The sequence below is a fragment of the Pithys albifrons genome, chromosome 7 (assembly GCF_047495875.1).
Source record: "Pithys albifrons albifrons isolate INPA30051 chromosome 7, PitAlb_v1, whole genome shotgun sequence".
Taxonomy (NCBI): Eukaryota; Metazoa; Chordata; class Aves; order Passeriformes; family Thamnophilidae; genus Pithys; species Pithys albifrons.
The window spans coordinates 17,353,976-17,624,061 of NC_092464.1; the positions used below are offsets into that span (position 1 = coordinate 17,353,976).

The 270,086-nt window shown below is 40.4% G+C and overlaps 4 protein-coding genes across 16 annotated transcripts; 2 read left to right on the top strand and 2 right to left on the bottom strand.

The window, feature by feature from the left end:
- The first annotated feature begins 12,621 nt into the window (after positions 1 to 12,621).
- On the top strand, positions 12,622 to 91,716 carry ABI1 (abl interactor 1). Of its 12 annotated transcripts, XM_071560079.1 has the most exons (12): positions 12,622 to 12,891; positions 36,273 to 36,440; positions 62,756 to 62,932; positions 72,854 to 72,868; positions 73,583 to 73,683; positions 77,095 to 77,235; positions 78,986 to 79,086; positions 80,041 to 80,115; positions 81,740 to 81,916; positions 84,704 to 84,790; positions 88,869 to 89,054; positions 90,669 to 91,716. In XM_071560079.1, the coding sequence occupies exons 1-12, from the start codon at positions 12,775 to 12,777 to the stop codon at positions 90,842 to 90,844; spliced, it is 1,521 nt and encodes a 506-aa protein (XP_071416180.1). In that variant the 5' UTR covers positions 12,622 to 12,774; the 3' UTR covers positions 90,845 to 91,716. The 12 variants fall into 12 exon arrangements, with proteins under 12 accessions (XP_071416180.1, XP_071416182.1, XP_071416181.1 ...); XM_071560071.1 differs by lacking the exon at positions 84,704 to 84,790 and having other exon boundaries at positions 12,676 to 12,891; XM_071560073.1 differs by lacking the exon at positions 81,740 to 81,916 and having other exon boundaries at positions 12,676 to 12,891.
- Positions 91,717 to 92,493: 777 nt separating this feature from the next.
- On the bottom strand, positions 92,494 to 115,652 carry PDSS1 (decaprenyl diphosphate synthase subunit 1). The gene is made up of 11 exons (XM_071560093.1): positions 115,502 to 115,652; positions 113,878 to 113,942; positions 112,887 to 113,010; positions 112,392 to 112,522; positions 105,537 to 105,678; positions 104,289 to 104,400; positions 104,091 to 104,200; positions 97,510 to 97,590; positions 97,213 to 97,326; positions 93,708 to 93,788; positions 92,494 to 92,950 (listed from the first exon to the last, which is right to left on the bottom strand). The coding sequence occupies exons 1-11, from the start codon at positions 115,610 to 115,612 to the stop codon at positions 92,810 to 92,812; spliced, it is 1,212 nt and encodes a 403-aa protein (XP_071416194.1). The 5' UTR covers positions 115,613 to 115,652; the 3' UTR covers positions 92,494 to 92,809.
- Positions 115,087 to 139,231, top strand: LOC139674014 (protein adenylyltransferase SelO-like). 2 transcript variants are annotated; one of them, XM_071560091.1, is made up of 19 exons: positions 115,087 to 115,285; positions 117,472 to 117,590; positions 117,926 to 118,054; positions 118,784 to 118,848; positions 118,949 to 119,005; positions 119,098 to 119,196; positions 123,611 to 123,678; positions 124,332 to 124,419; positions 125,541 to 125,610; positions 126,258 to 126,330; positions 126,988 to 127,071; positions 129,081 to 129,210; positions 129,741 to 129,785; positions 129,873 to 129,954; positions 130,045 to 130,137; positions 131,823 to 131,902; positions 132,714 to 132,757; positions 135,088 to 135,167; positions 135,493 to 139,231. In XM_071560091.1, the coding sequence occupies exons 1-19, from the start codon at positions 115,102 to 115,104 to the stop codon at positions 135,613 to 135,615; spliced, it is 1,713 nt and encodes a 570-aa protein (XP_071416192.1). In that variant the 5' UTR covers positions 115,087 to 115,101; the 3' UTR covers positions 135,616 to 139,231. The 2 variants fall into 2 exon arrangements, with proteins under 2 accessions (XP_071416192.1, XP_071416193.1); XM_071560092.1 differs by lacking the exon at positions 115,087 to 115,285 and adding an exon at positions 115,671 to 115,995.
- A 501-nt stretch (positions 139,232 to 139,732) lies between these two features.
- Positions 139,733 to 201,405, bottom strand: APBB1IP (amyloid beta precursor protein binding family B member 1 interacting protein). Its single transcript, XM_071560090.1, has 14 exons — positions 201,302 to 201,405; positions 186,492 to 186,563; positions 184,409 to 184,496; positions 182,344 to 182,633; positions 178,938 to 179,015; positions 176,854 to 177,013; positions 173,194 to 173,315; positions 166,388 to 166,462; positions 165,093 to 165,236; positions 161,574 to 161,684; positions 149,241 to 149,339; positions 148,157 to 148,274; positions 144,235 to 144,332; positions 139,733 to 141,214 (listed from the first exon to the last, which is right to left on the bottom strand). Exons 2-14 carry the CDS (start codon positions 186,561 to 186,563, stop codon positions 140,684 to 140,686), a joined length of 1,986 nt encoding a protein of 661 aa, XP_071416191.1. The 5' UTR covers positions 201,302 to 201,405; the 3' UTR covers positions 139,733 to 140,683.
- Between the last annotated feature and the right edge of the window lie 68,681 nt (positions 201,406 to 270,086).

Sequence of the window (270,086 nt, forward strand, 5' to 3'; positions counted from 1 at the left end):
GGATTTCTTTTATTATGAATTGAATTCACTGATATTTTCACTCCAGTGAATTAATTGTCATTGTTATGTCTTTCCAATATTTTAACATCTTTTGTTAATCATTGACACTACAATGCTTCAGAATACTTGTATTAATGTCAGAGGCAATAGAGGACTAAGGAACTGCCTTCTCCAAACTCAGTATTCTAATTCGTGTGTCTGGAATTCATTGACCCTTTTGCATGTGGAGGTGGACAAAGGCCTCAAAGCACAGACCTCTTGCCCTGCTTGTAGCTGAGGACTCACGTTATAAGTGTGTACTCTCAATGCTTCTGTTCAGAGTGATGGGAACAATATTTGGTTGCTTTCAGTTATCCTGGTTTCGAAACTTGCTTATCAGATTGTTTTATCGTGTCAGTCTGTTCTTTTCATTATTTGTCTCTCTCCTAATCACTGCACTCTGCAAATTTTATCAGCAGTGATTTTATTGTTTTCTTGTAAGCTATTCAAAATAAGTTAACCAACAAGGAGTCAAGATTGATATGACCACATTTGAAGTCTGTCAGCCATTTTTGGATTTAAGTATGCAGCATATTTTCTATACCAATAGTAATTTATTTTAAAATTTTTTATTGTAGTTTCTGAAAATTTTATTAAGTTAGATATTCTACAGGAATATATACTTCAACAATACAGTTACATTTATCTATTCAACTTGCATTCTCACAGAGAAGCATATTGAGTTATCCTGAAAAGATATATACTTCTCCAGACATTCCTATGGATTTGCATTCATTAATTATCCTTCTTTAGTTCTTTCTTAATGGAATCTCCTATTATTCATCCTGTCATATACTTGGGAACAATATTAAGTTGGTAAGACTACAATACCTATATCTCTTTTTTCAATATTGGCACAACCTTTGCTTTCTTTTTGTGCTCTGGAACTTTTCCAATGTTTGAAAACTGACTGAGAATGAATATTAACAGTCCATAATGCTCTTTGCTGGCCATTTAAAATTCTTGGATGTGATTAATCTGCACTTGCTGATTTAAGAAGATCTAAATTTAGAAGCTACAGATAACTAGATCTCCCTTGGTTTTCCTTTTAATGTAAATTAAAAATATGAGTTTTAAACAGTGTCATTAAAGGTGTCTTTTTGATCTGTTCAGTCTCCTGGTACTGCACTGTCTGTTTGAAATCCTGTGGGTGGATGGACCTCTGAAAATCTAAAGATTTTCTTTTAAAAGGGAGCTGTACATTTTTTTGCAGATTACTTTTCACTTAATATGAACCCTTGTGATAAATGTCTTTCAGCTACTTTAACAAATCATTCCTTATAAACAGCTCAGTCCTGTTTCTAAACTTTGCAGGAGGCAGTTCTTGTTTGTGCTTTCTTGTGTGTGCTTTCTCATTGGTTTTCAAGGTAGTCCTGGGGGGAAATAAAAAAAAAAAGTCTAAAAAATGAAAGCTTTTAATCAGTAGGGTTCTCTATTCCAGAGTCTATGTCATCATAAATGTACTGCAGACACTATTTACTGACTTCATTTTGCAAAAAGTTCTTAAGATATTTAAATCTTTGGAGTAGTACAGGAATTAAAAGCAAAAGAGACACAAATGACTAAATTTCAAGTTTTACCCCCATTTTAACTGACAGGGCTAAATTACATTTATAAAAGTAAGTGTTTTTTAAAACCTCTTTCCACAAATTCAGGCTGCATTCACACATTTCCTGCTAGCTACTTCTGAGATGCTGAGATGATCATCTGCACATCCTCATCTGCTGATGGCTTCCCCTCTGATCTACCTCTGGAACTGCTCTTGTAAATGCTCCTCTACTTATTTCAGCCAAAGTAAACCCAGTTCAGTGAAATAGTTTAAAGGTGCTGACCAAGTCCTTGCTACAGATTTGTCCTGGTGGGGCTGTGTGAGGATGGTGAAGCCTTGGCTACAAAACCATTCCAAGCACAAGCCTCTTGTATGGATGCAGATGTTTTAGCAAACCTCCATGGTCATGGCAGACTTGGTATTGTGCCTGGGGTTAGTTACACTGTTCTGAAGAACCAGGTTCCCATAGCTGAGCTGAAGCACTTCGGGAATAACTTGTATTTCTGTCTTGCTGGAGCAAGACAGAAAGAATATAACGTTTTGGTTTGTTGGTGCTTTTGTATTTATGAGGCAGACACACTTAACCATTCACACCTGCACAAAAGTCAGGTTTGTCCTAAACATCTGTATTAAGTAGGTAGATCAAACAATCCTTTCATCATGTAACGTGGCATTATTCTGCATATGAATACAAAATAGTTATAATCCTAGAATCACCAGGGTTGGAAAAGACCTCTAATATGACCAAGTACAACCGTTAACCCAGCACCACTGTGCTCTCCACTAAAGTGCCACATCCACATTTTTTTTCAACACTTCTAATGATGGTGAATCCACCACTTCCCTTGGCATCCTGTTTCAATGGTCAACCACCCAGTGAAGATACTTTTTCCTAATAACCCATCTAAACCTCCCCTGGAGGTTAGAGACTGAACCCCACCTGGCTGCAACCTCCTTTCAGGTAGTTGTAGAGAGCAATAGCAATAAGGTCTCTCTTGAGACTCATTTTTTTCAGGATAAACAACCCCATCTCAGTCAGCTACTCATTATAAGACTTGTTCTCTAGTCCTTTCACCAGCTTTGCTGCCCTTCTCTGCACACTTTCTTTTATTTGATTAAAAATCATACAAAAATGGTTATGCATTAGACAGCATAATTTGAGCAATCTATTCTAAGAATAAGTGCTAGCAATGGATTATGCATGAATTGTTGGATTATTGCTGTGACCCTTATTCCTGGGCACTTATAAATAAATATATTACCCTGTGGCTTCACTAAACCTTTGAAAAATACATTGCTATGCAAATCTGTGAAAAATTATATGGCCATGTCACCCTTAGCATTGCACAGGATGTAGAGGACCATAGTAGACTGTGGAATAGTCTGACAGCTGATGTATTGGAAGCTCCAGGCCATTTTCAGCAGGGACATTTAAAATTATAGAGTATAAAAAGCTGAACTAAGAAGTACAGAGGACAATGTTGCCATATTCAAGAGATGGACTAGATGACCTGCTAGCCCTTCCTGTTAATATCTTATTTATGTACTGATAACACACAATATTCACCCAGTCATTTCCTAACTCTTACTAATATTGCTTAAGGAGTCAAATCAGTGATACTCTGGTGCAGAAAACGCAGATGGCTGCCATGCAGCAAGGGAATGCTTTGGCAGCCACCAGTCTCCACAGCCTAACGCCATGTGTGATGGCCAGCAGTGACCATGCTGGAAGGTGGCAGGTTTGACTGACCCACTGCTACTTAACCAACACCACCCACCTTTCAGCTGAACCACAGCAACAGAATGCATTAAACAATAGCTTGTGTTATGGGGTTGATGTAGTTTATATCCATCATAGAACTGTAATGGAAAGTAACTTTATAGCAATTGTATTGTTCTAACAGACTATTATAGCAGGAACTATTGTAAATAACAGTTAGAGAGTTATTGAAATGAGGCTTTTTCTGTTTTGAACACATAATATCTTTGAATGAGGTACTGTATGTCAGATTTGCTGCTTTTTTCCTAATGCAGAACAAGAAAGCACTTGAATACTGAATTCTTTTATCTGAATGAGATAAGGAACCTTTCAGGCCACACAATACAAATAATTAAAAATTGTGTGTATCAGCCACATGAGAAAAGATATTCAGCCCATTTTTTTTTATAAAACCACTTTTTGTTTCAGAAAACCAAAGGAGTTTTCATAAGAATTCTTGGATAAAAATGACCTGGCCCCTTTATTAGCCTGTGTGATGATACCCAGCCCAAGTATCACATCTGTGAGACCATAAGATGATAGCACTCCATGGGTAATTAACTGGTCAGCATATTGTTTAGATGTGCTAAGAGTTCAGTGTGTGGTCAACATAAGTACCAACATCAGGATTTGATTTTTCATATCTACAGCAAATGACCTTTACATAGCAGGAGTGATTGGCAATGATTGCAGATTGTAGTCCACAGATTCCTGTGGACTTTTTGGCTATTATGAGAACACAAGAGAAAATAAGGCCCTGAGTCCAAGTCTATATCCTATGTGGGAACCGTCTGTAGTTTTTAAGTGTTCTCCTCAGCCCACCTGTTCTCTTCCATGATCAACCCATCCTGTTACACCACATACCTAAACAACCTGCATCTCATCATAGTTCCTCCTGATCTTTTCTTCTCCTCCTCTTTCACCCCTGCATATGCATCTTCTTTCACCGGTATATGCCCCTTTCTTGGCCCCTGCAAACTTCTCCACCATCTCTCATCCCAGAATGCATCATATTCTTACATTCCAGGTGCCAGGGCACACGATCCCTCTAAGACATTATCCATCACAGTGATATTATATGAATAACAGCAAAAAAAAAAGAGCAGAGAAAATACCTTGGCTCTTGCAGGGCACAGTGAACCATTATCAGTGTAGCCCAGTTCCTCAGTGGATATATCTTAACTCTTATAAACTCTACTGAGAGTATGCAAATACATTGCTTTTAGAAATTCAGCAATTAACCCAATTTTATCAGGTTTTTCAGGAACAGCAGGTGTTATGGCTCTGAAACTATCTTCTGCTAAATTTGAAAGTCCTCATTCAAAATACACAGCTGCTGGTAGTGTAACCTGTTGGCTGAAATACTTGTAATGCTGTTATACAAAGCATTTCTTCTTTTTTCTGTCTTACAAGTTCCTCGAAAAGGAAAAATAGAGTTTGAAATAGAAATATGTGCTACTGGGATTAAATTAAGACAGACAAAAGTACAACCAACTGAGAACAAAGCATTACAAGAGGAGACAACTACAAATTTCACATACAGTACAGTGAGGGATCTATTATACAGCTTCCATGTAAAATAATATCTTGATTTCTTTTTCAGTCAGAACAGTATTAAATGAGTCTTTTTTTCCCTAGCATATAAGAAAAGGTATCTAGTTGTAAGACATCTTCCAATTGATATAAAAACCTGGATAGGATCCACCTTATACACCAAAGAAATTTTGAGAGTACAAACATGTCAGGTACAGGATGAAGCATGAGACATTTAAAGGAAAGTGATGGCAAGCATAATTAGCCCAATTCAAATTCAGAATTATTTTAAAGACTGTTAGAAATATATTTTACACTGAGTAATTATGTATTTATTACATGACACTATCTTAAAAGTCCTCAACCCTTTAGGAACACACTGGTCAGAAAGATAGTGTAGGCTTATTATGGTTATGACCAAATAAATTGAATCATTCCTAGCTAGTGGTGGCAGCAAACAGTTGAGCATAGCAGGAGGCTGCCATCAGTAATTTACATATTCACTTCTAATTGTGCCTGTGCATGATAGAGATTGTTCTTATTTGCATTTGCTGCCCTCTGAACCAAGTTATTTTCCAGTGACATGTATTCACTTTCACTGCAGGTAACTTTCATTAGTGGTAATTAAAGGACAATTTTTACTGCATTATGCTACAGGAAATAAGAAGTGGTTGCTGAGATTGATTAATATCTAAACTAAGTTTGAGACATGTAATCAATCTCATAGGCACAAGAGATTGTTCCTTGTTATGTAATGAAAAGTAACAGGAAAGAAACCCCTATTTATTCTGAATAGCCAATGCTTATTCTTTAAATTCCATTGGATTGCACTAAATGGCCTGATTTATTTTTAAATGTTCTCAACAGGGAACAGCCTCAGTCTCTGCATAATGACTTTCTACCCTCATTATCTGCACAGTCTGTTTGGGCACTGACTGGGACAATACCAAGGAGGATGTCACTGTTACCTAAGTGTGGAAGTGACTTTCTGGTAGACAACTCCATCTGAGGGTTGCTGTCCCTCCAATCCCATTCCTTTCACCTTCAGTGCTCCTGAGGATAGTCCTTTTCAAACACTGCTCAGCCACGCTGGGTATTGCTTCCAGCTGAAGCTTTACTGTTTGGCTGGGAGCTGGAACAGACCCAAGAACTGTAATGTGTTTTTACTTGTTGAAAAAATACTATTATGTTATGCCTTATTTTGACATCCAAATATTGTGCTGGGTAATACTATTACTGCAGAATTGCTGTCAAATATTTATTTTTATTGGGGAAATAGCAGTCCTTCTGTAGTAGCATGATGTTATCATTTAATTATTTTTTCTTTGCTGCTTTGTGATGGAAAGCTGCAATTCAATGAAGTATATATTTAAATGCAAAAGAGGCACACCAATTAATCAGTACAGAACACAAATGCTCTTAATCTGCATCAAAAAAATGGTGGTGCTTAGAAAAACACCAATCTTTTAAATAGAAGGCACTTAAAAGTAATTCCTATCCATGCTCAGATTCCCTCAAATACAATGAGAAATTGCAATTGTGTCATTGAATTATCTTCATCATAATATATTCTTTTAAAACTTTGCATTATGCTAAGCACATTTTGATGAGTCTGTAATTTATTTTTAATAATAATAAAAATGGACTCATATAAATAATTTTAACTGTTAAAAAAGTAAAAATACCACAGAGATAGCTCAAATGTTGGCTCTAAAACACATATGTTTATTGCTTTCTGTTTTTTATTCATTCACTGTACCAAATACAGAGACTTACTAGTGAAGACAGGAATAAATTAGTCTAAGTATATACAGGCTAAGTTAGGTATCAGTGTGGAATAATCAATTTTGAGGTGTATATAAAATAGGCGACAGTATTATTACAATTGACTCTCCCTTATCTGGGATCATCGTAGACTGGGAACTGATGGAGAACATCAAAACCTGGATTTTGGAGATGCTCCAAGGAACAGAAGAGACACTTCAGGTCTGTGTATAGTAAATGTAGTCCAAAAGAGTTCATTAATTCTGTGTTCAGCACTAGTCAGTGGTCTCAAGGCATCGTTTGCAGCGTTGCAGGAATTTGCAAAGCCATCTTAGGCTCTACTTCTCAAGAAGGCAGTTACAGCTCAGCAAACAATATCTGAGCCAGTAACTCCCCCTAAGCCAGGGGTATGCATTCACTCTGGAACATTTTTGTTAGTGCTGCTCTCACAGCCTTTATCAAGCTGTGCAAAACAGAACAGAAATGGTGATAAAGGTGTTTTCAGACTTCAAAACATTTCTCAAGCATTTAAACAGTGGGTTTTTTTCCTGCTAGGGATGCTCACTCTGAAGAGCTGAGTGAGTAGGACATTGCTGATATGGGCCATTCACCCTTTCAGTGCCTGCTTTCAAATCAGGGACACAGGAGTCTTGTCTTCGGGTCTGCTAATTATGCAAATATTACTTTTTCCTCAGCAAGGTGTCTCCCTCTCTGCTTTAAACCAGAAGCTCCATGCAAGGGGAAAAACTTTTCCCAGGGAAATTTTTATTTCATATATACATATCAAAGAAAGTCTTCCATTTTAAAGAATTGGCATCCTCCAATAAACAGCTATTAAATCAGGAAATCCCATCCTACCCTCTAGTGAGTGGGCTAAACCTGCATGGGTCTATTCAGAAAGCCGACTTTACTTGCAATAGAATGACTCTTTTCATATTTAAATTACCCTTCCAAAGCCATAAAATAAAGAAGGGAAAAAAACCCATTTGGTAAAAACAAGATTACTGCCAGAAATCCACCTTCTGCTTTAAGTGGTTTCTTTAAAGTCAGCCCTTCTTCAGAATGTTTTTATAACAAAATAGTTTAGCCTCATTTGTTACTGATGTAAGAAGCCAGTCTTGTCATTTGTCACACAATAGTCATCTTCCCTGGTGTGGGTCTAGGAAGAAAGAAATGGTCTTTCTTGAGGTTCTGAATAGGTATGGCTGCATCACCAGGGTCTAGGCCCTTCACATCTCCCATGCTCTTAGGGCAGTGGATGCCTCCTCTGCCTTGGCATATTTTGAGGGATTAAAAAGCCAAGTCTACCCTGGGATGGGCAGCCAGAAGTGACAGCAGCGCAAGGGACACAGATTGGGATCTGGGAATGGAAAGTATGGGAGGAATTCTTTGATGGAATGAAAGAGGAAAGGAAAAGTCAAGAGGCAACCTGATGGTCACGGGCTGACTTGAGAAAGATGAAAGAATGGAGACCAAAATTAAAGAGCCCAAAGGAACAGGGGATCCAGTGGAATGTAGGAGGAGAACAACTGAGATGACAGATGGAGAAAAGGGCAGTGGAGGTGACAGAAAAGGAGGATTGTTGACACCAGAGCACTACTGAGGAGCAAAGATAAGCATGCAGGAGGGACGACGAGGAGAGAGTTTTATGAAAAATGAGGCTGAGAGAGAAGACAAATCCCGCAAGTGAAAATGTATTAGAGGAGAAAGGTCATGTCAAAATACAGCAAAACTATTTATTTTTGTGCCACTCTTATCTAGTGCATTCATGAAGCTGCAATTTTGAATCTTCTTATTTGTGTGTTGCCAGCAGCTCGGACTGCCTAGCAATGCCTGGCTGGCTGTGCCGGCCCTGCCGCACGGAGCTCCCTGGCTGCCTAGCAACTGGCATGGGGGTGCAGCGGGGCCCAGACCAGGCTCAGGGATGCACTCCTGCCCCAAACACCCCTGCCCTGTGGCAGGGCAGGAGGGAGCATCTCCAGTTGTTAACAGCTGTGATGAAAACCTTAAAAATATTACTTGGAAAAAAGGGCATGCGGTGACCGTAGGAGCACAGAAAGCACGAAAAATTGTCTCCAAGAAGCAGGAACATCCCCATTCATCTCTGCAACACTGAGACACCCTGTGTTGATAACTGAAACATCAATATGGGTAATTATCCTAGTTCTTAAGTAAGGCATTTTGGGATGGATGTAAAGCAGAGGACAGCAAACCAGTGCAGCTACGTACCTTCTTGAGCAGCCACTTCTAATTTGGTGTAGAAAATACAAAAAAAGGCAAAATTTTGTTCCTGGAAAAAAAATTAAAAAGCTGTAGCAATAAGTATTCACACAGGATTGTCTCAGTAGAGCCATACTTGCCTAACTACATCACTGTAATCAACAAAAATTTTTTTACAAGAACATGAGATTTGGCATTTGGCAGCAGAGATGATGTGGCTGATCTGAACGGGCCCTGTGTCCTCCGTGCTTCCAGCTGCCCCCTCCGATCCCTCCTCTCCCTTTCCACTGCACTGTCAGAAGTTCTTGTGCAGCTAAACAACCAAATCAGGAATCAATCCAGCTGAGAAACAGTCCAACAAAAAATAAAAGGTTATTTTCCAACCATCACATTGAAGCAAGTACTGTTTGTTCCCATGGGAAACACAAAGACACATGCCAATCTATGGCCTAGAAAGGGGACTAGACAGTTACAGAGCTATACAAATTAGTGCAGGAGAAGTTACTTTGATGCTGTTCTAAACAAGTGCATTTAGGATAGAGTCACATTTTTCTCTCCCAGTCAAAAATGGTGTATGTCACAGAAAGACAGAATTGCCCCTGGAAATCATCATGCCCCCCTGAGGATGAACAAATCTCAGATGGAAAGTCGAGACACTGAGAGGTACATAAGCATATTTTACTCTGGATAGGATCCCATTTGGTTGATCGTTTGTGTGGAGTTTGATGAATATAATTTTTTCCTCTACCAATCCAGCTGCCCCAGACAGGAAAATTTTAATTCCCAGCTCTCTTGCACACTCAAAGTATCTTGAGTAAATTAGGTAACTTTTCCTTCTAATCAGCAATTTATTGTCTGGTGCAATGAGAAAGAGTGATAGCTCAAAAAAACCTAAACCAAACCATACCAACAAACTAAATGAAACAAAAAACCCCGAGAATAAAATAGTTTCTAAAGAAAGGCCTAGTGAATGCAGTTCAGATGCACACTAGTGTCTGCATCAAATATCAGCTCAAGTCCAAGGCTTATTGGCTGTGGTTCAGTGCTAGATTTGTGGTTCTGCCAGATTTGCCAGCACTTGCACATATCTACCCAAATGCCTCTCTGTGCTCTCAGGTGCTTTGGAATCACTCAATGTACACACCATGCACACTCATGGAGACAGCTTGGATCTATCACATCTGAGTCAATGGACCCTCCAAAAACCTCAGACACAATGAACACACTGCAAAGACACTCAAACGACCCTGCAGAGTCATTTTGAAAGCAGGAGGGCCTGCATGGGGCAGAAGGCTAACAAGACCTGCTGTGACCTAATCAGTTGAGCATATCCACACCAGAGTTCTCAGTACCTCTTACACTGGATGGCCCCCATAGCAGTGTTGTCATGGTTGTATGGCACTCAGTTAAAAAGTCCTGCCGGAGTTGACCTGGAGCCAGTTTGGGTGTTTCTGCGTCTACCCCGGGTCTATCCCCCAGGCATGGGGGTAACACCTGGCTGTGCCCCAGAGGCTGCAGAAATGCCTCAGTGCAGCTGTCACAAGGTGGCGATCTTTGACATGCTCTTCTAAGGTATTCTTGAGTTGAGAGAACACTTTGACACAGAATTGGTAGAGGTTTTTTGTTTGTGCAAGGCCTTTTGGGTCGAGATTCGCTGGAGGGAAAGCCCTCGCAGAGCCTCTGCTCTACTGCTTGGTGTGGATGCGTTTCTTGGGAGCACCCACTGCCCCGCCCAGCAGCTGTCCTGCCATCGGCTTGTAGGACAAGGCTGCCCACCAAAGTGAAGCACCATTCATGTGGCAGAACACATGCCACTGATTTTTCTCATACTGAAGGAAGTTGATGTGCAAGGCCCCACATATCTGCCATTTCTTGGTACAGGGGCAGCCACAACACATTAAGGAGAGCCACAACAGTTGTGCCACATTTAAGGAAGTTAACAGCTTCCATGAAGCCAGTCTATGATCCGTAGGCAATTACAGACCCATCCAAGCCCATGTGTGTTAAGCAATTTGCAGCCTGTCTGAACAGAGAATTCAAATTTGTCTTTGTATTATGCTAGCTGGAAACCAGGAGGAGCCAGTGCGCAAGGTAGCACAGTTGCCCTGGGACATGTTTAAAGCTTGTCTATATCTCAACGGAGTTTCAGAACAAATTTGATTACTTTACATTAAAAGGATACTTGAAATCCAAAATAAAATGTTTTATTGGAAATTACATGGTGCACTAACAAGAGTTATTGAAGCCATTTTGTAAACCGTTTTGCTAAGCTGCCAAATAAATTATCAGAAGATAGCCATGTAGATGCACTTGCATCCCACAGCAAGTGCTGTGAATGTACCAGTGCCTTCCTCTCCCCAAAGAGCACACAAATACCTCTCTTGGCCCTGTCTAGCTGTTCCCAGACAGCGGTTGGTTTTTTGTACCTCCAGCTGCAAAGATCTTCCTAGGCCCACTCATCCTCCCCTGTCTCCCTACTATTCATCCTTACTTCCAGAGTTCTGGGTTGATGCTGGACTTTGCTGACTTCAGAGGGGAAGGGAGATCTTTTTTTCCCTCTTTCCACCTTGATTTAGAGACAGCAGCAGGTGTACCAAAGCATCCTGCCCAGAACAGTTTTCAGGGCTGCAAACAGAAGGCAGACTCCAGAGGACATCTGAAATACCACATGATTACGCAGAGATGTGGCAGTCTGGTCCTACTATAATGTGCCTGAGAGTATTTCTTTCTGAAACATGCTGCCTTTTCACCACTGTGTGGATTTCTGTGGGGCACCAACTAGAATCCAAGGACTAACACTGGTTGCATTGTAACTGTGGACACACAGGCATGGCATGAACAGAAGGCCTTGGAGGTGGCTCCTCTGGGCCTGTCACCATTGCAAAGGCAGGCTGGGACATCCCAGCACAGCAGGCACCTGCTGTAATTGCCTTTTCTTCTAGCACAGACTCAGGATTTTGCTTACAAAAAACACATATGCAGTAAATAACCACCAGACCTTTGTCTCTATACCCTTCCCACAGCCAGAGGAGGCCCTGAACAATGATTAATAATCACAGAATCATAGAATCAATTTGGTTGGAAAAGACCTCCAAGATCATCAAGACCAACCCTTGGTCCAACTCCAGCCCATTTACCAGATCATGGCACTCAGGGCCACATCCAATCTCAGTTTAAAAACCTCCAGGGATGGTGAATCCACCACCTCTCTGGGCAGGCCATTCCAATACCTGATCACTCACTCTGCAAAGAATTTTTTTCTGATATCCAAATAGCTGAGGTAAATGAGTGGCAGCAATAATGTATTTATCCCAGCCAAGTATTTAAGCTCTTCTTATAAAACTAAATTCAGGAAATGTCTGATCGGCAGCAGTTATTCTGGGCAGGTCGTCACAAAGACCTGTGCAGATTGGATTCATTACTTCTCCCACCTCGGGGGATAACCCGCTGTAGGGGACCGGTTGCCCCAAATCCTGATCCCTGTATCGTTTTACCAATTTTGTTGTCATCTCTGAAATGGGCTGCCCGGGGAGGTGGTGGATTCACTGTCCCTGGGGGTGTTACAGGACAGGCCGGACGGCTCTGGGCACCAGCGGGCGGATGCGGCTGTTCGGGTCCCGGTGCCGCCATCTCCGCGGCCTTGAACGGGAGCGCCCGGGCCGGCCCTGCCTACAACTCCCGGCTGCCTCTACGCGGGGGGCGGGATTGTCCCTTTTCTTTTTTTTTTTCTTTTTTTTTTTTTTTTTTTCCTCTTTTTTCTCCCCTCCCCTCGGACGGGGAAGGATGGGTGGGGAAAACGAGCGTTCACGAACGGGAGGCGAAGAGGAATCCCACAATACCAGGCGGGTTGCGAGCCCGGCGCTGCCGCTGTCTCTTTAATGCAAGAGGAAGCGATGCGGAGGGGTGGAAAATGGCAGAGTTGCAGATGTTGCTAGAGGAGGAAATCCCTTCTGGCAAGCGAGCTCTGCTCGAGAGCTATCAGAACCTCACTCGAGTCGCCGACTACTGCGAAAACAACTACATCCAGGTGAGGGGCGATGGGGAAGCGCGGCGGGGCCGCGGCGGGGCCGGGCTGGGCTGGGCTCGGTTGGGCTCGGCTCGGCTCTCGGTGCGGGCGGTGGGGCCGGAGCCGCCAGAGGGGCAGCGGCGGCGCCTGTGCCTGTGCCTGCCCCAGCTCCTGCCCCAGCACGGCAGCCGGTCCCCAACGTTTGCCTTTTCTTTCAACTTTCCCAGCTGAACGGCCAGGCTTCGCTGCCCCCGCCCCGGAGGGGAAGGGAGGGGGTTATTATGTCAGTCCGGCTCCGAGGGTGTGTCTTTTTTTTTTCCCCCCGTTCCCCCTCCCTGCCCCCCCCCGTATTTATTTATCATGAGTCACATCCCGGCCACCTCCCGGTGCTGGGCTGGGGGTGAGAGGGGCCCCGAGCCGCTCCGCCTGGCGGCTCAGACGCCGTATTCCCGGTTCCCCCCCGGTTCCCCCCCGGTTCCCCCCCGGTTCTCCCCCGGTTCCCCCCCGGTTTCCCCCTGGTTTCCCCCGGCTCCCGGCGGAGCGGGTCCCTCTGGGGCCCCGGGGCGGCGGCCGGGGCGGCAGCGCCGCACGTGGGGCGCGGGTGCCGGGCCCGCACCGCCCCCGCCGGGGCCGCCCCGCAGCGGAAGGGGCCCCGCACTCGGGGACATCACGGGGGATCCGCGCCGGGTGCCCCTCGGCGTGCGGGACCGAGGCAGCCGCGCTGTGCGGGGCCAGGAGGTGCTCGAGCGCTGTGCGGGGCCAGGAGGTGCCCGAGCGCTGCCACTGCCGCGGGAGCGAGAGGCAGGCGGGGTTTCAAAATGGCAATCTGTGTCTCTCCCGGCTCCAGCACCTCCGTCAGGGATTGCACACCGGCTCTTGGGCTGGAACAGCCTCCATTGGTTGTAGCGTCTCTCCAGCCGTCGGTGTGGGGTTTTTCCCCTCCCCTAGATTGCCAGTGTTTCCTCGCCTTGCTTTAAGTCTATTTTTGTGAAGCTCCTTAAAGCACAATTTAGTATGAATATTTTTTCAGGATTTACATCACGTGACTCTGTAGGTCTGCGTATTTGGTCACAGCGATGTGGATGCAGAACCATCCAGAGATGCTGAAATTCAACTTTTTTTCTTTTTTAGTAAAAATTTTAAGGGGTTAGGTAAATAAACATGACTTTTCTTACTAGACAGCTTGTAAAGTCAACTTGTTGAATCTAATACTGGATCTCCTGTGATGAGTATTTAACACAAGTTATTAAAGACTCTGTTATCCATCATTGCTGGTAAACTATCTTACTGGTTTCATTAATGGAGCAGCAAATATGGAAACACTTTTTAAATAGTATTAAGTAATTTTAAAAAATGAGATATTTGGATTAAAACTGTTCTACCAAGCTGTATTTTCAAGTTTTGGGGTTTTTTTTTGTGATAGGTGAGGTAGTATGAGTTAATGTCTATTTATGCTTCCGAGTTGTTTGCTCCACCCAAAGAGAGCTGCTGATATAAATGCTTCTAAGAGGCGAGGTTCATTTGGTTTTACTCATGGGAAATATGACAAATACATGAGTATGGTAATTGCGGCACAAGTTTTGACCTGTCTCCTGCTCCTGACTTTTTCCCTGTCAGAAAGTTACAGAGAATCTTCAGTTACATCATTTTCTTCAGGCATAAAACTTGTCTTTCCTTTCTGCCAGCAAACAAACCAAAAAACCCAACACTTGCTCAAGTTCCCATCCAGTCATTTGGGGTGGCTTTTTGGTTTTTGGTTTTTTTTTTTTTTAATTTGGTAGCTCATTTTCACCTCAGGTATCAAGGTCATCTGGATGTGGGACTGGTGTGGTCTGTTTTATCTGTGTACAGCTGTGTTTACCCCTTTTGAAAGGAAACTGAAATTCTAAAATTCCTGACAAAGACTTGTGCAGTAACTTTGGAAAATGCATACCTCACTTGTATTTTACAGGTGCTGTACATTTACTCAGTAAAATGGTAAATATTTTGATAAAATTGCATTTTTTTTCGTGTTTGACGGAGGTGGGTTTTTTAATCAGCACTTGATGCAAAGCCATCTGCTGTCCAGTTGGGCTGGTGAACAGATTACTGTGCCAGTGCCTGTGGTGGGGCCACTGCCGGATTAGGCAGCGTGACACAGGGCACTGGGGTATGGGATGTGGGAGTGTGTGAGCTGTGGAATGGCAGGGGAGAAAAGGAGAGGAAGAGGCTTAACACACACATCATACAAAATGTATGTGTTTAGTGTAATTGAGCATTTTACAAAAAAGACATGCCAGAACAAAGAACCTGGCCGTGAAGTGAATGTTAAAATACTTCACGAGTGGCTCCATGTTGTATTTTACCTAGTAGCATTTAGCTGATTCAGATTGGCTTCTTTGAATTTGAATATCTTGGAATGTGAAGTGTTTTCTCTTTTTTTCTGTGGGAAAGCCTATGTGCTTTGTAGTAGGAAAAATTACTGTGTTCTGTCATCCACTCTGCATTGTGCCATTAAGGTGGAACAGGTTTGTCTGACTATTGTGAGTGCAGGCACTAACAATTTATAGTAAATGTAGTAGCAGACAGGATGATGTTCTCAGTCATATGGTTTACATGCCTTGCTGACTTAAGCAGGAAAGTGATTTCTCACCCCCAATGTTGCTTATTCAAGTTGTAGCTTATTTTTTTATTTGAAAATACAGGAATTTTGTTTCTTTTACTTTAATCTGAGAATAACTCTGGTAAAATTTCAGTCATGCTGATTTTTTGAAGAAAGTTTGCCTTTAGTGTCTTTAGGGATTCCTCAAAAAAAAAAAAAGGAAAAGGCAAAAAAAAAAAAAAGAAAAAAAAAGGAAAAGGGAGGATTTGGGGCAAAACTCACCTGGGTGGAACTTGGCTCCCAAATGCTGATTGTAGCTCTGTGGACAGTAAGCATCCTTTTACTGAAGCTTTTGGGAAAGATGAAAGCTTTTGGGACTGTCAAGTTAACAATTGCTTTTCTTGTAAAAGCAGAAAGCAGTTTCTTCCTGAGGCACGTTTTGACTATATCAGAATGCCAGCCAGTAACAGTTTGCTGTCCAAATCACGTGTGTTTTGGTTATCTAGAAAGTTTATCTGTTAGGAAGGGAAAACAATTCTGGAGAAGCAGAGCAAATAAGTTTCTAAGGAGTATCTGCAGTGCCAGAAGGAAAGCACAGTATGGTGACAGTCTTGGGGGGGATGGGAGAGAGAGGAGAAAAAGGAAAGGAAACAAAATGTGAAAGTAGTAATTGAAGTAAATTGTGATGTTTTGGATGGTGATTTTGGCTTTGAATAGAAGGAAAAAGGCCTTAAAAGTACATTAGTGATTTAATGTGTGACATGATTTAAAATCTGTCATGTTTCTGGTTGGAAGCTTCAATAACAATCAGACAGAAAATTAGATTCCTGTTTTCTTTTAGGTCAGAGACTTAAACTCTGAACGGTTTTAAGAGGAGGTTTTGAACCTTGACTCTTTAACTGGAAGCAATTTTATCCCCTGAAGTAATTTTTCCTTTAAAAATTTACTATATATTTAGTATTTTCAAAATGTAGATTCCAATAGCAAATGCCTTCCTCAAATCCTTTTGCATTCAGATATATTCTTGGACTAGTCCCTTTTCTTGTGCTTGTAACTGGAAGATTCTCTTACAATCTGTAGTGTCATGTTGAAGATACCAGTGAGGAGCTACATTGGTGTCCTAGTCTGAGTGAACTAGAAGAGTACTATTACAGAAATAACAAGGAGTTAAAACAGAGTTCTAGCTATGATCAGCTGAAAAATATTAACTTCTACAGAGATTCTGCAGTCATTTTCTGTCTGTATTGAATTATTTTCTTAACGGAATTATTTACAGTACTTACCTTGTGAAGCATTAAAATGATACAGGCAACCAGCATCTGCAGTGTTATTGCACTGATGACTTCCTTTTGAGTAAATTCAGTAGACTGGTGTAGCCCAGAGACTTCTCTGTGCTGTAAATTGCTGCTTACAACTCTTTTCTACTGTCTGAATCTGATATTTCTTATAGCCTTGTTTATGCATATGCAGATACATAATTTTCGTCAGTCTCTTTGTTTCTAGACCACTTTGTTTCTAGACCACTTTGTTTCTAGACCACTTTGTTTCTAGACCACTTTGTTTCTAGACCACTTTGTTTCTAGACCACTTTGTTTCTAGACCACTTTGTTTCTAGACCACTTTGTTTCTAGACCACTTTGTTTCTAGACCACTTTGTTTCTAGACCACTTTGTTTCTAGACCACTTTGTTTCTAGACCACTTTGTTTCTAGAGATCCATTTGTAATTGTAGTTTTAAGCTCATATAAGTGTAATATGACTTTGAGAACGTTTGAGTGAATATCTTACACTAGTTGTGTGAATTCCGATCTTGATGGTATAAAGTCGGTAGATTTAGCAGCTTTAGAAAAATAAAGTGAAAAACCTTTTAAGGAAGTAAGTGCTGTGTTGCCTAAATGTGTGGGTTTCTTGTTGTCATGTTATTTCCTTCTGTAGATTCTGACTGGTATGTGGAAACTGAACGGTGAAATAACAACATATTCTGGGTAAAGTGGACAAAAGCAGGGACAGATTTCAGTTTGACTGGTATTGCAAAATTTTAAAGCATCTTTCCAGTTGGTAGAAAAACAAATGTGTGGAGTTGAGCAGAAATGTTGCATGCAAGAAGTTTCATAAATAACTTATGTTATCTTTCAGAATGCATAGAGGAATTCTTTGAAAAATTGAATGTCTTATACTTCCTATACAGTAGATAGTGTTTATTGGAAAAGAAATAACTTTTCTTTTTCTGTGGCTTTTCTTTAAATGTTGGTAACTGATCTGACACTCGACTGCATTGCCTGGTGTATGGAAAGTGGCTTAGCTTAGTTCAGTACAAAGAAGTTCACTTAGAATGTCTAATTCAGGAAATGACCTGCTCTAAAAGGATAAACTTCTTAAATTGTCACTAATACAAATCCTTCATGTGTTGTGAGAACTTGCATGCTTTTATGTTCATGGTTTAATTAGTTTGCATTGAGAGTAAATACAGTGGTTTTGTTTTTTCTTCCCCCAGTTTCATTGCTGAATTTGGAACATTTTACAAAAAAAGCAAATTAAGCTATTTCACTTTCTGTAACACCAAATATAGTTCAAAATTAGAGAACTTGAGAGCAGTGAGATAAAATATGAACATATCATCCACTATATTTTGTAGGTTTAAAGAATATGCTTTAAGAAAAGATGTTAGGCTATACTTTCAAACACTATTCTTTTTTAGGGTAGTTTAAGCACATGTTTGCCAGTAGTATAAAAGGCACTGGCTGTTCTGTGTGGGTTTTTTTTCTAAAAATAGTAATACAGGTACAGGTTGGGTTAGGCTTGTAGCTTTCCTGTGCCCATGCAAGCGTGTTGTTTGTATTTTAGAAAATGCAACTTCATATTTAGCCCAAAAGGAGCAATAAGACAATAGTGCAACTTCACAGAATCAGCAAGTGATTACCCTGCATATACAGGAAATGGATCATGGGATGTTGTATGTCTGGTTTGGGTCCAAAGGAGGTAGATGACACAAGAGAAGCTTTTTCAAAGTTGAAGTGTTTCCATTATTTTTGATCCATTCAGTTTAAGAGGGCAGCAAGATGTTGGCTGCTATTCCTGCTGGATTTTTCATTAGTATTTCAGCATATCATTGTGTCAGCACTGTGCTGCCTTAATCAGGCAGAGTAGAGTGGATTGGGATAAGCTTTTATAGGTATGTATTGTTCCTTCCACAAGGGAAACACTGTCCTCTCCCTTCTGTTGGTGCACATATTGGAAGGAAGAAGCTTGCAGGTTGTCTGTGGTCAGTGTATGCTAAGTGAGATCCTTGTTGCCTGTGCTGCACTTGCTGTGCCCAGCCCTGGGGAATTGTTGGAAGGAAGAAGGAAGCATGAGTAAGAGGGGCAACAGTCGAATACTTACTTCCCTCTGATTCTCTGGGAGTTGTTGCAGTAAGTAGCTCTTACGGTAAAAAGAAAATAGATGAGCCTCGGGAAGGTCTTGTAAAGTGGATCACATTGTAATGAAGGTAGGAGTACAGGAACAGGCTGAGTGCAAGTAGGAGGTGTGGTACCTCTGAGGGCAAAGTTTCTGTTACAATCTGATCAAAGTTAAAAAAAAACAACAAAAAAAAAAACAAAACCCAAAACAAACCAATAACAACTCAAAACCCTAACTCTGAAACAAAGGAACTGATGCAACTTCAGATATCTTTGTTTAGCATTTTGAACTGTCTTCATTTTACGGAAGCATAAATGGAGTCATGGAATTTTAACTGACTTGTGGAAGGTCATGTAGGGACATGCTGTCAGACTTGGGAACGGACCCTGATTGTGTGGACTTCCCAATGCCACACCAGCCCTCTCTGTTACACTACAACACAACAGCAACGGTGTATCCAGAGAAACACAGAGGCAACCTCCATAGAGTCAGTGCAGTGAATCCCTTGGGAAAATATGCACCTGAAACCATCGCTGAACTCATTAGCAGCAATTATTTTTAAAGAATTTTATGTATCTCCTCTCATAGGAACCTTGAGATTCTAATTTTTGGCTTTGCGAACTTCTGGAGTTACATAATGCTCACATTTGGCTGTGTGTTGGTGGGTCTTGGCAGAGGCACTGGAAGATGCTGCTCTATTTCTCACTAGTGAAAGCGGTCTGTGTTTCACGTTTCTGATGACTGAAGTCTTGCTTATCTACAGAACAATGGGTGGCAACTCTGTGGACAAAGTGTGAGTTTGGTATAGCAAGACATCCTTGAGGGCTAAGAGAGTATCCTGCTCTCCTCTGTCCCTATGTTCAGTCCTTATTTAGTGACTTGGAGTCTAGAGAGGCATAGTGTGGTTTTTACTTGTTGTTGCATGGTAGGAAATTACTTGTGGGCCGTCAGTTACTCAGTGTCCAGGCTTGTTCCTAATTACACGAGTGTTTCTGCTCTCTTCAGTATTTGTGTTACCTGAAGCAGTCTTCCTCTGATGCTGTTCCTTCTGCCCCATCCCAAATCTGAGCACTGGTGGCAGAGGCAAGTGGGCTTGATCACAGGGATCCTCCCTTCCCTCCACCCCTAAGTACAGGAAAGTAACTGCTGAGTTTGTCATAGTAGGTAACGTGCCTCAGTGTGGTTCCTCCCCTTTTTCTGACCTTGCTGGTGAGGCAGCTGCCATGGAGACTTGATGTCTCCTGTGGGTTGCAGAAATAGTCCTTTGCAGCTTTGCACAGAGCCCTTGAGGGCCAAGACCAGGGTGCTGTGGAGAACAGAGCTCTGTGATCAGGATGTATGTGCAGGTGTTTTTCCTCCTGTGCCTGTCAGTGTGTCCTTCTGACTGTGCTGGAGGTGCTCAGTGAGTGTTTCATAGGCTTAGTGCCAAGTATGGAAATAGAAGATAGTGCATTTCTAACAGGTGGGCTCTTTGAGGAATCAATTTATTCTATAGCAGATAAAAGCAGAACTCTGAACTCCTCCTCTTGATATTAGAGGGAATGTGTTGTGTTCCTTGGGTTAATTAGGAAGAGTGTAGATGCCACCTTTGCTTCAGACTGCGCAAATAGTGTTGTCATTATTTATGCAAGCCCTTAGTGCCATTAACAGGAGCCATGCATGCTTTGCAGGGCATGTGTTTGTTACTATGGTGCTGATATTGTAGAAGAAAAAGACGGGTGGGGAACCGTGCAAGAAAATTTCACCTTGGAGTGAAACATGGGTGTAGGATTTTCTGGTACAGCTTGTGAAAATCAGCAGTCTGTGTTAAGATGAGATGAAATTTTTAGGTAACCTGCTGGTTAAACTGACAAAGTGGGTTAGTTTAACTTGGAAACAGATTGACTGTTTACAAGGTGACTTTATTTTTAATAATATTCTTGTTGAAGATTCCAGATCAAATATGTTTAGTAAGTGCTGGGTTTGGCAAACTGAAAAAGTATCTGAAAATCAAAACTTCTCTTGGATTTGGCCTCTCCTATGATGAAATCTCTTCATGACCTCCCCAAGTGATGTGTGCCATACTGTGTCTTCTGGCATCACAGAATATTCTAAACAAACAGTAAATATTCTCTTCTGCAATAAAATACATCTTTCTTATGTTTCTTATGTAAAGATAGCAGATATATTTGTGATTGATAGTGTTATCCCTCCCTCTTTCTTCTTCCTCTCCTCTGAAGAGCCCAAAGTAATCAATTCTGTGTATTCTTTACATAGCAGAAGTTAAAAGTGCAAGCACTCTGCTCCATGTGTGAGGAAGCTCTGATACTGTAGTGATGTGCAGTTAAAGAATGCATGCAGAAGAGACTGGATCACTATCCTAATTCTGTTGTAACCTCAGAGACAAATAGGAGTAAAATGTGATTCTGTTCCTGCTTTGGTTAAGAAAGCAGGAAGGCCTCTCAGAACTCACCCAGAGGAGTCTTGCTAAAACAAATGTTGGTTTGACATCCTTAAATTTAATGTTCTTACTGGGTGGTCTTAAGGTTATAAATAGTTCAAGGAAAAAAACATTGTTTGTTTACTACTTGAAGCAAAACAATCCTTGGAAAAGAATTGAAGTGTAGTCTCTGCTGGCTACTTTCACACCAGTGCTTCATATGATAATACTTTCTCTAAGCTGTACTTTATCAGACAGGACTGGAGCTTTTGCTGACTTTTTTCCCCCAGCTAATTTTTCACCAGATGCATATCTTTACTTTCATTTTCTGATCTCCTTGTTATACTTTGAGGTCAGAAAATCTGCCAACCAGTATTTGTCCTGTGGCAATCGTTGTCAGCTGAGCATCTTATTTGGCTTTATTGTAGGAGTCATGCTACAAGTTAATACTTGAGTTGTGGTCCCCTGCAAGAATTCTGTTTTCTGAAGCCTATGATAAGAAAATGTCTACATAGAACAAACAGACAAGAGAAGAACAAGGTGCCCAGGCAGGTGCATCAGATTAATGCATGAACATCTAAGTATCTGCAGAATGCCATGCCATGGCTTGTCTTTTCACATTCATATGGCTGGTAATGTTGGTCGCTCTTATGTCACTAAATATTGCTAGTGACATTCCTCTCTTTCCATGTGCTTCTCCTAGCCTGTGATCTTAATGTGAATTTGCTGATTTCTCTTACAGCTCAAGTCTCCTTTCTGCTTGCTGCAGATCACTTGTTAGACCTGTTGTCTCACTCACTCTTCTCCTGCTGCCAGATACTGAGGACTTTTGCTTCTGCTGCCATTGACGCAGGAGTGCTCTCATCACAGCTTCTGCCTCTGAAACTCTCACGTGCTTTCCCTGTGTTGCTGACTGTCTCATTTCAGATCTCCTCAGAAAACCTATTCTTCTCTGCCTTTTTCTTTTAATTAATATCTTTCTATTATTTCACTGAATTTTTACTGCCTTGCATCTTAAATTACGCAGCTGTTTTTCATGATGCCTTTCAGACAAACAGCTTCTACTAGTATGAGTTTAAACAATTTGAAACATGCTGCTACTGGAGGCATTTATATGCATTTCTTTTTTAGAGTATTGGCGTGGAGTTGAGACTAGAGCCTTGGCTTTGTAGTGGTCTGTAACTACCTGAGGAAGCCAGGATGAGCAGGAGGCAGAGGAAATGGAAGGCAGCTGGGAAGATGTGATGTGGAATGGGACTGACATGATTCTCCCTATTAGTAAAACTCTTAGGAGGCCTCTGATATATGAAGCCAGACATTTCCTCTATAAGAAGCTTGTCTTGTTCAGGAAGCTGTTCCTTCTGTTGCTCTGAGACCAAGGAGTAGAAAGGGCTTAAGAAAACTTCTCTACTTGATGGTCTTTGGCTCTCTTCACAGTGAGGAAAAGCAAATGTTTCAGAAGGGATGGTGTTCTCTTGACATATGTGTTAAAACACACGTATGTGTCAACAAGGTAGAGCTTGACCTGATACTGAAAGGTTTTCATAAAATATGATTATAGCCTCCAGGATTCTCACTGAGAAGCTTCATGGCAGGTGGCCTGGATGGTGTTTTAGTCAAGGACCAAAGAGTGGCAGACTAACAAGTAGAGATGTGATGGAACAATGCACTTACGTTTGCAAGATCTTCAGAGACCTGGCTGGGGATTGTTCAGCTTTTGATTTGCTGGCTGACTTGCAGAATTTCTAAATCTCTGGGAGGAGCTATTGCTTCTGTGATGCAAACTCCTGGCTTTAGCTGCTTTAGATAAAATGTGTGTCTGGTTTGGAAGTGCTTGGCTCTGCAAGGGCTCTCTTCAAATACCGTGGGTGTGTTTCCTGCTGCAGCACACCATATGTTCTCTCAGCACTGAAATGATCTGGTTGCCGCAGTAGTGCTGAGATTTGTCTTAATTGGCAACAGATTTTTAATCTAATTTCTAAGGTGTCTTTAGCTTTGAATGTTAGAGAAAATTGTTGTTGCCATAGATGTAATTGAAGCACAGGCTGCTTACTCTGAAAGAAGTCTTGATTTCTAGATGTTTCTAGATTTTCATTTCATTCCTCTTTAGCAGTCTGTCCTTTAACCAATGGAGAAGGGTAACAGCCAGTGAAAAGCTTTCTAGCACTCATTCCCTCTTGGAAAAGCCACTGTTGAGGAACAAAGACTGTAAAATCAGCTCCTGTCAGTACTCAACAGTGAATGAATATTGGCTGTTCAGAGACTGAGAGGTATTTTTGTAATTATGAGAGAAGGTCAGTTGCTGGGGATAGAAGCCAAGTATGCAGGGATACAGTACCTGTTGGTTTCTACTTCTCTGCTGAGGGGAAAAATGTTGCTGGTTTTGGTCTTGAACGTGGGATGTATGGGGGATTTGAGTGCGTTCCTTGGACGTGGAAGGAGCTTAAGAGTAGATATAGAATGATCTGTGTTGAGTAACTTTCTGCCTTGCTGACAGAAAATGGGAATGGTCTGAAGGATGATTGGAGAGCAAAGTGAGGGTCTTGACAAACTGCCAAGTTCCTGGTAGTAGTAAAAGGACAGGAGGAGCAGGGAGAGTCAGGGAGAGCGTGTGTAACCCTCCCTCACTGAGTTCAGCCACACTCTCTCTTGCTAACCCTGGTACTGAGAAGGACAGCATTAAAACCAAATACTTCTACTGTTTCCTTCCTACCTGACGCAGAGGGCTGGAGAGGCACCTTTACTTTTTTCCCAGATGTCTGTAAGGGGTTACTGCAGCAGCAGTGAGAGTGGGGGAGTATGAACTGGAACAGGTACTTAGTGGCTGAATGGCAGCCCACGATGCCTGGGGGAATGAACCTGGGGAATACTGTGAGTCATACTTGTCAGTCTCATAAAGCAGGAGGCTTTTTAAAACTGGCCTTGGAGTGGAAGAGGTGTTTAATGGAGCAGTTGTGAAGGAGTTATGCAAATGGAGAACATAAATAATGAGCAAAGACGCTCATTTAAGCTTCTTACCTTCTCAGAAAATGACTGAATGCAAACAACCACTGTTAAAGTTAAGAAAAATGCATCATCATTAAGCAGAATGGGTGCAAAAATGTGGCCATCCTTGATGATAAGAAAATTCTTTTGTGACTAGCAAAAGTAATTTCTGTAGTTGCTGAACTGAAACTATATTTGTTGTTGGTTTGTTTGGGGTTTTTTTGCTTTGCAATTTCTTTTGAAAAACAAGGCAGGAAAGTGAAAAGCAGTATTGTAATCTGAGAGCTGGTTAGGAAGGGAGGTGGTAAAAAGACCAATCTCCAGTTTTTCTTTGAGTATGTCTTCAGTGTTTAGACTGGGTTTGTATGAAAAGTTTTGCCATTGCTATCCCCCTATTCATGCAGGAGTTAATTTACATGTAAATACTCTGTATTCTTTGGTAAAACTGAGAGCATGCTCTTAGGATATGGCTACCTTTTTTTTTTCTGACACAGCTACTTCTTACTGGTTTAAATTAAAGAGTTTTCAACACAGCTTATATAATGTAATTGTTTCAGTCCTGAGCTTGCTTGTAGATGCTCATATAATAGTAGGACTCTGGTAGCTAAGCTTTTCCAACAGACTTAATGGCCTTAAAATTTGGACTGCTACTTCTGCCTCTTGCAGTGCAGAGGCCATCCCAAGCCTTGGAGCTGTTGGCTGTGATGGATACACTGTCCCACTGCTGCTGCTACAGGTTGTAGGTGTGTCCTCCCTTGGCTTCCTCTGTGTTCTAACCCAGCTTCCTCCGGAGTGTGCTGATGCGGAGGCAGGGTGGGTATGGTGGGTACACAGCTGTGGCTGGTGTGTTCCTTTGGTGAAAGGCCTGCTGCTCTGAATGCAGCTCCTCTGTGGCTGTAATAAGGCCACTCCTCTCTCAAGCTGATTACAGACAAGATAGCAAGGTGGCTCTGTGACAAGTGCTGAATGGAATAGTTCAGGTGTTTTACTGGTGGAGAGGGAGGCAGGGAGTGATGGGGATAGGACTATTGTTATGCACCTGGTTGCATGGAATTGCGAACTCTGCTGTCATCTCTGACTCTTTGCACCTCCTGCATTTGCGTAAATCTGCCTTCCTTTGCATTGTACACGAAGCAATCTTTAAAACCACATGAAAGGACATCATAAAAATACCAGTGGAACTTCACACTGATTAGAAAACGTTGCCTGTCAGAGGCATTGCAGCTTTATTTCCAGGAAAAGTTACTGACTTGAGGTATTGCTGTACTAACACCACGGCACTTGGTCTCACTAAGGACTTTGTTTAGACAACCAAAACAACGCAATTCCCTCCCTCCTGCATTTGATCTCTGTTTCCCGATGAAGAACTTTCTTCTGTGAGTTTCTGTAAGTTCGGCTTTACCTGTTGCTGGATGTGGAGATAACCAGAACTAAATAATTTAAAAATACTGTAATATTATGGTAATCTACTCTTCTGTTCCTTTTTTGTGGGGAAAGAAACAATGAGATATTATTGACTCACCATTCCTACTATCTCTCCTTCTCCGTTCTCCTGAGCCATCTGTTTGTTCTGTTGTGTGTGGTTTTTAGAGAAGCTAAATTCCTACTTGTTGCAGTTGAAATCATGTAGTATTCAAATGAGCTTCTGCATATAAGGTTTTGGAATATTGCTGCTAACCATAAGATGAAATTTTAACATAATCAAAAGTAATTATTCAAAAATAAGCTGAATGTAGTGTGTTTACAGCCACTATGAGATAAAAATTGTAGTCAGGTTCAGAAGTGTATAAAAGTCTGAGTAATATTAGCAGCTGTTTATGGGATCAGATAGAAACAGAAACTGGGTTGATTTTCTCCACTTACATGCAAGTTCCTGTAAAAACAATCCCTCCTTGTATCACAGTCCATCGCTTTATTGCCATGAGGTCACTGTATTGCCTGAGTGCTACTTGAGAGTGTGTCTCGTGTTGGGAAACAAGATGCTACAAAACTGGGGGGATCCACTGGTTTCTGGTCTTAAGTATGTTGCACCAGTGTTGTGACATGTGTGATGGTTTCCTGCTGGAGTAAGTATATTCATCTTTGAGAAGCTAACTGGTTGGCAGCGTGGTGCTGCGAAGTCTGAGAAGAGAATTTGACCCTATAATGGCCGTTGTTTTCTTCTTTGTGTAAGAACACTGTGATGTTTGGGAACTGCCTGAACTGTAAAATCCCGGCAGCAGCTGCGTCGAAAGTGACTTTCTTGAACATGAGAACTCTTCCTGAATTAGGAACACTTACAGTCCAGACATTTGCTGGATGTCAGAAGGCCTGTGTAACTTTTGGCTGTGCATTTGAGCATCTTGACATTCTTCTGGAGCTGGACAGGCCTGCTAATGACTTTCTATGCTCTCTTTCTCCAATTCCCTCCCTAATTTGTTGTCCTGTCACGTCTCTGACATCTCCATGTGGAGAAACTTGTTGCAGTGGAGGGTGTAGTTTTGAGCTTGCTTTTGGACAAACCCTTTTGTGGATGCTGATCTTCAGCATGTGGCTGTTCCTCATTGTATGCACTCAGAGCATTTTTGACATAGAATCATAAAATACTAGATTGGAAGGGGACCTTAAAGACCATCTAGTCCAACCTTTCTTGGCCCAGCACCTTGTCTAGTTGAATATTAAGCGTGTCCAATGTTGGGGAATCCACCACTTCCCTGAGGGGATTGTCCCAATGACTGACTGGTTATCATCATTCTGAAAAATTCTCCTGTTGTGTCTAATCAAAATCTCCCCAGAAGTACATGGTAAAACTGAAGTCTCCATCTTCCTTGTAGCCACCCTTTAAATACTGGAACATCTGTGGTGATAATCTGTGATACCTGGACATGCTGAGATTGCACTGTAATTTGATCCTTTATGCTAAATCTTGCTGTCTTAATCTTGCTTGGTCAGTGCTGACTGGTTACGATTTCAGGCCTGCCTAGATGGTCGGGAGGACTAGAGTGATGATTAAAAAAAAAAAAAAGAGGTGATCGTGGCAGCTTGCCTATGAAAGGTTATCAAATTGTAGCATGTTCCTTGTCATCAGATATAGATTTATTTGAGTATTCTGGGCTTAGACCTTCAGTTTGATTTGTCAAAACAGAAGTAAAAAACTTATGTGTGAGCACTCATGAGTTCTTGAAAATAAATGGAAGAGGTAAACAAAATCCATAAAAGGAACCATTGTTATCAGCATAATGAAAATAAACTTTTTCACGCAGTATGAGCTAAAAAGCTTTGCTCCAAACCAGGTTATTCTGAGCTGTCTTGATTCAAAGACTTGCAAGACATGAAAGTCTACCCAGTTTTGATTTTTCTCTCCACTTAGAGAAACTTGAGTTTGGTTCTGTGTTGCTGCCACTATATTACAAGGAGGATATTAAGGTAACTAATAAATGCTAAAATGTCTCTTTCCTATTCCCACAACAACAACAAAATCCAAACAACCAAAAAACAAACAACAAAAACAAAGAGTGAAAAATAATTCTCTGACTTATCAGGGAGCATGTCTTGCTGGATGAGCTAAAATTTGTGTGTGGGTTCTGTCATTTAAGAGAGTAAACAGAAAATAATTTTAATTTCAAGCTTTATTACAAACAGAAAACAAAAGATGAATATTTGAGAGACAGTGTATAAAGAAACAAATAGGGAATTAGAGACCTTACATTCTGTTGTCTGCTGTCTAGTGTGCCAAAATAATCATACACTCCAAAGCTTTGGAGCTTTCTTAGTGTTGAAGGAGGAAGAATGCTGTGGAAGTGCCAATTCCTTTTTCTGTCTGACAGTGGCATTAGAATCACAGACTCACTGAATTGTTTAGGTTGGAGAAGACCTTTAAGGCAATCGAGTCCAGCTATTAACCCAGCAGTGCCAAGTCCCCCCACTAAACCATGTCCCTTAAGTGCCACATTTACACACCTTTTAAATCCATCCATGGATGGTGACTCCACCACTTTGGAGCTCTGACTGGCCTGCTTTATGTCAGCTCTGAAGAAATTTGTGTTTGATGTCATAAGGCAAATCACAGACACTGCAAGAAAGTTAGAGGTGTAATTTTGAAGCAACTGTATGTCCTAATATTATGCAGTGCTTTCCAGGAATGGAATATGTGGTTTCTGTCCTGGAACTTGTGTTGTCTAAATTATGTAAAACACAGAAAGCAAGACTTGGATCAAATGTCTTATGCTTGCTGTGTATGCAGTCTTGAAGCTTTACTAATTGTGTGTTCAGGTGTTGTGTGAAAATGCCACATGGACGTGTCTGCTGCTGTCATTTGAGTTCAGTGCCATTATGGTTGTATGCACAGACTGGAACAACAGGCAGTAACAATGTATTGTGCCAACATTATGTTTACTATGACATCTCCTGTATTTGCCAGAAGTACTGAAAATTGTGTTTTCAACAATATATATGTAAATTTTTGGTTTTTTGAAAAGGGGAGTGATTTAGTCCAGAGCCGACATGAACACTGTTTGCTGCATTGGTCAGAAAATGCTACTAACAGAGCAGCTGGCATGTGCCTTCTCAGGCTCCATCTGTCAGAGTCTGCATTGCTTTGGAAATCACATTCCTATTGGATAGATTCATTTCTTCCTATGTTGTTTGCAACCTGGATTAAAATGAAATTCCTAAGTTGATTTTTTTCTTTTTTTTTTAAGGTAGTTATTGTTTAAAGCACAGATATATATGTGTGTATGTATATGATGTATACATGTCCCTTAAACTGTCCTGGGGATTAAGCTTTTCCCCTTAGTGAAGGGGCTTTTGTCCATCTACCTTCCCCAAAAGAGATAATGATTTAAAAAATTGAGACTCTTCTATTTGCAGTTAATCAACACAATGAAAAGCAACTTTCAAGTAAAAGAAAATCTGCAAGCACACAGTGAGATTGACTAAATTGGACTCGGCCCATAGAAATGCTAATTTGCTATCAAGGCTATTCAGTACTGGTCAGGAGAATATTATTGATGGAAATGAAGGATTTGCTTCTAGCTGATTGTCTGGCATGTACAGGATTTGGGGGAAGGGCCTGTCTGAAACAGAGTTTGTGAATTACAGGCAGTGCTGGTTACCCTGCTGCCTGTGGGTTTGTTGAACTACAATAATTTGGTAGGTGTCTTGAGCCTTGAGATAAAGAAGCTGAGCAGTCAATGATTTTTGTCAAGATAGTGTTTCTGAAAAGAAACAGACTAAAATCTTGCTTGTGGGTTGTAGTGTAGTAATAGTGGTGATCACCTCATCTCCTGGTGCCTTGAATGAGTGCCAGCCTTATTGTGCACGGTCTTTACCTGGGGAGAAGAGATTTCAAGTTCTACCAGTTCCTCTGTGTTTTGTATAGCTGAGTTACCGCATCTTATCTTGGAGGAACTCAACAGACATGGTATTATTTCATACCAATGGGGTTTTTGTTGTGGGTGCTGGAAGGAAATTCACTTGAGGTGCATTGTAGATGCCAGCCTGGCTCTGTTTATTGAGGATTTCGGCCTTAGTAGATGGGAAGAATTACTGTTCACTGAATGAACTTGGAAGAATTTAATAATCCTCATTGTAATTTTGGGCTTGCTGTAGTGAGAGGGATCTCGTGGTTTAGAACTTCTCTGAATGGTTAGGCATCCTTTCATCCCTCTCATCTTTAAATTCCTTTGTGCTCCTGCAACAATTCGTTATTTAAGTGGTTGAGAGCTTTGATATTTCTATTTGACACCACTTATCACTATGCATAGAGAGAGATGTGTTGAACAGTGTGTTCTCTTTCTTGTTTTCACTGTCAGTAATGGATTGACTGCCACCCCCCTGGAGGGAAGGCCTTGGACAGGAGATAGACATTTTCAGGGACTGCAATATGTTGCTCTTAATACCTTGCAAGCTACTGGGTAATTAAAATCTTGAGCTTTCACACAAATTCAGGAATGGTAGATAAGTACAACAAAATGACACATTATGGCAAAAATCACTTCAGTAAAACACTTAAACATTTTGCTACTGCATATATTGTGGTGCTGATCTTTGTGATGTATAATTTTATTTGAGATTTGCCAGTGATCTGGAACATGTGGCTTTTTGGCTTTAGTTCCCCTTCATATGGAGGAGTGTTTGGTCGTGTCGTTTTATCAGGCTGTACTTGGACTAAGTCCCTTCATGTTCTTTGTCCCCACCTAAATGCTTGCTTTTTAAATTTCCCACAGTTGTCTTTTTTAATAACAGTAAAGATATGAATGGCAGAGTAGATGGTTCCAGTAACATGAATATGGATAGTGACTGATTCACTTAGGTTGAAGACAGACAGTACGTGAAGTGTACTGGTGGTCCTCTGAAGTCCTATCTGGTGCTGCTGGGAGGATGTCTCCTTGTCCTAGTATGGTGGGCAAAGGTTGAGTTTAAGCTTCTCCTGGTGGTTTACTTCTCTTTCCAGTGGGGCAATTGAGGTGCTAATCAGTGAGGAACAGTCTGTAACTCACAAGCAGATAAATTCCAGGCCAAGTATAGCTCTGTGGACATAGGGAAATACTCAGTGCATCATTCCCTTGAAGTAAATGCCAGCCTAATGCATTGCAGAGGGAATTTCTTCAATGGGATTGCTGTATGGCATGAGCACAGTAAACCTGTTCCAGAAGACAGTTGACACATTGGATTGATGCTCTCTTTTCACCTGCATTGGCATATTTAGTGTAAGCAACCTGTTTGTAAGTTTTGAAGCCTTGGCTTCCCTTGCCACTTTGGAGTGATACATCCCTTAAGGCTGTATGTGTGATGAGAGGAATCCTGAATGCTCCCTGCTGAGCACCTGCTAGTAATAACCATAGTCCTTTTAGACCTATTTGGATGGCTTCCAGGGAGACAGTTGGCTCCTGAAAGTTCTTCAAATATAGAAACTTGTGGCGTTTGCTGCTGTGACTTACCAGTGTGACTCTTCTTTCATTTGTAACTGATACTCTGATGTAATAACTATTGGTAACAGCCAAAACGTCAGTGATGGTGCAGTGTGTTTACAAAGCAGTCTAACAAGCTTTATGGACTACAAATTGGGGGGAACCTCTGTCCATGGACTTCCTGCTGACTTCAGTACATAACTCCTCAGTTATTTACAGTGATCTCTGGATTTACAGTGCATGATATTCAACATATATTACGTTCACCTACTGAGCCTAATCTAGTGTGAATGGCATATTTAAACCTTTGAAACACATTAATGCAGCTTGGATATGGAATATTTGCTGTAAGCTGAACATACAGTGTAGAAATCCCAAGCCTTTTGCCATTAGGAGTCAGAACTAACAAATAAACTCTTAAGACCAACTTTGAGTTATTAAAAGTCTTATCAATTCAGTGAAGCAGCATCTTTGAACTCATAGATGCATCTGGAAGCTCCAGGTGATGTCACAAGCTCCTGCTTTACAGAAATTTGCTCCTGTTTTCTGAGCGGGGAAACCACTTTTCAGAAACCCATTCCTTCCACCTTGGAGTGTCCCTGGCTGGTTCTCAGGGATGTTAAAAAATGCTGATGTCTGGGAGTCTCCAAGCCACTGTCTCAGCTGTTCAACATTCTGTAACAGTGTTTCCAAGTGACTTGAAAAATGAGGTGCTGTAGATTGTAGCCAATGTAAGCCTATAAACTAAAAGTCTTGGCTGTATGGTTTGATTTGTATCTCTGAGCTACAATGGCAAGACCTTAGTGAAGGAAGCAGAACTTGGAAACCTCAACTATATCAGCAAGTAATACATTCTATAAATGTCAAAGATGGATAAATGACAAAAGAGAATACTAATGAAAGTATTGATGACTTTTACATTCTCTGGTTGCCGATACAGAGTGCTAAATCTTTTCATGTGTCAACTTCAGTAATCCTAATTTTCTCTTTAATCAATTAATGATAGGTGAAATTCTTTTTTTTAAGACAACCAAGATGTAAAACTGAACAATTATCTTTGTTTACTCGTGAAGCAAACACAGATGTGCTGCACTGTTGGATGCGTTAAAAGTCCGTGAGCAATGACAGCAAAGGGATGTAAAACTGAGTGTAAAGCTGTCCCTGCAGCTTGATTGCTGAGGCTCTGAAGAGGTATTGGGCACTGAATGCTTAACAGCTCTGTTTAGGTTAGTGATTATTGGGCTGCTTTAAGGCAGTTCTCTGTTAGTAGTTTATCCTGGGTGAGTTTTTCTGTTTTTTGCACATATTCGAAAGGTGGAAAAAGGAAAATGCAGAGCAACACGTGCTACATAGTAAGGAGATATTTTTACCTGTTTCTGCTGTGGCAGCCAGACCTTGGTGTGATCTGGTGAGCCTTTTTCACCTTTCTCAAATGGAACCAGTTCTGGTGGGGAATTTGTGTTACAGGGAGTTTGATGCACAGTGAATGGAACCGAAAGTTCAAAGAGGGAAATGAGAGGTTGGACAGCAGCTGTGAGGGTGTGGGCTGGTGTGTTTGCAGTAGAAAGTTTGACTTCTGAAGATGATTTGCAGTGTGAGCTGATGAGATTTTTGGAGGAAGCCTGTACATGTAGTTGTGTGCTGTATGAACCGGAAGATGGTGGGAATTAGCTGAGAGAGACAAAGCTGGGGGGGCAGATGGCTGGAACACTCCCAGACAATGTTGTGGGGATGTGTCTTTGGGGGTGGTGGTTTGGAGAGGGGAACCAAAAGATGACTTGTAAAGATCAGCTCAGAGTGATGGAGGGGTTCCCCATCATTTGACCTTGACATGGCACTGAACTGAAGACTCAGTCAATAAGCTTCTATGCTCTTTTCACTGTGGCAGTTGCTTGGATGTAGAATCAGTTCTGAGACTTTACTGTAGTATTTATGTAAGCATTTTAAGGCAGCTTTATAACACAATTTTGAATTTGACAAAAATACATGATGTGGAGTGCCATGCAAGTTTAACTGCCTCTTTCTGTATCTACTTGAATTATAGGAGAGGTTTCTTTTTTGTTTTGTTTTCTTTTCCTGTTCTCCACCCTCCACTCCCCCAGTATGTGAAAGAAATTTCAAACACGTATTTTGCCATACTAACATGACTGTTAAGGGTGAGCTGAAGATAAGGTGTGAACTTACAGAAGGGAAGCTTAAAAAGCTGTGATGTTCTGTACTTAAACAACATCCCTTTTGCTACTGAAGGACTCTCAAACTTCCATTTATATCAAAGACAACTGGAGAAAAAACAGTATCTTGGAAACTTTTGGCAGAAGGTTGTAAAGTAATTCTGAACCGTTTGGAAGACAAGTCAGTTGACAGTCTTTGTATTGTGTTTTCTTAGAATTTGAGTAGTTAACTGGTGCTTGTGTATTACACTGAAGTATCTAGAGGAATGTAAACATTTGCATTATCTTCTATACTGCTCTTAGTTTTTATTTAAAAAGGGAGATGAAAGTAACAGTTGAACAGTGGAACTCCCATTTTTCTCCTGTTGCTGTCACACAGTTCTTGGCTTTTCCCTCTGCCCTCCCCCGTTTGCTGTCTGAGAAGCTTTCAGCTTGTATCTTTTCGATGCCAGCAGTTCTCATTAAAACAAATGCTGGAAGACTGTATGTCAAGTGAGTTCTAATCTAAACAGTTAATCGGCAAACTGAAATTGCCTGAATTATCTGCAAGGCTTGAAATGTTCCTAAACTAGTTCTTTGAGATATGAAACACGTTCCACATCACAGTTTTGTTAATTTAATCCTGCTGCCAAACTAGTAATTTGAGCAAATAACCTAAACATTTGGTGCTTAGGCAAATGAGGGCAAGGTATTTGATCAACGAATCATTAGAGACTAAAAGAAACTTGTAATACACTCAAATTTTCTCATTTGATAGCACTCCTTAATTGAGTGCTGTGACTTTGTCACCTGTGATTGTTTAGCCTAACAGTATTTAGTTAAAACTGTATAATAAGAAAACTGCTTGAGTGAAGGCTACACTTGAGTTTATGTAAAGTTGCACTCATGTTGACTGCTGCTTTATTGGCTTTGTCTTGTTCAGTAAACCTTTTATTTCAGATACCACTGAAGCTGCTACCTGCATTTTCACCATTGTTCAGAGTGGCAGAAGTTTAAGTATAAATTATCAATTGTTTTTTTTTAGTCTGTGGTTCAGTAGAACAGTGGTTTTGATAAGTCATTGCTAGTAGGGTTTTGAAGTTTAAAATGCTTTTTTTGGAGAGCCAGGGTGCTTTCAGAAATTTGTTTCTTGAACCTGTAGTAGTTTTGCAGATTCTTCACCAGCAAAAGTTGTTTTTTAAAGAAGAAAAATTACTTTTGATAATGTTTTCTGACAGCTAGAAATATAGACACTCTCTGTAGGTGAAAGGTAGCTTTGTTTACCTTTGAAAATGCAAAAAAATAGAGTTTTATGTATTATGTCCTTCGTACATGCAATAGGTGTTCTGCCTTTTGCCATCTGTATATGGATTCATTTGAAGGGTGGCATTAACCCAGTGTTCTAATAAGTGCCAAAACACTGCTAGGAATGTTAATCATGAATATGAACAGAATTCCTGGACTGGGGGAAATTCACCCATATTTAAAAAACTCTGTAATTAAAAGGTAGTCTAGCCTAGCATAGCATGTGCTGCAGTATTTAGGTCACAATGCAACTTTTATAATTTATATGAACAGTTTGCCTTCTGGTTTTCTTCTTAAAAATAAGAGGTAGGATTTAAAAATGAATGAGTGCTTGGAAAGTGGAAAGCACAGGGCTGGGTTGAATGCTAATGGAATGTCTTTGTTTCCTTACTTTGTGCTTAGCACTGTAACTCTTGCATACAATGTGTATAGAGTGTTATTCAAAGAAATCAACAATTAAAAAAGAAATCTAGTTGGAAGTGGCTATTATTATGAACCTTTTCTTATGTTTGCTGAGATCAACTGTCTGTTCCACAAATAAATCAAATTGGGATAAAACTATACTAGCACTGGGTCATTAAGTACTGCAGACTCTTCCTTATGCAGTGAACCTCTCCTACAAATGAAAGAAAAGGGAATTCTGGATGGCTGCAGTTTGCAGGTTGGGTATAGCAGATAAAGTACATGGCCTTACTGCCAGCTCCCAAGGTATGATACAAGGAGCACGTCACAGGGGGTTCTATGTGTGTGTGTGTGTGTGTGTGTTTTCCTGGTGGAGATGGTGTTAGTACCTCCCAGACTTACTTGGGCCATGCAATTCAAGTTATGTAAGCAGTTGCTGGTCTTGGACAGTAAGTTGTCCTCTGGCTGGGGAGAAACACCTCAGGACAGATTGAGGACTTACCTTAAGTAGGTGTGATTTCAGTGAGAAACTGATCCTTTCCTTATATTTTTGCTCTTCAGAGTGTGAGAAACGTAGTCTCAATGTCATAGGTTTTTAATTAGAATTTATTATATGATAAAAGCAATTTCAGCATGCTGGGTGTGACGGACGCAAGTGTTGTTTCGCCATCGCACCCGAACACAGTGTAGCTCTAACATTTATTTAGTCTCAACATACATATTCATTTGACTCATGCATAAACATTTTAAGTACATTGTTAAGCAGTTTGACATATGCTCTATTCACCTTTCTCCTGGGTTGTAGGAGTAGTAGCCAGCATACCTGGAGGGTTGGTTTTGTAGTCTGCACGTGTAATAGAGGACACCCAACTGAGGGAAAGTATTTTTCTATCTTAATTGACCTGTGACCTCAGAAGAGACAGTGAAAGGTGCATTTAGTGCATTTTCATTGGGAATTGGAGGCTTTTTGAGAAACAAACAATTGGACGGACTATAGAAACTCAACTCCCAACAAATCATGATAGTGTTGTTTTTCCTACAGAATGAATGGTTTCTTGGTATATAATTTTATTAGGGTTAAATATTTTTCAAATTCATTGTCTCCTCTGCATGATTGAGAATTTTTAAAGTATAGATGCAGATTAAGTACTTTGACTGCAGCCAGATCTTCTTGATTACAAATTCTTCTAAATATAGGTTGTGTTTTTTGTTCCTGTCCTTTGCCCCCATGCTTTTCCTGGTCTAAATCAGATGTGTTCTTTTGCTTTACAGGCTCCAGATAAAAGGAAAGCATTAGAAGAGACCAAAGCCTACACAACTCAGTCTCTAGCCAGTGTTGCTTATCAGATCAATGCACTGGCCAACAATGTATTACAGCTGCTGGACATCCAAGCATCCCAGCTACGGAGGATGGAGTCCTCCATCAACCATATCTCCCAGGTAATCCTTTTTTATTCTTAATAGAGGGCTGACAATGTTGGAAGAGCCATTGTTGTGTTTCTTACATTATTGAGCCTGATAGTTTCTGTTGACTTCTTTGAATTCTCTAAGTATTAAGATAGGAAATGGTAAGGCTTTTTCCCCCCAATATTTATGAAAGCCACTTTGTGATGAAGGTCATTGTCAAAATAAAATAGTACCTGTATCAAGAAATTCTGAAATTATCTTTGGTTTCAAGTAGGAATTCATTATTAAGATTCCAATATCTGAAGCTGCAGTTGAGGGAGAGCTAGAGAGGATTATGTTTCTGAAGTAAATCCAGTTAGAAGTGCCATACGAGTGGTGGTATTTTATTTAACATTGCAACGTATATGTAAGTTATTTGTTTTCATACCCTTGCAGGATCTAATTTCATGGGCTGTGTGGAGGGGCAGAGAGATTCACGTGCTGCCTATTACCTGCTCAAGCCAAACTCCCTCCCTGCCAAGGCAGTTGAATGAGTGAGCTGGCCTGACTTGTACTGTGACTGCAGCATTGCTGGAGTTGCTGCAGTGAGAGGCCCGTCCCTGTCAGTGCCAGCTTGTGCTCCCCTGGCTGAAGCTTCACCCTGCCTGGCTGCTTCTAGGGGGGAAAGGGCTGCTGCTCCTGCCTGCCTTGTGCCTGTATGCTACGTCAGCCAAAAAATGTCTCCTGTGCTTAGTCTGGAAGTGGCTTGTTGCATAACCAGGTGTGTGCCATACCAGTGCCAATGAAGGCAGGGACAGGACTCAGTTATTTCCCCCTTATAGTGCTGTTCTGAAATGGACTTGAGTGAATTGCTGAAAGCTCAGTGTCCATGCTGTCATATGCTCTTGCTGAAGTTCAGTCGGATCATTGCTGTGCTTTGTCCTATGTCTGTCTGAGATGTTTCATAAACAAATCTCAGCCCATTCACCCCAGAATGTTTTTCAGTGCAACCAGCGAATTTAAAACCTTAGTTGGTCAACAGGTATCCTGTTAGTGGTACACCTTAGACCAAATATGTAAAAGAAGATGCTTCTCATGGTCTCTGCTGTCTGCCTCTTCACAGGCCCTGCTAACCTCTGCTTACTGTTCTTTTAGAGTTGTGGTTTCTAGACATCCTTCTGTGAAATGGCAGCTCAGTGGTTCGCTGAAAGCATGACAGCAGGGAAAAGATTCCAGTGCAAGTGAAAGGTCCCTCCTAGTCTATCGAAAAGGCTTGTCAAATGCTGAGAACTAAACAGTGTTAAGAGCTGTGTGAAATATTTAAAAAGTACCTGCCACTGAAACAGGAAAGTAGAAGGGAATGCCATTGCTGTAGATAAGTTTCTTGTTAAGTATTCAGAGATTTCTTGTTGCTGGGATTATGATTACCTCTGAAGAAATGACTGGATAAAGGACTGAATGTGCAGACTTTGCCAAGCATTGAATGCCCCTTTATACTGAGCACATCTTTTTTGTTTCAGAGCTGCAATGTGTTTGAAGCAATAATTGTTAAATTCTCATTGGCTCACTAATATGACTAACCATGGAAGAAGCCAAAATACTTGATAGTAGCACAAAAGGTGTTAACCCTCGGTACTATTTGCTGCTTGAATTGAAGGCACTATGCTGCAAGCTGTTGAGTCACCTGATACATGGACTGTTTGCTAAAGACTGTGAACAATCAGTGCTTTGTAGAGCTTTTGAGGAGTGTTTAGCAAGGTCACTTACTTGTAGTTTCTGTCCTGGTTGGCCTTTCCTGAAACTAATCCTTGCTTATAAATGAAGCTCTGCAGATTAATTTTGTACTATTAAACTGGATATGGATAATGCACATATACCACCTCAGCTATTTACTTTTAAATGTTTCTGCTCAAAAGCTTCAAGTGCATTTCTTAAATCTGCTGTGCAGTTGCTGTGATAGACTGTTTTTAAATGCTCCGAGATCTCCAGAGTATCTTTCCCTGTGCCTGTATTAATTGTGAATATTTTCATGCCACTAAAGCATGAGGATGAATAAATTCTCAAAATCACATTCTTCTCCATGAAAGAAGTATTGCCTAGAAACACAAATCTGAGGCATTGCCGGTCAATTACTCGATTCTGGACTTTGCTAAAAAGAGCAGCTCACTGTGAAATAAGGTATAATTTGATAGTTCTTCTTTCTAAGGAAGAAAATCCTGTGGCTCTTCTGACCTATGAGTAGTTTCTGTTCTCATAATGTTCTTCAGTTCCCTATGCATGTTTTCCAGAATGACTCTAGGCCAAATGACTGGATAGTTCATCCTGATTAGTAGCCACCCAGTATTTTTTCCTGGCTGTGTATCATCTTTACTGGAAAAAGCACTCATGAAAAGTTAGGTGATAGACTAGCATGTTATATTGTTACTGGAGCCTAATTTTACAGATGAAAAGTGTGCCTGGTTCTATAGCAAAAAAATTACTCAGCTTTGGTTTCTCATTGAGCACAAACACAGAGTCTTCTCATGAGTAATCACAGTGTGGTAAGGGAGCTGTTCTGAGCACGTGGAGGCAGTGAACAGCTCCAGGAATGGCTTTCACAGAGCAGCTAAAGCAAGAGCAAAAGCCTGCCCAGCTGTATCTGTATTTTCTGCAGTCATAGTTGCCTTTCAGTGTGGTTTTCTGGAGTAATGCCATGTAATTATTTGCTACACCCAATGTATAAAGCTGTGCATGTACATCTCAGCTAACCTGTGGAGGTTTAAATCCTTCATCTTGACTTTCACCATTGTCAAGCTGACTTAACCTTTCTAAGCTGCTTTGGTATGGCAGAGAAGAGACTTGATCACTGTTCTGGAGAAGTTTTCAAACTCTTCTGTTATGAGGGATCTTGCTCATCCTGTTAGGCAAGATCTGGGGGAAAGGATAGTAAGCATATCCTTTGGACCAACGTGAGTATCCAGACTTCACTAAAGGCATTACGTTTAGCAAATATGACACCAACCTCCAAGAAGGGCTGAAAGGAGGATCCAGAGAACTACAAGCCTGCCAGCTTGACCTCAGTGCCAGGGAAGGTCATGGAGCTGATTGTCCTGAGTGCCCTCATGTGGCATGTGCAACCAGGGGATCAGGTCTGGCTGGCTTGGGTTTGTGAAAGGCCGGTGCTGCTTGACCAAGCTGTTCTCACTCTGTGACAAGAGGACTTGCTTAGTGAGAGAAGGAAAGGCTGTGGCTCTGCTATCTGGACCTTAGTAAAGCCTTTGACACAGTTTCCCACAGTATTCTCCTGGAGACATTGGCTGCTTACAGCTTGACCCAGGGGTGTTCTTTGCTGGGTAGGAAAACATCCAGATGGCCAAGCCCAGAGAGTGTTGGTGAATGGGGTTACATCCAGCTGGTGGGTGGTCACCAGTGGTGTTCCCCAGGGATCAGGGCTGGGGCCAGTCCTGTTTAGTATCTTTATCAGTGTTGTGGACGGGGAGATCAAGGGCACTCTTGGTCAGTTTGAAGACACACCAAGTGGAGTGTGAGTGTTGATCTGCTGAGGAGCAGGAGGGCTCTGCAGAGGGATCTGGACAGGCTGGATCAGTGGGCTGAGACCAGCGGTACAAGGTTCAACAGGGTGAAGTGCTGGATCCTGTGCTTGAGTCATAACAACACATGCAGTGCTACAGGTTTGTAGAAGTGTTTGGAAAACTGCTTGGCAAAAAAGGACCTGAAGGCTCTGGTAGAGTGACTGAACATGAGCCAGCAGTGTGCCCAAGGGGCAAAGAAGGCCAGTGGCATCCTCGTTTTTATCATAAATAATCTGGCCAGCAGAACATGGGAAGTAACCATTGCCCCTGTACTTGGCACTGTTTTTTGATTCTTCTCTTCCCCTCCTCCTCCTCTTGGAATTGAGAGATGACTTAAACAAGTAGTTTGAGATAAATTTTTTGCTGCTTCATTTCCACAAAGTTCACGAGAATGAGGATGGGACAGCCAAATTCATCAGAGGAGAGAGGTTGACAGGGACATCCTTGTTTACTTTGTCAAAACTGAAGAATGTTACAGATCAGCACTCACACTTATGTCAGAGCAGCAGCAGTTACTGGGTGTAGCAACTATGCTTTTTTTTTGTCTACATAAACAGTTTTTAAATAGTTCAGTATTTAAATCCAAGCATGAAGAAAGCAATAGACTCCTTTTTAAGAAGTTATAGTTTTCACCAGGGAAACACTGCCTCCCTTAAACATTCAGTGTTGAGATTTTCTCTGCATCTGAAGCTCTCTCTAATGCGAAATAGGGACTATTGAAAAACAGCATATTTTGAAAGCATAACTCACAGCAAAAAAAAGAGAGACACATGTGCATCTTTTGTTACCATTAAAAGTTAGAAGCTTTTAGAACTAAAAAAATAATTGCAAAGTTCCTGAATTAGATCAGAAGAATCTTGACTTTACCATCCCCATCTACTTAATTGTGCGTGTAATTCAAGTGCTGTATGCAAGCAGAAAGCCAAATGCCTTCTGTTTCTGTGGTGTGGTTGTCTAGCTGAAGTCAGGGCAACAGTGCAGATATGCAGATGTCTTCTTGTAAGCCTTTTGAAATTTACTGCTTTCGCCTATGTTGAACCCCCCATAGATCCCCAAATACTACTTTCCATTGAATGAGCAACTAGTCCAGACTGATGGGGATTAGAATTCAGAGAAGCTCTGCTGAAGGTGTTCTGGGGCTTGAAGGAGTGAGCTCCTACGTAGTTGCAAGTTGGTGTCTGATGACAGGGAAGAGGAGCACAAGAACTGTCTCTCAGCAGGTCTCCAGTGCTTGAAGAGGCATAAGGCAATGCATGTACAGGGGTGAATTTATGTTTGAGTTTTTGAAAAAGAGCTTTCAAAGTGTGGGTGTACTTTGGATTAATGTTATACTGCATTTATTGATTATGGTGTATGATCATAACACAGTTCAACTTCATGTTTGAAAGCCAAGAGAAAGAGGATAGAAAAGTAACAAATTGTCTGCTGATGAATATGGGTGGTCATGCTGAGGAACAAGCAGTTATGTGAAGTACTTTAGTACACTGAAGGATGTGAGCAAAAGACCTTTCCAGATCCTCTTCATGGTGACTGTGTTTCCAAAGTACAGCTATCCAGGTACTTCTACCCTGAAGTTGTCTCTTAAAAAAAGAAAGAGAATGCTTAAAACCCTGACCTTTGTCTCTGACCTGAAGAACATATCGGCTGGATGAAAGAACTGTTAACTGGAAAGAAAATCAACCAGAACTAGCAAATGGGTTGATTGCTGCTAACAAGCAGGGTCAATACTGGAGTCCACACTGTTCAGAGTGTTTTTTGGAGACCATTCAGAACATAGAGCATGTCCTCAACAAATCTGGAATAACTAAATTAGGAAAGGTGATTCATATGCTGAATGGGGGGATTGCTTCAGTAGAGAGTAGCCTTACTGGACCAGCAAAAACCTTGGGAAACTGGGCAGGGTGCAAAGCCCTACACCTTAGGTGGAATAACCCTGTGTGTTTGTATCCCCTGGGAGGTGACTGTGAGTAGCCATGTGCCGGAAAGGAGCTGGTGTGCCAACGTGCTGAGCATGAGCCAACACAAGGCCATCTGAATAAGTGAGGCAGTGTGGTGGGGCTACCTTTGTAAGAATGTGGCTGACAGATGAAAGGCAGTGATTGTGATCTGCTCTGCAGGGATGAGACTTCATCTGGAGCATGGTGTCCCTTTTTTTAAAATTTTTTGTCACCTCTGCCTTGTTCAGGAGTGATTTGGGGAAAGTGGAGATAGTCCAGCAGAGAGGGATGCTGAGGTGGTTAGGGGCATGGAGCATGCAAACTACAAGGAGAGGTTGAAGGGGTTGTGCTTGTTTTGTCTGACAAAAACTAAGCAAAGCAATGACATTACGATACCCTATGAATACTTAAGTGAGTCTGTCTTTGCATGTAGTCTTACTTGGTAGTGCCAGTGTAATGTTGAACAGTTAGCCACAAGTTGAAGCTCAGCAGGTTAGTACATGGAGTTGGGAAAATCCTTTTTATTTTGGAGTATGGTGCAGCACTGGTACAGGTTACCCTCTGCTATGACTATTTTCATTGTTACGCTCCACTATATGGGTATATTCTAAAAGATGACTTTGTATCCTTGGAAGGTACATTCTAAGTTTCAGGAACTAGTTGCTGAGCAGGGGAGAGACACTGATGAAGTCACGGGAGAAACTGCCACCACATGTCTACAAATTCTTTTAAGCTTCATTTCCACACGAACTTTCCACACATCCCAAAGTATGTGAAGAAACCATGAGTATCTGCAGGAAATAGAGCATCATCTTATGTTGTATACATAAGAATAAGGTCTTCTATCTGGTTCCCTTGTGCTCGTCAACAGACACAAATGTTCTAAATAAGATGAAGAAACTTGCACCTTTTCTCTAGATTAACCATGCCTTGGGTGATGTTCCCTCTCCTAATAAAGTGCTGACAGTTATCTGTGTGGCCTTTGCTTCACATCCTGTTCTTCCTGTTCTTTCTGTGATAGAGGCCAAGGCTCCCAGAAGTTGTACTGTGCTTGCTCTGGTTATCTGTCTGCTTATGAAAATTGTTGTTAGCTTTGTGCATATCAGCTTCTACATGATATATAGAAATTGCTCAGAATGTATTATAATGTGTAAGGGTTGCCTTGTCAGCTATTCTGTTGAGAAGTTTCCTTCATGTCCACAAATGAATACAAATAGGATCTCTCTGTAATTCCTGTGCAGTTTAGCTGATGCAGTCAAAAAACCCCCAGCACATGACCAACAAAAAAAATCAAAGCAAACCTACTTATGATAGTTATGTCTACCTATGAGAGAGCACCCACAGTGTCAGCCTGTGTGATGGAGAAGAGCAGTTGCTTTGAAGAAGAAAACTGTGCTAGAAATTGTTTCCAGTTTTTTGTCTCCCATGTGAACGCAAAGTTTTGAACATATTTTTGGGGAATGGGGGAAGTTGCTAACTTTATTAACCTTTGACTGTAATGAATTCCTGTATATACTGATTCCCATTCCACAGTCTGGTGAAAGGGCAGTCCGAATGCACAGTTTTCAATGTGTTTTAGGCCATTAAAGCCTTCTCACTGCTCAGTGAGTATTTGGCTGTAAGCTCTAGATACCTCATTAAATACTAAATTAGGAGGCCTGATGAAATCTCCTGTTTTCTGAAATTAAAGCAAAAAATCCAGGACTGTGAACATTACTCTGAACGGCCTTTTTGATAATTTTGTGTGACAAAGGAGTCATTGGTGTTTGTGCAGTCATTTTAATGAAAACCTCTCATATCTGGAAGATACACCACATAGATGAACCGCATCACTAACCTGCTATAATGTCACATATTGGACTTTTCAAGGAGTCTTGTTTTTTTTTTCCTTCAGATGCTTCTGATTCCATTGTTACATGACATTAATTTTGCTTCTCTTTCAAGTCTTAGTAAACCAGCAGTCTTCACATGTGAATAGCTCCTGGTTTACATTGAATGAAGGTTTTGTTATCTCTGACAATGTTTTAGTTGTATAAATATGGAGGATGAGGTGATGATAAGAATATTGTGGTAATACAGGAACAGGCAACCAGCTACCAAAGCATTTAGTCAGTTGCCATGCCCGTGCCATTCAACACAGCTATTTGGGACACCGGTCTTCATGACAGTTGGGCACTGTTACACTTGAGCTGACTGTGTTTGGGGGAAAGGAAGGGACAAACAAGTATAGAAACTTACTGTGGAGCAGGTGAGTCTTTATTGTACTGCATCACTGAAGCTGCCCCTCTTCATAATCTACCATTTAAGCACATAAACATGACCTGCTGAGTGCTTGTGGCTGGACTTCTTGTGCCATTCAGAAGGGAATTGCTTGGTGCCTTCTCTTGGATGGTTAAACTAGGGGCACACAGAGCTTAGTTAACATATCTGTAGATGCAAAACCAAATAGCAATTTATGTGTTTTATAAGTCAGTATTAACACTCTGCCACTTCTTATGCTGCTGCTGCATTCAACTTTATTCTCTTTATTAGCAGGGTCCTCTTCTGGAGCCTACTGGTAACTGTTATGCATGTCTTGTAAAAGCTTACAGGTCATAGGTATGCAGAGAACACTTTCATTATCATTTCCATTTGGTGTGCTCACTATGCATGTAGAAGTGACCACCATAAAAATAAGTCTGCACCTTCTTTAATTCCAAAGAATAGATTACTAAAGCTGTAGTTTTCATTTCTGATATTAATTTCTGGTTCCAAAAAATAGTTTGATTATTTAATGATTTTGCCTAATATTGTGCTTAATTATATCTGCTGGGCACAAAAGTGTAAGTAGTATGTGATCATGTGATCATAGAATCGTAGGTCTTGTATGTTGTTTGCTTCCTCTTGAGAATTTGCTGAATAGCCGTGGCTTTTTGCTGAGTGTATCCTTTATGTGAGTGCTGTTGTGCAGTGGTTTTGTAGCTTTAGTTGTTCATGCCTAAAAGCACTTGCTTTTTCCCCGTGGATGTTGTCCTAGGATGGTTATTGGCAGTGGACCCATCACTACAATTGAGTGTGGTCTCACACTAGGATTGAAACATACCTGGCCATTTGTTAGATTGGCTTCTCTGTGCTTGTTTGGAGGGAAAAAATAATGTCTTGTCAACCTGATCTTGTCATGCTGTCTCAAATTCCTGTATGTGACAAAGCCAGGAGCAACAAGAGTGTGATTAAAAGCTATTAGGCTTCTATACAAAGTAAGGACAAGTAGGATGGGGACCTTGGAGTTAACAGGGGTCATGATGGAAATAGTAAAACATATCATTGCTTCAGGAAATGTCAGTTGGGCCATCGTTTGAAAATACAAGAACAAGAAAATTGAATAATAACTGAAAGGCTTGATTTGAATATAGGAAATTCTGTTTCCTTGTTGAACTCAGTGCCCTGTGGGATTATTTTTTCTTCATTTTAAGTTATATTTTTGAACTGTGTTCAAAACTAGGCTGTATAAGGTTGCAGGATAAGCCTTCAAACTACAAATCAACCTTTATCTGACTGGAAAGGAGATAAATGTCGTCTTTGGGAAGCTGATCCTTCTTTGTCCATTTATAGGATTTTCTTACGTGTGTTGTTAAGTCAAGTATTGAGCGAGATGCAGCAATGGCCAGATGTACAGGACTAAAAGACAAGAGTGGTACTGTGGATAAGGCTTCTTTTCCAAGCTAGGCTGAAAAAGGTGTTAACTGAAGATTTTGAGCAGTGTACATATTTTTGCTCTCTAATGCCTCATAGGTAGTGTGTATGGTAAACTAATAATAAGCCAGCTTGCGTGGACTAGCAATTTGTTTAGTTCTCTAAATAGTTCTTGAGTTTCTAATTAAAACTTAGATTAATTAAAAGAAGAACTTGAAATTACGCAGTTGATCTGTGTGTGTGTCATGGCAGATGAAACATGGCATTTGAGAGCGGAAGAATAGTAAAAATATGATGTTATTCCAATGTTCCATCTCCAGATGCTTTTTGTCTGGTGTGATGGTGTGTGAGTGACATGCCAATGTAACTGAGGACAATGTCCATTTGGAAAATGGAGAAACCTCTAAGTTGTAACAAAAATGTGCTAACTTCATGTAATTATGAGTCATTAAGATAAAGAGACAGGTCCAGTGAAAAGCCCTGAAACAAATTAGACTTTCTCAACTATCTAATGCCTTACCTGTCACTGTATTTTGAGCCAGCACTGATAGGGTTATAAGCCTGTAGCTGATAGGAGGTAGATCATCCTTTATTAGTTCCACTCTGCGCACTGAGGATGGCCTGCTCACCGCTTATGTATTACTGTTTTAGCCTCCTCCTAAAGTGATGTATAATTAAGCATATTGTAACATTAACATACTGTGTTATGCATGGTGTTCATCCTTGTGACCTATAGTCATGTCCTTTAGTGCCTTATTTTGACCGTAGCATGACGGCTGACCCCAGAACCACTCCTGAGGTAGTGGTGAGCATTTGATAGTACTCTGGCATCTGGATTCTAAAACTGGAGCAGGGAGATTCTGGGGGTGTTCCTGATGCTTTGGTTTATATAACAAGTTTTTCCCTTTTCTGAGTATAGGCTGTGGCACATTAACAAGTAACAAAAAGCTCAGGAAGTGGGGGATGGTTTCCGTAAGCTCTCACTGAGAGAAGTTCGAGTTCAGTCACTTGGGATTTTGCTGCTTGAAGCATTCCCCTCCTGCAGTGCAGAGTGCTTCTGGGCTGGCAGAAAGATACCAAGCCTCAGTCTCAGCTGGCTTGCTTCTTACTTCTAGACCTTCAGACTTGGGAGCAAGAGGAGGGGATATTTTTCAAATGCATTTTTAGAAATCAGAGGTTCTGCAAGCAATTATGTGATTTAAGCAGGCATCCTGGGAAAACAGATTGTGAATAGTCTGCAGATCTTACTCAGAAATTGTGTATTCTCCCTCTCCTGCCCATTTGCCTAAATTTCTTCGATGTGGTAGTTCTTAAAACAGACACGTAGTTGTTGTTTATATTAGCTATATACTTCTGTGACTAAACACATTCTGTATTGCTGAAAGGATATACACAGTTTAAATCCAAAAAGTACATTGACCTTGCTTAGAACAACCAGACTTTACCAAAGCAGTGGGCTGGAGGTAGGTCACAAACATTTTCACACCTGTCTTTTTTGTAGTCCCTTAAATTTTGTGATGTACCTCTTCATCTCTCAGGGAGATATTTCTCTCCCCTCCAGCAGGTCCCGCCCTGATTAAGGCAGCTGTGGCAGTTTATTGATCTCCACCACTTTCCTGTGCAGTCAGGTTTCTTGCAGACATTCAGTGAATCTTCAGTTCATGTTTAGCTGTCCAGTTGTGCACGGGTCAGTGTCTGTGGAGGTTGTTACTGTGGAGCAGTAAGGCTGACTCTTGAAATGCTGTGGAGCTGTTCAGAGGCTTGAAACCCACTATGGTGTTTGGAACACCTTCACCAAGGCACTAGTCTACTCTCCTCAAGTTTAAACACTTCATTGCTTAATTTCTGTAGTGTATGTCTAACCTTTGCCCAAAGTTGACGTCAGGAGATGGCCAGTCTCTTTTTTCCTGACGTTCTCTTGTTCCAAACAGTGTTTTATTCTCTGCCCCCTACCCCCTGAATTGTGGGCTCAATTATCCTGGAGACAAGGCCTTGAAAACTGCAGACTTTTGGCTGCTTGTTTCAGCTGGCTTCTTTCTGTGTATCATCTCCAGTGGCTGATGCTCCTCTTCTCTCTAAGCGTTTGCAATTAGATTTAATCATTATGCTAAATAACTGCACCCTGGAAATGGCTGATTTCTGAGCACATGACCAGTCTAACTAATGAATTTGCTGTAGCAATAGTAGGATAACACATTCAGCAGCAGGGTCATAGTGATGTACTCCTCTCTGTATCTACACACAAGACTTTCTCTTCAAGACTTGTTGGGCTGCAGTGTTTGTGTTCAGGTGCACTTCACAGGACAGAGCCAGGATCTCACTCTGAGTGCATGCATGTATGAGCCTGAGATGTGGTCCTGGTGGAGGGGGTGACTGGTGGCACATTTTTTTCTTGGGTCAATGTCCTTTCCCAGAGTGCCCTGCCTTAGTCAGAAAGCGTTTTGCTGGATAAGGCTGTGGCTCAGTATGGGCTGAGTGCTGCTGGGACTGCTGAGGCCATCTGGATGTTACCAACAGATGTAATTGCAGTATTTCATATCATTCGTGGCCAAGAATAGGAGGCCAAGGGAAATCCATTTACAGAAACAATGTGCAACTTCCTGTTTGAGTTGTGTGTGGAAATAAAAATGGCAATGGAGAAGTAGAGCAGTCTTAGCAATTCCATCTCTGCCCTGGCCCTTCCTCCCCACCCTCTTAAACTGGTAAACGTCGTACGTGCTTGTGATTTGATTCTCTGTCTTCTGCTTTTACTTAATATATCCCAAATTACAAGAAGTCTGTATGACTCAGTCCAAAATAGTAACATGGTCTTGGGAAGTATGTGAGGCAATTTTTAACTCTCTTTTCTTGCTCGAGTATCTTAATAGGCTTCCGTGTGCAATACTGTGGAAACTGGGTTTTTGGGAGAAGCTCAGGCTGAGGGAAGTCCATGACACTTCTAAGCTTGTCCTGTGTTGATGTACCTTCAAAAGAGAGAGCTGTTTACAAAAGAGGGTTTGAGAAAGGGGAGACTGCATCAGAAAATTGAACTGTCTGGTTCTATAGTTGTCTTTGTAAACAAAAGAAAGGCACTCATCAGATCCCAGTTGTTTTGGTATTCAAGTGGCATGGAAGAGCTCTGCTAAAATAATATGATGAAGATAGTAGTATGGATAATAAGTCAACTGTAGAGTGGAGTAAGTATACTGAAAACTTGTAAGTGGAATCTGTAGTGGCTGAGGGTAGTTCCTGCCACCTTATTTTACTGATAAGACTCATGGAGAGTGAGTCTCATCTTGCAGTGAGGAGTGAGAATGAGTCTCTTGCAATGGGGACAAGAGGAAAAAAGTGGCCTTTGCTGGTTATCCCTTCACTGGAGTAGCACCTCATAGTGCTGCATCACAGTTGCTTGCCATAAAGGCCTGCTTACTTTTTTGTAAAAAATCTTGAAAAAGTCCAGAACTTTAGTGATTCTCATCTGGACAAAATGCAGTCTTCAACCTTTGAATATTTAGGGAAAGGAAAAAAGAAGAGAAAAAGACATTTCATGTATGGTAAGCTGCACTTGTGGCACTAAGGCAGGAGGGTTTGTGGTGTACATAGTATGGCCTTTAGACATGTGGTGTCTGTTTAATTAATACTTACGAGTTACTCCTGGTGCAGTGCTGGCCCCACTGAGAACTTAAACATCTCTCACTAGCTTGTGTCACTGCCATCGATGGCATATGGTCAGAGGTATAGAAATAACATTGTGCTTTGGATGATTTGTAATCATAACTATGTTGGCAGGTGGTTAAAGGATACCCAGCATCATTCCAACATATGTTGTCTCTGTTTTGTGTCTTAGGGAAGCGATTTGTCCTGGGACTGTCAATCCCAGACACCTTGTAGGCCCTGAATTCATGTGGGGAAGGGGGTGCTTGGGAGAGGCATTTCTATGTAATGTGTGGGGTTTGTTCATTTTGGTTGTATTGTCGTATGGTGGGGTTTTTTGTTTTAAGAAAAGTATGTATCTGAAAATTGATGTAGAAAACATTCAAGTAAATACATGTGACAAATGAGAATAATTTTTTATTGTTCAGCATAATAGTTATTTTGAGATGTACAGTTAACCCACTACCTCATCTTTGTAATGTAACCTTTTTTATTTTGCTATTAGAGATAGTAAGCTAAGGCACTAAACAGGTGATAAATTAAAGATAAGGTAGTATTAGCTCACTTGCTGTGGGTTCTGTTTCGTCCCCTCCCCAATCTGATTTGCCAAGTTACAGCTAAATTTGAGGGGTTTGTCTTTGGGCTCTTTTTGTTCAGGCATGAGCATTCTGACTTGTCATTGTTCCAGCTTTATCAGCTCCTTACCTCAGACAAACTTTCAGAAAATTCCAACTTGTTCTCTTCAGTTTATTTTTATAGGCTTTTTTTAGATGGTTTCCTTTTCAGCCACCTGCAGTGCTCTTTGCAATTGCACATGTTCATCTCCTACGATGTTGCTTTTTTTGGCACACAAAATACTTTTCGTTTGACATACAGTTTTATTCTACTCCCATGGTGGTTCTTTGGTGAGTCCAAACTACTGAAGAAGCAGTTTTCATTTTCCCTTTCTGTCCATGTGCTTTCCTTCAGTCAAAAACGTATTTAGGTTTATACGTTTTGTTTAATTCTAGACAAGTGCATTGCTTCCAGTAGTAAGGAAAAGAGGGACTCATTCAACCACTTTAAATGCTGCAGCTCTTACATGGGAGCTTGCATAAGCATATTTTGTTTCTTCTTTTTTTTTTATAATAAGTCTACTCATGTATGTGTATCTGCAGAAATACCCATCGAAAATTTTTGTGAAGTTACCAAATTCTAATTTCACATACTGAAATGAACTCACACATGCGGTTGGGATTTTGACTTCATGTAATCAAAAGCATTTATCTGCATTTTAAGACTGAATATGAACACAACATGTTATGACTGCACATCCCCAATGTTGTTCTGTCAAAAATGTATCGGTGGGATGGTACAGTTGAAACACTTTGCTTTTGAAGTGTCTTGTGCTTTAAAGACTGGTTTTAATCAGCAGCTTGTGTTGGCCAATCACTGAAATGTCTGTTCAACTCCTTGTGTAGAACCCTAGAGGAGAGGGGTTGTATCTTGGTTCTCTTCTTGGAATCCTGTCTTGGTGAAGGGGAGATGATGGGTGAGAGGGAGGACTGAGTAGGATAACTGACCTTCAAAAAGGTGTTTGTTGTACTGTGAAAGTCAAGTAGATGGTCAACTGTTGTTAACTTGCCATGTGCTGTGGTTTTGGTCTGGTGCAGAGCTGGGTCTGTATTTCCTGTCAGGCAGTGGTTATGAAGTGGTGGGGTGTGGGGTTCAGCCACAGCTGAGTCTCCTGCAAAGACTGGAAAGCATATTCTAGAGGGATCAGGGCTTTTATATTAGAACAGTGAGTAACATCATGAAAGCTTCCCTCTCTCCCCACTCTCAACATGTACTCAAAAGCTCCAGACTTCAGAAGGCAGGCAGAGAAAAATTCAAATAATCTCCGTTCCCCTTTTTTGTGTATTCTCACAGAGATCTACATTAGTGTTGCATTTTTTCTGCTTGTTTATTATAGTTAAGCTCTTGAAGGTATTGAATTAGCAGTTAAATGTGAAAGAAATAAAAAAATTACCTAGAATACAAAAATTTGTTGCACTTCCCATGAACATGTATCAGAGGTCATTAGAGGGCTTGCTTTTTTTTTTTTAACAAGTAATGTTCATAATGCACTACTCATTGCACAGCGTGTATGTTTGATTTCTCAAAAGGTTAAAATCTGCGGTGGAGTTTGCCAAAACACAGGAAATATGACCCATAACTTACTTAGGCATTTTCAATAGCAATTAAAAGCATGGATGGCGGTCCCGTGGTGTAAAGGGGAGCACTCTGGACTCTGAATCCCAAGGTCCTGAGTTCAAGTCTCAGTGGGACTGTCCCCTGGCAGTTCAATGCCTCCCTGCCATCCCATCCCGTCAGATCTCAGATGCTCAGCAGGGTCAGCCCCAGTTAGTACTGGGTGCTGTGACAGTCCCGAGGACTTCACTGTCACTGTCCAAGCTCGCTCGGCCGTGGCAGGTGGACCTTAGGATTTAAGTGATGGGGCCAGTTCTGCGCACTCTGAGCCTCACCTAAAAAATCCACTGCACAGGCTGGAAGGGCACACCCAGGTGGGGAGAGCCCTTCCCAAATCTTCATTCACAAAACCTGGCCATACGGGTGGAAGGTGTTTTACAGGGAATGTGGGGTATCTTTGTCTGTCACTGTGCTCAGAGCAGACAGCTGTGGCAGCAGTGCCTGTACCTGTGCCCACCCACACTCTGTGTCTCCTCTCAGTGCTGCTCCAAGAATCTGGCCCAAGCAGCAAAGCTACTTCCTTGGTGCAGCACAGGAAGTCTGGCAGAGCCAGGAATAGAACTTCAAACTGCCTTTTTCCAGGCTCTTGCTTCCAGCCACAGGCCCATCCCACCTCTTCCCTTCGCTCGCCTGACATCCTGGCAGCAGCTGCCTCCTGCATGCAGGGCCAGCTGCTTCTGCAGCGCTGTCTGACCTCCATACTCCAGATGTTTGAAGTTCCATTTCCCCCATGCTTAAGTGAACTTTAGCAAAGTGCTTCTGGCATTTCACCAATACAATGGGAAGGAGGGAGGGCTGTTGTTTTTACTGTTTTCTTTCTGTAACAAGGGCCTCTGTAGAGCTGCTAAAAATCTCTGCCTCTGTAGGACTTAACTCCATTTGCCTTCAGTTACCATCTGCCAGTCTTGCTTCCCACATCCCTCTCCCTGTTCCCAAAGATACTCTTGCAGACCTCCCCTCCTTATGCTCTGTGTTGGCATCATCTTCCTTTCAGTTGGGGAAGGTGGGGAGCAGGGAATGAGGGTTTGATGAGACACCCTTGTATCTCTCCATAGATACTTCTCATTTATAGACCCTAATTCTCTGAGGTGGCATTTCACGGGTGAGACCTACTGGCTTCTGTCAGCTGCCCCATTTTATGTTCTCAGCATCTTACATGAACATGCTCTGAAGAGAATAAGCAAGAATAATGTGAGAAGCTTCTTTCCCTCTGTCCTGTCTGAAGGATGAATATGTGCCCTCTGTAGCAGTCCTCCATTTGCACTTGGCACCAGGAAAGAAAAATCAGGCATGAACTCAAATCTGGCTCTGGGACAAGTGGGCTTATTTCTGTGCTCTGATTCTTGTCCTAGAATGTCATGTACCTGTTCCCAGCCCCTTTGTTCTGTCCTTTCTCCGCGTCCTCTTTCTGCTCAGTTTCACCAGCAGAACGTGTGACTGTTTTTGCCAGTAGGGTAGTCTGAAAAGCATCTATAGAGATAATCCTTTAGCTGAACAGGCCTCTCTTCTTCCTTTTCAATGCTGTTGTATAGGTATACCTGCCACTCCACAGGTTGTGTTTTGGAAATTGGGGTCCAGTCGGGGTCCAATTCTCAGTGAATCCTGGTCTTCCTTTTGGAAGAAAGGCTGAAGGTGAGGCTATTTGTCTGTGGCCAGTAATCTTTAAGCTTGTTTCTCTGGCTTTTGTTTTCAACATCTTGATTTTAGTGAGGCTTTTTATAACGTTTGCAACCATATGTTGTGTCAGTCAGAAATCAATTTTTTTGTAAGTATGTCTTGAAATTAATGTAGCTTAAGAAACGTGCTATAGAACTATGGGCGTTACTGTTTTATTTTCAGTGCTTTTGAATTCTAAACCCATGCAGGAAACAAAGCGTCCTGAGTAAATGGGATGTCTATGGTATACTTCCCTCCCTGACCACTTCCCCCTGCCGCAACTGTCTTGATACCCCAGAAAAAAATATGTATGAGAAGGTATAAAATATCTCCAAACCTCGATGAAGTCTAGTCTGCTTTATGCTGATGGAGAATCAGAAAATCTGCTAGTGTATCTAAAGAAAAAGATTTTAATTCTTAAGTCAGGGGCTATCTCTATTGGATTAAACTGACATATAATCTGTGTTCAAACATAATTAAAAAATACAGTGATAAACTGTCAAAGCCCACAACCTACACTTTATAAACCCTTCTCCCCATTAGGTGATACTTGTAAAATGCATTGTTAGTTTTGTGATTTTATATATATGTATGTATATAGTTTATGTATACAAGTGTATTTTAAAAGTGTGCATTTACATATGACTTATTTCTCAAGTAGGACTTAGTATTTCTTTTATTATTTTTCTTTTGATCTCTCAAGTGCCTTTGTCCTCTGCTGATGCCGAATGTTTTACATGGACTGTGAAAGTTGCTGTATAAATCTGTGCTGATGGCCTTAGTTCATTGTGTTAATCTGTAAAAGCTCTTGAATGTGAGCCCTCCCTGCAGGAAAAGGAAGGTGACATATCAGATTACATGAGACATGGCTTATCTGGCTCCTCTGGCCTTTTACCTTAAGAGGCCTGGATTTACCAGGACTTCAGGAGATGAAGCTTTCTGGAGAGCCTGTCCTACTGTTGTTACTTTGCATGCTGAAGGGAAGGTGTGAGAAACTTCTATCTATAAACCTACCAGAAAACATTGCTGGATTTGCAGCTCTTAAATGTATTTCTGTTGCCTCCTACATTGCCAGCAGCACATATAAAGCAAACACACAAGGTGAAACTTGGATGTCTAAATTGTTCAGAGGTGACAGGAGACGTGTCTTTCATGGTGCAGCTCAGAAGGCATGGCAGGATGTTCTGAGGCTTCTCAAATGACATTAGACAGTGGTGTTCAGGCAACTATTAGCCTTAGTGAAAACTGGATTGAAGGATTGTGTATGTGAAATAATAAGCCCTTGAAAGCCTTATATTCTGAAAAGAATTTGGGGAACTGAAAAAAGCATCTCCCTTTTTCTTGTTGTCTGGTAACTTGCTTGTTGCTGGCACTGACTTTCTTCTGTGGATTGACTGATAAATTGACAGTACTTTAGCAAACTTGATTCTGGTGGCTGTCCAAGGGGCTGTTAAAGATAACTTGAATTCATCTCTTGAAGGGAAAGATGCTAAGAAAGACCTTTGCCTTTTTTACTGTGAAGTTGAAAGATAAGCAGTATAAAGCTTCTAGTACAGTACCGTGAGATGAAGATTTCTTCAGAGCTAATTAGGGACTCGAATTTCACACAGTTGATGTCTAACTGAACATGATAAAAGGTTGTTAGTCTTCTGCCTTAGAGACAGGATTGGTCCCACCAGTCACTGATAAAAGGGCAGTACTTCTGTCAATGTTTCTTTAAGTGTTCTAATATGCTTCTGGGATTTTAGTTAACTTGACCTGATGTCTGTGCTGAAGAACTGGGAAGTGGCAACTGCTCACCACATTGCCCAGTTTTGGTCTATAATTGAGTTGGTGCAGTCACAGCTTGGGTGTTCTAACAATTTCTGTCAGTGGAATTGACAGTTCTAGTTCCCAATGCCTGTTCAGCCTCATACTTTGGAGATCCCCATGGACTGAATGAGTGTGTGTATGGTGATACAAGGGTGACTGATGCTGGTTGTACTGACACTGCTCTCCATGTCTCCCATGAGGCCAGGCTTGCTTAGTGCTTGGATAAGAAATGGGAATAAATTATTTTAGTTCTCATAAGTTTCTCAGGCAGTATCTTGGTGGGGGTCATACAATATATAAGGATTAGTCATGAAGTCCAATGCTTGAATTAGCACTTTCATCAAGAGTTAATGAAATATATACTTTGTAACATTGTGCAGACATCTGATTGTACACCATGTTGTAAACCTTCAAACTATTCACTTGTGCTTTTTCATGCCTGATGTGCCTCGAACCTTTAACTGATCTTTTCTGTAGAATATCTCTCTTGCAGTTTAAGTATGTTCACATTTTCTGTGTTGAATATACTGAGTTTTATGTTGAATTTTCTTTACAAAATAACAGCATAAAGTGGTGCTCTCACCAAAGAAGTTAACTGTCTGGCTGAGCTCATTAGAGCTGGGGATTTTATTGTTCTTTTTGTAGGTCGAACTGACTTCCTTGCAAGTGGCCTGTACAGCGTGCCTTGTCCAGAATCTCTTCAGTGCTGTTATTCAATTTTCCATAACTTGTCTATTAGTGTCTTATTAAATACAATGTCTTTGTGGAAGTAGCAGTGGAATAAATGTGTATTTCTAAAACAGAATTATGTTCTTAGTCTCATCAGTTTATTTTCAGGGAAGCTTGTTATATGAACTGTATAGCAGGACAATGCAATCTGTGATTTTGGAGAATGACAGTAAGGGTTAATATTAAAGCTGGGCTTAGGAAGATTGCAAAGAGTGAGGGTTTGGTTGTTGGTTTTTTTTTTTAATTTATTAAGAGGTGCTGAAGGCACCTTAGTGTTTGTTTCTTAAGTTATATTTCCTTTGGTTAACACTGCAATTTATAGTCTGGGTGAATGAACTTTTAGAAAATACTTGTTGCTGTTAGAATGTTTTTAACATTCAATTATATGTATTTTACTGCTGTTACCAACTAAATCTGAAGCTATGGATAATTTTTACAAGTTAGTAGAACAGATCTTACCTTTCATCTTCAAACACAAAGTAGTAGGCTTAGAATCCAGACAGTTGTCCCAGAGGTCAAGAAAGGAAACTAAACTTTGCAACACTCTGTCCCATGTATGCTGTACTTTTCTTGGCAAGATTCAGTCTGAAAACTGTCTTTGCCCAGTATTTTGTGACATCAGGCACAGTTTTTTCTGAAGTGAGATACTATATTTGGTGAATTGCCAGCCTGATGGGATAAGTCAAATCTAGTATTCCAATTGGCTTATCTTTGACTAGAGGTCTTGGGGGGTTTTTTCTCATGCCATTCTTGTAATGCCCTTTGATTAAAGGAATTTCACAACTTTGGTTTAGAATGAATGAAATACTGTTCTCTCTCTTAACTTGACATTCAGTAATGCTGTCTTTAGCATAGAGTCATTTCAAATTTGAAGGGACCCATAAGGATCATCCAGTCTGACTCCCTAAAACTCAACCATATAACTGAGTGTATCATACAGATGCTTCTTAAACTCTGACAAATTTGGAACCCTGACCACTGCCCTGGGGAGCCTGTTCTAGTGACCAACCACTCTTTTGGTGAAGACCCTTTTCCTATTGTCCAGTTTGAACTTCCCCTGGCATGGTTCATTCCATTTCCTTATATACTATTGCTGATCATCAGAGAGAGGAGACCAGCACCTTTCCTGTCCAGTACCCCCTTGAGGAAGTTGTAGGCTGCCATGAGGGCACCCCTCAGCCTTCTCTTCTCCAGGCTGAACAAGCCAAGTGGCCTCAGCCTGTCCTTGTGTGGCTTTTCCTTGAGATCTTTCACCATCTTGGTCACCCTCCTCTGGACACAGTCTGGTAGTTTGATGTCCTTGCACTGAAGTGCTCTGAGGTACACTCAGCACTCAAGGTGTGGAACAGGTTACTCTGGGGAAGTACAGCATCGAGTTTGTGTGAAACAGGTTACCAAGGCTCAGGATGTGTGGTTACAGCAAGGGGTGGGAGGATGGGGGTGGGAAGTGGTAACAGGTCATGCTGCCTGCATGGCTGGTACATCTTAGGTCTGTGGTTTTGTTTGTATAAAGTAATTCTGATGCATTCGGTTAATGCTTAGGTTATGTGTGTGTGTGTGTGTGTGTGTATATATATATATATATATAAAACACTGATTGCTCTGTAACCAGGGCTTTACTTACTTGAAATAAAGTGGTACTATCAGACTCAATCCTATATTCAACCACAAACTGAAAAATTGACAAAGGGGTACAATGTCAAAATTACAGAAGACTGTTGCCAATAACAAGCTGCTCAGCCTTCCTTGTCTCCTCGCTTTAGATAAATTAGCAGCTTAGGGAAGTCTGTGGATTTTGAGCCTACATTCCTTCTTGTCTGAGCGAGCTTAGGGACAAATTGAAAACTTACTGGCTGGCAGCTCTGTGCAACACAGGCACTTGTTTGAAGGCCATTTGTGATGTGAAAATAAAGGTTCTTAAAACCATTGCATCAAATGGTCTGAAAAGCTGTCAGTAAAAATGGTGTTGTAATTTTAAGATTTTTTAGGTCTTTGGTGCTAGATTTTTATAAATGAAGGAAATGTCCTTGAAGTGACTTTTGTCTCTTCCTGAAACTCATATTGTGGTTTGAATTTTGGCGTGGGGGAGTGGGAAATGTTTGGGGAGTGGAGGCTTTTTGGTGGTTAGGTTTGGTTGGTTGTTTTTGGGGTGGTTTTTATTTGCTTTTTAAAAAAACCCCAAACCTTTATACACTGTATCTTAGTCTCTGTTTTGAAGAGTTTTGTTTGTCCACCCTTTTTATCTGATAGCCACCGTTCTCAGTGTTGAGGACTAGGGAGCTGTTCTCTCCCCTGCTCAACAGTCCACTATTCCCAAAAGCCTGGCAGCTCTTCCCAGCTTATTGGTAAGACAATTGTGCAGCACCACACAATGCTTCTCCTGTCCCCTCAGCCAGGTCAGTGTGTGTGCTGTTACAGCTTCGTTTTTGAGGAAGGAGCAGAGTAGGAAACCTGAAGTGGAATTTTCCTGTGCAATGCTTCTGGAGTATCAGTCAACACAAATCTAAAGAGTATTTGCTAGTGTAAATTTGTGGTATTAGTATAATGAGTTGTCCTGTCCTTCAGGACAGTCTGAAGTTGGCAGTACCTGGTTAGTGGAGTTGATTTAATAGAGATTATATTTTCTTTTATTCCCTGTTCTTTACCAGCTGTGCATGCATTTGGTGAAAGAAGTGGTGGCTGTGTAAGTGTCTGGCTCATAAATTTGAGTTGTAGTTGTTCAAGATTAAAAAGATTGTAGAAGCTTGAATTGTTTTTCTGTTTCCTTTCCCTCCCCCCGTATCCCTAGATGTGTGAGCTGTATGAAAATATTTAGATATCCTCATATTAGTTTGGCCAGATGTACTCCAGTCTCTATTTCTTGTAAATTGTTTGTTCTGGGCTTGTACACTAACATGTGTGTAGAGTGGTACCTGCAGCACAGAATAATAAAAGAATAACTATTTGCTGTATCATTGCTGTGCTGCACTTGGCCTTGAGGCTGCTTTTGAGAAAGCAAACAGTTAAATTTTAACTCTACATCCTGTTGTCCAGCTGGGGGTTTTTTTCATATGATTTGAAGAAGATAGATAGTGGAGGCAGCTAATAATTAACAGTTCCTTCAACCTTCAGTCTTAACTGTGCTTCTGGATTAGCTGGCGTAGTCCCGAGCACCCAGTTATAATGGCAAAGGGGTTTGTTCGAGTTAAATTTGCTTCCCAAAGGAAACATGTTGTGCTTTTGTTGGTACAGAAAAATCAGAGGTGAGCAATTCAGATCTGTATAGACTCTGTGAGACTGAAAGCAGGTATCAGCTCAGAAGCAGCAAGGCCATAGCTGCTGTTGTCTGCTAAAGGAGAAATCACTCCCTAGGAGTTCTTAGCAACTCCCCAGAAGTTTTTTCATGAGAACTCCTCAGGTTTCCCACAAAATACTGGAGATGTTCCTGAAAACAGTCAGGATGATTTCACCAAAACACTGGACTTATGAGATATGGACTATAACCAATTAGAGTTTGCAGTTAGATGGTGTGAGGTTCAATTTAGCAAATAGAACGTACCTTTAACCCTATATATAAACCGTGTGCAGTGTGTAATAAACTGCATTTGCTTGATCACATTCGTCGGGTGTGTGGTGTCCTTATTCCTCCACATATTTATTGTTACTTTAGTGCTTTTCCCTCTTCTCCAAACTGGTGAAATGCAAGACTTTTTCTCACTGGATTGTGTTGTCCCGTCCCTATACCCCAAATTTTAAGTTACACTGTATATTTATGTTTCAGCATAAGCCAAACATACTTGAAGCTGGTCTGACTCTTTGCTAGTGCTAATTAACCTGTGTTAACCCAAGCCAGCGAGCCAGCCTTTGCTCCTCTCCTTCTTTGATGTTCAAAAGTAGGTTTTGCACATGAAATTGCAAACTGACTATTGTTTAGCTGTCTTGTTACCATTTCAGTGCAAACATTTACTCACAGCTACAGATGTCAAGTGTGACCAGAGTTTTGATTATGGTCTGTTTGGCTGCTACCTGGTATACCTGGCTTGTCTCTGTAGGAAGTTAACTCATCTGGTTGCAAACTGTGCTGTCCTACTGAAAATTGCTTGAGTGTTGAGTATTTCCTCATTTGGAAGTGAAAAACATGACTAAAGAATAAACTTCCACATGAATGTTAATCAAACAGATATAAATAAAAATAGAAAAATGAACAATTGTTGAATTGTTGTGTGCTTTGTTTTGCATAATGTTCATATAAGAGTTAATAATACGCAGATCAGTAACTTCTTGAAGTAAGATGCTGTCTGGTAGCTGTGATGGGCAGCTTATTGCTCTGGGCAAAACTTACGCTGTGACTCTTTGCTTTGCATAGGGGTAAAATCCTGCCGTGCTTTTGCAGTGCCAGATGTGGCAGGAGTTGCAGTCTCTCTCATTTGCTTTGAACAGCAAGTCAGTCTCTTGCACAGACACGCCTGAATGCCGTTCAGGGCTTACAGGTGTGCCCCACTGCTGGCCCTGTGCTGTGATACTGCCAGTCTCCTCTTTGCTCTCCTCTTTGCTTTGTTTACCTTACTGAAATCCATGCAAAGACTTCACAAATCTCTGCTTGATACTTCATTTTGGATAAGCTGTCTGATAAAATTAATATACGCTCTTCACTTGTTCTAAGAGTTTATTAACAACAATTTGTTGCAGTATTAAGTTAGCTTCCAAAGCAGATATGGTACAGCATCTGTTCCTGGAATTTCTTACCCTCTACTACAGTAATTTATGGATTTTTAGGGAGGAAAAGTCAGTCTTTATGGACTACCCACTAGGAGAACATGCATCTTTTTGTACTGTGAAGGGTTTGGTTTGGTTTGGTTTCTCTTTTCTTTTACCATGAATGTTAAGAAAACTCTTAGTACAAAGATGCATTTTTTGTCCATCCACTGAACAAAAAATTTATTAGTAACAACAGATTTCTTTTGTGATAATGCAGTAGAAGCATGGTTTATTTCAAGGGACATAGCATTATTTTAAAATACCCTATTTTGAAACATTATAGTACGTTTCCTAGATTGATGTTCTCAGCCTCCTATATTGCTGTGTTCACATGATTCTAAACTAAAGTTGGTTCTTTTTCTCACTTGTGCAATGCTCATGTATTATGAAATATGAAGAGTTACCTATTATTTAAGAGTTTTAAGAAGTAGTTTGAGACCTGCTGTTATTGAACACAAAGGTTCAGGTTGTATGGAGAAGTTGGAAGATAGATGATCCAAGAACGTGTAGCACAGCACTCATACAACCATTTCAGCAGGATTAAGAAACAAATAAAAGCCAGAACTAACATGCATTTTAGTCTCTAAAAGGAAAAGAACAAATACTAGCTGGATTTGAAAAAATAGGGGTAGTCTTGTTCTGTAGTCCTCACTCTGTCATCTGTGAAATTGACTGCCAGAGCAAATGTGGCTGCATTGAGTGTTATCTGATACTGATGTAGTGGGAAATGCTTGATATAAAGGATTGTCTCATTTGGAAAAGTGTTTTTTTAATTCCTGACTTGGAAATTTTTCTGAGCATGAGCATTTAGAACAATAAAGCTTGGTCCAAAGTTTTATTGGAATATTTCATTAATTTATTCCAAATAAGCTAATGCAGACATACATATCTAATGTCTTGCATTGCTCTGGAAAATCTCAACTCATACTTCTATTAATATTCTCTGTACTTCCAAAGTAAAAGAACTTTTTTCAGTGTTACAAGTAGTCTGTTATTTAGCTCTAAGCTGTGAAAACTAGCTTGCTTGGTATCCCTGCTTTTAGGTGCTTCTCCACTGGTGTTCCCACTTATATTCTGCAATGGCATCTATCAAAGCTGTTAAGGAGGGGTTTATGTCTTTCTGTAGTCAGGAGAATTTAAGATTATTTAAGCATGTGCACCAGTTAATGACAAAAGCAGTTCAGCTGAAGACATTTCACAGTGAACACTGAATGCTGGCTTTCCTAGAAATGGTAATTTCCTGGATACTGACTTTGCTTTTTTCAACTTGCTTCATACAGCAGTAGAGGGAAATATAAGCTAATGCTGTGCTTCCTCTTTGCTTCGCTAAACAAAACTTTGCACATCACAACATTTATTTTAGACTGTTTCTAGAGAGGTACCTAAATGAGTAGTGATGGACAAGGATTTTTCTTTCATTCTGAACCTTCACTCTTTTTTTTTTCTATGACAGCCTCTCTAGGAGGAATTGATGCTTACAAACTAAGAATTACTTTCTCTAGTGGCAAAAGTGGTGGCTTGATGCTCCAAGTGGGTTTTTTTTCAGATACCATCCTCTGCAATGAGATCCTGAAGTTCTTGTAGGTTAAACCAGTACGTTCAATCCCTAAATCTCGAATTAGGCTTCCTAGACGTGGGACTTACTATGTCATCTGATGCTTGATTTGCACTTGTTCTTCAGCTGGGTTTTAAGCAATGGTTATATTGCATGTAGAAACATGTCTGTTATGTGAAGCTTAGTCTGATTTTTCACTGACTGCTGGACTGACATTTCTTTTATCCTTTAGGTATTTTTCTAATAAAATTATGGTACTTGCATATTTTATATTCCTCTACTTGCATCTCTAAGGCTTTGTTTTATTCTTTCAGTAAAGCTGCTATAAATAGTATGACTGAAACTACCCTCAGTGCTGAAATGAGTCCTCCTTTGTGCAGACTCTTACTCTGATATGCACTGATGGCTTTGCTGAAAGAAATTACTGCACAGACTTCCCAAGCTTAGCCCCCTCTGGGGCTGTGGGCAAATTGCTTGGCTTGTCTGTCCTGGTTTCCCAGCTGTGGAGTTGGAGTAATTTATTACTAGTGCCAGTCATAAGAATGTTGAGGGTTAATCTGCAAGGACTGTGGTTGCATAGTGTCTTTAGAGTGTCAAAGCAGTAATGTATAATTGTAATTTTATTACTAATATTGGTTATTTCATTAAGGTGCAATTTTCTAACAACATTCATGTAGATTAAACTCATTTCATCAATAAACTGGCATCCTTCCAGCATCATTAACTCAGTTCAGACTCTTTTATCTAACAGTGAAGCCTAAACATGTAGCTAGCTCTGCAAAAAAACCCAACTAGCAAATGCCTAAAGAAACCCATACTTTCTTGTTTTTAATCTAGACTGTGGACATCCATAAAGAAAAGGTCGCTCGCAGAGAGATAGGCATTTTGACGACCAATAAGAACACATCAAGAACTCACAAAATTATAGCACCAGCGAACATGGAACGTCCTGTAAGGTATATTCGAAAACCTATAGACTACACGGTGCTGGATGATGTGGGCCATGGCGTGAAGGTAAGAATACCTGGATACCTGAGGACTCCAAGTAACACAGACTAAGAGACAGGATCAGGGCAGAATGTTGCTGATACTAACATGTTTAGTTCCTTTATGATAGGAAGGATTATGGGTTTGAGATACTGCCATATATGATGATGTAAATAACAAAATGAACAGTTTCACAGTGAGTGGGTTTTGAGCAATGTTTGCCATAACCTTGTGACTGTCTGTCAGTGGTAGTCATGGATTCAGGAAATAATGGCTCATGACCATAGGCTAATGACTTGTAAAAAACTCAAGACTGATTTAGAATTATCAGTCCTTTCTCCCCTTGATTAAATTGTTGCTGCCATTCTCTTTACTTCTTTAGTTATAGAGAAAAATTAAGTCCTTTCTTCTGGGAAAACTGGCTGGTGGGGTGGGGTTTTTGGAGGGTGGACAGGAGAAAGGGGTCAGCTAGTTTGCATTTAAATCTCAGTGGCTTTTTATGTTTCACTCCCAGAAGTGCTTTTGGACAGCCTCATTTTCCTTTTCTCTAGATAAGGCCTTAATAAATTAATGTCTACCTCCCTTGAAATGATCATAGTTGAAGTGAATTAACACAACACAATTTGCCGCCTGAACATATTTTTATAATAAATACCTTTGTATCCCTCTAGAGAAGGCCTTCCAGGTGTATGCAGTTTGCAACAATCTTCCCTTGGATGGCATTTATTCAACAGCCATGTATCCTCTAAAGCTTGTCCTGCTCTGGTCAGTCAGTTGTGCAGCTAGATCAGCCCATCATGTGCCCTTTGAATCGCTGAGCTCTTGAGGAACAGATCTTTCAGAATTACTTGACACAAAAGAGTATCAGGGTACCTCCGGCTTTGTAGTACCACTCCAAATGGCCAGAGGAGTCCAATTCCAACACAAGTTATAAAGCAGTTCTACACCATGACAGCTCTAGACCATGAGTTAACTTTGTGCTACCTGATTTTTTTCTTTTGTTTGTAACTGAACCTGTATTAAACCTGTAACTCTTGGAATTGTTTTATACTAATAGTTTAAGCCAGACAGGATGAAAAACAGTCTTGTGTAGAAGCCTGAAAGACATGCTCTGAATTGCTGTGAAGTAGAAACACTGGAGTCAGAGAAATTGATGATTTTTCAGTACAGTCTGCATTCAAAGAGAGTGCTCTATGAATAGAGAATACAGGAATTAAATGTCAGGTTATTGGTTTCTGCATTTAAGTGCTCCAGGGATCAAGTGCTGTAGAAGACTTTTTAAAAGTAGAATAATTACTGTTGGTCTCTGAAATTGGTGCTTTGCTGAACTACTTGCATTGTGCAGGCTCAAAACAGGTTGCTTGATCCATGAAGGCTGAAGTTGTTAAAGCGTAGTAGTTGCATTTTCCAATATGACTGTTTGCTTCTGGGAGTGCTGATGTGATTTTATTCATGTGACCCTCTTTGTTTAGGGGTAGAAATGAGATGCTGTTTACCTATTTTCTAGGTAGCTCTTATGCAATTTTTCCTATAAAGGGTTTTATTAAATGTTAGTGGTTTATTGTATATTAAACCCTTGGTCTCTTTGGAGGTAAAAAAGTTTCTGGTAGTGACCAAATTATCAACTCATTAGAAGTCAGATGCAAACTATATCTTGCTATTATTCTTCATTGAGTGATTTGCCTAAGTCTGTTTTATGACTGTGGAAGGCATGAAACACATAGTTGGTATTTTCTATGTAGACTTGTTACACCAATTGAATATTCTGCCAGACAGACATCAGGTATATGGATAGTTCAAGGTGGTGTTTGACACCTCCATTAGTGTTGATATTCACTGGACACGCTGCTGAAAAGAGTGTGCTGAGGTAGGGAATGACATAATTAAGTGTTTTAGCCATCGTATTAATTGGGTTCCAAGAGTGTGACACAGATCAAAGCTCTGAAGGAAGTAGCTTACTTTGTCTGCAAACCTACGTGTAGCCAGTGCTGTTATAAGAAAATCAAACCAAAACAACTTAAGAAACCAAATCAGGTCCTGGTGGAAGTTAGGACAAATAACAGATGATGCTGAGAACCTGAGTTGCCACTTGAACATACAAATTAGGGGGAAGCATAAAGTAAATTGAATTACAGACTTTGTCTCGTACAGAATGGCCTTAGAAGATGCTTCAGATTCTGTTGAGTCTTATTTTCTTGAGCAAAGACTTCACCCCAGGTTGAATAGCTCATGTCTGATAAGGCCTGGGAAACTATGTTTTCCTAGAGGAAAAGAAGTTTGAGTTCTGCCTAGAACAATTGTCAGTCTGACTTGAAGGTCCTTGAATGTTTTCTGCTGTAGTCACTGTCAGTAAAATACAATACAACACATACACTGGCATTTAAGTATTTAAAAATAAATATGCAACACTGATAAATCTGCAGGTAGTTTATTGCTGTTAATGGGACTCTGTTTTCTACAGGCTTTGATAAAGAAACAAAGGAAAAATACTAGGAAGAAAAATCAAAAATGCAGGCTGGATTTTATCCTGTTTCTGCTTTTATTTGTTTCATTAAATATTGATCCTAAGAAAAATATAATTTAAATGTACAGTATATTTTTCAGGGTGATCCTGAATTATTTCATATAAAAATGTATGTAAAAGTATTGTCTCACAGAGTAAAAAAAATAGAAAGATGTGTAATCTTCTGGGTGAATGCTGTCTCCATAGGTTTTCTATCTGAGCAAATGCAGGAACACCTGTATATATTCTCAGCTCATTTCCTTTGTTTGTCTCTGCTTCTTAGGACTGTATAAGGGATGCAAAAGCAGGTGCCTGCACTTGGCCCATGGAGAAGGGCTCTCCCTGCTTCCCTCTCTCTCATACATGCAGCAGTTTTTGTGGGGCAGTGAGAGTGGAGGTGTCAGTGATGGTGAGCAGCTGCTCTCCGTAGCAGGTTTCCTTGCTGATGGGAGATGCTTCCTTGGAAGGCTGTGCCGTTTCCTCCTCCAGCAGCTTCCTGGTTGAAAAGCTTTTGTAGAGCATCCTGGGCTGGCAGAGTTGCAGGGTCAGATACAATGTCTCCAAAAGGAGGAAAGTTGCTGTTTATTATGTATGTCCCTATAAAGTGAAGGCTACCATCAGTCCAAATCAGGAGGACTTTCTAAGTTGATTTGCTAGCACAGAGGCTTTCCCTTCCAACATAACTATGTGTGGATGGCTCCAGGAAACACAGAGGCAAGCATTTTTGCTGGTCTGCTAAGTAGTTGCTCAGCTGTCACCCTCTGGGCATAGGGGAATGTAGCTGAAGTCATTCTTGGTAAACAAGAATAACTGTCATGATGTGAATATCTACCTTCCTGTGTGGAGCTTGGTTTAAAATTATTAGGCAGAGACTACTTTAACATTTCCTTCCCCTTCTCTTTTTTTGTGAAAGGAAAGAAAAAAAGTACTGTGCCAGCAAATAAATAGGTCAAACACAATTACTCATACAGAAAATGCTTAGTTTAAGAGTGGGAGAAGGAGGAGAAAGCTTGAAAGCGGTCTTAAAAGCCCTGAAATTTGCCCTTAAAAGCCAAAATCAAATCAGCCTTTGAATTTATAATAATCTTTTTTTCATATAGGAGGCAGGTGGAATTGCAGCAATTTTTAAAATGGCAGCTAAGTAGGAAATTGAAGTGATGCCTTATGGTAAAGGCAGGTAAAATGTTGAATACATGCCTAATTGAAATACCTAATAGATGTAATTGGATCAGGTTGATTTTATGGCACTAATAGTTCTTCAAAACCAAATTTAAATTGCATATGAAGATTGATCACTCTTCAGCTTTATTTTAAGAAAAAAATAGTAATTTTGTCACCATACAAAATTTGCATTTCAGCACATTAAAACTATTAAGAAGCTTCTGAGCCCAGGAAGTCAAACAGGAGTTAAGCATTCAGAAATCTTTCTCAAGCTGATAGAAGTTGGAAGGACACCCTTAAAGTAGGGATTGGGCCATAACTTAGGTTAGAGAAGGAAGTCTTGCTTGTGCTCTTGTTGTGCTTTGCAGCCTGTCCTACTCACCTGCAGTCCTGATGCTTCCATCACTGTCAGTGCCAAACAAAAATCCACATGAGATGCTGGTGTGAGGGTGGAAGGCTACCTAATCATGCCTACTTACCCTTTAGGGTAAGACTGTTCATGTGTTAGCCACTGGAGTATTAAATTTTAAATCATTCACTGTAATAAAACCAGAGTGAAATTGGGATCCTGAACCTGAGCCTGGGCTGCTTTTGTCCCCTTACCAGCCTCTGTCAGACATTCACGCTTCAAAGGATGTCATGTTGCCAATTTCATTAATGTCACATCATCCCTCTGGGGTCACGGCCAAACAGTAAATGCTGCTGTAGGGTAAAGAATGTTTCTCTGGGGGAAAACGTAACTTCCTACTGCCAACTCTAATGACTCTGTTGTGGGTGTTAAGACTGTGTGCTTTCCATAGGGCACTTGCTACTGGAAATTCAGAAGTGTGCCCAGTGTCATCTGATACAATGTAGGTTTCAAGCCTTTCAATTTGCAATGAAAACTCAAAACTTTGAGGTCTCTTTATTTTCTCCTTTTGAAAATACTTTTTTATGTTCACCTCTTTTATGACAGATGCAAAGCTACCAACTCAACTGAAAAAGCATAAAGTGTTTAAAGGCAAGAATCTCGGTATCTTTCTCTGAACGAGACTACTGAGTGCTGAGGGAATAATTTTGTCTATCATCCACAGGCAGGTTTTCATAGGTTAATAGCAGTTTAAAATGTAATAACATTCTGAGGTCACATTTGACATATTTTTGCCTTTTAACTGGAAACTAAAAAAAAAAAAGAAATAGGCAATACTGATGACAGAAGACTAATTATTAGGTTGCAAATAATACAGGGAGAGCTTATAGTTACATGATCAAAGGTAATATTCCACTGAAGAGAGACTTAACTATTATATATGTTCAATTTTGAAGGAAATATTGATTTGAAACCTAAATTTCCTCAAAAAAAATCTGCTTTGCTGTAGGCTATAAGGAGATAAAGAGGAAAAACAGGCTTCTGACACATTCTGATAATAAAATTGAGACACAGGAATCATTTCTTCAAAACTGCACAGAACCAGTGGCAGAAGTGTGTTACCCTGAGTGACACCCACATACAGTTCGCCTGATGAAGGACATTGATTACATCTTCTCCCAAATTCCCTATCTTGCTTTCTGTAAGGAAACCACATTCTAGACTTGGGGCTTTACTGTATCTTTTCCTCAGACATCCCCTACCTTCACATACAAACACTGTTCCAGCTGCCACTTTTCTTGCTCTGTGTCCCCTTGTGGTATTCCAAGACTGCTCCACTGGTGAGACAAGAGGCAATCTCGAGCAACAATGCCAAGCTGCACATAAATAATAGCACTTCTAAAGGTCTCCTGGCCAGTTACCTTTCTGTACGGACCTTCTCCCTTGACTAATAAAGGAAATACCTCTTTTAGGCAAAAGGGGAGGTTGACTAAACAGTCAAGAGCAATCTTGTGGGTTTTTTTTTTTTCTTATTGCAGTAGATGACTGATTACTGGTCAAAGGTAACAGGCTGATTATTGCTTTTGCAATATTTATTGTATTAAAGTTCACGGTTTACCAGATACTTACTATTAATAGAGATCAGACTGGCACACTTCTTAAACCCGTGTTTCCATTGATAAGCACTTACATTGCATGGGCTTTAATGATGGCTTTCAGTGATCCTAGGCATGGCAGGACAAACAGTGAGATTTGCTCTTTAAATTCACGAGTTGGAGAAATAGCAAGTGACAGCTACCTGCATACAGATTTTGAAGTTGCTGCAGTCTGAAATTAGAGTTCATAGCTGAAATGTGCAGGAGAAACTTGCTGACATCAGTGTGATACAAGAATTTTTCTACTGTGTGCAAGTGGCCTTTTGTGTGCTTATAGATACATTTGCTCACATAAATCAGTTACATGCAACATCCTTACCCCTGGTTTTCCAAGCACAGTTTATAGCTCAAATGATAGCTTTATAGTTCCCTGAATCATGACTAATGTTCCCCCATGACTTGTTACTTGGCATGAAAACTATTAAAGACAGTTTAGATGGCTGCCTTCTGAGGCCAGGCATTGGAGTCCCTCAGTGTCGGCATCCTTTGGCTCCCAGTAGGTATTTCTGATTGCCTCACGCCCTTTCCTTTCATGCCATTCTTGATCTGGTTCTCTTTGGCCTCAGTTACAGTAACCTGCAGTGCTGCCTTTGTCTGCAGGTAGTTTGTACTGTTTAGACTATCAGAACCAAGTATGCTGCACTTGCCAAAATAGTTGCCTTAAGCAAGTTATCCTCTTGGTACTAGCAATCATTGCTTGTTCTTCCAAACCCACAGCTAGAGCTTTTCAGTCCAGGTGCTCCAAATTCCTGGCACCAGTGACGGGAGCAGCTTCACTTTTGGCGTTGATAAATGCCTTGCATGGCTGTTGCAAACACCTGTTTTGCCCATTGCCTTAATTGCAGTTCTCCTTTCCAGCCCACTGCTGGCTCTCAGTCCTTGGTCAGCCTGCTCTCCTATGCTCTTGAAACCCTGCAAATGTGTCAGTGCTCTAGCTGTGATATTTTGGAAATGTAACAAGGTTGACTCCTATTTGTTGAACCTGAGACTCTGATTTTGTTCTCCTAAAGTCCTTAAAGCTTTATCCAGGACTGCCACATGCTTGTTGGGTTTTGCCTGGAAAAGCAAAATTCTGCTTGCATCTTCAAAACACCTCTCTGCTATGATGGTTTCAAGAAACCCCAGCTGATACTGCTGCTTGCCGTGCTGTCTTCTCTCTGGGAATGTCCTGGTCTGTCTACTTCCCTGCCTCAGCACCACAAGCACCCCCAGCAAGCTCACACACTGTTTTTGTTCTGATCTGTATGTCATGCAAGTGGTGGTTTCTGGCTGACAACTGTCTCCTGTGTGTACAGTACTACAAGTATCAGGAGAAGAAGCAAGTCATGCTCCTCATGCTTCTTCAGGAGTTCTCAGTGATGCTCTTCATTTGACTAAGCTTTTTTCCTTTTGCACCTCCTGTCTCTTATTTTATACCCTCTCAAAACAGTCTCTTTCCTGTTCAAGCTGTGAACCTTGTCCATGCTGCTGCTTCTCCTCCTCATGCCCTGCATTTCCTTCCTTCCTGGCTCTGACCTTCTCGGTACTGATCAGGCAGTTGGTCATGGTCGTGTTCTGCCAACTGGCTGGTTGGCCTAGAGGCATCTGTACAGAGATGCTTGAATGTACTTTAAACATGTTGGCTGCTTTTCCTTTTGGTTTTCTGTTGTCTCTTTTCACCTTTTTCTTAAAATCACGCTGAGTCGAGACCCTGCGGCATAAACTGTTACCAATTCCAAGCAGTTTTCTTCAATTGCTTAGAAAGCATTACATTTTGTTTTCAGACGAAGAAATGCAGCAATGTTAACCTCATAACCCCAGCCAATGAATAAAAGAAAATGTCTCCTAATTAATTAGGTTGTTAATCATGATTAAATAGCCATATGGTTCATCTTGCTTTGATTCATTTGCTTTCCTTCCTTACTTTGCATTGGAATGGCCTGCCCAGAGAGGTGGTGGATTCACCACCCCTGGAGGTTTTTCAACTGAGATTGGCCGTGGCACTGAGTGCCATATCTGGTAAACGGACTGGAGTTGGACCAAGGGGGTTGGACTTGATGATCCTGGAGGTCTTTTCCAACCCAATCAATTCTATGATTCTACATAGGATCCTTACTTACTCCTTTTGGATCAGGAGTTCCTTTGGATCAGGAGTTCCTCTCCCATGTGAATCTCAGTTCTTTTTGTGTTCTGGCTTTTCGTTTTCCTGCCTGGATGACTCTTGTTTATACTGACAGCAACAGAGAGGACATCTACAGACCTTTTTGTGTATAGAAAGTAATATGACAAGTTCCAATTCTTCTGCATAATCAAGTGTTTGTATTGTTTAGCTGGTAGCAAAAGAGATGATGCTCACCTGGTGTGTGCTAGAGACAGGAATAAAGGTCAAGAGCTGTTGGACTTGAGAAATGTTTTGTGTGTTAAACAGTACTTAGCAGTAGAAAAGTTTGAAATAAGATGAAGACAACTGAATAATTTCTAGATGTTAATATTCATATTGTCACTGCAGCAGAGGCAGAATGTAACAGGCATTAAGAAGTGGGTGGAAATACCATAAATGGGGAATGACTCTGCATAAGGGAAGGAAAGAAAGGAAGCTTTTTGAGTTTATATCTTTGAGGCAGGCCAATTTAATAGTAGAGGCTGGATAAGAAACCATGGCACCCTTCTTTTTTTAAGCCTTTAAAAAGTTTCTAGCTATGGCTGCTTGGGGAGATGGGACCAAGAGTTTTTCACTTTTTGGTCTCCTTTAACAAATTCCTGGTATTATGCCATTGCCCTTGGCAACTAGTGAAGTAAAGGGTCACACATTCCTGTGAGAGGAGAAAGCAAATTTCATTGCTAAAGGCCTGTTTTAAAAATATAATACTTTGGAGACTACTCTGGCAAGTTGGAAACTGAGCCTTCATGTTTATCCATGGAATAAGTGTGTGGGGACAGAAGTGGTTTAAGTGCCTGCCACTCTGCTGATGAAACTTTGCACAGACTGGGAGTAAATGAATTGACCTTAGAATTTACTTACCAGAGTTAAACTTTTTCATGCAAATTTTGGAACAGGTTTTGTGTTTCTGTTCTGTAATATGAATAACTTAAGAGTAGTGGCTTTCAGCCTCTTTTGATTTGTAAACCCCAGCTGTTTTTCAGTGGTTTTTCAGGCCCTCTTAGTAATCTCAAATACACATTGCTGTATAGCATGTTTTAGTTACTCTTTAACTGAATTCATGGATGCCTTTGAACTGATCTCTATTTCTTGGAGAAGAAGGAGAAGGTGGAAACCACTGTTTGAAGTGCTGTGCCTTAGGAGGCTTGTTCTGGAAGTGACAGTTTATTTCCAAACAACCTCAAAAAAGCAAAAAAAATATTTTGTTTTGGATGTTTGTATTTGCCTTTTTTGTTTGTTTTTTTGTTTGTTTTGTTTTCATTTTGGGGTTTTGGAGGTTTTTTTTTTTTCAAATTGGTAAAACTAATCTTTTCCCCATTCAAAACCATAAGTATTTATCTCCCTGTCCCATTCCTCCACCCCCAGGGTTCCCCCCCAAAACCAAGAGAACGTGACTTGAATTTATTTAAAATTTTGCATGTTTTCTTCATGAGGCCAAGTCTTTTTATTTTTTTCCTCAGCATCACAAAGGCTGTTAAAATTATACAGTGGAATCATATAATGACTTGATTCTGAGAGCTAAAATTTCAGAATAACAATCACTAGAGCCCTGCCAACACAGTTGTGAGCAGCCAGTGTTGTGCTGGCTTGAATCAGATTTCAATCGATAAACCAGAGGTGAAAGGTGCTGCTGCTCATCCTGTTTGAAAACTCCCTTTTCTTTATTTGGCATTCAGTGCACAGCTAGGATTTCTTCAAAACACATGCAGGTTAAGTGTCAAAACAGTAGGCACATCTATTCTGCACATACAGCTGAAACTGGTTTTGTCAATAAATTCTTAAGTACACATTGCCTGTGCTACTGAAATAGCATTCGCTTGGATTTGGACTTGAATGGTCAGCAAAGGGCTTTCCAAGCCTTTACTGCCCATGAGGAGCCTGGCAGACATACCTGGCAAAGCTTAGCTAACCTTAATTTTGGCAGAAATGCTTTTCCTCTGGTCACTTTGTCAGACACAGAACTTTCAATGACTGAGACAGTAAAATCTCTGTTATTGTACTGGGATGAGCTAGTTATTGGTAGATACAAATGATTTTTTTTTTAAAAAATGTGATTATCTGTAGTTTAAGCTGTCCTGTCAGTTGTGATGGATCTGCCATTAATTTCTGCCTTTTCCCCCCTTTTTTTGCCAACGTTAAGTGGCTAAAAGCCAAGGTAAGAAGTGTTATTTCTCCTTTGACACACAGTGCCTCATGTGACTTATAGTAGAGGCTGCAGAGCCATTAAAACCAAAAACTAGCGCTCTTACGCTCTCCTCTGCTTTCTATAGGATATTTAGATTAAATGTGCTATACTTTTTATTTACAGCATTTAGTTGTGTCAATATATCTGCGATACATTGACATCTGCATTTATACATAGATACATTAATTTCTCTAACACATATAGTGCTTTGCTCTGAACTCAGTAGATGCCTTGATTCCCTTCACTTACATTTTTTGCAGGAGACTTCCCAGACAACCTGATTGACTCTGCTAGTCAAATAGCAGGGGCAGATTGAGAAATTCTGGGTCATGCTGGCTGTATTGTACTGTCAGTGTTAAAGTTTGATTTAAATTATTAACACCTGAATGGCTGTGAATACAAATGTGGCTTCCCTTTAAAGAAAAAAATTATATAAGAGATTTGTGCATGAACCTGTCAATTGCCTACCTTTCTGATGTCTGTTGTAAATTAATAGCAAAAATAATATTAAGCTTGTACTTAGACTCTTTGTATTTACTGGTGTCTGTCTTGTGTGTAGCTGAAAATTTGCTGTTTGACAGCTGTCTGGGAATTCTCACTTCATATTCTTACACTTAAAAAAAAAGCTGTCAGTAATAGGGCTGCTCTGTTACAAAAATAAAATCATGTTTTCCCTTATTTCAGCATGGAAATAACCAGCCTGCAAGAACTGGCACCTTGTCAAGAACAAATCCGCCTACACAAAAACCACCAAGTCCTCCCATGTCAGGCAGGGGAACTCTGGGGTAAGAATGGACTGCTTGGTCCTGCCTTTGTAATAGAAATTTTTAATTGTGCCAGTGTTGGTGTTTCTTAAATTCATGGATAGATGACAATTCTGATTGCCTTTAGTAAAAAAAATTATCTTTTCTGTATAAATCCTTTCAGCTGCACTGACTCATTTTCATGATGACCTTTTGAAAGAACAGTTTTTTCATGGGGATTTATTATAGATATGGGTAAATGAAGAGTCTATTGATATTCCTGACTTTTGAGGAGAAATCTTTAATGACAGAAAAGAATCTCACTTAGGTTTTAACTTCAGAGGGGGAAAGACCTCAGTGGTAAAGTTTCGTGTACTCATTTTTCAATATTAGATGAGCTGTGAAGTGAATGTTGGTGCTATATTTGTTGCATTATCAAAACACAATTTGTAGCATTATGAATACAGTGGCAACATTAATTCTTGCAGGCTTGTGCATTTTTATTTTTATGCTTAAATGAGGGAGGATTTTGCTATTCCCAAGCCCCACTGTGAGCAGAATTCCCTGCATCTATTTTGCTGCTGTGGACCTGTGGGGAGTGAAATCTGCTTATCTTTGTGTGCCAGCAAGTAGTTGTTTCTAGGGACCAATACATTAATACTTAAGAAGCTCAGTGCACGTGCCATATGGTTTTGTCTGTCCAGCTGTGCAACAGCTTCCAAAAGGCATCCTAAAGGACCTTCTACCTCTTTGTCACTCTCAGCCTTTCCTTTATGCTGTGGGGGACTGAGGCACTGTAAAACTGGCTGACTGGCATGGTTGTGTTGGCTCCAGGTATGTTGTCTGGGAGGGGCAGGAAGCTGGAAAAATGAGGAATAATGAGACAGAACAGGATGGGATTCAAGAGCCATGGTAAAGGAAAATTAGAAGCAGTGACTTCTTTTGTCAAAGACTTAGTGATTTTTAATCCCAATTTGATGCTTTGATGGTAGTGTTTGTTGCGTGTTCTGCAGAGACATTACCATTGAGGTTTCCTCAGTGTGTTTTGTGGAAATTCCCATTGCTCAAGGGCATGAAATCAGTATTCCAATTGTGTCTCTTGTCCCAGCTGAGAAAGAGTTGTTTATCAGCCCTGGGAACCTGGGTAGTGCTTTCATGTCCTCTTGGAGTCTTGCTGGTGAAACAGCAGTGCTGATGTACTGGTGAGCTGCCTCTCTAATGCTCCCCCATGAACAAGCCAGAGCTGTTTGGTTGCCTTAGCTGATGCCTGATAAGGATTAATCAGCTGAATGTCATTTCCAGATGAGCTTGACAAGAGGCAGCAGTTGGCTGAGGGGGAGGAATTATGTGGGTTTGTAAGAGAGATTTTTATCTGCCCTTCTTGTTCAGGAAGTACAGTTCTTGTCTTGAGCAGCCGTGTTCTGCCAAAGCATGAAATATCATAGGCATGACTTACCCTGATTTATGCAGGAAAAAATCGCTAGAAACTGCAAGGATACTACTCTTCTCCCTTTGATCCAGAAAGCAGAGATAAGCCTGTAAAATCAGAATGAGCATAGTGTGTAACAGAGGCCTTTCAGTATGTGCTGCCTTTTGTGCAGCTTGTCCCTCCAAGGCAGGACTATCCAAAGGATTATGGTGGGGAGGGAGTCCTGCAGCCAAATCACATGAAATGAAAAGGGAAGGACTGAAGCAAGCAGGGATCCCTTTGCAGGACCAGGGAGAGTGTGGAAAATCGTGTTTGCTCAGGTTGGACATACCATTAAAAACAAGTGAATTGATGGAGCTGGATGGTAGGAGTAGTTCAGGTTGTTCCTTGAGGGTCTTGGAGCAGAATGAGGCCTTGGACACCCTGTAGATCTTCTTCTTGGCAAGGGCTATCAGGTCACACTGAATCACGGGGGACAGTGAGGTGAGGAGCTCTGGGGAGTGTCAGGAAAATTTTCATCCTCTGTGTAAGGTTGGAAGGATTGGATTTGAGTGATGAAAAAAAATTGGTTTTGGCTTCTTCGGTGCTTGGGAGTTTGAGTTCTTCAATGAAGCTGAGAAGGACCAAGGAGAAGCTGAGGCATGGCTGAACCTGAGGATGTGGTGGGGTTTTGCTTTTGACAATATTTGTAAATTGTACAGACAAAATAGTTGGTACTGCAGGGCTGAACAGAAGTTCCTATTGCCAGTGCATTTCAAGGTACAGTACTTTTAAACAATTCTTTTCAAGGTTATTTCTGTTGGAATCAGATTCACAGTCTTCCCTGAATATAATTTTCTTTGGTAGTCTTTAGATCTCTCTTACAACTGGAATATAAAATTTCTTTACTTTTTCCAGAACTGATCTCTTTTGGCAGATCTATAGGTGGTGGCAGCTTGCATATTAAAGGCATCTGAGTTCTTTGTATAGGCAAACTAATTTGCAAACACCACAGTACATGAGAACAATTATGGTATTTGCAATTTTTTTCTTTGAGAGGTTTTAATAATAAATTGTTATAGTTTAAGTTAAGTACTGTTGTGTTTCATGCTGTAAAAAGGAAGTCAGTAAGTTTCTCAAGATACCAGGAAGGTCTATAATTTACCAACTCAGTTGTAATCAGTAATCGAACAAATGATTAAATGCCAGTAGTTTAGTGTTTTTGTTTTTGCTTGGCTGGTGCTTTGCCAAATTCTGTGTTTTGCAAGGGATCTCTTAGTTACTGGTGAGAACCAAAGAGCTCTGCAATTCAGTACAATAAACACACTGTTCCTAAGGCAGTAATGGGTCTGGAAAATAGAGCTCAGAAGATTTGTGTTATACTTCTGACTCAGTGCAGTCTGGTAGGTGACTTTGGAAGTCTCTGGGCTTTGCTTTCTTGGGCTGAAAAATGGAGACAATGGAGCTCATCTGTGAGGCACTTTCAGATCTGCTTATGTGAGATGAGATGGCTTGATGACTGTGTGAAACAGTGCTCCTAGGAAAAGCACTGGTGATTGCAAATGTCACTTGTTCTGTGAATCTTGATTCAGCTTTCCTCCTGTCTTAATGAGATGAATACTTTTAGCCAAGAATACTTTTGAAAGCATTTGGAAGGGAGAGGAAGGGGAAATTGTTACAGTGAAAGTTTGTCATGTGCAGTGTACTGACAGGTAATCCCACAATGTTATGTGGATGTAGCTATTGTATGTTACATATTCCAAGGAATGTATTTTGGATGGTATATTTAGTTTAGGCTTTTTTGACCATTATATATGTTGTAGGCTGACTTGTATGGATCTGTCTATGTAAGAGTACTATGGGCAGTTGGCTGTGACCTGTTACCCAGCTGGTGGAATTTGTTTAATATACTGTAATGTGGGTCACTGTGCAGTGATCTCTCATGAAAACTTAAGAAAACAAGTGGCTTTACTACTTCATTTTTTTATCCTTTTGATCTTCTGATCCTTTATCTTTCTGTGTTCCAACCTTTTCTCCTTGACTAGACGAAATACTCCGTACAAAACCCTGGAGCCAGTCAAACCGCCAACAGTCCCCAATGATTACATGACCAGTCCTGCCAGGCTGGGCAGTCAGCACAGTCCAGGAAGAACGGCCTCCTTGAACCAGAGACCACGAACACACAGGTACAGGGGTTTGTCACAGTAACTCTTTCCTGCCAGGCAAGCTCATGCTTACTAGAGTCACAGAAAAGCTTTGAAGCTTTGTGCCTGTTGGCTTTTTGTTGAAAGGCAAAATGGTGAGTTATTCTACTACTGTATCAACAGAACTTCACTGTTTTGTTGAGTGCCATAACACAAAGAAGTGTCTTCATACTCCATATTCTGAGCGTACCTTTTTAAAAATGTAATTTTTTTCTTGAATTGCAAGGTTGGTTCTCTCTTGGAGCCTCTTCAGTGAACTCAGTTTTTTTCAATTTGATTTTTATCATAGGCCTCAAACCTCAGGGAAAAAAGCAGACAGAAGAATTCAATTTAGTTGGAAGTTAAAGGTTAGCTTACTTTTTAGAGAGCTTCTTTCTTAATATTTTCCTTTTTTTTTAAACTCCCAATAGGCAGTTAAACATCGTAGGTCACTAACAGGGACTGTGAGAGTATTTTGGACAGAGTTGCTGATGAAATACTGTCAGAATTAAATAACTTCTAAATGTCACTGCATCGAAAATCTTGTTAGTCTGTTTAGCTGGCTACTGTGAGTGCTCCTTACTCTTGTCTCGCCAGATCTTCTTTTATGTGGGCTGCAGTTAGAAATTCAGCTGCAACCATGGTGACAAGATCAAGGTTTTCAGCAGACAGAACACTAATTTTGAAAGAATTGTCTTGCCTTCCATTTCAGATTACTGGTTTTCTTTTTTTAACAATGTTATTTTCTTGAGATATGTTTGAATGATTTACACTTGACTCTTGACTGATTTGTAGCTATCCGGGAATGGTAAATAAACTATAACATCACAGAGTACTCTTTTCATTAGTATGGATGAGTTAGTGAAGTGATGTTTTGGCTTCAAAACACCTTGTCTTACTAGTTTCCTTTACATTACCCATTTAATACATATAAATTCAAGACTTGAACTAAGGAGCACTCTTAAATAAGAATAAAGATTGATTCTGTCTGAATTGTGATTCTTTTTTCAACTCTCTCAGGGAAAATAAGTCTTAGGCACTCAAAAGGCCAATGTAGAAATGTTACCAGTAGTTCAATACAAGTATGTTCTGCATTGCTGGCCTCTGATTTCTATATCATATAACATTAGTGAGGCAAACTGTGAGCTATCTGTACTGTTACCCTTCAGACTGTCTTAGAAACAAACTTCTCATACACAAAACGTGTGTGCATGGGTAATGGGGAGTGTTAAATACAACCAAAATTATGTACACCATACCCCACCCACCACCCCAGATGGTTTATTGTGTCAGTTCTCCCTTAAAATCTTAAAATCTAAACTTCTGTTCTGAATAGAAGAAATGTTCCTTCAGCTGACAGCATAGATAATCTTAAATAATTATTTTGAGTTTAGGCATGAACTCTTCCAGCCCCAGCTTACTGTCAATTATTACAGGGCCCTGAACTGCTCATGCAGTTGTTATTCTATTGCCTAGAACTTCTATGGCTGATTACCTCTTTATTTTTGAAGCATTTAATTATACATTTTATTCAGAGTGATGTTTATCAGCTTAGGTAATTCCATTTATTAGTAGTGTAATGCACCCAGACTTGATTAGCTGTATGGAATTGTAGGTAAAGACAGAGGCATTTTATAGGGGATTTTTTAACAGTCTGTAATTGAGTTAGGCTAGCAGAGCTCACACAAGAAGTGTGACTGTTGATAAGCTTTGTAGGAAATGCTGTGGTAATACTTGTGCTTTTCTTTTGTAGTGGTAGCAGTGGTGGAAGTGGCAGTCGAGAGAACAGTGGAAGCAGCAGTATTGGCATTCCCATTGCCGTGCCTACACCTTCTCCGCCAACCGTTGGGCCAGGTATGTGGGACTCTTCCTGTGTTAAGGCTGCTTGTTACTTGCTTATGTGTGATGTAGTAGAATCTGTCCTGAAGCACAGTGTGCTCAGGAGATTTCTTAGGAGTGCTGAGGGACATCTAAAGTTTTAATTCTTTTCTTAAAGTACTTGCAGGACGATCACTTAGGGAATAGCAGATAGCTAAAACATCCTTGTTACAGGTCTGTGTTTTTGTAAGACAGTCAAAGGGTGCGACAGGAGTAGAGGACAAGTGTATCCTTCTAAAACTTAAAAGTATTTTTAAATGCTTGTCTACAATTTGGCATTTTTGGATGCCCTGATAAGCAGCAGCAGCAGCAGCTGTGTCCATGTTTAATGGGAAATGCTGTCTTCCTAAATACCCTTCTAACTTTGCCATCTGCAATGAAAGCCAGCCGTGCAGGATTTCTGTGTTGAAAGTGCACTCCTTTGCCATTAGGAATGGTGAATGCTGAGAATGGGTAGGATCCTTCTTTATTATAAGCTGGCAGGATTATTATCTTGGTAATAAACCAACTCAATCAGTTGTTTGCTGCATATTTTGCCAGCCCATAAAGTTAATATGCACAAGGGAAGAGTGGAGTTTCGGTGTAACGTAACTTTGTTATTGCAGAGATTTCTCTGTTCCTCAGATGACAAGTCTTCACTTCCTTGTATGTGTATGTGGGCTTTCCTTTCTCAGGTGTTTCTGATCCTGCAGTGATACAAATAGGCATGAAATTTTACTATCATCTGGCATTCCATAAAAATGAATGGGAATAAAGATTGGCAGGTACAGAACCCTGGGTAGGATCAGGGCCTGAGTTTGTATCACTTAACTGAAGTTGAATTTTCCTATTTGGGAATAGTTTATTTGGGAAGCCTATCAAGTGCCCATGCTTTCTTGCCTTTTTTTTTTAATAATATGCCCTAATTGGGAATATAAACTATTTTATTAGCACATATTTCTGTTCCACCTGGAGCCCCGCCAGCACCACCACTGCCACCACCTCTCCCGATGGGCAGTCTGATAGGTGAGACTCGTATCAATGCTGAAGTGATTGCAGTCATGCTGCATAATCAATAATCATCTCTTCCTAATGGACTTAGTGAGGGTGTTTTTTCTTCTGTAGTGGGACCTATGTGATTTGAATATAAAAATCAGTTCTAAGATTTTTTTTTTATTTGTTTTTAAACAAATCTAATCTCCACTAATTTCCTGTGGTTAAAGCCTCTAAAGCTAAATGCACAACCTGTGGGGAGAAAACTGCTAGTTGCTTGAAATCTGTTCCCAATAAAGTGAAGATCCAGTTAATCTGATCTATAAGATCTCAGAATCAGCTTGAATATTGCTGTTCAGCTGTGTCATTCCTGCTGCTGGAACACTCCAGCACTTAGCTGGAACTAAGCCACAACAGTTGCACTCTGGCTTAAAAATGGTAACTTATGAGTGGGGCAATGTGTGTATCCTATTCTGTGGGCGTGAGGTGACTGGAAAGCACAAGTGTCTGTCAGTGGCTGGGTTTGAATCTGTAATGCTGCAGGCAGGCGTCAAACTGGAAGAGTTGAAGATATGAACTAACAGTTCTTGAAAAATTGCTTCAGGCATTCCATGTAGCAGTTAGGGTGGGATCTAAAAGTAGTACTTTTTAACAGACAGGAAAAAATACCACACCTTTTCCTGTCACAGGCTGATGACAAAATTAATTGATCGAGTTATGAAATTACCTTTGGAGGCTTTGACCCACATAACTTTTTGCACTTTCTCTTACTGAAATGTTAAGCGAAAGTTACTTTGGGTAGCATTACAGGACTGCAAATTTTTGATCATTTGCTGTTTGTGTGTGTGTGCGGTTTTTATATATTTATATCATACATGTATATAAAAGCACATAATATTTTATTACGAAACAGTTTTTGCATTTAAAAATTGCATTGACTCATGTGACCACAATGTGTGAGCTATTAGTTTGCAAGTTGTGATTCTTCCGTCTGTCAGAGGTTAATCCAAAAGAGAACTTAGATTGTTTTATTAACCTTGCAGTTTGTGCATCAAGCAGGTAGAAGGTAAATACGAGTGTTTATCCTGAAGAATGAGTGACATATCTTTCTGTCAGCTGGCATTGCTGATTCTGATTTGTTAGTGCAAATTCCATCAATATAAAAGCAAAACTAGCAAATATGATTGATAAATGTGCCAAGTGTCTGAAGCTCATGACATTTATTTTACTGTTTTGTTAGAGTGCTGTATATTAGATTGGAGAGCAGTTTGGGTTCACGATAGAAAACATTTGTTTTGAGCAGAATGTGGATTTTTTTCAGTGTGCTTTTCAGTAAAGGGTATTGTGTAATTGAGATACACTTCAGAGATGAAAGCTGATTCAATTTTCTAGTCCAATCCAGTCTCTCAAAGTAGTTCTTAGCATTTCTCAATGCCCTTTATATGAGTGTTGGTTTATGTCCTGTGTGTTTTTTCTTATTATTGATTGTAACAGGGGTGTTTGTTTTTCTGTTAATCTCCTGTTACTGACCTTAAATTATTGGAGAACTGTAATCAAATATTTCCCATGTTCTGGACTTTTTCTGTTTTCTGCATTCTGTCACAAGTGATGTTCTGCTTAAGTCTTTTCCTTGGTTCCTCTGGCTAATGCTTTTCAGCTGCTCCTGGTTCAGCTCCTGGTTCCCAGTATGGCACAATGACCAGGCAAATCTCGCGACACAACTCTACCACTTCTTCAGCATCTTCTGGTGGATACAGACGGAATCCTTCTGTGACTGCCCCATTTTCTGCTCAACCTCATGTTAATGGCGGGCCTCTTTATTCTCAAAATTCAAGTAAGCTGCTGAGCTCTAAAATCACAAACTGTTTTGAGCAAAATTATTGTAAAAGCATGCATGGCATTTTAATTAATTTATGAAGAGCATCAATGAGATGACTGCTTTCTTTCCTAAACCAGAAGGAAAAACAAACAAGAAAAACCATATTGAAGTTGTACAGTGATTGCAGTATATGCAATTATACTGTTTTCCCCTCTGACTTGTTTGCTGTTACTCATGACAAGAAATTTTTATGATTGCCTTTCTAATTATAGGCACATTATACGTGGCATTTCAGGTGTGCTTGGAGAACACAAACTAAACCCAGATTTTTTTGCAGGAGACCTAGTATGGTTGTAGTAGGACAGTCCCCACACTGCTGGGCGAGTGGCAGGAGGGAACTGTCAGAGCACAGTGCTCATGTTTCCATTACACAGTTCCTCCCTGTCTCTGTCTCTTTCCTAAATCCTTTCCTGATTCCAAGTTTCTCCTTTGTTTTTAGTTTTAAGCTTGACTGTTAGAGGTCGGTCTTTCTCTCTTTTAGCTGATGATTCCTCTGTGCTTTCACGCTAGGAGTATAGGAGGAAATGAATGAGGGAAGGGATGGGTGGGTGCCATGGGCAAGTGAGCAGATTTTAATCAGCAGCCTCCTGCCTACCCACCCAACAGGGCAAACAAGGTTTGTTGCAGAAAGGTGTGCAAAATAAGGATCTACTTGAGTATTGGTGGAAAGCTTTTTCAAGAAACGTCTTCCTTGTTGTTTCTATAAATTTTGACTAAATACATGTAGAGGAGTGGTAGTCCTGTAATGGGTTTCTGCTGGTGGTGTTTAGCATGCCAACTCTTTAAACTTCAGAGAGGTTTTTCTTTTAAAAAGAAATGTTGATGTTTAGGTTGAAGATATCTTTGGACCAGTGTTTGCTGTTGTGTACTTAAGAAAAGAATGCATATAAAGTATTTGAGACACTGAGATGAAGAGCTTTACGAATGATGTAGAAGTACTGAAGTTATCAGAAAGCATTTTTATAAGCAGATATAGTACCTATCTTTTTTTCTAGTCCTGATTTTCCTCCTGCTCACTCTCACCTATACTAGCCCTTCCTTTTCCTCCACACTCTTGTTCCTCCAAATTAATTCACCATAATAACAGAAACTCCCTCCTGCTTGAACAGTTGTGTTCTATTGAATGAAGAGGAGTTTACTTCTGGGAATAGTTCAGTTGTCTTAAATGCTGTGCACACCACTGCTTCTGAATGTTTACATTTGTCCAAAGCAATTTTTTGCTCAAATGCAGGTGGTGTTTCTTAATCTGACCTCTCTAGTGTTTTCAAAATACTGATTGTTAACGTTTTTTCAACAGTATTTTGATGGGTGTGTTTTTCTACTTGAAATTGTTTTCCTCTGTTTCTGTAACTGGTGGTTATTTTTTTTAATGCTACTGTCTTGACATAAATCCAGGTCCTGTTTCCTTAAGGTTTTACTTTTCATGCTAACAAATATTCTGGTTTTTCTTAGATGTTTACTTCAATTTTGTGAGACACTGTTTGTTCTCCCTCTTTTATTGATCATTTATGCCATACAGTTTATTTGATTATTGGTTTTGTAATGAACTTAATGCTTCATTTTAATTCATCAAACATTAATCTTAGTTACAGCTTTATTTAAAACTGTTGCTCACTTGGAAGTACAGAACCTCTTTCAAATTTGGTTCCAACTGGATTACCCTGCTGAATTCCCACCTTCACAGGAATTTCTCTGCTTCAGTGCAAGAGAAATCCCCGTAAGAAGGGACACAGTACAAACAAATTAGTTGAAGTGTTGCTGGTTTCTGGGTGGAGTTTTGTTTTGTGTTTTTCGTTCCCTGCACTTCAAGGGGAGGTGTCCTGCCAGAGGGTGAGTGGCTTCTCCATTGCTCCCGTTCCTCTTTCCTACCTAGACGGGGAAGAGTTGAATGTCTGGGCTGTCAGCACAGTCTCAGAGCACTGATGCTGTGTGTCACACGTCTTGCTGCTCACCAGATAGGTACATTTTTAAGTGCTTCCTGGAGAGCTCTGTGCACTGGTGTAGCCACCTATAGCTGTCAAAGACTTTGCCAGCCTTTTAGGTTGCCAAGTGCCCACTAACACAGAAGAAGTAGTAAAGCTCTGTTCTGCTCTAAGCCCGCCTGTTTCTTCTACTAGCAAGTAACAAGGTCCCTTTTTCCTATGAAAAACAAAAGTATAATAAGCTGGCCCATTGCCCCCATCCCACCCAAACAGAACGATGGGATATGCTCTCTGTGTGAATGTGAAGTACTGATGTTGGAACACTGTTCTCCTTGCAGAGTCGTTGCCTTTGCTCTGTGTTGGTGCTGCTATTCTGTACTTGATGCAGCACGCTACTTTTATATGAGAGGAGTCCAGAATCATGCAAAATTCACCCCTACTTCTAGTAATGCACTTTGTAAAGTAATCCTTATTCAGCAGCAAAACAAAATCTTAGTTCCGTGTGCTTCCTAGGTGAGGCACACAAAACATATGAAAGAGCAAGAACCTTCACACACGCACCCTGTGAGCCACTCAGCCTGCACTTGTCTGTCACCCAGCTAAACACGGGCTTGCTTTTCTTTTTGATCATTGATTGGCTAACCACAAATTCAGCCTTGTTGGAAACACAAGCTTGAAGAAGGTTCTTGTGTGTGTTCTTGTTGTTCTTCACATACTTTGTTTTGTGGTCCTGGTTACTGACAGCTGCTTTTGTTTGTTTCCTTTTTTTTTTCCTTTGTCCGTTTGACTTTCCCCAATATGGTGTGTGTGTTGCTACCAGTTTCTATTGCTCCACCCCCTCCCCCTATGCCTCAGTTGACTCCACAGATACCTCTCACAGGCTTCGTGGCCAGGGTGCAGGAAAACAGTAAGTTTGGACAAGCTGAGCTGTTAAAGGGTAGAGCCTACTCTCTTCTAGCATGCATGGCTGGCAAGTCAGACTCTATTTTGTTTCCTTTTCCAGAAGCTAATACCATCTTGCATTCTAGTGACAATATGCTATTGGAGCTGAAGGGCACACTCTTCAATATTTTATAACGTGCATGATTATTACTGACCCATCTAAGTTCTGAACTGCAAAATTATTATAGAAATACAGTGTGAAATGTGGCATATGTTTGGTCTGAGTATAAAAATGTATCTTAATTGAAAATATTAATTTCTTGTTGAATCATCCTGCCTTTTTCACTAGGGATAATTGATTCATTTTTATTAGAAAGGCTTATGTAGAATGTCAAAATATGTACTGTGTAGCCATTGATTCCAATACTGTAGTACACTCAATTGAAATTGGGCAGTCTTAAGATCTAATGCCATTACAAAGGAGCTTGTAAGGCATCTCTCCTCTCAGCAGCCTTTCATTCTCCATTTCTTTGTGTTGTCTAGTCCAATTTCCTCGCTGAGCTTCTTGGAGCATAGCCCTGCTTATTAGGTTTGTGAGAGAGATGCTCCCTAGCTATACCTGTGCTGCAAGGTGTTTTATACTGGTGTAACCCTGCTTTTACCATTACTGCCTGATTCCTTTAGGTGAGTGTCACTGTCTCAAGTGCTAGTGCTAGACTGTGTTGCAGTTCCGGAAACAACAGACTGAATGAGATATAGATAGGGCATGAAGTAAATAAAAAATGTTGATAAAGTGTTTGGGAACCATTGTGAGGTTTGCTGGGATCTCAGGGGCTAACTACTGCGCAGTTAGGTTTACAGCTCCAGCATCCATTTAGGGTCCCCCAGGTCTAAACTCCCATGAGAGCTTTTAAGTGGTCATGTTCTGAGCACTCTCCTAGAGACAGGAAGCATCTCTCTGGTTCTCATATGAAAATAAGGCATTTTCATGTAGTGCTCGGTATAATAGTAGGAATCATGTTGATGTAGAACAATATGCCACAGAATTGTGTTGACAAACCTTTCCAAAATTCAGTGGAGAGAGAAACCTGCTGAAGGTGAAGGTTACAGAATGTCTTCACTTGGAGATAAACTTGAGAAAATTGACATGTGCTTCTGAATTGTTCCAACTATTGTCCTCCTGGAGATAACACAGCCCTTGGGAGAGCCAAGGTGAAAGGGACAGACTTATTTGTGTGTGCAACAACAAAATGCAAGCTGACTTGTGAATGAGATTGCAGCAAAATAGCTGAAGTTTGAAATCTGGTCTTAAAAATTGTTTTATTTTTTCCTTTTAATAGTCCCTCCAGTTTGAAAGTTACGTAATGAGTATGGCTTTGAGCTGCCACTGCCTCATTTCGGAGGCAGGGTGCGTGTGGCAGTGCATACGCTCAGCAAAACTGGCTGTGGAGGCTGTTGTCGAGTTTTGGCATTGTGTGCTAGACTTTCATCTGCCTCGTTCTCTGCAAAAAGTCTCTGGGGGAGTGGAATTAGGGAGACATGTGGTTAGACTTGTCTTTTCCTTACCACAGAAATCTGTGGGTTTGGAAAGGAACATCCTCTGCTCTGTAGACTTTCAGAAAACAAGGACAGAGGGCTCAGAAACAATGCAACACCTTTTCTTTTTCCTGCGCCCTTTGCCCAAACTGTGGGTGAGTATCTCCTTCAGAGAACTTTTTTAGTATGTCTGGTGCCAGGTGACAACTGATTGGATGTAAATTGCTGTACTGTCACATCCAGTCCTTTGAAAAGGAGTCTGCTGGTCCCCATTTAAAAAACAGGGATGAGAATATATATAAGAAAAGATATCTTGACTTGGAGCTGTATAAATACTTGTCCTTTTACCCTTTTTCATTTAGTCTGGCTTTTTGTATGCTTTTTTCCCCCCTCTGCTAGGAGAAGTGATGCTATCCCAGAGTCTGCCTAAGTTTAGAACCTGGAAAAGTCTAGGTTGAAGTCCAAGAGGCAAGGGGATACTTCAGTGGAGTGGCATTTGTCTAACTTTCTGTTTCATTCTCTACCCTTGTTTAAATGTGAAGTTGTTTTAAATGTTTCCCATAAAGATTGCAGTTTCTGCACTGCATCTCAGTTAGACTATGTGTTGGTGCTTTTACACTTGCATTTCCTGCCCTCTTCTTCTTTTCAAATATGCAACTTCATTGTTGAATTTTAAATTTTTGCATTTTAATTTTTTTTAATTTCTTACAGTAAGGATTTCTCAAGATCACAAAGAATTGTTGTTTCAATACTGTTTTTTTTTTCCTGGCTGCAGACAGAAATTAAGGGCAGAAATGTGTTCTGTGAAAAACGTGCTGAAACTACTGCACAAAATCAATCCATTCATAAACAGTGTTGTCATGTGCCTGTGGTGGATTAATGAATCCTGCCTGTGAGTGCTATTCAGTAACAGGGGCAAGATATAGTGCTCCCTCCTCCAAAGACTTTGTTAGTCTGTATCCAAGTGAAATAAATGGGTTTCTGTATGGGAGAGGAATCACTAACACAGTGGCAGCCAGTCTAAGTGATGGAGAGAGCTGTGGGATGGTGCAGCTCAGCGGATCAAGTTGAAGAGGAGCTGGGCTTGCAGGTGGAGAATAGCATTGGCTCTTCAAGGGTAGCAAGCGGGCTGGATGCCAGGGCTGAGGCAGCCTCTGCCCTCTGGCAGCAGATCTGGCTTCCCCTCTACCAGCACAGCCAGTCTGACCTGGCTCAGATGTGGGAGCTGTGCTCAAGCCCCTTGTCAGGGGCACGGGGATGAACAGCAAAGGTCTATCACCACTGGAGTAGTGAAAGTAAGGGGTGTTCAAGCAAAAAGAAAGCCTGTTTCTAATCTCCAGTGCCATTTTAAGTAGCAGTAGCTAAAGCTTCACTCAGTGCAATGTTCTTCCCTTGCTCTGTAGCTTGGCTTTATTCTCAAAATTGGTGTGCTGCAGCTGCACATTCTGGAGCCCCATGGTTCATTCTATCAAACCTTGCCTAGAGCAGTAGTTTTCATTAGGTTTTCAATGTTCAGAATCCCAAATCTCTTGAAAATGAACCTGTATTGCATTGCTATGTAACAAAATAAATTTTAGTTTTTTAGTTAATTTTAGTGACAGTAGCTTCTGGCTTCTCAGTGTTTCACCTAGGTCCATGTGTAGTGGCCAAGGACTAGGATAAGTGAATTGATGTCTTGCATCTGTGTGCCATCTCTTTCCTTTGCTGCCAGCTGCTGTGAACATTACTGGAAACTAATTTGATGAACTGATTTTAAGTGATTTGTACCATAATGCCTTTCTCCTTTTCCTTTTCCCAAAGCAACTTGTAATTGTGCTGATTGGAGAATCTCAGGGCAGGGATTTGACATTTTGGATTATACACTTAATTCTTTGAGCACTTTTTCCCTAAGAGCAGCAGCTGCATGTTGTAGTTTTCCATTTATTGACTGAATCCTGAATGTGTGCACACACACACAAGCTAGTCTGCAAGATAAGGATCTGTACAAAGCTTTTCTTCTGCAGAAGGACTACTTGGCTTTCTCTTACCTGTTTAAATCTTAAATACTAGTCTCTTCCCTTTTTTATGATCCACACCAGATCTTTTTGTCCTCTTAATGCTAGCTCTGAGAGAGAAGGAATCCAAGGAAGCAGTGTTCAGAAATAAATTAAAGTGATTGTTTCAGACAAAGGATTTGTTACAAACCAACCCAGCTGCTGGCCCAGTGCGAGGCCTGTTGCTGCCTGGCTCAGAGGGTGCCACTCGGAGTCCTCCCATAGCTAACGCTGCAGCGCATGGACGTCAGAGCAGGAAGCTTTCCTCTCCGCTGATGTTCAGCTTATGCCCCGCAGCATGTGCTTTAACTCTAGTAGCATTTATATGTAGATTTGACCACTAATAACAAATATAGTTGTGTGTTGTAGCTGTTTAATACAAAGCCTCTGTTTCTAATCAGTGCATGGAGTCACTATAGTGCATGCTCTCTATGTGTTGTCCCCCCACCCCTTTTATTTACAGTGTACAGCCTCAGGTTTGTTTGCATCTCTACACTGTTTTAAGAAAAAAAAATAATCTCCAAACATTTCTAGTTGCTGATAGCCCGACTCCTCCCCCTCCTCCGCCCCCCGATGAGATGCCGATGTTTGATGACTCTCCTCCTCCTCCACCCCCACCTCCTGTGGATTATGAGGATGAGGAGGCTGCCGTTGTGCAGTACAGCGATCCCTATGCAGATGGAGATCCTGCTTGGGCACCTAAAAACTATATAGAGAAAGGTAAGAGAAGCATTGCAACTTCATTAGTGCAGTATTGGAGGATTAATGGTACCTGAAGGGAACGAAGGATTTCATGTGGGCCTGATGGAAACAATCAGTGTCCCTCCTAAGTCAGAACTCAAACCATGCTTTCTTTAGTTTGTCTGTAGCTATACCTAATGTTCTAAGATATAATCCTTCTTTGGATAAATTATACAATACTTTCAAGCACTCTAGAACAGATGAAAAAGTAGCTTCTTTATGAGAGGCAGATGTAAATTGTATGGCTTTCATCTTTGCTGAGCTGGACTGTGTTTCAGCTACCTCAGGGCTGCTGGGCAGTCATCTAGAAAGTGTTGCAAAAAGGCCAGAAATTGCTAGCTGCATTCATCCCAGTAAACAGGTAACTAGAGTGAATCATTAGACTTTCAACTGTAAAATGTGTTGAGGCTTCCTTGGAAATTTATCAGTGACTCCAGATCAGCAGACTATGAACTCACGTAGTAAAGGTCTCTTCCCATGAATAATGAAGATGCTGATTTCCTGCCTGTGGAGTTAGTTTTCTGTGTTTTGGCACTGACCATTTCCTGAATAGTAGTGCTGCCAGTGTTCTCATGAGTTGGCTGGTACTGTAGTGGGTGTGAAATAGGGCTGGGTACCTGTGATATTTGTCCTGGTAGAGCTCCTCTGTTCTGTATCTTCACTCGGAGCTGGACTGTGCAGGATGTACCCATGGAATGAAAAATAATTGATGCAGCACATCATTATTTTCTAGGCATTAAGACATCAGATTTTTGAGAATACACATAGGTGTAAAATAGTAGATTCTTGGAATTGGTGAAGCTGATCAGTTGCATAAATCTGTATTAAATGTTTTAAATGGTAAGGCTGTGATGTCCAAAGTCATAGTGGTAGTTTTTAACTCCAGTATTGTTGGAGACTACATTTACTTTCCTTTGGGAGGGTTCTGCTTCTTTAGTGGCAGTTAGTGAGTTGGAGGTTGGTAACAGTGAAGTATTCACCAAGCACATACTGAAAAATAGTGAATGTTGTTGTAAATTCACTTCTACTTTATCCTACAGTAACTTTTCTACTTACACTCATTACAGCTCCTTGAAAAGTGATGCCAGAACTTTTTATGACATAGAAGCTCTGTAGGAAAGACCATCCATTTGTGTGCAGCAGCTTTACACACCAGTGTGTACAAGATCACACACTGAATACAGGCTGTATAGCTGCAAGGGCCCTAGTGGAAAGATTTCTTTAGTTAAAATTGTTTTTTTAGGTAATCTGACCAGAAAGGGCTGCCACACTCATGGAGTCAGTTATTTCATAGTTCAGCTTTTTAAGTGTCCATATGCTCTGCTTTATTGTGTCACAGTCAGATGTACCTCTCTGTCAGCAGCTTAACTGAGCATTCACTGTACTCACCACCCATTTTTTACTGGCAGCTAATGTTGCAAGGAAAGGGAAATTTCATTTTCTGGACCTAATGTTCAACAGGGAAAGCATTTGAATTTGTTATGGAAAATCCCAGGATAGCAAACTAGTCTTTAAACATTTTTTAAAGTACAATTGTTTTTTAATACCAGTGCTATTAATAAAATGCTAAACGTGTCCCTGTTCAATCCACAGTTGTTGCTATATATGACTATACAAAGGACAAAGATGATGAGCTGTCGTTTATGGAGGGTGCAATCATTTATGTGATAAAGAAGAACGATGATGGCTGGTATGAAGGAGTTTGCAATCGAGTAACTGGCTTGTTTCCTGGGAATTACGTTGAATCAATCATGCACTATGCCGATTAAAATCCTTTGCTTTTCCAAGTTTGGTCTTGTATTCAGTCATACCATGATTATTTACAAGGGGTAACTAAAAGCTAACAATTGTCTTAATATACTTTCAAAAAATTGTGCCCATTTCTTCAGGCTATACTGTTTTAATGGTATGATTGAATGTACATCTCTGAGTCTCTGGGGACAGTATGTCTTACCTGATGGCAATTTGTAAAACAAACAACTGTCTATAACTGGTTATACTTATTTACTTATGCATTGTTAATTTTATGACCAGCCTAAATATTATGGGGAAGTAGGGTATAATATTTAATGAACCATGATCAGATTGTGCCATTACATTTTTCAGTACAGCATGGTAACTAACACTACGTTAGACTAACATATTAAATCTGGATGAGAAGTTTAATGTTAGTGCTGGTCATATTACTTTTTGTTTAGACTCTTTGCTCATTCTTGAACTATATTTGTTTAAAGCATGCATACAAACTTATGTATTGAAATATACTTTTTTAAAAATCCAAGATGCTTCCAATTGTTGTAATCTTTACCTGGAGTATTCTCACTAAAGTCTATTACAATGAGTTGTTCGGGTCTAAGGTGTCCATGTGAATCAAAAAATGGGTGGTCTTATGTATGTGTAATTTGTACCCAAGTTTTTTTAATGAGTAAATTTACATTATGACTTTTTCCATTCATAAATATATAAGTGAACCAAAGGTCTTGTCCATTACTTTGTTGGTTGGCTTGGCAAAGAAGTTTGGAATGACAAGGTAGCAAAATAATGGCTGTTATCCCAGGCAATGTACTAAAAAGCAAATGTTTGTAATGTGAATTTATCACTGATAGAGGGAAAATAAATTAGATCTGAAACCTGAACGACACACTTATATATACTCTTAAAAGTTCTTTTCTTCCAACATTTAGTTACAGCAAGGATTCTTGACAGAATCTAGTTATGCAGATGCAGTAAAAGCTGGACACCATCTGTAAGCTTACAGTTCTGAGGAAACTGTGGCTTGGTGACGTGCCCCACCAAGCACAGACAGCAGGGCGTCCTCCAGAGCACCCAGGGGGAACACACAGGGCAGAAACTTGGCCATTGTGTTAAGGGATCACAGGCAGAGATAGAGATTGTGTACTTCCCTGTTCTACACATTCTGTGGCTGAAATAACCTGAAAAGGAATGTGGTAGTACTGGATAATTACTATGAGAGGAAAGTGCTTGCAACTTCAAAGCAGGCTTCAGGAAGGGTACTAAATATAATATACTCTATAAATAAGTGATGGAAGGTGGTGAAGTTGCAGGTTTGACTGGCTGGTGAATCACTCAGTTTTAATCTGAGTAAGAAATACTGAGCCTTTCATTATCTGAAATGTAGCAGTCTCAAATTCTGCATCTTGTTAACTGCTAGCAAGTAGCCACCAATAACATACCTGTATTTCATTAGGAATTGGAACTCATTGATGTATAACACCAATTAAAACCCATATATAGTCTTTTATAGTAAACTACTATCCATATGTACAATTCCAGGTGCTTCTATTGTTAAACAGCCAGGGAAGCATTAAAACCATCTTTCTTCATAGGAGTTTACCAGCTCCTGTGCATGCATGCTCTGTTATAAGCGTAAAGAAGTGAAATTTGGAACAACTTCAGTTCTCATACACTGATTTATATTTATTTTCATTGTGGCCTTTGTGCATCAATATGTAAACATCTTCCCCATCCCCAACAATCAATAGCCCCCACTAAAACAATTGTACAGCACAGTTTGATTTGCTCTGAATTGCATTGCTTCCTGCAGTAAAACACTTTAAACTTTTGTTAAAAAAAAATTAGAACTTCAAAAAAAGAAAAAAGAGGGTTTTTTAAAAAAATAATTTTTGGTAGCTTGTGTTGGAAGCAAATAACTTTTGAAATAAATTTAGGCACAGTCTGGTAAATAGCTGCCAGAATGAGTGGAAGGAGTTCTCTCACTTGTCTCGCATGAGGACCATTTCTGTCAGGTGCACGAGGGCCTCTCTCTCTGGGGACGGCCGCAGCTTGCGGATCTCCCGCGTGGCCGCGTGGCAGTAGCGCTGGGCGAGGTAGGTTGTCTGCTGCACACCATCACTCTGGCGTGAGAATGACAGGAAACAGAAATGGGTAACTGATCAGCATCCCTCCTGCCTTTCGTCTCTTCCAGTTACAGAGGGAAGATTTAAGGTCAGTAAGTATCCTGAACACTTAATTATATTCTGAAGGGAAAAGGAAGAGGATTCATTCTATATTCATGGAATCCTACATCCCTTCCCCAAAGTGTCGAAATACTAAAACTCATCATGCTAAATTTCAGTACACTTAGAAAACAAGCACTGTAATACCGTATTAATAACATACTAGAAACTAAAGATGTAACCACTCCCCTCCTGTCCTAAATAGAGATGTACAAAACCCCATGCTATTCTGACAAAGCAGGTAATAATTTTGCATGTACCATTACTCAGTCTTTTCAGACTAGAGTCAATTAAAACTGATACAGGCTGTGCACTGCAGTTACAAGACTGACTGGTAATTATGTGCCACTTACAGCAGTTGCTGGATACAGCTACTCCTGGAGGAACTGAGTTCATGCATGAGCTTTTTACTTTTATTATGTGGATTTTATGCTATTGGAGGGAAAAAAAGAAGAAAAAAAGAATCTCTTCAGTACCTAGCATTTCTTCTAAAACACTGTGCCAGTAAGACAGCTGAAGAGTTCTAACTTGGCATTGTACATTGCATGCTACTTAGCAGGTATTTGACAATGCAGCCCTGCTGTTTTTCTTTGGAGACAGTGAATGTCAGACTGACTTCAGCAGGGAAAGCAGAAATCCTTGGTATCAGTCTTACCTGCAACACATATTTCCAAGCACGTTCAACATCTCCTGGCTTACTGAATCTCCTCATTATCATGGCATTCATTTCTGGAAACTAAGCACAAAGGGAGAAGGTTTTGTACTGCTTTTGAGTTGTTTTCCAGTAGCTGCCTGCCATACTAAAGTAAAAATGATACCAAAAGACAGACCTCTTCCCTGCCACTCTTATTATTGCAGGTATAGCTTTAGGTTCATACTTGCAGTCTGCACAGTATTGTAGTACAGCAAAGCCCAAGTATTTAAAACCTAAAACTTAACTGGCTGTGCTGGCTGGAGCCAGTTGAGGGCAAAAGGTAGCACATGCAGTTTCATCATGTTGAGCAGGTGATCTAGTGTGGTAATTTCTGATGTGGCTACTCCCTGGCATATCATCTGATTCAGTAATTCTTCTATCACAAATGATGGTTAGTGCTGGCACCTTTTCCCCCCATGTACAACAGAGAACCCAGGAGGTTTGTTGTTGCAATACTGCACAGTTCAACTTGTAAAAATCCATCATGAAAATTGTAATTATCCACTTATATTTTCTACTGTGCTGGTATTTTATATACAAAGGCTCTGCCTGCGGAAAGCTCAGTACAGATTTTTTTTTTAACAAGAGAAAATCAGTAACTTACAAGTACTTTGTTTTCAGTCACCTAGCAATTATAGTTAGCAGTGCATGCTCAGTTCCCTACAAACCAAGTAGGTAACGCAAGTCAGTTGTCTGAGAAAATCACATCACTCATCTCAACATGCAAGCTCTTTCTTCAGATGGCCTAGAAACAGAAAAACCTGATGCTTAACAGAGTAAGGCTACAACTCAAGGGACCTACTCTGCAGAAGAATTCTTTCTAAAGGAAGGAAGTTTTGGTTGTTTGAAAGGATTAGAGTCAAACAAAGATGATTTTATTGCCATACACTTGTAAACAATGATCTGCTTCCCTTGCACACCTTTGGTCCTGAAAACTGCAGCTCCACTTGTCTGGGTACAAACGTAGCATCCCTCAGTGCTGTGACATTTCCCTATTATTCAAATGAAGTCTTCTTGGAGATACGTTTAGAAGTCTATCGGTGACTCAGACTTTCTCTAGAAGAAAGTAATGGCTTTCTCTAGATCCTAGCTTTCTTTGCAAGTAATGACAATTTAATTACTGTCCATTTAATAATTTTTCACATTATTCATATTTACAATTATATAGGATGTGTATGGGATCACTTTTTATATTTAAGCACTAAAGGATATAAAAATCCCCAAACCTGTAAGGCAAAGCTGTTATTATCCACTGCAGAGTTAGCAGGCAGTATATAAGCATTGGACAGGAATGCTTATAATAAAAATAAATCCTCATTCTTCAGCTGTACTAGTTTAGGAGTGGCTTTAGAATTAGCATTTACTAGTCTATTTCCTTAAAAAAATAAATGGGGTGTTTGTTTTTTTTTACTGAGTGCTTTAAGTACTGAATAAATAGGTATCATGTCAAGCTAGACATTTTTTTTTTTCCTATAAAGGGCTCTCCTTAATATTCCAATGCACAAAGATGTATTTCAGAGCGAGGGGAGACGAGAAGAGAAGGCAGCTGTCACTGAAGATCCAGAGCACATTAAAAACTAAAGAATGTTTGTCAGGAAGACAACTTGAGAATTACCATCTATATGAAAGAGTTTGCAGGATAGTGGTAATACTAATTTGAAGAGAAACTACAGCCTATAATTAACAATTATATTTTGGACCGTCTTCAAGTCCTGGCTCAGGAATTTTTATTCTTGGATACAAATAGATGAAACATCTTCTAGTATCAGCAAAGATAAGTGTCTGTTGAAGCTCCACATCTTTTTAGCACTTAGGCCTTGTTTATGTATCAGTTAAGTCTGTAGTGCTGTTCTTGCAATTTCTTGAAAGGCAGGAAATTTTCAGCACAGATAATTAAGTCAATGTGGAAAAATTTGTAAGATGGTCAAGTTATCTTTCAATGCAAAAATACATGGTTCCCATCTATCAAAGATATAAATGAGGGAAAGCATTTAAAATTGACCTACAAAGAACAAGATTTTAAAATAGTACTGACAGATTTTCTTTTCTAGTATTTCTCCATTATGAAGTAATTGATCTTTTAAAGCTAATTAAAAGACAGATTAAATTGAAAGTCAAGACAGACAACCCAAACAAATTAATAGAAGAATAGTTTTAATTTAAAAAATTGGAATATTCAACACCCACAAGACAATCAGTGTCACCCATTCTTTGCCAAAATCAAGACTATTTGCAACGTGCCTGTTTCTCTCTGTGTAGCTTTAGCAGACACAAAACCAAGCTGTGTCACATTTACATCCTCTTTTCTCTGCCTGAGTCTGTCACTGTTCTTCAGATGACTCCACTTGCTGGTGACTAACAGTTCTGAAATAATGATTCAAGAACATGCTTGTGAATCCCCCAGATGAGTACGTGGGGAGGGACTGAGAACATGGAGAAGGTTGTTCTCAGTGTGCATTCATCTGCATTGTTAATGGCCCATACTGTGTGCTTTCCTGTCTCTTCTGAGATGCGAGTCCTTGTAAATGCTCAAAGGACAAGGAAGCAACACATACAGATGTTCCACCTTCCCCCATTCCAGGCTCTTTAAGAAAGAGGGGGAAGTGAATGTCAAAGTTGTTGTTTGGTATTTTTTAAAATGATTTAAAACTTCCCCATGTCAAGCTCTAAGCAATTCCATTGAGAGATCATAAACTAGAGCTATGCTGGAACGAGTTGTACCAGTTTTTGTGTCATGCTGTGAAGATTGGTAGGAAGGACTGCTTTTTAAGTCCCAAATATTTCCTCTGCTGAACAGAATCTTGAATAAGGTGCATTAAACCAGATTCTTCCCTGTTTATGGATTAGCACCAATTTTAATGTTTCTTTTGGTGCTGCTCACACTTCTGTTTTCCTTGAACTCCTCCTGCAAGTAATTTTTAAGGCACTAAAAGTCTTGACCAACTATAAGCTTGTTTTATTTATGACAGTCCTCTTATCTAACCTTCAGAAGGGAAAGCTTCTGTGTTTGTAACTGGATAATACTTGAGGACAAAGAGATGAAGAGATCAAATCCCGTAAATAGAGGTACCCACCTACAAGCTAGGCAGGGATTTCATTTCTTGGCCCCAGGATGGAACCTGGCAAAAAAGCCTATATACATAATCAAGCCTGGGAAGAACAAGATGTCTCAGAAGAGAACATAAGCAAGAAGCTACTTAGGAACAACTTAAAGAAAAACATGCAAAAACTCTCCGAATATCTACAAGGGCCTAATAGTAAGAGGATCTGTGCAGGAAGGTGTTTCTCAGTCTGCCAGAACGTGTGCACACAGAATCCATCTGACCTCGAATGCACAGACTTCACTCGCGTCCAGGCCACACCTGCTGGTGCTGTAAACTTGCTGTGTTTGAGCTGGACTTCAGTGTGTGCTGTGAGGAGCAGTTTACACTTTTTGTTTCAAGGAAACACATTCCTGTTGACCTACCTGTCGACAAGCAAACAAGACAGGGCCTGTGGCTAATCCAAGCTTGAGATCTGCTGCCGTTGGTTTCCCCAGATGGTCAGCACATGATGTAAAATCCAGCACATCATCTATTAGCTGAAAAAAAATAAACATGCAGATTATTTAGGAACTTTCCTTTTTAAAAAGGAAAACTATATACAGAATAATCCTTGTCAAAGAGAAGATCTGTAGAAAATACTAAGGCAGCCCACTTTGCTTTCTAAGGCAGTTTCGAGAAGTTTAGACTTTAGATTCCCTGTAGTTCAACAAAAGCAGTACCTGAAAAGCTATACCAACATTTTTTCCATACTGGTATGCAATCTCATGAACTTTGGGATCAGGGCAGCCCAGAATTGAAACCTGAAAAGACAAAAACCCCAAGTAAATAGAAAGCTTTAGTTGGCATCCACTTTTAGTCTCTGACCATAGGTGTGACATAGCCAAGCACAGGCAGGAGCAGTCTGGGAAAGGCAAAAAGGCTGACCCAGGGGCACATTCTTGCTTCTCTGTTCTTGGAGACACAACTAGCCAAGCTTACAAGGAAACAAAGCTGAATAGCAGTAAAACTATATTCAAGTCTGGAAAGAGATTAGCGTTATTAAATATTTATTAGACTTGGAAATTTTAATGCAAAGATGAAGAGAGAAGAGATGTGGATGCACTGCACATGAGGCTAGTGGTCACATACAGTCCAGTGATGGGGAAATTAAAATATTTAATAAATAATTAAAAATATAAATCAGCCAGGGAGGAATTGGAGGTCAGACAACAGATAAATGGATATTACATGTCTCATGAAAGATCACAAAGCTGGACGTGTTGAACCCAGTACAGGAGGGGCAGTTGAGATAAGGAAGCCTATTTTTAAGGTGATGTTAACTGTAACTGACTTGCTCAGGAAGGTGAGTTAATTAGCTGGCAGGCAAAGGTATTGAGGGATAATTAGTGGCAAGGACAAGACAGTGGGTGAAGAAAGCACACCAAGCTGACAAAGGTATCACTAAACTGAGATAAACAAAACATTTTAATTGAGTACAGATAAAGGAGTCGACCACCTGGGAGACAAAATTTTTGCCTGAATGAACTCCACAAAACTAAACTACAGGACAAAAACTAAGGTTTGAGAATATCTTGCCTCAATGCTTTTGCATTTTTGTATTGATTATACACTTAAATGAAGTTGGTTATATTTAAATACTCAGATTTATTTTATCCTTCAATAAAGCCATTAGGAAAAGGAGAAAAAATCCATCCTAGTCTACTGCAGACATTCCAAATCCACTGTGACTAATAGAAGGAGTGAGAATACATTTTAATTAACATAAGACTAAAAATATAAAAAAAGTATTGTGAGAAAACCACACAATATAAAAACGTATTTAAAACAAATACATATATATAAAAATTCCTCTTCAAGACTTTGTAAGGTGGGATCATAAAAAAACAACCACCCCAAAACCAATCCCAAATTAAAAGCGAGTCCAGTAGTAGCTTTGAAGGTGAACATGAAAATGGAAATAAGAAATACTATATCCTAATAAATGATGGCAGAAGATTAGAGATTATTTCATGCATCAGTGCACTTCATAACTGAGCATCACAACATCTCCCACTCATAACCTGCATCTGTGGATAATAAGTAAAACCCAGAGGAATCTGGATGCTTAAGGCATTAACAGCATCTCACACTTCCCAATTTTATTTGAAAGAGGAGGGCAGTATAGCAGAAAAATAATGCTACTTATGTCTAATAATCATACACAATCCTGAAGGCTATTAAACAGTGCACTGCAAATATGAGATATTTAAATAGATGTTGCTAGGGACTGTCAAACTAGAATATTTTGCCCTTTTATCCTCCTTTTGATGCTCGTCTCTTAAATGGCAGTATTTGCCCCAAATATCTAACACACATTGCTGTATCATGACTAGCAAACTTTTGGTTGCTTCTGTAATACAAATCACATAATATTTGCAAAGCAAGGGGACTGCATGTACCCTGTTTCAATGAAATCTTTACCTACCGCTACATTTTATGTGAAGGAGTAAAATAAGAAATTCAGTAGAACAAAATCGTGGTTAATGGCAAAGGAGCTGAGTGGGCACTAGTTGGCAGAGGAGGAGAAGAAGTGTCACAAAAAAGAGAAGAGCTTTCTCATTTAACCTGGAAGGCCAGAGCAGAGCTATTCCTGTCAGAGGACAGTTTTCAGTGGACCCAGACATGACCTATACAAGGAATCACACCAGTGTATGTACATTCAAAAAACAAAAGCCTTAGATCCAGAATGGAACACAAGCAAAATTCTTCATGTAAGAGAAGACCTTCATAGCTCCTGTTGAGGTTACGAGTATTTCTTGTTCATAGCCAGGAAAAAAAATTTAAAAAATCCAGGAGACTGTTTGCCAGTTTGCAAGTGAGCAACCCTCTGACCATGACCATAAACCTGCAACATGACTGGGTCATGTCAACATGGGAGTTCCTTCAGGACACAATTTCTCAAAATGCTCTTGTGGATGATTGCCCCCACCTGGACACTCACCGGGATGCAGCCAGGCAGTCCTCACTCCCAGATGGAGTTTAACAAGCTATACTGGGACAATGGCATGCATTTGCAAATACAAATCAGGATAATCAAGTCAATATAATGATAAAGGTCATCGTTTAAAAAAATCCTATTGCTCCCCTAATAGATATGACTTGTTGATGACAAATTTAATCTTACAAGATTACAGACCCATCCTCCACTAAATCAGGATGAAAAATCCTAATACCAAGTAGAACAAATTCTTTAGAAATGTTCTTTAAATTCAATAACGCAAGTCAATCTGCTCGGTATTATTTCCCAACACACTTCGTGCAATAAAAAGCTGTTTCTTTTATATGAGAGATAATAAACCAATCTTGCCTCTTTACTGAATTTCACATCCACAAAACATATGATCAGATCTGCGCAGATAGATCCTGCTCTGATATTTAATATGTGACAATATGGCAGCTGCAGTTGAAAGCACTTGCACATCTCTACCAGTGCCCTGCAGGTCAGAGCAGAAAACTACTGCTGCACCAGCATACACTTGTATAAACAGAACAAGAGATATTTGTTTTTGCATTCCTGGATTTGTGGAAAGATAAAGGCTCTAAAATATTCCCTTTTTTCACCCTTTCTCCTCCGTGCCAATCTCCAGAAGCAGTCGGGTTCCTGCCTTCTCATTTGTGGCTCATCCACTGCTGTTCCTCTAGACAAGGAGCACTGTTCCTCTTTCCAGTTTTGAAGGGAACTCTGAAAGTTATTTGGTCGTCATTTGCTCAAAGCAGTTTACTTCAGTTAGATCAGGCTTCTCAGGACTATGTCCAATTAACTTCTGAGCATCTTTAAGGATGAAAAATCCCACACTCTGGGCTACCTGTTGCAGTGTTTGACCAACCTCATGGAAAAATTTTTCCTAACAGCTAATTGAATTTCTCCATGGTACGAATTGTCCTTTCACTGCACATCTCTCCATCTCCTCTGTGCCCTCCAAATACAAGGCTGCAGAGACAGCAGGAGGATTCCCCCTTTGCCTTCTCTACTCCAGACTAAAACCAGCTCTTGGCATATCATTTGCTCCAGTCCCTGCCATCACGGTGGCCCTCCACTGACCACACTCCACAGTCTCCCTGTCTGTCCTGGACGAGGAAGCCCAGCCCTGTGGTCTCTCACACGTGCTGAGCAGAGTAGAAAAGTCCTGCCCTGGATGTGCTGGCCCTGGTGGCAGCGATGCACCCACAGTGTGCCTGTCCCTCCCTGCTGCAGGGACACCACTGGTGTCCTCCGGGCTCTTCAAATCCATTTTGGTAACTGCTTTTGCAAAGGGGGTGGGGAAGGTCTCCCTGGGAGAGGGAGATGCCCACCCAGCAGAAGCCCCCACATACTGCAGACAATTATCTTGTCCCAAATCTGCATTTTCACACATTTGACCTTTTCTCAAGTAACTAATACTTTAACATATTAACCAAGTACTTTTACAGAAATTAAGATATCTGCCTGAATATCTGTGATACATTTATGCTAATCTTTTTCCTAGAAAATATTATAAAGAGGAAATATCCCCAAGGGACTGTCTGTATTTTAAATAAGGAAATTTACTGGCTGATCACAATATCTGATACTACTGATGCTATTGCCCTACATCTGTTATTGGCCATTATTACACTCTGTTTGCTTAGTTGGGCTGGGGAGATCAATTCTGCTGGTGGGGTTCAGAGGTCTTATTTTCCTGGACTCCAGTTCCACACCCTTGTAGGTTTTCTGATGGAGCCCTGTGCACAGACCAGACTATGAACTAGTTCCACCAGGAGCTCACAGGTAGATCCAGAGCTGCAGACCATTGATTTTCTTCAGTCCCTAAGGCAGACCTTCCACACACAGCCTTGCCTACACAAGGAGGCTGCATGCTTTCTCCTAATACAGAAATCAAGAGTCTCTAGTGTAACTTTACACTTATCTCAAAGCAAGCATGATTTAATCCCTCTCCTGGAAGTATGCTGTGCAAAATATAAACAGCCTTGTGAGGCTCAGGAATTCACATTACAGCAGGGTTAAAAAAGGCAGAAGGAAAACCTGTTCAAGTTATTTTGCCATCTCCAGCTTGCCTGATGACTAAACAGAAATTCCACTTCAGCTTTATTGTTTCTGAATTCTTGAACCAAAGTCACCTCTCATGTTTCTCTGAAAAATGCCTTTTGGTAACAAAGGCTTCAATGACCACCTGGGCCATCTGCCACCAGTTCCTTTTGGAATTTACTACTTTGACTCCAACTTTGGTAACGTTCCCCCATGCAGAACTATTGTGGAAATAAACTGGATACTGGAACGTCTCTAACATCTTGAACAGACTGTTCTGTCTCTCAAAAAAAGTATTTTGCTAACTTAAAGGACTTAGATTTAAATGCAGTAATGTTTTGCCAGTGCCAGAAGGTATCTAACACAGGGACTAGATTGGTGTTGACAGACTCTCTATAATCTTGTTTAGATATTTTTCCAGAAATACTCTACTCTTCCATTTATAAAAATGTAGAATTCTAAGATGCCACCTGAACTTGCCTGACATTTTCTTTCCAGTTAATACTTTTATCTATGCACAGCAATAAATCACTTTTTTCTATCTTTAACAGGAACTGAACTGCTTTTAATGACACACTAGCCTGGTTGCAACTGATGTTCTGAAAACCAATACTCTCTCTTCTTAGCTTCATCCCTAAAACCAAGATATGAATAGTCTTGATTCCCTAACTGAATTTCAAGCTAGAACTGATGAGCTTATTATTTTTGCTACAGAAAACAGAACTCCATTCTGATTCCATCCATTTCCTTAGTAGCCAAAGCCATCTAAACAAAAATCTCAACACCCAAACACACAAAAACCCCCTCAGATCTCAAACAAAAACATTCCCTTTTCACTGCTATCAATGGCGCCCTGCTAATCCATGCAGAAAGAAACTGAGGGAGACACACATGCACAGCTCACTGCTACTGTGTGCAGCAAGTATGGCTTTGCCATAAAGAGAGTCCTCTCAGTTTTCCTTTGTAACACAAATCTTACAGCATATAAAATTGCAGCAATTCAGCAATGAAACAACTCAGACCAGTCACTAGAAGAAAAACAGCAAACACCTCCTCCTCCTGCAGCGTTACAGCCTCAGTCTTGAGGGAAGTGCTTAAATCCTTAACTCTGACAAGTCATGAAAAGGAAAAAGCTCAAATTAGGACATTTGTGAGGTGAATCCACCCAATGGGAAGGTGATTTCTTCTGTCTGCAAAGATTCTTTTAGACAAGATTGTGAAAGTGAATACAAAAACCTGTGTATGGTTTTATTGGGGTAGCAGAATAATGTGATGCTCTTTACTAGTCCAGATGCCCACTGATATAAAAGAAGACGTGCAAAGAAAATTCTTGCCAGGGTCATATTGGCATCAATATGAAGACTCCAGAAGACTTAATTTTTTTTCTCCAACGAGAATGAAAGATATTTTTTCTCCTTACAAAATCCATGTCTCTGTGTGATCCTTTTGTTATAAGCAATTTTCAACTGCTCTCTGTGGCACAAATATACCAGTTCTCTGAGAATGGGATGATTAACATTAGCAAATATTTTTAGTCTAATTCTCTTAGAACTCCTTCTTGCTATAGAATACACTAGAATATAGCAACATACTGCCTTTAATTAAAAAAAGAAACAACAAAACAAAACTCTCTTGGGGTAAGATTATTGCCCACCTTCTCCATTTTCTACACTAAAACTAAACATGTATTTTTGAGTAAGAACATAATCTTGGATTTTTTTGTAATCAAGTAACAGAGTGGAGTGACAGATAGGGTTGGACATAGCAATTGATAATTAAAAACCCCAGACAAATCAAAGAGTACATGCTTCTGTTGGTGTAGAGTATAAGCAATTTGTTTCTTCCCACTGTTATCATTTAAGAGCTCACTCAGCACCAGTGGGTAGGGACAGATGTCAAAGATTAAAAATGAAATTAGAGGCTCAAGAGTGATCAACTGAGACCAAAACCACTGCCTCAAGGTTGCAGAATTTCATAAATTAAAGGCTGCCACTGTGAGCCTTATTTTGATTCAACTGAGAACAATAAATCTGTGTATGAATAAAAAAACAGAAAAGAAAAAGTGAAAACCAATATTGGAGGTTACACAGCAGAATTGTGATAAAATTCACAGTCTCAAACCCATTCACATTCTGGCAGAATACCATTTAAAGGGTTTGCTTTGGAGGGTCTCCAGAGAAACCAGCAATAACGCGGAGTTTAGCTGTGAAGCTCACAGTATGGTGTGTTAACTTTAGAAGAGACAGACGTACATACTGCTTTACAACTGTTTGCTATAAGACTCGCAGTCTTCTTAAAAGTCTTCTCAAGGTAGTGAGCAAATCTCTCATTCTCATTTTCCTTGGAACCCAACTGGAGGAATTCACCTGAAAAGATGCACAGATGGGAAGTTTTATTTGTGGGTTTACTGCTTAGGCAAGCAAATCTGAAGAATAAAATAGAGAAAGGCCTTACCACGCACCAGATCTTCAATCACCTGAGTTAGAACGGAGATGATAGTAGTATTTCCAATTCGTGCTAAAGCTACAGAAGCAGCTGAGAGGATGAAGTCACCAGCTAGAACAGCCTAAGAATAAAAAAAAACAAACCAACAACTGACTCCCTAAGTCTTTTCTTGTGTTAGTAGAGACAATACAATATCCTTTATTTGGCAGACTTACTCACATCATGTAACTTTCCTATATAAAGTACAAATATCTCATTGCAACAGAGTAAAAAAACAGAAGATAACCAAACACTGAAATCTGAGTAAGTTTTGAATCCCTTATAGTGCTGTTTATATTTTTCTATATGAGCTCTGTTCTCCCTGTATGCAATACCTGACCACATGTTTGCCTATAAAGGCAAATAGAGAACATCAGTTCTCTATTTGACCATTATGTTACGACAGTTACTCCAGGAGAACTCTGAACTGCCCTAAGTTCTGATGTGTCAGCAGTGTATTTCCTTCCTTGCATCTTCTGGTTAAGACCTTCCTTGTAATGTGCTCTGAAGAAACACCACTCTCAAAAAGGATTTCCTGCTGACTGAAAACATTTGTATTTTCACTACTGAACCAGAGTAATGTACAGTGTTCATGATGAGGTACAAGCCTGAAGTATTCCAACACCACTGCAGAGAGTGGCCTAGGGAATGTAAAATCAGTAAGAACCACAGAATGGGTCAGGTTGGAAGGGACCACAGGGTTATCTGGTCCATCCTCCCTGCTTGAGCAGAGTGATTCCAGAGCACACAGCACAGGATTGTGTCCAGACAGTTCTTGAGTATCTCCAGTGAGGGAGTGTCCACAGCCTCTCTGGGCAACCTGTTCCAGTGTGCAGTCACTGCACAATAAAGTTGTTCTTCCTTGTGTTCAAGGGGAACATCCTGTGCATCAGTTTCTGCCTGTTGGCTCCTGTCCTATGTTTGGCACCCCTGAGAAGAGTCTGGCTCCATCCTCACACCCTCCCTCATGATACTGAGGTCCCCTCTCAGTCATCTCTTCTCGAGGCTGAACAGGCCCAGCACTACATACTACCATCATCTAATGTTTTCACCAGTTCAGAAAAGGAACACACATTTGTCTCACCCACAAACTGCGTACACCTCTTCATACTTTTTCTGGCATATCCCAAAACCTAGGGATAGTAATGTTATAAAACTCTAGGTGTTTGTGCTCTGCTGAAATTCAAAGGCAAGTCTTGCATTTAATAGCAAACTCACCTTCCTCTCTCCCCAGATTTGGTTAAGTGTCCTTTTTCCTCTGCGAGAATTTGCATCATCAATAACATCGTCATGAACTAGACTGGCTGTGTGGATCATCTCAGCAATGATGGCCACAGAGCGCTGGCTTGCTTGCACCTCCCTAAAATAAAAAACAAGAACTGTCAGACAACTAAATCAACTACATATGCTTCAATACACTAAGAGATGTCTACTAAAACAAAAAAATGTTTCTCTGAAAACAGCTGTTGCAGCTTTTCCATGGTCTAAACCCCGTTATCAAACCTGGAATTGTGAAGACAAGAGAAGTTAAGATCACGTTAATACAGTAAGTTCAGTGGGATGTTTCCATCCTTATCAGGCCTGGTTCTACCTTGCTGCATTAACAATACTGCAAAACTCCTGCTACTGACTCTAATGCCTCTAAATGCAGACTGCAATAAACAGCACAGCACCAAGGAGGCTTGGTTCCAAGGAGATGGAAACTTGGAAAACAGCAGAGAAAACCATGCCAGGTACCTCTGTACGTGAGTTTTAAATTCTCCCTATTTCTGTGTTGCTCTGCCTATAAAAGCGACATCACAAACTCCAAAGCTGGGTAACTCCACTAACCAGCAAGCTGGAGAGGCACAGAAACATGTATTCTACATTTGAAAGACATAACTCATGGATCTTATCCTTTATGTTATCTGATTAGCTTAAAACCTCAGTAGTACTTCAAAAGTCTGAGGAATTAACTGGAATTATACTTCAATCACTTTAAGACTGTAAACACCAACTACCTAACACTTGCTGCAATTCAGCCTTTTGGAAGGTCTAACACTGATGATTCAACTCTCAGTAGTTCACACCTACTTTATTTTTTAAACTAGGTGACAAGAAGGTAATGGACGAACACAGAAGCAATTATCTAGGGTGCAAGCCTGGTAAAATGAACATGAAAGAGCCAACTTAGCTCACACAAAGGACCATCTACCCTAGTATCCAACTGCCACTGTCTTGTTCTGTATCCATCTTTCTTTCTACCTGTTTTCATCACGGGTAACATGCAGAATCCTAGAAACGGCTATCCCAGCCAGCTTTCCCTTACAGCTGTAACAAGCCCATATAGACACAAAACAACAACAAAAAACCTCACAAACCAATAACAATCCACACACAACAAAAGAAAAACTTACTTTTGATACACTACTTCTGGTATACAAACAACAGAGGAAATCACATTACCTTCCAGCAGAAAAGAGAAAGAACTGAAACAAAAGACAATTTCAGCTCAGCTGAAGGGCATTTAAAACCTTCCTGCATTGCCTACCTCTATTAAATTGTAGTGATTAATCACAAAATGGAAGAACATCTTGCAGTCTGCTGACATAACACTGCGTTCTGACACCTACCTCTAGACAGAATCCTGCATTGCTGTCAGTGGGAGTTCTATGTCCTGAACAATAGCAGGATGACTGGGCAGCTCACAGGCTGTGAAAATGTGGCTTTTACACAACAGAAAATAAGAGCTGGAAACCTTCACGATTGTTTGAAGGCAGGTTTTACTGAGGACTAATAATTTAGTCAAATACTAGTTCATTGTAAATAATTTTCCAAAATAAACTATTCTTACTAAGTAGGAGAAAACTTACCTTCAAAAAACTGTAAAGGTCTCCAGCCTCTTTCATGTACTGGTCTCCTTTCGGGGACTCCCTTTTTCATTAATTATGTCAGCAGACTGGACTTCCTGCTGGGAAGCAGCAGTAAATGGCAACACTCAACTGACACACCAAAATCTTTCAGTAGTATGAAGACAGCACAAAACCAGGTATTTCAAAAGTAGATTTTGAAAAGTTCTGCATTTTGGAGCATTTTATCTCTGACAATGACTAAAAATGGCATAGGAACGCTCATGGTTCATGTGTCTGGTTTCCAGAATCTTACATCAAATGTGATAATTTAATCTGAAAGCTTTTTTAAACTACTATTTCCACAAAGTCTCAAGCAAGATTCTTTCCATCGCTGGGAAAAAAATCTGCAATAGTTTCCTACAAGCATCTTGAGAGAGTAATTCTGAATCAGAGCATGCCTATTTTAGGGGAAAACACACAAGGAACAGGATCCTTCTCATTCCCTGCCACTTTTCATTCAGCTTTGCCTGCAAAACAAAAGCCAAAAGTGGAAGTAACTCAAGTCAAGGGGTAACTGGGTCCCCACAAATCCAAAAAGTGGAAAGATGCCATTTTTTGGTCATTCTCAAAGGTGCCCCAAGATAAATACACATTCACACAATTTTCTTGTACAACTGTATCTTTTCACACATACAATACACTAAATTTTAAGTCCTTGATCATGTTTTATTTTTCAGTAAAAAAATCACCTAACCCTAACCCTAGTAGGACCCCCCTGCTTGATTCTGTGACAAGTTTTTACAGACCTACAGTGCCTTGAGGTGTTTTCCATTACAGGACTTGTTTCATGTACACTGAACAAGACCAAGGCTGACCATATAGGTTAAAAAACCTAAACACATCTCTCCCTACAAATATCCCTCTTCATAAAAAGGCAAAAAACCCACAAAGGGTGAGGATGACACAAACCAGTATTTACACTCTGCAGCAAAGAGCTTTGCAATGTGTTTGCCAGTAAGTAAACACTAACAGTTTAAAGACAGGAAACAAGCAAACTAACTTGCAAAATTTCTGTGCTACAACCACACTCCTCCAGGTACATTTCTGCCATCAAGCCGCTGTGGCTGAAAGGAATAACCATCTCAGAAACAGTCTGTGACACTGAAGGGCACTACAAACCAGGGGAGGCACAAATAATCGACGTGTTAATGTGGGAGCAAATTGCATAGCAGCTGAAAACCAGCACACAGTACAGGCTTCTGGGGGAGTGATAGAGGACTAAGGTGGTTGGCAGGTCCTCGTATCTTGAGGAAATGTTATTCTACCAAGTTTAGTCAGGTCATTATATATGTGTTTATCACACTATTCTGATGGGTTTATTTCCCTTCCCCTTGCCCCCAAAATCTTTTGTCCTCGCTATTTCCTCTATCAAGACGTCTCTGCACTTCTTTGGCTCTCTCTTATTTGTCTTGTTTTAGTTGCAGTAATAGAAATAAAAACTCTTATTTTCAAATGCCTTTGGAGAATACAGTCTAAACATAAACATTAGGTCCTGTCAGGCTAAGTGGTAATTCTGTGAAATTCTGCATGCAGGTATGTGAAGAAATGCCAGTGGATGTGTGAAACTGAGGGTTTGCAGGAGCTCAGCTTAAACTATTTACAACAATTCTCACTCTCACACAAAGATAAGTTGCTATCAATAAGCAAAAAGCCACTGCCCAAGGGACTCAAAGACTTAAGTTTGAACTTCTGACACTTAGAACTTCAAGATAAAAGAAAAAGATACCAACACAGAACAATTTGAATGCTTCAGACACTTATATTTTTAATAATAGTTCAGGATAATTCTTTATGCAATTGTCTTTATACAACACAATAAAGTGACCTCACTCTAGAAAAACAGTTAACCTGATGAGGGTATTCTAAATACTCCACCTTCCTCAAATCTCAACAGAAATGATCATGTCAGGAACTTGTAAGCAGAGCTATCTGGGCATTCCATTCTTCTGAGAAGTCTCAATTACTCTGGTGGGACTCTGTGAAGAGAAGGAGGTCTTTCTGGACTGCCTCCTAAGATCAGGACCTATAACCTTACTAAGCTGAGTCCTTTTATTTTAACAGCCAAACAAGGCTTTAATATAAGTATTTCACAAGGGAAGGAAAAAAAAAACCCAATGAAAGAGCAGGCAAAAGCATGCTGGGTCCAACAAGTTATATGACAGTTGAGAATGGCAGCAAGATGAAGCAGAAACTCAACATCAGTAACACAAACCCCTGAGGCACAATAAAAAAACTGCTAGGGATGAACAGCACAGGATGATATTGGTTCATGCTACAAGTCTACAAATACTGTGGTCAGTGTCTTTGATTACATGTGTGGGAACCAAAGCTTCCACAAAGAAAAACAAGTCTAGGAGAAGAATCAATATTAACTGAGGAAAAGAATGATAATGCTTCAAGGGAAATGACAAGTTAAAAGAGGAAAAAACATTTAAAAAAAAATGCGTTGGGAGAAGCAGAATGGAAGGCAAGTATTTTTCCCCTTGGGTCTATAGAAGAGTAGCAGATTTACTAATATGCAGTGTTTCCTTCTCTGCATATAAAATTTTCCACACAAACATTAAAAAGTTGGAAGAACAATTTTGCTACCTGGAAACAATGCTGCTTTAAGAAACAACAATATTGAAACCAGTATCAGGGTGAACTGGAAGTTATGTATACAAAAAGCAGCCTGCTTCAAGAAGCTACAGAGAAAAAGAGAAGAAAATGCCCATAAAACTTCATCAGCTCTCAGGAAGTCGGTGTGTACAGTATGAACACACAATCTTTTGGCATGGCCTAGCCAACCCTCAAAAAATAGCAGTCATCATGCAGGAACCAAAGAGCAGTACAGTGAAGACTTGTATCAACATACCGATATTTAATTACAATCACAGGCTTAGAGGCATTGACATGAGGCACAGAAGAGGAAGGTAAATACCCTGAGATTTCATTCTGTTTCTCTGCTGAAATATTTGTTCTCCCCACTCAAAATTTCATTTTAAAAGCAAGATGACAGGGATAGTGACTCAGTCTGGTTTATACAAGGCACATTCAGATTATTGAGGAGGCTTTTAAAACACCGAACATATTTTGGAGGTGCTGATAAAAACTGCAACAGATGTACAAAAGCTGACAAATGACACAGGCATGTATAAATCAGAGGACTTATGCTGAGGGGTGGCTACTGCAAAGCAAACACTTGCCACAGGCATATGTGGCACTGGAACTCTGAGATCACGCTTTTTCACTGGCACAGGGCAGCTCTCAAAACTGGTCTTCATGGTTTCGAGACACATGGACAAGAATATGTCCATGAGTACATACATATGTCAGAAGACAGCAAATATGCTTTGAGGATGAAGGCAAATTCAGTCTTTCTACCACGATTTCTCTTTGATTCACTGTTCAACTCCCACACTATATGGCATCAGTAACAGCCTTCTCAGTATTGCAAGCATACTTTTTTTCATAAGCTCCTCATGCTACACACTAGAGAGATAAAACTACTTTTTACCATTATTTTGACTAGAAAGATGCTCCAAAAATGCACTGCACCAGCTGGTAAGTCTCCTAACTTTCCATTTTTTCAGCAACATCGTGCTTTGTCTTAACAGCTTTCACCCTGTTCCTGATAAATTTGTAGACCACAAGTCTTCATTCTCTCTGATTATCTTTGCAGTTCATGCCTGAAACTATCTGGACTTATGATGAACATAGGAATCAAACACTGAATCTGATGATTTCAGAAAATGTGATATACACTCCCATAGCTGAACTGTCTATACTATGGTTGATGCATGCTAGGATAACTTTTCACAGAGGACGTGGCTGCAAACCACACTGGGGTTATGCCCTTACAGGACACCCATGAGCCTGCAAGCTCCAGCAGAAATTTTTGGTTTATTGTGCTTCCTTACATTCCACCATGGACGGCCAATCATAAAGAATGGTTTTGCCATCAGAAAGTGCCATCATCATGCTCCTGTTTTTCATGTCAAGATCACTCATGAAAATATTAAGCCAATCAGTGCTGTGACAAAGGACATCCCTGAGGAGTCTCACAACCAGTATTTTTCCTTTTGCTGTCTCTAAGACAATGACATGGAGCAGTCCTGAATGGAGAACAGAATCAAGCTGGAGTGAAGTTCATTAATCCTGGACAATGTTTCTGTAAAACAAGGGGAACTGACACACACAGGATAGGAGGCTGCTCATGAGGTTTTGCTTTCTCCTTCAAAACTATATTCACATAGGAGGGGGCACACGGGGAGAGGTGTCATACCAAGCAGCAAAATATATGCCATGCTCCGAGGTAGTAACCAAGTCCAACAACACATTAAACTGCTGCTACAGAAAAATCCATGCAAGAGCTCGGAGAAACTCCTTGACACTGAGAAATTAGTCTAGAAACACTTCTGGAAAGGGACCAAAGATTTGCTATTTCAAATTCTATACAAGGCAAGATTGGAAGTGTAGCTGGAAGGCAGAGAACACTCCAGCCAACTTCTTTCCTCAAAATGCAAACATAGCAACTGATAGGAACGTGTGGAGAGAAGTGTTTGCTACAAGACAGAACAAGGAGTGATAGAGAGTACAGGCGAGCACGACGTTCTGCTCAGTTAAAACTCCTTGCAAAAGCCAAGCTCATAAGGATTACACCAGCTCTAAGCTTAGAATTACCTTAAAATGCAGAAACTTGCTCCTAGAGGGTGAAAAAAACCCTCAACTGTTTTGAACATCTCACAGCTTTGAATATAATTACACCACCTGCTTAATGGCTTTACTGCATAATTACTGAAAAAGCATATGAGTCTTCTTGCAGCAAAGTTCTTACCTGTGACAAGAGCTTAACAGGAACAGGAGTGGTTACAAACGAAAAATACTTTTAATTAAGTTCATATAGTTTCTAACAAAGCATTTATGCAAAAAGCTGGAATTGACTACAAGTCTTACAAATACCGTAATTGCAACATTATTTATCCATCCCCAGGTACAAGTGCAGTCCACCATTTTACACATGGAAACAGGTAATAAACCCAGCAGTTACTTTTGATAAGTACAAAAATACAGTTCCAAGATGGAACTTAAATTCAGGTCTTACTGAGGAGCATTTTACTTTCATAAAGTTACTAGATGTATTTTTTGGAAACAGAAGAATGATAACTTTCACGTATAATGCATGTAAAAGTGACCAACTTACTTGGAATTATTATGGTGAATGTTGCAAGCCCGAGCCATTAGCACCACAATCATTGGTCGAAAGGCCTTTCCTTTCCCATCAAAATAATAATCACACATTTCCTTAAGTTCTGCTGCAGAGACAAGTAATTCCTACATAAAGGACAAGAACATTTCAGCACAGAATCACAAAGTCAATCTGTTTAGTGTCAGTAAAACAGTATATGTGTATAAGGTTATTGCCTGCATTCATTCCACCCAGTGTAAGCTGAAGTTGTTTTCAAAATTGCTATGAGTAATCTGAAACATAAATGCTGTATTCCAGCACTGCAAATCAGGAGAAAAGAAATTGCATTCTAATTCTATAAAATATGAGAAATGCTCCTTTTGCCTTCAGTTTAAGCTTCAGATAGTTGTTCATTAACACAAATAATATTCAAGAAATAGCCTCCAAATTGATGGTTGCTATTAAAAACAATTATTAAAACATGCCAGAATAGTCACCAAAACCCCTTACCTTTTTAATGTCTTCATAGAGATTCTTCAAGTCTTTTCTACCGAGTTGAAAAGGGTCTTGGTATTTTTCATCACTAACTGTATTACTGCAGCTGCACAAGTGGGATGCACTTGTATGATGAAACCTGGTGACAGTGTTTTAAGACAGTTATGTTGTTAAAAGCAAACTTTCCCTGATTCCCCAAAGAGAAACGTTTGAAAGCATTTCCTCCTCCTCCTTCCTCACACAAGATGTAACCAAATCACTAAAATATATGAAGGCAACAAAACACTCTTTCCAGCCAGATAATAAGGTGTAAGGACAGCACAGCAACGTATTGATGATCATAAACCTTTAGGAGCTGACAAAGCACATTTGGAAACAGGAACACACACCACCCCACCCTTAATGGATTACAGAAGTCCTCTGAGACACATAGAAGTACATTGCTCTCAATGTATTCCTTTTGAATACGCTGTGGATAGCATAGCCTATGTTTGGAGATAAAGCCTTCATCTTCTAGTAATACAAGTATTCTGTTACTTTCTTTCCTCTCTTTTAAACTCCTAGGAAAATATTCCTGACTTGGATTTGAATTTTTTTCATTTGCACACCCAGCTACATTATAAATTAATTCAATACTTCCAGGTAGCATGATGATGCTATGAAAGTTCATCAGGAAAGGGTGAAAGCTCCACCTGTATGCAGTAAGTGAACCCCCAATCTACTCTTTTTGTTCCTGGAATTTAAAGTTTGTTTCTTATTATATTTCCTTTCACAAAGTGAACCATATGTATTTTCTTGCAGCATTCCTGCTTTGGCTGCTATCCTCCAGGACAGAGGACTTAGATTCAGACTCAGCACCATGGCAGCAGTCTACAAAGAATTATCCAATTATGTATTAGAGTCAACAACCTTATTTTCAGAGTTTACAGCCTACAGGTTTAACTACCCAGTTCACCCAACAACTGTGTCTTTACCCATTACACAACAACATGATGCTCCAACTTACCGCCAAAATACATTACATATTTTTGGAAACGACAAAGCTGAACTTCTTTGGGTAAAGTGACACATCTGCACAAAATAAAAACTAGGGTTAATTTATTAGAGCTTTAAACTGACAGAAAACATTCAACTACAAAAACCATGTATCTGTTCACCAGCACTGCTCTGTTTCTCCATCTTAACAACCCAGCAGCAAAGGGAGTCTCATAATCTCCTTCCATATCACATGAGACCTGAGTGCCAACTGGCACATTAGACTGACTCTTTCACTCAGGAGTGTTGGACTTTCTCCCCTTGCAGGACCAGCCCAGGAGGCTTATCAGTTAAATTACCAGAACTGCTCTAATGAAACCTTGCTTTTGTACTTGTGCAAGGTGCAATTTTCAAACGTTTCCTGTCTGGACTGCGCCAGTCATGGCACAGAGAAAAGGGCAAGAACTATTTCAGTAAACCAGTGCACTAAGAACATGTCCTTGTTTTTCCCTGAAGCCATTTCAATTCAGCTTGCTGCATATGATCATTTACACCTGTCTATCTCCCTGTTAGATATCGCGAACCTGATTTCCCGGCAATCTCTCCAATGATCTCTGCCTGAAGACAGAGCCAAGAAGCCTGGAGGAAGGCACAGTCCCAGGGACATGATTCCAGCAGATACAGGCTGAGAAAGGAAGTACCGCTTTTGTTCTGCTCCTGGCAGTGCTGCCAGGACTCCCGAGCCCTGCCCTCGCATCGAGTCTGAGTCAGGGGCCCTGCCGGGCCAAGCCAGCCTGAAATGAATCACTGCACTCCACGTGTTCACCCAACTGCCTCCAGAACAGCCTGCAAAGGAATGCTCAGGAAGACCTGAATTACAAAACCTGCTTCTCACGTCTCAGTGTCTCCTTGTATGAAGACTTAAGTCTTTCTCTCCTTGGACACAGGGGGCGAAACAAAAGCACTGGAATGGCTCAAGGACATCCTCCCATCGTCCTTGCATGCAGGATGAGGAAAGGTCATGCAAGGAGACAGGGAGGGAGGAGAAGCATAACTTACAGATCTGCAACTCACTGCTGCCCGAGTTCAGTGTCCAGCCCTGCGGCTGAGACCTCTGCAAGTTCCTCTCTCGCACCTCTCCTTGTGTTCTGTTAAAAAATAGCTGATCTCTTGCTAATCTTCCTTCGATGAGGGCACACACAGACTCCCTCCTCTGCTCCTCCTCCTCTGTCAGTGTAAGCCTGGCTCACGCAGGATGCTGGACACATCAGCCACAGCACTTTACCACCAGCCTGGCCTTGTGCAGGAGCTGCAAACGAGCTCAGCGAGAGAATTGCCCCTACCAAGGCTCTCAGCGCCGGCTCCCACACAACCGCGCTCAAAACCTCACGCTACCGAGAACCCGTCTCCCTGCTCCCACCCGGGGAAGGCTCTGAGAGGTACACAGAACTAACCAGTGCTGTCCCGACAGCCCTTAACCCCGTGTTTAACCTTGCCCCGAGCGCGCTCTGCCCCGCAGGGACCCCCCGGCAGGGAATGGGGTCCGGCTGTGGAGCGGCGAAGGCGCAGCCCCCGGGACACCGCCCGCCCCCGGCCCCGGCCCCGGCCGTGCCCCCCGCCCCATTCATTCCGCGGCCCCGCTCGGCCGCACTCACCGCGCCGGGGGCGGGCGCGCTGCGGGGCTCGGGGCGCGCTGCGGAGCCGAGCGGCAGCCGCCGGCGGGCCGAGGCACCGCACCGCCACCACCCGCACCACCGCAAGGCCATGGTGTCCCCCAGCCCCGCTCGCCGGCACCGCCTCTCGGCCCCGCCGCGACCCGGACGCGGAAGTCCCGCTCTGCCACCACCCCGGCGGGGCCCGGCAGGACACCCGGGCGGGCGGGGAGGGTGTGGGGCACTGCCCGCGCCTCCCGCCGGGAGGGAGACGGACCCCCGGCCGGTCCCTTTGGTGACGCGCTGAAGGTTTGGGGATATGTGGTGGCGCCCCTGGCTGGCCGCCTGCCTGGCGTGGGGCTGCGCGGCCGCGCTGTGCGCCTCCCGTGGGCTCTGCCCGGCCCCGAACGCCTCCCGGGCCGAGCCGGGGCAGTGCCCGCGGCCTCGGGGGGTGACAGAGCTCTGCGGCTGGGCCCTGTCCTCCGACAGCCTGCTCGGTACGGCCTGCCCTGTCCCGGGCCCTCTGCACCTGTGCGCCTGTCCTGCCTGCCCCGAGGCGTTCACACCTGGCCTGTCCTGCCCTGCCCCGGGCCCTGTACATCTGTCCTGCTCCCCTCCCCCAGGCCCTGGACGCCTGTCCTGCCCCGAGACCTGGACACCTGTCGTGCCCTGTCCCACACCATGGACGCCTGCCGTGGGCCCTGGACACCTGTCCTGCTCTCCCCTGGGCCCTTTACACCTGTCATGCCCTGTCCCAGGCCATGTACACCTGTCCTGCCCTGCCCCGGGCCCTGTGCACACCTGTTCTGGATGGTGCGCACCTGCCCAGCTATGGGGCTCCTGTTCCATGGGTTGTAGCAGCTACTAAAGCAGTAACTGACAACCTGATATACACAAATGCTACTTTTGACATGAAAACCAGATTGGCCGTAAAGACCTTGGTTGTTTCTTTTTTCCAAATCTCAATTATGCAAAACTGGTAACCTGACTGGAAGTACACAAAGTGTTGTACCTCTCGGGCACACAGAATTGCTTGTAATCATAATGGTAATTTGTATGATAAGATTACAGAACTAATTTCATCAAGTGACACAATTACTTGTGAGCATTAGAAATAATAGTCCGTGGTAAATCTTGTGTCAGTTTTCTGTGACAGGATTGTCATTAGAGGTATTGAGAAACATGGCTAACAGTTTCTCAGAGATGCTAACTTAAAATTTTGCAAAGTAGTGACTATAAAGTACTGGGATTGTGTAATTAATGTCGAACTGTAAGATTGCTGCAAGCAAAAATCTGTAGATAGTAAACTACACAGTATTAGTTCAGTGTTTTTAAAATACTATTTGCCCTCTGTTAGCATGGATCAGGGCACAGAGAAGGAAGAATGAAGCACATGTTCTGAGTACATATGTTATGCTACAGCAAGGACTGCATCTTCTGACCCTTTCATTCACCGTTTACTTTGCTGAGAAAAGACTTTATTTGGTTTCTCAGATTACTTGGTTATTGCTGCATATGAACTGTATACAGCAATTACTGGTGCACAGCAACTTAAATCTGTTGCACTGCATTGTGCAGTTCTGAATTGCATTCACTGGGGGGGTAGCTGAACTTCCCTGTCTCATGCAAATATCTTTCAGGGTTGTATATAACTTAGTGCAATATGAAACTGCCCTGAGACTGTTCTGATCATAATTCAGTCTATGCTTGGATATGGTTTAGATCTTGAAAACATCATGCCCTGACAGATTCTTTTAACTGCAGAATTCAGTCCTTCTTTTAAAAAAATTACAAACAGAATAAAAACCTGAACATATTTGTGCTTCCTTTTCATGCAGGCTTAATATAGATTGTGGTAAAGACTCAAGTTTTAGTTGTTTCTGAAGTATTTTGATTTGATTGAAGGTGAAACTTATTAAGAATAAAATGATTAATTGTTTTAAAGACATTTTCTCTCTGTTTCATGTTTAAAGATCCTTTTCCCATTGATGTGATCCAGGAAAATTATGTCCGTAATGTGAGAAACTGCATTTTTTCAGTTGTCTATCCTACACCTTTTAAATCTAGAGTTCGTCTCGTAGCTGTTTCAAAGGTTGGTTATTGTTTTTTGTTCCTATCTAATTAGTAGAGATTCCTAATACATGTACAAAGTATACTTGAAAGTGTATTTTAATATTCATATGCATTTTATTGTGAAAGCCTCTCATCAGTATGTACTTGTCTGCTAAAACTACTACAGTACTTTACACATTTAAAACAAATTTGAACATATTTAAAACAAATTTGAACATATTTAAAACAAATTTGAACATATTTAAAACATATTGTGAGCTGTCTTTTAGTAATGAAATCTGCAGAGAAAACTTGTTCATTGCTATTGAAAATTTGATCATGTTCAAGTACCATCTGTATTTTTTTTTTCTCCAGGAAGTTCTTGAAAATATTTTGGATCTTGATATATCTGTCAAAGGAACATCTGATTTTCTTGAGTTCGTCAGTGGTGGGAGAGTGATACTTGGGTCTGTTCCACTGGCCCATAGGTATGGGGGTCACCAGGTAACTGTGGCATTTGCTTCTACCAAGTGGAATTATGTGGGTCTTTTCATGGGAATTATACCTTTATAATACCTGTAAGTACATGAGCACTTATTAACATTTTGATTGCAGATTTGTTCTTCTTGAGGGGCTGCAGGTGGAAGAAAATTATAATATGTTTTCACAGTACCCTGTTTACTTCCTCTGCTTCTGTTTATGCCCGAGGCAAGTTACCTTTTTAGTTTCCATCAGCTGCCCATTTCCTTAGCACTCCTGCAGCCTGCCCAGCTCTGATGCACGATAGGGACTGTCAGCTCAGAGGAGTGAAGAAGGACAGAGCCACACTGCAATATCATGATTACTAAGAGTTACATTTCACTGAAATGGGTACAATTATTCATGCAGAAGAATGGTAGAATTTGATCTCTAATTTCCAAATAAAAAACCAAAACAAGCTGTGTGAGTTTAAATGTTCATTATACAAAAGAGACAGGTCTGTAGCTGTACATCATAGCTGGAAGGTAAAAAAAAAAGTAGGGATTACTGGTGTTACTCTTTTCTGTGGTTTTCTGATTAATTATTGGTGTGAGTGTGGAAGTACAGCTTTAGGGATCAACCTCTTAATGACTAGGTGAACAAATGTCTCATTATATTGCGTGGAACACAGAGAACCTGTATGTAATTTGTATTGTTTCAAGTATAACTGCTGTAAATGTTAGAAGAAAATAACTTGATTTTCTTTTTTGTCAGTTTGGTAGCTGGGCAGGTCAGCTGGGGGATGGAAGAGCCCACTTGCTTGGAGTATATACAAACAGGTGTGACATTTTTTAAGTGACTGATTCAACTCTGTTTGATTTAGCTGATGTGTGGATATCCTGAGGTGTCGTGTTAGAAATGCTAATGCTATTTTTGCAGGCATGGTGAGAGGTGGGAACTGCAGTTAAAAGGGTCAGGCAAGACTCCATACTCCAGGTAACTTGCACCTATTCTGTGTCTTCCAAAATAGAATGTTTTGTTTTTGAAATTTGCTTTGATTTTATGACTTATTTCTCTGTTCTTCATAGGAATGGTGATGGAAGAGCTGTTCTTCGCTCTTCTGTTCGAGAGTTTTTATGTAGTGAGGCCATGCACTATCTTGGAATTCCTACAAGCAGAGCTGCTAGGTATTTTTCTTTTTTTTCACAGTATCTTAATTTACAGGTAATTTTTTGACTTATTTTCACTGAGGATCAATAATTCAGGACAGTTGGTTTCCAAGACAATAGATGTTTTCATTTGTGCAATCAGAACAAAATATATCTCTCCAGTTCCACAGATTTTTTGATAAAACTTTCCAGTAATAATAAACTCCAGAAAATCATATCACTTTGGTCTTTGCTATGCTTTAGAATACTACTTTGTTTGAAAACAAGATTGTGTACTGTCCATCTCTGGTGGTAAAGAGCTATTGCTCATTGGTAAGACTGTCATAACTGAATTACTTTAATTGGAAATGTGGTTCATCTTGTAAAGAAAGTAAAAAGTGGAAGTTCAATTGAGTGATTATATCTGACACTAACTTGCCTCTCCAGGGTTTATGATATTTCAATCAAGATTTTCTTCTCTTTAAAATACAATGAAATTGTTCTCTTACCACTGACTTGTAAAGCCAGCAGGGTTCCTGCCCTGAAAACAATAATAATACCTTTAGTGTATGTGGATAATCAATGAGGCTATTAGTACCTTTTACATGGTTAATAAATGAGTCTTTTATTACACTGAAGTTAAGCATTTGAATGAATTTTCCTAGACTCTAGTCAACTAGGCAAATGTTGCAAGTGGCTATTCTTGTACTGTCATAGTCATCCAGTTGCAGTTTTTGAGATAAGTGGGAAAAATTGTCAGTCATATGAACAGACATTAATGTTGGCAGTAGTACTCTCAATTCTTTATTTATGCAAACATCCCTTGAGCAGAGAGACAGATTTTGTAAAAACGTAATTTAAAACTAATTATCTTTTATTTAAAGGAAATGTGATATATTCACTCACTTGGATGATTTTCTTAGCATCAAGTAACTGAATATTTTCAGATGATCATGTTTAAAATGTCAAGTTGATTTTGTGTTCCAAGTAGTCTCAAGTCTGTGCTCCAATGTTTCAGGCGTCACAGAAAGCAGAAAAGGCCTCTGCTCAGCTGCCACATGGCTAGGTGTCTGTATTTGCAAGGTGTCTGCAAATACACATTTGCTTTGTTGAAGTGCAGTGTTTATAAATGACATTTTTGATGGTTTATTCACTGACTTCACCCTGAAACCCTTTGCTGTTGGCTGTTAATGCAGAACTTTAAATCTGTCTGAATATCAGCAGGAAAGCATCTGGCAGGTTATAGCCTCTCTTTGCTGTCGTCTCAACAAATTGTTCAGTGCAAAACCAGTATGAAAGTACTCTGTAACTGCACAAATTCTATTGAGCACACAGTGTGCTTTAGTTCTCTGCTGGCAGATTGGTTAAATGCCTGGCTCTCTTAACTGCTGTACAAGATCTCCAGACTGCTTGCAAGACCTAATTTGGAAAAAACCCAGCTGACATCCGTATTCTTCCCAATGGGGAGCTGTTGTACTGAGGCTGGTGGGATGCACTTACAGAGGTCTCGTCAAGTCTTATCAGAAGTGGGAGGAAAAGTCTTACTGCTTATCCCAGAACACCCAGCAGGTTAGTTGGCTCTATTAATTCTAAGTACTGTGTTCCCAATGGGGTGCTGCAGTTTATGACTGTACTGCCAGATAAAGAACACTTCATACAGTACCATTTTAGTCACATTCTGGGACTACCAGTGAGCAGTGTTATGCATTACGTCAAGAAAGTGAGCCAATATGCATAGTTTTCAGGGTGGTCTTTACTTGCACAGGCCTTGATGTTCACTTTGGAGTGTGAAGTCTAGCCCTTGAGTGACAGCTGGGTAGGTGGGGATATAATCCCTCTATCCTTCTGTGAGTGCTGTTCCAGCTTCTTTGGTGTAAGAGCAATTTCAGTGCTCCATTTCCTGTGGTTGAGTGTACATGTGGTCTGCTGCTGCCTTCCTCAGTAATGGTACTTACCAACTAAGGGATCATTTGAAAACTACTTTTATTGTGGGAATGTATCTTTATGTGGCTCCTCAGTTACCTGGCCAGCTCTTAAGTGTTGCATGTCCATTAACTTGTATTGGTAACTAACAAAATGTTGATGCCCCCATGGACTTTTTGTCAGCAATAAAAGAAGTGCTGGTATTCTACAGGAATTTTGCAGAGAGCCTGCTAAGAGTTGCATAGTCAAAAGAAACAACCCTTCTGGCAGAGGTCTGTTTGAAATAGGAAAATTTAGTAGCATTAATATTCTGACTCCCATCCCCTACTGCTCTGATACAATATTTTGTTGGCATCTGAGGTTCATTCTCTGTTTTGAATTCTTTTGTTTTCTCTTAAAGGATTAAGATTTTCATCTCCCACTTCATTTATGTCAGAGCTTTTTGTCCTTCGTCCTATGGATATACTAATTGGTTCCAAATGAGTAATTTAAGAAAAACAAAACTACTTGTATCAGTAGAGCTCTAGTAATGGGAGCAGATTGATTTATGGATACTTTTTCCCACTTTCTGGAACTATTCACTGCCTGTTCTTTGCAGTTAACAGATCTTTCAGTTTGGATATCTACTAGGTATCTTCAAAAATACTGAATACAGTAACAATAATGTAGTTTCAAAACCACAGTTACTGTTGGAAGCAACTGGAATGTGTAAGAATTCACAAAATTTCATTTCTTTTGGTTTTGTACATACTTATGTTTATATGCATACTCCACATTTTTGGTCCAGCTGAACTCTTTCTAAAATTTTGATGCTTAAGTATGTAAACCCAGAATTTAGTGTACTCTCAAAACTGAACTCTTGGCAGTCATTTTAGCACTGGGACTGTCTGCAGTCACATTTATGAACAGAATATTATGTTTGCTCCTTGGTCTTTGCTGTTTACCTCCAAAAAAAGTTTGGTTCTGTTTTCTGTGCTGTCTTCAACTCCCTAATAGGTAGCAGATGTAAGTAGCTGCATTAAATATCAAATAGAGTGCTACTGAAGTATTTTGAATCATGGAATCATAGTTTGGGCTGGAAGGGACCCTTAATGGTCACCTAGTCCAGCCCCCCCTGCAATGAGGAGGGACATACTCACTGAGAGGAGGTTGTTCAGAGCCATATCCAACCTGACCTTCGTTTCAAAGATGGAGCAGCAACCACCTTTCTGGGCAACTTGTTCCAGTGTCTCACCACCCTCTGAGTAAAAAACTTCTTCCTAACATGTATGTAATCTAATCCTGCCCCCTTGCAGTTTAAAGCCATTTCCCTTGTCCTGTCACTACATGCCCTTGTAAAAAGTTCATCTCTGGCTTTCCTGTGGGCCTTCTTTAGGTACTGGCCTGTGCTGTGAGGTCTCCCCAGAGCCATCTCTTCCCCAGGCTGGTCAGCTCAAACTCAACCTGTCCTCACTGGAGAGGTGCTCCAGCCCTCTGACCATTTTTGTGATTCTCCTCTGGACCCACTCCAGCAGGTCCATGCCCCTCCTGAAAAGAAGAATATTTTCCAGTTCAACAGCAGAGATAAAGAATGATACAAAATGAGCTAAATTATCCTGCTGCTAGGCTCCTGAACAAGAAGTCTTCTGTGCCTGTTGAGGGGATAAGACCTCTTTCAGAAGATAGCACCAAGTATTCTGCTGGATTGTCAGTGTAATCCCAGTTCCTTTGGAAGAAAAACATCCTACTTGTTAAGCTTTGGAAGGAAAACATCCTACTTATTGAGCTTAGAGGAACATGATGCCCTTGCATGGTTGATTTTTCCTGATACAAAAGAAAATACAGTGAAATTACATAGTTTATTTCATAAAATTAGTCTAAGTTGTGAAATATTTTAGAGCAAGTTGTTCCAAATACTCAAAAACCTCTGTATTTGGGGAAATACGAAAATTTACAGGATGTGCAGAATTTTAAGGCAAATGAAAGGAAGAGATTGTTTTTTAAAATCCAAGTATTAGTACCAGTGAAGAAGGTATAATTGTAATGTATCACTGAAGTTATTTCTTTTTTGTATCTTGATACTCTTTGAGGAGTTCCTGCCTGCTAAGCATCCTAGATCTGTCCCCAAAGTTCTTGAGACAACAATTTTAGGTCATGTGAAGGGCAGCCTCCATCTGATGCAACAATTTGGTTTCTACTATCTCTGTCCTCAAGATTTCAGTGTTGTCCTCAGGGAAACTGTGACTTATTTAATGTTATAATCACACTATTTGGTCACGTAGGTTCCAGATGAATGCAGTTTTTTTAAGTGCAACCTCCTCTTCAAGAGCAGTGTGAATAATGAAAATCAGACAACATTATATTAAATACAAAATAAATGCATCTTACTCTTTGCCAGTGTCATTTGTAAATACAAAGCTATGCCACCAAAAATATTTCTTTTTCTGAACAAAATGAATTTATGTATGTGTGTTTATTATGTAAATATGACTTTGTTGTAAATTATTTTTGCTGAGATAGCTTTTTAATGTTCATATCTTGCTTGTTACAGCTTAGTTGTCAGTGATGACGATGTGTGGAGAGACCAGTTTTACAATGGAAATATTAAGAAAGAAAGAGGTAATGAACATATAATATGTTACAACACTGTGACTTCATTAGTCATGCAAAATTGTGTAGTAAAAAGTACTAAATAGGCTTAATTTCATTTATTGAGATGTAAAACCTCTCCTGAAAAAATCAGTCTGAAATACGTTGATCGAAGAAAAGAAGCCCTGTGAAGAGGTCTGTGATTGAGGCGTATGTGTGCAAGAATAGTTTTTATTTTGACTTGTCATTACAAAAATGATACAGGAAAATTTCCATTGTTTCAAAAGCAGCAGGAGCCTGGTGGGAATGCTACAGTGGCTGTGCCATTGCTACATCATCTACACCTGCTCCTGCACATTATGGGGAAAATCTGTTGATGTTGGTTCTTTCTCTGTTCCTAGCATCTCTGAGTAATTCTAGTATTAATGCACTAGCAGAATTTTGTCTGTGGTGGTTGGTGTAGCAAATTAAGCTTTATCATTAAAATGTGTGTGTAGTGAAGTTGTATTATACATTATACATATTCATCTGTTACGTGTTAAGCACACTTACAAAAATCCCATTTTAGCTGTGCATATATAAAGTCTGTGTCTATAGAAACAACACGATGGCTTTTTCTCTGCAAGAATTCTATTTTGCTGATACTCTGTTTACATTTAAACACATATGTTTCTATATTTAAGGTGCAATAGTGCTACGTCTTGCCAAATCATGGTTTCGTATAGGATCCTTAGAAATCTTAACTCATTCTGGGGAACTGGACTTACAAAGGTTTGAATTTCATCTTCATAGTAACTAAAACAGTTTTCTCAACAACTGAATATACATTTAAATGCGTGTATACAGTTGGAATTTAGATAAATTATTTAGAAAATAAGATTACTTAATTTAGAAAGATAATCTGCTATTTTTATGTAGGCATACAAAAGGTACCTCATAAGAGTAGAAGACCTGGATCTTACACAATGAGAAAGGTTTTATAGCTGAAGTAATTCTGGTAACTAAGCACAAGGGAGGAGTTTTTTGTTATGGAAAGATTTGTATATTGAAAGTATAAGTTCCTAGATTTCTCACAGTTGTCTGTGAAGCTAAATCAACAGAAATATGAATAAATCACTAGCCATGAGTATGTTGTATAAAGTATGCTCTCTAGAAACTTGCAAAATCAGAGATGTGTACTGGATACAAAATCATTGCACAGTTTTAAGCCTCTCAGCATGACAAATTTTTAGGTCTACTGTAAATATTTAAAAGGAAGAATAGACGCTGTTCTTGGATGTTTACAAATGAGTAAAAGCTCATAATATCAGTTGTACATTGTAGTAACTGATAGTTCAGTTTAATTTCCCACATCACTCTACATAGCTAAAATTCTGTTTCAGTTTTTTGTATTTTATTTTTAATCTCAGCAGACTTTTATTGTAAAATTGAAGGACTGATTTAGGGAACTGATTTTAAGTTTTGGTACTTTTTTGGGTTAAAGTATTTTTTTTGTTAAGGAATTCAGCCATAAAATTTTCTTTGTGAGAATTGTGATGAAGCATTATTACTTGTAATCATATAATTTTTTTTTTAATGTGCGAACTCTTCCTAAAATTGGATATTGCTACATGCAGAAGCAGATCATGGTGTGCTCTGGAGGTTTAAGATGTGGGGAATAATTTTTACTCTTATGTGGCAGTCTCCAGTTGTGTTTATGACTGGAACCTTAAGTTTTATCTATAAGCATTTAGAAGAACTTCCAATACTCATTGGAATAAATAGACTAAGGTTTCTAATAACCATTTGCAGCAAGCTGTAGATCAGCATTTTGCTGTTTGAAAACGAAGATTTTGAATGATCAGTTCTGAAAGTATCAGTTTTGTTTAAAGAATTCTGCTCTCTGATTACAGAAGATTGCTGGACTTTATCATCCAGGAACATTTTCCATCAATACCTATGTATGACTCAAATAGATATCTGGTAAGTCTTTTTTAAAAGTTATTTTAATTTCCACAAGCATGTGAACAAAAATTGCACAAAGCTCTTCAGAGTTTCAAGTTTCAAGTTTTTATCGGCAAAACTGTGTTAATTCTTTGCAGTAAAAGTCTGCTTCTTAATTTTTTTGTTTTCTTTTTTTAAAAATTTTTTTCATGAACATTATTCACTACTTTTTGTTATGGAAATACATATTGTGAAACTTCCATTTTCTGTTTTTTTTTTTCTTTTACTGCTCAGATTTGCAGTGAGCAGTGGTCATGAAGTTTTTGTAATATAAATGTAGTATATACAGTATATTCTAGTATACACACCAGTAGTATATATATTGTCTTTGTTTCTCTTTTTAAAATTTTACTTCTTAATTTATTTTAGGGCATCTACATATACTTTATTTTACTTCTTAATTTATTTTAGGGCATCTGTATGTACTTATTGAACTATAGTCTTTGCTGCATAAGGTTATTACGCACTCACATAATTTAGAATGTGAATGAAAAGTCCTGACAGGCAGAGATACAAATTTTAAAAGTAGAATGTATCATCACATATTTCTGAAGTGAATAAAATGTTTATGTCATTTGCTATTTTCAATACAGAGGATTTGAAATAAAAGATGTATTTGATTTTAGGAATTTTTCTCTACAGTCGTATCAGAGACTGCAAATCTGATTGCGTTGTGGATGTCCGTGGGGTTTGCACATGGTAAGGCTGCAGTGGAATGTTTTATACTCATATACTGGAAAATGGCTTTTATGTCGTCTTCAGTTCTTTTGATATCTTCACCTACAACTGTATCTGTCATTCATTAATACACAAGTGTTTTTTGTAGCAGAGTTAGGAGCACTTCAGATGTCTGAGCATGACTGTGACAGGACTGAGAATATGGGAGCAAGAATTCCCGGGACTGTTGCCACAGCCCTGTGTACAAAGACACGTTTAACTGCTCTGAATTCGATTCATACGCGGAAAAGCCTGGCGGTGTTCATTGTGCGGGTGCAGGGTTAGGGGTTCCATGGCTCGGGATGGGTTCAGTTTCCATGGCTCGGGATAAGCAGCGGGTCCGTCCGCTCTCGGGGGCCGGGCCGGGGGGGCAGCGGCGCCGCCTGGCGGGGCACAGCGGGAATGCACCAGCGGGAATGCGCCCAGCGGGGCACAGCGGGAATGCACCAGCGGGGCCGCCGCCTCTGCCTGACATCGACACGGAGCAGAGGACAAACTGACTTTACAGAGTCTGATTTCGGAAAGGTGACTGCTTCAAAGCGCTCAGATTCCCTGGATTTATTTCATGGCAAATTTCCTGCATACTACGGGGCTCAGGTGGAATTTTAAGCTTTGTTTCTCCTCTTTTTTTCATTGTAGGTGTGTGCAATACAGATAACTTCAGTTTATTATCCATAACAATAGATTATGGTCCATTTGGATTTATGGACGCCTATGATCCGAGTGAGTGTCACACCTGTTTTAATTTATTTTTAATGAAAATAAATTCTTTATATTAACTTATGTAGTTTCTACATGCATGAAAACTAACATTATTAGCAAAAAAAATACTAAGCACATGTACTGTTTGAAGAGCCCTAGGGAAAAAACGCCTGTATCAGTGGCCAGTTTCATGATAGACTATAGAGGTTGCATTTCAAGGGCTAAAAGTCTTTTTAATGAAATATTATTATTAGATCAATTTTCATGAGAATGTTTCCACTTGAACTTCATCAGTTGAACAGATGGTACCACAGAACCTTTGAAAACTAAAAACTGTGTATTGCTGGAAGCAGCTAAAATCAAAAGTGGAATTCAGTGACTTTGCATCCATCAAGCTCTAGCTATATAAGTCACAGCAGCTAATTATCTGTTGGTAGAATACAAATCAAATCTACACAGTCATGGCAGCCTTTCTTTGAAAGTATAAACTCGGTCTGGAAGTGATACATATAGATCCAGGATGAACATAGATTCATATTATTAGATAATTATTTAGAGGTTGCATTGAGTAAGCTTCAGAATGAGAAGTGGTTATCTCACTATGAGTTTTCATGAGCCTGCAGCCTCAAATTAAGGAAATCTCATGAGAATAAATGTCATATTGTTTCTATTGTGTTGAAAAAACTGGGACTTTTCTGGGTTTAGATCTTTATATAGTGGGTTGAACCCAGCTGGCAATTACGGACCCACAAGCCACTGGTCCACTGCCCGGTGCTGCAGAATGAGGGAGAGAATTGGAAAAGCAGGATGAGAAAAAGCTTATGGGTCAAGATAAAGACAGTTGAATAAGCAAAGGGAAAAAAACCAGACAAGGGCGACCAGCAAGTTGGAAAGGCAGTCTCTCACCATCTCCCACTGCTGGGCTGATGCTGAGTCAGATCCCAAGCTGCCTTGGAAGAATTACTCCCAGTTTTTATTGCTGAGCATGATGTTATATGGTATGGAATATCCCTTTGGTCACCCGTGGTCAGCTGTCCCAGCTGTGTCCTGTCTGAGCCTGTTGTCCATCCCTACCCTGACTTTCTGGGGCTGCAGGGTGAGAACAGAGGGCTCGATGCTGTGCCAGCACTGCCTGGCAATGTGTAAAACATTGGTGTGTTACCAACACTGTTTTAGTCTCGAGTCTAAAACACAGCACCATCCGGGCTGCTGTGAAGGAAACTAACCCCATCCCAGCCACAGACAGTGCACCCTGGAGCCAGATGAAAGGCTTTAGAGTTAAAATTCATATTTGAACCACTCGCCAGATCTGACAGATGTGCCACAGGTCTCCTCCTTAATACTGTTTGTTGTCCTCTGAGTGTCCTCTGAGGACTCAGGCAGTGCTGTACACATGGATCAGCTTATCTGCATTTGATCTGATCAAGGGGTTCATGCTGCATCTGCTTACACTGGTGTTGTAGATAGATATACATTTTACTTCTGGATACTTATGACTTGCATAGCAGGTGTTCATTATCTCTCAAATAATGGATTTGCATACTGGAACACATAAGCCCTAATTTTTATGTAAATATATAAGGCTGGTTTGTACAACTGAAAAAAATCTTGCTTAGGTGGCCTATTAAATACTTGTTTATTATACATGTGACTTTTACAGAAATACTTACAAATCCTGAATCTAGCTGGGTATTTGTTTCCTTGATCTGTGTGCTCAATAGTAGCACTGTATGTAGTAAAAAAATTGGGTTTAGGTGTAAAAGACATTGTTTTTAAGGTAAAACAGGTATGTTTCTGTTTAAACATCTGAATTTATTTTGTGTTGTGACACATGGGAACTTGTCTGTGAGTGATGTTTCCTTAGATTTGCAAATAATAGTTCTTGAGTTAATTCATTGTAAATAGGTATCCTCGTGATCTGATTTTAAATATTTAGTAGCTTTAGGTCTTTTATGAGTTTGCCATGTAAGTATATTAATTGTTTACTGTAATTACTCTGCTGTGGAAAAATAATGTTTTGTTTGAAACAGATTTTGTTCCAAACACATCTGATGATGAAAGGAGGTATAAAATAGGAAATCAGGCAAATGTTGGGCTGTTTAATCTGAGCAAGCTGTTACAAGCTCTAAAACCTTTATTGGATCCCAGACAACAGCAGCTGTAAGTAATCCTTAAAATATCTTAATGCTTAAAAGAACTAGTGAGATGGGAGAGCCTCTCATCACCATATGCATAGGAAAGAAAGGGATTAGCTTTTGAAATCTTTTATTTTTTTAAGCGGCAATTGATTCTGGATTAATTATTGGCCAGAACGAGGTCAGAGGGAGGGTAGAAAGGTGTTCACTGGTCATAAATAATAGCAAAATAGCACCACAAGGAGGAACTAGATGTTGTGTGATCCATTCTCCTTTCACTAAGCTAGGACCTTTGCCTCCAGTTTTCTGGTTTGTCTAGCTCTTTCTTTAAGATGCTTACTTCTGAAGACCAAGCATCCTCCTGAAGTAGTGAGGTAGTATTTTATTAGCCTGTTGTAAAGGTTCTTATGTGAAGGATGGATCCCAGATGATTCAGAATATCAGTGTTTTTGAGATACCAATCAGAAGAAGTGTTTGTTCTTCAGTGTACAGTAGGGTTATACCTGCAGGAGCATTTTAGTTCCATGGAACTTGACATTTCTTTTGTTTTTGCAGAGCCTCCCAGATTTTGGAGGGGTATGGTGAGCACTACTACAGCCGGTATGCAATTTTAGAGCTCAAACCTTCTAGTCACAATACCATAAATTATACTATGTAATAATTTCCGTACTTTGTTGTTATTTTCAGTTTCACAGAACTATTCAAAGCAAAATTGGGTCTTCTTGGGATGAATCAGAATGATAACTATTTGATTGCTTTCCTCTTAAAAGTGAGTTTACTTTGCTAATTTTGTCTGCAAACATCTGAACTGATACCCCATATTTGAAAAGCACTGATAGAAGGATCTTTATGTCACCAGATGATGGAAGACACAAAGGCTGATTTTACAATGACATTTCGAGAGCTGAGTGAAATTACTGAAGACCAGTTAAGGGAGCTTCATATTCCTGAGGTATTGTCTTGGTTTGAGATAAGCAACTGCCAACCCCCCCTCCAAGCACAGAGAGAAAAGCCTCCCTCCTAACACCAGGGAAAGGGAGGAAAAGAGAGGGGAAAGAAAAAAACACTTCAAACTGCATTTATACTAAATCTACATATATTTTTCACAGAAAGAAAGAGACAATTAGAAGAGAGTACAAATATACACTCACACAAGTCTGCAACAACAAGTTCCCCACCTCAGCTTCTTAACGAACACACAAATTCTACTGTCCTAACTACACATTACTTAAGAAAAACCTTATTCCCCTGGGAGACAGACTCAAGCAGAAAGGAGAGACCCAGAACAACACATTTTACTTTCCTGAGGTACCCTGTGAGCCAGTGGTGGGCCTGGTCCTCTCCATCCCCCCTGGGACAGCATCGTGAGTCCTCCCAAGAGGAGGGCTGAGAAGCGACTGCCTTAACCACTCCCACACTGGTTCCTACTTCCCTGGAGATGATGTCATAATGTGGTATGGAATACAAAGTTACTGGCTAGAAGAGGTCAGCTGTTAGCTCAGCCCAGCTCAAGTCAGCTGACAGCTTTGGCCTAATCCAAACTTCAGAGCCCAAATCTAGGCCCACCTAGGTGAACCCATAACAGGTATTAATACAAGCACCTAATTTTAGGAATACTTAATACAGAATGAGTAAATCAAGTTGGACATAACCCTGATATAGGGTTAGAGGATGTCTCAAGCCATGATTTATCTGGGAAATATGTCACTGTAGCATTACTAAGGGACAGTGAGACTTACACACCTGTGTCATGCTACTACCCCTTGTTAAGCCTGTGTCTGGTAATGAAGGATACATTAATGAAAAGTGCTAATGAAAGATGCATTAATGAAGAGTGCTGAAGTCAGATTTTCAGCCTCTGGTTCAGGTCCAATATGAGTAGTCATAAATCCTAAGAAACAATTTGAATACAGAGGAAAAGATACCAGTGGAATTTTGATGGAGAAAAATCCTTGAAGGGTTATCATATATTTCTTTCTTAAATGATTTTTATATTCATTGTGCTGGTTTCAGCTGGGATAGAGTTAATTTTCTTCCTAGTAGCTGGTACTGTGCTATGTTTTAGATTTAGATTGAGAATAATGTTGGAGACACAGTGATGTTTTAGTCGTTGCTGAGCAGGGCTTGCACTAAGTCAAGGACTTTTGTGCTTCTGGTGGTGCCCTGCCAGTGAGGAGGCTGGGAGGGGACAGAGCCAGGACAGCTGACCCAAACTGGCCATAGGGATGTCCCACACCATAGGGTGTCATGCTCAGCAAATAAACCAGGGGAAAGCTGGTGGGGGTCCACTGTTTGGGAACTGGATGGGCATTGGCTGGTGGGCAGTTGGTTTTCATTTGCATCTCTTGTTTTTCTTGAGTTTTATTTCTCTCTCCTTTTGCTATTTTTCTTTTCATTACTATTATTATTGCTATTATTAATTTACTTCAATTACACTCTTTTTATCTCAAACCATGAGTTTTCTTTTAACCTTCTGATTCTCTCCCCAGTCCTGCTGAGAGGAAGAGTGAGGGAGTGGTTATGTGAGGCTTAGTTGCCAGCTGGGGTTAAACCACAGTATTCCTTTGCTTACTTTGGTTTTTGCTTAACAGGAAGAAAATTCTGATTACCTGCCATTAACTGTTTCTTTCTGCTTAGGAGTTCTGGGCTCTCCAGGATCTGGGTAAACACAAGTTATTTTCAGAATGGGTTACAATGTACCTCTTGAGATTAAAAGGGTAAGTCTGATGCAATTTCAAGTGTGCATTTTCCAGAAGCAGGCAACTTTATTTGCAGTGATTTTCCATAATCTTTAGCAGGTCTAATAAACTGGCCCAAACATGATTTCATATGCCTGTTTTGTCTTTATGGTTCTAGATTGCGCTGGATTCAATTATAATTACTATTACAGTTGTTTTGACACACAGCTTCATAAAAATGACATGGGAGGAGTGGTCTGTATTTTTATCAGATTTCTTTGGTTAACAATTCTTGCCAAAATACCAGTCCTACAGATTCAGTCCAAGAATCACATACAGGCTTTGCAAATACATAGGAATGAATACTGTTTAATTAATGGTAACATATATATATATATATATATATTTGCTATGTAATAACAATGCTTTATGATGACAGGAGCTGCAAGTTGAACAGCACTGATTATGCAGACTGTGTTTGGACAATGCTAATGTTGCATAGATAGGAATATTAATTCTTTTGTCTTAAGAAAGAATGGAACATGTTTTTCTTAGCCATATATGGTATGCACATATCAAGTACTTTGAAATATACATCAGGTACTTGGAAATTTTATTCAGTAAATACAATTCTTAGGGAAAAAATTAATACAAGATACAAAACCTACAAGAAGGTGTGCAGTTTTTACCAAGTCTAATCATTCTTAGAGATTCACACCTGCTTCTGCTGAACACAAAAGCAGAACACTTAATGAAAGTCAAATAAGATATTTTGAAAAATAACTCAGCATAATCCTTATTAGCTGAAGCACTTTTGTTTTTCTTCTTTTGATTTGTTTTTCATGTGTAGTAACAAGGGTGATTCAGACATGAAAAGAAGAACAAGAATGACAAGTAAGTAAAGTTCTCCAGGGGAACTTGTTGACTGGAAATGGCAAATATCTCTTTACAAAGGTTTCTTTAGTTTTAGTTATTTTTCCTTTTGAGAAGGACTAAAATGTCCTGTTTTCTGAATAGGAGAAACTCTCATTACACTGCTGCAAATCTTGTTACACTTCCCATTCGTTGTGGCTGTCTCTGGTTTCCTCCACTCTTGTGATTAGAATCCAGCCATGTGCGTATGGCTAGACCTGTGAATATATATGTACTTTTTACATAAACCAAACAACCAAGAAATGCTTTGGCTCTAATGGGGCTTGCTTCTTCCTTAGGTATCCTGCTTTTCCCCTCCTTTAAGAAAGGATCTTACAGAGGATCTTACAGTACAGGAGACAGTCTAAACATGGGAAAGGTTTTGCCTCCAAAATCATACTTGGGGTAGTGGTCTTACTTTTGGTAGCAGTCCAAAGCTTGATATGCAAAGATTCATGGTTAAGTTAGTTAGGTTTTCTTCCATATAATCAGCCATCATTCTGTATTCGTATTGCAGAGCTGCAAACATTTGTAATAGGCTACTGATACTACTTTGTTACTGTTTTATTTATATGTTTTTGGTAGCTGCTCCATAGTACAGTGTAACTGAAGTTTCTTACAGGGGTTTCTGGGCTTTGGGGTTTTTTTTGTTCTCTTTTACATTTTTACATCCAGGCATTTAAATAGATCACTTAGATGGCCCCATAGTTTCTTTAAAATTGTTTTTCCTTTTGTTTGTTTGTTTAAGCATTTATTTGTAACAGCTGTCCCTTGTCAGTACAGTTTGCAGCAGGAATCTGGCTCAACACAGTTAACTCTGCATTTTTATCCAGCATTTCACATTAAAGACAAAACTGCTGTAGCTCTTCAGATTTTTATATGGGTGGGAAGTCACACTAAATTGTGTGTTGCTCTCTTTGATTGACCTTGAATATATTGCCATTAATGCCTCATAATTCATTACCTTTCCCTAGTTGTTAGAGTCATAAGATACCTCACTTCTCAAAATACATTGCTTTGAATCATTTGAAGTTGACCACTTATTATTTTTATTTTTTCCTCCCTTTATTTAGTTTTCAGTTTTAGTAGCACTTTATCTTGTACTGCCTGAATTTAGTTCCTTAGGAGTTGATCAAAAAGTTTTGACAATTCAAGTCTATAATTGTATTTCTTCACAAAAGAAACATTTAAGAAAAAAAAGTAGACCAGATTACACTCATAAGGGCACAAAATTTCTTTTGTTTTGTCCTTTTCTTATCTGACTTGTCTTACACTTTCATAATTATCTCGTCACTTTTGTTAATTACAGATATTTTTAACTCCACTGTGAAACTTGTCAATTTACAATTGTTAAGAATATATTTCTGGGACAAATATTCTCCTGCTAATGTGACTCACAGTTTTAATGGGAATTATCATTTTTTGTATGAGTCATATGTTAACTTTTTCACCTTTTAAACATTCTTTGTAAATAGTTAAGGCACTTTGTTATTGAAAACCAATTTACTGGATTGAATCAAATACTTGGCCAGAAAAAATTGTTTTGCCAAGTGGTAAACCCCTCTATTTTCAGCAGTTAGGGTTGGGTGTTGTTATGGCTGTGTAGAGGTTATTTCAAATAGCCAGTCATATTGACTGCCTTTTTTAGTATGTGTGAGTACATACAGGACAGCAGTGATGTGAAAAAGAAGAATGTCTGTGGCCCCTCCTAGTATATTATTTGTAAATAAAATAACATCATAACTAATTGATTAGAGGAATTGAGTAGAGGGAAGTTTAGGGTGGTGATTTTGTTTATTACGCTGCTTTCTCTAATACCCTCTTTCAAATATGCTGTAAGGGTATCTATAAGAATATTTTATAAAGCTACATGAATTTTTTGAAAGAAATACATAAAACTAATCTTTATGAATATAAAACCTACAGAGACATCGGTGGAAAGGGAAGGAGATGAAGTCTATGTATGTCCATAAATCACAGACTTTTGGTTTCAAGTTCACGGGTGAAATGCCTTTGTTATCACTTATTAATCTCTTAATGTAATAAATGGCTACTGAATTTGGGAAAATAGGGAGACCAATGTCAAGACTTAAAAGAGAGGCTTGAAGTGTTTGTTGGCATTACTGATTGTGCAAATTAAAAAAATTCTTTTAGCAACTCATAAAAATAGATTAATTCCTTTTCCTTTTTATGCATTTTCTTATCTGCAAATTAAACCTTTTTGAAGATTTCAACGACACATTTCAATGACTGTGTTTTCCTTTTGTTGAATGTGTCTAACTAAATTTAACATGATTTACTCTTGGTTTCAGCTGTTAATCCTAGATACATACTCAGGAACTGGATGGCAGAATCAGCAGTGCAAAAAGCTAATTTGAATGATTTCTCAGAGGTAAAAGTGTTTCTTTTGTCTTGACATATTTAATAATGATTAGCATAATGGCTAATGGAACAGTTTTTGCATTTACACGTTGAACTGTACTACACTTTGACCAACACTGTACTAACACCAATCACTGTTTAAAATTTTAACAAAATTATTAGTAGCATTAATTGTAAATAGTAGTGACTATATTAATAGTAGTACTAATAATAGTGAGCAGTGCATGTGATAGTTTCTGGAACCAGGAGGTTGCATAATATGAAGTGGAAGCAACTTCTCTTGTTTGCAGGAAAACCTTTTGTACAAGAACTTACCCATTTTTAATTGCTTCCAGGTTCATCTCCTAGAGCATATTTTACAACATCCCTTTCAGAGACAGAAGGCTGCAGAGCAAGCAGGCTACTCCCTGCACCCCCCAGCTTGGGCCAAGGATCTGAAAGTAAGCTGTTCATCTTGAGAGAAATTGGAAGCAAGAAAAATTATCTCGGTTGAAGCTCAGGCCTTCAAACAGGAATAATGTATCAAGCCACAGGAACTTGTCTCCCTTATACTTTGTGGACTGGAATCTGCTACACTGCTGGGCAAGATGAGGTCTTGACCAACTTTATGAAGTCTAAAGATCAAAGAAATGGATCACTGTGTATGGTTGCATCACCAAATTATATTGGCATTGACAAGTCTGACCTTCACGTTCATCTGTGCATTACTTTGAGTCCCAATATATAAACTGTCACACTTAACCTCTCAGAATTCATGGCTGATCAGCTCTTAGTGACTGATCAATTTAAAATCCATCTAAGCTAGTTTTAATAGTGCTGTATTTTGATGAATTTTCTTCTTGCTGTTACACACTGGTCAAATATCATTGCATTCTGCAGACATGATTTTCTCAAGTCTTTTGCAGAGCTGGCACAGAAGACAGACACTTAGACCTGGACATCTTTTCTAATTCTGATCTTGTTTTGTCCCATTAAACTGACAAAAGAGATTTAAAGGAAATTCAGTTAAATAGTGAGCAGAGATGTCTGTCTTGGGAGTGACTTACCCAGGAATAAATTTTGGTGTCTGTGCTGGTGCCAGGTGCCTATCAAGCCTGGACCACTGCTCTTTGGAAGTGTATCTTTTGATAGTAGTAGAAAGATTGTTGGTGCATGGGTATAAAGCCTTAGGAATATTTCACTGGTTGGACTTGGAAAAGGATTGTCTTGTAAGTATCTCACTACGTATGTAGTCAGGCCAATATACCTTTTGTATTCAGCCCCCTGGTGTGATAAGGGACTAGCAAAAGTCTTGCAGGGAAAGTACTTAAAATTCAGCTGAAGCTCTTACAGAGAAGTTTTCTAAGTAACAGAGACTGATCTTTGAGCCCTGCTCTAAGTTTTGCTTTGAGTTTTGCTATTTATCCTTGTTTGATAATCTAGTTCCACAAACTTGGTGTATAATTAAGCCAAAATTAAAACATCAGCAATCATGTCTAACATTATGCTAGAAAATTTACAGAAAAAAAAATCACTTATTTGAGGGCTTTGTTAGTTCTTGGCATTACCTCATCTGTTCCAAAATCCAAAATGGATTGTTTTACGATCTCCAAATTTTGTGAGTGCCACTTGATTCTGAAATAGAGGCTATTAAGTGGTATAATTAAAATTTCACAAATCTATTTCTAGAAAATATAATTAGTGCGGGGAAAAAATATTAGAAATCTGTTAGGGACTAAAAAAATATCTGAATGCCTTTCTTAACTACAATCAACACAATTATTCAGAATGGTTTCCCCTCAGATATACAGCTGTTCAAATGTAAATAGTTTCATAATGGGAGGCAAAGTGTAGATATTAAATACAGTTTTCTGAAATTCCAGTCTGAAGTTTAGGCAACTTACACAAGTTCAGCCTGGGTTAGCATTCCTTGTGCAGGTAGTAAGTGCTCTGCTGGGATCCCTGGGATTGGCAGCACCTGCAGCTCACAGGTGTGGGGTCTGTGGAAGCCCCTCAGCACCAAAGCTGTGCTCCAGCCCACCGAAACCTGGCACTGAGGTCTCTTCTCAGACAATTCCAAACCAATGGTGTTGTGAGGAAACGTGTGAGCATCAGCATTACCAATTGCAGTGGAGTGGGTTGGATTGCACTCAAGTAAGTGATGATTTAAAGAGGATCTTTGTCTGCAGAGTAAATGCAGTGGCACAGCAGCTTGAGCCCTGTTTTCCAGTCACGTGGAAGGGAAGATCTCCAGTTTGTGTTTGTGGGCCAGACATAGCTGCCAGTACTTCCTTATCTTGTGGATTAACTGCATAAATACAAAGCATTTTTATACTGCTTTTTTCTTCAAAGTGTTTTATAAATGTTAAATCCTATTAGGGGCAAGCGGGCCCCTGCATCCCCCATAGTTACAGGTAAAGGCGGCCTCCAGCATCACAAGGGAAAACCAGAACAGCCCAAATGGGAGCTGTTTTACAAGCAGTTGGCATGTACTGCTCCCTGTGAGGCTTCTCAAGTTCTTAAAAAAATATCTGAGAGAATGAAGCAAACCCTGAAAATTGGTTTCACATGTTTCTGTGGCTGCAGAGAGTAGGTCAGCTGTCACTCTTCTCCAGGAGTTCATTCATGGACGTGGTCATGTCTTCTTTCCTTGATTTATGTGAAGGCAAATCTCCACTTTCTTTCCCTTAGTTTTACCATGAGTTTACATCATGTGACTTCAGTAACTATTCTGATTTCATAATAGTCAGTACTGACTGTTAAAGGTGATCACACTGCCTTAGAATATTCCCCAAGGTCATGGGAATTCCCAGTTACTGTGGGAGTTATCAAGGATAACTCATAAATAATAATTCTGTCCTGTAGTTTTGCCATTATCCATTTAAGTTGCTATTTTTCCACTCTCAAAGTGCCTGGCAAAGAGTGCATGAAAAACACAAAGCATAGTTACCCCAACACTACCTTTTAACTGTGTTTTGTAGAAGTAGAGAAATGAACCCACTTTGTTCTCAGCATTTTGTACCATGTCCCTTTCCACTTCTAGGTTTTAATTGTTATGGTTTATTATGATAATGTAAATATTAATACTGTGTTTCATTATATATTCCCCGAAATCCTTGGCTTCCACCCGTGGTTCTGGAGCTGCCTCTTCCTTCATGTTACATAAACAGAGCAACAATACTGTGGCTGGTAATCAAGCAGATGCTCTTATCCTCCTTCTGCACTGGAGGACAGTTTTGAAGGGGCAGCAGTGCTGATGCCCCACATAGGGACTTTCCCACGTGATTCTAACCTTTCTAATCCTATGGACTGATGGGAAAGTGATGGCTTGAAGGAGGTTCTTCTTCCATATTAGTGATGTAAGAGCCCAGAGGAGCTGTGGAGACTGCTTCCATTTGAGTTATGGAGAAGGGTTAAAAATAACATGCTGCAATTTCAGATCTTTTCAGGCCAAAATACGCTAAGCTCTAGTGATGTACATACTGACATCATCTAAAGACCATTTGTATGGCAATAGATTAGATGGAGGTGGAAGGATTAATTTCTACTTTTTATAAATCCTTTGAATTACAGCGTTGGAGGATCTTTTTGTATTTTGCAGAATGTTTGGGCACCACATCAAGCCAGATAATTGTGTATCATTAAGATGGCAGCTTTGTTCCTTGAATCAAGTTTAAATCTTACATTTGAGAAATTTAATGCTACATACACAAAATAGTCGATAAAGGTCTAATCATCACAGCATTTTACCTGATTTCTGGAGTTTTCTGTAGGCTTTGATTCTTTTTTGCTTTGAAGAAAGTTCAACTTCTTTTGTGTAAGATTAAGTGAAAGTTATGATTACAGATGTAAAATGTATAAAATGGAGTTTATTGTGCTGTATCAAAAGAGAAGGGAGAAAATAGGGTGGGAGGCTGAACATTCTGGTAAGAAGAGTGAATGCTGGACAAGCCTTGTAGATGTCTCAGTGCTTTTTGAATCAGAGAAATCAACTTATTGTGCAACATTTTTCTAGGGACATGTTCTGCTTTATTTTCATGCTGGATGTATCTTTCATAAAATTAATTTGATTTAAAAATAGATGGATAGCAGACAGCTGTTGTCACCTAAGTGTGTTGAAGATGTGCACTCCTAATACCTTGTCAGAAAATGACACTCAGCTCATCAATGACTCTGCATAATGGTTACCTCAGTTATATATGGAAAGGGATTGGAAAACAGTAATCCTCTTTTTTTCCTTCTTTTTTCTAACTCCTAGTTTTAAGCCTCCTACTTTTAACTGGTTGTATTTTTCCCTGAATTTTTGAGTAAGGCTTGTACTAAGCTTGTAAGCCTTGCTCTGGTCTCAAGAGCATTTCCCAGTCTGGCTGTCTGAAGGGGCTGAGATGCCCTTTGAATGCCCCATGTCAATTCAAGACTTCCAGGTAACATTTGTTATCCCCATGCTCTGTCAGCTGCTCTCATGCTTTTGTTTATTTAGATCACACACTTTGCTTTTTATGCTTTTTTCTAATTCAAAATACAGAAATATTTATGTTATCTTAGAAGATCAAGTGTGCATGAGAAGAGACAAAGACTGGAATAAAATAATACTAGAAGGTATAGGCAAAAATTCTTTAAAGTATTTTAAGTGGTTCCCATTGCCTGTTCATTAACTGTGACACTTTGTGCAGATAGAAAATAGAAGCTATTTTTATTTGAGAACTAACAGTGAATGCTTCCTCAATGAACAAAGGAGAATTAAAAGGGGAGAACAAATGAAAAATTCCTTTCAGGTACAAGGTAATTACAGAGTCTTTCACTAGACAGATTATTTCTAGGTACAGTTTGAAGACAAATATTAACCAACAGAAAAAATCCTGCTTACCAAGGGAAGCATACATGATTTCAAAGTAAAGATTTTTATTTGACTAAGGTTAACCAAATAAAAGATCACAGCAGCAGCTGTGAAGGCTGACAGGTATGACTGGGTTACATATGGAAACAGGAGTGTATAACATTTGGGGTGACACTGTTTGGAAATGGTCCTGGGCCTGACATGCATCTCAGAATAATCTAGCTGAGGTTTTACTTTTAAAGATAGACTATTTAAAAAATTTTAAAGAGGGTCTTTTTATTGGAAAAAAACACCCCCATAGGCAGGTTTTTTTTTATAAAGAACCTTTAAGGGCAATTCTGTGAAAAGGGGTCTTCCCGCTTCTCAAAATTCACATGAGAACATTGTTGCATTTTTCCTTCAGTTCCAGTTCTACTAGAGAGGCAGCCACAGAAGATGGATTTCACTTGTTGGCCAGCTCTGGAGTGCTGCTTGCCATCCCTGGCTGTCCTTGTGGAGTGAAGCAAGACACTCCAGGCAATTCTTACCTTGGTCTGGTGCAGGGGGTGGTGAGATGTAGGGAAGGAGCAGGTTCTAGAGATGAAGAAGGGGGTCAAAGGGCACCCCACCCTTCTTGAGAAGAATTCCTCTTGGAGGAGCCTGATTCTGCATGACCTTCTATGATGCCTCACAAAACCAGCTATATCTTATAGTCCACCTCCCCCCAGAGTTCAGGAGTTGTTGCCCCTTTTCTTCTCAAGCGCTTTCATCAGGTCAGACATGAAATCTGCTTGCCTGCCTCCCGCCCCAGTCAGAGGTGGCCCAGCTGACTGTGGCTCTCCCTCTGCTCCGGTGTTTTCCAGCCTTTTGGGGGGAAGTGGCACAGGTTTCTTTGCCAGAGGTGGTGGCGGCTTACTGGAGACAGGTGGAGGTGGAGGGGGCAAGGGCACATCTCCATTACTGCTGCTGGAGGCTGGTGGTGGTGGAGGCACAAAATCAGGAGGTGGTTCACAGAAATCAGGTGGTGGTGGTGGAAAATCAACCTTCAGTGTAGGTGGTGGGGCTGGAAAGCTCTCTGGATCCGTTAGGAAAATGCCGCTGTCTCGTTTCACTTTGGGGGGTAGAATTGGTGAAATAGAAATAGCAGATGATCGCCTTTCAGGTGGAGGAGGAGGCTGCAGTGAGTTCCTCTTGCTCTGGACTGCTTGTGGACGCAGCAGTGACTGTGCCATGCAAGGTCCACTGGTGTTATTTGGCTTAGCCTTTAATAAGCAGAAAAATAAAAGGACAGGCACAGTCAATGAAAGTGTAAACTAATGCTCCTGCCTAGGAACAGTGAAAAGATGTGGAAATACATGAGAAGACTGTAGTTGACAGTGAAACCAAGTAGAGTACATTTTGCCTGGAAAGGGAAAATAGTATTCTGTTTTCTTTCTGGAGCTGCCCACAGAGTTTTGACAGTGGAAACCCTCCTGCTGATGGAATTTTTAGTGCATCTTCAAGTACTGTTCTTAGAAGCCAAATGCTTTTAAAATTTCAAGTAACTGCAGTTAGTAAGACTAACATCAAGTAAGTTATTTACCTGATGTTTACTACAACAAGAAAGTAAAGATAGTTTCTGATGTTCCATCCTGCTGTTCACTCCCTGAGAACTTAAGAGAATTTTTAAAAACCCAACCTGTGCTGTGTTTTTACAGCCAAAAATACCGATTTGAGAAAAAAAAGTAGATGAAGTTTTGGATCTTGTCCCTATTGTGTATCTCCAGCTTCCCTTTTATCTGTGATGTCTGTATCTTTGGATAAAGCTAAACTATTGAAGTGAAAATACTCTGCCTAATTCATTAGACATAGCAGCAGTGAACCGGGAAGAAGGTGGAGAGCTTTGGGCACTTAAAAGTGCCTGGACTCAGGGCCCCTGGCACTCTGCCGTGTGGTGTGACATGCCCTGACCCACAGGGTATTGTCACAGGGTACAGACCCTCTCTGTGTGGGAGGGAGCACGGCAGGGAAAGATTCTCCACAGGCGACCTAGCAAGGGCCACTGATGAGCCTGGGTGAGGTGTCTCCTGCCTGCTGGGCAAGGCACAGGCACATGGTGCCTCTGCTTTTGAATCCATAATGCAACAGACAGGTCCTTGAAGCCACTGAGTTCTACCCATGACTACTCATGACCCAAGGTCAAGAGACATTCAAACCCTTTGAGAATTTTTTTTAAGTAAAAATGACTCAAAGGATCCATCATACAGGTTAAGAAAAATAAAATGCAGGATTACCAGTCAATTCTGGAGATGTTTACTTTGGCAAAATTTTAGGTGACTTTTCTTTCCCAGTTATTCATTCTAGCATTCATTTCTAATTATGCTACTTTATCCGTTTAGATCCAGTGAGGTTAGTGCTTTAACTAGCACAGTGGACCCTGAAAGACTTCAGCTTGATCCTTTGGTTTCAGGCGTGTAGGAGCTGTGAGATAAATCACAGAATGGGCCAGGTTTGAAGGGACCACAGTGAGTCTTCTGGTTCAACCTCCCTGCTCAAGCAGAGTCATCCCAGAGCACACGGCACAGGATTGTGTCCAGAAGTTCTTGAGTAACTCCAGTAAGGGATACTCCACAACCTCTCTGGGCTGAGTTCCAGTGTACAGTCACTGCACAACAAAGAAGTTTGACTTTGAAACTGGAGTTCTTTATTCATCCATACATTTCTCTTGCCCCTTTGGCCTGATTTCCTTCTCATTGGGATGCATCATTCTTAAGCCTGCAGGACGTGAACCTTGAAACTGACCAAGTCTCTTGGACCCTCTTCCCTGCAGAGCCTGTTCCCATGGAATTCTTCCAAGAAAATCCCTGAAGAGGCTAAAGTTAGCTCTCCTGAAGGCCATGGTTGTAATCTTGCTCACTGTCCTGCTGCTGTTCACTACTGAACTCTACAGTCTCATGGTCACTACAGCCAAAGCTGCCCCCAACCTTCAAATCATCAACAAGGCCTTCTCTATTAGTAGGTTGAGCACACACCATTCCTTGTGGGATCCTCGACTACCTGTGACAGGAAGTTGTCATCAACACTTTCCAGGAACCTCCTGGACTGTTTATGCTTTGCTGTGCTGCTTCTCCAGCAGATGTCAGAGTAGTTAAAGTCCCCCACAACAACCAAGACCTGTGACTTTGAGACTGCTTCTAGTTGCCTGTAGAACACCTCATCCACTTCCTCCTCTTGATCAGGGGCCTGTGGCACACCCCCCCCAGCAATATCACCCTTACCAGTGTGCCCATATCCTAACCATAAGCTCCTGACTTGCTCATAATCCTTGCCAAGACAGACTGTGGCTGCACACAGATCTCTAGCTCTTCCTGTTTGCTGCTTCTAGAGAAAAGTGCTTGGCCCCCCTGCAGTGAGCAGCACTAATTGTGGCGTTAGCACAATATATGTCTCCCTCACTCCTTGGCCGCAAAGATGGAAGTAAGTGAGACACAGGAGGAGGGAACGACTGGCTCAGTTCTGAGAATGTGATCTACTCTAGAGGAAGTGAGATTGAGAACAGAGAAACAAGGAGGAACTCAAAGACAGAAAGAAGAAGTGTAGGACACATAATGCAGGTGACAGAACAATTCTAGGAATTTAATTTCATTTGTCCTGTGCACTTTGAGATATTGAATAATGAACAGCAAACATATGCTTTTTCTGTAGATGTTTTTGAAGTTCTCATACTGTACCCTACAATATTTTTACAGCCAGAAATGGTACAAGTACACAGAATATGGCGCTTAACCAAGGCATTTAGAGCCTAATGAAAACATGTAATGTTTTCCCTTATTTCTTCACACTTTCTCCTTTCTTACACACTCCTGTCCAGTTGTGCAGTGTTTCCTGCTGAAAACACTACTGTGTGCTTTGTTTTCTAAGGCAAGACCTTTTTCTCAGGCAGAGACAGAACACAGCACTAAGCTTCTGGCAGCACAGACACTCAGAGACTATCCCAATAGGCACATTCCTATTCTGCTGCATGAACTCATGAACTTGTTCTGGAGAAGCAGTGGATCATTGTGCCTTTACCTCCCACCAGTGGCTCTTGGCTTCTGTGCAGCACACACAGTTTGCAGGGTGCAAAACACCAGGAAGGGCAGCAAGGAACCAGCCCCTTTCCCAGGAGCCACATCCTTTTCTCACAGCAAGTACACTGGCACTGCCCCCCCTGTGGGCAGACAGTGGGTGAAGAAAAACAAACCTGAAGAACTGGTTCCCAGGTGACGTTTAACTAGTCCCCTGCTAGTTAGTAAGTGCTCACCTGTGCCTCTGATGTATCCACTTTCTTCTGAGTGTCTGGAAATTCTGCACTGAAACGACGAGTAATTTGGGGAATCTGTCCATTTGACTGAACAGTACCTGTGACAAGGGGAGGAGACAGAGAGAAGAGAGTGTTACATTTTTGTGATATTAACCAGATCAGGGAACAGTCAACTAAGAAAAAGGCTATAAAAATGTCTTTACAGGGGTTTTATACATAATTCACTAAAATCCATGTGGATATCTGTTTTCTACTTCAGGGTCATTTTGTAGCTTTTCATATTCAGTTCATTACTTAAGGAAAATAAACAAAGTACCTTAAATTAAACCCCATACCTGTCCACATGCCTCCATGGCTGTGGCTGACCACCTAACATGCAAGTGGCATAAATAAGAAGACATGACAGAAATTATCAGTGTATGTACAGGTGTTGCCAAATGAAGAGCTTTTTCTTCTGACTACTTTACAAGTGGTGATTACAGAAGGGGAGCAATAAAGGCTAATGCAGGAATAGAGATGGGAAGCTGGCTTTGGAAGGGAAGTAAGGCAGAAATCTAAATGGCATTGCTAAAGCCCACCCTCTGGCCCACTGTTGTTTGAATACCTGTCTTTCATAACAGCATTTGTAGTGTGGAGTATTACCACCTTCTCCATTTTTATGGCTTTTTTGCCTTTAGTTTAGGTTAAAGACTAAAAGCGCCACAGCTCCACATCAGTCATGAGCTGAAGATCTGAAGTCCTACAGAGGGGCTGTTCCACTTTATTTAGGAAATGAGCTAACAGCTCTGAAACTTCTCCCTCATTTGTAATCATGAAGATTTGCAAACATCACTGTCTTCTCAGATTAATGCAGATCTGCAAGCTGGCTAAGCTAAGGCTCTGCAAAACGTCTGCCCACCATTCCTGCATGTGTAAGGGATATGCATGAATAACCCAGTACTGTCAAATGGAGCAAGGGTATGTGAGACCAAAGGACAAACTTAGGAGTTTTATTATGAAAAATCCCTGGCCCCTGTATAGTCTGATTAGGATTAAATAAACCCTCCAGTTTAGTGTAGGATTTTGGGAAGCTGTACATGGCAAAGTAGAAGACAGGGTTTGGTGCCTAGAGATACACATTTGTAGACCTTAATGACTGCCTTAGCTCTAGTATAATTTACAGTTCTGACATCCAGTAAAGTTCCACTCGTGTACTTCTTTGATGCCAGTGAACCCTTAGCTGTCTACAGTGTAAGTCTAAGCACAATGATGGCTTTAATCTTAAGTGTACTTGACTGATTAACAAAGAGGTTCCATGAATATGGTAAGAAATAGAATAAATTATTTTTACTGCCATGCCTGCAAATTACATGACTGGCAGAGAAGTAAGACAAACTTTGCAGTGTACCTAATTTACTGGGGCTATTTAGGCTTCAAGGGATGACAGAAAGTGGTCTGAATTCCTTACGTTTTATGCCTACGTGCATTGTTGTTTAGCATATTTAGTCCAAAGTACCATTTTGATTGTTCAAACTACACTCTTGTGTTTGTTGAAGAACTCACATAGAAGTCAGTAAAGTGCTAAAACCAATCTTGTGGCTCTCAGAGCTCAGTGGAAGGAGATGTAAATCCTTGGGTTCTGTGGCTGGGCTGTCAAGTGGAGCAAGTTACTGTCTCTCCTCTCTTTGTGTGCTGTCCATAGCAGAGCAGGAGTCTGGTCTTCACACTGCTCAGAGATGTTGCTGCCCTCAATCATACTGAGATCTAACTAAATGAAGGAGAGCAGAGAGAGATCTACACTATCTAGTGCAAGGCATAGTGTTCTACTTGGCAAATATGATATACCAGAAGGCTAGGACATGGTAACTTGTTTCTTATTCTGTTAATGGATTTTGTGGACTATGCAAAACTTGAAAGCAACACTTGATGTATCATCTCCTGCCACATACCTCCACATATGTTATCACATGTAAAGTCAGCCACCTAATGGATTCCAAGTAATATGTAACATAATCTATGCATTTTTTATTTAGAATTTAAATGTTACAGTATTCTTTGCAAGTCAATTTCTCCAAAATTTTATGGTGAACTAGTATTTAAGAAAAAAAAAGAGCCCAAATAGAGTGCAAAATGTAGATACTGAAATGCAAAATACTCAACCTTGCAGTGATAAGGAACATCTAAATAAAGCAAGTTCTTTCATCTTCCAAACATCATGATATTGTGCTGGACACCTACATACACTGGTTTTTTTAGTGTCCAAAGACACACAGTAAGGCAGAGAGGGAAACAACATACTTTGCCTGAGATGTGCCTGGCATTCAGAACCATGGGCTACACAGGTTGGGGTACATGTGACCACCCAAATGTGTCCAGGGAATAGTGTCTACACAATATGCCAGAACAGAAGTTCCACCTGCCTTCCTATGGCAGCCACTGAAGTTAACAGACTACAGCCCCTGCTAAACTGACACAGTACTGTAGTTTTCTATGGCAGATTTTAGCCTATACTGAAATCAGTCCATACAAATGGCTGTCTGAAAACAGAAGAAAACATCCTTTGTTCCATTTCCAAGACATGAGCCAACAACTGCTCACAGTCAAGCAGTTCAGGTTCTAGTATTATAGCTGGGCCCCAGGCTTTATATAGGGCAGCAATGATAACTGTAAGACTGCCAGAATCACAGTGACTTGCCTCAGTTAGAAGGCTAATGATCCTTCACAGATACTTCCACAGAGACAACATACATGACTGAAATCTTTCTAGGCCACTTAACAATTTAATGCAATCCATTAGTCAAAATTAGCAGTATATTCTATTGAACAAATGCAGTGTTCATGGATTCTAGTCAGCAGCTGAAATGCCTCAGAGGTCTATATAGTTTTTATGAGGCCTTGATGCTGCCCATACCCAGCACAGACTGCAGCACCAGCAAGGAGCCCCACTGGCCAGCCACATCTCTACTGCTATCAACACCAAAACACAAAAGTTCCATGGCTGTCCCATCCACCCTCATTCCACTAAACTCCCTCCCCAACCATGACAAAATTCCCTGATCTCAAAACAGTCTGTTACTGACTCTCCCCACCTCAGAAATCCATTTATTAATATGATTTGACTCTGAATAGTAGGAAGACCATCCTCTATATCACATGTACTGAGAATAAGCAACTGAAGCCTTAGAAAGATGTCTGGAGGATCTTGAGTTGTCTACATGAGAAATCAGAATATTAGCTGCCAACACTGACTTTGACTTTGCCTGTCTTATGACAGCAAGTACTTGGCCAGCACGCTCTTCCTAATAAAGAAAGCATATCTTAAGCATGTTAACTAAAAGTACTCATGCAAGTTACAGCTAGTATCATTCACTGCTGTATTTGTATCATGGTAACATCAGCAACAGCAGTATGATGAAGCTACTGGAAAAGTAAGGTTAGAAAATAACCCAATCCTTTCTTATTCCATGTCCTTCTCTTAACACCCACATTGTTACCATGCAAATCAGTGAAAGGCTAAGAAAGAGAATGGCTCACCCTCTAATAATCTCTCTCTGAAATTATCAATTTCAGAATGTCCCACTCAGCCCTTTTACGAATTGGAAGAAAAATTCCAATACAGGCAGTGTAGAGAAGGGCAAACAGAAAGCTTCAAGACATGGACCATCAGTCCATGAAATGGATAAAAATGCCAATGGAAAAATACCTTATTAAGTTATGCAGATTGAAACTGATCTTCAGTGAACTGTCTTTGTATTCTCCAAGCTCTAACTTTACAGTGCTAGCTCTCCTGCTGGGCTTAGTTACAGACCACTGGCCTGTCCACAACAAGATATTATCTGGCTGAATCACTGGGACAGTTTTCTGAACAAAGGCTATGTGCAACACTGATGATAACAGAAGAGGGCAATAAATGTGACTTCAGCTGCTGCGACAGTATCGGTACCTGCTGAGAAGGATCCTGCAGGGGCAGCTGCTTGCACAGTGCCTTGATTGGCCCACAGGGAGGACAAGCCAGCTTTCTTCACTGCACATTTGTAATTATCATAGAGTGTCTTGCCGTACTGCAAAAGAATAAAATGAGCATGTGTTAGGCCTGACATAGGCAAAGCATTAATTTTTCCTCTTTGACAAATTTTCTGACTCCCTTTCTTCCTATTCAGTTTTGTTAAAAAGTAGCTTCTACATGTGGTGTGCCCTTTTCTGGACAAGGCCAGGTGGAAAGCATCTCTGTAACAGCACAATAAAACATGAATCTCCCTGACCAAACACAGTCCTACTGACACCACTCTTACATTTTATGTTTGCTTCAGTATCTGTAAAATTCTTGAAACTTGGCTTTAAAACTAACAGCTCTCATTAAATATCTTTTTCCATTTTTTCCCAAGTATTACATTTTCAACCTGGAGACTTGAGACACGTAGGCTCTAGAGCAAACAGCTCTGTCAGTGCAAGACACAAAATAATTTGATGTTCGTCCCCAACTTTGTTGGGTATCACCCCACAGCAGAACTGGCAGAACAAAACCCCAGACTAACAGCTGAGAGGAGCAGGTCTTTATAGGAAGGTACAGCCAGTACCAAGGCTATGTATACATTCATCTCCCTTAAAGTTTCGTGCAAAACAAAATGGGCTGTCCATGACGATCTTTTTGAAAAGGGTGAGGCAGACAACTTGGGTAGAACTGTCTGAAAAATGTCAAAGCTGGATTGACCAGAACTTGCACATCTTTCACCACAGCATATTATTATTAAGCCAGATAACTCTGCAGTACATTTTATTATGAGTACATGAGTTTTATAGCTACTGAATTCACTCCTGTGTTAATAAGAAAAACACACTGATAATAAAGGTACAGGGACATTCAGCAAATCCATCCTCATCATGCACTTCTGATCTTTCTTTCTATGGTAATATTAGCTTGAATGTCCATTCTTGTCACAGTATTTCCAGCTGACATGATGACAGTAGTCCAAGGGGGACAAGCTTTTACAGAAAATATATTTAAGTAAATTTACTTTTAATCTCACCTTGGCAATTCTTATTCCTGTTACCCACTGATGCAAGGTTGCTCGATTATCACAGCACAAGTACTTGATATATTGTGATTCCTTCTGAATCTGGGGGTGCTGAAAGATAGTAATTCATTAAATAAGACAAACACGGAAATAAAATCACCATTAAAAAGTCTGAAGGCACTGCACAGTGACCTTGTGAAAACACATCATGAAGATAATTTGGAAAAAAAAAAGACAGCAAAGTATAAGAAAATGTGAAAAATATGGAGATTATAAACTACACATGAGTTGCCACTGGCTATTTTTGTTTGAAATAATTTTACTGCATTGGAATATGAATTCAAGGGCTACAGAAATGTAACAGTGATCTAGAGTTCAATGAAGTCTACAAATGCTCTAGTTCAAGGTCTAACACTTGATGTATAAACACTTCAAGGAAGTCTGTTTCTCATTGTGGTTTGTCATATGTCAGGCACCCAGACTGAATGCTGAACAGAATTAGTTTTCAAAGAGTATGTTAAATTTCTTTAAGCATAAACTTTGAGTTGAAACAGATTTTTCTTCCTAACTGACTGTCTTTCTTTGTGCCAAGTTCCAGCTTTCTTTCTATACATTTTTATTCTGCTTTATACTTGCTGTTGCTTACAATAGTTATGTAAAACTTTGGTATGTTCTACATAGATGATCATTCAAAATGCAACACCATCAGAAGTTCTCTTTTTCATTTGTTTGTACCAGAAACCTATACAATTTTTACACGTTTTTTAATTTTGGACAAAAAATAGGATCTCTTCCCCTACTGATCCAGGTAGTACTGGTATGTGCTGACATACCTTTGCAACTCAAAGACCACCAAAATGCTAGGCTGCCTACTTGCCCTGGGACTGAAAATTCTGCCCAAGACTCTGAAGGAATTTGGGTTCCCTGCTACAGCAGAGAATAATGTAAGTCTTTAGTAACTTGGATGGAATAACATACTGTGATCTCTTGATATGCAAGGAAAAGAAGGAACTCAAAGGAAAAGGCTTTATTATCTTTTATTGATGTGTTCATTTCTATCTATATTATTACAAATTACAGTTAGTGAAATATTGTGAGGCACAAAAGAGTAGCCAAGTATGCTCCAAGGATCCACTATTGTCACACCACTCTCTTTTCAGCCTGTGCAGTTAAAAATTTGAAGCATATCTACACCTTGCAGCAAGGCCCCTGGTTTAGACCTATCACTAAGCCCCCAAAGCAGAGCACTGCTGGACGTGGGCACTCGGCAGGGTCCCTCCAGCACAGAGTGCTGGGAGCAGCCTGCCAGCCCTGGGCTCAGGCAGGTGCCAGATGTGTCCTCGCAGGTGCCTGCTGGTGGCTGGGACATCCTGGCCCACAGCTGGGTGATCCAGGGGTTCAAAAGCAGACCAAATACAGAGGCCTTGCTCCTCAGCCACATGTCCCTTGCTTCCCCCTCAGCACTGCAGACACAAGACTTCCCTTGCCTGTGGTGACCCAGCTGCCATACTCTGATGCCAAAAAAAAAAAAAAGGATCTAGTCTTGGTGAAATATAACCCATTTCATCATACTACAGCATGGTTCTTTGTAAACCCAGCAGAACACAGCATGACCTCACATAGGGTGTGAGGATAAGGGGCACTGTGGCTTGGGGAGAGAGTGAGTAGCAAGGGATGGATGAGAGGATGGGATGGCACAAGCCAGTATTGCTGTCAAATCCTTGTATCATTAAATTAGGGAGTGAGAGCGAACACACCAGGGAGATAACTGCAAGGAAATAAGAAACATGGTGATACTACTTGAGAGGTCTCACAGCGGCAGATGAGTCCTGAGGCAGTCCTTGTGTTACAGGTCCCTGCGTGTTTGCTCTCACCTGCTCACACAGGTCACCCTGTTGGCCATTTTTCTGCAAACACACAGCTGACCATCTCCCCTGGATGAGGAATATGCAGTCTGCTCCAGCCCTCTGGAAGGGCCTGTGGCTACCCTATTCTATCACATTGCTCTGGGGCACTCCCAAGTAGAGAGCTTGGGACACCTCACACTGCAAGCCAAGAGGTGCCAGCTCACTGTCTACAGGTGCCTTAACTGCAGAGCAGGCACCATGCCCACTTCAAGGAGCCTCACCCACCTAGTACACTCACTCTACCACCTCTTCACACAGTTCAGCATACAGGGCTGGATCTTGAGCTTATACACCTCTGTCACGTATCAAGCAGAGGCAGTAACCAGGCCTCTGGACAAACAGCCTTCTCCAGCTCCCCAGCATCTGCCTATCCTTGTTTCTGCAGCCTCAGACAGTCTGACTGCTGCTCAGAGTGAACTGTGCTACTGCAGTACATGGGTAGAACACAATGCCTAAAAATCCTTATTACCTTCCACCATTTCTCCATTGTGTGACCAGTGAAAACCACTAGAAGAACTCGGTCTCAATGGTATCTTTAAAAAGGAACTGTAAGCAGGCACTTCTTTCTATGGCAAAGTACATTCCACGCTCCTGGGTTAAATTATTACCAATGGAGACAAAAGAACCAGGAGGTGCAAATGAAGACACCACAACCCTGGGGAAATTCAATTCTTCAGGCACTTTTCCATCAGCAACTAACAATTTTGCTTTGATATGTAAAGTCCTACCAAACCCAGCAGATGGCACCCAAAGCTTTCCTAAAGGAAAAAGGCAAGCTTTTTTTTTTTTTACCCCTCCGCTTTCATGACAAGAAAGTCCACTCGATTTACATCTTCCCCCCATTTTTCAAACACCACACCTACCACCAGTTTTTTACTACAAGAAAAAAAAAGATTTCTATAATTTAACAAATGATGCAAACCTCTGGAGGAAAGTCCATGCTGCACAACACGGCAGAGGAGGTCACGGCATAGAGGAAGCAAGGTAATGGTACTGCACATACACACAGCCCTGCCATGGCAATTTGTTTTTACAACACTCAAGAGGGGCTGCTGCAGACCTCTCCTCTGAGGCACCCTGTGCAAGTGCTGGTTTCACAAGAACATCCATACTGTGTCAGATCAAAGGTCCCTGAACCCAGTAACTGGACTTTGACAGTGCCCACAAATGGGGGAAGAGAAAGAACAAGATAAGCATATATGGTACTTCCTTCTCTGTACTCTTGCTGTCTACAATTATTTTTAGGTCAGATGATTTTCTGAGCCACATGGGGTTTCTCCGTGTTTAGGTTCTCCTCCAGATACTTCAGCTTTTTATCAAGCACAAAGAGAGTTCTGACATCCACAACACCTTTTAGGAACCATTTTCACAGATCTGTCACACACTCTATGAAGAACCATCTCCTTTTTCTCTGAATAGAACTGCCACTAGCTTTGTGTAACAGTTTTGTTTTGGAAGACACTGAATGCCTGACCCCTATCCACATGTCTCCATGCCACCCCTGAGCCTAGAGATCTGAATCATATTCCTGGGAAGTTGTCTCTTTTTCAGCCTACAGGCTTCTAGTCTCTTCATTCATTCTTCAGTTTAAAGTAATACCTTACCTTCTTTTATCCTTGTTGGTCTTGCTTGATACTTCTCCAAGTTTATTTTATATCCTCCTTGACATGAGAGAACCAGAACTGCACAGGTGAGCAGAAACCACGAACTTGTGCCATGGCAAAGCAACATTTACTGTTTTATCATCTGTGCCTTTCCTAATTATTCCTAATGCTTGATTTATAATATCTGACAACCACTGAGCACTGAACTACAACCTAACAAGAGGCTTCAAGAATTCTTCAGTCTGCCCTTTCCTTGATGATCTGACTAATGTAGCATCATCAGCAAGCCTCCTCACCTCACAGCTCACCCTGACTATGACTATTTTGAGACTGTGGGGTTCTCGCCATCCTGTGGAGTTGAGAGGGAACTGTCAGTGAATGAAGACCTGCTGGACATCATGGCAGTAACTTACTGGCTACCCTCTACCCTATTTTTTACTGGCTATTGTCTCCACTAGGCAATCCATCTTAACTACTGATATTCACCAGTGTGGCCTATTCCAAATTGCCCCAATCAGTTCCTTGATAAATTACTTCAATCAGCAACCATGATTAGGTGCAGAGTTACAAGTATATGCTGTCAGCGACCAATCTACCAAGCTGCTGAACCCACAGCTCTCAGAAGGAAGGTCAGACACCTCAGAGCCATTCGAGCACTCTGTATTTTCTCTTCCTAACAGCTCAGAAGTTCTGAGTATTGTCTCTCACCTTTCAAGAAGCAGCAGTAGCACTAGCTCTTTTTACATATAACTTTATCAATAACACATAAAGCTTAACTTGGTACTGGACCCACAGCCCACTGAGGTCAACTGGAAATGTCCCCATCGCCTTTCCTCCTGGGCTTTGGTTCCGGTCTCTGGAGGATTGTCGCGTGCTGCCGATGCAGACTGCCTACAGCAACTGTTCACAAGGCCAGACAACGGGATCCAACACCAGCAGCACCAACTTTAATACTGAAATTATTATTAAGTGCCCCAGATGGAAGCATTTGGCTTCCTGTGGTGTTTAGATGCATGAAGCATGCTACTTGTTATGCTACTAAGAACGTTACGGATGTTTCGGCCAAGAATTGCCACACCCCAGCCAGCAGCTTGCTCCCTTGGAAGAACTGTACCATGGTGAAATTGCATCAGCAGTGCAAGTGGCAGAAGTCTCTGCTGTCAGTGCCGATCTTTACATGCCTGACTTTCCACTAAAGATTTCAGACAAAATCTGTTAGATAGTGCATAAAAATGGTGACTCAGAGTAAGCAACTCAAAGAAGAATCTAGGCAGCTGGAAGTCCCTAGAAATGCTGACCTGGTATGAAGAACCCTAAATGATTTCCCCCTTTCGCAGCTCCTGCACCTCAGGAGAGTGCTTAGTACAGCAAACAGATGTAAGAGCTGTAGTCACTATGCAAGTCTGGTTTTGCTAAACTAGATTCAGAGTCCCTGCAATAACCTCTCTGTGAAACTAACAGAGATCATAACAATATCAATCGTGACAGCCATGTGAGAAATACTGTAAGGCAAAAATAATACTACCTTCAGTTAGTGTTACACATCTCACATATAGACACAGATGATTTATTTTGTTATAGGGTGCATACCATGCTCTGAGAAGATCACTAAAATCAGCTGACAGCAAAGTGAACACATTTTCTTTGAAAAGGTTTAGCACCTTTGTCTCTGAAATATGCAGCACCAAAATGAATTACAGAAGACAAGTGCTTTAAAAGCAACTGCTCTAGAAGTCAGAGTTTGAATGAAAAGTGGGAAAACCCAAGTAGAAAGAGACTTCAGAATTTTTCTCACACTAAAAAAATATAACAGCACTTTGAAATAATATGGACTACAGTGATTTTTTTCTGTCGATGCCAACACCCTTAATAATAATGAATTATTCACATCATTGAGCCTGATTTTGTAAGTATTAAGGTCTGAGAGCTTCAAATATCAGGCTGCAAAAGGATATGCCATGTTGCACATAGAAAAGCACTGAAAAGGTTTGAACAGTATTTAGTGTTTTCTTCTGACTCCCTGTCTGTAAGCATCAACTGTCTAGAGATAAAGAAAGCAGATGCACTTGAATATAAAGAGTTTATTTTCTGGAGAGGTTTAAAAAAATATTTGTCCACAGATTACATTTTCAGATATAAAATAAACTCTCTGTCTAAGAAAAAAAGATAGAACACATTGAAAACCTGAAGAAATGGGAACTGAATGATGTGGTTTCTGTGGTGTCTGCCAAAACAAATGACTAAAGGCCATATGTGCATGAAATTGGAGATTATCCCAATGAAATGTTCTTTCTCTTTGCCTTCTTCCAACACTGAAGATGAAAAGTAAACTGAAGCTATTCAGGCATCTCATTGGATTTCTTGCCCCAAAATATATGGATCATTGCTCAGTCTCTGAGGCAGAAACAATAGCCAGAAGCATAAAGAGTGAACTAATTTTGGATCAAAAGCTTTGGCTTTCAGCTGAATTTTCACAAAATGGTCAATATTTTTGGATACCTTATCTACTACTGATGAACTTGTGCTATGTTGAACTAGCTTCACAGAAAAGATGAGACTCTTCTGGCTTCCATGCCTACAAGTACAATTAATACTCAGCACCTTTCAAAAATCACAGTGAAGTGCTTCAAATTTGCCATCTCCTACTGAACATGGTCAAATTCTGATGCCATGAACTCCTTGCATGAAAATGATCAGGCTTATGGTCTTTTGAAAACGTGTAAACTCGACAGCTAAAACAGTAACTGTCCTACTATAAGGAAATTATTCTTTTGACCTTACATTTCTCTAATGCCTGAGGCAAATTTTTAGGTCATTAAAGATATATGTAATAGTTATTGTAACCAAAAGGTCTGCTTGATGCAGGAAATAATATTTTCTGAAGCTATTATATTCCCTTTCTCACTGTCCATTCTCTGCACTTATTCTCTTCATTGTTTATACATTACTCCTGCAAACCTGTGCATGTACCACAACTGTAATCCCACATATCTGAAAGTGTTGAGCAATAAAAAGTATTTCTGCTTTTGCTTTCTCAGTTTAACTAGCAATGAATTTTACTCTGAAACACATATCTGAAGCATTCCTCCTAACACAATTTCAACATATTACACATAAAGAAACAAAAAGCCTCCTGTGCTATATCCTTGTTTCCTGCACTAGCCATTTGTTCTATGTAGTTCTTCATAGTGTTTTCTGTATCAAACACTGAATTCTCACCTTCTTAACTGTCATTGTGTGGAATGAATTAGGTACAGGACTGGGTGTGAGGGAAGAGGGAATCAGGAGCTAAGCAGCTAAATACCAAATTAGCTGCTAGAATGATGCTGCTGTTGCAAACAGAGGCTATTCTTGAAAATTTACTTCCAAATTTCTTTGGATCATTAGAAATTTTTTTTTTTAAAAATCAGTTTCCAAATGATGCCAGGAATACTTAACTGTTTTGACTGCACAGGAAAATCTAGCCAGCCATAGAAATAGAGGATGATTTGCCTTTGTCTCAGTTTATCCCCAGGAAACCAATTTTTTTCATCCTATTTTTTTCATTAATTCAGCATTATGCACCATTACCTCCAGATTACTCAAGCATAACCAGTACCAATAAAGTCTAATTAAATCCACTCTTTGTCACAGGCACATCAGACTGGCTAAACCAGAAAATTTGCATATAGATTACCTTCCTATTTGTCTGCTTTGAAAGATTTTTCAACATGGTGTGGCAAAATCAGCTCCTGAACTAGTGTGTGTGTGCGCACACAGAGACACCCCACACACAAAATAAACATTATGTTCACAATTTCTGCTCAGTGCAATAGATGCTGTAGCTATCACAATGAGCAGATCCCTTCCTTCTTGGAGGAATCTCTTGGGTTTGAGGAGTTTCAGATTCAAAATATGAAACAAATTACAAAAGGTCTCGTCCATTTCCACAGCATTTCCCATGCAGACGGTGAATGAGAAGATCTACAGGGAGTCTAGGTATAAAAACAAACATTTGTAAATGCAAAGGTAACTGAGGAACCAAACCACTCCTAATTGCTGAGTGCAGTGTGTGAAATTGCTTTTCAGTGAAGGAGAGGGAATATTGTTCCCTCACCATTAATCTCCCAGGAGTGGCCAGCACTCTCCACAGGGTGGCAGGGAGAGCAGAGCTGCGACCCTCTTCTACCAACTCTGACAGGAACACAGTGACAGATCTGACCTTGACAGATGCAGGTTTGAGTGAGGGTCTTCTTTCACACTTTGCTGCCCTTTCCTTTTTCTTTTCTGCATATAGAGGTCTCTATTCAGAAAAGGCTCACTTCATCTGATGTCAAAGTAAAGGATGGCATATTTACATTTGTGTAAGCATTACATTTAGGCTGAGTAGAAAACAGGAAGAATCTGCATGTTTAGAGAAGTAGATGCCCCAAAAGTATTTCTTTTATTCAGAGGCTCTATCTTTAATATGCTGAGGGTTCTTTGTGTTGTTTTTTAAATGTGGGACTTCCTTTGAGAGAGAAAGGCCTGTTTAGCAGTGGTACAGAAGTGCATTTAAGAAGGTTAGAGCTCAGCGCAGACCAAGCAGCCACTGGGAAATAAAACAGTTCTTCAAGTTTTAGAGTTGCCCCAAACCCTAAGAATTTCTGAAAGCCATTGGACCTTCAGTACCAGGCTGCACTCATCCTCAGGACCCAGCCAGATTGGTTCTGGTTTGCTGCCAGGGTCAGCTACAGGTGACCCTCCTCTCAGACACCAACTACCCAGCTGTGCCCTGTTCAGTTGGTCCCAGCTGGGCTTTCTGCTTCCTGAGAGTAACTGATAAGAGGAAGTAACTGCTTTGTTCCGTTACTGCAGTTGTGTCCTGAATCATCCTGAAAGGAAACTCCTGAATAAGCTCAGCAAAGTGCTCACTCTTTTGCTAGCAAAAAATGTGATGTCCTTTTTAATTGTTTCTGGCACACCACCCCTTTGCCCATTATCTCCTTGGTGTCTTCATGGTTAACAAATAAGCAAAAAACACCCCATTTTTGTTGTAAGCTATAGTAGATACACTATACAGTGTATACAGTGGGGTGCTGACGTAATGGGAAGAAATGATGGACAAGGACCACTCACAACATATCATGCTACTTTAGCTGTAACAAGAACATCCTACAGACAGGATCTGTAGACAAGAATATTTATACTTTAGATAGTCTAGATGCAGCTTCAATGTCACAGGCTGCAAAACCATCCCAGTTTCAGGCTAAGTATCAAAGCAACCTGTCCATGATGTGCATGATCTTGTTGCTACACTAGTATCAGTACCCAAGCCAGCATCAGCTAAAGTAACCCAGGTATGATCACTTAAGTTGAAATTGAACAGCTAAATTAAAGACGAAATAGGACAGAGGGAGCTGCTGGCTCCTGGGGATTTGATGTATGTTAGCTGGAACAGGCACCAGGACTAAAGGCTCACTGTCTATGCAAGTCCCACACCTGACTGTAGCCTAGGAGAAAAAAACTGGAGAAAAAACCCACATCCCATTTATAAAGATTGAAAGAAATATCATGAAGACTTTGAGGCAACACCCATATTGTTCAGGCTGTGTCACACAACCTGAGAAATCTCACTGTCCTAGGTAAAACCAAGTCACCAGGGTTATGGTTAACATTAATTACAGTGCTTCTTCTTCCTTTAAGCTCTTGTCTATGCCAGGCACAGAGATGCAAAAATGCAAGAATGCTCTGCTCATTTTTATAGTATTTTTTGAGTGCTCTTCCCTCCATAAAGACACACTGTAAAGATGACCAAGGTTGGGGAGAGGCAAAAGGAAATGTTTTATCTTTTCTCCCTGCTAATACAAGACAAAAGCTTCAAAGGCAGGAACAAATGTTACTGGTTTTAGCCTAGTTATTTATTTAGAAGGCTCATCATACAAAGGAGCATTGGAGGAAAACAAAGGACACTCCTTCAAGCTTGAGGTAAACCAGCCCACCTCACTGGCCATTTTCTGCCATTTGAATGAACAAAGGGCAATTCCCTGTTCTTGAAGTAAGGATGCCAATTAGCTTAACCAGTCAGAAATAAACACAGTATTTTTTTCAACTCAGTGCTCAAGGCTGGGAAATTATGCCTGGTTCTGAATTCAGCAGGATATTCTGCCTAGCACAGAAGCAAGGTACTGCTGAAGCTGCTACACCCTTGCCTCCTGCACTATGAAGTGTAAGCTAGTCTCTTGCTTCTGAGCTGGGCAGTTTCCTTTTATGTACTTGAGACAGCAGAGCAAGTAACTTGGCTGATGAATGCTCACTGTTCTGATACAGCAGTTTCTAAGGGGGCCCTCAGAAAGCAAAAATTCTTTTAAAAAAGTAGTGGTATGCTATTATTAAAAAATATTCCAAGTGGCACTACAGTTTGCTGGAGTAAAATTGTGAAAATTTCCTTTGTTTTACGGTCACCTCAGTGAACAGCTAGCATTGGTCTATGGCTGCTACTTTCTCAATTACTGTCCCCCATTTGTTGCAAGATAATCTTACCCTGCAACCAACACAAACAACTAACCAAAAGAGAATCTCCACAGATCCCACTGTCCTGAGGGACACACAGGGGAATGGAAGAGCTGTGAAGACACAGCAGAGTCTTGGCTGTGGGGAAATATTCAAATGGATGGACTAAACTGGTCATCCAAATTCCTTGAAAATTACTAGGTTACCAGTATAACAAATGTCTACCTGTTAAATCCATTGCCCTTTGCTCACTGCACCTGCCTGCAAAAGTGCTGTCATTTCATCTTGAGGACTTAATTCTCAAAATATGACAGGATGAGAAATATCTCAAGCATGATGGTTTGTTTTCCTTTGACATGTCAGGACAAGTTTCTCCCAGCAAGAGAGATATTTTTTTCTGGAAGACTTCCATATGAAAACAGACAGGAACAAAATGTGACTGTGATAGATGGCTCTGTGTTTCTGTCCACACACTTTTGTGTCACCGGGCACCCAATCAGAGAGACCAACATTTAACTTTGCTCTTTCCCTCAGCCCACAGATCTCAAGACGTATTGCATCCTCAGCTCCAACCTCGAAAGGTAAGAGGATATGACAGAACTCATCTCAGCAGCACCTTCAAGGTGTATGTAGAATTCAAACTAATGTACAGAAATTTTAATAAATATTAAACTCTCCATTGTACCACCCTCAGAAAGCCACCATGAGAGATTTCCACTTCTGAAACAACAGAAGATCTGAAGATATTAATATGAGCCCACACTTCCTGACCAACTCCAGCCACTGCAAGTAACAACCATTAAAAGAAACCACAACTGAAACTGAGCCAGTAAGGAATCTTACCAAATCATGATTTGTAGGAATTAAAATGAAGAACAAACACTGTAACATAATCGATTCATCATTAAGTCATGTAGCTCAGAAATGATCTTATCAGTGCAATGTTTATTCTGGTATACTGCAAACACATTTTAGAAGCATCACACATCAAATAAAACAAGCATTTTAGTTGAGTTGTGTCTTTTGCTAGTGCAAACAGCACACCTTTTTTCACAAAAGATGGCAGTAATTATCATGAAAAGTTAAAACATATTGCTACATGCATCCATGCTCTTATTCTCACCTGAACAAAATGTGAACTGTTACTAAATTAGTCATATACTTCTTTGACCAGTCATGTGTATAGAAAATCAATTTTCTCTTATTTTATACATCAGATCCCCTTTTCCGTTTTTTTCATGAGAGGTTGTACTTTTCAGAAGCAATACTCTTACCTGTTAACTTCAGAAGGCTCGTCTCTATTTTACAAAAAATGATAAAGTGTTTCTTGCAGCATTTTGTGGAGGACTATAGTATTAAAACTGCTCATCTGTGTTAATTAGATACATCTGTTTCAGAAAATAAGTACTTGTCTATAAACCACTTCTGCTTGGCCATGTGTAAATTAGACTAGCAAACATTTTGGAATGGAATAAAAGAAGTGTTTTAAGTGTGCAAATACAGTCAGAAATGTGGTATTATAAGTGACCTGTGACGTGCATGTTCCCTGCACTTTTTTCTGAGATGGTAAGATGCTGTGTTTTCTAATACTTTGTTTGCACTGTAGGTCTTTAAATTGAAAAGCAGCAACAAGATTATTTTCTGTTTTATACACAGTAATCCCACTGTATCCTAAACCCTGTATTAATGACAGATAGCGAGTGAGGCCCTGCAACCTCAAAGCTTCATCTCCATCTGATAAGATGAAAAGCATGGGCTTCTTTTCCCTTCCTGAGAGAAATGCAGAATTCCCAGCCCTATTACCTGGAAAGGCAGCAATGAGATTCAACACTAAGCACTGATTTTCATGAGTGGATAAACAATGTATTTCGCCCTTCTGCCACAACTCGTGCAATAAAATATAACAAATGAGATATCTATTCCTGCAAGATTTTGCATCTCAGCTCAACAAAACCCTCAACAGGTATGACTATGATGCAAAAAAAATTTAGACATACTTTTAACTATATAATCCATAGTGCTTATAACATCAACATTAGGGACTGCCAGCCAGGCTCCTCATCGTGCATCTGCCCTGTGTGCCATTTGTCCAGCTGTGCCCACTCACCTAACAGTCAGCACAGTCAACAGTGTTTTGAAGACAACTCTATAGATGCAGTGTAGACACGTATCATAGGACTATCAGTAATAAAATTAAGGTTCTAAATGTGTGTTGCTGATCAACAATGAAGCAAAGAAATCACACGTGATTTTGCAGGAGGTACTCTATTTTCTTCACGGTCCCTGGAGCTTCAAATTTAATCATGTTTATATATAAAAGAAAACGAGTGACAATTGCAGAGCTTATTTTTTTTGTACATTACCTTTAAGACAAAGCAGTGATCTGTAGGTGCCTTGTATTTCACTTTGTGTTGATAACCATAATACACGTTCACATTCTCAAACTGAAGGAAGCATGCCAGATCCCGTGATGTCTACAAATGAAAACCAAGCACATCACTGTTAGAACAAATTGAATTTTGATGTGAAACTCATTAATAGGATCTTTTTGAAGTGCATGAATGCCAATGCTTTTCATTCCTGTAACTGTCATGAAGCTGACTGAAAAAAAAAGATTAATTTTAAGTGTGTGCATTCTTAAACTAACAAGTGGAAGAGGGGAAGTCCATATGACAAATAATATATAACACAGTGCAACATTTTGCTCTTGTTCTGGTTTTGCTGTGCTTCATTGCTTTGTGTGGAGATTTTGGCTTATGGATAATAAGACCAAAGAGAACAAACACCACAGTAAGAAACCACAACCTTACAATTCTGAGTGGAGAAAGAAGGTTTGGGGTTCTTAATTCCTTTGGAAGCTTGTTTTTCTTTTCATAAATGTAATAAGCAAACTCTCATCAGGGCATAAGCACACATTTCATCTCTTTTGCTTTGCATTTTCTCAAATTTCCTGGCATCATTCATTTTGTTTACCACAGTATTTGCGAGTTCACAATATGTTGCTAAAATAACAAGGTTTCTTTTGCTGGCACATTTCTCAGTGGAGAATTTTGCATACAAAGCTTAACTTTTGCAATCCTTTTAGTGGAAATGCAAAAATAGCCATATCACATGGTCACTGTTGGCTAAATTGACAAATCAGAAAACAACAAACCACAAACCTGCTCTTAACCCCACAAATGAGGTTTTATTTCTGCATAATTGGTTCTTCTATGCTGTTCTCATTGATACTTCCATTACAGTACACTCTTGAGTTGACTTTATTTACAAATTGAGTTTGCAACTAAGATTTGTGAGGGGAGGAAATACTCCACACTCTGTGTAGACAGGGCTTCTCTCTCTCTCCCCGTTGCCACTGCAGCTGATGCCAAAGATTCTATCAGTGACTGTATGGACCCAAGTTTTTCAAATACTCTGAGTTCCTAAACATGCTCAAATCCATGGAGTATAATGAGTTGTTCCTTTCCTTTAGGAACCAAACAATAGTCATGAAGACCAATATGAATGCAGTTATTATTTTCTTCTAAATAAGGAACAGATCTTTATGCAAGGGATAAGGCACTTATTGCTACTATTTGTGCAATGTTAACATTACAAGGCAACACAATTAACAGAATTTTAAAAATTGTATCTGAGATTCTGATGCTGTTGTTTTGTCTCCCTGTCAATTAACAGTGTATTTTTGAATGGGATTTAAGGAGAGCAATGCTGCAGAAAGAAATTAAGACAGCAGTGTTGACTGGTGCTGCTTTGTTATCAAAATAACCCAAAACAACAAAAACCACCACAAGCATGTGTGTAAAATTATCTGAATGTGTCCCTGTATTTTCACATTCCTCACCTATTTCACAGTCAACATAGAATGCCAAAGGTATGCCAGACTTCTTTCTCTCTTGTAAAAGGTGAAAACATCAATTTACAATGAATTTTAAAACACCTGCAGCAGCTGAAGATACTACTGTATGCCAGTTGTTTCTGTACCTCAAAGAAAGATCACTCTACCCACAACTGAATGATGTGCAAGGTGCATATGAATTCTTCATACCACCCTGACACGAGATGAACTCTCGTAATTTAAGGGCTTTGACTGAAGAGCTCTACAGAACTCTGCTGCAGTGCTTTAAGATGTTAACCCTCACTGCACCCCACTCATCTACCAGACACTACTGTCTCCACAACAGACCTGAGTACCTGAGCCTCAGCTGTTCCAAAACAGTGCAGTGAGTAACTAAGATCACCATTAAACACAGATTTGAACTCAGAGACTTGACTTTCTCTGGAGTGGCTGAGACACGCATCCTTTTGATGAAGGCTGTTACAGATACAGGAGCAAACAGTTGACTGGTACCATTTGAAAGAGCTGAGACTGTCTCCTGAAGAACTAGATTCAACATGCTGAGTCCCTGTGACTGGTTGAGTTGGGACTACAGTGATTTTCTAAGCACTCACACTGTTCCTAAATATGGCTCAGTTATGGGCAGGGTGGCACATAGGCTGTTACACAGGCTGTAACAACTAACGGGTAATAAGGTGTTAAGCAGCTGTCATAAGGTGACTGTGTGGCTCCATCTGAGCCTGTGTTTGAAGCCTATCAACTGAAGAAAGAAAGCACTGTCCTCATTTGCACTATGACTTACAGTCACTGAAATGGTATCACTGGATGATAAAAGAAGGCTGAGTAACTATCACGTTATGCTTGCCCTGCCCTGGCATTGTATCACTGGTCATTGTTGGAAGCATGCTACAAAGGAATGTCCAAGATGGTCTTTGCATTTAACTATTCTTACACTTTTTCCACCTTAAATGCGTTCCAAATAGCATTCTAGATCTTAATTGATAGGATGTTGCGTGTGCAACATGATTTGAGAAGCAAAAGCTCTCGGGGTCAGGTAAAATCAAAGTAAATTGCTGTGAAAGCAGCAAGGTAAATCCGTGTTTCACTGCAATTTGGTTATAAACACAGGTCACTGGAGCAGCAGTACAGCATTCCTTTGCAAGATACAACATTTTTTCCTTTGTAATTTAGTCAGGAAATAGCAGAACAGTTAAGTTTCAAAGCACAAATCCTAACAGTAAAGCTTCACAAGCAGCATCAGAATTTCCAAATATGAAGCATTAGCAGAGCTGTAAGTGGTAACAGAAGTGGTTTTCAGAATACAAAAATGAATATAAAATACCATTGAGTCCCAGAATACACCATTTTAACTCATCAATGTGAAAACGAAAAGCCAGCCACCCTTATGTGCAACACATCCAGGACCCTTCTGTTTCTCCAGTGCTGGCAATTCAGACTTTAAATATTTGGCAATACTGAATGCCAGTGCATTTTATTCAGGCAGGTGGATGCTTCTGTCTCACTTCTTTCTCCACAAAGGGCAGTCTTAAAAAGCCTTGAAAGCCACAATACATTCTCTAGGTACAGACAGATCACTGTAGGAAAAAAAGTACTGCATTTCTGCATGCTGGTTACTGGTGCAGAAAGTATCAAAGCAAAATTCTACCTTTTTTGTGATAAGAAATAAGTTTACTTGACAATTTTTTAAAATATTCTTCTACAGGGAACCCATATAACAGTGAAGTATTTTGGCAGTGTAACACCAGCTGATGGGTCCTCCGCTGTTTTTCTTTCCCCTACTGACTTCCAGAGGAGAGCTATTTCCTTAATGCTCTATCCTTGGAAATCAAAAGGAGAGAAACGTGACAGGATTCAGTGACTACATTCTAGTATTTGCACAAGTGTTGTAGTCAAAGATGAACCATAAAAATCCCAACTCTCTCAGATGCACCAGACAGACAGTGCTCTTAAAATGTCACCTAGGGAGGTCTACACTTTCACCTCCATGAACTGTTTTATTGCTAAAAGGATTATTTGGCTTCCTGACCTTGGTTTTTCCTTTGGGTACATAATAAATTCCAGAAGCTCGAAGAAGAAAATAACGCCTCTTCCAGGACTTTTTGCCATCTTCTTTTAAATAAAGGGCCCCTTCAAGCTCTGGCACAATGACAGATGTCCCACAGAAGCTTTCCTGTGCAACAAGAATAATAATGCACAAAATAAATAAATTTAAGCACAACCCTACTAATAAATAGCAGAAAAATGCTTCCTTGAAAAATAAAGACATTTCCTGTGACAACAAACTACATGAACATGGGGAATACAGTTACCAGGGAGATGAACACCTTGGACAGGCAAAGGAAACTTTTTCAAGCTAATGTGGTAACTTAGCCATCCAAGTTGGGTGCTGACACTGAAAAAGAAGGCTCAGAAAACCTCCATTCCCTAAAGGGTCAAGCAAAACCTATGAAAGGTTTTAACCAGACATACATGTGCTCAGAGCAAAATGGTTGGTACTGTCGCTGTTTTTTTCTCTCTACTGCTGTATTTATAGGTTCTGTAGAGAAATACTTGTGTAGAGAGATTCTTTGAAGACTGCTTAGAGCTCTAAAAACAACTAAAGAATATCTCCCCTCAATCTCTGCTTTTCATTTTGAAATACATGCTAGCACTGTTTAAACAAATACACCAACTGTTTGCTTGAAGAACCTACTGTTGGGTAATTTTTAATGTCAACACACTTATCACTTAATGTTTTCATTTAGAATTCACCAGGACTTCTGCTGGTTGACATCTAGTGCCTCCATGAGATCCCCTAAGTTTGAAATGTGAGTCCTCAGTCACCTGAGAAATGCATTTCCTTTGTGAACTTTTACCAAACTCAAAACACTTGCCTGGAGAACCACAACAATCTTTTCTTTCAAATAGCTCTGGATTTTAGTCTCTCAAACATGCAACTGAAGTAAACCAGGAAAGGCTAGAAGTTAAACAGACTTTCTGGAAAAGTGAAAAGGTTTTTTCCATTGTAGTACAGCTAATAACTTGAGAAGTACATCCACTTCTAAACCAAAAGATAAATGTTTGCTACTAATCAACCTTACTAACCATAACAAGTCCCAAGGGCCGGCCTAAGGGTGCACAATCTACATTTTCAATGGGGAGCAGCATATGCAAAGGAAAATCTATCTATTAAACCTGAGATACAAAGATGCCAGTGATCACAGAACTTCCTGTTGTTACACACTTGCCCACAGAGACTTAAATGCTGTTATTGCAAAGCAGATGCAGGTGGTGGGAGAGTTTTGGTGACATTTGCATCATCAGTCTAACAAAATTACTTACCTCCAGTAAAGCCTCTTTGTTTTTATCATTCATTTCTTTGCCTTCATTCTTCCCTTTGTTTGCCAGGTAGAAATTCTGATGACACAAAAGAAATGGATGTTCACTACAAAGCCAGCAATAAAAGTAACTAGATTACTACAAACTCACTCAATAGTTACTGAGTCTTTTAAGATTGAGTACCTGAGCCCGCAAGGGCAAGAGGCAGATGCTCATAGACTCTTCTTAAAGAAAAGTTTAGTCACACCTGCCTGCTCACAAATATTAATTCTTTATTTTGAACATAATTCAAAAGTAATACAAAATTACTTTTGCCCACCTATATACAGTCTCACAAAACTAAAAATAGTGGCCTATGTTTTTGCCTGTTTTTCTGGATCAACGGATTTGGTTTTACCATTCCAGTTTTCACCAGTTCCTGGATTATTACACAGCCTAACATTTGGTTGCATGCTGATATACAATGAATACAATGCAGCATCAAAAGGCTAGAAAGCATTTTTTTCTAACAATCCAATCTTGAACTCTGGATATAACTCAGGTTTTAATTTTCAGTCAAAGTGCTTACATGATAAAAACTTTGGATAAAGTTACTACTTTCTACTTTTATACCCCTGCTCATATTCTGCAAAGTATTTTTATGCAGTGAAGAAAATATTCAAAAATCTAGAAGAAATCTGAAGAAATGATCACCATGATATCTTGGCACATGTGCTCCAGCCTATTGAAGGAAAAGCCTGCACTCCTCCATCTCTGTGCCAGAGGGCTGTGAAGCTGCAGCCTCCCTCAGAGGACCCAGTGCCTGTTCCCCTGCAAATAAGGAAGCGCAGCACCTCCTGCACCAGTAACAATAAATTCACCCACTGTTAACCAGGAACAACAATTCTGCATCCACCTGCATTGTGCAGATGGACAAAAGGATGGCACTTGGACATATGTGCAAATTCTGGCAGTGGGAAGGTAGCTCAGGAGCATGCTAGGACTTACTTGTGTGCTGGAGCACGTGCAGTAGCTTTGTTCAACTGCAAGCAGGGAGAGATAAGCAGAGCCCGGCTGGCTGCATATTGTAAGGCAGTGGGTAGATCAAGGATGCCACACATCAAGTAGCATTTGGATCCATGGGCTTGAGGCCAGAACGATAACATTCAAAGTTCTCACATTTGATAATTTTTCAGTTCATTGGACTTTTCATCTCTCTCTATTTTTTGATGTCTCAAGACTATGAGAAAGTGACAATATATTTACATGCCTAGAACTCCACAACTAAACAGCAACATAAATGCAAACATTACCTAAATACAAGTGAGAAGTGTGTAAATGAAGGAACAAGCTGTTGCCACCATCTAAGAAAGAAACAAACAAGCAGCAAATCTGCCCTGGCAGCACACTATGTTTACAGCAACAAGGTTTAAGTGAGACCCTGCTCTTCCACATAACCACATCTTCTTTTACAAGTAGTGCTGTGAACAGCCAGAACACAAGCCTCATAAGAGATGGTTTTTGGAGGGGCACCAGCAGAGGAAGGGGATGAAGTCTGGATCTCAAAAACAGTTCTTTAAAAACTGTTTTCTTAAAAGTTCACATTAAGTCACACAGGGGATATCAGAAACACAGCCACCTGCCATTTGGCCTGTGCTGATGCCATGTCTATGGTATGAGAAACTTGAACATAAAATGTAATAGACAGTTATCTTGGGAAATGCAGCTGGCTTCAGATTGCCTGGACGTATTTTTAGCCCACAGCTGAAGGTAAGCAAACACTATTCACAGTGGAAAAACCCCCAAGCCAACTCAAAGAAATCCCACTCAAAAGTGTGTTCTCAGTGTAACCCAAAGAGTGATGCCTGCCTATGCAGTCCAAAACCACAGGTCTGACTGAGTGACAATGCCCCACTCATCCTTCTGGAAAAAAGATACTGTCCTGAGCAGCTGCAGCCCAGTACTCTGTGCATATGCAACAGCTCTTGACAGGCAGCACTACTGCAACCCTGCCAGCTTCATGTTGGCATACCCACTTTGGCACTGATGAAGGTATGAATAGAAATCTCAGAGGGCACTGGTAGGCTGGGCTGGGCCTCCAGACTTTGGGATGAATTTGGAAAGTAGAGGGACATGCAAGCTGTAAGCATTCTTCTATAGATCATGACAAAGACACAGTACAACCCCTAAAATACACAATGAAGATTTACCAAGGCAAGTACAGCTTATCACTGTCTCAACAAGGCTTGGCTCATCAGCTTTACTACTGGTGGGAGAGCATTCATCTGGCCCAGTCAGCCTTCCATGCATTGATAATAAGAAAACAAAGCTCCTCTGATTACAACTGATTCACATTCAGGCATCTGGCATTTATTTAGCAGAAGCACAGACCACCCTGTACTGACATAATCAGTTGTAAATAGACAAAGTCTGCAACAATATCCATGCTGGATCTCTAACACCACAGCTTTTTCATTAGGGAAACAGGGCTCCGTCACCTCACCCAATGTTACACAGATGTACACCATCATCTTTCACCTGTCAACACACATTTCATTTGTTACTGATTACCTCCCTTATGTCTGCCCTGAAATCTGGAAGTAGATGGTACTTATTATTTGTCAGTGGCTAAAAAACCTGGGGAGCAGACTGTGCACTGTACTTGTTTTATCACTGTGTGGTCTACTTTTGATCAGAAGCATTCATCCTAGAGGAGGCAAACCACATGTGTCCACAAGAGGTCATTTCAAGTCCAGTAGTCAAAGGTCATGATAAAAGGCAAGCTCTTTCCTGTGTGAGGACACCACTGTGAAATGCATGTTTGGTTTGGGATGTCAGGTCATTAATGGGACAAGATACAGATACAGGGTGGCTCTCTGCACATATGTAGAGATTTGAGAATTAACTATTTCTTAACGTTTGAAAGACAAGTCTAGGCATAACACTTCTCCACTTAGGGCTACAGCCATCTCCTTTGGGTGGAAAAGCAGGTAAAAATAAATCAGGCTGTATCTCTCTCCACTGCATAACCTTCAAACAGTGGAAGACAGAAAATGTTTTCAATAGTTTCAAAAAACATCTACAGTGGCAAGTAAGGAAACCAAACTTGGATCATGCTAGAAACAGTAGCCTTAACTACTGCACTGTTAAATTCTCTGTTCAATGTTCACACCTCTGTATTCATAAAAAAGAATTTCCTAAATGACACAATACCTCTCTCATACCTCTCATCCTTTTTCCTACACAGCCCCATCGAAGTGGGAATGCAGCAACAACTACTTATCAGGAGACAGAAAAAAACCCCGTGTTCCAAGACAAGCATGCTCCCCCTGTTTCCCTTTCTGTTTAGGTTGCATTTTTGCACTGAAGCTTTTGAAACTGACTTTTCCAGAAGGTCTGCAAAGTCCACAACAGCACAGATCAGACACTATGCAGCAAGCAAAGCACATACACACAACTACCTTCTTTGAGAAATAGGCTGCCTGTTTATGCTCACCCAAACTACACCCAAAATGAGGCAAGAACTGGCCAGCTCATATCCCATTTCAGATTATTGCAACTGTGTACTGAGTGCAGCATGATTTGTGCAGAAAAAAATGAAACAACACATGGTCAGATCTGCAACTCATATTGTGATGTGGCCCCTAGAAAAGTGCACACTAAAAATATTAGAAGATAACTATAACTTCTCCGAAGAACACAAATGTAAATAAATATATAAAGCTAAGGGAAAGTTCCTTTGAAATTCCCCCCCCCAAAAAAAGGAGACATTAAGATTACTGAACACCAAGGGTACAGTAGAAAACAATTCCCTGTTCTCACATTTCTTTCTTTGCAGTTTTGCCAGCATCCTCAATAATCAGGTTCCCTGGTACCCTTTTATGTTTCCTTCACTGGGTAACAGTAGAGACAAAATAAAAACCTTGATTCATAGAAGTAGCCAAACTGGTGAAAAACAAAAGTGTCACCTGCTGGATACTAGCCCAATTTCACTGACTTTGAAGTAAATATTCAAGAATGAAACTCACTATAGCTGTCCTGTTATGAAAGACATTATGAATTCTTATTCCACCTTCTTCTGACACTGTTGAGAACTCTTGCTTTTCAGAAGAAATATAATGTCAATTCAGTTTATGTGTTCTCTACTGGAAGGTGTAGCTCTCACTTCTGGTTTATGTATGAGGGAGAAGAAGAATAAAGTCCTCACTCTACAGACTTTCAATAATTTTCGTAAATACTGTCAAATAATAATTAAAAAACCCCAAACAAAAAACCTCACATGCATGTGCTGTAGCCTACACTGTTTGATTTTATCAAAAGAAAAACACAGGAAATCAAAGTTCATGCAAGAAAAAGTAAAATATAGTGTTCTAAGAGCATGACCAGCATTTAGTCAGGAGTTTAGGTTCAGCTACCCCTTAAAAATAACTGTGTTCTCATAATTTTTCTTTCATTTAGAGTATGTTTTAGCTGAGAATTACTTTCTGAGCTTTTGTAAGAAGGTGTTTAGACCTGACAACCTTTTCTTTCAAGAGAAAAGCACAGCATCACTCAACCACATGACAAAGCATCACCTTTCCCTTGTTATAAACACTTTCTTTATTTGCCCACGTGCCGGTATTTTTGTTTCACTCTTTAGTCACAGACTTGTGATGCTCCTTCTCTGTGGATGAGTCATTGACACCATTCATGGAACAGTCTTTTACTGCAAGTTCCCTGCTGGGTAAATTGTATCACAGTGAGAAAGGGCAAATGCGTGCCTGGCGTGGATGAGGTGCACACCTGAGGATTTTGCAGAAGTTTTTTCTACAATGTATTGCAAACACTTTAAAAAGTATTTTAGAAACAGAGCTGCAGAAAATACTAGAGAGTATTGCATGGCAATAATGACAACCTTCAAAAAAAAGCCGCTGGCACTAGCTGAGCAGCATGTTGCTAGCACAGACACAGAGAATAAATCTGCATTTCAGAACCTCAGTTCCCTCTTAGAAAATGAAATGCATTTAATTAATTGTTGTTTACTCTATACCAGCTCTACAACTACGCCACAGAAAGAAAAAATGAACACTAGCACAGGTCACAGACCAGAGTCCACTTGTTTTGAGAAGGCATCTGAACATCATTAAAGTAAGATTTTTGAAAACTTTGTGTCACTTATTTGCCTAAGAATAAATTGTAGGCACCTGGCCATCTTTGGAATTTGTCTCTTTTTTTTCCAGAAAAATGTCTGCAAGTTACAAAACTGTGAGATCTCCACAAACAACCTCCACCAGAATGAGCACTAAATGCAGCCAACAAGGAATTCAACTGTTGCTGCATTGACACCACTGTCAAAAAAGCATTTGGCAATTTCTGTACTCCCAAAATGTGTTTACAAGGCATCCTTGGCTGAGCTAGGAGGAGGCTGAAAACACACAGAATACAGTATCAGACCACTAGATTTCGGTTTTCCATTGGTTACACCACAATTCCCACATGTAGTTAGGTAGGTCATCATAGGCCCTACCCCTGCCCCCACTTGGCTCAGCATTTCCACTTGGTTTACCTTTCCAGGGACTCACTCCAGGTAATTTATTTTACTGTGTTTTATTATCTAGCATGAGCTCTGTGTCTGTGCAATACTGATTATTTCCTGCCACAAAGACAATTTGATGATATGACTGTCCTATTCTACCTGTCTCACAACATTTGAATTACTAAGCCTGAGAGATGGTTAGAATATATTACTGGCAAAATATTTCAACAGTATGATAGCTGCAACTATCCAGTTTCCTTAGACTGTTCATTTTAGAGCTTATCAGAAGAGGGACTAAAGCTCAATGACTGCAGACAGGTCCATATCCAGTCAAGCTGGCAGAACAGAGTTAAACTTGGCTTTGTTACTTCATATTAAAAATCAACATCAATCCACGCACACTGCAGGATAAGTTTTCTTTGCCTGATCACAGATACTTATGTCAATGAAGGAAACTTCCTCTCCAAAGGTTTTATTTGAAACATTGGCTCATTCTATAAAAAAACAACTTCCTAATGAGCAGCTAGCTGCCAAATTACATATTTTACTCTTTTTTTTTTCTTTTTTTTTTTTTTTGGCAATGCTTAAATTGCTTATTTTTCTCTTGCTGCTCTCAGGAACAAACCAGATGCTCAGTGAGCTAACAGACCAGTGACAAGGGAAAAAGATCTTGTGCCCCAGAATCCAACAACTGTACATTTGTATGTACGTAGTGTGTTTATAAATATGGTTTTGAACACAGAGCACCATAAGTAAATGATTTCTGTACACACCTTTGATGCAATTCAGTGTGCAGACCCTCTCTTTACATAGTTAGACTCAAGTTACTGTTCACCCAATGCTTCTCCCCAGTACCAATGAAATCCAGATAAATTCTCTGTAGTACTCAGCATACTATTTATGAAATTTCACATGCACCTGGCAACAATCGGACCTTCAAGGAAATGCTGATTTTCACCAGTAGAAACAGTGAAGAAGCTGTAATAGTGACAAAGGCCAGGTTTTTACAGTGGTGCCATCTCACCCCAGTCCTAGGAGCTGTGCCTAAGCAAGAGCTTGCACTGCAGGCAAACTACACGCTTCAGCTTTTACCACTATAGACAGGACTCTAAAATAGTATCAGAAAAAAAAATAGAGAACAATAATTTTCAAATTCCTGCATTCAACATTCTGGGTTTTTTTTTCCATTGAAAATACAACTCTTGCTTTCTCTAATACTGACCTGACAGAGCTGAAAGCAAATTGTTAAAGCAAAGGCAGCATGCAGACTAAATGACGTAAGTTTAGACTCTTACCAAATGCTGTGTTAGCTTACCTGGGGATTTTTAAATAAAGCATATTTTTCCTTTTTTTCCAAAAACAGAATCTTATTCTCAGTGTCTCGAGTCCAGTCTGATAACACTTTAACAACATTTTCATGGTCTTCAAAAAACCTTTCTGGAGAGACAAAAGAGGCAATGTAAGACATTCACTCTCTTCCCCCTCCTGAGGCTGCAGAAATTCCTGTGTAAGAATGTAATAATTTTCTGATGTTCACTCAGATCTGACAGTCCAGCACTCTTTTCCACTGCGAAGATGGGATCAAAACCACATGAAATCATGTCACACAGAAGGGCAAAGCAGTTACAGAAGATGTCTTTTATAGTTGCAGCATGCTCCTGGATTCCTCCTGCATCTCTGTGCTGTTGCTTGAAGACCACAAAGGATGGAAGCAGTGACCCATCAGGAGTAGATGGTTACACCCATGTCTTTCAATGGCTCTCTGTTGTTGTTCCCTTTTGGTTTTTTTTAAGGTTTGCAATATGATCAGGGAGGTATATATTCACTTTGGTGAATGAATTGAAACAAATATAAGAATTTGTTTCCTTGTCTTTTTACTTACTGGAACAAATTCGAAATTGCCTTTAGTTGGCAGGAAGAATTCTATGCACTGAAAATAAAATGTTTGGTTTCAAGCAACTGTATTTAAACACACGAATAGCAAAACAGAGCAAACAGGAAGACAGATTGAGAGCTGATGTGAAGATACACTGGTTCACCCAGCAACCCTGTAGTTAAAAACCTTACCAAGGATGTGGGAGACCCAGTGTCAGCTCTGTCCCTTCCTGATCTGCTCCCAACCCTGTTCCTCCACCCAAGAAAGCCACAGGGTATGCTGAGGTTAGATAACCCTAGTCTCTTCTTCTGCAGTTTCACTTATATCAAGTAACTGAAGAGTAAGATAAACCTCCTTTAAAAGGAAAAGGAATTGAGCATAATTTGACAGGTCACTTGGAAGGACCCAGCCCACACTCTTCTGCAAATTCACTAATGGCATAGGGAATTCACCCAGATCCAATTTTCAGCATGATTTTGGCAGTTCCCTGGAACAGCTGTACTCTCATTGCAGTGGTCTGATGATCACGTCTTCCAATGGCCTACATTGGCCTACTGTAAGAGGAGATAATGGACCATACATTTTTGTAGGCTTTCTTTAACACTTCTTGTTACTTTGGTCAAAGGTTCAGTATGACTCATCCAAACTAAATTTTGTGAATTAATTAAATTCATAGAATGGGATTAGCTTCAGGACCAGTTCACAAGTAAATGGAAACTTTTAACAACACAAACAACACAACACTTCATTTAGCCACTCTTACTTCTGCAATGCATTGGAAATAAAAAGAACTATATAAAACCCAGGTAATAGTTTGAAGAGTAAATAATACTTTATAGTCCAGGACAGCTGTAAAATAATTCTCAGATTGTAATACAAAGTTTTGTCACATATACTTTTGTTTGTTCCCTTCCTGTACCAGGATTTTCTTGTATAAAAGGTGTGATTTTACTATCCTTAGGAGATTCTTTTTAATGATTATTGTTACCAAAAAAAAAAAAAGAAGTCAAATCTGGGGGCCTATTTAAGGCAATAGTCTTTATTGTCAAATACATGCTGGTATGCACAGCCCAGTGTTATATCACTATCTCATTATTGAGATTATTTGTGATATTTAACATATAATTAATCTAAACCCATAGTTTCTTTTATTTGCAATGACAGTCTTTCAAAATAACAGTGTATATAACATACCCTGTCAAGGATCCTGTGATATAAAACTAGTCTGGACCTTCAGATCAGTATGAAATATTTGCTGCTCAGATTTGCTTCTTCAAGTGAACGCAATTTTATTCTCTTGAATACTAACATGGAAAGGAGGCAGAAAGATGAAGTGCAGAAAAACCTGTCTTCATGCTGATAGTAATAAAGCTATCTAGAGCAGCCTAGAAGTATACTGACAAGAATAAAGAATAGTTCACATAGTTTTGACTTTGCACAATATTAACCACATGTTGCTGTGCACTGGAAGCAGAAGAAAGAATATGTACCATTCCACTCATATTGAAATTCCCTTCTGCAAATCCGTTCCCAGCAGATTCGGACCTGGTAATAGATCTCTGTATCAGCACTTCATAGATTTTTCCTTTTTCCTGAACCAGCTATGGGTTTATTTCCTTTGGTACTTTTCTTCTGTCCTGGCTTTTAAAATAGTTTTTATTCATTATGAGAGTAATTCCTTACTACAGCAGTACTCTAACCCAAAGCACCCAGCATTATCTGGGACTAAAGTAACACAAGTAATTTTTACTTACAAAAAAAAATCTAACCATTAAACCCAGTGTCTGTAGATATAATCTCCCTGATACCTCCAGTTTTAATTGCATGATGGGAAATCGAAAATGTCTATACAGATTATGAAGAAACACAAGTTCATTCTTTTTAATGACTATGGAGATTCAGAAAACAGTTTGTTTTATGTGCTGTCATCTTAACACTCGGACATGTTTGTCCAAGTCATACTACACAAAAGGGGGGCAACTTTCTAAGACAGGAAAACCAAAATTATTCAGTGACTTTTAGGAGATTTCTAGGGTCAAATGACATTTCCAGTCTTTCCTTAGTTAAGATAAGCAGCTACAAAACAATGCAGCATCATTACCTTAATCAAGTAGCAAGAACAGCTTGGCTACAAATATCTGTGGCACTCTCAGAAGCAGGTGAGTGTCTCCTTTCTCATGACCAGTCAGGCTTTTTCCAGCTAACTTTAAATCTTTTTTTAGTTTAGCTGAATGATTACAGCTGGGGCTCTTTTAAGGGAAATACTGATATTTGACTCTAGTTTTTAGTTTTCACATCCCTGCTGGAAGACCATAAACTGAGAATGTTAAAGGCTGTTCGACCTTTTCCCATTTTGACCTAGAAAACCTGAAAAAAAGTTTGGCAATTTTCCTTTTTCTTTTGATGTCAATACCTTTGCAGTCAGGACAATAAAATGATTCTGAAATAATTCACAATTAGAGAATACTCTGATCTTAATCAAACCTCGACTTCTTTTTCAAACAAGACTCATTGTGTTGCACCAAACAATATGTAAGTTTTGCACAGCTGCTTCCTGGGGATCTGGAGGCCACGCCAGTTACTTCCTAAACTGTAACTTACCCTCAGAAGAGCTGAAGCCCTTTCAGAGAGTAATATTCTGTTCACTGCTATGCTTAACAAAATGACTATCACTAATGAAAAGTGTTAGAAATTACTGAAATGCTTCTTGTGGAGACTTTTTTAAAGACATTTGTTTGGTCAGTATGTAACAGCCTCCAGTACTGCATTCTCTCTTCAAAGAGTATTGTTTAGTACTGGTGTCTTTGGGTCTGCCATCACCTTGAAATTCACCTGATCCCTTCATTTTGTGTAAAATAAAATAATGGCAATGGTGATGGGCAAGGAGCATTCTGCAGTTCACAGCACAGCTGAATGGACTCACTTCTACAGCAAGAACAGCTCAATATATTCCTGCAGCATCCCTCAGCTTAAGTATCTGTGATGTTCCAGTTCCAGGGGACACACAAGCAAGAGAAATGTCATTGTACTTCCAAGATTACGAACAGCACAGTATGCACTATATCTATTTGCTATGTGCTATGTCACTAAACCACTCACCAATCTGCAGCTCTGGGTACATTTCATACAGACACCAGTCGACGTTGCAGTCGCAGTGGGTTTTCTCAAAGAGGTTGTCCAGAACATCCCGTGTCACCTGACGTTCATCCACCATCAGTGACTTTGTGCTGTTATCGTACATGTGCACCTTGATAACGAGCTGAGTACAGAGTCGCAGAAGAGTCAGTTAAATTCAGAAGCAAGAAAAAAGCTAGTCTGAATCTGCTAACCCAGATAAGAAAGATTAAGGCTGAAGGTTATTACTGATTCAAAGGCACCCTGTCTCTCAGCAAGCTGAGGGAATAAAACGGCTTGAACATTTCACATTATATTGCCACCAAAATAAAGACCTTTCCTCAAAAAAGAAAATTGAACCTTGTCCTATGCAAGACCAGGAAAGGTGAAATTGCTAGGGAGAAAAAGCAGTTTATCCTTTCTCTAAATCTACTATGAGCAATTAACTAAAATGCTTGATAGAGAAACCAAGTACAAAAGATCTGAACATCCTTAATGAAAGCTAGAAATGTGTGAAGTTTAGTTTTAAGTGAGAAAAAGAATGGAAGAATCTTGCCATGCCAACAGAGTAACCTGAAATTGGATTGTACTACGACAGGCAGTAGTCCAACAGCCATCAATAAGCAAACAGATGAGTTACTCATATTGACCAAATTAACCTAAGACACTTATTGTTTATTCATATGGTGAAGTATTTGTTAAACAAGAAACAGCGTGTACTTTTTTTAGGGGAACAACACAAGAAAATGCTGAAGTACATAAACATGTGATAAAAAACTGGAAATACGTTATAAGCAAAGTACTTAAAATGCTGCATTAGTATTGAAAACAGTAAAATAATTCACTACAGGGTCTGTACATGGAAACTGGAACCAAACTGGTAAGTTGGGAGGACTCTTCCATATACTCTTGTTTAAACATTTCCTTATTTTAAAATATATGCATAAGAAACTTTGGTTCTGTAGAGAAAATCTTTGTCAAAGGCCAGATAGAAGCAGAGTGATGACCTCCAAGAGCAAATCTACACTACCTCTGAAAAGCAAAAACAAATGTAACAAAAACCATGAACTTGCTTTGATTCCAGACTTTCTAATAATTCTCTAAAATAAGCAACCAGGCAGATTAGTGCATAGTGCGGATTACAGAGGAAAAGAAATGTTGTACATGCATAATCTAACATGTCTAGGGAAAAAAGGGTATTTTTGTCTGATTATAGCTGACTGTTCAGAATCATCAGCAGCTTCCATCTTCACAGAATCACAGAACAGCTGAGATAGGAAGGCACCTCTGCAGCTCATCCAGCCCAATCCTCTGGTCAAGCAGGGCCACCTAGAGCCTGTTGTCCAGGTCTCTATCCAGATGGCTCTTTAGTATTCCTGCAGGAATCATCTCAACCCTGAACAATCGCAAATTTATTGGAAGCTTCAATTTTCCTTGGAAGCCCTGCAGGCTCATCAGAGCCTGCACTTCCCATCTTTGGCACTTCCCATCTTCTGTTGAACAAGACTGAAAGGTCATGACTGTTTTTAATTCACATCCATTTTTCACATTTACTGAACACCTGCATCTTCTGTTGAATTCAGCTAGAACACTAGTTTAGGATGAGTAAGAATAATTACATAACACGCTGCAGTGCTGTGCAGACACTGGCTGGAAATTTTCTGATTTGGTGGTCTAAAAAAATTTCTGTTATTCTTGTATATTACTACACTGCTGTGAAAAGACTGAGCAAGAAGACCCTCATTAATTTAATAAGGATTAGCTAAATCCACATCCACTGTAGAACAAAAATTTAATACTTCTGGAACCAGCACAGCATAAGTAAGAAACATTTTAATGTACACTCGACTTTCTCTAAAGTCAGCATTAAAAAAAAAAAAAAGGCAGAGTTTTTCAAGTTGTCTTTAAAATAAGACCCTCAGGTAGATGGCAAGACAGCTACACAGAGTATCTTTACAGATAAAACATGAAAAAGTCTAGTCATTTCAGTAAACTTTATTACTAAGAATAGTGATAACAGATACTTAGCTGGTAGCTCTTATGGTAGCATTTACTATTTTAAGGCTCACCTTTTTAACTTTGGCTTCCTTCAGTTTCTCCAATGCAAGTTTAATCTTGTCAGCTTTAGCCTGTGCCTCTTGTTCTTCCTGAAAAGATATAAGATACTTGGCATATTTCTTGTTAAGTAATACCAGCAATTTATGTTTACTTGAAAGGAGTTGTTTCTAGTTATTTACATCCAGAACATACGGCTTGTCGTGGGAAACTTCATAGATACAGGGAATTCTCAGCTTTCCTTGAGCTAATATCTTCCAGCCAATGCTTTGACTTACAAGTCCAGTGCTTCCTTTTGTTGCCTGTCACACAGCTCTTACATGACCTGTTCCTTCCTGAAAACTGGACTCTTCTACATTTCTGTACATACAGATGATACAAAAGAGGAGGTGAAGAAAGACCTAGCCTGAATGAAAGGGCACGTGGAAGCAGCTGCTTGGAAGAAAACTCACTTCTCAATGGCTTTAAGAGAAGTAGAGTTTTTAGGATCTTACTGAACCAGTGTCCTAATGAGGAAATCATCTACTGCAGACATATTCTCTAGAAATGCTTCTACCACCTGTTCCCATTCTTCTCTGCTCTCTCCCCATGTCTGGAAAGAGATCAGACAATACCACTAGAGATTTAACTCACCACTGTTTCAGAGGAAGACTTTAACTGAGGGAGAAGTTAGTTTCAGCTGCATTTTTTCATATAGCATTCCAGTTGTGTTTAGCGAGTACATGCTCTTCTCTGAAGTTTTGCTTGACCCTCAGGTAACAAAAGATGCCAGCTAGCAGACAGCTAATAGCTCAGTACAACATTCATGGGAAATAACTGCAGTTAATTTCAGTGAGCTTTAGATCACAGCATCATAAAAACACTGTTTGGAAGAGAGGTCTGAAGGTCCAGAGTTTGTCTCCCTGCCCAAAGCAGGATGGTCACCAACACTAAATCAGCTCAGCCATGATTTTTCTTGGCAAAGTTTGGAAATCCTCGAAAGAAAGACAATCCGTGATTCCTCTGGGTCACCAGTGCTACACCACCATCTGAAATGGAAAAGGTTTTCCTAATGTCCTGTCTGAGACAACAAAACTACAACATGTAGCTGTTCCTAACATTATCATGGAAGAATTTGGCTCCACCAGTTTGTATCTACCCTTCAGCTATTTTTAGGATGTTCTTAGATCACTCCCCAGCCTCCTCTGTAGATTAAACAAGGCCAGCTCCCTCACCCTGTCCCTGCTGGCCCCTGACCACTCCATGCCCCTGGCCATCCCATTAGCCCTCTGCTAGACACTCTCCAGTATCTCCACATCTAGAGAGGAGTGCAGTATTCCAGGTGTGGGCCTGTCAGTGCCAAGAGAAGGGAGTAACAGGTCACTTAGTTTGCTGGCCATATTCCTCCCAACAGATGCCAGTCTTCTATTCAGAGATGACCTTGCACTCAAGGTTCTTATTTACTGTGGTATCCACCAGAACACCATCTCCTCTTCACTAGGGTTGCTGCTCAGCCTGTTGTCTCCTAAACTGTATAGCTATATGGGGTTATTATACCCCAGGTGCAGGGCCTTGTACCTTGCTGGGTTTCTGAGAGTTTTGTTGGCTTAGTCCATGTTTTCAAGGTTCCCTCACACTGAGTATCTGCCATTCATCTTGTCTATCAGTGCCCTTAACTAAACGCATCTTCAGTACATTCTGCGGGGGCAGTGGGGTTATGTCATCACTCAGGTGACAGATGAAAATGTTAAAGAATACAAACCTTGGTGTTGATCCCACTTGCCACCAGCCAGCAAACCATTGACTGCTCACCCTGGAGTCTGGCATTTTGGCCAGTCTCAGCCCACCTAACCAGCTACCCTTCCAGACCATACCTGTCAGCTTCTAAACTAGATTATTTAGAAGTTTGGCACTTCCTTGAAGATCACGAGTTTAAATCAAGACGCCGACATGTTTGTAGGACAACAGATAGAGCTTATCTTGATAGCATCTCTTCTATATCAATTAGACTAGTTAAATAAAAGACTTCAGCTTATGAAGCTGTCTAACTGCTGTTTTTGCAAATGTTGATATTCTTTTAAGACAGGAAGTTAACAATTATCTTTGACATGCAAAAAAATGGCGGAGTTCATCCCACATGTTAATGACTTTCAGTCTTCAAACAGCACTGAAAGGTCCTATGCATTAAATGAAGATTTATCCAATGAACCAGTTTTTTATAATCAGAAAGGTCCTCTTCCTACTCAATTTTCTGTTCCTTACGCTGAATGTCTGATGTATGATGGCAAACAGAGAGGCAGCAGTGATGTTGAGGTGATTCATATTCAGTCTGTGTGGACTTCTAAACAGTAATGAATTGACCACAGTTTTAAGCAAAACTGACTGGTACAGTTGTACATGGGCTGACAGAGCACTTTTCACATTCCCTAAAATATTTTCTAAATGCAAACATCTTGTCTCCATCATAATTATTGTACACAGAAATACTGAGATATTTTTAAATCTTTAAAGATTTCATGTTTTTTTGGGCTGCATCACTCTTCTCATGCTCCTACTCTCCTCACAGGGCTGTGACAGAGCAGAATTCTTACATTATCTACCTCTTCATAACTTCACATCACAGAAATTAACTTCTAAAGCTTCTACCAGAAATATCACACTTGACTTCAGTTGTTAAAAAAGCTCTGCAGTAACACAAACAGGGAGGAGGTTGTGATAACTCTGAAAACTTAGATACAGGTAAGCCAATTGTTTATGAATAGTTACCTGCTGATAACTTTGACACCTCTTAAGTAAAGAGCATTTGTACCCTATTGCATGTGATCTTCATTACTTCCTTTCAAAGACAAGACCAAGAAGAGCAGAGCAATTCTGTGTTAGGAGAGGTACTTCTTGTCCTCAGCATTGTATCTGGTCTCCTGGTTCACATAACTGAACAGCTTTTCCTGTTGTAAGAAATCACTTAGGCCAGGGATGGATCTGGGAAACATCCACAGAATTCTCCCGTAAGTACCAGTAGCACAGACTGCACTGAACAAGCAAAGTGACATCTTCATAAAGTGGAGGGATCTTTAGCCACATTTTGCACTGATGCCAAAGCCAAGTTCTCTATAAGAAGACATTAACTGACCAGTCCTTCTTAAAAATTCAGTGATAAGTTTTCTGCTAAAATAAACCATGTGCAATGTTTTATGCCTGTATTGGGCTATCAGAACAATGGTTAGAAAGGTGAAGGAATGGGCAACAGATGAAGGAACAGGCAGAAATTGCTGAGTCCACAGCCAACAAAAATCTCATTCTGCAGTTCATCATGTTTTATCATTGCAGAGCCTTCTCAAGACATATCTACCTGGGATATCCACAGGTTTTTTAATGCCAAATACCACTTGCAAAATTACAAGAACAAGTGAATGCTTAGAATAAGGTTCCATGCAGACTTACCTGGGTAAGTGGCTCTGGAGGAGGAGGCGGTGGTGGAGGTGGAAGGTCTAGATCAGGGTCTGGAGGTGGAGGGGGCAAGTCATTCCCAGACTCCCCAGTAATAGTAACATAGAGACTTGATTTAGAATAAATGTCACCATCCAAGCCTGTTGAAGGCTGAGCGACGGTACTTTGCTGGTTGTAAGAAGTTTTCTGGGCTTGTAAAGTTCTCTGTTCAACTTCATTTATGTCTGCGACAAGATCAGCCATTAAAGCATCCAGGTCTTTGTCCTCTAGGGCATTTAAGGATTCTGAAAAGAAGAACAGAGAATGTGTCAGAGTGAGTGCAATGCAAAACAGTGTTGCCTGTTCAGTGGAGATTAAGTTGCAGAAGGCACAGGTTATGGGAAGGGAAACAACATTTTACATGGGTTCAGGAACCAAATGTGCTTTCGGAATATCCATTAATCTGGTCATACTGAAGTTCAGAATACAAGGAACTCTGTGAATATAAACTAAACCAGACAGGAAGCTTCAGTTTCAGTGATACAGTCTCAGGCCCTTTTGATGTTACAAACATGGTCCTGATTCAGCAAGGTTACTGGGTACATGTTTAGTGATACAGATGCAAAAAATTCCATTAGCTCCCATTAGGCTACTCACTTAAGTGCACACGTAAATACTTAGCAAATTTTGGTATAGCACACAACAAACTGTAATTGAGGCCCAGTTCAAGAATATCTCCACATATTACTACTATTTCACAACTCTAAAATTAGCATGAAGCAGAATCAAAAAGCTCTAAGACACAAGAAATTCCATGGTATCATTTGTAGCACATCAGTAATTGTGAGGCCAACATGTGTGACATACCATGTGGGTGGTATGTCACTCATAGGGTTTGGTGATCCTTTATACAAATAACAAACAAGACCAGCTGTTTTAAAAACATCTTATAAACCAGACAGAAAAAGTTACAGTATTTCTTTCTGTTTTCTACTCTGACAGAGTACAAGATAAAATCCTGTACTGGAACTTACTACGTCATTTCTTTTGTGGTTGTTTGAACTAGCAATGGTATAAGAGATACTGTGGAATAAAATCCTTCTAAGGATGATTTAGCTTTCTAGAAGAGAAGAGTTTTTTAAGATCAAACAGATTCAGTGGTTAAATTTCTTTAAAGAGTGTAGTTAAAAAAATAAGTATATCACACATTAGGAAAACTTTTAAGTGAGATTTTGGAAAGGGATGAAGAACACTGAACTAGATACTCAAAACACTAATATACTTCAATAAAGAAGAGAACACTCATCAGACTAAGTGTGAATATGTCATTAGACCATCTCAGTTTACTCTGTTTTACATGTTAATACAGTATTTACTAAGTTTTCCTCTTCAGTGGAAAAGATGTCTTATGATCCTCTGTATTTACATAGCTCTACCCACTCTGCTGGGAGTCACTAGGAAGCCTAACTGATCCTGGGACAAAACCACTGGTTAACACCAACTCAGGCAAATGCAATCAACCAGCCTTCAGTTAAAAAAGAAGGGAAAAAAATCAAAACGGCACATACAAAATTATAGGTTCTTTTTTTGAACTCAGATAAATCCCCTCATTTGGTTTGTCTTACAGCATCAACACGCAGCTGTCCATGCAAAAGTAGCAGCACAAACGAAAATGAAGGTAAGCAATGTAAAGTGGAGCAGTTGGAAGCTGATACTTCCACTGAGCTCTGACATCACACTGAGGAACTTTGTCTTCTATCAAGTTAAACCTTTACATTAAAAAGGCTGCATACTAAGAAGTTATTTGGGATACTTATCAGTTTCGTTTTCCTTTAAACCCAGACATTTTTAACAGTCTGATTCCTATTTAGACTGACTAATGCCCCCAAAAAATGACTCCTTTGAAGTATCCTAAATTGAGACACACAAATATACCCCCCTGTCCAGCAAAATAGGATTCTTTTGACTGGTTTGGGATTTTTTTTTTATCAACAGTATGTAAAGATTTTCTTCTCATTTGTTGCTGTGAGGTATTTTAAGTAAACATAAAAGGCATGAAACTGTCCATTCAGGTACTTACCATTTAAATCTTTAAAACCAACTGTAAAGCTAAATTCATTGTTGGATACTTTGGGGGATGGAGGTGGTACAGTCTCCACTCCTAAACTCTGATAAAGTAGAAGAAAAAAACATTACTACTACAGATATTAACACTTTTAAATCAATTACCCTAATTTATTTAATGAAATCAATTCTTCTTTAAGGAACCAAATGACACACAGTGGTTTCTGGGGTTATGTCCAAACCAGTAAACTAAATAGAGCCAAGAAAAGGGTTCAAGCACTGTCTCAGAGTCATGTCAAGGGTTTTGCATGCTTTTCAATCAAATGTTGATCCATGACAACAGCAACTCTTGTCAGGCAACACTTGGGCTTGGTGTGGGGAACAGCAAAGAATGGGAATGGTTCTAACCCAGAGAGTGGACTGATTTTTAGCTTTATTTAGCTGTTTGAAGGAGGGTGTGGAAAGAGTTTAGTTATATACATGTTCGAGCTACAGTGCCATTTTCTCTCCACAGTGTTTTATCTACTAATATATATATAACCCAGCTGTTGCTTTCTCCTGCTGTTTTAAAAAAAAATCCAAATCAAATACAACAAATGAAAAAACATGCTGTTACAATGTAAATTGTATATGTGCACAGTTAAACAGAGAATTCCTAGTCCGTGGCAGAAAAGCCCTTATCTGAATTTGCGTTTCTTTTTCAGCCTTGTTATGCAAGGTAAAGGTATCTCTGTGTGCTTCTATCATTTACATATAGTTTAGGAAGAGAGAGACTGGTGAAAAAGTGTGAAAAACTATCTACAGGCTTGTTTTGGAAGTTAAAGTCTAAAGGAATTAATAGATCCAAGGCTGTTAAACTGGAAGCCTTCAGGCTTTCAGACATGCCTGTCTCCTTCTCCCATACAATGTTGATGTAAGTGCTGATGCCAGAACTTTGGAGAGAAGGCGTCAGTCTCCATCTTAGGAAGACTCCATCCCACCAGGTAGTGCACCAGTGAGCACAGACAAGAAGCTCTCTCTGTCCACATCACCTGCACTCGTAATGGTGCTGTCCCAGGCTGAGGAGGTAAAATTTATCATAAGCAGTCTTTTGTTAATTTTCAAGGCATAATAGTAACACAAAATTACAATAACCCCCTCCTCTTTTTATCTATAAAAATATATAGATATAAAATATGCACTGTTATAAAGAGCCCTTCAAGGGACAAAGTTTTGTGATTTGATAGCTAAGAACATCATGTGAAATCTCGGCTTTCACACAGTTTAAACACAATTTCTATCCTGAGGCTCAGAATCATTGGGATTTGATTTGTCAAGCAATGGGATTCACCAAGGAGAAACACTCCCTCATAACAGAGGCTGTAAACAAATTCACGCAGACACAACTTCTGTGGTTTTGAGCATGCATTTATTAAAATACAACAATATTATTGTTGTTGTAGGTTTTTTCCGTAGGAATAAAAATTGTCTTTCCATTAGGTTTTGCAGGAAGTATTTCATGACTAGAGCTTTAGAAAAAGGCTCATACTCTTTTATACTTTCCTCTCAAAAGCATATTCTACACTTGCATCATCTCTGTAATTTCTTGAACTCTGCCATACCTGTAACTTAGTATTTTACCATATATAAAAATTACTTTTATGCACATATTCAAAATGTTGCTTTCATTTCTGAAGTTCATATTTGACACTCAGGCTGCATCCCATTTACCCATGCATGCAAAGCATTCATACTTGAAAATTCAGGCACTCATACTTGAAAATTCAAACTCAGACTCTTCCTGTTCTGACAGAATCTTTCAATTTCTTTGGACCAAGTCCAGAGGAATTTAAATTGGTGACTAGGGGTTTTTTTGAGAAAACATCTTTCATAAGTAGTTAGCTCTCTTTAACAACCCACCCTTTACTGATACTACCTTATTCTTCATGTCACTTGCTTTAACTGTCAAGCAAAGAAATCTAGTTGAAGGTTGTTCAAAATAATATATTTTTATTTATTTAGAGTGGAAGTATATGAAAAATACACAAAAAATTACTTATTTTCTCCAACACATACTAGCTATTTTATTAATTTTGATGAAAAAAAAAAGAATTATTTACCTGGGTCAGCAGGTCCATCTCCCCAAGTAAATTGCTGAACATTTCATCTATATCATCACAGGTTTGCTCCATCTGAAAGAAAAAATTCATGGGCAAAGAGTCATCAAAATTTCATTTTCAAAGCCTGCAATGATCAAAACCAGAAGACATGCAGCGTTCTTTTATATTGTGTTCACAATTAACTCAAAACCAATTGTTCATGACTTGCAAAAACCTCCACCTGTAGTTTAGAAGTAACTACTAACAGCTCCAAATCTCAATATGCTTAAACACACACTTGGGATCTACACTCTTTAGAAGTTCCAACAACTTCCTTCTATTATTTACATTTCACAGGAAGTCACTCACTAATAATCCAAGATTGTACCTTAAACATTATAGAACTGTAGCCTGGGAGAAATGGAGAGGGAAACAAAGTTTGAGGTTGAGAAATTCCCAAACATTTCATCTTGAAAGTGTTCTTTTTTTGGCTTAGACAGCTAATACTACAGGAGTCTACTAGGTGTTATCTACTGCAGAAACTGGTTATGATTAGGTACATTATCAACATTTTGGCTCAATATTTCTTTTTTTTCCAAATATCAGTCTTTCCTAACCTCAACACTTCTGAGGGAGAGCTCTGAAACCAGGGAAATGGGTACATGCTGCATAACAGTAAATGGTGGTACTTGTTGCAAGAGGGCAGTGTGAGGACAGAATTGCACACTGCAATAATCCTCTTCCTCATTAACTTGTTCCTTTGCAAGGAAAGAAGCATTGTAAAGAGGGTGTCTGGTATGGAACACTACCAGAGACAAGAACTAGAAATGTTTTTTTTAAGATGCGCAAGCTGCAAGGGACTGAGAACTGTGGTATTGATCGCATAAAATTAGGACCAAACTTTAAACATCTAAGTAGTCCTATTGGTTCACTGTATTTGTGTGCACCTGTATTGGGTTTATGTGGCAAGGTTTTGGCAGGAGTGGGGGGCTGCAGGGGTGGCTTCTCTGAGAAGATACCAGGACCTCCTCCCGTGTCAGTGAGGAACAGTAGCACAAGTTGGCTCCGCAAGGGACTTGGTGCTGGCCAAAGAGAAGTTCACGGGCAATGCTGGCGGCATCTCTGTGACAACATATTTAAGAAAGGGCAAAGAATGCTGCACAGCAGCTGCAACAGAGCAGTGAGAAAATGTGAGAGAAACAGCCCTCCAGACAACAAGGTCAGTGTAGAAGGAGGGAGATGTTCCAGGTGCTGGAGAAGAGAGTTCCCCAAAACCTACACTGAAGCCCATGCCAAAACCCATGCTGAAGCCCACGCCAAAGACCGCGCTGTTGCCCTGCAGCCCACAGTAGGAGCAGATATTCATACTGCAGTCTGTGAAGGACCCGCCGCCAGAGCAGATGGACATCTCCTGAATGAAGCTGCAGGCTACAGTGTGTCCACACTGGAGCAGGCTCCTGGTGGGAACTTCAGCCTATGGAGAAGATCTCACACAGTGCAGGTTTTCTGGCAGGACCTGTGACCCCATGGGGGAGCCACACTGGAGTAGTCTGTTCCTGTAAGACTATACTTTATGGCAAGGATCCAAGTTGGAGCTGTTCCTGAAGAATTGCAGCCTGTGGGAAGGTCCCATGTTAGAGAAGTTCATGAAGACTGTCTCCCATGGAGGACCCCCATGCCAGGACAGGGAAACAGTTTAAGAAGGAGCAGCAGAGACAAAGTGTTAGGAACTGACAGGAATCCCCATTCCCCTTTGGCACTTGAGTGGGAAGAGGTAGAAGAGTTAGGAGTGAAGCTGAGCCTGGAAAGAAGGGAAGGGTGGGGTGAAGATCTTTTTAGTTTTCTTCTTATTTCTCGTTATCTTACCATCTTATTAATTGGCAATATATTAAATTCATTTCCCTATGTTGAGCCTGTTCTACTCAATGGTAACTGACAAGTGATCTCCCTATCCTTGTCGCAACCCATGAGCTTCTCCATTGTGTTTCCTCTCCGTGTTCTACTGAGGAGGAAAAGTGATAGAGCAGCTTGGTAAGCATCTGATAGCCAGCCAAAGTCAACAGGCTGCAGCACCTTACAGGATAGAACCAACCTGATGCAAGAAAGCAATCAACTGAGGACAGGAACAACTCTAATGACTGTAAACACTGGCAAGAAAAGATGACCAGCAAGTATCCTGTTCTTCAATTTTAATGCTTTTCCTTTAATACAGCATCTTCAGCCACATAACTATTCCGTAAGTTAACTTATAAGGGCAACTGAACCACTAAAGTCAGTATCTGATGTTTGAGAACCATTTAGTAGCCTATCTGTAACATTATAGTTAATATTGGAGCAATTGGAGATGCTCTACTTCCTTTGGACTTGGACTTTCTGCCATCTACATAAGACTGGCCTAATTTCCACTTGTTCTCTTAGCACCTGTGTCATCCCTGGCACCAGAACTCATTAAGCACAGGCATGTGCAGCTTTCATCAGTCAGGCTCAGGGTATCATCTCACACCTTTAGACGTTTTTGTAGCCAGCATAACTAAACAAGGCACAGGCAACTTCGAATTGAACTTTCAACTTTCACATTTCTCTCAGATTCCAGAAATCAAAGATATAGGAACCCGACAATATTAATAACATTTCAATAAGATGAGGTTGGCAGGGCTGCGGGTAACCCTATCCCAACAGTGGAGATGGCAGAGCTATGCCCATGGAACAGGGAACACACATCACATGGGACTGATCAAACGGAGAGTTGAAGTCATCTAATTGCTTAATTTCCAGATGACAAATCCACATTGGATGCCTCCCTCTCTCTGTCTGTATCACACTTACCATACAGAGCTTTGTATATAGAATTCTGTTTCTGTAGACTCAGCAGTATGCTGGGTGGCATATGATAACTGAATCTTAATGAATTTATTTGAATCAACAGCTGTGTAGCTTCCTACACACCTGGCACTTGGAGAATCAATTTTCATAGAAAGGATGGATTAAATGGCACTTATTTGATCAGGGAGAGCGAAAATACACTTGTTATGTGACAAAAAATGGAGCTGCAGCTCACATAGAGAAGTATCTCATCAGTGTTTAAATAATACTGAATAATTTTGTTTTCCTGTTTTCTGATTTAGGAGATCAAAAATATATTCTACGGTAATCTTATCAGTTCTAATGATTTGTATGTTTTTGTGGGGGTTTTTTAAGCACTAGCTAGATCAACTTTCAGGAAAAGGTCTTCATAGATGTTCTTTTGACAAACTGAACTCCTTCTCTGCTATACTTTTTCAGAATAGAAATACAAAAATTACCCAAAAAAATTACCAGAGTGGCAACTAGTTGTGACCTCTTATCAAGAGGAGAAGTAAGGATTGTCTAAAAAGGAAAAATACCAAACCTAAGAACACTCCTCAGTAGTTAACAAAAACCCCCTCAAAATACCAAAAAGGCAAGAGAACTGAGTATCAGACTATACAAGACTTTCACCAAATTACAGGATTTGTACAAGGTTCCAGTAAATTTAGAACCTTCTTCTTTCCAATTATTTGATTTTCTGAATCTTTAGACACACATTTGATGTATAAGAAAAATGTAAAATCAATGTGCAAATAATTCTCTAAGAATTTTCACTGTAAACTGGAGGCAAGTTAGTCACTAATGACTTTTCCTAACTGATGTCTTCTCAAGGACATTTAGTGCTTGGGGGTTTTTCAACCTTAAGCATATGGGAAAAGGGAGAAAGCATGAACATATATTTTGAAAGGAATTATGTCAGTGTCCCTTTCAAGTGTCATTTTCAATGAACAGGCATCTAACATCACCCAACTTGTCTCTACTGGTGTCTTTATCTTCTCTGGAATTTTTACTGATTGGGTTTAGGAAGACAAAATTACTATAATAATCAACAAATACCCAGGAAATGCACTATTACTAACAAAAAAGGGGAAGAGATTTACTGAAGTGCCCAGAAGAATATTGAGTTTCATACTCAGTCATGCAATATGCTGAGTTGAGTTGCAAGGGACCCACAAGGATCATCAAGTCCAACTCTTAGCCCTGCACAGGACCATCCCCAAGAGTCACACCATGTGCTTGAGAGTATCATCCAAACGCTCCTTGAACTCTGTCAGGCTTGGTGCTGTGACCAGTTCCCAGGGGAGTCTGTTCCAGTGCCCAACCACCCTCTGGGTGAAGAACCTGTTTCTAATATCCAACCCAAACCTCTGACACAACTTAACTTCAGGCCATTACCTCAGGTCCTGTCACTGTTCACCACAGAAAAGAGCTCAGTGCCTGCCCCTCCTCTTCCTCTCACAAGGAGTTGTGCCTGCAGTGAGGTCTCCCCTCAGTCTCCTCTTCTCCAGGCTGAACACACCAAGTGCCCTGAGCCGCTCCTCACATGGCTTCACCTCAAGGCCCTTCACCATCTTCTCAGCACTCCTTTGGATGCTCTGAGCTTAATATCTTTCTTGTATTGTGGTGACCAACACTGGACACAATATTCAGCCCTCCTCACAGTAACTTTTCTGTCATGTTTTTCTCTATTTAGTACTAATATTAGGAACTCTGAAAATCACTATCTACTACAACAGACTGAAGAGGAAAAAAATCCAGAACAGTACTTTTACAGTAAGTTTTCCAGATTATACCTAAGATTTTGTGCAGAATAAAAATCAGAATTGAAATAAAATGAGGAAATCAAGGTTGTCACGAATAAATATGCTAAGGAGGGCCTTGTGGGAAGGCACATATGTTAAACCTAACATACTTTTAAAGAGATTGATTTTCAAACTGATATCTCTCTGAAATAACACCAACCATACAGTTAAAGGTATTCCTTGTCTTTTATTTCCCATTCTCCAATCTCCACCAAGGTCTCAAAAATTTTTTTTTATCATTTATTTTTCTTAATACTCTCACCTTTCTCATACTGTGTATCTACTAAGAGGTTGGGACATTTTCTCTCTTCAGCTTGCTATTCTAACCACCAAGTCTCACTATTTAGTTTATAGAATCATAGAATCATAGAATCAATTGGGTTGGAAAAGACCTCTGAGATCATCAAGTCCAACCCTTGGTCCAACTCCAGTCCCTTTACCAGATCATGGAACTCAGTGCCACATCCAATCTCAGTTTAAAAACCTCCAGGGATGGAGAATCCACCACCTCTCTGGGCAGGTCATTCCAACGCCTGATTATTCTCTCTGAATTTTTTTCTGATCTCCAACTTAAATTTCCCCTGGCAGAGCTTGAGCCCGTTCCCCCTTGTCCTATTGCTGAGTGCCTGGGAGAAGAGACCAACCCCCACCTGGCTAGAACTTCCCTTCAGGTAGTTCTAGACAGTGATGAGGTCACCCCTGAGCCTCCTCTTCTCCAGGCTAAACAACCCCAGCTCTCTCAGCCTCTCCCCATAGGACTTGTGCTCCAGTCCCTTCACCAGCCTTGTTGCTCTTCTCTGGACTCGCTCCAACACCTCAGTATCTTTCCTGAACACAATACTCAAGGTGTGGCCTCACCAAGGCAGAGTACAGGGGAAGGATCACTTCCCTGGTCCTGCTGGCCACGGTATTTTTGATCCAGGACAGGATCCCACTGGCCTTCTTGGCCACCTGGGCACACTGTTGGCTCATGTTGAGCTTCCTGTCAATTTATTAAACCCCCAAAAGTCAATACATAAGTATTGACTCATTGTATTTTGACTCATCAGTTCACCCCATCACTTACCAGAAGTCCTTCAGACTGGATAAATCTATTAATTTTTACCTTCTCAATTTCAGACTTAGCAACCTCCTTACTAATAAAAAGAATTAATATATAAATTAAGAGACATGAATAGCAGAACTTTTGTATTTTGCTGTACTGTTTGTACTTCCATCATCTTTGTAATTCAGCTTATCAAAGAATATGGTTTCTGTGTATTTGCTCCTACTTCTCCTTAACTGTTAGTGTCTTGTCTTTTTTCTGTCACCCGTTTTGTTGCAATTCTCTGCAAGACCTACTTGCACCCACCCACTCAGGTGCACCAACCATTTGCTTTCCCCAAAACCAGCCCTCTTGCCCTGGATGACAGTGCAAAACTCCAGTGCACTCTATTTCAAAATCAGACACCAGAACCCCACAAATCTTCCCTGTCCTAAATATCTACTCCCTATATATGCTTATTTTGAAATTGAGATGTAAATTTCTACATTTTTGAGCTATGGACTAGGAAGTTGCAGTCAAGTTCTTGCACTTCTAACACCACAGAAATGTAGCAGACACACAGAAAGTTAACTCACAGAGATGGATGGGAAACTATACTTGTTCTGACTTGTGCTTGCAAGGAGCAATGTACTTTACTGACAGTAAAAACTGTCTTTCCATGGGGATGGTCCAGTATTCAAAGGCACCAAAGAAAAACACTGAGAAATTCCTTGCTCAGATACAAGAATGGAGAAGCACTCCTTGCACTCAGTGTCAAGCTGCACAATCCTACCTGGGTTAACCAGAACCTCATCTGTTATTTAGTGTCATGCACTGACAGGTGGAGCAGGAATGGCATTTTCAGGTCTATAATACGCACTCTGTAATTATAATCAGGATGTGACTTCTGCATGGTTACATACATTTTGATTAGTTAAAATATCAGAGGGAATAATAAAAATAACTTTATAAGAATGAAGAAATTTTTATGATCTGCACACTTACATAACACAATGGCACTATGTCTGAAAAAAATACATAGGAAATTGAATTGTTTGATAGACTCTAACACTTGACAGGAAACTAACAGAATAGGGAATAAAACAACAGCACAAAATTCACCCTACTTGAAAAAAAAGGAACTATTTAAAAATATAATGAAATCTGACAAAGTGATCATATGTATACACAATCCTCCCCCAGACATGGTACGATATAAGCCAAGTTTGAACTGTTAGTATCTGGTAGCTCTGAGAAATACTGAAAGCTCGTCCCTTTCACCGGAAGAGCCATCTAAGTCACATGGTGAAAGGCTTCTGCCCTTGAAGTTAGAAAACAAGCTCAAAGCCTGTGTGAAATACTTCACAGGAAACGCCAACAGTTCTGCACACAAGATTATCATCTTTGCAACTCGGTCTCGCTTGAGCAGACGCAGTTCAACCAACCTAAGGGCTACAAACAAAAATGGGAATGAGGAATGGCCTGTTGTCAGTGCATAAAGACTTACGACAGATTCATGCTATGAACAGTATCAGGAACCAGTCCACTTAGTGATGTGGGGAACGGTGACACACTCATTAAATTCATATGCAAATAGTAAAGATAAAAATACAGGAAGTATGTTTTGACAAGTCACACAGGAAGACCAAAAGCACACCTCAGCTCCTAGACCCTGCACTACAGTGTGTGTCAGAGTACCAAGTCCATCAAAATGAACACTAGATGTTTGACTATTCAGGTGACAACAGCACTGCAACTTCATGTTATTACTTAATTCTTAAATACTTTCTGGAGTGGAATGAAGAAATCTTTCACTAGAGCCCCATCAGTAGCCCAGTGATTAAGTTGCTCAGATCAGAGATTCACCCTTACATATTACACATGATGCAAAGTAGAACATTCCATATCAAATACAGAGAAAAAGAAGAAAATTAGAGAAGCATGATGAAAGTGGCAGAAGTCCCACCACAGAGAACGAAGCTGGAGAGTAACTGTCACAAGAAACAGATATGAAACTAGAGTATAAAAAATTGCATCAGAACCTAGAGGAAAATTACTGAGGCATCATTTCATCCTTATAAGAAAAAATCAATGGGATAGTAAATGAAAGTATACACAACTGTTCCTGGGCAACATGCACAGGGTAACTGTGAAACTCATCACAACTGGTGAATAAGAAAACTGGTTTTCGCTACAAGCCAGAAGTGTTACTGCTGCAGAGAGCTTCAGGCAAGGATGATGAACCTCATGTTTCAAGACCTAAAATAAAGGCTCCACCAATTTGGAAAAGCTTTTATGATAAGACAGGTTATGCCATACCTTCCAGCACAAGATTTCTTGTACCTCCTTCTGAAGTATGTGATATTTGCCACTGCTGCAGACAACTTCATGGCCAAATTGACTGCAGGTCTGAAATAGATCTAACTAGGTTTCCTACAATGGGAGGGAGGGAGAGGGAAGGAGAGGAAGGAAAGACAAAGATGGATGGCAGTATGGACACTGAGCTCATGAACCACCAGCTCATCCAAGCTCATTCATATTGTGTTGATAACGTGTCTGCCCCAGGTCTTCTCAGGTATAAACAACTTCAGGTATATGAGTTACCAGGAAAGATGGTAACTCATCTTAACATGAAGGTTCCTCCCATTCCCTGCCATGATGGGGGAGCAGATTAGTGAAAGGGTAATGTAAGCCTGAGTAGCACAAATTTATTCAGTTTCGCCATTCCTTCCCATAATATGTAGCTTGTTGACACTGGTCTGAGGTTTCCCTTCCTGTTTTTTTTCCTGTTACCCAACATTGCTGTACAGGACTTGCATGACAAGAGACTGTTTGCAACTTTAAAAAATTGCCAGCAAATGACAGGAGTGCAATTATTAACAGTAGATCTGCTACTTCTGAACTATTCCCAGCATTCCCTTAGCCTAATGTCACTGAGCTATGGGAAGTGTGTCTTGTGGCTCTCTGTTAAATGAAGATTTTTGACATTTGCTTCATAATTCATGAAGTGGGTTGATCCCACACTAATAGATTGTCTAAGAAGTGGAAAATAGTAGACAAGGACGCCCACAGATGGGAGAGGAAAGTAAAGAAAGGTCTAAAATGGAGGAAAATCCTTTCTCTCCTCAATTCCCTACAGAATCAAGAGATGTTGAGTGTGGAGTAATGAAAATAATAGCACAAACTTAGGAAGACGGGGAAAAAAAGGAAAGCAAAGTTAGAGTACCAAATTTGGGTGCATGAACTGCTATGTTAGATAGTCAATGTCTCATCTTTTCCAGTATTCATGCCCTCCCACAATGAGCCACTGGACAAGCACAAGAAATGCCATAGGAGTCTATGACACAACTGTCTCCCCATACAAATAACTTATTCCTATGCTCTAGTCACTGCCAAAAGCTCTAAATCACCATCTTATCTCCTACAATCAGATGTTCTTACTAGTGCCAGAAATGCTTAAGAGAGGGCACACATGGTACGGGAACAGAACACTGGAAGAGCAAAACACAGTAGCATAAAATGCTCTAACAGGTAAGAGTGAAGCAAAATGGTGAAAGCAAATCTGTGAAAATTTTATCAAACCCAACTGTTTGTTTCGCAAACAGGTCATATATTAAAATCAAATAAAGCAAGTAATGCTGTAATATGAATTTACAGACATTTCACCAAAGTACAATGCTCAGTACCACATGGGAAAACTAACAGTAGAAACAGTAGAAAAATGAAATGAAGTTTTTGCTTTTTTTATAAACCTTTTTGTCAGCTTTACTACTGACTGAAGAGTCAGGTACAATTTCAAGGTCCACTATTAACTTTTCACCTAGCAAAGCTGTTTCTTTCAGTCTATATAACACACAGGTATCAAGAGCAGCTTTAAGAAACCAGTTTCAGAAGAAAATCTGTAAGGAAAGTAGAAGACTGGAGTCACCACAGATGAAATGTTACACTGGTACGACTGTGGTTGCTTTGTCATAACCCAGAAAGCCCTGAACAGCACAAAGGAAGCAACTAAAAAATGCAGCAAGAGGAGAAGAACCTTGTGACATTTCCATTTCCATTCTTCCATTTCTCTAAGGTTTTCCACAGGAAGGAAATGTCACTGCTTCCCTCTCTTTTTTTCCTTATAAGTGGAGAAGGATGGAACAACTGATCTGTTCACAGCAACTCCATCATGACATATGGGAGACAAAAGAGGTCAATCTAGTGACAGATATGAAAGGTTTTGCTGCATTTCTTGCAAGAATATGGCACCCATTGGACAGAACTGCAGTTACGTTTATGCTGAATCTCTTCCTAGGACTGGCACCCAAAAACACTCGTTCACTTGTATTTGCTCTCTCAAACATTAGGTCTGTCAGCTTCCCCTCAGTTATGAGGATGTGGGCAGCAAGGTACTAAACTAAGTTGCAACTACAAGTATTTGGGAATGTTATCCGTGTTCATGTTTTTGGCCCATATTCTCGCTTGCTCAAGGCTATCTCAGAAACTTAAGCCCTCCAAGCCACATGTACAGCAGACCTTTCAAATACAGGATTTCATCAAAAAGCACAGTGAACAGAAATCTATACTTGACCATTAATAAAGGCATTTCTTTTTTAATTCACAGAGAGAAAAAAACACATCATCTTTCAAAAATGCTTTTTGGGCTGATACATCCTTCGTATTTCTGTGCTTCAGTGAAATGACTACAGCTAGTAAGGGAATGGGGGCTTTTAGTACTGTTAGAAAGTACTAGAAAAACCTTCAAAAGTACATCCAAATCTTGCTCTGAGGCAGAAGAAAAGTAATCATGTGTATGCAGTCAGGGTTACCTGAAGATGTAGTGAGAGTACCAAAATAGATCAACTAAGGCCACTGAAGAAGTTCACATTTGCTGCCAATATGAACTTGATGTCAACAGGTTAACTGACAATTCTGTTGAACTTCCCTGCTCTCCTGTAAGTTGCCTTTGAGGCAGACACATCATTTTGCCTAAAACTGGGGACTCAGAAGGTAAATTTCAATTTTTATCAGCAAAAGCATCCAGTGAGTGCCTCTATGATTTTGGCACCTAGCTGGTCTCTCTGTGCTTGATGGACCAGCAATTTTGCTAGAAGCGGATTTGCTCCCCACACATACCCCACTCTCCCTGCTGGGTGAAGATACAATGACATGATTTTCACTTGAATTTTTATTATAGCAGTTGGATTGACTGAGGACATCTGAGGACTTTCCGCTGTTAGTGGCACCAGCCATGCAGGGTCTGCTCATCACTGATAGCAGATACACAGTTTTATTCTTTAATATTAATGTCACATGTTACACTTTTACATCCGCAAACAGAGTGAAAGCAAAATTGAAAATGGACTGAGATATATCCAACGTAAAACCTCTATCAGAAATACCTCTGTATCCATTTCTAAACAGCATAGCACAGAAAAATTCATTTAGTATATACTGAATCTTCTTTTCCTTCTAGGACTCATAATGTATCTAATTCTGAAAATACTCCTAGTACTTCTAATTACTTTAGCCCTAATTTATTTGACCCTAAACTCATAGCATGCTGGATCAATGTTCAACAAGAACAAATGGTGTGTGCAGGCTGGTGTAGCTCCTGGTAGCAAAAAAATTTGAGTGCAAATAGCTAGCCACAGATCTAAAAGGTCACTTTACTGGAATAAGCCATTGAAACTAATGACAGGCTTTAACTTTTTAAACAATCATTACCAAACTATTTTGTGAATTCACACAGCGAAGTTGTAAGTCAGATCAAAGTCATCTATGTTTCCTTTTCATTCAAAGCCCAGGAGCAATGCTATGAAATAATACTGAGGGGTGGTGAGGAACACATGCTCATAATATGCTGATGTCAAAAGCCTCCTACAGAAAGTTAAGAAGAACGTGGCACCCAGTTTCTGTCTTTCACAGTGCAACAAACAGCTTCTACACTGGCAGTCATACTGTTAATTTATCTAGGGTAGCCATGGATCTATAGGCTGGATGATAAGAAAAGCTGCCTAAAATGCCTGCTTTTCCAAAAACCATTTTACTGTATCATGGATCATGAGAAGAGATATGGTGGGGTTTCCATGACATCCTCATCTGACCTGCTCATCCAGGCTCTTTTTAAACAATGAAGGGAAAGAAAGGCAATTTTATAGAGTGTACTAGCTGTCTAAAACCGGGCTGCTGAACCAAGTTTTAGCAGTATCTATCTCTCTAAGAGATTGTAAAGTTGACTCAGAACCTCAGGTGACTAAAATGCTAGTGTCTAAATTTGGGTGCCTATGGAGGCCAAGAAGTGCTTTAGAATGTGTGCATGGATACAAGTTACCACTGTCACTAGAGACCTCCCAAAGGAAATAAGCTAACGCTTCCACATTGCTGCAGGCAAATAAGAGGTCTTATTTTCACTTTCACCCCACATTAGCACCTGTTCACGTGAAGTCATTATCACAACAGCTCAGACAGGCCTACAACAAAATGAGTCAAGACATTGTAGCCAAAGATGAAAAAATGGTCTGTGGGAAAAAAAATAAATGTAGTTTGCAGAGAGAGGGAGAAAGAATAAGGGCCTTGTTATCTGAATGAAATGCAGAAAACCTAAATTCAGCTACATTCCTGTAAAGCAACCTGAGAAACAGAAATGTGCTTTTAAGAAAATTCACGTTTCCAGATCATCTTCTCAATGGTCAAACATTCATGAATCTACAAAAAAGACAAGTCCTCTCTTGAACAAGGCAACCCCTTCTCTCAGCTGCAAGAGTACTCCAGACTGGTAGTTTTCTCAGACATTTTACAGGGCCAAAAAGATGCAATAGCTGATTTCTCCATTCACAGGTTGCTCAAGTCCTACCTCTCCCTTCACAACTTACGGCAGAGCAAGGGAAGGAAAACTTTCTGCCCCTTTTTCCTCTTACTGCTCTAAGACATTTATTCTAACAGGAAAGGAGAAACACAAAAAAGCCAAAACTCCATGGTTCAGGTATTTTTTTTTTACTACCTAAGAAATCTTGGGCCACAGTACTGAGTTAAACTGTTCCAACATCCAACAGGCCCTTTTGCTCATCTGTTGCCCCTTTTGTGCCAACTGCTGTGTAAAGAAACCAAATGTGTTAGTCTCTTAATAAATTACAAAAAAGATCAAATTTTCTGCCTGATTTACAGGTACATGAGTTACAGCATGTGATCTACTATAGTGCTCAAGTATAGTGACTTTTGATCTCTAAAAATCAAACTTAGCTGTAATAAATACATTTAATAACAAGCAAGCCCTTCAAAGGCATCATATACCATGCTTGAAGATACTCCACATCTGATAACCACAAATTCCAGCATGAACAATTAAAACACAATTCGCTCAGTAATTACTTTGAACCTTCAGTAATTTTGCCTCCAAACACCAGAACAGTCTGTAGTACCCACAGGAGGTATTTATAGAAGAAAGAGAAGACACAGGGAATAATTAAAAGTACCCTTTCAGAGACAGTATATTTTTCCAGTTATGTGTGTTCCCAGATAGATCACAATTTTCTGAGAATATAAAACAAGGATCACTCAGCTATCTGTAATGCTCCATTGATTCAACCTCCCAAAGACATTTGTAAGCCGTATTTCAAACAAAGTTATCTCCATTTTTAAGTAATGCTTGCACAGAACATGAAGCACAACTCAATACAATAGTCTCCTTCGAAAACTCTCATGGGAAAACAGAACAAAAGAGGTTCAGTAAAAAGCTAAATAAAGCTAAATATTCTGTTTTAGACATCCAATTTTAACCTAAATTCTCATTCTTTACAAAGTTACCAGGAAAAAAATAATTGTAAAGTTAGTGAAGACAAATGATAGTAGGGTACACAAGTAGAACAGTCCTCTGCAGCACTGAGGCTTACCTATTTGTCTCTAATTAACTAAATGGATTAAATGAAGTCCTGACTACATTTACACCACTGATGTGCAGCAGCAGAATAACTAACAGCAACATCAGCAGAGTCATATGTGAAATGAGTACTTTTTAGAGGCAGGTTTGGAAGAGATGACAAACCATGAATGTCATATAATTCATAAAGAAGAACTAAAACCAAAGTGGAACAATGACTGCCAAATTTTCCGAAGTTCTGAGGGGCAGAGTCAAGCTGGAGCCATACTCAGCACATAATCAGAGTAATCAGGGGCAGACAGTGACTTCAAAAAGTTAAGCTGGTAACTGGTGAAACCCTGTGTAGTTTGTAAGCTGTATTCCTGCATCAAATTATTAATGAGAGTTAGGACAGGCTGGATCATATGCTGCCTAAAAGACACAACTGGACACATCTTCCCAGTGTGACAATGAATGGATTTAACTGAAAAACCACCCCAAGCTTGTGCAGACTGCGTTTCAGCTACTTCTCTTTGGTCTTTAGCTGAGTGTGTCATGCGCGATGGAGCTGCTCAAACTCAGGCGACGTTTCCCTAAACCACGGGCCAAATACACCATGGGCAGAGCGATGTAAACTTTCTGGCAAGTCTGCAGAGGCTCTTTTGCCACAACCGCACCACCTTCTTACATGCTGAGTTTAAGACTGACAGATTCGCACACTCACACGGCGTATTCTCTGGCCGCTTGGTCTGCAATTTTCTTTCGCCAGCCTTCATCTCCCTCACCCGGGACAGGGCACTGCGCGTCCCTCGGCACACCCGGCGGGAGCTCCGCCAGCCCTCCCTGCCACTGATCCACCTCCTCCTCGCTCCCCCAGGGCCGGGCACAGGGAAGGTCTGACAGAGCGTAACCTTCCCGAGGAAAACAACCAGCACCGGGACCCAGCACCACGAAGACGAAGCTCCACGATCCTATCTCTGGCCACCGAGGCCACGTGTGCCGTCGGAAGGTCCGTGTCCCGAAGTCGTTGTGTGGGGCTCACACACAGCCCTTCTGCGGATTGCCGCCCCCCGGGGGCACCACCAGCCGTGCCCCGAGGGAGGTCTACCGCACCTCGCCACCCCAGCACTGGTGTTTGCCGGCCGGACCCCTCCCGGCGGCGAGCTCGACACCGCACACTCGCCCCGCCACCGCCGGGCACCTCACCCTGCCCGGCGGGTCCGGGCTGGCACCGGGAGCCGCAGGGCGTCCGGCTAACCCTGCCCTCCCTTCTCCGCTAACCCTTCCCCGCTACCCCTGCCCTCCCTGCCCTGCTTACCTTGGCGGCGGGCGGCTCCCGGGGCGCTGTGAGGAGGTGCGGGGGCAGCGGGGCGGCTCAGCGACACCTCAGGGCAGCGGGACCTCTCCCTCCCTCGGCCTACGGGGAGATGGGGCCGCCCCGCGGGCTCCGGCACCGCCCACGGCACGGGGCGGTGGCCGCTGCCCGTATCGCCGGGGGAAACCCCGTCCGGCATGGCTAGCCCAGCCCTGTCCTGTCCAGCCCTGCCCTGTCCAGCCCTGTCCTGCCCACTTCTGTCCTGCCTAGCCCTGCCCAGTCCTGTCCTGTCCAGCCCAGCCCTGTCCAGCCCTGTCCAGTTCTGTCCAGCCCTGCTCAGCCCTGTCTAGCCCTGTCCAGCCCTGCCCAGCCCAGCCCAGCCCTGTCCAGTCCAACCCTGTCCATCCCAGCACTGTCCAGCCCAGCCCTGTCCACCCCAGCACTGTCCAGCACAGTCCAGCCCAGCCCTGTCCAGCCCTGTCTAGCCCAGCCCAGCCCAGCCCTGCCCAGCCCAGTCCAGTCCAGTCCTGACCAGCCCTGCAGCCTCTCCTGGGTATGGGCTGGGCATCGCTGCCGGGTGCTCTCTGGTTTTCAGACAGAAATGTGTTTCTTTCCCCGCTCTCCTTACTGACTCTATATCTTCTCTAAACAGCGCTGCTGGCAAGGCAGCAAACTGCTTTAATGTCATTTTTACATAGTTTCGTACCTTTGGAAAGGGCTGTTTTGAAGTGTACTTAGATTTTATTCACTGAGTAAAAGTGAGTTCATAAAATGTGAAATTCTGTAAAAATATGTAGAAGACAAAAAAAACCGGAGGTTTTCATCTTATGTTAAATAGACAAATGTCAGAAAATTCATGTGACCTTTCAAAGTTCATGTAACCAACTTAGAAAGATGAGATGTTAAGTGTTGCAAACTGTGTGCAAATAGACCCCCGTCAATTTAAAATCCTTTATCAGTGTGAACAACTTGGCCAAAATAATGCTTTTAGATTTTTTTCTTATGTATCTAAGGCACTGACAGTAAAGTGTAGTGGAAAAAGTTGAAGACATTACCATCTACTTTTGTTACTTCAGTTCATAAAAGTCATTTGGTAGTTTAGCTTAGTCTTGTGTTTACAGAAAACTTGTATTAAAATTCCAAATTTTTCTTCAAAGCAGCCAAGAAATTCCATGTTTTGTTTCTCCAACACTGCTGGAGATAAAATAATTACAACAGAAGGATGCTAGCATTTTAAATTACCCCCATGTTTTGCACAGCAAATATGTTTCAATGCTTTAAGGGGTAATTGCTTTGAAAAATTCCAGCTGAGACAGCTCAGCCATATTTAAGAATGCGTTTAGGGAATAGCACATTGTTCTGCTCATGGTATTTTAAAAAAACTCAAGTCATTTCACTGAGAAGCTGGCTAAAATTTACCAGAGACTTTGCTGAGATCAGAGCTAAGTCTTTGGTCACGCATGTGAAAACACATCTATATTTGACAAACAGCATTTGAAAAATCACACAATATGGTTAATAAACATTTATTAGTTCAACAGCTTGGGATCCTGAGGTTCCATGGATATTGCATATTCTCTTTGCTGAGTTTCTTTGCAGTTGTTCCCTTTGATGCCATGAAAAGATGTAATTTCAAAAGGCTGATTGATAATTAATTTTTTAGTTATCCCAAAGTCAATTTGCACTGAACACTGTGCATGTATTAAAAAAGTAATATTTCATGGTGCATTTTGTTGTCAAAAAGTATATTTTCACTTCTATATGTGCCCCATCAATAACATGGCCACATCCTGATCACACTATCGGTTTCACGCTTATTTTGCTGTTGTTAAATACATGACCAAAATATTTATTATGATAATGTAGAAAACATCTATTCTGCTTATAAAAACAAGCCTTTGTTTTCTCTGTCTCTAGGTTTGTTCTGGTTTTCTCCAAGTATCCTGAAAAAGGCTGAGAAAGTTGAATGGCAGTATTTCCAGGTCTCATTGTGCCTGACTGTAACAAGTAGGCATTGCTGTCTCCAAGAGGAACAGTGGAGATGAGAACAGCACACCTCTAGAAAGCAAAGAGAAAATGATATAAATCCCAGAAAATCTTGAGTGCTATCTGAGAAGATTTTGGGCTGCATTCAGGAGCATGAGTGCTGTGCTCCTGAGGGATGGGTGGAGGCAATCATGTATTCATGAGGAAGAAATGTGGTGAGGGGAACTCTGTGACAGATATGAACTTGATTAACAGTGTCCTAATTTTATAGAGAGGCAACATTTGTGGGAAGAGGAGGTGGAAATAATCAAAGCTTCCTAATTGGTTTTCTCTTATCTCAGATAAAATGAATATGCAGCAGAATCATTGCCCTGAATTCCAGCCCTCCATTCTGCTTGCTTTTCTCCAAAAGCTTTTCATTTTCTAATGGAAAGAGGAGACGTGCACCCCACCCAAGTTGCAACTGGGTGTTTCACAACAGTTGCATGACTCAGGATCTCACACATGCAATTAGAAATAGTTCTTTTCCTTTTATCATGGGTGAGTAGATCACTGGGCAGATATGCTGTCATTGTACACCCTCAGCTGGGGAAGGAGGGAGAGAGCTTTATTAACATCTACAGTCCTTTTGGATTGCATATCCTAGTAATGTAAGTTTCTATGAAGCAGTAGATAATCTAAAGCAGAACATCTGTTTTTGAAAGGAAACAGATAGACATATTTCTAGTGTCAGGAAACCAGCAATTCATTGGCAAAAAGGTAACGTTTTACCATGAATGTGTTCCCTCAAGTTTAATTTAAATATGCTGACTAAGATCCTGCCTGCCCAGGGCAATGCAGGATCAGCCCTTAGCTCTCAGTGTTGAATGGAAAGGCTGCAGATATGTAAGACATTGCCAAGCCATTGTGCCACTGGCAAACAGTCAAAAAAAGAAAAGGAAAATAAATATTAACCAGTAAATTAATTAGACCTTTTGTCATAGCAAAACACATAGAATACAATTGAAAGGCTTGTTTGGGTTTTTTTGGTTATTCAAACAATAAAACTTTCAAATGGAAAAATGAAGGTTTTGATAGAGGACAAAAGTATAGATGCAACTACAAAATAGGATAAAGAAGTATCAGTTAAAGTGATGTCTAAAGGTGGGAATATCCTCTTTTCAAGTAGTCCTCTGGAGACACAGAAACTCTTTGGTAGAGTGCCTGGATGATCCTCTAGGGTACACCAAATAATTTCTTCCATCAAGACACTGTTTTTTCCAAAAAGCTTTAAAGAAGTTGCAATTAGTGTGAAGTGAATCCCATCACCACATCAGATTGCAATGTCAGGGAATTCTGGAAAAATGTTTGCCATCTTCTTAAATGATAAGGGCAAAAGCAAAAATAAGAAAGTAGGAAATATAAGGTTTATGTTCTTCCGATAAGAATTAATTCTCCATAACTATTAAGAGGAAAGCTTGTATGCATTGGTTCTTACAGTGGAAAATCAAAATCAAAACAAAACAAAACCTCAACCTGGATGAAAACTGAAGAAGATGTTTTAATCTGAAAATGTTAGCAGTGAACCTAGCAACTTCATATTTTAACTCCAGGAAATCAGAACTACTTCCGAAAAGTCTGTAATCAAAGCTCAGTACTAGAATTCTGTCCATTCTGATGGTTTTGGGATGGATTTCCACTTTTTTTTTTCCTTCTCAGTGTATAGCAGGGCCTCAGGTTAACCAATGGCTTCCATTTCTACATGTAGAATATATTCAGACAACAATTTAGATGTCCAGGCTTTACACTGTTAACATTTCAAAGGTCTTGATTAAAAAGTCAGAGATGCTTGAGGGAGACTTTTTTGCTGAGTTCAATGAGTTTTAGATCACATACTAAGTTTTCCAGCTGCCACATATAAATATCACTGTGTAAATATACTCTTCTTCTAATTGTTTGTACATAGGGGATATATATCCCTTTCTGTTTCTTGCAAACATCTGTTCAAGTCAGCCCACCTCTTCACTGTGAGAGTTGAGCATCTAACACAAATTGCAGCTGAGGTAGGAAAAGCTTGACTAACACATCTTGTTTATTAACTATTAATCTTAGGAGAAAATGAAACTAACTGCATCCGTAAAAGAAAACCTGTAAATGTCATGAAATTGAATATTGAAATCTCATCTAACTAGTTCAGAATGTTACTTGTTATTAACTAAGAAATTGTAACCTGAGGGACTTTGTTTGAAAATGTCAGCATTTATTATTAACATAATTTCTTTAGCTTTACAGGATGGGCTTTCAGGTATTGTTCAGAACAATGTGTGCAAAAGTTAGCTTAGTGAGAAGTACCATTTCAAAGTGGGCATTTGACTTTATTAATGCTGTGTGTTAGATTTCACATTTATGACAAACTAAGCATGATATGAGTAACGTTTTGAAGCTTCTTTCTGAAGTGAATATAAAAAGTATTTGAAGACAAAAGAAGAAGGAATCATCTGGCTTTATTAAAAGAAATAAATTAATGATATATTTTACTAATTTAAAGCTGTTCAACCCTTTCCTTACTCACTTCTTTGCTGTGATTATTTCCCTATGCACTTTTCTTTCCTGATTGCCAAAATGTTGTAAACATGATTTACACAGGTAGAATGTTCATTTGCAGTTTCTTCCATCCAGAAGTCAACCTGTGTTAACTTGTGTGAGAACAAACACTGAAATTGGTCCTCTGGTCATTCCAGTTTAAACTTTCTCCTTTTTAAAATAAAGTTTAAACTATCTCCTTTACTTACTACATGTTGACTGTTTCATGACATTCACATGAATATTAAAATTTACTCCATTACCTGGAGGTCCAGGGAAAACCTTTGGAACACTTAATGGTCTTATTTTGACTATGCAATAGTAGTTGCAAACAACTTTCTAACTTTGAGATTTTTTTTCTATTATTCAGGGTTCTAAATAAACCTGTACCACCCCTCACCCACTTCCCAGCCATTCATTATTTTCACAGTGATATCAGAAAGCTTTAAGGAGTTAATTGTCAGCATTTTTGTGCTTGTCAGAAAAGTATCCCCAAAGTCTGAGTATGTATTTACTCTTCTTTCTATCTCAGAGGGTAGTGTTCAAGTACAAATGCCAGGTTACATCTTTTTGCACAAACATTTGAATTTCTGTAGCTGTATGTCAATATTAGGCTGCAAGAGTTTGTGCTGTTTATACTAAATGTGTCTGTCAGGGAGAGTATTTGTATAGGGTATACCATTTGGCTAAACATAATGTGCAATACAGAGTAAGGGATAGTACGATTAAAGTAGCTTTCTAAACTATCTGTGTTATCTTTTCTAATGTAAAGAAGAGTGAAATAGAAGTTTTGCATAATTACTTGTTTTCCACCAGCAGAAACACTGTCTGCAAGGAAATGGTGGAAACCCTCAGAAATTGTATTCAGGCCTAGTTTTTTTCTACAGCAGAAATTCCTGACAGTTCCTGCAAAATAGGTGTCAGGTTTGTGGCCCTTATGGCTCATAAGGGGCCAAAATAGAATGCAGAATTTGCTTCAAGACCTTCAACTAAATATGGAAGCAAATGTGGGAAAATATTTTTGAGTTTCACCTTCCAGCTCCAGCTCAAAGGGAGGTGTGCATGAGATTAGCTCATGCATATGAAATTCACAGCTGGAACTGGGATACACACTCAGTCCTTCCCAGTAGGTCCCAGTGAGCCAGACCAAGTGATGTCATAGCAGTGCAAGTTGAGTCTAGGGAGTAAGTACATGTAATGCAAAAACGTGAGGCTGAGAGCTTTGCCATACCATGACAGCTTTGACCTGTCTTGGCCAATTCAGAACATTATGTTAGATTTGTGTGAGATACAGGACAATCATTAAACAAGGAAATATTTAGTTTCTACCCTGTAACAATCTTGTATGGAGAATGCAAAGAGAAAAGCTACTTGCTAGAGCTTAACACACTGCGGTGGTGGTGTCGGCTCATGCTCAGTGATTTACATGGCGGCAGATAAATAATTATAAGATTGCCAGGGAACTTTTTTATTTCCATATTTTCCATAAAAATTTACCTTCATAAAATTGTAGATTATCTGAAGGGTAGTATTTACCCTTCACAGGTAATGTACAGCTGAGGTCTGAATATTACTTTTAAGAATTTGGAGACCTTGACCTTTCTATCTTGTCTTCTTTTACAGCTTCCCATGACCTATATTGGTGCTGGTCTGCAACCAAAGGTCTGTGAGACAAACAAGAGTCAAGGTGAGACTCTTCTTCCACAGTGAAAAGAAATTACATCAACTCACCTGTGGCCAGAAGTATCACTTTTACTCGAATAGCACCTCATAATTCACAAGAGCATAAGACAACAAATTATTTTCTGAGTTAGATCTGGTAATCTGTCTTTTCCAGATGAAGTTGACAATATAGTTTTTCCATAAAATACAAGTTGAATACGAGCTCTATTTGAATTTGACAGAATCAATAATATGTAAATAAAGAACTTGACAATAGCATTGTACTTCATTTGGTAGCATTTTTTAAGTTTAGGAAGAGGAAGTGAATTCTCACTTCTCCTTCCATTGAATAACTTATGCTTCTATATTGCACAGTTGCAACATACAGATTGTATTATTTTAACTAATATATTAAATATTGTCATATTTCCCTCATATGACTGGCCATTTGTGAACAAATAACTGTACTCTTGCATAGTGGTACAGCCATCTGCTGACCACAACAGAGTTTCTATGAGAATAAGGAAAAACAAGCTTTAACCCAGCAACAGAAGTTAAAATCATTCAACAACTTAAGTATTCCAGCCAGAATCATATACTTTACTAGTCTTTCATGCCCCTCAGAATAGGGGTTCCTGTGTACTAGCTATGTCTGTGGCAATTTTAAGGGTTTCTTGCAGGACACATTAAAGCAGGATGTGGCTTTCGTTTTGGGGTAAAAGTTTTGCAGAAAATATTTCAAATAATGTAGCTTGCTTTTGAAAAAACTTTTCCTTCTGCCCTAAAAATACAATAAGCATGAAAGATCTTTAGCTGATAAAGTTTCTTTGAAAGTAAGAAGCTTATTTGCTCACATAGATTTAACAAATAACTTCAAGCTCTTAACCAGTTTGATCCAGGACTTCCTGGAAAAGGGGTGTTTTATGGCTCTATTTCAGCAAAACAGCTGAGGAAGTGCTTGTCCCACACCCATGTTCAGTCCACCATGTTGGTGTTTATACCCCATGCTTCTTATCTATGTTGAGATTTCTGTTTCTACTCCTTTTTTACCTCAATAACACTATTCTGATCTTTTGTATTATCTCCCAACATAATTCAAATCATTTGCGTACTTTTTGTATTTTACTCTTCAGAATTATTTTTGTACACTTTCAAATGAAAATCCTTCGCAGCAGCATTTAAATTTCTGCCAGCTGACAGAGCTTTCAAGTACTAGTAGCTGTGGTAGAGTAGCAAGTATGTGCAGTACATTGTCCCTGGATTTAAAAAGCCTTTTGCAGAGACTCCTTAGGAAGTTTCAGATGTGAGGAATAAAATGTGAAGGCTCTTGAAAATTTTAATAAACGGGCAAAGAAGACACGGGAGCTTATAAGTCAACAAAGAAAGAGAAGCGATGTGGAATGTGGAGAGTCCGTGGAGGGACTTGAAAAAGAAGATCAGTAGCTTGTGTTTGATATAAATTGGAAGCCAGTGCCCGCTAAGGAATGCAGAGGCTAAGTGATACAATAAAAGCATTGGACCTAGAAAATAATCTTCAGAGCAAGAAAGAATAAATGAGAAAGGAAAGACCACATCTGGAAACCAAGAATGAGGATATGAAATGAGAGCACTGCTTCAAGCTTTGTTGTACGGAAAGAGAGCACCTATTTTAGAGGTGTGGCAAGAAAATAATCAGCAATCTTTAGATACAGGTGACCTGGGAGGATCTGGATATATATCTAAGTCAAAGATGATGCCCAGTTTACAGAAGAGGAAGAAAGCATGTGAAAGCAAGTATTTTCTTGAATCTTCATTGGCTCAACTTGAACTTGAGTTGACAGCTGAATAAAGAGAAAAGTTGAAAAACATACATTTCTAGTGAACCTGGAATATATAAATATGCATTCCAAGTAATTTCAGCAACTGGCACACACTGGGTTTTTTAAGCACTCAGTATTGTCATATATATGGCATACACTTGGTTTGTTTCCTTGGAAGGCTGTGTAAAGCAAACTTTGCTTTTGGGTAAAGTGTTTTAAAGGTAATAAGACTTTCAGAGATCAGTGCAGCATCTTTTATCATACTTTTTTTTATTCAGTTCTTTTTCCTTTTTTATACAGAAAGAATTCCATGCCTTATGATGCACACATACAAAAGGAAAATCTCATTTATGTGAACATTCTCCATAAAAAAGTCTTAAACATTTACAACTTTCAAATATGTTCTTGTCTCATGAAGCGAAGATAGTCTTGCTTGACAACACTGTATACCACTTTTCCTCTACAAGGATCACATGAAATGGAAATTATAATTATCTGTAACTAAAAATGAGATTTTCCATAGGTTTAATCTCTCTTGGGAGCTTCTTTTCCTCTTTTTTCCTTCCTTTTCCTCACATTCTCCAATGTATCTTTGTCAAACATTTCCATGGGGTAAGGAGGCCTGCTCTTTCCCTTAGACCACGGAAGACAGAATAAAACAATGGAGAGTAAAATGAAGGAGCTAAACGAGGGTGCAAAAGACCTGAACTGGTTTTTCAAGTCTGCCCCTGGACATCTGTAACCAGGTTGCTAACAGCATTTAAAGCCAGCTAAAAATGTCAAGAAAGCTAAATGTCACCTTGGGTTGTTGTAAAAAATATTTGGGTCCCATTAGCGATGTGACTGTGCCTAAATGCCTGGAACTCTGCACCGTAACTGGCTATGAGTCAAATCCTTATGGGTGAAGAATGGAGAGGGAGCACTTCTTTAGGTCTCAGGCATGTTCTGAACATACCTGCACTGGACTGTGACCTTCTCACAAGACCTAACAAGGTAAGTACCTCAAAAAACTAGACAGGTGATTTAACTCAACCACAGCACAGAAACTCTAACACAGCTCCTGAAAATACAAACACAGGATGTAAGTGAAACTAGTGTAGTACATGAGAAGAAAGACATGCACATTTAGCCTGCTCAACAACCTTTCTCTTTATAGAAACAATATTTTTGCCAGGTTAATATTATTTCTAGAAACAGAGGCCAAAACAAACACTCTTCTTGAACTATCTAATGAAAATCTATCTTGAGTAGAATAAACTCAGCTGGGTCTCTATCAATCAGTGTTTGAAACATTTCCAGTTTCACTATTAATGTGATTTTTTGCCAAAATCTTAGGCTTTAAATTTATTTTAGAACTACATTGTTGGGGAAAAGTCTTTGTAATTGATCCTAGCCTATTTTTAGGGTTACCAAAATAAGGTCTTGATGGTGGGCAAATAGCCACAGCGAAAAAAGATCTCTAAACATCTCACAGCTTGAAGCAAAGATCAATGTAAACTGTTTACAAAGGGTATTTAAGAGATCACCAGACACTGGAGCATTATTGAGAAGAACCTTGTTAGTTACTGTGCAGATTTCTGCACTAAGAACCAAGAAAGCTAATTTGCTTCAGTCTTATGCAGAAAGAGCATGGTTCCTTTCTCAAGGAAACTGAATCCTTATTAGATTCAGTTATATAGAAAGGCAGGAAGAGAAGCTAAAATGGGATGTTTGTTGCAAGAGGTTTTATAATAGCTTAAAAAACATAGAGAGCACCTGATTTACATCTGTAGTAAATCTCCTTCACATGAGATAAATGAGGACCAAGTCTACAGTATTTAGTAACTTAAACGGTCTTAATTTAATAATTTTTCCAAGAAGGACTCATTTTCTTAAAATTCTAAGCTTGCAAATGGAAATGCACAGGTTCAGATTTACAGATGCTACAATGCTGTCTGTCTTTGCAGAAGCCCTTCAGAGCTGTGCTCTTTCCTTGGGTATGTGCGAAAAACATTTTCCTCTGTATGAAAAACCTCAGTTGTTCTTGGATGCCTGAAGATTAAGAGTTGGAAAACCTATAAATACTCCATGGTATCACTACTATCCCCTTGATGGTCTGGAAAACTAGAAATTGTCATGAAATAAGAGAAAGGGGAAAACTAGCCTTAGCAATTATTACAATTGAAGTTTTAAAATAAAGGAAAAAACTGGCCTTAGCAATTATTACAACTGAAGGTTTCTTCCAGCTTTCTCCCTGAAGGCAAAATGCATCAAGATACATTCCCATCTTTCTTGTAGCTCTGCAGCCTTGCTTTTTTGAAATCACACTGCTGTAAGTTGTGTGCGTAAAGATTGTCTGGCTGTCTCCTTATTTGTTTGCTTTGGCAGCTTCAAGACTGAATGGTGCTATTTTTCAACATTAGCCCATTATAGATAACACTCAAGATTTTGTCATTTTGAGTTCCAGATTCAACTTCTCATTTGTAACAATAATTGTATGTTCATCATATAACAAAAGAAAAGTAGAAACGTTATCAGATTCCAACCTGATGTATCTCTGGTCTGGAATGCCCCCTGAAAGATTTCACAGCTGATACTTTCTTTGGTTAGATTTAATTTCTTCATTGTTGGCCAGTGCTTGACATAGAAATTGTTTCTGTTAGACATAAATTGATAAGAAGAAACATTGCCAAAAATCTTTTCAAAATGTTAGGTATATAACTTCAAACAGGATTTTTTTCTTTATTTTGTGTTTTTTTTTTTTTAAGTTTGAAGAAGACAAATCTTAACAGAACCCATCAACTAAAGTAAAATATAAACAGGACCATCTTGTCCTACTTCCATACTGACAAGTCCTGGTTCAGAAGTTTTGGAAGTGAATGTCAGATCTGTTAGTCTGTTCTTTTCTGTAACATAAGTTAAAAGCCTCTACACATACAGTCTGTACTAAGCCAAATATTTTAGAAAAATATTGTTCTGTGATTTGAAGACTTTCAAAGATAATGAATTCAGTCTTGCATCCAGCCAGCTCAAGATTTTCTAGGGTTTGAGGATTTTTTTTCGTTTGGTTTCCTGCATGAAATCCTGACACCATTTATAGCTGTGGGCACTTTACGGTGGACTCTAATGAATCCAGTTCCTTTTCCTCATATTAGCTTTTAAAAATATTTTCTTTAACCACCATCTCTTTTTCCTCAGGACTCTTTGATGTTTCAAGAGTAGCTGGTGCCTTTTAGTCCAACCTATGCCATACTTACAAATGATTACTTTTGCAGGGGCCATGAAGTTTTGATAGGTGGTGACCTGCCAGTAATTTATTTTATACCAAATACTTAACACGTAAGTATATACAAAACCAAAGCTTTTATTAAGGCTGTAAAATAAAACTTTCATGACTTGGAAAATGTCAGAGTTAAGGCTGCTGATATAAATTAATTTCTGTCACATTCTTTGCATACAATATATAGCTTTTTATAAGGCCTCAATGCTTTTCTCCATATAGCACTGCCAGAGGCAAACACATATCTGAGTATGTATTTATAGAAGCAGTTAAAAAATGGGGAAATTATGAAAAAACTCAAACTATATTTTATAATGGGAAAATCTGAGACAGTTTTACTAGTATATTATAGCTTTTACTACTCCTGTAATGGAAAAAAAAGAGACAACAAGTTAGATTTGACGTTGTCCTCTCACCATTATATGGAAGGGAATACAGCAGTCAAAGAGGATAAGTTACGTATGTCTTGCACTAGAAGACATTTGTTTAAAACACGTTAGTTATGTTCAGCAGAGGACCCTGCTCCACAGTTCTGGCAGCCCAAATGTATCTAAGTGTGATGTACCTCAAACACACCTTCTTCTCATAGAAGACCTTCTGTTTGAAGGCTTGTGAACACAACAGGGTCTTTCGAAACTTAGCTCTGAAGCTGCCCAAGAGAAATTTTACCTCAGTTGCGTGTTGTTCTCACTACCATGATACAGGGACCCTGAGGAACAAGTCAGACTTCTTGCTAAGGTGGTTGGATTGGGAGAATTTCTGGGCAACCTGGTAATCTGTTTTTAACTATAGGCCCTCAAAGTAGAATGCAAAAATGTCTGTCCAAGAGATTTGCTCTATGCAAGTATGAATACATTAACAAGGATTCTGTGCTGCACTTCTAATGCTGATGTGGCAATACTGAAGGAGTGCAGTCAGCAATTAGGAGAACAGAAGGTGACTCAAAGATTATTACTTCAGGAGGCTGAGACCTGTAGGACCAAACTAATACTGATCAGCTAGTCTAGCCAAGACTGAGATGTTTTTATCAGTGTGTCATCCAGCTATGATTGCATCTCTTGGAAAAGCCATTCTGCTGGCAAGCTTTCTGTCAAAAGTTACTGGTTCATTGAGAGTGAAGCATTTCATGAAAGCTTATCTAAGCAAGCCTTATAATGGAATACAGATAACTTTGGATAGTGCACTGCAAGGCAGGTCAGCTGCCAGTTTTCCATTCAGTCAGATCTACTCCTGTGTGATGGCTTCTTCCTTGTCCAAGGGATTCGGGAATACAAAGAGCTCCTGGTATTCAGGGCTCCACTATCATTAGAAGAAATTGTCACCTGTTAGACATGCTGTGGGGCTTTGTTTCTCAAATGACATTGTTAGTGGAATGTCTATTTCCTAGGAAGTGCTTTAACAGTTTTCATTCTAAATGGGTACAAATTGATTTCAAACTGGTAAGGTTTCTCAGAAAATGCAAACTCTGAGCCCTGACCAATTCTAAGTATTTGTAGTACTCTCCAGCTGTAAAATCCTAGATTATGGGAAATCTGAGAGCCTGAAGCCTTATCCACAGGGCAGATACATCTCACTTGGAGGAAGTAGTTACAACACAGAGCATGTCTGCAGAGCTATGAGCCAGTGCAGAACACATCAGCACACTGATATGAGGCAGCAGACTCTTTTGCAGAGAAGCTTCTGGATTGCAGAAACAGTGAAATGCTATCAGCTTCAAGCTGTGATGTGTGCATTCTCCTGCTCAACTATAGTACAACTAAGAACTACATTGTGAAAAGTATCTAGTTTTCTCTCAGCAGCTGAGAAAAACATTTGTATTTCCTGTCTTTGTATTATTTTTACCATAGAAGTATAACTCAAAAAGACCATATTTGTACCACCAGCCTAATTTGATCTGCTTTTTTTATCAACTTACACAAAAATTATTTCAGGTGATTTCTTAAAATTCTTTGGATAATCTGGTCATTCCCAAACTTACTTAGAAAAGGAGATTCCTCTTTTTTGTCTAGCTACCCTGCAGAATGGTTGCTATTGCTTCTGTGCAAGTAGGGATTGGCAGTATGGCTCACCTGTGATCTACAGCATTGATCTTCTCACAGAGGATAACTTTTCTTTTTTCCAAAACTCAGTACCCATATGACAAGGTAACAACTTCTTCTTGTATGTAACTTAACAACAACAAAGCATATCCTTTGAACTACAGTTTCCTTTTTTCACTGTTTTCATGGAAACCTAGAATTTGGGGGAGGGACTATTGTTTTGTTATTATCATTATTCAGTGGGGTTTCTGCATCTTCCCCCTTTGGATAGGCGTGAGTTTACATTTCTTTTCCCATGCCAATGAGGTGGTAAACTGTAAATGGCCGACAGTCTGATACTTAAGGAAGGCCGACTATTTTGTGACATTGATGCTATTTCTTTATGGAGGATGGGGCAGAGAGAAGTACTACTTCAGCGACATGCCTATTTGTTCAGTTCTCTAATGTACAGTTACAGGCAAATTAGACATCACAGATACTGCATGCCATTTTGCATGACAGAAAATCATTCAAGGAAGGAAGGAAGGAATAAAAATGTGAGGTCTATCCATTCTGCACTGGCAACTGTTGGTAATGGCTGTTTTAGGCAAAACTTGTCAATCCCTCAGCATATACTATTAGGAATCCTTGGACAATGTACAGAATTAATTTATTGAAAGCCAATCTAGAAATAAAGGCTGAAGGTTAGTGGACATTAAAAAGAATTTCTAAACAGGAAACTTGGCAGTTCTGAAAATACTTAAAACACGTTGAGATTTAAATTTGGTAATGTTTTGAAAACTGAAGAATACCAGGCATTGAGCAAAATTAGAGTGTTTCAAATGCTGGCTGATAGTCAGATACATTCTAGCAGGACTTGCTTCGCCTTAGTTTCTTTTTCTTTCTTTCTTTCCTAGCTAATGATCATACAAAAGTCCCAATAGCTTTAATGGAAAAACTCAAAACTACTCCCATGGTTTTCATCTGGTTCATAATTATTTATTTAAATCTCAATCTTCTTTGGAAACCAACATTTACTAAAATGACAGTAATATGTGGAATTTTAGTCTGAAAAGCAAAATCTTGTAAAAGATAAATAATTGAAAACAACCAGACAAATATATTTATTTTGTTCTGGTTTGGGTTTTGATTAAAGAAAAATCTGTCTCTTGAAAGGTATGCACTGTATGCAGTGTTGCTGAATGTAATAGTAATTCAGACTGCTAAGTTATGCATGTCTGCAAAGCCTGGAGGATCAAATAATTATTGTATGTTGCTATCCTATAAGATTGTGAAGGGCAGGAAAACAACGTGACATTTAGATCCCACCTGGCACAGATTTTTTTTCAAAACTGCTGCATAGTTAAACTAGAAATTTAAGAAAAATAAATCATGTTGAGCAACTGTGTTATGTATGACTGCTTTGGATGGTTTTTGTTATCCATATTGCAAAATATAATCCAACTCCAAACATTATTCAAAAATGCATAATGCAGGTTGTCCGGACTTATTCAAAATACTGGCTCATGCAGAGAGCACACAAGAAAGAGCAATTTATGTCATCTAGCTGCCTCAACTGGTTAGCAACGAGGAAAGAAGCAGAAAAAAATATACACTGCTGAGGTTTGGTCAAATGGCCTTTAAGGATGTGGTGTGTCCTCTCGGGGTCACCCCTCCACACCCGGTGCCGCCTCGAGAGACCACAAACCACCGGCCACAGGGAGCAAAACTGGAAAGGAAACAATGAGAGGGAAGCGCACGGGGAGGGGGACGGGGCTGGACGGGGGCAGGACGGGGCAGGAGAGGGCAGGACAGGGGCAGAACGGGGCAGGACAGGAACAGGACAGGGACAGAACAGGACAGGATAGGACAGGATGGGGACTGGGCAGGATAAGGACAGAACAGGACAGGACAGGACGGGGATGGGGCAGCACATCACAGGACAGGACGGGGACGGGGCAGGACGGGAACAGAACAGGACAGGACGGGGACGGGGCAGGACAGGATAGAACAGGACAGGGACGGGGCAGGACAAGGACAGGATAGGACAGGACGGGGACGGGGCAGCACATCACAGGACAGGATGGGGACGGGGCAGGACGGGGACAGAACAGGACAGGACGGGGACGGGGTAGCACAGAACAGAACGGGTACGGGGCAGGACGGAGACAGGACAGGACAGGACGGGAACAGCAGGACACGCCGTGCAGGGGCTGCGGGGCGTACAAGGGGTCCTGCCGCCCTCTGCTGGCAGACGCTCCACCCCGGGCGGGTCAAGGGTCCCGCAGCACCCGCAGGCCTTGAGAAAATGCTGAGGCCCATAAAGGGTCTCACCGGCCTCGGTGAGATGGATTTCGAGACGGGCAAAGCCCACCTCCCGCTGCACGAGGAGTGCTAGAGCTGCTGTGTCTACTTGAAGATGGGGCTAAGCAAATCGGGGTTTTTTGTTTGGTTTTTTTTTTCTGGGTTTGTTTGCTGGTTCAGAGCATCAGGGCAGTTTTGCAGCAATTATCTCAGTCTTTGTGTTCAGTTTTGGCACTTGCAGAGAGGGTCCCTTTTGGAGGAATCTAACAGGATAAGCTCTCTTCTGGACACCAAACAGACACTAGTACTTGACTGGGGAAGTAGATGTACAGACCAATACTGTATGAATTTTAATCTTAAGAACCCTCCCCAAACTGCATAGGAGTCTAGGAGCCTCCTCACTTACTTCTCTGATCTGAGCTGCCTCTGTTGTGCTAGAGAACACAGCCAATTTGAAAAATGCCATGAAGAGGAAAAAAGAAAAGCATCACAGCAAACCATCTTGCAAACACATGAAGTAGAGACTCTCTCTGCTTACAGTGTCCATGCAGGGAAGGAAAGCAAGAGTACAATGGGTACTGCTTTATGTGTATTGACATAACAAGTCACTGACAAGTCTGGATCTTCAGCAGGCTTGCTGAGTGACTCTATGGAGCCCATGCACTGGTAGGCAGTACCTAAAAATAGTATCATATAGCTGATATGCCATATACTATATATCAGCAAAATACACTTTTAAAATAGATATCACACCCTGATGTAATTGATGCACAGTTTCTCAGTCTTAAGGGATAGTGTCAAACTGATGGCATTTCTCACTGCTGCATTCTGTGCTACAGACATTTCCAAAATCGAGTATGTGAATCAGTACTCTTGTTTACATACCACTGCTGTGATATTTGCCTATACAAAGGCGTTTTTTTCCTGAAAAAATATTGTTATTAAGATTCAGGTTTGAAGGTAAATTCTATTCTTATTTTTCCCATCACTTCAAATTTAGTATACTTGCTCTTGATGTGTGTGGTGTCTGAGAACATCATGTCTCATGTAATTTCAGGAACTATTAGACTGCAGGTGTAGCTATTCTGGGAATCATCCCCAACTCTATAGATTTTTTATGTAATTTCTGAAGATGATGCAAAGATGAGTTTGCATCTTACATAGCTACATATGCACTGGTATGGATTCCCAAAATAATACAGCTCTGGTAGCAATGTATTGACTGCAAAACCTATCAAGAAAGTTGAGAAAGTAGAGTTATTAATTCATCAGAAAAAAAATAGCTCATGCAGAGTAGCTCCATATTACCACATCTGGCCTGTGGATTCCCTGGAGGGACAGATACTCCATTTATTCTATGCCTTTTTGTAGAGATACTGGAAATCATAAGAAAACCTAGGAGGAGTTGATGCTGGAGTTCTACTTCAGTTGACGGTCAGGGCAGAAAGTCTAGGAACTGTTGGGCATTTCATGGAGGATTTGGTCTGGCGGAACTTACAGGTATTCCTGTCCCAGGCAGGAGTTTTACATCCTGGCAGATCGCCAGCCCTGCAGAATTCAGCAGAGGGTACAACCCCTGTGTGCTGGAGCTACTACTGCTGCTGCACAGCATTTCAGTTTCGACAAGCTGGTGTTCTCAAAAGAAGTAATGCTTAGTAAAAAAATGGCAAGCCAGTTGCCAAGTGTTGTACTTGGTATGCTTTTTCAGTTCCAAGGGAAACAGTAAATGAACCAGTCTGAATTAAAAAAAGTTCAAAGCCCAAAAACCAAACAAACACCCCCCTCATCCCATCCCCCCCCCCCCAATCCAACCAACAAAACAATATGCTGTTTCTCCTTTCCTGTATAAGTGATAGCAAAGAGACTATGTGAAAACATTGCAAAGATATGCTCAGGGGGGGTTACACGTGTGTGAGCCCATGGATGGAAGGAAGCTGAAGCTAATGAATCAATAAATAGTATCTTCTGTAATCGTTCTTCTGTCCATAACTATTGTATTGGTGCTGGCCAACTTCCCAAAGACAAAATGCGACATCTCAGTTGGTGCTGAAGTGGACACATACTTGGTGTCACTTTACCCCAGTAGCATGTGGAAGAGATAGATAAGCGAGGTGACTTCTGCTCCGGAGACTTATTCACGCCTCGGAACACTCGAAAGATATGTTGATTCTCACACCTCGGTGTAAGCGCTGCCAGAAAGGGTCTGGAGAAGCTGCTTTATCAGGAAGCAATACACACTGCCAGGGCCGCGCGGCTGATCGCTCCGAAATCGGCCCTTCACCTCGGCTCTGCTGCGGCCGTCGGTAGCCTCAGAGAAAACGGCAGCTGCGATTGTGATTAGCTTCGATGGAGGTTCGAAGTGGGAACAAAGAAATCCAAACTACCCATATCTTTTGCAGCCATGTGAAATCTTCTTTATTGGAAACTGCGTGTGTACTTTACTCTTTTTGTTTTGGGGGGGTTTGTTTGTGGTTTGGTTTTCAGGTGAAATAGAAGCACTCGGAATGAAAGGTAACCTTTTAAGGTGTGTACACATCTCGGTCCGGGCGCCTTGGATGGCACTGCCAAGACCAGCCGGCGGGAGGGCCAGGGCCGTGGAGAGCCGCGGGGCAGCCCCAGCTCCGTCCCACCGCCGCCCCCGGCAGCCGGCAGGGGCTGGAGGAGCGAAGGAGTTAAAGGGAGGTGCTTGGGAAATCTGATGCTAACGAAGCCCCAGGAATGTTGCACGTTTCCATTCCCCTCCAGCTTTCGGAGGAGGTCAGACCCGCTGCGGGCAGCCGCTCCGAGCAGCCCAGCCCCGAGGACGCACTTGTCCGGGCGCCGCCCTGCACCTTCCCGCAGGTTACGCCCGGAGACGCCGGGGAGGGTCGGGACGGGGGTCGGTGGATGTGAAAAGTTTTTCCTGGATTTGGGATGCTGTGCCGGTACCTGCAGAACGGAGCGGGAGAGGGTCACAGGTCCGCGGCTCTGTGCACCCCGGGCTAGGGCGGAGGGAGCGGCGGGCTCGGGTCGCGCCGCGAGAGGGGCAGCTGCCCTGACCCGCCGCGGCCTCTCTTCTCTTGCAGGCGCGGCCGGAGATGCCGGGGAGACGGCTGTGGTGGGCGCGCTGCTGGCTCGGGGTGTGCCTGTCGCTACTGGGCGCGGGGGGCGGCGCGGCCGAGCCCTGCCGCGGAGCGCCCTGCGAGGGCAGCGAGGCGCCTCCGCCGCCCTGCCGCGGCCCCCGCTGCGGGGCACGGGCCGCCCGCCCGCCGCGCTCCTTCTTGCACACCGCTGCGCCGCTGCGCCCGCCGCAGGGCAGGGCTGCGCCCGCCGCGCCGCCCGCCTGCCCCACCGGGGACTGCGCCGCCAACAACACCCGCCGCGACTGCCTCGGGCTGGAGTGCCGCCTGCTGCCGCCCCGCCTGCGCCCGCGGCCCCGCGCCCCGGGCTGCGCCCCGGCCGAGGGCTGCGCCGAGCCCGCTCTGCTGCGCGCCGCCGACAGAGCCGCACAGTTCGCGGGGGACGACTTCGCCCACGCCGGCCCCGAGCGGGGTGGCGGCGCCCTGGGAGTGCAGCTCACCTGCGACGTCAAGCCAGGTGCGGGGCGGCAGGAGGGGCCGGGGGGCGGGAGGGCACATCCCTGCACCGCACCGCCGCCACCTTCCCCTATCACGGAGCGGTCCTGCTGCCCGCGGCGGCTCAGCGTAGTCGGCGAGAGCCGCAGTTTGGGTGCTGGGTCTCTTCGACCCGGGCAGGTGTCTGCTGAGCCGAGGGGGTTCTGCGCCTCTGGGAGCCCGGACACAGGGATACCTGAGCGGCTGCACCAGACCTCCTCGGCTTTGGAAAGTTAGGAGGCAAATGTGACACTTTTTCACGACGTGTGAGAGAATTGCTGCCCTGGCTCCCCTCTCTGCTCCCTTTTATCTCCCCTCCACGCACACGTGCATATAGGGCTGATGAAACTTGGCAAAACTTTCAGTGGTGTTTTTAAACTTGTTAGACCTCTGTTTCTTTCTTCACAGTCTGATATTTCTGGGGTTTTTAATTTATAGCAATATTGTAAAAGGATTCAGCGGGGAGTGTGTATGTCCAAACCCAGAATGAACAGACCGTTGCCATTGCTGAGAAACTTGTTGCTGCTAAACTGTCTCGCTGCAATAGCCAGGGGGGGAAAAAATACAGAACCTCTCTTACAGCATATCATTCAGAATACTTTTCTGTCAGTTGATGAGCACAGTTTTGATGAATTTGGTATCCTTGTAGGAAAGCCAAATATGTCCATGGTTACACTGAGGTCAGCTGAGGATGCAATTGCCTGAGATATGTGAAGAGGATCAGCAGGTCTTAAATAACCACAGAGCAGTTTGGATTCTGGTTTAATGTCGTGTCCGAAAGATATAAAATGTGTGAGGAAAGGTGATTTATATCCCATTGATGTCAAAAGCTAATGGAAAGCATGAAGAACATTATTTAAGCCTTGTCACATCTGTGTGGCAACTCTGAGGGCTGTGGCTGCTTTAGACAAGAGCACATGCCAAGCCTCTACAAGCTATCAAGGTCTGCTTAGTGAAGTGACATCTCCAAAGGAGACTCCTGCACTTGGTGATTACAGTTTGAGGGCTGACATTTAAGCCCCCCATGCCTAGTACAGTGACATTATCTACCTTCATGTTGCCTGATACTGTTCCCAGATGTCTTAGAGAACCTCTGTATGCTCTGTGACCAAAAGTGGATAGAAAACAGATAAGTCAGTACGCTTAGCCTCCATTTTTTCTGCTTCTGTGCATACTCTTTGTACTATCATCATAAATGCCATGCCTCCGTTTTGCAGAAAGACCCAGGACGCAGGATATTTGCATTTTCTTTGTCCATACCAAAATCCTTCTCTGTGTAATATAAGCCTTGGCAAATAATAAGTGAGTTCTGAATAGACAGAGAAGAGCAATACTTTTGAATGGTGCTGAAAGCAGACATTCTGTATCTCTGTGAAGGTCTTACACAGAGCATCAAGCTCAGCATGATCTCTTTCTTCAAACACCCTGTTATTCTTTGGCGGTCTTTGGAGGACTTGGATCCATCTGTGCTGCTCAGTCTCCAGGACCATGACCACTTTCAGCTGACATGGTGAGTTACAAGTACCTCTCATCTCCTAAGCATTAGGGTTAGGTCCTTGGTCCCCTCTAATGGTTCAGAGGAAATAAAAGCTAAAGGGCCAGAGTGTGAAGATGTTGGGGAGTTTGGAGACTTGGCTCAGAGTTCCCTGTACTCTTTCAATTTTATTCTCTTTATAGGCCTGATGCCAAGTGAAGCCTTGGAGGAACGTAAGTGCAACAAAATCCTTGAATGTGTCAAGAATAGATTAGGGCTAGTGGCAGTCATGACTGGGTGCATTCATCCTCCTATTGCAGAGAGAAGCATCCTATGTATTGAAGAGAAAGCAGTGTACTGCGCTGCCCACTAAATCACGCAATCTCATGGAAGGCACTGTTGGCGTGGAAGCACATAGCGAGCAAACCTGTGATAACACATGAGCTTCTATGTGTGAGTTTCCAGATGAGGACACCTGCGTTCTCAGAACTTCTCCCCTCTCACTATTGCCTTGCGTTGCCAACTGCTGCAGTTGGTGTGGATGAGTCTTGCTGTACTTCTCTCCAGACTGGACAAAGGATGTACAGGCATGGTTTGCCCATTCCAAAGTCTGGACTGAGACCTTCACAAGGCAGCTTTCTTTCCTAGGAGTGGAAGAACAACATACTGGATTCATCAGCATCTAGCGGAATTCCATGTATTTGGCATCAGGAACAAAAAAGTAAGCCATGCTGACAGTCTTTGGTTTCCTTCAAGTCAGTGCACAGGCAAGTATCCAGTATTCTGCTCTGCTTGCAACCTCTAACATTCTCTGCATTTGCCCAAGACCTCATTTTGAAGACGGGTCACTGCGTTTCCTTCAGCAATTCAGAGAATACCTTATTCAATCCCCATTTGCAGCTGGTGTCTGAGGTCTTGGAAATGAGCATGGTTTGTACAGCAATTTCAGCTACTTCTACTACAACAAATGGAACAAATAAAAAAGGAAAAGTGATAATCAAATCTTTAATTAGGGGAAATGCATTTACAGTTGTCTGGGGACAGTTTTGACCCAAACAGAACGTAATGTTCATGACAAGGGGCAATGGCTTCCAACTGAAAAAGAGCAGACTTAGATAAGATAGGAAGAAATTCTTTACTGTGAGGGTGGTGAGGCACTGAACAGATTGTGCAGAGAAGTTGTGGATGCCCTGTTCCTAGAAGTGTTGAAGGCCAGGTTGAAGGGGCTTTGAGCCCCCTGGTCTAGTGAAAGGCATCCCTGTCCATAGCTTGGGTGTTGGAACTAGATGAACTGTAAGGTACCTTCCAACCCAAACCACTCTACAATTTGATGATTCAGGAGGAGACAGGCTAGTGACTGTTCTGTCTTTCTGTGTTTTTAGGGGAATATTTTGGTCAAGTTACCATTTCACCACATCACTAAGTCCAGCTTGATGGGGTGTTTCTTTGCCATTTAGCTCTCCTCAGACAGCAGGGGAGCTGCAATATGCTGCCTAGGTGATTCTTAAGGCCATTTTTCTACCTGCATTAATTCACTATCCACAGGTGGAGACCTGGTGGCCTTCCCAAGCCTATGACTGCCAGCTTTGTGACAACGCATGAGTAGATTTGCAGTGATTTTTTCGTAATTAAAATATCCTTGCTCTAGTTAACCCGCTTCCAAGAACTCTGTTTTGGTGAACTGAATGGTCTTTTGTTCAATGTGTTATATAGCTCCATTTATATGAGGTGTAGTCTACTTGAATGCTTCCTGAAGACCATGCCTAACACTGGCCCTCCAAGATACAGGCCAGTAGCAGGAGCTCAAGCTGATTCCCAGCATGATGTCTGTGTTTGCAGGCTCATCTGCCTGAGGCAGGTGACTTGCTCTCCACCCTCTGCCTGACAGAGCCAGTGCAGCTCATCTGTGAGGGTCACACAAACATCTTAATCATCTCCTCAGCCAGTACTACCAGCACCACAGCTACTATCTGGAAGACTCCTGCCAGGTAACTGCAGCTGAACCACCACTTCTCTTGGCCAGGTGAAGGTGCTGGAGTGCAGACTCCTACTCCCATTTTGAATCAGATGAGCCCATTCCTCTGCAGGATTGTCCCTGCTGTTTTTCAGCAGCACCGTGAGTACACCTTACTTCTGACTGGTATCCCAAAGAAGGAATGCACAGGAACTGTTTTGCGTTGTCTTACCATTTTGTATTCCTCTGTGTTTCTCTCCTCACTCAGTAATTGCCATTAAATCCTTTATATTTTCCTGTCAAACCCATCCTCCTGTTGTTTTCTTTGTGCAGATTTCTGTGCAGCTGCAAAGCACTGCATTTGGGCAAAATAATGTGCAGCACCGTATCCCATACATGCCAAACTTGGACAAACAAGGTTGTGGGTTCTCATGCTGTTGCTGTGTTCACTGAGCAGTGCCTGCAGCCCACTGCTTTCATCTCCTGTGGTTGCCAGGAGTGACTGGCCCATTCAGATGGCCCTGTGCTCTTGGGTCCCCAACTAAAATCTCACCTTCTCTTCCTCACAGTAGGATGAATGCCTGCTTTTAGCCTCTTCCCCTTGTGTCTGAAGGCTACCTTATCATACAACATGTCCTTTCCAGGCATTCTAGGGAAATGTAGCAGAGGTTCATATGCGATGTTGTGTTTGCAACATGGATTGATCTTGAAAGGACGGAGCAGATGTCTTCAAAATGGGTCTTACAATGGCTGTGTGGTGTGGTCTTCGTGTGCATCTGTGGGTGTACCTGTTGGATGCTTGTCTGGAAAATGTGGGGAGGTGGGATTACTGGAATCTGCTGGTGAGTAAACATTACTTTCAGTGGAATCTCATCATTTTAGACATCTGTGATAAGGACAGCTCCATGTGACATGTTCAGCGTGTTGTACCTTTATATACTTAAGGAGGAGAAACAGAGCACTCAGCATTTGAGTTACTTTAGGTTTTTACTTCAGAATTATTTTGGCAAACAAGATATTGCTTCTGCTAAATGAATGTAGTGTATTTTTCAGTAGAGCCTTCTCTTTCGTGCGAGAGCTTTATTATGCTCTCTGTTGGTCTGGCATTGTGAACTGCCAGTAGCACTGACTGTACAGTGCAGTGAAGGACCTCTTGTACTGGTAAGTATAAGTTTAGTCATAATACTACAAAATGGATAAAAATGAGAGGAAAAAACCAGTTACAAAACACATTTTAGACCTCTTATTCTCCTCAGCTGAGCTTTAGACAGCCAAAGGAGCAATGCTAAATGGGCCGACTGGAATGTGTCCATTGTTACAAAGTTGTGGAACACCATTTAGGGCAGAGATAGTAGAAAAATGGTCCATCATGTGTGTAAGTTTCACTGCAGTCAGTACTCAAAATTGCAGCTGTCCTTACTGCCAGTAAGTCAGTTACTAGCTGAAGACAATGCTCCTTGAGTATGTGCTTAAAAATAAGCTCTACTTTATGTTTCTTACGGAATTAGAGCTTTAGTTAACCTTCTGTTGCTGTAACAGCTTTGCTTGTATGTGGGAGAAAAGCCCAGATTCCCAGGATGAGAAGAGCCCAATAACCCTGCCTCTCTTCTCCCTGTGCATAAATTTCTGATGGCTTAATCGTTCAAAATATCATTGTTACTGGTCCCTGAATCTCAGCTATTGAGAGCTGGAGGGAAAGTGGTTTTGGAAAAAAGTGGTTTGGTAATGTGTCCATGACTATAGGATTTGCCCCCTTTTGCAGTTTCCCGAAGGCGTGTCCCTGGGCTGACTTTTAAGTGGTCCAGTTGGACTTTTCCTTACCTCTGTTCTCCTTTTTCATTGAGAAAATGGGTCAAAAAACCTAGAAAGGGGGAGTTTATGTTGTTACATTCCTTACTATTTGTTCCTTAGAAATCTGGATCTGTTAACATTTCAAGTTTAAAGTCAAGATCATATCTTTCTGAAGTTACTGATAGAAACAGTCATGTACTAAGCTCATTTGGCAGTGAGTGAGCTGGCTGTTAGCACTAGGTAGCAATCTCTTAGAAGAGTGCATTTAGAGTTTTGTTTTTCTGGTATTAAAAGAATAGGTTGATGAGAAATCTTGATAGGCAGTCACAGTGTCCTTGTAACTGTCCTGCTGCCCACTGTCTGTCAAACCTGGGGGCTGATTTCAGGCAAATTTGACAACAGGCAGAGGGATTAAAAGTAGGCAAGGTTGTATAAACTTTGTAAGAGGTGATTAAAGAGACAGTGGAATATAAGCATTTGAAAGTTTGCCTCTGTTAATCCTTTCAGTCAATAGGACAGAAGTGACTTGGTTGTTGCTCTGTATTCTGAAGAAGAAAGGAAGCAAAGGTAGTGCTACTTATTTAGCTAGTTAAATGGAAGACACAAGTCCACAGAGAATCAGATGAAAGTGGATCTGCTTTTCACAGAACTACTTGTCCATATTAGACAGAAGGAAATATGGGGGTGTAATTTACCAAATATTTCAAAATTTCCAACTTGGATGGGAACTGTGGCCTTTCCTGGATCCTGGTCTTTGCTTTCTCAAATGCAGTACTCTGCAAACTACCTTAATATTTAAGTTAATACTGAGAAGTAAAAATTGTGTGCCTTATGTTATGAATAAAAATAACCAAAGAGCAAAATAATTTGGAAACTGTAAACAGGAACTGGCTATGGTCTTCTTTCATCATCTCATTCTTGATGTTCTGCACTTATAAGAAGTGTAATCAGCACTGCCTAAGAACAGAAGAGTGAGTGTACAGATTCAGGATTTTCTCTCAGGCCGTGGCCAGCAGCAGATACTGTAGAATGTATGATTTTCCTAGATCCTTTTCCCAGCTCCAACAAGTTTGTCATTTAGATTTCCTGAATCTGATTGATGTCTATATATCTTTTAGGCCCAAATTGATTTTATTTTCTATACTGGGGCAGGAAGGGGTTAAGTTTTAGCATGTATGGAAGCTGTTGCCTTCATTTAATGTCCCTTAATTCTTGTATTGGAAGAAAGAGTGAAGTCTTTCCATAACCACTTGCTTTAGGACACCTGTAATATAGCACAGTTTAGTTTCTTACCTACTTTTTCATATTGTAGTGGTATCATACATTAAATTTTCCTTGCTGCCCTCTTTGTTAGATGGAGAACCAGGACTGCATGCTGTAGTAAAGATGCTCTATTGATTAAAGTATTGTAATGATATATTATCTTTTGTTCTGTATTCTTCTTCTAATTAATCCTAGCATTTTATTTGCCTTTCTGACCTCTGTTGGGCATTGAACTCTGTAGCCCAACATCTATATCTAAGTATGGTACTTCAAGGTAATTTCCAAGGGGTAATAATAATTTATGAGTTCAATATCTGATATAAAAAACTTGGAATTTTTGCCAATGGATGCCTGATTTCACCGTTATCTCCTTTGAGTCTCTTTTTTGCCATTTTATTGCTACTGCTCAGTATTGTAGGCTCCTTTTGCAGCTCTTTGCAATTGACCCTTGGTTTTACTACCCTTCATGGCTTAGTATTTGCAGCTAGTTTTATCACCACATTTTACCACCTCTACGATGAAAATTGGCCATTTACTCTTTACTGTATTTGAACATGTACATAGGAATCATTAGTCTGTTATTGAACCTCAGTCATGATGAATTTATGCCTTGAAGCAAAGGCAAATGTTTCTTATGAAATGGTAGACCTTGTGGTCTCATGAAGGGGCTACAAAGGTAGTAAAGGAACTGACCTTATAGTCATGACTTGAATTTAGTGAGACTTTTCATTAACTTATAAAACTGGAAAGCTTTTGAAGACATAATACAGCAAGCTTAGACAATAATCGTTAATTTTTATTTCAGGAGAAAATGAAGTTCCCTCGGAAGATGCCCTAATACTACAACTGCACCTTGCAAAAGGGCATGAGAAATTTATTGAAATGCTGAAAAGCCAACAGCAGATCATTGTCGACTTACAACAAAAGCTAGCTGAACAGCAGCATGTATTGGTTAGCCAGCAACGGGAGATTCTCGAACAGCAAAGAAAAATGTATGAGCAAATGGATCTGGTCAAAGTCCAGTATGGCATGCTTTTTGATACAGTGAAACAAGTGTCATTTCAGAGTTTGCAAGAAGATATTCAGAATTATTTTGAAAGTCATCTTCAAGGACTTCAGAACCAGGTCAGAAACCATCTCCAGAAGTCATACTCTGTGCATAAAGTAGAAGTGGATGCAAAAGTGCTTAATGTTGGCGAGTCTTTGCTGGACTGTGGCCTTTGTGAAAGTGATGAATTTTGCAATTTCCAAAAGACACCTTCACAATGTGAGAAATGCACATTGTGTCCTGCTGGCTTTTTCCAAATGGCTGAGTGTTCTTCAAACTCTGATCGGATTTGCCAGGTGAAACATAATTCTGTATCTTTCAGTTATTGCTTATGAAGTATTATGTTTGACATACTGGGGTAACATCCTGGAAATAACTGCTTGGAGAGCAGGGATCCAGTTTGGAGCATGTGTTTTACTGAATGGGTCTATGGCACTTGAAAGTCTGTCAGTAGTTTTTTTTTGTGGGTTTTCTCTTTAGCTTTTACTGCTCTAAATGAGGCACTACTTTGTGCCTGTTGGGTGTGACACTTTCCCAAGTCTGACAGCTGGCAGAACTTTGATTCTTTTCATCATTTTAGGAAAAGACATTCTAAAGCATTTATACTTTTGAATGCTAAATTTGTTTATTTAGTCCCATTCCACTCAACAGGAACTTCTAGACATCTCTGAAAACTAAAGGAAAGCTTTACTAAACAAAACTATAAGTCAGACATTTATTTATAACTTTGGAAAGAAAAGGTGTCAGTTAAATGTAAGAACTAGTTTCCGCTTAAAAATAACATACAAACCTATACAAATATAGAACATTGATGCCTTTATTGTTAAACACATTTTGTTATAAAATGCATTTTATTATACAACACAAAATCAGGATGTAAGCAAAATAAGATGGTTCTTTGTTCATTTTCTGTCATTTAGATGTTGTAATATATACGGGGAACTTGATATTTAAAACAGTATCTTGTTTGCCAAGCATTGCCCCCAGTTCTTAGCCTGACATGAGCCTGATCAGCGAGTGACCTAAGCCCAAGATACTGAGAAGAAAGCCTGAAAGTGTCTGGTCACTTCCCTCTCTGCTAGTCTCAGTTTTCTTTAATGCTAGCATTTAAATGCAAATGTAGCATATTATTCTTTCCCCTCTGCCTCCCGTAGGGTGAAAGGAGGGCTTGTTGACAGGAAATAATACTTTCTTATTTACTGTTCATGTGTGTTTTTTGGTTAGCACCTTCCACCCAGACTAAATGTCCTTAAAAGACTTTCCCTACGCTGTCTGGATTGTTTCAACATCCTTAAGATCAGCTGAGTGATGCATCACTGGAGGATGTGAATCCTAGTAAGTTTTGCTTGTGCAGCCACTCTGTTCAGCTCATCATCTGCCCACTGCTAGCTTTCTGTGGACACACGTAGTCTTTTATAAACAGCTGACAAATCCAAATAAAAATTTTCTTGCTCCAACATGTATATAGGATCAGCCCCTTCTCCATCCTTACATATGCCAATAACCGGCAGATGGGTGTCACAGAGCCTGAAGAAATGCCTGCTTCAAATTTCAGTTGTGTTAGTGTTTCAAATGATTCTTGTGATTTACAGGACAGAGATGAATGCACTGAGTCTCCAAGCATTTGTGGTGAGAGGATAAAATGCCTGAATACTCCAGGTAAGTTATATCCTCTGGTAGTTAAGGAAGGAAGATAATCAGATCTTCAGGAACTGGCCAGAGAAATAGATAAAGACTCAGGTTTGCACATTAGTGAGTAATGACATGCGCAGCTTGCTGGAATCAGAGGGGTTGAAAAACACCCATCTGTAAGTTGATAGCAGTTCTTGTGGACAATGGGCTATTAAGGACATTAATATCCACAAGAAACATTAGATGGTCCCTTTTGCCTTACATTCATGGGGTTTTATATGTTTTGGTTTTAATCTTCACTTATGACCTGACTTTCTTGGTGCAGTTGGGGTCAAAAATCAAAGATATTATTTGTAATGGAAAAAAATAGTTGTCATTTTCCTTCTGCCGCACTGGGGTGCTTATCTGATTTGATAGCATGAAGGCTTTTATAAAGGCTTCCTCCATCAATCTTATTCTCTTTGAGCAACAATATTGTCAAATACTGACTAACGATCAACAGTTTTCACCATTTATGAGAGCTTGGGGGAATTTTTCAGACATTTAAGAGCAGATTTATCTGGTATTTTGCACTGCAGACTTTGCCTTCTTTACTTCATTACATTCTCATGGCAGTCAGAGCAAAATAAATAGACATACTGAGCAAATTGTATCCAGATACTAAGTTTCTTTATATTTGTCTAAGCTTTGGTCAACCAAAAAAGCTTGAAAGGAACTCTGATCAAACGGAGCATTTCCCAGTTGTGACCTGTCTCTGGAGTCTCACAGCCAAATAACTGAAGGAGAGCTTCTTTAGATTTTATGGTTTTCCTTCTCTAGACTTCTAACTTGCAAAAAGAGGGTCGCTGCTCTGAGGGGCAAGGGATGTTTTTAGCTGATTATGAGTCATTTTGTACCTTTTGCTACCCAGCCACTACTGGAGAAAAAACATGGGAGGGAATTGGTTCTAGGAAAGGGTGAAAAGAGGGCATGGTTTCTCTTACTTCCCCTGAACAGGAACTGTGTTCATTTGAATGGTGTTTTAATACAAAACACCACAGGAAACTGGAAATGACTAGAGCAAGAGAGCACTTAGTGTTGCCTTATGTGGTAACTGTTGTAGAGGAGGTATCATCAGTCTTACACAAGAAGAGGCAAGATGCTTTTAGACCATCTTAGTGGTGGACAGGTAGAGGGAAGACAGGTTAGGGCACAGAATTTGAGTCAGAGTATTGGAAACGTGTAAGGCTTGGTCTCTTCTTTAGTAAGATACCAGTTTGGGTTGAGTTGGTGGGTTTTTGGATAGAAGCCCACAGGGCCTTGGTCCTAGGACAGGAGAGCCACCAATGTGGTAGTCATTTGGTGTTGCTCTAGCCTGTGGCTTGGAAGAGGGAAGGCTGTAAGGAATTTATTCCGTGAGTTCTGTGGAGGTGGAAACCAAACGAGTCTGTACAACTGCTGGAGGAAAGTGAGGACAAAATGCTGCCAAGAAACAGGTGGGTAACATTGGTGTGTCAGACCACAGAAAGGCAGCAGCAATGTATTTGGAAGAGAAGGCCACTTACCTTGATTTGTCTTCTCTCGGTTTTAATGATGGCTTATAAATATGTGAAAGCAAACTATTTCCCATCAACTGGACAGGACTCAATGTCCTGACAATGTTGTTCCCATCTGTCATGGAAGAGAGAGTGTTCTTTATATTTTTTATTAGAGACAACTGCTACTTTCAGCCTGTCTATGGTAGCTCATTATCTTCTGCAAGTGTGATTGATGTGTCAAAAGGCAGTCTGAAACTGAATGTCTGTTTTGGGTAATGTAGGGAAGATAGGGATGCGATCTGTTATACGAGTTCCAGATGCTGAATGTGGTTTCTTGAGCTGCACGCAAAGGTTGTTGCATCTGTAGCAACTCATGTTTACTGTACAGTGTGAGAGGAGACAGAGCAAATAACAATAAAGAAACATTCAACTAGGAGCCTCTCTTTCTGCACCTTTCTGCTTTCCTCTACATCATATCTTCTTCCCTGGCTGTTTTTTCTTGCCTTTAACTGGGGTGAGAGTTGTTAGGTTATTTGATTAAAGGCTAGTCATCAAGTTTCAATAACACTCGGAGGTACATAATCAGTGAAAATAGAGTGCATTAGTTCTTTCTTAGATAATCATGGGACAGTGATCAGGCAGTTCAACACATGGGGTCAGCCAAAGTCAGTCTCCCTGGAATGCCATGCAAGCTAAAGAGGCTTTACTGTAGAACTTACTGTGGGATGCAGGGGGAGGAGGAATGAGAACCTAGACAGATAGCCCCAATTTGTAATTAGCCATGTTGATATATGATGACCTAAATTTGACATAGAGAGTTTAAAAATATATGGATTCCAATACTTAATCTGTTTGAATGTCATCTTTGCATCAGGCAGTCACCAGTAGTAACAGGAGAAAAATACATCATGCCTTACTCTAATTGCCTTGCAATTGCCTGGCCTCCATGAGTGGCAAGGGCTGGGAGTGTGCTGCAGAAAACCTTGATTTCACAAAACCAGGTTGAGTACAGCTGGGCTGCTCGTTGTTAGAGCAGATGCAGCAGTGCCCAGAGCAGGAACCAGGAAGAGGTGTGAAAGATTGTCAGGCAGTAAAGAGCAGTAGGAAGCAGTCACAGCATGTTGCTGTGTTTGCTTTCTGATCTTTGGCTGTCATTTGCTGCTTGACCTCTTCTGGGCAGAGTAGAGGGCTGCTCCTGCCCCGTGTCCATAGCATAAAACAGCCTCTGTGCTGCTTTGAAGTCACCTATTTGAAGTGGGGGAACACCTGTTGCAGATCTAACCAATAAAAGACTGGATAGCAAATTGGAGTGCATAGTCACCACAGGTATTTGTAAAACTTGACATTTATAAAAATCCTCAAATATAAATTACAATAGTTTAAAGAAGCAAATACCATAAAAAAGTTTTCTAGGCACTACTGCAAATCTTCTCTGCTATGCAAACCAGCTGTATTTGGGTACTTGGTTCATCCCGTATTTCTCGGTGATGGTGGAGCTAGTGTCATGTGAGCAATTACATTATGGTTAAAACTGATATCAAGGGAAAGGTTTGTCTGGGATTTTTTTTCTGTATTCCCTTTAGAATGTTCTTAGTTCAAAAAATGTGATCTTATTTATTTGGCTTTTGTTTCTCATAAAAAAGCCAGACATTTTCAGAGGGCAACATAGTGTTACATTTCTCATGACTTTTTTCCAGTGGAAAATATCTTACTGTTCTGCAGTGAGCTGCTTGTAGAAAATGATACCTGGTCTTAGAAAGAATATTCTCACATCATCAGTTGTGCAGTCCTACAATATCCATGTTGCTGGAGAATAATCACTTAAGTGAATGAAATGTAAATAGATGAAGTGATAGGAGGGTCACAGTGTCTGGTATTCTGTGATAAATAATGTAGTATCAGAAGTGAATTCTAGCCAGTATTCTGACCTCTTTTGTGGGCCAGGTGGATGTGTACTGCTCTATCTTGTAGTTTGCAGTATGTGTGGCGAGCTTTTCTGTCTGCATCAGCAGTCGGCATAGCCAGACCCTCCCTGGGGAGAGCAGTGGAGAAATATGGCTTGTTGGGATCTGTGTCAAATGCATTAGTCCCAGTCTTAAAGGAAATACCAGTCCAGATACGGGAACTTTCCAGCTGAAGAATAAAGCATATTTATGACACAGAATTTAGATAGTAAAGGATATTTAAGAAGAGCTATAAGAAAGCTGATTATTGAGTTTTAATTATGCTGGCAAAAAAGCGCAAGTGAGTGCTTTAGTGATTACATCTTGAGAAACAAACTGCAGGTGGTTATTCTTTAGGATGCCTCAGGTCTTGTCTATTGATTTAGATCCTGAAAGCTCCATGCACAAAGGTTTTGGGTTCTGGTTGCTCCAGCTGGAAGCACTGGCAGCTGTCAGTGCTCTTGGAAAATTGCCATAGAAAATTACAGGCTGTTTTTAAAACCTGCTCTTTGGATGTGCATTCTTTGATCCACTGAGGTCATGGTGTACTGTTTAGCAGCACAAAATTGATTATGTCAAATGAAGTAATTTCAAACGACATGTCTAGATATTATTTTTACTATTTGCAGCAGTGTTTTATTTTAGCTTTATCTCAACCACTGGTGTCCTGTGTCTTAGGACAGTGGTTTTCCACTTTTTAAATGTGTGGACTTCTGCATACTGATTTTAAGTGTGCTGTTTACAGTTTTGGTTTTCACTTTGTCTCTTGCAGATTCTTTAAAAACTGTACATAGATTGAATGCCAGGGATCCCTGTCCCTTGGGTTGCAAAGCACTGCTTTAGCAATCTCAGTGACCACAGGGCTGCCCTGTACCATGGCTGGGCAGGCAGTATGTATTTCTCCTTGTGTAGGGGAACCCTCCATTAGTGGAAAGTATCTGAGCTGCTCAGTGCACAACTTAGCCACCATGCCTTTTACCTCAGGGGAGGGATTGTCTTTGGAGCATTATCATTGCATCTGAAATGTTACAGGTTTTGGTTAGAATTGCCCCTCTGTAGCTCCTTTTTCACTCTAAACCATTGTGCTTGGCTTGGATAAGCTGAGTTATGCCTAATATTTCCTCTCTGTTAGCTATCAAAGTTCCTTTAGTAGCACAAAGTGGTCTAACGTCATAACTGTCTGCTGTTTTCTCCCTTATGATTGGATATGTATCATATGTGAAGCTGTAGAGTTCTTACTTTTAGTATTTTAAAAGTATGACAATAAAAATTATCCATTTCCCATGAACAGGTGGTTTCCGATGCCTTGGATTTGCTGAGAAAGATGCAGCTTTGGGAATGTGTGGAGAAGAGTATTTCTTTAATAAGGAAATGCAGGAATGCCAAGCGTGTTTAAAATGTGAAGATGGAATGGTGGCCATGCCTTGTTCCACTGTCAGTGATACAGTTTGTTCAGCACCCAGTGAAAACAAGCTCTCAGAGTCTTGGGCTGCAAATGTCATTCTACCCTCTGTGAAGTCTGGCATCTCTCAAGTCTACTCTGGCTTGAACTTGAAGATAAAGGGAAAGCTTCCCTGTGACATCCTGTCTACTGAAGATAGCAGCCTGGTATTCAGGCAGCATGGTCTGCTGTGGACTGACCTAAATTTTGCAGTAAAGCACAGCTGCAGGAATTTTTTGCAACTTTCCTTAAAGCTTAATGGCAGTGAGGAAGGCTACGAACTGAGTGGTGTTCGGATTGAACAGCCAGAAGGAAGGTATTTCCAGAGCACTAGTTTAAGCAGCGCTGCTGAAGTGGAGCCCAGCCAAACTCTTTCTGTGTATTTGAGGAGCCCCAATCAATTCTGCAATCAAAGCAAAGACTTAAATATTTATGATCTTAATAGGCCACTCAGTTTGTTTTGGTTGTCCCACGACACAGGTGCTGTGGCACTCAGTGCACAGATGTCAACAGCAATGCATTACCAAACAAATTATCGACCTACCTTTAAAATAGTTTCTGTTTCTGACCCTTACATGCTAAGTTTATCTCATGATGGCAGAGCTATAAAGTTCACTGAAACTGGTGTTGTCAAATTTGTGTTTCACCAAGCATTATATTCCATGGGTCATACATGTGTCCGGGAGGGCTTCTCCTTAATTTCTTATATCAATAGGAATGGTACCAATAGAGAATTAATGAATGTATTTAAATCTGGGGTAAATTACAGAGACACATCGATATCTGCTTCTGGAGCCACAAAAGTTGGTGCTGGGGATCTGATTAGCTTTGAGATACTTTCTCCTGCACAGTGTAATGTTAGGTATTTTGGAGATAGTTCTGGAATTAGTATGTTTAGCCTCATCTGGATCCCTTCGGCAGTTTCTAGTGCCATATCAGCCACAGTTTCTGTTACAGGTCTTCCTACTGGAGCTGTGAGAAACAAATTACTGGATTTCACCCAGGTCTCGTCCAATGAGAAGCAGATACAGCTGGTTTCTTCTGGACAGCTTTCTCAGAAGTATTTCATTTTTACTGAAAAGGGAGTTGCCAGCCTCGCATTTAACTTAAAGCTGATCCACTCATGCTATGTGCTCAAAATGACTCTCCACCAGTTGACCATGGATAACATGCAACCCACAGTGGTTGCTCAGCAGATTGGAGGTCAGATGCCAGAGGGAAGCATATGGACCAGTGTGTCCCTCCGTGCATCTTTTGCAGTACATAATGGAACACTGATATCAGTCTCTCTGGACTGTGTGCGTGGAAGGATCAATCAGATCGCTCATAAACATGGAACCAGTGTATCTATTTTATGGATTTCATCCTAATTTCTGTGCAGTGAAATTAGCACAGAATTGGCATTTAAATTGTATTTGAATTCTACTCTGATTCTATACATATTTGACACTGCATACTGTGTTGACATGAACAGATCATCCCACCAAAATGCTCTCAATTTTAGGAATATTAAAATATAATCTGAATTAAATGATCAGTGTTTAAAGAAAACAAAAGCTTTCAGTGTTCCACGATTTTAATTATGTTAACATCTTCAGGCAAGGGAACCTTGAATTCAGATCAAACTTCCTTAATTTTAGTAAAGCAGTCTCTTAAAATCGGTTATTTTGGGTAGACAAAAGGTGAGAGGTGAGAGTAAATACCTTTTAGTGCTGTGACTGAAAGCAGTACAGCCAAATAGTGGAAACCTGCTTTCAATTTCTTCACTTAACAGGCTAATAACAAGACTAAATGCACTTTGGGGCTAATTTGTCTACATTTTACAAAATGTGTTTTCTATAAATGGAGAGAACAGGCCTCAAACTAGAGGTGATAATATGGCAACACTGGAGTATACATTCTTAATATTACAGAAATGGACTGAATCAAAAATAGAACATTGTTTTTATAATAAAAAACAGTAGAACTAATGACTGTTCTAATTTAATTTGGAAATAATCTGCATTTAAGTAATTTGTGAAGGCTTTACTTTTGCCCATGAAAACTTGCAGGAGGAGAAGGAAGTCTATCCTAAAAAGTAAGAGTGGTAAGCAAAAAGAAATGAGTACTAGAAGCATGTCTTGAAAATAAAATTTTGAAAATTAAGCAACTTTTTATTCCATTTCTTATAAATAACAAAATATTTTTCTGACAAAAAAGGAACACTATTCACAAAGCCTATTTATTTTGCTGAACAACTGCTTAATTGCAAACTTTTTTTTTTTGTTAAAAAAACCCCTCAATTCAAAGAAATTGTGTATTCATTGACACTAATTTTTGTCTTCTTCCAACTCCTCCGTCAAACTATTCTTTCTTTTTCTAATCTGTGTAGGGTGTTTTCCCCCATTTTCTCCTTTCTCCTTCACAAATGCTGCTTCACTCTCTTATTTCTTTTGTTAGGAGTAAATGGGATGCCTTGTCACATCTCTTTCCAGCTTTCTTTCAGCATTCCTACAAAAGAATAGATGTTTGTGTCACATATGTAATTATACAGGAGGGACATTAACAATGCACTTGCAGGCTGCCTGAAATCTACTTTGCTGAAAAGGAGTATTATGCACTACGTAACTTTAATGTAAGTGCCTGCCTGAGTATGTATCTCTAAAATACATGTACTTTGCTGTGCTCTTAATTTGTTTTTGATCTTGTCACACTGTTTTTGCTGTATAGTCTCCTGTAATTTCCTGTGAAAGAATGAACCCAATTGCAAGGCTTCTATCTGGTTGGTTTTACTTGTAAAATTATTACTCTGTCTTTAACACCTGAATTTATCTTCCTTTTTTTTCCTTCAAGAATATACTCAAGAATACAGGCTTTGGACAAACTGCTCTTCTGCTCAAATAAAAAACAATAGTTTTTCTTGCTTTCAGCTGCAAAGTCTAAGCAGTCCATCACAAGACACCTCACTGAGCATCATGTTGCAGCCAGCAGCACAAACCAATAATCCTGGTGTCCCCGAAGTCTGTCTGTGCTTGTGTGTAGCTGAAGTCTCATTTCTTCTCACGAAGTCATAAGGAAGGGTGAATTGAAACCACTAATTAAAGGTGTTCAACATTTGCAAAATAGTGTTACCATCACAGAGGATAATTTGTAGTGGTAGAGACAGACTTCTGGAATGAAAACATGTATCTGTAGTGTAGAGAGCAGCTTCATTACCTGGGAGCAGAGCAGTTTTTCTGGGTGCTTCACTCTGGAGGCCTACTGAGATTAAACAAAGATAAAATGGAACAGGAGTTAAAGTTTTCTGACATACCCACCTGCTTTCTGTAGAAGGATGCACGTGATGTAAGAGCAGCTCTGCCGAGGGCAGATCTGGATATTTCTAAGGTAAGAATTCAGGGGAGGACAATGTTAGAGAAAGCTAGAAATGATGTGTTTATGTTTTTATTTAGAGGAAATTAAGAAAGTCACTTCCTTACAAATAGAATCCCTTCTTTTCCTTTGCTGTTTTGTGCTATGCAGTTGTGTTGGAGGCTGTCACTCCCCAGTGTGACAGCCTAAGTGTCATTCTGGATTTAAACCTGTGTAGCAGATACCAGAATGTGATGTTAGACATAATCTGGTACATCTTTAGCAAAGTGCAAATGTTACTTGAATATAATAACACTTGCCTATATATAGCACATGGCAAAAACTAATGGCATGATTTGCATGAGTATGCTTTATTTGTGTGAGATTGTGAGATCAGTAGAATTGCTTGAACAGGGGAGGAAACAATGCTCCAATCCTGTATTATGCACATGATGGTACTTATATTTAAATACACCACTATTAATGGATGCAGAAACTATAAAGAAGGTAAAAATGAACTTTATTACAGCTAAGAGAGATCCTAGAGTATGGATCTTCAATATTGTAAATTGTAGAGGATTCTGTTGGGAGTGCCTAGAATTGCCCTTAAATTCAGAGAGACTTTTAGAGCCACAGTAGCACAAATACAGTATTTTGCATCCATCTAGTAATGATAATGCATCTAAAAATGTTTTACTTATGTCATCTGTGATAAGGCCCTCAAATTATGAAAAAAGTCCTATCCAGTATGTATGTATTATTTGCAATTTACAGCAAGCTTAGCCTTATTTCAAGCAAGAAAAGGCCTCTTTTTCATCTCTCCCTTTCAAAAAAAGGAAAGCCTGAATCAGTAGTTCAGGCCACTCACTGACTGGAGTTATAGCAACAGGAATTTGGAGCGAGTATGTTGGAATCAATGTGGATGTATGATAGCCTAATTAATAGCATAGTGTATAGCCTTTGCATCTATGAAAATTATATATATTGCCCCATACCACACAACGTTAAGTGGTGCACTATGATTCTGAGTAAGATACAGTTCAAGAGAAATCAATGCACAATGAATGCTCATTTTTTGTCACTTATCCCATTGGATGTAATAAATTGCATGTCTTGACAGGTATATCTTAGTAATTATATTTACAACTTTTGAACTTCTTAATTATTTTTTCCCGTATGGTTTCTTTCTGTTCATAGCACAATATTGTACTGTGAAGTATGGAATTAATTTAAAAACTTTTCTTTTGCATCTTTTGATACCAACCACATTCATGAATATGGTTAAAATAGCTGCAGTCACTCCAATTCCTTCTGCCAGAGAGTTTTTCCAGAGGAAGTATTCATAAAGTAACAGAGTAAGTGTAAGGCTGGTAGAATCTAGCTGTACAGAAGGAGTTAAGTTAATACATCCAGGAAGGCAGGTGATTATTTCACTGTGTTATGCAGGTAATGGGCAACATTTAGTTATAGAAAACCTGTCCATTACAGGAGGAAAATAATTTAGGTTGTATAGTGCTATTCATACAAAAGGAAAAAGGATTTGGCTTACCAAATGACAAATTGTTTTGTATTGGGAAACATTTTGCAAGTTCAAAGGTTAATTTATTATCTATGTAAATTTTTAATGCTTTCTGTGAAGTCAAAACTGGAGAGAATATGTTAAGTCTGTTTTAATACTTTGGATGTTCCTCTGTTCTCTGGTCTCTGCAGATTGCAGTACACTGTGAAAACTACACTAGTTTCAAATGGTGCTTTTTATAAGATTTTCTATTTTGAAATATTGCCTTATTTTAAAAATACTGTGTAGACACTTGCCTCTGTTAATACTATATTGTAATATGTTTTAAGAGATCTTTACTGAAATAAATAAAATGTTAAGTCTTCATTAGTATTTTTCTTCTGTTCTGAGGAAGGCTAATGGCGGTTGTTGTGGTTTTTTACCACTGACTCTTTGGAGTCAGTATTGCACAGATGTTATCTGAATTAGTCACCTGTGCTTGTTGAATTGACACTAAACAGGAACAGTAATAGTGCACATTTCTAGAGATCTTCTAGTCTGCCTTTCTTCTGTTCCCATGGTTGTAACTGTAGATCTAAGATGAAAATTGTCAAAAGAGCGGTACGGTTTATCCTAGTCATGGGTAGCACCCTTGTAATACAGAGATTAAAAAAATTTGTCATGCCTTGGTGCTTCACAGACTCTCTGTCATATGTGGAAGCTTTTATAGTGTGGCAGGGAGTCCAGACCAGAGTGTTGCATCTGCACAGCTATGCTTCTGTCAGTCTGGGCAAGTTAAAGCTCGTGTGTTCTCAGTAGAAACTTTACAATTATTTTAAATTGTCCATCTGTTCCTTCTTTTTGGAGATATTATTGTTTACTAGATATGAATGAGAGGTGCTGTCAAATAACCTCCATTTAGAATGTTTTTGAAGGAGATTCCTCCAAAAATTGATTTCAGTCTTTTCCATAAAGGCAAAAAAGAAATTTTATGTGAAGATTTCACCAATTCCACTTGTACTGATTTGAAGGACTCAAAGAAATAATTGCTGTAAGAAGATTAAAGACATCATTCACATAGCCTAAATTAGCCAAGGATAAAATTCAGAGGAAGGAGAAAAGAAACATTTATGAAATAGTGGTGAAAATAGAACCATTCTCCTTCAGGCTGGATCAAAAACTACTTCTTCTCTTCTATTCTTCAGCAGCTGGTACTCTTTGTGCCCTTTCCCTAACAGTCCAAACCATGGTGATGTTTGTCCACATTGCAAGATGGCTGTCTCAGATTCACTTTAGTTTCTCTTTGAGGGCCTGACATTCACTTGTACAACGTCCACATGTACATGCCTGGAAGCACATTGTGCGACCGAACCTGGTGCCCCAGAGAGTTTGCCTTGAAATGAGGCTCAGAAGATGTTAACTGTGTTAGTGGCAGTGCCTGTGCTGTGACAGGAATGGGTAGCAAGTGGGCCTCCAAATACCTGCATTTCCCATATGCTGGACTTCAGCATCTCTGTGTCTGCACATCTTTCACTGTCTGGCTCTGGGCATTTAAAAGGCAAATGACTGCAAAAGAGGAATCCAAGAAACTCTTGTTTGCATTAAATAATTGAGTTGTTATTACTAAAACAAAGTTTCTTGGCCAGCTGCAGTTTGTGTGGCTTCCTTCAGTCCTTCCTTGGAGCTCTGCAGACACATTGTGACCTGCAGGATTGCATCTTTTTTTCATAGGCTCTTCAAAGGGAAACTAACCCCTCTGCAGACAGTCTAGTGCAATCCAGTTAAATGGTATCTCCTGAAAGTGGCCTTAAAGGACTGGATGTAATTTCCTTGCTAAAAGGGTGTTAATGTCTGGCTTTAGCAGAACCTTGAAGTAAAAACCTGTCATGTTTATATATATGAAGATATATATACACACATATATATTCTAAACTACTTGGTTAAACAGCATTTTCTCTAGAAGAAGAAGTGTGCGAAAAGGATTTGTAAAAGTTCCTGCATCTTCTGATAAAATCAATATTTCCAACTTTCACCTTTGCATTTTTCCACCTGGAAGGTAGAGGAAAGAAAGAGAAACAAGAGAATGAAGATAAGGGGAATGGGGAGAAGGGAAGAAAAGTAGGAGAAGGAAAAAACAATCTCCAGTGTTTAGGTAATTTAATGTATAACAATTTAAACAAATTTTCATCAGAACTTTCTGAAATAAATTCTTGGCTTTTCAACCAGTTATAATTGAAAATTTTTTTACTGAAAATTATGTTTATTATATTTGGTTTCATTTCTGTCTCTTCATTAAAGCACTTCCCACCCACCAACTTTGTAAACTTCAGTAACATTAGAGTTTGAGGATGCTTAAGTATTTTGCTCAGCTGGAACATTAAGTTGGCTAATTGGGTTAATTAAAAGCCAACTTATATGGGAAACCTCTGCATTTATTTGTGGGGTTTGGCATGCAAACCTCAGTTTTCATCATTACCTCTTAACTATGTTTATATTGGGAACTGCTTCTCATTAGATAAATGAGACTTCTCTGAGCTCTATGTGATCATCTCTTGACTGCTAATGGTACCTTTAATTCTACTTTGGGTATTTTCCTATTATATTGCAGTCAAGAATGTAGACATGTACTTAGTGTCTTCAGGACCTCTGTGTGTGTGGAATGTCAACAGAGTGTTCTGGTCACAGCTGGTTTTTCCTGACTTGCTTCATTGTTTTAAATCGTAAGTTGAATTCAGTGCAGGCGTCCATATGACAGATATGGGCTTTCAAAGCAAGTTTGACCTAGTGAGTGATTTAGACTCATAATCACATCTGAGTTGCATGATTGCAGCCTTCTTCTGCAGAGTATATAAAAAACTTCTGAGAATATTCATAGATTAAATGCAGGTGTCTTGAGTAAAGAGCTGGAGATGCTTGCATCAATCTCAAATAAAAGCCTCATACTCCACTCAGAAGGTCAAAAAAGTAAAAAATATTTAGTATATACTGTAAAATATACTGTTTGTTGAAGGAGAAGTACATTTGTTGGTTTTATTAGGAGAGGAGAATGAAAGCGTGTGCTTTACACGAAGTAGACAAGAAAAATTGCCAAAGATTCCTTTATGCCTGAAAATGCTCAGTATTTCATTTCTTCTTGAACATGTACCTAGATTTGTTTAAACCTTTGCTTCAAACTACTGCCCTATCAGTAACTTTATTACAGGCTTCATTTGTGCTAAAACCTTCGGAGTTATCCCCCCCCCAATATGCCAGACAAGCATAATACATTTCAAACACATTTGATCAATCTTTGGAAAATAGTGTCCAATACAGCAAGACTCCCAAGAGGTGTGAACTTTGTTATTCTATCTGAGGCAGCAGTTGTTCTCAGCTGCTTCATCCTCCTGAAGCCGTTGTCCCAGGATGGTCAAGCTTTCCCCCACGTTTTGGCCTTGCTAAAGGTGTTCAGTGACAGTTGTCTTGACTGGGAAGCTGCAAATACTTGATTTTGTTCAGCCATGAATGGTTTTTTTCACCCTGATTTTGGCCACTCTGTCTTTTGCCCTCCTTTCATGGTTAACCATGAGGCCAAAAATCCACTGTTCCCACATTTCCACCCTTGATTTGCACCCTTACTTCTGCTCTCTCATGTTTCAGTGTGTAACTGGGGTTTCAATTGTTGGTTTGTTGGCGGTAGGCTTCCCTCTTATCTTCATCTGTGACGCACCACATAAACACCACATACCTCTGAAAGCTTAGGTATGTGCATAACCAAAGTTGACTTGTACTTTCGGGTCTGCCTACAGACTTAGAAGACCAAGGTAGTGGCATTTTTATACCTAGAGATGACCTGTTTCCATGGCAGTGCTCCTGCACCATTTCACACCTCTTGGTACCACACCTTGGTCTTGAAACACTGATATCCTTGAAAACTTCCAGCCAGGGGAGGGAAAAGCCAAGCCAGGAACTTGATGCAGGGAAGGCTGTGGATGTGGGGCTTTGGCAGGGAAGGGTGTGGAATGTGAGGCTACAGCAGCCTACAGTGCCAGGATAAAACTTTTCTGTTTTCAGGGCCACTAAAATGCTGATTGCATTCATGCTACTCCAGAGGTATTTCTGTGCCCATCAAGGCTCCCCATAGCAGGTTTGTCTGCTAGAGAGGTCTTTTATTTTCGGTTTTGGGGAAAAGCTCTGAACAGGGCAAGGTCTTATTTGTTACTGCCTGGGCTCAGCAGTCATAAAAGTGGCGATAATGGTTGATAAGGGCAGGAAAAAAAGCAGATCTGCAGCCCTGGGGAAGGTTTTGACAAATGGATGCTCACCAGATTGGAGGTGTTGCTGACTTAGAGACTGATGGGCTCATCAGTTTGAGGCAGGTAATGCTACAGGTAAATGAGAGAAATTACTGTAGGCATAGTTGAGGTAGTTACAACAATCTCTTTATATACTGTTGACATTTTTTGGCTTCATAGTCAACTCATTTTTCTTTGAAAAAGACCAGGGAGTGAGGGATGAGTGAGGTCTTTGGGCTCAAAGAAAAGGATGTCTTTTTATTTTAGTGCTGTGCATTAAACAGCTGTGTTCATGACAAATCTTTGCCCCAATTTTTTTTGTTGCAAGTTATGTGCTCTTCTGATTCGCAATCAGTTAATGATGGATTTTCATTTTAGTCCTTGCTTTTACAAATTTTTGTCTTTTCTATTTCCTTCAGGGTATCACAGTATGTATCAGCTGATATTCATTGTAACCTTTTGTTAGAAATTTCTGTACAGATTTAAATCTGGTATTTGAATGTTAAAATCCCATATGGTCCTTTTCAAAAGGAGACAAATACACAGTGCGTAGCTTGTCTTGTAAAATGTTTTGAGCAATACAGATTTTTCATACTTCTCCTCCCTTATTTCTGAATGAGCAAATCATTGTAAAAATAAACGTTATGTTTCAGTTATGGTTTTAGGTGCTTAAGTCTATTTCTGAATGTGAACATCCATGCTGACATGCCTTACGTGCCCTGAGGTCAATTCAGTCTTCAAGTCAAGTCAAAAGAAAATATTCAGAGCAGAGGATGTAAGAATGGAAACAAAGAAGGTCAAACTCACCCCTTTCCCTCATTTTCTGTAGATTCCAGCTCAACTCTTAACTTTATTTGATACAACTGGATGTGTTGGTTGCTTTATTAGAAAGAAAAAGTATGTGTGGGAAGAAATCTGGTAATTCCTACATCATAGACTTGGAAAATACTTTTGGGCTTAAACTTTAACAGCAGAAATAGTTAGGAATGTTTCTAAAGACAAATTGGAAGGGATTCTGTACTCTTGACACTTCTTTTGATTTGTCTTTTTGCAGCTGGTTCATATTTTAAATTTGAGAAAAAAAATGAGAAAAATATTTCTCATGAGCATATGAAGTTCCTTAAAATCAGGCAGTAGAGATATTCAAGATTTCCCTTTTTGAGGACTATTGAAGTATTAATAATGACAATAGTATCGCCTTCAACCATCTAAGTGTATTAATGCTCAGTTACCTATTTTCCCAGACCAGACAGTCTAAAAGGAAACAGTAGTTTGGATAAACCAGCCAAAGAATGGCAGAACAGGACATGTCATTCCTCCTGGCCCCAGCTCACCTTGTGCAATTGAGCCACAGTTTAAAGAACTCCCTGTTTTGAAGAGAGGCTGTTGCCAAGATTTTGGAGCAGGTTTTTGAAACAGGCTCTAACGCTGAGAGCTCAGAACAATGACTCTGAAACCACTCTATCCACTACTCTATCCACTATGGATGATTATTTAGCTTTTTCTGGTGCTCCTTCTACTTATCTCCAGATTTCTTAAAAAGAACTGAAAGTCTGTTACCACAGGCTGTGTTTTCAGTGCATCTGCTGTCATCCACAGTGCACCTTGAGAGCTCTGTGTTCTTTCCTCTTCACTAGGAAACTAAAAAATGCATGTCTCAGACTAGCAATTTCTGCTATAAGAGTAATGAGAAATAATGGTTGTTCTAATTGTTTCTTTGCTCTAAAAAGTTTGCCGCTTGTGTGATAGACTAGACAAGAAGATTGAAATACAGGGCAAGGAAAATACAGACTGAGCACTGGGAGCACATCAGATCATCTATTTCCCTATAAATGGATCATTCATTCATCTTTCCTAAACTGAGAAGACTATTCCCCTTTGTTTTATTTCTAGTCTTACAGGGACCTGTGCTGGTTTGAAGGCAAAAGTGAACAGAGCTTTATAAAACATTGGATTTTTATGGATAATGTCTGCTCATTTCCTTATCTCTCTCTTTTCACTGAACTTTTAATAAAATTACCACCTTATGAAAAGGGATATTAACTATACTTTCATTTGATCCTGAAATACAGAGCCCCAGACTACATCAATATTTCCATGCTACATTCAGGGAAGAAAATGTCACATATCCTTGGAAATGAACATAGAACCATTCCCTGGCAATGGTCTGTATCAGAAGCTGGAGTTTTGTTATATTTACATTACTCCCTAGTAGTTTATTCTTGCCCCATATCCAGGTCACAGCACTGGCTGTATGATGGGTACAGAAGCTGTGTTCTTGTTTAGCTTTTAGGGTCTGACCACTGAGTGATGGTATGACTGGGCAGGTGACTTAATCTATTTTAAAAACAGAATAAAGGGTCACTACTTTACAGGGGTGTTATGAGGGTAAAATTCATTACTAATGACTGTGAGGTGTTCAGATGCAGTGGTAATGAGGCTATATGGATGTCTGGAGTATGTGCTTCACTGCACATCTGAAGCAAAACAGGTCTGTTTCCTTGACAACCCCTTTGCATCTGTACCACTGTAGCTGCTCTCCACCGGACGTGGAAATATCAAGCATCATTACTGATTCTTGCTCACATTTTGCTCCATTCAAATTGTGCTATTAAAAAATTCAATTTGTCACACTGACAGTGTACTACTCTGAATGGTGGCAGGACGATTCCTCTCTCTTTCTCCCTGTCTCCCTCCCCAGAAGTGCAGTCCCCCTTTTTCTCAGCTTAGCCCTCTTCTCTGCTTACAGCAAAAGCCTCGAGGTCACCCCACCTTTGGTGAGAAGCAGCAACACTTGTATATGCAGTGCACAAATGTGGTGATATAGAAACACATCAAGTCCATGCCCATGCACTGCCCTTGAGGAAATTAAAACAACATGAACTTTCTGAACAACAATTAGTGCTGCCATCTGTTACTGTCAGCAGATGTATGTGATAACCTTGTGTTCACTTCCTCAGAAAGAGCTGTGTGTATTTCACTTATGTTATCCATAAAATCTTTTCCTTTCAGCAATGTAGAGATATGTGATACTATCTAACAGCTTTATCCTGACATGTGTCATGGCTGTGTGAGTGCCTTTACATAAAACAAAGATCAAAGGGATCTGCAGCTCTGAGCTGTATGCAGTCCCTGTTTCTAGACCTGTGAGAGTTTATATCCCATGGAAGCCCAAGGACTGCCTATGGGACAAAGTGCAAACTTTATTCAGCCTTGTCCTCCTAATGCAGCCAGTGTCTGTGTACACCTTTGAACTCCCATGTATTAAGATGATTGGTGGCTGTCAAAGATCCTTCATATGGAGTAAAGCAGAATAGTTGTGTTTAAACAGTTGTCACCAATTCAAAATAAAGACGTCAGTTTTCAAGAGGTTGGTTCTTCTCCTTGTCAGTCTAGCCCAATTATAATGTAAAGATATAAGAGAAATACAGGGGGGAAAAAAAAGTTGTAAATGTAGTTGAGTTCAAATTCCAATGCTCTGCTTATTCCCAGTCCCTGTGTCTCTTCAGCTCAGTTTCCCTAGGGTTTGTTGTACTGAGCACTTCTTACATCCCTGTTCATGAACATGTTTGCAGCATTCTGCATTTGCACTGGGTGATGCCCCAGGCAATAGTGCTGAATAGAAGGGTTAAGGTGTTGCAAAACTGAACACAAAAATCAATTTCTGATTAAGAAATGTTTTATGGTTAAAAGGAAAAGGAAGCACGGAATGTGGGCCACAAAGTCTGTCCTGTAAATCTGCCCAGTCATTCAGTGCTTATCTGAGCATGATATTACCATAATTGTATCTTTAGTGTGAGTGAGACCTCCATCTATTATCTAAAAGCTGGAATGTGAATAGATACAAAGAAAGGAGAGCCTTGCTTGTTTGCAGCTAGCACTGAAGGCAGGTCAAGGAGACTTCTCTGTGAGACCTAGGTACGTTATTCTAAGAGTTCCTCCTTGCAGGATATGTTCTACTTCTTTCATGCTTATGCACGTCCTTTTGCCTGAAACAGGGTGGCCCCTACTAAACTCTGTTTCTTGGAGCAATATCTGTTCCAAATTAAGACATAAGGAATTGTTCTACAGTATCCTGGGAGATCATTTTCCATTTTAAAATCAATACTAATTAAATGTACTTACTTTAATGTTAACATAAATCAGTTCCAAATTTACAGGCTGCCAATACCTTACAAAACATCATTTACCTTAATTCTAATGAGATCTTCCATCAGTGTGTCTTCTCCAAGTTAATTAATTAATTGCCTTTGTTTTTACATAAATGTAAACACACACATCTAGAGAGAGTATCTACACATGAAGACAGGGTAGCAAACGATTGGGAGTTAGATTTTTGGCCAGGTGGGGGTTGAAATTCCTCTTAGGTATAGGAGCCCTCTGAAACCAAATCTTCTAAAACATTCTAAGTAGGCTGTTGGGAAAAATGAGAAATCTTTTATGTGTGTGTGAGAAAGCACTGGCACACATGTCTAATTCCAGCACAGTAGTCAGCTTCTGCAGTTTTCACATAGGAGTTAAAATTTCTGAAAGAAATGGAACTTCTCTCCTCCTTGCTTCTTACTGACTGTTTCATACAATCAGGTGTACTGATTTTTCTTAGGATGCTCAATTTCTCTGAAAATTATTAAGGGATTTTAGCATTTTCCCAGCAGGTATTTTAAATAGCTGAGCATTGACACAGCAGCAGAGCTGCACTATAGGAAGTGTTCAGAGAACAGCAGAATGTTCTTTGCATTTGACATAGGTACCAAGAAAGCTTTGGCTACATGACAAAGAGATTTTATGGTACACATGTTTACTTTAATGTGGGGCAGGGTAGAAGAACATATATATTTTTGTATCTACAGACAAAAATATGTCCCAGAAATATGGGAGCCATATGGGGAAACAGCAATTCCTTGTACTGGGAAAAAGACTTAAGTGTGACAGAGACCTGAATGAAAATAAACTTCCAGATTCAGTAGGCACCTCTGCAAAGGATTAACAAAGCAAATGCAGTTCTTGCCTCTAACAAGAAACAGAGCCCTACATTCAGTACAACCAGTTACCCCATTATATTTATGTCATGGCAAAACTGTGAGAAGCAAGGAATCACACTCTTTCATATTATAGCTTGCTGTAGCTGTGCACCACATTTCTCATTGACTGGACCTCTAGATTGCTTCCAATCAATAAAAAGCCTGGGCCCTCCATTGTACACTGCCTAATGGACTGCATTTCTGTAGGAAATCAAGTCAAACTTGTGTCTTCAGTGGGAAAGCTGGTTTCAGAAGCTCCTTTCCTCCTTCATAACAGTCATGATCAAGAGTTGCAATGCCGTACCAAAGTTTATCACCTCCAAGTTGTGAGGTTATGGCTGGTTTTGTAATTCTGTAAGACAGGTCATGAAAATGCTTACAATAGTCAGCAGAGTCTTCATGGCAGATACTTCTGAAGGCAGCTTCATTGTCACTGCATCACTGCACAGTAAATGTCACAGCTGAGTGCAAGTCTATGAAAGAAACACAGAAATCCATGAAAGAACATGAAGAATGTAGATTGAAGAATGAAGAATGCAGTATACCCTTGCCTTCCAGCTATATGGTAAACAAGCTTCTGGACACAGCTGGAAAGAGAAAATGGAGCAGCACCCAGATCTTAGATTGAGTTTAGATATATACAGCACACGATCACACCACATCATTGCAACCTACAGATTTTCTAGCAACCTGTGGTTGTTTCAGAATTTTGTCTTGACTTTAGGTGGGAAAAACCCCTATGTGACTATCCTCAGGATGCTCTTTCCTGGCTATTCCTGAATGAAATGACTACTTTATATTAAAATTACTTATTTCAATTTATTTAAAACTGAATAGAACCAGAAACCTTGAAATGCTCTTACATTTAAAAAGGTGTTTTGTTTCATCCCAACTCATCCTTACCTTAGTGCTGATAGTTTGGCAATTGTTTGGATAAGGAGGATCATAAAAACAGATGTCAAATCTTGTATGGAGACCAATGAACCTTCTTTCAGAAAGCTCTTTCCTTGCAAATCCAGCAGTGATCTTAGATATGTTGACTTATTATTCTGACCTGTGATTTCAACATCTTCTAAACAATAATCTGGAATAGCAACCTTCGTGCTGGCAGCTCTCAAATGCTTCTGTAGGGATAAGGAATGTAGTCGTAGTGTCCAGACTTCTGATTTTGCAGGCAACTCTGCCAAGCTCCTAGAAATGTACACTGAAATCAGCTTTGGGACACACTCACTTGAGTTCCTGTCCATACAAGTGGATCTGGAGCTCCGAAGTAAAAAATCTCTACCCTCCTTCAGAACAAGAATCACTTAGTACAAACTCAGTGGGTGTATACCATAAGGTTGGATCTCTGTGTATGGACATTACCTTGGACCAGAATGGGCTGCTTGATATGAAGAACACAGGAACTCTGTGCTGCTCATGAGCAGTTCACAACACTACACCTCAGAGGACTCTTGGTCTGCTGTAATTTAAACAAACTACACAGTCCATGACAATCTTGTGTTAGAAGGCTGCAAAAGTGACTTAGATCTCACATGTCTATTGTACTTCACAGTATTTTCCCCTTATCTTGCCTACTGTGCTTGTGGTTAATGCTTATAATTACTTTAAAAAAGTATAATCATGTAGTGGGAACACAACTCCTTTGCTGCTGGTGGGGCTGCAAATCACTTCATGTCTCAAAGAGATTTCAGTGGGTATGATGGAGGCAAGATATGGGCTGTTCAGGTCTGCATTCTGTGAATGTGCCCCACTACAATGTTGGGTCATTGCAGGCACATTGTGAATGGAAGGTTAATGATGTACCACAATGTATTGCCTTCAGACTATGTTTTCCAGAAGTTTGTATTCTTTTTAAGTGACTGTCAAGGGTTATAATCCATCAGTTTGAAAAATATCACTCCTCTGAGTCTATCCTTGAAGCAAACTCATCCATTCCAGTGGGCTGAAAAAGTTTAACATCATCAGATGCTCTATTCCTGGATCACTATGTGTGTGTAATTGCCTGGAATCCCAGGCTTTCCCATCTGCTTTCACTAAAGAACTGTGCTTTTCTGCCTTTAAGAGATTAAAAACAGACACTGTACTTTTTTGGGCTGGGACCATCAGGCATCAGAAAGAGAGGACACTAAAATTTTGTTTGAAACAAATTAAGTGTAACAGGAGCTTTTTGGGGGGAGAATTGCATGTCTGTATGTGTTTAACACACAAATGGTGCTTTATGCTTCATCAAAGCCAAACCCCAAAACTATTCATAGTATTTGCACTGTTTGAAACTGTCTCTGAAAGGGTACCCTAAATACTCAGCGGGGAGGGGTGTAAATCTTCATTTTCTTACTTTAAAGATTTCCTGGGGACAAGTCTAAAAATATGCAATCACAAAGATTTTCATTTAGGGTATTTCTTCAATTAATTTATCTAAATTTGGCATAGAGTGGTAAGGAGGTTAAATGTCCAGCCAGATAGAGTGCCTACCAGTACAGGACAAAACATTTCACAGATACACACACAGAAGCCTTGAGTGGTAACAGAGAAGAAAGCAAAACACACACAACAAATATTACTGTAAGATGTTCAGAGTCTGTCAAATTACAGGAATACACAGAAAAAAGCATATTATTTTAATTTTTTTTTTAGTCACAGAAGTTACAGTTTTTGGATTTTATGGATTTGTACTTATCCCCTGTAATGTAATTCTTCTTGAATTCAGATAGTGATAACAGTCTTCACTCACCTGAAAAACAACTACATTAGTGCACAGGTGATACACAAATGAGCTATTGAAATCTCTGAGTCTGAAGATTTGTATTGTGGACTAGTCTTGTGTTTCCATCTGTCTTTGCTTCTGACTGGTCCTTTTCCGTCAAACCTCCAGGAGATACATGTCTCAGAGACACAGCTGTGTGTTTGCCTCCCACTCTTCTCACATTTGCATTTTCTGCTTCTCAAAGCTTCCTCCAGGGACCTTTTAAAGTAATGATGATATTCAGGATCATGACTTTTAAAATACCATGATGAAAGATTTGTTTTCATGAAAAAAGATTTTAATTGTCTTCAATAAGCTTTGAAAGAGGTGCTAAAACAAATTGATAATTAGTAATTCACAAACAAGGTAGTGCAACACATAAAAGATTAATTCTACTTCCAACAAAACCAATGGCAAAGTCCCCCCCTCAGCCCACTGGGGCAGAATCTGACATTGGGTATTTGGTCTTCTGTGTTCTAAAGGTAAAACATTTTCCAGCGAATATAACAAATGCACAAAGAGCTGCTAGAATAGCTGTACAACATTCAGGAACTCAGAAACTCGATACCCCTTGTACTTATTTAAGAACCTGCAGGAAATGAATTACATATCATTTGCTCTGCTCAGAATAGAATCACATTTATTTGTATTTTCTCAAAGTTTTTTTTTTAAATAATGTCTTAAATTTTCAATGAAATTATAAACATTAATGATCAATATTTAATGCAAAACCTCAGTCTCCCTTTGGAGCACACCAGCCCTGGAACAGCTCTGGAATTTGGCAGGAACACTGCTGATAACAGAGTGTAGCAGTTGCCTCTCAGGTCACACTGTTCACATGTGGCATGTTTATATTGGTTAGAATCAAGTGTGCAGTACTGCTTTAGAATCAACACTGCTACTATTTCTATTTGTTGTACTCTGAAGGTGACAGGGGTATGCAAATGTGAGAAGGCTGTCAATACATGTGTACATTCAATACAGTGCAAGCTGTGTGTGTGTGTGCAGGTGTGTGTAGAGTGGTGTGTAATATATATATGTGTATATATATATAAGTATACACACATTAAAATGACACGTAAATGAAAAGACAAAGCCTTAGTTTTATGTGCATTTGCTAAGTATTTTTAGGAAATGAGCACAGTCACAGCAGTCACTCTGAACTAGAAGAAAGCGTATCTCCCCCTAGGATAAATACACTTTTCTGGAGTGAGATTCGCTAACCACCTTTTACTCAAAATCCCTATTTTTTTTTCAGGAGGGAAATAAAGTAAAAGAAGCAGGTCCAACAATAAGCAGCTAAAAAAATGATAGCGCAAGGTACTTTTCCTTGAGGTCTGGAGATTAAATCCATTGAAGCAGAGGAGAGAATGAAATGTCATTGCCCCATCTCTGACTGTGAATGCCTAAATAAAAGATAGAGAAGTATCTCCATGACTATGTACTAAATCCCATCTGGCTTTTGTATGTAAGGGAAATCTGTGGCAGGAGTCTATGGAATGAGACGGTAAGAAATCCAGTTTGTGTTCCAGAAAGGACTGCACTGAGCTAAAGACTCACCAATAAACCTAAAGACCACACCATGTGGTGGGCTAATGCAGGTCTCTCAAGGCATCCCCAGAACACCACCTAGTAGGCTCCTACAGACTGGTTATAGTGAGGACATGGGCCTCAAAGTCTCTTATGTTTCAAGGTGGGGTTGCAAATTTTGAAGTTTTATTGGTGATTAAATCTAGTTGGTTTTGTTCCATGCTTCAGTCCAAAATAAGCCTCTAGCTTGCAAATGCTGCACTGGCCACAAGAACATTTATGCTTACCTTTCTACACATTAAGAGTCACACTGGTGTGTTCAGATACGCAGATTTCAAATGCTAATTGTTGTTACAATCATTTAATGTATAAATGTCACTGTCACTTTTTCACAAAAAACACCACTTAGATTTCTTACCGTGTCATAAATATCTGGATATGAGAGATTTTTGCTTTATAAACCACAATAACAATATAGTTTTGCAGTGATTACCTAAGATACCTCCTGGAAGGAAAGCACAGGTAAAGCAGCTGTTGCTAGCAGGGTTGTACTCACTTTATGGATGCAGAGAGCCCCTGAAATAAGCTTAATACAACATCTAGTGAGAAAGCAGAGTGTTTTATATTGCCCCTTCTCATAATTTCTTACCCTACATTTTTTTCACTGGTGAGAATTTCTTGGTGTCCCTCTGACTCCATCTTGCTGTTGAAGCAGCACAGGAGCACAAGTCCCAGTGCCCTTCTTACAGGCACCAATAACAACTTAGAAGAGGAAAAATCTCAGCCCACAATATCAGTTTCATAAATGTGGAATTAAGAAGAATTTGCAGGGAATAACCACCTTAACATTTTTGTATAGTTTTGGATTGATTTTTTTTAATGAAGCAATTACTTGCAAATTTTTCCAAAACAAAACCTGTCAGCTTTCCCCCATGTAATTCTTTCTATTGGTAGAAATGTATCATTGCCTTTGTCAGAGCCTGAGTGTGTTCACACTTGCCTTTACACAGCTACTTGAGCTTTCCACAGCAGTAGCAGGTAAGATGAGGGTCAGTAAACAGAAATTGGGGTCAGTTTTCCAGATACCACATTACATAGCTCAATCACTAGCTCTTTCTAGAATGCTTCATCTAAAGACATTAAAGTTTAGCTGCCTTTTAAAGCAAGGTCACTCAGTTTCTCCAGATTCAATATCCATTCTGTGACTTTTTACACAAAGACCCAAATAAGATTTGCTCACAGTTGTTTCTTAGCACATGAGTGGGCTTAGTTTGTTGAGAGGCAATTTGAATATTGTCAGAAAGTGGAAACAATGACGAGTTAATGCTCCAGTCCAATGTCTTCTTAGTTTAAAGAAGAGGACATTGAACCTGAAAACAAGCCACAATATCACAGTGCTATTTCTACTGTGGGAATTTTGTGTACAATTTTCAAGAAATGTGTGCAATTCAGAAAACATATTTTCCTGCTCTTGGGTGGGAGAGATCAATGTACAAAGTAATTGGATTACAAACAGAGCAATAGCAAAGAAACACTTGTTCACAGTGTGTGGAGCTACAGGGAAAACAGAACTTTCCCTGCTGCGCTGTAATGTTTGATTTTTCCCCTGGGGAAATCCTAAGCCTCAGGTCCTGGTCTTCGTGGAGGATGCAGAAGGCTCCATAGGGAGCTGCTGCACAGGGAACTGCTGCAGCCAGCCAGGGGTGAAGGGCACAGGCAAAGACAGGTCTGAAATATCTGTGTGATGTGACTCAGAGGAAATCCATGTAGCCAGGCCCTGTTTATTTGCATGCTAGTCTTCAAACTAGTCTGTATTTTTCACAGAAGTTATATAATGACAAGACCTTGAAATATAGTTGTTTGGTGACATTGCAGCAGTGAGATACAGCTGCTTGCCATTGCTGTCCAGCTGATTTGTGCTTTTCATTACAGCAATATGATAATAAAATCGGAGTCCGAAGAAGGAAAATGACAGACAAAAGCAGATGCTTGCCAGTAGTGTGGTACAATGAAGTCCCTTTTTCTGTCTGGAAATATAAGCCTTTTACATCAGTAGAAAGCTATTTAGTCTATTCTCATTAAATTTATTGGTGGGGTGATTTTATATAGGTCTGATGGAACGATTTGGTAAAGCTGGCCACTGCCTTTTTCTATGTGTCTTTTTTTCAATCACTGAAATGGCCCATCAGGCACTAAACCTGGCTTTAGTGGTCAACTTCAGCAATTAGAGGGAGCTAATAGTCAGAAGATGCTGAGGTCTGCAAAGCAATTCCTTTGTCTATTTTTAATCACACCTCTTCGGAAAGACGCTGAAAATCTGAGAATGTGCTGCCATGGGATTCAAGCTCCAGCACTTTTAAGCATCTCTTCTAGGGAAAAAAGAAACACAAGAAGCAAATGTTGCATGGTTTGGGTAGAGGCTTGACCATTGTTTAAAACAGAATAATAAGAAATTGAAAGTAAAAAAGGGTTAATGTTTTTTCAGTTGAAAAAAGCTGATGTCCAGCTCACAGCAATTTGTCACACTGATTTGCAGGAAAGATATATGAGTAAAACTGCAAGGAGGGGCCAGTTAGTGCTTGAGAGGGATTTTTAATGAAAGGGGCTGTTTCAAAGGCAGAAACAGAAGAGAAGCCCCTTAGGTGAACATTTGTAATGAAATAATGTAATAACTCAGGAACCAGGAGCAGAGTAGTGCATTGCACAGGTTGGAAACACACGTTATAGCATGGCATGGGTTCGAGTGATGGAGGGTAGAGCTGTCTGACTGTGCTAAATCTCCTCTGGCTTTTCAAGTGCTCAGCAGTGGTTCCTCCCTCCACAAGGGAATCTTCAAGGAATGGGGACCCCCGACTTTAGCACACAGGATAAAACAAGGCCATGCCTTGCTGCAGCATGGCAGGGCCAACAGGGCTGCTCAAACCCTGTGGCACTTCAGCCCCAGCAGGGTTGCTTTCCAGGGAGCAGTGAGATGGTCCAGCCTGGCCTTGCTCCAGCCCTTGGCTGTTCCCACATACTGCTTTTCTTGCTCACTGATCCATGTCTATGCCCAGACCTCAAGGGACCAAACCTGTAATACATCTCTGAGTGGGGCCTGACTTTTCAGAAAATTGTCAAACTGGTATTTTGAGCTTCACATCTGTCACTGCACTGTGTTTTAGTTGACATGGCATTTTTCAGCCTGATTTCTGTAGCTGCTGATGGCTTTGAAATTATCAGCATTTGTTTCAACAGGAAAGCCTGTTCAACAAGGGCAAGTGCCAGATCCTGCACTTTGGCCACAACAATCCCCTCAGTGCTACAGGCTGGGGACAGAGTGGCTGCAGAGTGGCCAGGCTGAAAGGGACCTGGGAGTGTGGCCAGAAGGTCCAGGGAAGGGATTCTTCCTCTGTACTTAGCACTGGCGAGCCACACCTCAAGAACTGTGTCCAGTTCTGTGCCCCTCAACTTAGGAAGAACATTGAGGTGCTGGAGTGTGTCCAAAGAAGGGCAGTGAGGCTGCTGAAGGGACTGGAGCGCTAGTCCTGTAAGGAGCAGCTGAGGGAGCTGGTAGTGTTCAGCCTGGAGAAAAGAGGCTCAAGGGAGACCTCATCACTGCTGACAACCACCTGAAAGAAGGGTGTAGCCAGGTGGAGGTCACTCTCTTTTCCCAGGAAACTAGTTAGACAACAAGAGGGCGCAGTCTTAAACTATGCCAGGGTAGGTTTAGGTTAGATATCAGGAAGAAGTTCTTCACAAAGAGAGTGATAGGGCATTGGAATGGGCTGCCCCGGAAGGTAGTGGAGTCACTGTCCCTGGAAATACTGAAGAAGATACTGAACGTGACACTCAGTGCCATGGTCCAGTAGACAAGGTGGTGTTGGGTCATAGATTAGACTTGATGATCTCAGAGGTTTTTCCAACCTAGCTGATTCTGTAATTCTGTGTTCCTGGGAGAAGAAATAGCTTCTCTGAGTGGTATCCTGAAATGAGCAACAGTGCCGGTGACGATACCAGCTGAGAGAAGAACATACACCTGAGCATGGACCACAACATCTTCTAGAGCACTCATAGATACTGTAGCGGTATCCAGAATAAGCTCCTGGATAGTCAGAAGTGATGAGTGAGCTGAGTTACTGTTGGACAATTTCTTGCCATATATTCAAATGTTTCACTTAATTTAATGTTCAGTGTTGTCATTTTAGGGCTTGACAAAGGAAAATTGGGAAAAGCATCACTAGTGCTTTGTTGTAAGTTGGGGTATGTTACTGATACCATTTAAACAGCCATTTGTACTGTGAAGAAAGCAGAGTTATCTGCTTCCTATTTGTAGAAGAATATTAAAGACTGTGAAGCATCAGATAGAAAATGAGGACTTGTGAGTGGTCCTAACACACTAAGCATCATACAGCAAATTGCTATACATATTGTGCCAGCATATTTTCTGTGGGTTTAAATTACATGCACAGAGTATTTATTCTCATTAGATACTTGTGATTAATAAGTGTCCATCTGAACACTCTAATGGCCACATGATTACTCAAGTGTTGAGTTTTGCAAGCAGATTTACCCTCTGGCACTTTATAGAAATAAGATGGAGAAAGAAGAATACAGTAGGTGATGTTGCAAAACAGGGGATAAATCTAAAAATAAATACTCCTCTTGAACCATTTCACAATAGTTTAGTTTACAAAGCAGATTAAACAAATTGAAATCCATTAAAAGAATAACAATCATATGTCTGAGAAAGTAATTTCCTATACTAGAATCAGACTAACAAAATTGTTTCCATTTACAACTATGTATGCAGCCTAATCCTGTAATTTTCACAGCATTCTGCAAACTAACTCATGACCACTTCAGAAATATCCATGTCTTCACCAGACTAACATAAAACTATAGTGAGTTTAAACCCCACCACTTAAAAACTGAACCACATGGGGTTTTTTTCCAGAATTTTAGAACTGGAAGGTTGTTAAAACTACAGATCTTGGGGTTTTTTTTTCCCCTTTCATCTCTTTGTACTAAGACCACTTACTTACTAAACATTATGACTAAAGACAGCTGTGTTTATTTCTCTTTCTAAACTATATCTCTCACAGTAGTAGTTGACAACTCCTTCATTAGACAAAAAATCCTTGTTCTCTCTTAATTCACCCTTAGAAAATGTAGTGATTTCTTTGTAGTCTTAGCTCATAAAGAGGAAGAAATCTACAGGATACTTTTAAGTATTTTCAAAGTTATTTCTATAAAGAAAAGTAGCAGATCAGTCACTAGCCATGGAATGCAGCTGACAATGCAGTTTGTGTAAATGCTTACAATCATTAATACCTATTGAATAATAGGGCATACATGAATAATCCACTTTTTTCTATACATAAAGACACACGTACTTCAAGGTTTTCATCATCCTAGTTAATCTTCTCTTGATCCCTGTCCTTCTGCTTATGACATCTCAGGCACATTCCACCTAAAGCTCTTCTAAAAGAAAACCTCATCTTAGGATAGTGAATGAAAGACAGTGTCTCATTAACCCTCGCAGAATTACTTCACTTTCATTTACTTTAAACAAACACCTGATTTCCATATACATATTGTGTATATAAGGCTCTAAGCAGACCTGTTGCCTATTTGGGATACATTTTCAAACACTTATATTATCCTTGCATTAGGGAATTTTGCAAGAAATAAACCACCCTGAAGAACTAACAAAGAATATAATCTCTGCCACAGGGGCCTGTAGGATGCTTCATAAAACACAGTCAGGACCTCACACTCTGCTCTGAATGCTCCAGATCCTGTTTACTGATATAGCACTGCAGTGCTTCTCTATACTCTATTTATTAAGTTTTCCAAATGCTTTTTAAAATATTGTACTGTCATCATTTTATAAGTATGTTAAAGTCATTCATGCATTTTGCTTGTATTCAGAAACACAAGCTTCTTGTTTAATTTTTGGTGAAAAATTATTTTGCCATGCTACAGTCCCCGCAAAATAAGGGGCAGTGGCTTTTTGTGCTGTTCAGGAGCTGAATAAACTTCCACAGTTTAAATTCTTTCTATCTGCCTTCTTTGTGGAGTAAATCAGCATCCATCTTTTTGGAGGGTGACTGGCAGTCCTGTCTTACCCCTATCCCTAGAGGATGGACCTCCAATCTGTTCATCGCTGTGCTAGTCTGCAAGTTTCTGCCCATCACTCTCCCTGGAGCAGCAGGTTGGAAACAGCTAATTTTACAGCTGTGGTTGATTTCTATCCTCTGTGGATGGCCAGGGGGACTTTACAGTTTAGTTCTAAAAAGATCAAATTGTCAACCTGTGTCAAGCCTGTCCTCTTGAGAAGTACAGGATCTGGTGAGGGTACCATCCTACCCACTGCAAAAATGCAACCCCCTCTGTCACTGCAGCTTGTCAGCATGCAAAACCCCACCATCAAACCCAATCCACTCTGGTGGCAGCAGAGATGGCCATTGGGGTCCTAAGACTTCTGGAGTTAGCAGCACTTTTGTCTCTGACTTCAGCACAGTCAGGATTGCAGTCTCTAACCGAATTAGACAAGTTGTAGGAACTGGAGTTAGCTCCGAAGCATCTCCAATACTCGCAACTTTTTATTTTAACATCATCTTCTGACTTACACTCAGTTGATCTAGAGAAAGCATTACCCCAACAGCCAAATCTGTGGTGTGCCAGGATGCTCAGATGTGCTGCAGCCCAGGCCCACTTCACTGCATGCAGTACCTGCAGAAGAAGGCTTGGCTGGGTGAGACTGCAAGCAGACATAATATTTTCAGCTCAGCATCCTCTCATCAGCTTGCCTTGACTTCTAAAAAGCCTTTTCACAGGCTTAATTTTTATTGTAGTGGGATTGAGAAATAAAAACATCAGGCATCTCTCTACTCTTTGTTAGTGCCCACCAAAATTAACTCTCCTCCTACGCTTCAGTCACTCCTTCTTAGCTGCCAATTAGTGCCTGAACTGTGAAAGCTTGACTTCATGCCCTGCCATAATCTCTCTGACTCACTTTTCCCCAAACCAGTCCATGTACCTATGCTTTCAGCTTTTCTTTTTTTAAGCTACATTATCTAAAATATCCTCTACAGAAAAGTAAATGTTTCTGAGCAAAAAGTTAAGTACAAAATGCAACTACAATGTCTTTTATTAACAGCTTAGTTGGTTTAATTCCACACTGCTATTCATCTCTGTTGTGTGCGTCACTGATAAAAGCATTATCTTTATAGACATATGGCAGTAAAATTAGGATGAAGACAAAGTATGATACAAGTATAAACATGAGACGAAAAGGAAATACAAGAAAATGAGGTACTGAGAAGAGACACAGATTCATGGATTAGGAACAGAAGCAAAAAAGATGAGAGGAACAGTTTCAGTCAGTGAATTTATAAATGTTGGCTATTAAAGTGTTTAGATGAAAATATATGACTAGGAAAAAATTAGGAATCACTGTAATCATATATAAAATGGTTAATTTTATCAGCAGCTTTCTCCAAATAGCTGATAATGAAGGGCAAAGCATATCCCAACTGCTACCAATGTATTATTAGTCTGTTTACAAATTAAAAAATTTAATTGCGCTGTCCTGCATCAGTTTCTCTCTTTTAAAAATGGTGACATTGGAGATAAGAATGAAACAGAACATTTAATGTTGCTAAATGAGTCACCAGGGCAAAAACTAAGGTCTCCCAAATACAACTGAAATACAGATAAATTACAGGAAAGGCTAACAAAGAAATGCATCTTCTTAGTGATGGCACGTTTAGTGGACTTCTTGTATGGGTACCAATTTACCTGAAGGTAAATCCCTCAGGTCTTCTACACCAGTGGAGCTCTGCATTATTGATGAGTGGTGCTTACAGCAGCTTTCTGTCCCTTCCTCTGTCAAATTCAGCTTTCTATTGAGCAGTCAAATCTGCCCCTTGCTGGAGGTTTTCTTTTGAGAAGAACCAGATCACAATTGTGTGATGTAGAAAACAACTGCCTAATCCAGAAACATCGTCCTTTTCACAAAGAAAAACCCATCAAGTTCAGAACACTGCAAGGGTATTAGTGAAATCCTGCAATCTGATAGGTGGGAGTTTTACTGCTGACTTCTGCAAGACTGGGATTTCATCTGGCAGCTGGGCTGCTCTAATCCCTCCCTATGGCCAGGAAGGCAGGTATGTGGAGCAAAAGAACTCAGCTAGAAATGAAGTGAGATAGGGGGAAGAAGAGGGCCATGTGGGCTTTAGTTGTAACTTGGATCAAACCAGTTTTAACACAATTTGGTTGACCAGAAATTAAATTGTGGAGGGACACATATATAGTTTTTGTTCACTCAAAACAAATTCATTTCAGGTCAACCTGAATAGATTTTTAGAAAAGCTTTCTCTTACTTGTCTCTTGAACTGAAAAATCCATTATTCCTATTCCATGTCTCTTCATTCATATTTCTTAATTTTTTCCGCTTCATCTTTTAAGGTAAACGTACTTTCTTATTTGGACTGCCAGAGTGTAGTAGCTGTTACTCAGTTTCTGCTGCATCTTTTAATTCCTCATGTATACAAACTGAATATTTATCTCCAAAAATATGTGCAGGTCAGGAACTCTGTTTTTTTAGACCTGTTTGTAACATTTTGAGAGCATTTTACCTGCCTAGAAGGCAGACAGACGCCCAGCACTGGCCAGTGCCTGCCATGGGGTGTGAGAACCTGGCAGGATAATGCAAGGATGGGCAATCAATTGCTTCCTCCTGCTCCAGCTGACCCTAAAGGCACCCTCCTGCTTGAGAAACCCCTTGAAGAAGGTGAAGAGCAAATTCATGAGCACTGGCCTGGTGAAGGGTCCCTGAGAAATGGCAGTGCCCGAAGAGCTGCTTTGCAGCAGCAGTGACAATCCAAGTTTCCATCTGGCACTTGCCTGTCAGGCTGTGCCTAGCCCCCAGGCTCAGCCGATTTGTTAGGTGTCATAAATGGTATTGAAACAGATGGACTTTAGTTCAGGCAGCCAAGACATCCTTTAAATTATGTCACTCAAACTCCATCCAAGTCCATTTGGAGTCAGAGGACATTTTGCCACAGGCTTAGGCAGGGCTCCATCAAACTCTTCTTCTGTGGGTGTAGAGAAGGGAGATTTTCAGCCACCTTCCTTCAAAACCTATCTGTCAGTAGCTAAGGCTGTAGGGATACTTTATCACTTGTTCACCATTCATGTCAAGTCAGGGTCAGAGAGAATCCAAAATCACCCAGCTGGAAAGATGCATTAAAGAGGAGTCACCACCAGCCGGATCTGGCTTCTGTATTTCATCCAAGACTGGACCAGGACTGTCCTGTGATGTGCAGCATCAGTGCCTGTCCCCATTCTCCAAACCCAAGGGAAATAGTAACCTGCTGACCAGTTACCTTGGTCCTATACCCATTACTCCTTTCTTCCTCCCCATGCCCTGAAAGCACAGCCAGCATAAGAAGACTGTCAGCTCCATGACCTGTTTTATCTACTTAGAATATTGTCATCATGTCTCAGCTTCGCAAATGAAGATTTGGGAAGGGCTCTCCCCACCTGGGTTTGTCCTTCGAGCCTGTGCAGTGGATTTTTTAGGTGAGGCACAGCATGTGCAGAACTGGCCCCACCGTTTAAGTCCTAAGGTCCATTTGTCACGGCTGAGTGAGCTTGGACAGTGACAGTGAAGTCCTCAGGACTAGAAACTACAGCCCCCAGTATTCCCAGGACGTCTCCCATCCAAGTACTAACTGCGTCTGACGCTGCTTAGCTTCTGAGATCTGACAGAATCAGGCGTCAGGGAGGCATCAGTATCTATATAAACAAATTATTATAGAGTCAGTGAATAATGTGGTGAGAATACATAGATAAAACAAATAGATTAATTTGAAATGAATGCACAAGACTGAGTTTGTTTCCCCAGTCTTGGATTCAAAGAGTCAAGATGAGCACCTGAACTGCTCCTTCATCAAAATCATCTCCTTCTCTCTTGTTACCTTCAAAACTCAGTCCCAAGTGTCATCTAGATTTCTAGTTCTGACCTGTCTCATGGTGTTTAGATTTAAGAATTTTCTTTAGGAATTTTCTGCTGTGTTTTGCAACAGTTGATGATTTAGGAGACAACTGTATAGTTAAGGCAGCATAGCAACAGGGTTGGGGGTTAGGAGGTCAGAAAGTCACTGCCTTTGCCAAAGGAGGGAAACCAGTACAGTTCCTTACATCTGATAAGACACTGATTCCCTGAGATCTCTACAGCTTCCTTGCTACAGTGGATTTCCTAGAAATTAACTTCATGCTGATCCACAGCACTGACACAGTCTTGAAAAGTGTCACTGAAAGGAGTTACAGATAGTCACAGATTAACCCAGCTCTGCTGCCTTCAAGCACAGGAAAATACAGGAGGAGAGTTTCTGGTCCATCCTTCTGCACTGTGCTGGTTTAAAGGTAAACCGACAGGAGAAATGAACCCAACACAGAAGAGATTTTAAGTCAAAGTTACAATTTAATAACAATATTACAATAAATGCAACAACACAAAGAGAAATTGGTTTTAACCCACAAAACCCAGAAGTATGACCCAGCTCCCTGGGGCACAAACACAAAGGGGTTTGTTAGCTCCTGTGCTGAGCCCCATGTGACTCCCCCAAGTCCAAAGTAAAAGGAAGAGAAAAACCTGTTGGTACAGCTGACAGTTGCAGTCTGGTGAAGAGTGGTGGTCTCCTCCTTTCGAGGTTCTGGTCCTTCTCTGGATCCGATGAGTGGTTTCCCAAGTCCCCAAACCCCCAAGATTATATCCCCTCAGGTCCAGGTGGGACTGCCCAGTACCTCCCTCAGGGCGGGGAGTTACACAATGAGTAATCTCACTCTGTGAGTCATGGGGTATTTGGAATCACTGATGGCGCATTAGCAGACATGGCACCTCAGGCTGGATGTGGAGTTGCTAATGACTTGTTGGAAGGGAATTATCACAGCTCTGATCTCACAGGCGTCTTTCACACCCAACTCACAGCCTGAGAGGTTGGGTGTGCCCTGTGCAGCTACTGCAAATGGTCCATTGTTAACAGTTCATGGGAAATGAATAGACGGTGTAGAATACATAGCTTTGGTCACACCCATACAGTGATAAACCGGTCCCACCTGCTGAACTAGGACATGCACAAAGTGGGATCAGCTGTTTCTTAGTTAACATTCATCTACTCTGCCCTGAAGCTTTCCAGTATCCTGTGGCCTTCCAAGGTAATCTGTTTTGAGGCTTTATTAATTACTTTTATCACTGGAAAGCTATTTCTAATATTGAATTGAATCTGCTGGAGTTGCCTTTCTGCCTTTCTGTCTGAGCCCGCATGGCAAAAGGAAAAAAAGTCTCTTCCTTTCTATAGCAAACTTCTAGATATTAGTGGACTTTCACCATAATTTTTGACATGTTTTTACACAGACGGTTCAATGTCTAGTATTTTCTTGAAGATTGTATGTTTTTAGATTGCTAATAATTACTGCTGTCTTCTTAATGTCTTCCTGGAAGTGTGATGCCTAAAACTGAATATTATGTCCTCACTGAGGCTGTACCAGTCATCACCAGTGACTGTATCTGAGGGATGACTCAGCCTGTGGTGCAAGCCATTTCCCCCATCATAAATTCCAGACTGACTACATACTTGTTTTCTCTCATCAAACATTGTTCAGCAATAATTGAGACCCTTTTTTGAAAGGCTGTTACATAACACACCTTGACTGTGATTAGTGGCAAAATTTTGGTTAATGGGGCTACAGAGGTGGCTCCTGTGAGGAGATGTCAGGAGTTTTCTCTGTGTCTGACAGAGCTAATGCCAACCAGCTGCAAGACGAACCCACTGCTGTCCAAGGCTAAGTCCATTAGTGATGGTGGTAGAGCCTCTGGGATAACATCTTTACAAAGGGGAAAAACAGCAGTGGAGAGAGGAATGAGTGCAACAACTCTGCCAATACCATCAGGGAAGAAGGAGGGGGACAGGAGTTCCAGAGAGAGATTCCCCTGCAGCCCACAGTGAAGACCATGGTGAAGAAGGCTGTACCTTTGCAGCCCATGGTGGTCCACAGTGGAGCAGAGATCCACTGGCAGTCCCTGGGTGACCCCACACCACAGCAGGATGATGCACTCAAAGGAGGCTCTGATCCTGTGGGAAGGGGAGCCCCCACTGGATCAGGTTTGCTGGCAGGACCTGTGACTCTGTGGTTCACCCACACTGGAGCAGTCTGTTCCTGAAGGACTGCACCCCATGGAAGGGACCCACACCAGAGCAGTTAAGGCAGAATTGTAGAGTGTGGGAAGGACTTGTATTAGAGAGGCTCATGGAGGACTGTCTGCTGTGGGTGCAACCCTAAGCATGAGAAGTTCATTCCCTGAGGAGGAAGGAATGACAAGAGACAACATGTGATGAGCTGACCAAAGGGATTGTATGATTCTATGAATTCTGAAAGGGCTCTGCTACAGCCCTCAGAATGATGTCTTTGTGCATGGCACAGGGTACTTTTTGTGTACCCGAGAGAGAATAGGAGTATTTTTTAAATTGCAACGTCCTTTGTGATGCAGAAATCAAAATTAGTGCAGTCTACATCTGTGCTGTCTGCTTGGATCAGACTCTGTGGTGACCTATCCTGTCAAATAAGTCCAGTTTCCCTTAGAAGTGGTTTGGTTGGTTCACTCTAAAAACAAGCCTGGGAGCAAGCAAGGCTGCCTACAATGTAAACAAAGAGCAGGCTTTCTGTGCAGAAAATATGAAGGCTAGTGATCAATAGCTACAATTTATTTAAGAGTTACTGCAAGAAAATTGCTTTTAAGCACTGTAATACATCAGTAATTTCAGCTGCACTGCAATTGAGGCATCTGCATCAGCTCCAATCACTGGAAGGTTTTTTGAGTTTGATTATTTTTATCTCTTTTTTTCATAATGAATGTAGCTGAACTAGCTGAAGAAAAGGAGAAAAGTGATTGCAAATTGCCATCTGTAGAAGACAAAGTCTATCACAGTGGTAAATAAAAGGCAGGCTGTTTCAGAACCAATGGCAAAATGGTGAAGAGATCCATGCCTACCTCTTGGGTTGCCAGTGTCATGTCAACAATTCATGGTTTGTTTGTAGATTTTTCTGCAACGCCAGCTCATAAAAATGTGACACTATGAATTAAGAGAAATGGCAAAGGGAGAAATTAGTGCAAATTGAACTGCAATAGGCACAAACAAGGCCCTAAATAATGTGGGCACATCAGCTGACAATTTTGAGCACTACCATTAATTGTACACATTTTGTATTTCACTTTAATGTGATTATTTCTTTCAACTACTGACATCTATTGAGATTTTAGTAAATGTGAGATGCAAATAGACAGACCTCTGTTCGGTTAAGCGAGGAAAACACTTCTGTAGTAAGCAGTATTGGAACTCATTTGTGTTGAAGGCAAAAGGACAGAGTGAAATATGAAAGCACTTGTGCTATATCATAACGCTGCCATTTATCATTTGCCTGCTGGATATGAATTCCTGAGGCAGCTTATTGAGTCTGTGGACTTAAAACAGGAAACAATTATATTTTTATCCAAAGTTGTTACAGAAAATAACACAACAATAATTTTGCAGTCTGAAAGTTTCTATTCAGAACTGTCATGAATCTCACTGAGTAATAGGGGCTTGCCTAAGGAACTCTATTTTATTAATATCCTGCTTGCCAACTCTCATTAGTATCACCATTAATACAACTTAATTCTAAATCTCCCAAAGTTAATATAAACAGGCTTATCTGGAATAGCAACCCAAACTGTTGGTGCAAGAGCCAATAGCCATAGGATAAGCCATGCAGATTCATAACTCCTCTAGATGTGTTCTGTTGTATGCTACAGAAGGAAGGTGCACAATCCCACCTCCCCCAGGAAGGACAGCTTGATTGGTTCAATCTCCAGGAATCCTCTCGGCAGGCACTGTGCAGAGCTGTTGTCCTGGTTTCTTTGAGCTTTCTGCAGCCAGGGGGATTTATCAAACATGCTAGTGGAAGTCATGCATCTGGGAATTCATGAAAGGAAACAGAGCAGCTCTGAACACCCTATGTCCCAAAGTCAAGCTCATTGAAACATGGATCCAAACAGAGAATTGTCTGAAACCTCCATATTTTATTTCCATACTTTCTCGTGATCAGAAGGAAATATTGGTGAAAGACAAAAAATCACCCTATAAGACGAAGTCCTACACACCAAGTCTCCTCAACACTTTCAGATCTCAAGCTGACAGTATTACAGCTTTTACTGCTACCAGGCTTGGGCTTCCACTGGCTGCTGCTACAATACACACAGTAGTGGTTCATCAGAACAAGGAAATTAGCTGGAGTAGCTGTTTGGCAGGGGCTATCGTGGAGTCACTTCCCATGGTGGGCATTGCTTCTGAGCACAGGAGCTCTGCTGGGCAGTCCTGGCGTTGTGTGTAGCCCTGAACCACACTGCCTCATCACTCTTTATAGACTGTCTTTAAAAAGCTGCAGTCTGCAGCTAACTATTTTATCATAAGCCATTTCTTTTTAGTTTCTCAGAGCAACAAAACCATGCTTACATCCAGTCCCAAACATCTGTTCTTTCTTCCAGAACTGCTTGCATTACCAGGACACAGGAGGATGGGTAGGAAAATAGAAGTCCATCATGCAGACAGTGTAGAAGTGGGAGAAAATGGAAAGTTACTGATACAGGATTATATAAAATGAGAAAAGTTTCTAGGCTAATAGGGCAAATTAAGTATACTTACTCTGTCCTGTGTATTATTTAGTGCTTGTCATGCAGAACATATGTTTCTGCTGCTATACAGTTAAAATAAATTTTACATGGAAGGTGAGGACATAGAAATTTCACATACTGCAGAGTAGTACATTGAGTTACCATTCCTGATTATTGGTCACAGACCTCTGGGAAATATCCATAGGGGATTACAAATCACAGGCTAAAAGTGACCACTCTAAAGGACTGGGATTAAGCAATTTGGGTTCACATCATGGAAGTTAGGCATCCAAATGTCTTTGGAATTCTCAGCATCAGGCATCAGCGAGAGTGAGAACATGTGCAGGGCAGTTGTTGCAGAGTAGTGGGAGAATTGGAGGTTTCTATCCTTTCTTGACTTGTGACTTTTCCATGCTTGGAGTAAACAGCCATTGCTCTGTTCATGCAATGTGAATTTACAGAACAGATCTTTTTTTCCATCTTTTTTTTGCATTGCAAGAATTTTAGCAGCAAGGCTTCTATTCTAATAAAAAAGAGGTACATAGTCTCAGAACCAATTTTTTGCTCCAAAGTACAGTATAAAATCTATACCCCTGCACCCTATAGTGCCACAACCTGGAGACGTTTTGTCTTTTCAGTGAAGAGCAAGGTCAGGTTTGTAATTCTTCCAGCTGCAGCACTTGGCTTTCCCTTAACGGCTGAATTACTCCCTTCAGTTAGGTTGGTCAGGTATAAAGCTGATGGTTCATTTTAAGTCTAAGACATTAACACATTAAAGACAAGTGTTCTGTGGCTTTCAATGGGACTCACTTTCTACCTAGAATGATTTTCTACTTGGCAGTTAGCCTGGCTAAGTCAGTGTCTTGGTTTGAGATAAGCAACTGCCAACCCCCCCAAGCACAGAGAGAAAAGCCTCCCTCCTAACACCAGGGAAAGGGAGGAACAGAGAGGGGAAAGAAAAAAACACTTCAAACTGCATTTATACTAAATCTACATATATTTTTCACAGAATGAAAGAGACAATTAGAAGAGAGTACAAATATACACTCACACAAGTCTGCAACAACAAGTTCCCCACCTCAACTTCTTAACGAACACACAAATTCTACTGTCCTAACTACACATTACTTAAGAAAAACCTTATTCCCCTGGGAGACAAACTCAAGCAGAAAGGAGGGACCCAGAACAACACATTTTACTTTCCTGACATACCCTGTGAGCCAGTGGTGGGCCTGGTCCTCTCCATCCCCCCTGGGACAGCATCGTGTGTCCTCCCAAGAGGAGGGCTGAGAAGTGACTGCCTTAACCACTCTCACACTGGTTCCTACTTCCCTGGAGATGATGTCATAATGTGGTATGGAATACAAAGTTACTGGCTAGAAGAGGTCAGCTGTTAGCTCAGCCCAGCTCAAGTCAGCTGACAGCTTTGGCCTAATCCAAACTTCAGAGCCCAAATCTAGGCCCACCTAGGTGAACCCATAACAGTCAGATAAAAGATACACATTTTCTTGAGCTCTGTCGTGCTTTGTTCCTTCCTTAACCATGCTAGAACATGAGTTCAATGCAACTAACTTGGTACTTGTCTTCCCTGGAGCTGTGGGTAGGTAAGGGATTCCCTCTGGGTCTCTTCTGGAGGACATTTGCAGAAGAGCAAGCAGCGTTTCGGAGGAGCCAAAATCATGGAGAACCAATCACCATGTCAGCGATGTCTTTGTGGTCCATTTTGTGTTGTCAGACCACCTGGGCTGAGAACTTCAGCCTCTCATCTGCCACGCAGCCACTCTTCTGCTCTGACCAACATGGACTTTGGGTCAAGGATTTGCAGAAGCTGCAGGAGAGCTCACCTATGCTGTTATTCCTGTACTAATCCTGCATCAGCTATTAACTACTGAGTATTGAGCAAATCAATGACTTTTACATATAGTCTTGCCGTTCTTTACAGCTATGGACTTCAAAATCTTGTGCCAATGTTTGCACCTCTCTCTCTCTGCCTGTCTTAAGCACTAAATAGAGCTAAATAGAGCTGGGCAAATGTGTTCCAACCCATAGTTTCTCAGGGAGGCTTCATGCAGCTCTTGGGGGGGAACAGGTTTACAGCAAAGCCCAAGCTTCATGCACTCCTGTGAGAGTAGTACTCGAAAGGTAAGGACAGTAACAGCCACACATGTTCTCACTCCCTGTATCTCCATTACTGATCTCCTAGCTGAGCTCTGTGCAGGTAGTCAGTATAGATGTTAATCTCAAATTCTGCTATAAAGAATTTACAAAAAAAAAAATCCCATTGCAGGCATAAGCTTTCTGACTGCTGCTGTTTTGACAGCATAGTATTAATCATTTTCTTTCTCTACTGCTGGCATCACACTGGGCAACACTTCAGAAGGTGGAAGGAAAACAGAGCATACAGGGGGCAGATTTTGACAGAAGGTGGCCCTGGGCCAAGGGAGACAT

Coding starts and splice junctions, on each gene's coding strand:
- ABI1 (XM_071560079.1), top strand. CDS start 12,775: ATGGCAGAGTTGCAGATGTTGCTAGAGGAGGAAATCCCTTCTGGCAAG. Junction 80,116..81,739: donor CCCGATGGGCAGTCTGATAG/GTGAGACTCGTA, acceptor AATGCTTTTCAG/CTGCTCCTGGTTCAGCTCCT. Junction 89,055..90,668: donor TAAAAACTATATAGAGAAAG/GTAAGAGAAGCA, acceptor TTCAATCCACAG/TTGTTGCTATATATGACTAT.
- LOC139674014 (XM_071560091.1), top strand. CDS start 115,102: ATGCTGGACACATCAGCCACAGCACTTTACCACCAGCCTGGCCTTGTG. Junction 124,420..125,540: donor GGGGAACTGGACTTACAAAG/GTTTGAATTTCA, acceptor CTCTGATTACAG/AAGATTGCTGGACTTTATCA. Junction 135,168..135,492: donor ATTTGAATGATTTCTCAGAG/GTAAAAGTGTTT, acceptor AATTGCTTCCAG/GTTCATCTCCTAGAGCATAT.
- PDSS1 (XM_071560093.1), bottom strand. CDS start 115,612: ATGGCCTTGCGGTGGTGCGGGTGGTGGCGGTGCGGTGCCTCGGCCCGC. Junction 104,401..105,536: donor AAATCTGGGGAGAGAGGAAG/GTGAGTTTGCTA, acceptor TTTTATTCTTAG/GCTGTTCTAGCTGGTGACTT. Junction 93,789..97,212: donor TCTTGTTTGCTTGTCGACAG/GTAGGTCAACAG, acceptor CTTTGTGCTTAG/TTTCCAGAAATGAATGCCAT.
- APBB1IP (XM_071560090.1), bottom strand. CDS start 186,563: ATGGAGCAAACCTGTGATGATATAGATGAAATGTTCAGCAATTTACTT. Junction 149,340..161,573: donor ATCACTGCTTTGTCTTAAAG/GTAATGTACAAA, acceptor ACTATCTTTCAG/CACCCCCAGATTCAGAAGGA. Junction 148,275..149,240: donor CAGGAATAAGAATTGCCAAG/GTGAGATTAAAA, acceptor ATTCTTTTGCAG/TACGGCAAGACACTCTATGA.